This window comes from Chiloscyllium punctatum, chromosome 22, assembly GCF_047496795.1.
Source record: "Chiloscyllium punctatum isolate Juve2018m chromosome 22, sChiPun1.3, whole genome shotgun sequence".
NCBI classification, from domain to species: Eukaryota; Metazoa; Chordata; class Chondrichthyes; order Orectolobiformes; family Hemiscylliidae; genus Chiloscyllium; species Chiloscyllium punctatum.
In genome coordinates, this window is record NC_092760.1 from 13,409,213 (window position 1) to 13,660,137 (window position 250,925).

Here is a 250,925-nt window from a genome sequence, read left to right on the forward strand (position 1 = left end):
CCCCCTTTTTTCTGATGCAGTGTGAATTATTGCTCGCTTTGGTATTTGACCTTGCCTTTGCCCTGACAGCTGGCCTCATTCGGCTAAGTTAGCTACTTGTGATTGTTTTGCAACATTTTGCTTTTATACTCTTGGCTATTCACTTAACATTTATAACTACGCAAGGAAATTGAAGTGGAATGGTATAGTTTTGATAAACCCTACTATAACATCATTCCGGATCTGTTCTTTTGCATGCTCATTATTAAGCACAATGCTTAACTTTTAAAATGAATTTTAAGTAAATCCATTAGAAAAAAAAAGGTGTTTTATATACTTTTTTTAAAAAAATGAATAGAGTAGTTTCACTTGCAAAGTGATTAATGGGAGTTGAGTGCAAAGATAAACCTTCCAGGATCTTCACTGTCATGTCTATCCAGACATGGGTAGTTTTAGGCAAACAAACGAGTCATACGCTGTGAAATTGATCTAAAAATGTAACATTCCATATTCACAAATGCATTTTAATACAAAGTCAGATACACTAACAAAGGCAATGGTATTGGAGTTCAACTGCCAGTTGATATCTCTATAATCTCAGCAACAGTATTAAATCCAATATCCTCCTCAATAACCACAGCATTGTTGGCCAATTTCTCCTGCTCTACAACAACACCTCTACTGGTAACTCGTTCTCCATAATCCTCAGTGTCCGGAATAATTATTTCTATTATATCTTCATTGAAAGGTTGCTGACTTCCTACCAAAGCCTGTGCAACAACATCTTGAGAGGGGTCACCATCCACTCCTTCAGTGCTATTCACTTGCTGGAATGTAACAGTGGATTCACCAGAGTTCTGGTTTTCAGAACTTGGCATTGCATTCTCCTTGTGTTCTGTATTTGGGACTTCTACCATTTCAAAGGTGTGCACATAAAGGTTTAAAACAACACTTTCATTTCCACTCGAATCAACAGTCTCTTGGTTGATGGTGCTTAAGCCGTCCTTCTTAACCTGCTTTGCTGTCAAAGCAATAATTTTGTCTTCGGGGTTTTCTTTTTCCAAAGAGGCAATAGCTTCTGCAACTTCTCCTAAACTCTGTGTATCACTTTTCTTGTGGGTCGCCCTGTGCCTCTTTAAGCTTTGGGTCATGGTGTACCCCTTTCCACATACATCGCATTTGAATGGTTTCTCAGTCAAGTGGATTCTCTGGTGCCTGCGAAGCTTAGTAGCAAGGGTATATGCCTTCCCACATTCGTTACACTTAAATGGTCTCTCACCTGTGTGCAGGCGCTCGTGTGCTCTGAAAGTGTGTGGATCTCTCAATGTTTTTCCACATATTGTACAGAGATAAACCTCCCCAGTGTGAGAAATCCGGTGCCTCCGCAACTCAGGCAACTGAGAGAAGAACTCTCCGCAGTCTTCACATTTATATGGCTTCTCCCCAGTGTGGATTCGTTGGTGGCCCCGAAGATTGCCAATCTGCCTGAAGGCTTTGCCACAGTATGTGCAAGTGAATGGTTTTTCACCTGTGTGTAGCCTCATGTGGTTCTTCAGTGAGCCTGGGTTGGCCAGTTCCTTGTCGCACACACTGCAGCGGCAGGCTTTTGGGTTACCGAGGTTCATGGCCTTCAGGCGGTGGAGCTTCTTGTGAATCCGGAGGGATGGAGGCCTGGCAAATGCCTTTCCACATTCATTGCATACGAACGGGCGTTCCCCTGAATGCACCCGCTCATGTTCTCGGAGATCCCGCTTCAATGCGTAGGCCTTGTCGCACTGTTGACATTTGAATGGCCGCTCGCCTCTGTGTAGCATCTGGTGGGCTTTTCAAACAAAAGGGAGGTTAACAAAAAATAACAAGCAGACAGTGCAGAATAATCTAGCAAAACATGCATGCAGTCATTTCTTGGTCACAACTGTTGTGATTAAGTATCTTACCTAAGGAAATAGGAGCATGACTTTGGTTTACTTTAGCCCTCAATTTTCCTTTAACTGATTCATTACCTTCTGCGGGGAAATATAGTGCTGCAGCACATTGGGAGGTGCAGTAGGTGCTGCTTAAGCTCTACAATGGTGGAAAAAATCTTCTTTGGGGCATGGTGTGTGTTCATGTCATGGCTACATCAACTATGCCAAAGTGTTGATACATTTTACAGTGAGCTGTGCCGCTCACCATGTAACCTGTGAGAAACGCATGCTACCTGCTGTTCACAAAGGATGTAAGAGTACCAGCCGATTATCCATCAGCTATCTTCACAAACAGCCGGATTCAGATGGAAAGTGTCAGTCATGCAAAAAGATTGCTGGATTCGACTCAAGCAAATCCAAATGGCTGCTTATGAAATAATATCCTTGGTGAATTCTGTACATCATCTCATTTGACATAGAATTAATTACAATACAACACTGAAATGCACAAAGAAGTACTTTTAAAATAGTTTCAGTCAGCATCAATAGATAATACTTTCCTATGTAAAACTAGAAGCATTCCTTGCTTTTCCTTCATAAAGTTCACTGGTCTACCAGTGTTATCTAACAGATAACACAAAGAATACAATGCATTAAAAAAAAAGTCCAGAGTTTAACTCCCTATTTGGTTGAAAATTACAACAGTAATTTCGGGTAGCCCCTTCCATTTACCTCTGAAACTCTCCTCCGAGCTGTAGCTCTTCCCGCATTCAGTGCACAGGTAAGGTTTGTGTCCAGTATGAGTGAACCGATGCTTCTTCAGATGGCACAACTGGATGAAACCCTTTCCACAGTCATCACACCTGTACCTCCTCTCACTGGGGTCGATCTGGGAACTGTCACGCCTGCAGAACTTTCGCCTGCTCCCAGATTTAGTCTTTGGTTTACGTTTGCCAACAGCTCGATGCGGTTCTCCATTTTCAGCAGGAAGCTTGAGCTCCTCTACCTCTTGGTGTGGTGTGACCAAACCACCATCAGATTTCTCTTTTGCTCCATGACTCCCTGGAGATTTAGCTTCGGTGTTTTGAGTGCAACATTTCTCTTTTGCTTCAAGATTTTCCTGTTTGTCTCTCAACATCGTTTTCTTTCCCTTGCCTTGTTTTGGTAGCTGCTGGTTCAGCAATTGTGAATGGAGTCCAGTTTGTACTGTTTGAACTTTCCCAGCTGCATAGAGTCCAAGGGCCTTGCTACACATTGATGACCTCAAGGTCCTCTCGCCAAGTCCACGCTGATTAATTTTCTTCTGTCTTTTGGACTTAATTTCTTCAATATCTTGTATCATTTTGTCATTTCCAGGGTCATGCTGTTTCTTAGTATTATTACCCTGTTTGGACAGAGGGGCTGGGGGCTGCACGTTTTCACCATTAGTGGCCCCATTTAATTTTGATTGTCGTCTCAAAGCAACCCAGCTCACTCTGTTCTCTGATGATGTGTTCTGTGCTTTATGTTTGATCTGAAGCCGCTGTGATCTCTTTACTGGCTGATCTGTTTTCACTATGTTCTTGGTCCCTGGCTGTTTTTCAGTTATTGGTGACTTGGTGCATAATGGCATAGACAGAGGAGACTCAGTTGGCACGTCAGATGTACTATCCTTGGACTCTTCATTCAGGACAGCTGTTAACGAAGAGTCACAGCATTCAACATACAAACATGTCAGAATGTAATGATCGGAGATCACCTAGCTAACTCAAGCAAAAAGTTATAAAGTAAAAAAAATCTCCACAGTAACTCTAGACTGAAGCTATTGTCTAAGCATAATTAATAGTTAAAGTGGAAGTATTGATACACAACACAACACAATGTGTGAAGCTGAAATCAGCTGTTTTATGTTAACTTGTTCTTAGTGACAGTCATTTCTTAAAATAGTGCCTCGAGACACGGTCAGAACACATTTGTATAAACTGAATATCTTGAAGATTAATTGACCATATCTGAACATCTCCATTCATGGGTTCACATAGCAAAGATGTGAGTTTTAAAAGTAGACATTGAACATTCACTTGCTGGGTTTGATTATACCAAAAGGTGTTATTCTACTTGGCTGAGGAAGAGACTGTTTCCTTTCTAGCAGGAATGGAATACAAATATAAGTATAGGCATTCACCCCTCCACCCCTATCCAGTCAATTAAATCAAATCATGACTATTCTGTACATCAGCTCCATTATTGATTTTTGATCCATATCCCTTGATAACTTTTATCCATCAAGAACGTATTGACACCAGTCTTGAAAGTTACAAATGACCCAGTAACCAGGTTTTTTTTTCAGGACAGATTTCCAGATTTTGACCAGCTCCTGACTTCCATGCTGATTCGTCTGGCTCTAGTTTTAATATTATGCTCTGGAATCCTCCACTAGAAGAAATGGTTCTTATTTGATTGAATCTGCCATCAGTTTAAACACCTCAGATGAATAATTCCTCTAACTTTTGAACTCAATCAAATAAGCCCAAATTTAAGCAACCAGTCCCCATTATTTAATCCTTGAAAAAAAATGGCAAAACCAGAGACTGTGATTTACTTACTAAGAGTGGTTGAACCAGAGACTGTGTCCTATCTAGAGGGGGACCAAAAACAAAACTTCTTCTTATTTACTGGGAGTGGCAGAAACAGAGAATGTATTCTATCTATAGGGAATGGAAGAACACTGCAACTCAATGACCAGAAGAGTGGTGGAAACAGACAGCATCTTCAATTGACAAGGAGTGAATGAACCAAACACTATGGTTCAGTGTAGCATGTATACAGTCACATGGACCAGTCCCTGCAGAAGTACTCCAAAGTAAACAATACCAGTACCCACCTCACAGTAAGCTTTAATTCAAAATAGCAGCATCCACATGGAAATATGGATGATAATTCCACATTGTATCCAAGTGGAACTTCAGAAACAAAATGAACTCCCTCCTTGTTGAATTACGGAAACCATCATGCATGGTTTTTACAATAAAGTTTGAAAACAGATTGCATACCACATTTACCAGTGTGAACTTTGACTGTCTCCTTATCCGTATGTGAATCTTTTACTTCACACGTGACTTGAACTTGATTCTCCTCTGGCCATAATAGAAGTTCTTGACCCAGTTCAATAGTTTTAGAAACCCTGTAGTAGATTTTTCCATAAAACTGGAAAATGACTGCATTGCTTTCTTCTTTTGTTTTCGCCTTGTTTGCATATCTGAGAAAAAAAGTCAAGTTTATCAGCAAACTTTAATTAACGCCAGGTTTCTGTAGACACTAACAGTTGCCCATTTGAACAACTCACACCTTCAAGTACTGAACTATTTAGTAATGTGTAATATTTGATTTTAAATACCCACACTACTCTCATTCTTATGCAAAGCAGAAGCATAGAGACATCTTTGAAGTGCAGGAAGGGTGAGGCAGGAGTGAGAAGGGACAGAGGAATGTGGTCCGAAGAGAAATAAGGCATTATATAATAAAATATCAAAGTAATTTCACAGTTTATAACACCTTCTGAACCTTCCGAGTAGATTCAGACTATGCTAATTCTCCAGTATCCTCTAATACATCTGAACCTTTGACATCATCTAGAATTAGTTCATATGTAATCCATTTGAGATTTGTTTACGGTGAAACATGTAGATTTGAGAGAGTAAATCAGCAGAAAAGAATAAATCATCAGTTTACAAAAAAGTCATGCAGTGAATGGTACTGAAGTCCCTTTTTATATTTGAATTATTAAAAGTATATTAAAATACTAGAATGATGTTATTCAAAAGATGACCAGGTAGTCACAAACAAGCATCGGGAATGACAAACAGTCAATTTGACCATTTCAGGACTTTCACAGATTGATTTTATCTTACAAGTTCCATGCATCTTAAGCTGTTTATCCTTGCACTCTCTCTCAAAAGGAATTATTTCCAATGCACAATACATAGGTGGGCTAGTTACATTAAAAATGTTTGAAATAAAAGTTTGCTCTATCACTTCACTGAGCAGCCAGACTAAACAATGTGACTGTACTGGCTTCTCATTTTTGTGAGCGAAAAATAATTAAGGAAGAAGAATCAAGTAGCTTGTTGCTGCTTCATTGCGCCTTGGAACTATCAACAATAATCATGGGAGGTCCCAGTCTTTAGGTTCTGTGTGATCACGCTAAAAGACTGATGTCGTTGTTACGAAGTCGCAAGAGTGTATAGTTATTTCAAGACAAAGTGCATTTCTGAGTTGAGAAATTGTGACAGCACGTGTTTGTGAAAGGCTGTTCCAAAATAGATACATGTAACAATTGACTGTTAAAAGCATACCGGAGTTTTGGTTGCTGTTGACACAATTGAAACGTAATTAGGTGACCAAAAAACAATTGAATTTGATTTTATTGTATTGACCAATGAGAGGGTATGATGTTAGCGATGTAATAAGGAAGGGCATTTTGAAAATTAGAGCTGGAAGAGTTCAGCAGGTTAGGCAGCATCCGAGGAGCAAGGGAATTGACGCTTTGTGCGTAAGCCCTTCATAGGGAATGTCGATTCTCCTGCTCCTTGGATGCTGCCCAACCTGCCGTGCTCTTCCAGCTCCACATTTTTCAACTCTGATCTCCAGCATCTACAGTCCTCACTTTCTCTCATTTTGAAAATTCGGGAGACCAACGGCCATTGAGCATGAGAGCACATGTCATCTGAAAATGGCTCCCAAAAGTAAATCTCTCAGAAAGCATGATCAATCAAAAGTACCTTTTCAAGTGAAAGTAGTAAAGAGTAAGAAACGGCCCAGCATTCTGGGTAATCCAAGATGGAAGTCGGGAAAAAACTGTGGCTGTAAGAGTTGCTCCTTTTTTGAGGTATTTTAGGTGTTGGAGGTAATATCCTCAAATTCCAGGAGCAGTAATTACAGTTTTATAAGCTGTTGCAGTATGTTGGCACTTTGGGGAGTAAAATATCAAAACCATGGCACTTTAATAAAAGGAGGAAGAGAACAAAGACAACGGCCACATGGTCAGTGAGTGAGTGAGAAAGAGAGCGAGAGAGCCCTACACTGCTGTCTGACACAGCAGTGAAACTGCACAGCTCCTGCCTTTGCTGTTTGAGTTCAAGTATTTCTGGGCATTAGACTGCATCGAAGAAAGATTAAAAAACAGCAAAATTCACACCTGACCTTGGAGGAACACATGTAGGAGAGCTCAAAGCCCAGGAGCAGATAAGTGCATGGATTTTAAGTGTAACCTTGCTGTCTTTTCTTAATAGTGAGTAGAGTGGGTTATTTTTGGCTATATGTTTTATTGAAATCTGTCTCTTGATTAAAATTTAAAACTATAAAACATATGTAGTAAATTAGCCTGGAGCAGTTTTTTTTAAGAGTAGTAAGACTGTGATATTTTCTGTAGATTAAGGTGCAAAGATGGCCTTTAGTAGATGATGTGCTCTTCATGTCAGCTCTTCCTGATGTGGGAGATTATGATTATGTCAGCAGTTAGTGTGTTTGGTTGCAAATCCTATCAGATCGCATGAATTGGTTGGAGCGCAGTTACAGGCAATGAGAAATTTACAGGAGCTAGGGGATGTGATGGACGGCAGTTATAGGAAGGGAAAGAAACCACAGATACAGTCAGGTAGATGGGTTACCACGAGGAAAGTTAGGAGAGGGAGGCAGATAGTGCAGGAGTCTCCTGTAGCTATCCCCATTTCAAACGAGTATGCTGTTTTGGAAAATGTAGGGGGTGATGGACTCTCAGGGGAATGTAGCACAAACAGCCAAGATCCTGGACCGAGACTGTGTCTAATGTAATGAGCGGTACGTCAGGTTCCAGGCAATCGATGGTGATAAGAGACTCTCTAGTCAGAGGCACTGCAGATATTTCTGCAGCCAACAGTGAGATATCAGAATGGTGTGTTGCCTTCCTGATGCCAGGATCAAGGATATCTCAGAGAGAATGCAAAATATTCTCAAAGGGGAGTGGGATTGACAGGAGGCAGTTGTACACCTTGGCAGAAAGAGGAGGATAGAGCAGATGAATGTGTGGTTGAGGAGTTGGTTGAGGGGAGAAGGGTTAACATTTTTAGATCATTAGAATCTCTTCTGGGGTAGAAGTAACCTGTATAAAAAGGATGGATTGCACCTGAACTGGAAGGTGCTAATATACTGGCAGGGAGATTTGCAAGAGCTGCTCAGGAGGATTTAAACTAGTAAGGTGGAGGAGTGGGACCCAGAGGATAGTGAGGAAAAAGATCAGCCGGAGACTGGTACAATTGGGAAAAGAAGCAAGTCAAACAGTCAGGGCAGCCAGGAACAAAGCAGGGAACAACATAAATTAAACTGCATTTATTTCAATGCAAGAGGCCTAACAGAAAAGGCAGATGAACTCAGGGCATGGTTAGGAACATGGGACTGGGATATCAGAACAATTAGAGATGTGGCTCAGGAATGGAAGAACTGGCAATGTAATGTTCCAGGATATAAATATTATAAGGAGGATAGAAATGGGGGCAAGAGAGGAGGGGGGGTGGCATTTTTGATAAGGGATAACATTATGGCTGTACTTAGGGAGAATATTCCTAGGAATACAACCAGGGAGTTATTTGGGTGAAACTGAGAAATAGGAAAAGGGATGATTATCTTATTTGGATTGTATTACAGATCCCCCAATAATCAGCAGGAAATTGAGAAACAAATTTGTAAGATCTCCATTATCTGTAAGAATAATACGTTGGTAATGGTAGGGGATTTTAACTTTCCAAACATAGACTGGGACTGCCATAGTATTAAGGGTTTAGATGGAGAGGAATTTGTTGAGTGTTTACAAGAAAATTTTCTCATTCAGTCTGTAGACGTATCTACTAGAGAAGGTGCAAAACTTGACCTACTCTTGGGAAATAAGGCTGGACAAGTGACTGAGGTGTCAGTAGGAGAGTGCTTTGGGACCAGAGACCATAATTCTATTAATTTTAAAATAGTGATGGAAAAGGATAGACAGGACCTCAAAGTTAAAGTTCTAAATTGGAGGAAGGCCAATTTTGACGGTATTAGGCAAGAACTTCCAAAAGTTGACTGGGGGCAAATTTTTACAGGTAAAGGGATGGCTGTAAAATGAAAAGCCTTCAAAAATGAGATAATGAAAGTCCAGAGACATTATGTTCCTGTTAAGGTGAAAGGCAAGGCTGGTAAGTGTAGGGAATGCTGGGTGATTAGAGAAATTGAGGGTTTAATCAAAAAAAAGACATAAAAACTGCAGTAGAGGGCTGAACAGTTCATGGCACTGTGACAGTGAGAAAGGGACTCACTGAGTGCATGGCTGAGGAAGGCAATGAAAATGGAGTAAGCATATGTCAGGTATAGATAGCAGAGATTGAGTGAATCCTTGGAAGAGTATAAAGGCAGTAGGAATACACTTAAGAGGGAAATCAGAGTGGGGGGCAAAAAGGGGACATGAGATAGATTTGGCAAATAGGGTTAAGGAGAATCCAAAGGGATTTTACATATACATTAAGGACAAAAGGGTAACTTGGGAGAGAATAGGGGCCCTCTAAGATCAGCAAAGCAGCCTATGTGTGGAACTGCAGGAGATTGGGGGAAGATACCAAGCAAGTATTTTACATCAGTGTTTACTGTGGAGAAGGACATGGAGGATATAGAATGTGGGGAAATAGATGGTGACATCTTGAAGAATGTCCATATTACAGAGGAGGTGGTGCTGGAGGTGTGAAAAGTTGATAAAGCCTCCAAGACCTGATCAGGTGTACCCTGGAACTCTGTGGGAAGCTAGGAAAGTGATCGCCAGGGCCCTTGCTGAGATATTTAGATCAGCAATAGGTGAGGTGCTAGAAGACTGGAGGCTGGCTAACATGGTGCCACTATTTAAGTAAGGTGGTAAGGACAAGCTGTTAGGGGGAATCCTGAGGGACAGCATTTACATGTATTTGCATAGGCAAGGACTGATTATGGGTAGTCAACATGGCCTTTGTGTGTGAGAAATTATGTACAGGGTATCACTAACTTGATTGAGTTTTTTGAAGAAGTAACAAAGAGGATTGATGAGGGCAGAGCAAATGACATCACAAACCCAAAGAAACCCAAACATATAAATAGAAAGCAGAAAACATCAGCAGTGATTCGTCCAAAGGCTCACTGAAGATGTTACCTAGTATGGTGACGAAATGTCTGAAAAATGAACCTTCCAGTTCAGCGAGCAAAATCTACATCCAGAACTATAGTCAAACAGGTTTATTTGGAAGCACTAGCTTTCGGAGTGCTGCTCCTTTATCTGATGAAGGAGTAATGCTCCGAAAGCTAATGCTTCCAAATAAACCTGTTGAACTATAACCTGATGTGGTGTGATTTTTAACTTAATAGTCCAGTGATTATTAAAATCATGAATATCAAATTACGTTGATGATAGAACAAATGATTTCAACAGATAAAAACATTGGAAGCTCCCATTGTTAGAAGAGTGCTCAAACTAGAAACAATTACTCTGTTGAATGCTTTCAAGTTTGAGGTAGTGGATAAGGTGCCAACATACATATTACACCAAGATCAGGTGTGACCCTCTTAAACCTTTACAGTACTTTCATATTTCAATCCTCAACAATTAGCAATACAAGTAGCATTCAGGATAATGCAAAATGTAATAACAACGATTCTCTAACAATGTGCCTGAGTGTATTACATGCATACATAAAGACTATATTACCTCATCCAATTTGAGAATGATTGGTTGACCCTCTGTAATTCTGGTAATTCTACTTTGTCACCATTTTCTCTAAACTGTGGTAATGAAGATAAGTCAGTCAGTCAGTCATAGTGGATGCAAGAATGAAAACACCCAGATTAATTGTATATTCACAGTCAATAGACAATAGATGCAGGAGTAGGTCATCCTGCCCTTCGAGCCAGCACCACCATTCATTATGATCATGGCTGATCATCCTCAATCAGTATCTTGTTCCTGTCTTATTCCCATAACCCTTGATTCCACTATCCTTAAGAGCTCTATCCAACTCTTTCTTGAAAGTATCCAGAGACTTGGTCTCCACAGCCTTCTGGGGCACGGGTTATCACACAAAGTCTAGTTGCCTGGCACTTACACTGTACTGCATCTTTGTGCATCTTATTTCAATAAGGATGTTCACATTATTTATATAATTCAGGTTTGTTGAGTCAGAAACATGTGATTATTTAATAAAGGCCATAATTAAAACTAATACTTCTCCCAAATACATGCTACAAATCCAACCCATTTCAACTATATTCATTTGTTAACAAAACATCATGTACAAGAACACCTTTACAATGTAGAAGCTACTGCTGGATATCCATCCTAATTTTGCTCACTTGAATGGAACTAATCTTGCAAAATACTAACAAACTAATGTTCGGATGCAGTAGACCAGGAGTGACAAAAAAAAATCACTCCTGCCAAACAGTTTTTGTAGTTTTCTCTACATCTCGATTTACTCGTCACTGTCAGACAGGACCTAGTATCTGATGTGAGATGGGTGGTTATGAACTTGACAAGTAATTTCTTCATTTGAATTTACTGCAACAACTTGGCAAGTCTTAAAACTGTGGTATCCATGTTAAACACCAAGGACTCCAAGTGAATCCTTAGAAGAATATAAAGGCAGTAGGAGTACACTTAAGAGGGAAATCAGAAGGGCAAAAATGGAACATGGGATAGCTTTGGTAAATAGGGTTAAGGAGAATCCAAAAGGGATTTTACAAATACAAATACATTAAGGACAAAAGGATAAATAGGAACCCCTCAAAGATCAGCAAGGCAGCCTATGTATGGAACCGCAGGAGATGAGGGAGATACTAAATGAATATTTTGCATCGATATTTACTGTGGTGAAGGATATGAAAAGTAGAGAATGTGGGAAAATAGACGTTGACATCTTGAAAAATGTCCATATCACAGGAGGTGGTGCTGGATGCCTTGAAATGCATAATGGTGGATAAATCCCCAGGACCTGATCAGGTGTACCCTAGAACTCTGTCAGAAGCTAGCGAAGTGATTACTGGGCCCCTTGATGAGCAGAAGACTAGAGGTTGTCTAACATGGTGCCACTATTTAAGAAAAATGATAAGGACAAGCCAGGGAACTATAGACTGGTGAGCCTGATGTCAGTGGTGGGTAAGTTGTTAGAGGGAATCCTGAGGGACAGGATTTACATGTATTTGCATAGGCAAGGACTGATTAGAGATAGTCAACATGGCTTTGTGCCTGGGAAATCATGTCTCACAAACTTGATTGAGTTTTTTTTTGAAGTAGTAACGAAGTGCATTGATGAGGGCAGAGCGGTGGACTTCAGTGTGGTGTTCGACAAGGTTCCTCACGGTAGACTGGTTAGCAAGGTTAGGTCACATGGAATACAGGGAGAACTAGCCATTTCTATACAGAACTGGCTCGAAGTTAGAAGACAAAGGGTGGTGGTGGAGGGTTGCTTTTCACATTGGAGGCCTGTAACCAGTAGTGTGCCACAAGGATCGGTGCTAGGTCCACTGCTTTTCATCATTATATAAATGATTTGGATGTGAACATAGGAGGTATAGTCAGTAGGTTTGCAGATGACACCAAAATTGGAGGTAGAGTGGTCAGCCAGTTACATCAGATGGGCCAATGGGCTGAGGAGTGGCAGATGGAGTTTAATTTAAATAAATATGAGGTGCTGCATTTTGGAAAGGCAAATCAGGGCAGGACTTATACACTTAGCACTAAGGTCCTGGGGAGTCTTGCTGAACAAAGAGACCTTGGCATGCAGATTCATAGTTCTAGGTGGGAAATTTTTCGGGTGGGTTTAAACTAACTCAGCAAGAGGCTGGGAACCTGAGGAGTAGTTGCAGTGCACAGGAGGATGTGAGTAGGGAGGACATGGACAGGATTTCACTGTCACAGGAATGTGCTGGCGACAGCAAGCTGGTTTGAAGTGTGTCTACTTCAATGTCAGAAGTATCTGAGATAAGGTAGATGAGCTTGCAGCATGGATAGGTACCTGGAACTTCGATATTGTGGCCATTTCGGAGACATGGATAGAGCAGGGTGAGGAATGGATGTTGTAGGTTTCAGGGTTTGGATCTTTCATTAAGAACAGGCAAGGTGGTAAAATAGGGGGAGGTGTGGCCTTGTTAGTCAAGGACAGTATAACAGTGGCTGAAAGAACACTTGACAAGGACTCGTCTACTGAGGTAGTATAGGCTGAGGTTAGAAATAGGAGAGGAGCAGTCACACTGCTTGGAATTTTTAAAATAGGCCTCCAGAGAGTTCCAGGGAGGTGGAGAAAAGGATTGGCAAAATAATTCTGGGTAGGAGTGAACAGGGTGGTCATTATGGGGGACTTTAACTTCCCCAACATTGATTGGAAATGCTAAACGTATAGTATGTCAGATGGATCAATTTGTGTCCAATGCATGCAGGAGGGTTTCCTGACATAGTATGTTGAAGGGCTGAAAAGAGGGGAAGTCACACTGGATCTGGTGCTTGGTAATTATCCAGGCCAGGTGTTTGATTTAGTTGTAGGTGAGCACTTTGGACTGAGTGACCCTAATTCAGTTAGGTTTAGTTTAGCGATGGAAAAAGATAGATACATGCCACAGGGCAAGAGTTATCGATGGGGCAAGGGCAATTAAAATGCGATTAGGCAAGAATTAGGATGCACAGAATAGGGTAGCAAAATGCAGAAGATGGGAACAATGGAAATGTGGAGCTGGTTTAAGGAACAGATATTGCGTGTCCTTGATAGGTATGTCCCTGTCAGGCAGGGAGGAAGTCATAAGGTAAGGGAACCGTGGTTTACTACTGAAATTGAATCTCTTGTTAAGCAGAAGAAGGAGGCTCATGTGTTAATGAGACAAGATGGTTCAGATGAGGCAATGGAGAGTTACAGATTAGCTAGGAAAGATTTAAAGAGAGAGTTAAGAAGAGCAAAGAGAGGACATGAGCACTCTTTAGCAGGTAGAATAAAGGAGAACCCTAAAGCTTTCTATAGGTATGTGAGGAATAAAAGGATGACTAGGGTAGGAATAGGGCCAGAAGTGGGAAGACAGAAGTGGAAAGTTGAGTGTGGACCCTGTCGAGATCAGAGAGGTGCTAAACGAACATTTCTCATCGGTTTTCACTTAGGAAAAGGAAAACCTTGTAGAGGAGATTTGAGATATTAGACTAGAAAGGATCGAAGTTAGTTACGAAGAGGTGTTATCAATTCTAGAAGGAGCAAAAGTAGACAAGTTCCCTGGGCCAGATGGGATTTATCTGAGGATTCTCTGGGAAGCTAGGGAGGAGATGGCGGAGCCTTTGGCTTTGATCTTTGAGTCGTCATTGTCTACAGATTTTGTACCAGAGGACTGGAGGGTTGCAAATGTTGTGCCCTTGTTTAAGAAGGGCAGTAGAGATGACCCAGGTAATTATAGACCAGTGAGCCCTACTTCTATTGTGGGAAAGGTTTTGGAAAGGATAATAAGCGATAGGATTTATAAACATCTAGCAAGCAACAATTTGATTTCAGATAGTCAACGTGGTTTTGTCAAGGGCAGGTCATTTCTCACAAACCTCTTTGCATATTTTGAGAAGGTGACCAAGCATGTAGATGAGGGTAGGGCAGTTGACGAGGTGTACATGGACTTCAGTAAAGCCTTTGATAAGGTTCGTCATATTAGGCTGTTGGAGAAAAAGCGGAGGCAGGGGATTGAGGGTGATTTAGCAGTTTGTATCAGAAACTGGCTTTCTGAAAGAAGGCAGCAAGTGGTGGTTGATAGAAAATATTCAGCCTGGAGTCCGGTTACTAGTGGTGTGCCACACGATCTGTTTTGGGACCACTGCTGTTTGTCAGTTTTACAAATAACTTAGACACAGGCAGAGATGGATGGGTTAGTAAGATTGCAGATGACACTAAAGTCGGTGGAGTAGTTGACAATGTGGAAGACGGTTGCAGGGGGACTTGAATAAACTGCAGAATTGGGCAAATAGAGTTCAATGCAGCTAAATGTGAGGTGATTCACTTTGGGAAGAATAACAGGAAGGCAGAGTACTGGGTCAATGGAAAGATTCTAGGTAGTGTGGATGTGCAGAGAGATCTTGGAGTCCACAGACATAGATCCTTGAAAGTTGCCACCCAGGTTGATAGTGCTGTTAAGAAGGCATACTGTGTGTCAGCTGTCATTTGTAGAGGGATTGATTCTGGAGCTGCAATGTCATGTTACAACTATACAAAACGCTAGGGTGGCCGCACTTGGAATACTGTGTACAGTTCTGGTCGCCCTATTACAGGAAGGAAGTGGAAAAGGTGCAGTGGAGATTTACCAGGATGTTGCCTGGTCTGGAGGAAAGGTCTTATGAGGAAAGGCTGAGAGACATGGGTCTGTTCTCATTGGAAAGAAGAAGGCTAAGAGGGGATTCAATAGAGACATACAAGATGATCAGAGGATTAGATAGGGTAGACAGTGAAACTCTCTTTCTTAGGATGATGATGTCAGCTTGTATGAGGGGATACATTAAAAATGTCAGAGGCAGGTTCTTTACTCAGAGTGGTAAGAGTGTGGAATGCCCTGCCTGCCAATGTAGTTAGGTAAAAACAATGACTGCAGATGCTGAAAACCAAATACTGGATTAGTGGTGCTGGAAGAGCACAGCAGTTCAGGCAGCATCCAACGAGCAGCGAAATCGACGTTTCGGGCAAAAGCCCTTCATCAAGGGCTTTTGCCCGAAACGTCGATTTCGCTGCTCGTTGGATGCTGCCTGAACTGTTGTGCTCTTCCAGCACCACTAATCCTGCCAATGTAGTTAACTCAGCCACATTAGGGAGGTTTAAACAATCCTTGCATAAGCACATGGATAATTATACGATCATGTAGGGGGATGGGCTTAGAATAGTTCACAGGTCGGTGCAAAATTGAGGGCCGAAGGGCCTGTTCTGCGCTGTATTGTACTATGTTCTATGTTCCGTGAAAGTGGAGTCTCATGTAGATAGGATAGTGAAGGTGGCATTTAGTGTCCTTTCCTTTATTGGTCAGAGCACTGGGAGGTCATGTAGCAGTTGTACAGGACATTGGTTAGGCCACTTTTGGAGTATTGTGTGCCTTTCTGGTCTCCCTCCTGTAGGAAGGATGTTGTGAAACTTGAAAGGGTTCAGAAAAGATTTACAAGGATGTTGCCAAAGTTGGAGGATTTGAGCTATAGGGAGAGGTTGAATAGGATGGGACCATTTTTCCTGGAGTGTTGGAGACGGAGGGGTGACCTTATATAGGTTTATAAAATCGTGGGTAGGGTAAATAGACAAGGACCTTTCCCTGGGGTGGGGAGTCCATAACTAGAGGGCATAGGTTTAAGGTGAGGGAAAAAGATTTAAAAAGGAACCTCAGGGGCAACTTTTGCAAGCAAAGGATGGTGTGTGTATGGAATGAGCTGTCAGAAGAAGTGGTGGAGACTGGTACAATTACAACATTTAAAAGGTATCTGAATGGTTACATGAATAGGAAGGGTTTAGAGGGATATGAGCCAAGTGCTGGCAAATGGGACTAGATTAATTTAGGATATCTGGTCGGTATGGGTGATTTGTGCTGAAGGATCTGTTTCTATGCTGTACATCTCTATAACTCTAACATACTGACAATTACAATGGGATTTGATTCTGGATCATTATTTAAAAATAACTGCAAAGCACCTGCAAAAACAAGAAAGCAGCAAGGCAAAGACAATGATGTCAGTGAACAAATGGCAATGAACAATATGCTGGAGAATGAAAGATCTCTACCCTAACTTATAGATTCTTCATTCTGAACTTTAAGTACCAATTTGGACTGATGAATGTTATGATTTATTATCCCCCATCTATAATGCAGTCTCTGGGAAGTAGAATTTACGAACATACTCTGTACCTCCTTTGAAATGAATGATGCTATCCCATTTACATCATCACATTCCAGTTTTCCTTCGAGAGGTCCAAAGAAAACACCTCTGGGAAGTGCCTTAGAAACACACCAGATACCCAGCTTTTGCTTCTGAATCTGGGAAGGCCCTGCTGCCAGACCAGGGGGGAGTGTGTAGAAGGCTCGGCAAGGTGACGCAAGGTCGACTGGTGTATCTTTTATAAAAGGTGGCAGGCCATGCACTGGACATGTATTTTCAAAGAGTTCCTGACATTCTTCACAGACTAAAGAAAAGGAAAAAAGAAACATTAAATTTTAAGTGTTGTGTAAAGTTTAAGACAAAAACCAAGATTAGTGCATAAAGCTCATCAAACTCAGTCTTGGTGCTAAAATGTCAAACGTAGCTAGCTGCTAAGACACTCTATACCGATACTTGACGATGCTGCTTTGAAAGACAAAGAATAATGAAAGCTGTGTAGTTTCCTGCCCACTAACTGATTACAGCACAACTTTGCGTATATAACACAAAGCTCCAAAATGGAACAAACATGGAGAACACTATTTTAAATCTACTGTGATCATTATCTTTTGCATAGCTCCAACTATTCAATGGCAGCATTGGTGAGGCTGTATACTGCTGCTGGATGATATCCTGGTTTCTTCTGCTCCATTTCCTCAACACAGTGAATGCTGAAAATAGCTAAGAAACTGCATTGTCAACACTCATTTCCATTTGTTTTGAGCGCTTTATGTAGTGCCTTGGGATGTTTCATTTGTGTTAAATGCATTAGAAGAATGCACAATATTGTTGTAGTAGAGCTCAAATCTTGTGACATAATGTTCATGTATGAGACATTCCATCACAGTTGCTTGATCACAGGCAAGAATGGGAACATTGGTTTATATTTCCTCTTTCCTCTTAACCTAGGGATACTGAGACATGCAATAGCAGTTTCAACTGTTGCCTTACCAGAGATCTACTAACTTCATACAAATTGTGAATTAGACACCATAATCCAAGTCAGTTATGACACAAGTGATAGCTTTTTAAAAAAAAAACACATACAAGCAGTTACTTACATAACTGCTGCTTGCGACCTGGTGGAATAAGGCCCTCTTCAGTTAGCCCTAGCTCCACACTTTCTTCATTTACTTGTGGCATTTTTTTGGGAACATACCTATAAAGGGGACTCCTGTTAGTTCAAAGCAAGTAAAATCAAACAGAACAAATCCTGCCTATATCATTCCCCCCCAGCCCCCCTCCCTGAATCCTGCCCTAATCATAATGACTCATATTTAGTGGATTCTAACTTCTGTCAAAGTTCAGCTCAAACCAAGCCCCCCTCATTAAATCACTGCAACGGATAAGAGTTAAACTGAGATTTTTTTTTAAGAGTGGAGGACATGTCTGCTTCCTGGGTGGAAAATATCATAGTCCAACACACCAAGCATCATCCCTTACCCCTCACTTCTCACACAGCACAAGTTACTAGAAACCTATTATTGAAAGCAAAGAGGCTGCATGATGGAATTACCCAGAGTATATATGTTGTTATATATGGTCAACTGGATCTCTTCATACAGGTACCAAAAACAAATGAGTGAAAAAGAGGACAGTCTAATTTTATTTATTATTTCACAGGAATGGATATCACTGACAATGTCAGCAAAATTGCACTCAGACTGAATGAACTTACTTTACAATTTAGTTTCTTGACTCAAAAGAAATCTGAGAAACTTAGTTCTAATCATGGATTTCAGTAATGTTCTACATGTAACATGTTAATACTGTGCTTACTTCAAATGCTATAAAATCCAACAGCAGTCTACACACACAGACCCTTATAAACACAAAGTCATATGTATGACACATAATGTGAATATTTCAATCTGATTCCCTTCAAATGCAGTCAGGCATTTAAACGTATAGGTGCAGTTTGCTATGGCCATCATTTGCAAGATGCAGTTAAAGCATACCAATACCCAAGAAGAAAGCTATGAATGTATCAGCTTAAAGACAATACGAGCTCCATATGGAATGCAGGGATGGACCCTCGAGTCAGTCACCAAGTCTCTTTACAAAGGAAAGAGGAAAATTGGTGAGTTGCAGCCACCAGGTACAGCATGCACAAAAAGATAGAGAATGCAAGACACCCGAAGTGGGAGACGTACATAAAGAGATAAAGAGTACAGAAGAAAATGTTCGGCATTAAAAGGGGGGGGGGGGGGGGATAAAACAAAACAAGGATAGAAGACAAATAATTTCGGAGAGTTACCCAAGGAAAAAATAGTTTTTAATTGTCTTCCAAGAGTAACACAGGAAGTCATTATTAAACATCGAATAGCTATTCAAATTCGACGGATATCCTATTAATCAAGATTAACATGGAGTCAATACACCAGTCTCGGTGAGAATGCAGTCCTGTTCCCCTCGGAACAACAGGTTCTTTATGTATCTGTTACTTGTTTTGCGGCCTGTGCCCCGCTGCTCGACCCGGACGATAGTTTGACGATCGCAGCTGGTCTTCCCCAACCTGACACTTCCCTCTTCCTCCCCCTCAGAGCGCGATCTGACCTGATTCGTTGTCAAAGGCGATAAAACTCCATCCCTAAACTGAATTTACCAACATCAGCAGCCAAACCGCCGCGGGACTTCATATTTGAACGGACGAGGTTGAACCGACCGTGCTGTGGTTCCCTGCAACAACACTGACACATAAAAAAACGTTCCGGCCCCAGACCACTTCTATCCCAAGAACTGACAAATGTGAAGTGCAGTGATCACCTGGAATTAGCATTGATACACACTTTCTGCTTTATATCCTTGCTCAGGTTTAAACCAAAATAAATAACGGCACCAGTTATAATGAGGACTGTTTGTCAGACAAATTATATCTTCATCATTTTCCACCCTAGAGGGTTTTGTTGCTAGTGACAGTTTTGCTTTTTTTAAAACGTCAGGGAAACTAATAAGCCACAAGGCCGGAATTTTGAATTTGTATTTATATTCCTGGATGTAAAGAAGAGTGCTTATATTAATAATCCGAGATGAAAACTTGGAATTGTGTTCTGAGTTGAAAAAACAGGTATGTTCAACATTCGTCTAGAAAGAAACACAATTTCCTTGAAATCTACCTGTTATAATCTCAGTACTGATCATTGAAGAAAACAGCTCCCTAACTATCAATCTTTCTCTATGTCAAAGTCTTTTAGAATTCTTAGCAGAAGAAGAATTGCTCCTTCTTTGATCCTGTATCTATTTTCAGTCTTTCTGAAGCCTTATCGCATCTTGCATTCTCATTTAGCACGTCAGCAAATGTAGACATGATTTGTACACTGCCACAACGCTAAAATGGCCTTAATATCAAAGTCACAAATGATGTCCTGTGTAACTGTGATCATGGACAACCATCCCTCCTTATTCATATTGACTTACCTCCAGCATTTATGTGATTGAACACATCATCACTCTCCAAGAGATAAAGACAGATTAAGTGGATGGATAACAAGATGGTAGATGGAGTGAAACTTTTGACTTTGGTAACAAGAATACAAAAGCAAATTACTTTTATAAGGTGTGAAACTTGTAAATGTTAATGGTAAATAGAACTTGGGTGTCTTTGTTCAAAGAACTCAAAAAGTGTGTATGCACATATAGAAAGTGAATGGCAAAGTGACCTCGATTGCATAAGGACTGGAGTACAAACGCAAAGAAATTTTGCTACAATTATCTCATGCTTTGGTGAAACCACAACTGGAGTACCATGTTCAGTTTTCATCTCAATATCTGAGGAAGATTATACTTGCACTGGAGATGGTACAACAAAGGTTCCCTGGATTGCTTTATGGGATGAGAGATTTGGCATATGGAGCGGCTGAGTAAATTGGACCTATACTGTCTAGAGTTTTGATGAATGAAAGTGGATCTCACTGAGACATTCAAATTTCATAATGTGCAATGAGAGGTTGTTTCCAATGGTTGGGGTATCCAGAACATGGGGACACAGTTTTATGATAAGGAGCTAATTTATTTAGGTTGAGATGAGGAGAAAATTATTCATTCAAAAACCTTTGAAACTCTCTACCCTAGAGGGTTATAGATACTCTATCATTGAACATATTTAAGGCAGAGATGAACAGTTTTTTTTCAGAGAATCAGGGGAAATGGGAGAGTGGCAGGAAAATAATGTTAAGGCATGATCGTACAGAATAACAGGCAGGTTCAAGAGGCTGTGTGGTCTACAATTGCTCCCATTTAAAATATGCTATTTGGAGGAGTTCAAAATGTAATTTCAGAAAGGTTAGGAAGGTTCAGATTCAGAAGGAAACAACACAGTAAGTACTGTGGAGAGGAATGGAAGTGGAAAATAGGGCAACATTTTGTCAGAACAGGGGGTCAATAGTAGGTGCACTAGGGTTAAGTTGTATCATGATCTCCCATGAATTGTTCCTGAAGAAGGTTCCTGAAGAAGGGCTCATGCCCGAAATGTCGATTCTCTTGCTCCTTGGATGCTGCCTGACCTGCTGTGCTTTTCCAGCAACACATTTTCAGCTCCCATGAATTGTCCCCAGTAACTGTAATAAATTATCTCTGGTGCCTCTCCTGCTTTTCCCAATGTTCCCTGACTTACCTTTTGTTTCCCTCTCACTGGTCTCCAGCTCTCTTCCAACCTCCTCTGGTGGTTCTCCTGAGACACATAACATCTTGTCACATAACATCTCCAGCAACGGAATTCTGAGGTTTGACTTTTTATCTGCTGTTGTTTTCATTGTTTGTTGAACACTTCTGAAATGTTTTTTGGCTATTTCACATAATTCGGTTAGTTTTTCTCAAAAACTTAGGTTGGAACTGTAGAGCTAGGCTTTAGTTTATACGTTTTTTTCTTTAACTAATTTAGGGAATCCTCCCAAGTCATACCTGTATATCAATCAAAAATGACTGAGTCCTGTGGACGGAAAACAGTAACAAAGTTGTTCCTTTATCCGAATCATTCAGCCATTCTTGACAATGAGCTCTAATCTTTACCTTTAAAGCTTGAAGCCACCTAAGAAGTCACAGAATCCTAATGGCACAAAAGGAGGCCAATTGGTCCATCGTGCCTGCACTCGCTCTTCAAATGAGCTTCACGATCTAGAGTCAACCTCCTGCTTTTTTCCCATATCCTTGCACACAACTTATATTCAAATAATCATCCAATGCCCTTTGAATGTCTCAATTGACCCTGCCTCCGACACACTTCCAGGCAATGTGTTCCATACCCTCACTACTCGCTGAATGAACAAGATTTGTCTCATATCACCTTTGCTTCACTTTCAAATCCTACTTTAAATCTATACTTTCTCATTCTTGATCGTTTACAAGCAGAAACAGTTCTTCCCTATCCACCTTATCCAGCACACTAAAGATTCTTAGACAGCACCTTCCAAAGCTGCAACCATTTCCATCTAGATGGACAAGAGCAGCAGATATATGGGAGAGACACCACCAGCAGATAGATCACCACCACCACCTCTCCAAGCCACTCACTATCATGACGTGGGAATATATTGCTGTTTCTTCACTGTTGCAGAAGCAAAATCCTGAAATTCCCTCTCTGTTGGCATTGTGGGTCAACCTACAGCAAGTAGACTGAAACAGTTCAAGAAGGCAGCTCACCACCACCTTTTCAAGGGCAAATAGAGACAGACAATAAATGCTGGCCCTGCCAGCAAGAGTCAAGTCCCACAAGTGAAGAAAAAGAATCATGATTTTGAAACCTCTCTATCAGATCTTCTCTTAGCCTTCTTCACTCCAAAGAGAATAGTCCCAACTTCTTCAATCTATCCTTATAACTGAAGTTTCTCATCCCTGGAACCATTCTTGTAAATCTCTTCTGAGCTCTTTCCATGTGTTTACATTCTTCCTAAATCATGACACCTTGAACTGAACACAACATTTCATCTGAAGTCTAACAAGGGTCTTAAACAAGTTCAACATCATCATTTTTCCAATTCTCTTTGAAAATATGGATAGTTTTTTTATATTTAGAATTTGTTGTCATGTGTACTTAAGTACAGGAGTACCGTGAAAAGTGCATAATGTCACCAAACATGGTGCCATCTTAGGTACCAAGGTACCTAGGTACAAAAAAAACGAGGTAAAATGTAGTAAGGGAAATGAGAGTTTTCTCATTAAAAAGTTAAGCATTATTTCATAGAACAGGTCCAAAACTAAAGAAATTAAGAAAGGATAAGCTGAAGACCTGAAATATTTTATTCCCAAGCTTGAATTATTTATTTGAATATTTGTGATATAATATTTGACCTTAATCTGATTGTATTTCTTTGACAATAATCCATACCCAATAAAAAAAGAACTCATTTTTCTGCTACAATTTTCAAGAACAAACAAAAAACCTCAATTAAGAGTCTAATAATGACCGTGAAACCATTGTCAATTGTTGGGGAAAAACCCATTCATCAATATCCTTGAAGGTAGGAAACTTCCATCCTTACCTGGTCTGACGTGCATGTGACTTCAGACCCATGGCAATATGGTTGGTTCCTAACTGCCCTCTGGGTAATTAGGGATGGGCAAAAAATGCTGGCCAAGTCAGTGACACCGTCACACTGTCAATGAATAAATAGCAAATGTATGGCATGCTAAACAAAATTTTATCATGCTTTCATGAAACCTTGATCAATAAAATTGTCCTAGTATTTTAGCCTGTGTTTTCCTAATACCCAGGTGACTTGAGATTGTGATTTCCTGACTCACTGGTAAAATACTGGCTAATCACTCTAACCATTTAATTCTTCCAAGATCCTGCTTTTATTTCTACTTTCAATCTATCTGCTAACTTTAACCAATGATTTAAAATAAGGCTGCATTTGGTGGTGCTGAGGAGTAAGTGTAGATGAACACTACTTTAAAATAATTCAGTTACATTTTCTAGTCCCAGAAAAGTCAAAAAAAAGTCAAAGATATTTTTAAATCCCAGTCTAGTTTCTGTTCCAGTCATACTTCTCAACAACTCATCCTGTTTTGTGCTTAGTTCTTCAAAATGCATGTTTCTTTAAAAGATTGGTGAATGTCTCTTAACTTCAACATGTCCCTATCCAGCCAAAAGCCCATATTTTGCTATGATTCTAGCTGATAGTAAAACTGGACAAATCCAACCACAGAGTGTTTGACTATAAGCTTAATTCTTTCCATTTCATTAGATTACTTAGTGTGGAAACAGGCCATTTGGCCCAACAAGTCCACACCGACCCTCCGAAGAGCAACCCACCCAGACCCATTCCCTGACATTTATCCCTTCATCTAACACTACGGGCAATTTTAGCATGGCCAATTCACCTAACCTGCACATTTTTGGACTGTGGGAGGAAACCGGAACACCTGGAGGAAACCCACACAGACACGGGGAGAATGTGCAAACTCCACACAGACAGTTGCCTGAGACAGGAAATGAACCCGGGTCTCTGGCACTGTGAGGCAGCAGTGCTAACCACTGTGCTACCGTGCCGCCCACTGTGGTGGCTAGTTATTGAACATAATCAAAACTGAGTACTTTTAACAAAAGAATGTAAGTTTATTACACAAAAACAGGGGGCTAAAGGTATGTACGTATATAAGACAACTTTTAAAGACCTATCAGAAAGAGCAGAATTAAAGAATTCAGTCTTTCCCCTAGCAATATCCCTTACAGACACTGAATCCCAGTGAGGTATCACTTCTATTCTTCACTTGAAGAATAACATTTTTTACTTGACTGAGAGATGTCACTTTTGAGTGAAGTGCAGGTAAAGCACTGCTTTCACCTGGAAGGTATGTTTGGGCCCGTGGGTACTGGGGAGGGAGGAAGTAAACAGGTAGGTTGCAGTAGAAGGGCTATGGGGCAGGGACAGGTGTTGGGAATGAAGGAGGAGTGGCCCAGGGTATCCCGGAAGGAATGGTCCTTGTGGAAGGCTGACAAGAGAGGGGTGTGGAATATGTGTTTAGTAGTGGCATCCTGCTGGAGGTATCAGAAATGGCGGCTAATGATCCTTTGGATGTGAACGCTAGTGGGATGGTAGGTGAGGACAATGGGGACTGTAACATTGTATCTCAATGTATCACTCTTCCTTCCTTGGTTCATTAAATAATAAAGGTAACATTCTCTTTCTTTAAAAAACATACATAACCTCATAATAGCCTAGTTGCAGGTGCAATTTAATATGGATTATTGCAAAGTGATGTAGATTGGGAAAAACAACATACAAAGGCAGTATAGCTAACTGTTACTATTTTGGGGGGAATTACTGTGGTGATTCAACAGAGGGACATGGAAGTGCGTAGAAAGAAATCATAGAAAGGAATGCCAGGGATCTCAACGCCAAGGTCCAATTCCACCTTCAGGAAACAAGGGCCCATAGAATCCACTACCAGTGACATGGAATTTCCAAGTTGGACAATCACACTTATTAGCAAGTGATTGCGGATGGTGTCGAAGGGAAGTGCATAGAGTATCGACTTCTACAAAACCAGAACTAAGTTACTAAATAGTTACAAGAAAATAAAACAGTTTGCCTGATTCAATAATACAGCTTTTTGCACATGTTTAGCACACATGACTTAGTGTAAAAGATGAAATGGCAGTCACAAGTGTAGAGAAAGAAACCCTGGAAAAGAATTTATAAAGCAGCAATAAAAAAAACCAAGAAAGACAAAAAGACAACATTTTAAAAAATAACAATCATCTGTAATTGAGATATAGGAATCAGCCAGAGGAAAATAGGTTCTGATCTTATTTTCTTGAGTGGATAGTTGTTGATTCTCAGATGAGCTGCTGGTCAGTGTTTCATAAATAGGAAGAAGAATGGGCCATTTAGTACCTCATTAGATCACAGCTCGTCTGTAATCCCTTCATACTTTTGCATTATAAAAATCGATCGTTCTCAGGTTTTGAAATTCCACTAACCTCAACAGCATTTTGGGATGAAGAGCTGAAGATTTTCACTAACACTCTGTGTGAAGAAGTGTTTTCTGACATCACCCTCAATGGCCTAGTTCTAAGTTTAAGTTTATGCCTCATTGATGTTGACTTCACCACTGGAGGAATTTTTATTTCTATCCGTCCTGTTAAGTTGTTGAATCATCTTCAACACATGAACCAAATAACTCTTGATCTTCTGTGCAAGTGGACAACACAGTAAACGCTTCATACATGAATGATTTGTGTGGACTGTTTTTTAAACAAGTGTGGCCTACCTAGTAGGAGCTTCACAAATAGATTGGCCATTTACAAGTCCTTCAAATATGATGGGCCACATGGGTAAATGCTTCGTGCATGAATGGGTCACATAATGTTTCATGGGTAGATGACAAATATAAAGTATTTTGAGATGTCTTGAGATAGTAGCAGGTACAATATAAACATAGGTTTTTTTTCATCATCCCATATAGGTCAAGCTGTGCTTTTGATGCTTCCTTTGTCCCCCCCAACCAGAACAATATCTTTTCTCCCCCTAGAGATTTCCTACTATTAAATTAATTGGTTTTGTATAATGTTTCTGCCTGTCATCAAATACAACTGTTTTTTTAAATACTCTTAGATTTTTCCTTCCCAGCATCTCCTATCTACTTGTACGCATCAACATCAATTTCTTACTTTTGCAAAGATCATTTAATGTAGAAAACATTCTAAGATGTTTAACAAGAACATTATCAATGAAAGTATTGCTAAATTTGAGCAGCAGAAGGAGTGATCGAGTTAAATAACCGAAAGGCCAGTTAATGTGTTTGGTTTTAAAGTGCATTTTAGAGCAAAAATAGTCAGAGAAGAAGAGGATTTTAAGAAAGAAATTCAGAACTTAGAGCCTGGGCAGTTGAACGCCTAGCCACCGATGGTAAAAAGCAATTTAAAAAGCCCAATAAGTTAACCAATGTAGACCATGTGGTCTGGGGACCCACACAGTATTGTTAGGACGTGACTTCTAGAGATTTGACCCAGCAGCAGTACAGGACTTGCAGCATAGTTCTAAGTCACAATGGTGCATGGCTTGGATGGAAACTTGCAGGTGTTGGTGTTCCCATACATATTGCTGCCTAGTCCTTCTATGTGGTCGTGGTTGTGCATTTAGAATATGCTATGAAAAGAGGTGGTGAGCAGCTGCAGTGCATAGAACTGCACATCATTAGACTGTGGGAGGAAACAGGAGCACCCAGAGGAAACCCATGCAGACAATTGCAAACTCCACATAGGTTGTCGCCCAAGGCTGGAATCTAACCCATGTCCCTGGCACTGTGAGGCAGCAGTGCTAATTAATGTGCTACATCTTGTACATGATTCAGACTGCTGTGATTGTGTGCTGTTGGTGGAGGGAGTGAATGTTTAAGATAGTAGATGGGATGCCAGTCAAGAACATTGCTTTCTCTGGATTGTGTTAAGCTCCTTGAGAATCATTGGAGTTGGAACCCAAACTAGACATCAGTGAGCAAGTTATCGCTGCCTCAGTGCCACTTCATTGCATTTTCAATGACACCTTCTATATCTTTGTTGATGATCAAGAGCAGATTAAGGAATGTAATTGGGGTTTGGTGTTGTCCTTTTTTAGTGGGCAGCAAATACCTGTATAACTTTCCATTCTCCTGGGTAGATTCCAGTGTTGTAAATGTATTTGAGCAGCTTAACCGGGGCCTAATGTTGGATCACAAATCTTCAGTACGGTCGGGATGTTGTGAAAGTCTTTTGCTATATTCAATGCCTTCAGCCATTTCTTGATATAGTTGAAGCAAACCGGCTGAAGGCTGGCATCTGTGATACTGGGGACTTCATGAGAGCGTTGAGATGGATCATGCACTCAACAATTGTGGCTGATGATGGTTGCAAGTGCACTGCTATGCTAGACTCCTCTGTCATTGAGGATAGGAATATTTGTGGAGTCTCCTCCTCTGGGTAGTTGTTTAACTGTCCACCAGCATTCATAACTGGATATAGCAGGTCTACAGATCTTTTATCTAATCTGTTGCTTGTGGGATTGCTTAGCTCTGTTCACTACTAGCATCTTATACTCTTTGATATGTATGTTTAGCTTCACAATTTACCACCTCAATTTTAGATATGCCTATTGCTGCTCTTGACATGTTCTGCTGCAGTCCACGTTGAACCAGGCTTGATTATAATGGTAGAGTGAGTTGAGTCATGAGGTAACAGGTTGCGGTTGAATACAATTTTATTACTGCTGATGGACCACAGTGTTATAGGTGTCCACTTTCAAGCTGTTAGATCTGTTCTGAATTTACTCTATTCGGTACAGTGGTGGTGCCACACAATACATATCCAGTGTAAAGATGAGACTTTGTCTCTGCAAGGATTATGCAATAGTTACTCCTACCAATACAGTCACAGACAGATCAAGCTGCCAAAGAATGCAAGATAAAGTAGCCTTCAATGGTTCCTTTTACCTTGTGGTGAGGGGTGTGAAATATCATTGAGAGTGGATAGCTTTGAAGCAATTTTAGTGTTAGCTGGGTTTATCACTGTGGCACTGAAGCCACAGTCTCATTTTTTATGATCTTATTTACGGGTAAAATACAGGGATGTAGATGTGAGGATTGCTGAATCAGCTATGAGCTTAATGAATGGTGCAACAGGCTTGTGAGGCTGAACAGCCCACTCCTGTTCCTATTTCTTCTGGTCTTACCTGCTATTGCACCTTCAAGACCCGGTTAGATAATGGTAGACAATTAAACTAATGGGAGCAAGAGGGATTACGAATATCTATTTCCTAAAGATCTGACAGTCTGCAGTGCAGTTATTCTTTCTAATGCAGGTTTCTTGCTTACATTAATAAAGAGTCCCAGTTCTTTATTCACTATTATTATCATCCCAAAGTTCCAGGGACATTAATGTCTCTCTCTCTCTCTACTGTGAAGACCACCATAAAGTAAATACAAGTCTGCATTTTATTTATTTTTATTTGCTTTAGTCACATTGGATTTTAAAGAGCCTGCATTACTCTTCACTGCACTTTTCTCTTTTAGATAGTTTTAAAGACATTTTCTACTAGATATTCTCTGCAAGTGCTTTATCATATTCTGTTTTTGCAATTCTTAGAATTATTTGATTTCCTTTTCTGTTGTTTCTATTTCTTCCAATTTCTTTGATCATGTTCTCTTTACTTGTCCTGCCACCTTCCATGATCTCTGCATATATACATCCAGGTCCCACTGCTCTTGCATCCCCTTTAGAATTGTACTCTCTAATTTTATATTATCTTTCAGTGTTCTTCCTACCAAAATGCATTACCTTACACTTCTCTGAATTGAACCTTACCTGTGACATCTATCCACTCCACCAAGTTGTCAATGCCTTTTGGAGTTCCACACTGTCTACTCACAGTTTACAATTTTTCCACGTTTTACTGTCCTATGTAAGCATGGAAATTGACCCCTAACACCACTTCCTCCACACCAAAAAATATCCATGGACCATTACTCTCTGTTTTTTGTCACTTAGCCAATCTGTCCCTCTTATACCATGACCTACAATGTTTCTCACAAGTCTGTTGTGAGGCACTGTATCAAATGCTTTTTAGAAATCCATGTACTGTATATCATGTCAAAAGCATTACCCTACTGCACCCTTTCATTGCTTCTTCAAAAAACTCCAGCAAGTAAGTTAAACACTGTTTCCACTTTAGCCCCTTTTTCTCATTTCAATTTTTTTTTCTGAATTCATTATGTAGTTTCAAACTAAAAGTGCACATACCTTATCCAAGAATCAGAGTGTTCACAGCACAGAACAAACCTATTTTCTGTTGTTTCTGTGCTGGCTCCCTGAAGGAGCAATTTAAAGTACCACTCTCCTATCTTTTCCTAATTTCACTAACATTCTCCCTTTTCAGTTAATAATCCAATTACCTTGTGAATACCTCAATTGAATGCCTCTACTACAACCTCAGACATGGCAATCAGATCCTAACAATTCACTGTGTGAAAACCTTTTCCCTCATGCCCCCATTGCTTCTTTTGCCAATTACCTCAAATCCGTGTTCTCTTTTTCATGATCCTTCTGCCGATAGGAACAGTTTCTCCCAGTGTCCAGATCCCTCATGATTTTGAATACCTGACAAATCTCTCAATATTCTATTCTTAAGGAAAACAGTCTCAACTTTTCCAAACTATCTATAAAACTGAAGTTCCTCATCCTTAGAATTATTCTCATGAATCTTTTCTACGCTCTTGCTGGTAATCTCATACTCTTAATAAAGTTTGATGCCCAGATGTGGATGTAATACTCTTGTTGAGGCTGACCAGTGTTTTGGACAAGTTCAACATCAGTTTCTAGCTTTTCTATGTTATACCCCATGAGTGAAGTAGGTAAAAACAATGGCTGCAGATGCTGGAAACCAGATTCTGGATTAGTGGTGCTGGAAAAGCACAGCAGTTCAGGCAGCATCCGAGGAGCAGTAAAATCGACGTTTCGAGCAAAAGCCCTTCATCAGGATTCCTGATGAAGGGCTTTTGCCCAAAACGTTGATTTTACTGCTCCTCGGATGCTGCCTGAACTGTTGTGCTTTTCCAGCACCACTAATCCAGAATCCCATGAGTGAAGTCTAGGATGCTGTGTGCTTTATTAATTATGTTCTTCATGTAGTCCTACATTCAATGAAATCGCAATGCAATTTTCCAGTCGTCTAGCAACTTCCTGTATGTCTTAAGAAGACTATAAGACTGGGGCTGGTGTGTCTGCAATTACCTTAACCTTTTTCTGTCCTAATGCTTTATCAACTTTAAGTATTTAACCAATATTCCCTTAACATTTTTAAACTTTTCAATGTTTCAACTACTTTCTTTTAACTGTGATCCAGCCACATCTTATTTGGTAAAGATAAATAGAGTCATACAGTATGCAAACTGACTCTTTGGCCCACTCCTCCATGTTGACCAGGTTTCCTAAACTGAAGTCGTCCCATTTGTCCACTTTTGGCCCATAACCCTCTAAACCTTTCCTATCCATGTACCCATTCAATGTATTTTAAATGTTGTAACTCTACCTGCATCTACTAGTTCCTCTGGCAGCTCATTCCATGTATGCACCCACCCTCTGTATGAAAGATTTGCCTCATGGGTCCCATTTAAATCTTTCCCCTCTCACCTTAAACCCATGCCCTCTAGTTTTAGACTCCCCTACCCTGTGGAAAAAACCTTGGATATTCACCTTATCTATCTCCCTCATGATTGTATAAACCTCTACAAGGTCACCCCTCAGCTTCCTATGGTCCAGGAAAGAAAAGTCCCAGCCTATCCATATAATGCAAACCCTAAGTCATGGTAACATCACTGTAAATCCTTTTTGCATCCTTTCCAGTTGAATGATGTCAGAAGTAACACAACACCAAGTTATAGTCCAACAGGTTTATTTGAAATCATATGCTTTCAGGGAGCTGATAAAGGAGCAGTGTTCCAAAAATGTGTGATTTTAAATAAACCTGTTGGATTATAACCTGGTGTCATGTGACTTCAGACTTGGTCCATCCCAGTCCGACACCTGCACCTCCACATCAGTTTAATAACATCCTTCCTATAGCAAGGTGACCAGAGTTGTATGCAGTATACCAATTGTGGCTTTACCAATGTCTTGTACAGCCATAACATAACATGACTCTGACCTCCAACATCTGCAGTCCTCACTTCCCCCCTCTTCAAAAAACTCAAACAAGCTGTTGAGACATACCCCCTCTTCTGTTGCCTCCCCTCTATCCTTTCTGTAGCATCTTTATCCCAGAACATTGAGCTGCTAGTCTTGTCCCTCCTGCAACAATGTTTCTTTAACAGCTTTAATATCTCAATCTCATGTTCCCATTCATGCCCAGAGTTCATCAGCCTTATTTTACCTCTTGCATTGAAATAAATGCATTAAATTAATCAGTCATCCCTTGTTCTCTGCCAGGCACTTGCCTGACTTGTCAATTTAACTTGCTCTCTTTAACTTCTATACCAGCCTCATTGCTCTCTCTTATCTCACTACTGCTTCGGGTGCCAGTTCCCCCCAGACTAATTTAAACCCCCCCAATAGTTCCAGCAAATCTCCCTGCCAGGATATTAGTCTCCCTAGAGTTCAGATGCAACCTGTCCCACTTGCACAGCAGAGATCCAAATTATCCAAAAATGTTGAATCCCCCCACCAGCTCCTCAGCCACACATTCATCTGCCCTACCCTCCTATTCCTACTCTTGCTAACAAGTGGCACTGGGAGAAATACAGAGATTACTATCCTTGAGGTCCTGTTTTTCAACCTCCTACCTAATTCCCGACATTCATTCTGCAGGGCCTCATCCCTTTTTCTATCTATGTCATTGGTACTGTGTACAATGACCTCCAGCTGTTCATGCTCCCTTTGAGAATTTGCTGCAACTGCTCTGAGATGCCATTGACCCTGGCACCAGGAGGCAACACACCATCCTGAAGTCTCGCTTGCAGCCACAGAAACGCCTGTCTGTGTCCCTGAATAGAGAGTCTCCAATCACAATTGCATGCTTTGACTTTACCATTCCCTGCTTTATAGCAGAGCCAGTCATGGTGCTGAAGACCTGACTGCTGCTGCTATTTTTCCCTGAGAAGGCATCCTGCCCCCAACAGTATCCAAAATGGTAGTCTTGATGGAGAGGGCAAAGATTCAAGTACGTACAGGCATAAATCTCCTTTTCTAAAAATTAGGTCTAAATCATCTCTTACCACCCTTTTACTATTTACATCATGATAGAAGGTTTTTGGATTCCATTTTATGTTAGCCACCAGTCTCTTTTCATAATTGCTCTTTGCTTCTCATTTTTACTTTTTCAAGTCTCCTCCAAATTTTTATGTATTGTATTATTTACTTGTCATCTCTCCTAAGCACACATTCTTTTCTACAACTTAATCTCTATATTTTTAACCATCAACCTTTAATTTCAACTTAGGTCAAATCCATTCTGACCTCATTGAAGTTTCAATCAGTTAATTATTTTTAGTCTGGAATTGTTCCTTGTCCTTTTCCACAGAACCCCTAAAACCTTATGATAATCACTATCCTCTACTTGATTGACTTAGCCCACCTCATCTGCAAGAACCAAATCTAGCAATACCTCTTTTCTAATTTGACTGAAAATATTCCTGAACCTACTCCAGGAACACTTGCCCTTTTCTGTCCTTTACTAATATCCCAGGCTATATTTGGATAACTAAAGTTTCCCATTATTATCACTCCATAGTTCTTGTACCTCTAAATTCCTTGGAAACTTATTCCTCTACAATCTTTCCCCTAGTTGATGTCTTATAAACTACACTGAGCAATGCAAATGAACTCTTTTTGTTCCTCAATTCTGTAGTCATATATATTTTGTCCTTGGCCCCTCTGGTTCACCTTAGTAAATACTGCCAGCTCCCTCTTCATTTTTCATAACTCTCCTGGATAGCATGTATCCTAACATCCTATGCTTCTTTGAGCTATGTCTCTGTTATAGACACACAACCGACTTTCCAATAGGCAATCTGTTCATGTAACCCACCAATCATACTTACCAAACTCTCCGCATTCACATTGTAGCCCTGATTTAGATTTTATTACTTTCTCTCTTAGTCCAAACCCACATAATAACTTACCATTTCCAGCTCTAGTAGTGTCTCTTCCAGTATTCTGCACACCCTGTTATTCCACTCTGCTATTTTCTCCTGGTTCTCATACCTTGACAAGTTAATGCTATTAGGGAGAGTTTGCACTATCACATTGCCTGGAGAAGGAAAAGAAAAAGTAACATTTGGAAATAACAGAACTTATCTGATGGTAATTTGTATATCTTAATGTGGAACTCCAGTTTGGACCAGTACTATAATTTCCAAGTTTTACTGGTTTATCGTCTCACCCCGGAATGAAGTCAGTGGTCATTGCAGTGGCTCAGGAAGCTAGAGCAGAAAAGGACATCAGATTCCTTTCCCTTCAGGATATTAGTGAATCAGCTGGATTCTTACGACAATTGACAGTGGTCACAAGGTCACCAATAGGCAAATTTTCTATTCCAGACTTTTTTTTAGTTCAAATTCCACTATCTGCCATGGTAGGACTTGAATGTATGTCCTCAGAACAATGGCATAGGGCTCTGGATTGCTCGTCCATTGATGTACCATTAAATCACCAACTCCCCACTAATAGGGATACTAATAATTCTAACAACTATTAAATAAGATGAATAATCACTTTTCTGATGGTACTAATGAAGAAAATTATTGTGTTCAGGTACAGAATTTGCAGTCTTTGCATAATTTCCCCAAAGAGGTGGACAAATAGAGGCTCACTGAATGTTTTGTCCAAAATCTAATGCTTTCAACAATACTCTTTTTACAGTGAAATGTCAAGTGAAATTTTGTGTACAAACCACAGAATGGCACTTCAACCCAAGATTTTCTGATAGGTAAAAGACCTTGCATGTCCTTTTCCCAGATTCAAATGGTTACCCATGAGTGACAAGGGCCACAATGTAGCTACCGAGATGAAAAGTAAGTAACCACAAGATCATAAGTTGAGATTGAGCAACAGTGGCTGAGAACTCGTCACAGTTGAGTATGCAAAAGGAGGAAACCACTTTCAGTGTGTTCAAGAAACATGAAAAATTAGCAAAGATTGAACTTTCAGATTGAGTGCAGCAGCAGAGTGATTGTCGAGATTCAGAGGTCTCTGGAGCATTGTGAATGAAATCTCAAGAACATCAGTAAATGGGACTTTACAACCACTTAGTGAGTAAACAGATATTGGAAGCCTGCTGTGTGTAGAGTTGACTGTTAGGAGTACAAGAACTATTGATTGGGTGCTTCCAAATGTTTGAAAGCGGGTGACCGAGGATACATGATGAATGGATAACAATAGGAAGAGTAACCAAGTACTCAGACTTGGCATGTGAATTGGAAATGTTCAGCTTTAACTGCAGCAATGTGGTAGGCCTGAACTGGTACTCCTGGAATGGACTGTGATGCCGGGGTGTTATTGGCCTCTGAACCCATTGTGGAAATCCCCCACCAATCCCGACTTTGAGCAGAGCACAAGATGATAAACTCTGTTTTTACTTATATATTAATTTCAGTCTTACATCTTAATATCTTCTGTCGATCAAAATGGCACAGGAGCATGGCAACATATTATACTTTTCACTGTGTTTATTTGTTAAATACAAGTGACAATAAATCATTCAATTCAAATCAGTTGAATTCCATGTGTTATACACTGTGGCAGGTAGAAGTGGGAAAGACAATGACTGGGAAGCCAAGGTTTTTGAGGAATGGCAGTGAGTGTGAGGCTATGATTATGAGAAGTTGAGGAACAGAATAGTGAGCGCAATTTCATTATCATTAGGACTATGGGAGCAAATACTGGAAGCCTATGATATTAAAGGTAGGCAGAGCAGACGGCTAAAGGACAATTTAACTGATAAACATGGTTACAACATAATCTACTTATTGTATTCAATAAAATTTTGACTCGCAATCTCTTTAAACAGCAGTTCTTTGTGGAAACTCAACTCCAAAAATAACTAACTTATATAGCACCTTTAATATAATAAGGGTAATTCAGACTGATTATCAACTAAAATCAAACCAAGTAAGGAGATAACAGGAGAGATGACCCAAAGCATGACCTAAGCAGTGTCTTAAAAGACACAATGCCAGATTTTAGTCCAACAGCTTTATTTGGAAGCACAAGCTTTTGAAGCACTGCGTCTTCATCAGGTGATTGTGAAACAGGACCATTAGACATAATTTATAGCAAAAGATTACAGTCTCATGCAGAACCTGCAAGCAGTCAATCCATGTAACATTCTGTAAATTCCACTTTGGAAAGAGAACTAGTCTGACTCAAGATTGATATACAGACAGACTCTAACCTCACAATTTTAAGGCATTGTCTGAGCTGAGATGTACTTATCTTGAGAATGTGACTTAAAAGAAGTCCTGGAATTTACATATTAAAGAACTGAAACCAGCAAACCCATTCTAAAAGATGAAAGACTTAACAATCCAGGTTTGTTCAATATACCATTTCAGCTGCATGAGACTGTAATCTTTTGTTATAAATTCTGTGTCTTACGGTCCTGCTTCACAACCACCTGATGAAGAAGCAGCGCTTAGAAAGCTAGTGCTTCGAAATAAACCTGTTGGACTATAACCTGGTGTTGTGATTTTTAACTTTGTCCACTCTAATTCCAAATCATGTCTTTAAGGAGGAAGAAGAAATAGAGGATAATGGAGTGATTTCCAATCCCTGGGGCCTAGGTAGTTAAAGGCACAGCTGCTATTGGTTGAGTAACAAACAATTAGGGATACCGAAGATGATTACACAGGGAGACTCTTGATACATTTGAAAGCTAGGATGAGACTTTGTTTTTAAAATTACACTGTTGGAGCAGGAAACAATATAATACGAGGGTGAGAAGTAAATGGGACTTGGCACAGTTAAGAAACAGAAACTAAGTTTTGGATAAGATCAAGATTACAAAGATTAAATGGTGTCAAGGTTTACCAGGAATGCATTGAAATAGTCAACTCTGAAAGTAACAATGGCATGTGTGAAAGTTTCAGTAGCTGATGAGCTGAGACAGGGTAAAGTTGGGCAGAAGTAAGTGGCCTTGGTCATGGAACATATTGTGATCAAAAGCTTAACTCAGCATCTAATATGACCACAGGTGCTGAGCAATATCATTCAGCATCAACCAGTTGTTAAAAAGAAGGCATAGTTATTGGAATGGAATGAGTTTCTTGTAGTTATTGTATGTTTTTGTCGTACTTGTGTGTTTTATCTGTCATAAACTGTCATTAAATTCAACATACTTATGTTTACACAATATTCCAGGTATGCTCTCACCAAGGCCCTGCACAATTGCAGCAAGATATCCTAGATCCTGCACTCAAATCCTCTCATTATGAAGGCTAACCTACCACTGCCATCTTCACCATCTGCTGACTTGCATGCTTACTTTCAGCAACTGGTTGCACTTACGCCTTTATCAATCTATCACCATTCAGATAATAAACTGCCTTCCTGTTTTTGTGACCAAAGCTTTCATTTGTCCACATTATATGTCATCTGTCACGCATTTGCCCAGTTATTCAACTTGTGCTTTTCTTAGTACATAGATCTAACCTTCAACAATATGTTGTGGTTCTGTTCGCCGAGCTGGGAATTTGTGTTGCAGACGTTTCGTCCCCTGTCTAGGTGACATCCTCAGTGCTTGGGAGCCTCCTGTGAAGCGCTTCTGTGTTGTTTCCTCCGGCATTTATGGTGGTTTGTCTCTGCCGCTTCTGGTTGCCAGTTCCAGCTGTCCGCTGCAGTGGCCGGTATATTGGGTCCAGGTCGATGTGTTTGTTGATAGAATCTGTGGATCCTCTAGGAATTCCCTGGCTGTTCTCTGTTTGGCTTGTCCTATAATAGTAGTGTTGTCCCAGTCGAACTCATGTTGCTTGTCATCTGCGTGTGTGGCTACTAAGGATAGCTGGTCGTGTCGTTTCGTGGCTTGTTGATGTTCATGATACGGATCGTTAGCTGTCTTCCTGTTTGTCCTATGTTGTGTTTTGTGCAGTTCTTGCATGGAATTTTGTACATTACGTTGGTTTTGCTCATGCTGAGTATCGGGTCCTTTGTCCTGGTGAGTTGTTGTCTGAGAGTGACTGTTGGTTTGTGTGCTGTTATGAGTCCGAGTGGTCGTAGTAGTCTGGCTGTCAGTTCAGAAGTATTCTTGATGTATGGTAACGTGGCTAGTCCTTTGGGTTGTGGCATGTTCTCATTCCGTTGTCTTTCCCTTAGGCATCTGTTGATGAAATTGCGGGGTTATCTGTTTTTGGCGAATACATTGTAGAGGTGTTCTTCTTCCTCTTTTTGCAGTTCAGGTGTGCTGCAGTGTGTTGTGGCCCTTTTGGCACTCATCTACAGATTCTATCAACAAACACATCGACCTGGACCCAATATACCGGCCACTGCAGCGGACAGCTGGAACTGACAACCGGAAGTGGCAGAGACAAACCACTATAAATGCTGGAGGAAACAACACAGAAGCGCTTCACAGGAGGCTCCCAAGCACTGAGGATGTCATCTAGACAGGGGACGAAACGTCTGCAACACAAATTCCCAGCTCGGCGAACAGAACCACAACGACGAGCACCCAAGCTACAAATCTTCCCACAAAATTTGAACTTCAACAATATTTTAAATCCGGACTCTCTTTGCTCATTAAGGAAAGCTCAAGACATTTATTGAATTTTCAGCATCCACACAGTCCTTGCTGATTCATTGTGGCATAAGTTCATGAACAAGTCTCCCAGGTATGAGATGTTTTGTTCAAAAATACCAGATGCCAATTTGCTTACTTTCCTGGTTTAGCTTCTCATTTCGCATTACAAGACCAATCTGGCTATCTTAAGGAAGTCAAAAGGCACCAATCACACGTCCGATAACCCACATCCTCCAATTGAACAGAAACAAAAAGAATCAGCAAAATTGTGCCCAGACAGACAGGATGTTTTAGGATTTAAGAACATAGAACATAGAACATAGAACATAACAGCGCAGTACAGGCCCTTCGGCCCTCGATGTTGCGCCGATCAAAGCCCACCTAACCTACACTAACCCACTATCCTCCATATACCTATCCAATGCCCGCTTAAATACCCATAAAGAGGGAGAGTCCACCACTGCTACTGGCAGGGCATTCCATGAACTTACGACTCGCTGAGTGAAGAACCTACCCCTAACATCAGTCCTATATCTACCCCCCCTTAATTTAAAGCTATGCCCCCTTGTAATAGCTGACTCCATACGTGGAAAAAGGTTCTCACTGTCAACCCTATCTAACCCCCTAATCATCTTGTACACCTCTATCAAGTCACCCCTAAACCTTCTTTTCTCCAATGAAAACAACCCCAAGTGCCTCAGCCTTTCCTCATAGGATCTTCCTACCATACCAGGCAACATCCTGGTAAACTTCCTCTGCACCCGTTCCAGTGCCTCCACATCCTTCCTATAGTATGGCGACCAAAACTGCACACAATATTCCAGATGCGGCCGCACCAGAGTCTTATACAACTGCAGTATGACCTCAGGACTCCGGAACTCAATTCCTCTACCAATAAAAGCCAGTACGCCATATGCCTTCTTCACTGCACTATTTACCTGGGTGGCAACTTTCAGAGATCTGTGTACATGGACACCAAGATCCCTCTGCTCTTCCACACTACCAAGTATCCGACCATTAGCCCAGTACCCCATCTTTTTATTACTCTTACCAAAGTGAATCACCTCACACTTAGCTACATTGAACTCCATTTGCCACCTTTCTGCCCAGCTCTGCAGCTTCTCTATATCCCGCTGTAACCTGCCACATCCTTCCTCACTGTCTACAACTCCTCCGACTTTCGTATCATCCGCAAACTTGCTCACCCAACCTTCTAACCCTTCCTCCAAGTCATTTATAAAAATGACAAACAGCAATGGTCCCAAAACAGATCCTTGCGGAACACCGCTAGTGACGGCACTCCAAGATGAACCTTTGCCATCAACTACTACCCTCTGTCTTCTTCCAGCCAGCCAATTCCTAATCCAAACCTCCAACTCACCCTCAATGCCATATCTCTGTATTTTCTGCAGTAGCCTACCATGGGGGACCTTATCAAACGCCTTACTAAAATCCATATATACCACATCTACCGCTTTCCCCTCATCTACCTCCTTAGCCACCTTCTCAAAGAATTCAATAAGGTTTGTGAGACACGACCTGCCCTTCACAAAACCATACTGACTATCCTTGATCACATTATTCTTATCCAGATGTGCATAAATCCTATCCCTTACAATTCTCTCTAAGACTTTGCCCACAACAGAAGTGAGACTCACTGGCCTATAGTTACTAGGATTGTCCCCTTCTTGAACAAGGGAACCACGTTTGCTAGCCTCCAGTCCTCTGGCACTACTCCTGTAGACAAAGAGGACACAAAAATCAAGGCCAATGGCTCTGCAATCTCCTCCCTTGCGTCCCAGAGAATCCTAGGATAAATGCCATCAGGCCCAGGGGACTTATCTATTTTCACCCTTGCCAGAATTTCCAACACCTCTTCTCTACATATCTCAAAGCCATCCATTCTACTTATTCGTGCCTCAGTATTCATATCGACAACAATGTCCTGTTCCTGAGTGAATACTGACGAAAAGTATTCATTCAGTGCCTCCCCAATCTCTTCAGCCTCCACACGCAACTTCCCATTACTATCCTTGATTGGACCTATTCCTACCCTAGTCATTCTTTTATTCCTAACATACCTATAGAAAGCCTTAGGGTTTTCCCTAATCCTACCAACTAAGGACCTTTCATGTCCCCTCCTTGCTGCTCTTAGCTCTCTCTTCAGGTCCTTCCGGGCTACCTTATAACTCTCAATCGCCCCTATTGAACCTTCACGCCTCATCTTTACAAAGGCCGCCCTCTTCCATTTAACAAGGGATTCCAATTCCTTATTAAACCACGGCTCCCTCACACGACCCTTTCCTCCCTGCCTGATAGGTACGCACTTATCAAGGACACTCAATAGTTGCTCCTTGAACAAGTTCCTCATATCAATTACGCTCTTGCCTTGGAATCTACTTTTCCAATCCACACATCCTAAGTCATGCCTCAACGCATCATAATTTCCCTGCCCCCAGCTATAACTCTTGCCCTGTAGTACACAGTTATCCCTCTCCATCACTAGAGTAAAAATCACCGAATTGTGGTCACTGTCCCCAAAGTGCTCACCTACCTCTAGTTCTAATACCTGGCCTGGTTCGTTACCCAGAACCAAATCCAGTATGGCCTCACCTCTTGTTGGCTTATCTACATATTGTGTCAGGAAACTCTCCTGCACACATTGCACAAACACTGACCCATCTAACGAACTTGAGCTATAGCTTTCCCAATCAATATCAGGAAAGTTAAAGTCTCCCATAACAATCACCCTATTACTGTCACTCTTCTCCTGAATCATCTTCGCAATCCTTTCTTCAACGATTCTAGGACTATTAGGAGGCCTGTAAAAGACTCCTAACAGGGTGACCTCACCTCTCCTATTCCTAACCTCAACCCAAACTACCTCAGATGGCAAATCTTCGTCCATCTTCCTTTCCACCGCTGTAATACTATCTTTGACAAGCAAAGCCACACCCCCCCCTCTTTTACCCCCACCTCTGACCCTACTAAAACATTTAAACCCTGGAACCTGCAACAGCCAATCCTGTCCCTGATCTAGCCATGTCTCCGTAATAGCCACAACATCAAAGTCCCAGGTACCAACCCACGCTGCAAGTTCACCTACCTTATTTCGTATACTTCTGGCATTAAAGTATACACACTTCAAGCCACTCTTCTGTTTACAGGCACCCTCCTTTAAGATTGATGCCATATTCCTGACCTCCCTACACTCCAGGTCCTGCACCCTAAAGCTACAGTCTGGGTTCCCATGCCCCTGCAGAGTTAGTTTAAACCCCCCCCAAGAGCACTAGCAAACCTCCCCCCAAGGATACTGGCCCCTCAGGTTCAGGTCCAGACCATCCTGTTTATAGAGGTCCCACCTTCCCCAGAAAGAACCCCAGTTATCCAAGTAACTAAATCCCTCCCTCCTGCACCATCCCTGTAGCCACGTATTTAACTGTTCTCTCTCCCTATTCCTCGACTCTCTATCACGTGGCACGGGTAACAAACCAGAGACAACAACTCTGTTCGTTCTAACTCTGAGCTTCCAACCTAGCTCCCTAAAAGCCTGTCTAACATCCTCAGCACTCCTCCTACCTATGTCATTGGTGCCAATATGGACCACGACTTCAGGCTGCTCCCCCTCCCCCTTAAGGACCCAGAAAACACGATCAGAGACATCACGTACCCTTGCACCTGGGAGGCAACATACCAAACGTGAGTCTCTCTCGTTCCCAAAAAACCGCCTATCTGTGCCCCGAACTATCGAGTCCCCAATTATTATTGCTCTGCTCTTCTCCACCCTTCCCTTCTGAGTAACGGGGACAGGCTCCGTGCCAGAGGCCTGAGCCCCGTCACTTACCCCTGGTAAGTCGTCCCCCCCACAAGTATCCAAAACGGTATACTTGTTCTTGAGGGGAACGACCGCAGGGGGTCCCTGCACTGGCTGCTTCCTCCCAGTCCCCCTCACTGTCACCCATCTATCTGCCATCTTTGGAGTTACTACTTCCCTATAGCTCCGATCTATGACCCCCTCTGCCTCCCGAATGTTCCGAAGTTCATCCAACTCCAGCTCCAGTTCCCTAACACGGTCTTGGAGGAGCTGGAGATGGGTGCACTTCCTGCAAGTGTAATCAGCAGCGACGTCCATGGCATCCCTCACCTCAAACATGTTGCAGGAGGATTAAGCTTTAATCATTCATAACTACGGGGTCAAAGTCACAATCGATCCAAAAGTAATTAGCAAAAGCTTAATCATAAAACAAAACAAGTCATTAACCTGAGTATATGCATACACAGGTAAGATTTATTTACAAGCCTACGAAGATGATAAGTGGAATGGACAGTAAATGGGAGACTGTGACCTTGAGCAGCAACCCGTTAACAGCCCAAAGCAAGAACATGCCCAGTTATCTGGGTGTGCGATGTTAGTTGTGACGGTTAGCAGTACAAAACGGGGCCAGATGGACTCAGCGTGGTGGAGACAGCCTGAGACCGTTAGCAGCACAAGGCCACCGGCTGACAGTGACTATTAGCAGCACGGGGCAAAGGGATTAACCACAACCGTGAGCAGCTCCAAGGTGGGCCATGATAACGACACCCATTAGCAATAGTGACCACAGCGGTACTGTCAGCAGTACATGGTGAAAACAGCAGGATGGATGGGGGAACCAGCCCGCCAACATCACCAGCGAGGCCAGGTGATGTGTGTGCTTGAATACTGTTGGCAGGCAGGTGGGGGTTGGGGTATCCTTTAATAGTTGTGGTTGGATTAGTCAGTAAGCGGGTGGGGGTCACTCATCATGGGGAAAGATGGTCCTGAGTCCAGGGTGAAGTTATAACCGTTAGTATAGGGGACACTTTTGTTGGCGGGGGGTTGATAGCCCGTGACCGTTGGGGGCGGGAAAGGTGACAGCCCGTGACCGTTGGGGGGGAGGGGAGGGAGGTTGACAGCCAGTGACCGTTGGGGGGCGGGAAAGGTGACAGCCCGTGACCGTGGGGGGGGTAACACCCTGAGAACGTTGAGGGTTGGAAAAATTACAGCTTGTGACCGTTGCGGTAGGAGAAGGCGAAGATCCCCCTGACCTTTGGTGACCCTGGAGTTGGGAGAAGATCCCCTGTTTTTATTTAATTGGGTGGGCGTGGTGAGGCCGTGACCGTTTGGTGGTTCGGTACGGTACGGTTCGGTTCGGTAGAGTTGTGGTGGTGCGGATCTCACTGTGTGTGTCTGTGGTGGGGAGGTTGCCGCAGCCCCGGGACCTGCAGGCTCCGTGTGTCATGCAGCAGTCCCAAGACAAACCGTGGTGACACATTAAACCAGATCGCCGAACAACAAAACCAAATTACATCGGGATCATTTCAAAGTAAGGCGGATTACCTTATGAAATACATTTTAAAATGAAAACTTAATTTTACCACGTTTCACACATATATTCTAAATCAATTTTGGGAGGGGGGGAAATAATTTCGAATACATTCTCTAATTTACTTCTACGTGTTCTGTCAGGTAATTAAACTCCTCGCTTTCTGCCCTGCGGCTCGCCCGTTCCCTTTCAATTGCCTGCCGCCAAACTTTTTGTGTGGTTTGCGCCGATCAGAGGTTGTCTGAGGGTCTCGTCTCCTTTCTTCCGCTTCAACTTTTACATGTCATTTCCTGCAACATGGTGGTCAAGGCAAAGAGACGAGCGAGACTCCCCAAAAAATATATTCCCAACATCAGCAAACAACTTCTTCCTCGCCTCTGACTCGTGAAACCTGCAGCTGCAAGCAGCCAAAAGCAACGACGTGGACTGACGCCTGCGGAAACCCCCACGTTACTCGGCACGGACGACTTGTTTTCTAAGAAAATATTTTTTTTTTAAAAAAAAGACAGTCGAGAGGATTTACACAGCGATCATCAATTTGTTTTCGCAGAGGTAAGTGAGCCGCACTAGCCAAACGAAAAAAAAAATGGCTCGCTGAGAGAACAAGCTTGCAAGTGCCTTCCATTTAAGCAACTGCAATTTAATGGGGTTGTTTTAATTTTGTATTTGAAAACTGTCTTTCTAAGAAACAAAAGGAAGCGGTTGCGGTCTCGACCTTTTTTCTCACCACCCCCCCCTCCCCTTGTTGGAAGCCTGTGTTGAGTACATGAAAGGGTTCGCGGATATTTTTTTTGATACAGAATGTGGTTTAATCAATGGCTGTGGATGGTTGCCCACTTTCCAGGAGGGGAGTTGTTGGGGGGGAGGGGGGAGGGAGGAGGAAAACCTGGCAAGGGCGGCGTGATTGACAACGGAACGAACCAATGGGGAGACGAGCTGGAGGGCTCGGAAAGGAACGCGCTTGGCGTCACTGAGAGGCGGGCGCCGCGCACTGTTGAGGTCAATCCCTATGACATCATGAGTTTGGATTTTGTACCTTTTTTTGTTATTAAAATGAACCTCCTAATTTGTGGAGTTTGGGATCTGGGGTTTTCTTTCTCGGTCATGGTTTCATAATTCAACCTGTTTCGGTGGGTGCAGATGGCATTTTTAAGCCGAACTCTTTGAAAGTGATTGAATATTGTTGAGCATCATGCAGGTTAACGGTTCAGTTGAATGGAAATGACTTTTAATTCGTCGTGCACCAAGGCAGTGGGAGTGAAAATATTCAATGATTTCCTTTGAAGGCGATAAGCCTGTAGGTTTTGCAAGAATGTAGCTACGGGCATGAGATTCATTGGATTGCTCCATGGAGAACTGGCACCATGCATAGACTTGAGAAGCTGCGTGGCATATGTCATAAATTACTGCATGATTCTATAACCACTGAATATGTAGAATCCTAAACAATCGCTGAATTAAATAAATTCAAGTTTTCTTTTTTCACTAATTCAAGGCATCAAGTGAATGGGATGGGAGATGTTGGGAGGTACAAGTTCAAGGCAGCTCTGTCACAACCATATATTGTCAGAATGGACATAAGGAAGAGTAAGAATTCCACCTTTTAAGCCAACTCTGCTATTCAATTGAATTATGACTCATTTTATACCTTTCCTTCTTTTATGACCATTGTATCCCATAAAAAACATAGAAAAATCTGGCAATATCTACCTTGAATATATTTAATGACTGTAGATGCTCAGCTCTATGGGGGTAAAATAAAGAAAGAAATACTTTTATTTGTGCTTTTTATACCCATTGGACACCTGTACTTTATGGTGAATCAGGTCTTTTAGTCACTGGTGTAATGGAACAAACACCGTGTGAATTTGCTGTACCCAATTACATAATGTGTTCATGATCATATAACCCATTATTTTTGTGCTATTGTTTGAGGAATAAATAAACATTCTCCAGGACACCTGAAATAATTCAAAGCTCCTCTTCAAAATAATGTTACAGAACCTTTTGCCCACTGGAAGGGTAGATAAGGTCTTGGTTTAATATCTCAATTGAAAGGCAGTGCATAAGAGGGCAGTACTCCTTCAGTACTGCATCAGAGAATTAACCTTGAGTCATATCCAAGTGGGACTTGAACCCAGAACTTGGTGACTTAGTGGTGAGATTGCTGCACCTGAGCCAAAGTTCGAACACTGGAGAGAAATTCCAAAGAGCCACAGCTCTTTGCCTGGAGAAGTTTCTCCTCATCACAGCTGTAAATTGTCAACTCCTTATTCTGAGATTGTAACCTAGAGTTCCTGACTCTCCAGTCAGGGAAAACATCCTCCTTTATAAAAGCCTTATTAATCCCCTTAAAAATGTTATACATTTTAAATGAGAGAGAAAATTCGAAACCAGGACTTTTGAGTCTGCTCTGCCATTAAGTATGCTCATGGCTATTTCTGTATCTCAATGCCATATTCCTGTTTTCTGTGCATACTCATGATGTCACTAAACAAAATCAATCTATCTTGAATATATTCAGTGACATTCTTTCACGGCTTTCTGGAATAGGGAATTCTGCAAGTTCACTACCCTTTAACTGAAAAAATGTTTTGAATTTTCACTCCAAAATGTCTTACCCTGTATCCTTAGACTGTGACCCCCAATTCCAGACTCCTCAAATTGGGAAACCTCCTCACTGAATCAAGTCAGACTAGCTCTGTTGGAATTTTATATGTTTCAGTCATATCCTCTTACACCTAATAAATACACTAGAAATCACCTCTTAAACAGAGAATGTTGGAGAAACTCTGAATCTGGCAGCATCTGTGGAGAGAGAAATAGTGAAGGTTTCAAGACTGATATGACTTCAGAATTGAAAGGTGTAGGAAATAGTTGTCTCTGTCACCTCTTTCTTCACAAATTTGCTAAAATTTAGAACAGTATTCTGTTACTTCTCACAGGACAGTCCCTTAGCTAGCAAATCCACCTGGTGAACTATTGCTCAGTCCCTCTAATCATATGTTTTGTCAAGGAGAATCGAACTCCAGACATTACCCAGAAGTGGCCTCATTGATACCCTTTGTAGTTGATGTAAGTCTGCTACACTTTTCCAGTTGTAATAACAGCTAAAATGCCATTTGCTTCCCTCATTGCCTGCTGTACCTACGTGTTAACCTTCAGTGATTTATGTTCAAGGACATTCTGTTCCCTCTGAGTACTGACATTTACCATTTAAAAATATTCTGGTTTTCTATTCTTTCTGAAATGAATATCTTCACGGTTCCTACACTGGTTCTTCTTGCATGTTTTTGCCAACTAATTTACCTTGGAGAAAGCCCACATTCTTGATGAGTAGCTTATGTCCTGCTCTTTGGATGCTGCCTAACCTGCTATGCTTTTCTAGCGCCACACATTTGAACTTAATTAACCTGTTTAGATTCTTGGGTACTTTACACTCAGTCCTCTCATCTAATTCATTGATCTTGTTACCTCAAAGGGATAGCAAATAAAATCAGCCTCACTATCACTGGATTTGCAACACAATGGACTTAAGACATTTACTGACTCAAAATTGCCCAACTGTTCCTAACCAGACTTCAAGAAATGATATCTATCAGTCACCAAGGTTGTAACTTAATCGGAAATTAACAAATTTGTTTTATTACTGTAACTAACCAAGCAAAGCTAAACAATGAGGTAATTAAGATCTGCGATTTAAACCCAATCTTCTTTCATTGTAACCCCTGCACAGACAAACACATTTCAGGGATACTTTAAAAAAACTAACAGTTGTATTGGCTAATTTGAAAACCATTTCAACAATGAGTACCAAGTCCTTCTGAAAACCCTTGATTGATGCCTTTTATTACAGACACATGGGATTGTATCTTGCATGAATTCCGAAGTTACCAGTCAATGCAAACAACTTTCAGCAGGTTCCAAGGAATATTCACTTATTTCTTATAAACTGGGATTATTTTTTCAAAACATTCACAATTGTTTATAAAACTAGAGAGAGTAAACTCCAACACAGCTTCACAGTCCAACAGCTTTGGGCAGATAGCCATCTGGCAAAAAAAATCACAACTTGTTCAATCTAAGGTTTCCCTTTTCTTTTCAACATTCTGCGATTAACTGGCCAGCACCAGCCTCCCCTGAATTGATCAAAGTAACATCCAACCAACTACCAGTCCTTGTACATAACTCATCCTGGTGCTGAAACATCTGCAGTGTTCTTGGAACAATAATTAACCTGCAATTATTTTTTCAGGCAAGTTCTATATGCAAACATGTTTGCTTGTTGTCTTTTCATTCAAAACAAGTGGCTTTTCAAAGTTTGATTCTCAACTTCAGTTCACAATTCCATACCAAAAATGAGAAAAATTAAGTAAAAAAACATTGGTCTCAACAATTACAGAACATGGAGGAACAGCAGGGTATCCTAATTAATATGTGATCAAATTCCAATCTTCGTTGGTCACAAATCTCAACTCAAACGCTGATAGTAAAGGGATTTTTAAAAAGTTACCAGTTGATCATTGTTGAAACAGTTAATGGCATGCCTCATGAAATTGTTGGTTGATGGGTTGTATTACAGGCACACGGAATGTATATCTTGAATTCCTAAGCCACCAGTCAATACAAACAGCTTCTGCAGAGCTCTAGAGATTTTAACTTACTTCTTAGATTTGGGTTCTTTTCTGGAACTTTCAATATATTGATAACTGGAAAATAATTACAGACTGCAAATCCATAAAGAAAATTGCCTCCACCAGCTTCCAAAGTAAAAGCTTGCTCCTGCCCAAAACCCAGACAGTGCCAGTTACTCTGTTTTCGTTTTCTCTTTCTTTTTCAACTTTGTGTGATTGGCTGGCCAGAACTGGTCCTCCCTTGATTGACCGATGCAACATCCAACTAGCTGTTAGTCCTTGAGCATAAAACATCCTGGTGCCGAAACATTTGTAGAACAATAATTAAGTAAGAGTCCTGGAGTCATTTACGATGGAAATGGACCCTTTGGTTCAACTTTCCTGCGCTGACCAGACATCCAAATCTGACCATTTGCCAGCATTTGGCCCTTATCCCTCGAGCCTATGCACATACGCATCCCGATGCCTTTTAAATGTTGTAATTGTGCTCATCTCCACCACTTCCTGTGGCAGCTTGTTCCATATATGCACAACCCTCTGTGCGAAAAAGTTGCCCCTCAGGTCTTTTTTTAAATCAAACTCTCCAGTCCCAGCAATATCCTTGTAAATCTTTTCTGCATCTTCACTTTAGAAGAGCAACTGGAATTTTATGCAGTTTTCTAAAAGTGACCTTACCAATGTCTAGTACAGCTGCAACTGTACTAGACTCAATGACCTAATCAATGAAGGCAAGCCTGCCAAACACCACCTTCACCACTCATTTGACCTGTGACTCCACTCTTAAGGAACTATGATCTGCACCGTTTGATCTCTTTGTTTGGCAACATTTCCCGAGGCCCTGCCATTAATTGTACAAGTTCTGCCCTAGTTTACTTTATCTGAATTAAACTCTAGCTGCTCATTGGCTCATCTGATCAAGGTTTGGTTGTACTCTGAGATAATCGTCTTCGCTGTTTGGTGTCATTTGTAAACTTACCAACCATGCCTCCGATTTTCAAAACCAAATCATTTATGTAGGTGTTGAAAAACAGTAGGCTGAGCACTGATCCTTGTGACACACCACTGATCACAGGCCTCCAGTCCGAAAAGCAACCTTATACCACTACCTCCTTTTTACCCTCAAGCCAATTTTGTATCCAGTTGGCCAGGTCCCCCTGAATCCATTGTGATCTAATCTTACTAATCAGTCTACCATGCAGAATTTTGTCTCTATAGACTTCAGCAAAGCGTGAAACAATGTCTATAGCTCTGCCTTCTTCAATCTTCTTTGTCACTTATTCAAAAAACTCAATCAAGTTAGTGAGACACAATTTCCCTCTCACACACATCCCTAATCAGTCCTTGCCTTTCCAAATGCATGTAAATCCTGTCCCTTAGAATTCCTTCCAATAACTTACCCACCACTGATGTAAGGCTTACCAGTCTATAGTTACCTGGCTTTTCCTTACAGCCTTTCTTAAGTAATGACACCACATTAGCCAACCTCCAGTCTTCTGGCACCTCACCCATGGCTGTCAATGATACAAATATCTCAGCAAGGGGTCCAGCAATCTCTTCCCTAGCTTCCTCCTGTACTCCCTCTACACCCACAATTGTGTAGCCAAACTCTGTACAAATGCCACCTACAAGTTTGCTGATGACACCACTGTTGTAGACTGGATATCAAACAATGATGAGTCAGAATATAGGAAGGAGATAGTGCTTGGTGTTGTGGTGCTATGATAACAATCTCTCTGTCAATGTCAGCAAAACAAAAAGAAACAAATCATTGACTACAGGAAGGTATTTTGAGGACACACCCCATTCTACATTCTTGGAGCCAAATTGGAGAGGTTTGAGAGCGTTAAATTCCTAGGAGTGACGATAACCAGCAAACTGTCCTGGATGCCCCACATAGATGCAACGGTCAAGAAGGAACAACAGTGCCTCTTCTTCCTCAGGTGGCTTTGGAAATTCTGAATGTCAATAAGGACTCTCACCAACTTTTACAGATGCACCATAGAAAGCATTCTGTCCAGGTGCATAACTGCTTGGTGTGGCAGCTATCCTGTCCAGGACCATAAGAAACTACAGAAAGTTGTGTGTACAGCCAAGACCATCATGGAAGCCAGCCTCTCATCCATGGATTCCATTTACATGTTGCTGCAGGAAGGCTGTCAACATCATCAAAGACCCCTCCCACCCCAGTAACCATCTCTCCCAACCTCTTCCATCAGGTGAAAGATACAGAAGCTTGAACATGCACCAAAAGATTCAAGAACAGCTTCTTCCCTGCTGATATCAGACTGCTGAATGGACCTCTCTAATTTCAAGCTTGCTTTGTGCGCCGCCTGTGCAGCTGTAAGCTTGTATGCCTCACTCTGCCTAAGCACCCTATGATTTGTACGTACTTGTTTGCTATGAACTGCTTGTACTGCTCGGCAAACAAAACTTTTCACTGTACTTAAGAGCATGTGTACTTGGGAACAATAAGTTAAATCATATCAGCTTCCCACAAAGTTCTGTGAAATACCTGATCAGGTTCCAAGGGTCTATCTACCTTTATGCGTTTTAAGATCTCTAGCACCTCTTTTATAATATGAACTCTTTTCAAGACATTGTTATTTGTTTCTCTAAGTTCCCTAGTAAATACTGATATTCATTTAATATCTCTGCCATCTCCTATTATTCCATGTTGATCTTTAAGGGCCCCTATTCTCTCCTATTTACTCTTTTTACTCATAGAATCTCTTTGGATTCTCCTTAACTGTATTTGCCAAATCTATCTCATTTCCCCTTTTTGACCTCCTGATTTCCCTCTTAAGTATGCTCCAACTGTTCTGATATTCCTTAATGGATTCACTCAATCTCAACTGTCTAAACTTGACATATATGTCAATTTAGTCCAATTTAACTTTTGATTAGTTCTATCCTTTTCCATAACTACTTTAAAGCTAATAGAATTATGATCACTTGTCCTGAAGTGTTCCCCACCGATACCACAGTTACTTGCCCAGCCTTATTTCCCAACAGAAGGTCAAATATTGCTCCTTTATCTAGTAGGAGATCTACCTATTGAACAAAAAGGTTTTCTTGTACACACTTCACAAATTCTTCTCTATCTAAGCCCTTAACACAATGGCAGTAGCAGTCCATGTTTGGAAAGTTAAAATCCCCTACCATTACCACCCTATTATTCTTACGGATAACTGAGGTATCTTACATATTTGTGTCTCAATTTCTCACTGACAATTCGGGGTCCTATATTATGATCCCAACAAGATGATCTGCCTTGCTTTGACTTGCTCCCCTTTTGTGTGTACCAGCCTCAGTCTTTTTTTCTCACTATTGCTTTGGTTCCCACCCGACACCCCAGTTTAAAACCTCCCAAGTAACATTAGCAAAACTCCCTGCAAGGATATTGTCCCCTTCCAATTCAGGTGGAACCCGTCCCTCTGATACAGGATGTTTGTACCCCAGAGTGAATTCTGGGTAATCCAAGATGAAGGACGGGAAAAATTTCTGGCTGTAAGAGCTGCTCCTTTTTTTTTGAGGTATTTTAGATGTTTGAGGTGATTTCCTCGAATTCCAGGAGCAGCAATTACTATTTTATATGCTGTTGCATTGTTTTGGAACTTTGGAAAAAAAAGTCGAAACAGCAGTTTAAAAGGGAGAAGAGCAGACAAAGGAAGCACATGGTGAGGACAGTGCAAGAGAGAGAGAGAGAGAGAGAGAGAGAGAGAGAAAAGAAACCTGCACAGTTACTGCCTTTGCTGTTGAATTCGTGTATCGCTGGACATCGGAATGCATCTGGGAAAATTAACAAACAGTGAAATTCACAACTAATTCAAAGTATGTGAGAAGATTTGTAGCTCGGGTGCTCGTTTTGTGGTTGTGTTCGCCGAGCTGGGAACTTGTGTTGCAGACGTTTCGTCCCCTGTCTAGGTGACATCCTCAGTGCTTGGGAGCCTCCTGTGAAGCGTTTCTGTGATGTTTCCTCCGGCATTTATCGTGGTTTGTCTCTGCCGCTTCCGGTTGTCAGTTCCAGCTGTCCGCTGCAGTGGCCAGTATATTGGGTCCAGGTCAGGGTGTGTGTGTGTGTATGTGTGTGTGTGTGTGTGTGTGTGTGTGTGTTGATGGAATCTGTGGATGAGTGCCATGTCTCTAGGAATTCCCTGGCTGTTCTGTGTTTGGCTTGTCCTATAATAGTAGTGTTGTCCCAGTCAAACTCATGTTGCTTGTCATCTGCGTGTGTGGCTACTAAGGATAGCTGGTCGTGTCGTTTCGTGGCTTGTTGATGTTCATGGATACGGATCGTTAGCTATGTTTGTCCTATGTTGTGCTTTGTGCAGTTCTTGCATGGAATTTTGTACATTACGTTGGCTTTGCTCATGCTGAGTATCGGGTCCTTTGTCCTGGTGAGTTGTTGTCTGAGAGTGACTGTTGGTTTGTGTGCTGTTATGAGTCCGAGTGGTCGTAGTAGTCTGGCTGTCAGTTCAGAAGTATTCTTGATGTATGGTAACGTGGCTAGTCCTTTGGGTTGTGGCATGTCCTCATTCCATTGTCTTTCTCTTAGGCATCTGTTGATGAAATTGCGGGGTTATCCGTTTTTGGCGAATACATTGTAGAGGTGGTGTTCTTCCTCTTTTTACAGTTCAGGTGTGCTGTAGTGTGTTGTGGCCCTTTTGAACAGTGTCTTTTGTGTGTGTTGGGGTGGTTGCTTTTGTAGTTCAGGACTTGGTCTGTGTGTGTGGCTTTCCTGTATACCTTTGTGGTGAAATCTCTGTTCAGTGTTCTCTGTATCATCACGTCTAGGAATGGGAGTTGGTTGTCCTTTACTTCCTCTCTAATGAATCTGATTCCTGTGAGTGTGGTGTTGATGATCCGGTGTGTGTTCTCCATTTTTGTGGTTTTAATGATTACAAAAGTGTCATCTACATATCTGACCCAGAGTTTGGATTGAATTTGCGGTAAGACTGTTTGTTCTAATCTTTGCATTACAGTTCTGCTATGAGTGCAGAGATGGGTGAGCCCATGGGTGTGCCATTGATTTGTTCATATATTTGGTTGTTGAATGTGAAGTGTGTTTTGAGGCACAGCTCCAGTAGTTTGAGTATGCCGTCTTTGTTGTTAGGTTCAATGACCTGTTGTCGGTTATGTCTGTCCAGCAGGTTGGCTATTGTTTCTCTGGCTAGGGTTTTGTCGATAAAGGTGAACAGTGCTGTTACATCGAATGAGACCATAGTTTCTTCCTTGTTTATATGTACATTTCTGATGATGTCCAAGAATTCCTGTGTTGACTGTAATCTAGGAGGAACTGTTGGGCGAAGTTCACAGCACAGAATCAGATAAGTTAGTTGTTTTAAGTCTGTCCAAGAGAGAGGCTGCAGTAGTGAGTATAATGGATTCTTTCTTGATTATATGTTTTTGGAGATAGGTCTCTTGATTAAACTTAAAATATAAGCTATCGCTATTAATTTAACCTGAGGCAGTGTTTGTAGAGGAATAAGACAGTGTTATTTTCTGGGTCTGTAGGTTGTGAAGGAGCAAAAATGGCCTTTGCAGTGATATGTACTACTTGTCAGATGTGGGAGTTTAAAGAGAGTTTAAGGGTTACTGCGGATTATATCTGCCATAAATGCTGTTGGATGCGAATCTTGTCAGATCGAGTGGATCGGTTGGAGAGACGGATAGAAGCGATGAGGAATTTGCAACAGCAAAAGTATGTGATGGATGGCAGTTATAGGAAGAGGGGGGGACGGTCTCAGATACAGTCATATAGATGGGTTAACTCGAGGAAGGGTGAGAGAAGTCGGCACCTAGGGCAGGAGTCTTTTGTGGATATACCCATTTCAAAGGCGTATGCTGTTTTGGAAAATGTAGGGGATGATGGATTCTCAGGGGAACGTAGCACGAACAGCCAAGTTCCTGGTATTGAGACTGGCTGTAATGCAACGAGGGGTACGTCGGCTTCCAAGAGGGGATTCTGTAGTCAGAGGTACAGACAGACTTTCCTGTGGCCAGCAGAGAAAAAGCAGAATGGTGTGTTGTTTCCTGGTGCCAGAATGAAGAATGTCTGAGAGGGTGCAGAATGTTCTCACGGGGGAGATAGTGAGGAAGAGATCGATCTGAGACAGGTACAGCTGAGAATAGAAGTGAGTCAAACAGTCAGGGTAGGCAGGGACAAGGTACGACTAATAAATTAAACTGCACTTATTTCAATGCAAGGGGCCTAACGGAGAAGGCAGATGAACTCAGGGCATGGTTAGGAACATGGGACTGGGATATCATAGCAATTACGGAAACATGGCTCAGGGATGGGCAGGACTGGCAGCTTAATGTTCCAGGATTCAAATGCTACAGGAAGGATAGAAAGGGAGGAGGGGGAGTTGCATTTTTGATAAGGGATAGCATTTACAGCTGTGCTGAGGGAAGATATTCCCAGAAATACATCCAGGGAAGTTGTTTGGGTGGAACTGAGAAATAAGAAAGGGGTGATCATCTTATTGGGATTGTATTATAGACCCCCCAATAGTCAGAGGGAAATTGAGAAACAAACTTGTAAGGAGATCTCAGCTATCTGTAAGAATAGTAGGGTAGTTATGATTGGGGATTTTAACTTTCCAAGCATCGATTGGGACTGCTGTAGTGTTAAAGGTTTAGATGGAGAGAAATTTCTTGTGTGTACAGGACAACTTTCTGATTCAGTATGTGGATGTACCTACTAGAGAAGGTGCAAAACCTGACCTACTCTTGGGAAATAAGGCAGGGCAGGTGACTGAGGTGTCAGTGGGGGAGCACTTTGGGGCCAGCGACTATAATCCTATTTGTTTTAAAATGGTGATGGAAAAGGATAGACCAGATCTAAAAGTTGAAGTTCTAAATTGGAGGAAAGCCAATATGGACGGTATTAAGCAAGAACTTTTGAAAGCTGATTGGAGGCAGATGTTCACAGGTAAAGGGACGGTTGGAAAATGAAAAGCCTTCAGAAATGAGATTACAAGAATCCAGAGAAAGTATATTCCTGTCAGGGTGAAAGGGAAGGCTGGTAGGTATAGGAAATACTGGACGACTAAAGAAATTGAGGGTTTAGTTAAGAAAAAGAAGGAAGCATATATCAGATACAGACAGGATAGATCGAGTGAATCCTTAGAAGGGTATAAAGAAAGTAGGAGTATACTTAAGAGGGAAATCAGGAGGGCAAAAAGGGGACATGAGGTAGCTTTGGCAAACAGAATTAAGGAGAATCCAAAGGGTTTTTACAAATATATTAGGGACAAAAGGGTAACTAGGGAGAGAATAGGGCCCATCAAAGATCAGCAAGGTAGCCTTTGTGTGGAGCCACAGAAAATGGGGGAAGATACTAAATGAATATTTTGCATCAGTATTTACTGTAGAAAAGGATATGGAAGATATAGACTGTAGGGAAATAGATGGTGACATCTTGCAAAATGTCCAGATTACAGAGGCAGAAGTGCTGGATGTCTTGAAACGGTTAAAAGTGGATAAATCCCCAGGACCTGATCAGGTGTACTCGAGGACTCTGTGGGAAGCTAGAGAAGTGATTGCTGGGCCTCTTGCTGAGATATTTGTATCATCGATAGTCAAAGGTGAGGTGCCGGAAGACTGGAGGTTGGCAAACGTGGTACCACTGTTTAAGAAGGGTGGTAAGGACAAGCCAGGGAACTACAGGCCAGTGAGCCTGACCTCGGTGGTGGGCAAGTTGTTGGAGGTAATCCTGAGGGACAGGACGTACATGTATTTGGAAAGGCAAGGACTGATTCGGGAGAGTCAACATGGCTTTGTGTGTGGGAAATCATGTCTCACAAACTTGATTGAGTTTTTTGAAGAAGTAACAAAGAAGATTGAGGGCAGAACGGTAGATGTGATCTATATGGACTTCAATAAGGTGTTAGGCAAGGTTCCCCATGGGAGACTGGTGGGTAAGGTTAGATCTCATGGAATACAGGGAAAACTAGCATTTGGATACAGAACTGGCTCAAAGGTAAAAGATAGAGGGTGGTGGTGGAGGGTTGTTTTTCAGACCAGTGGAATGCCACAAGGACTGGTGCTAGGTCCACTACGTTTTGTCATTTATATAAATGATTTGGATAGGTATGGTTAGCGAGTTTCCAGATGACATCAAAATTGGAGATGTAGTGGACAGCGAAGAAGGTTACCTTGGATTACAACAAAATCTTGATCAGATGAGCCAATGGGCTGAGAAGTGGCAGATGGAGTTTAATTTGGATAAATGTGAGGTGCTGCATTTCGGGAAAGCAAATCTTCGCAGGACCCATACAGTTAATGGAAAGGTCCTTGGGAGTGTTGCTGAACAGAGTGCACACTCATAGCTCCTTGAAAGTAGAGTCGCAGGTAGAAGGATAGTGAAGGTGCATTTGGTATGCTTTCCTTTATTGATCAGAGTATTAAGTTACAGGAGTTGGGCAGTCATGTTGTGGCTCTATAGGACATTGATTAGGCCACTGTTGTTTCCGTGCTGTACATCTCAATGAGTCTATGACACTGAGTGGAATAAATTTCCTGAGGAAGTGATGGATGCAGGCACAATTACAAGGTTTAAAATACATTTGGATAAGTTCATGAATAGGAAAGGCTTGGAGGGATATGGGCCAGGGGCAGGCATGAGGGACTAGTTTAGATTGGGATTACATCCGGCATGGACTAGTTAGACTGAAGGGTTTATTTTCGTGCTGTATGACTCTATGACTTTGACGGTGTCTGAAATGTGCAACATCTTATTCCATAATTATGCTCTCAGGTCCCAGACTTTCCCACAAAGGGAAGCAATCTTGCTGCATTTGCCCCGTCAGGTTCTCAAAGAACCTCCTGTGGTTCATTAACGTTACCTCTCATTCTTTTATAATTCAATAAATACAGGTGCGATCTACTCGTCATCTAGGACGTTCCCTCAATTTCTGGTATCAGCCTGGTGAACCTTCTCTGGACAGCTTTCAATATCAGGATATCTTATCTTAGATAAGGGGCTAAAAACTGGTCACAGTATTCTAGCTGTGGTCTGACGAGTTGTTTAAATAGTTTTAGCAAAACCTCCCTACTTTTGAAATAAGGACCAACATTCCATTTCCCCTCCCTATTACTAAATGAACTTGGATGCTCGCTTTTTGTGATTCCTGGAGAAGGACTCCAAAATCCTGTTTTGCAGCTTTCTGCAGCATTGTTCCTTTTAAATAATGTTCAGCTCATCCATTTTGCCTCTTAAAGGTCATGACCTCATTTTTTCCCATACACATACAACACAATCTTGGCAGATTGAATATATACAGTTTTGGTTGCTAAATTATAAACATGATACTGAGACATTGGAGAGAGTCTAAATACAGATTTATAAGGATTGTTATAACTATCAATAAAGGATGACCAGCATCTCCTTTCTCTTGAAGGTTGAGGGGTGACCTTAAAGCATCCTTTAAAGTTTTGAATAATTTTGATGGAGCAGGCACAGGGTGTGTGTTTCGGCTTGTTTAGGGAAGCAAAATTAAAGACTATCAATACAAGATAGTTGCTGTAAAATGAAATGCAGTATTCAGAATAAACTTCCTCACCAAGGGAGTGATAAGCATGTGAAACTATTGTCACAGGGAGAATAGTTAAGGTGAATAATATAAATACATTTAAGTAAAAACTGGATAACCATATGAGTAAGAAGAGAATGGAAAGTTATGCAGTATTAATCAAATTAGGTTGCGATGGCTGGCAATCTTAAAGTAGAGACTAAATAATGGCATAGACTGGTTAGGCAAAATGGCTGCATATTCTAGTTAATTCAGTGTAACAATCCCTATTTGGCTTGTTTTCAAAATTGGTTTGTTAATAGTCTCATGAAATGCCTTGAAATATTTTATGTTAAAAGCATGACGTAAGTGCAAGTCATTGGCAGCCGAATCTATCCATAGGTAATTTACAAAATGTGCCCTAAAAGTTTTAATTGACACCGTTCCCTCAGCCTGTAGGTGCAAATTTTATTTTTCTATCACTCTATTAGGAGTAGCTGCTTCCTAATTTTACTCCTGAATGATCTTGCCCAAATTTTAAGGTTAAGCTGCCTTGTTCTGTACTGTGTACAGTTTTGGCTATTTTGGATTCAGAGAATGTTCACTTGAGGAAAGGTTAGGCCTTTATTCAGTAGGAGATTGAAAGGTGACTTTGATGAAACATAGGATTCTGAGTGGACTTGACAGGATAGGTGCTGAGAGCATGGTTCTCCTCACGGGGAAATCTAGAACGAGATTAGATTAGATTCCCTACCATATGGAAACAAGCCCTTCGGCCCAACAAGTGCACACCGACCGTCCGAAGGGCAATCCATCCAGACCCACTATCCCACGTTTACCCCTGACAAACATGGTGAGCAGTTTAGCATGGCCAATTCACCTGGCCAGCACATCTTTGGAAGGAAACCGGAGCAGCCGGAGGAAACCCATGCAGATGCAGGGAGAACGTGCAAACTCCACACAGACAGTCACCCTGTGCCTGATGCTGTGAGGCAGCAGTGCTAACCACTGAGCCAGCATGCCACCCCATCTAGTGGTATAGTTTAAAAATAACAGTTTTCCCATGTAAGGTCGGAATGAGGAATTTCTTCTTTGAGAGTCATTGGTTTTGCAGTTCTCTCCCCAGGAAGTTTTGATCTATAAGTAAATCATGTTTTATGAAGGCAGGCAAGAAAGTGGAGTTAGGGCAAGTATGAAATCGACTGTAAACTAGTGGAATGATGGAGCAGACTCGAAGGACCTATGGCATAACCTTGTTATTATTTCTTTTGATCTGATACTTAGTAGCAATGGAATAATATCCTCCAATCTCTTAAAATTATACATTTTATGTTCATATTATTGTTGATCTTATTAGTTTTCTCTTTGGTATTTTAAAGATTTTGTTAATAGTTTAAAATGTCGTACTTGGTTTATTTAATGGAAAATGTGGGTGTAGTACCTGGAACATCAGTATTTTGTGCTCAAAATTAAATAGAACTCATTTGAAATAGAGGCAGAAAAGTACAATCATTTCAGGTTATTTCTGCAGGATTGGCAGTCATTTGCTTGAGCTGCAGACTCTCAGCCAATTTAAATATTGCATTTGCAATGGCCTGGTCAACAGGTTATACATCTGCCCTGCTAATTGGAAATATTTTAGTAGATAGGGAAACAGAGCAGGGAAAACAAATAGGTGCAGTTGTAAGTGTGATTAACTTTTATAAAAACATTATTTTGAAATCATAATACTTTGTGATATTTTCGACATATTAAAACATTGGCACAACAATGCTGAAAACATGCTGGGGTGTTGTCTTCCAGGGATGGGGGAGCAACGAAGCTCCCCACTGCTAAGAAGCCTGTCTACGCCGACATGTTCATGGTGCAGTGTAAGGATAAGAGTTCTCATGTGATTTCTTTTAGTCCAGATGGTACAGCAAAGTCTGCAGGGTGATGCATATTAATTGTCCATGATTGTAATCTTCACATTAATTATACAATATTGCATAAGACGAGTTGGCCTGCATGAGCAGCTTCCAGCCCAGAGTACAAACAGTCTTTCAGAAGTCAGTTCATTGAGCACGTTTGTGTGCAATGCATCTCCTCCACTATTTCAGCAAAGGGACACAGCTCGTGATTGGGTCTACTTTCTCACATTACAATATCAGTATTGTGAAATATCAGTATTTATTATGAAATAACAACCTATTCTGTTGGGAGAATAGAAAGGATGCAACATTGGTTGCTTAATTTGAAAAGCATCTTTATGGCATCACATTGAAACATTCAGAATTTCTTGTTTGTCTGGTCAGATATTTCCTATATTTGGCCTTGTTCATGGCATGGCCAATCTGGTGTTCAGTGCCTTTGCAGTCTTTGACCTGGCTCAATTTCCATAAATGCTAGGCAGTTGGCTTTCACTTGTAGCATCTGATTCTTCAGGAAACTTGGTTTTTAAAAATGTTCCCATTAACATATCAAATGTTTGGCAGACACTTTCAAACAAAAATCCAAACATTTCAAAATTACTGTGCAAGTATTGCAAGCATAATGCAACTACTGATTTTAATGCTTTCAGCTCAGATTATAAACTACAAAGGGATCTCCCTTTCTGAGATTTTTAGTATTACTCCTTGCTAAAATGGTGCTATAGTTTTACAGAGAACTGCAATTTATGTCAATGATATGATGAAAGACAAAATCACATCAAGAGTGAATAGGTGACTACCACATTTACCTACTCGAACACATGCCACTTGATATTGAGAGAACTTCTGTTTCTGACCAAACATAGTAACAAAAATGTTTTTGTATAGGGAGTTAATTAGATTTGTTTGTAGGTTAGCATTTCAGGCCACTTGTTGTAGTATTGGTAGATGGAATTGCTTTATTAAAAAAAAAAGCAACTTGTCTTTTGATTACATGACGACAGCCTTTTTATGATTAGAAAAGGTTTTTCCACAAACTAATAAAAGTATCAGATTTACTGACCTAAGCTTTACAAGAAGTTGTGTCATTGTTTAATAAAGGTTGTTGAAATTATATTAGAACATTGCAAACTTATGATTGGAATTCCAATGCAATCTTTCTCAGTCAGGAAGATAATCCTGTTATCACAGCATCCAAAATTAAAAAGAAACTTTATCATGCAGTCAGCTTCATTGTAAGTGGTTGAATGGAGGATATTACACCATTGGTGCCTGCTATTAACCTGTTACATTTTGGATAATTTTAGTTTACAAGTAATCCAGAATTTCTGCTCGTCACAATCTGGATTGGTACAAATCAGTGCCTGTGTTGAGAAATTATCCTGTGTCTTGGTTATTATCTGTATTTCTGTTTGTCATTTTTTGCTCTTCATTTCACAGTGCTGTGTTTATGTTATGACGTGGAGGTGTTGGTGTTGGACTGTGGTGGACAAAGTTAAAAACCTCACAATACCAGTCTATAATTCAACAGGTTTATTTGGAAGCACTAGCTTTTGGAGCACTGCTGCTTCATCAGGTAGCTGTGGAGCAGAATCATAAGACACAGAATTTATAGCAAAAAAGTTAGTGTCATCCAACTGAAATGATATATTGAACAAACCTAGATAGCTGTTAAGTCTTTCATCTTTCAGAATGAGTTGCAACTAGTTTTAGTATCCCCATCTGTGGAAATAGTATTTTAAATCCATGCCATTAAATCCCTTTATAGTTTTAAGCATCTCAATAAATTTACTCCTGCACTGCTTAAATTCACTGGAGTGTGGTGGAATAGCAGTCATGTCATTAGTCTAGAATAAGCATTTGCAGATTAAGCAGTTACGAATTTCTGGAGTCCAGTCACCACATATTGCGACATATCAAAAAGGGAGAAAGTTAATTGAACACATCTGTGAGGATGGAGTCTTCTAATTAGGTCAATGATCAGGGAAAGGAGTGTGTGAAAGGAGATTGGGGGGGGGGTGGTGGGGGAGGGGAGCGGTGGGGTGCAAGATTGCAGGAGGCTCAGTATTTGCAATTGTTCAACAGATTTGGGGTTCAGCTTGTTTGGATGAGAGTGAGGCCTACTGGATGGTTGAGTTAACTCCTTGGCTCTGTAGGACAGAAGCCTTTCAAACTGGGAAACCGAAAGAAATATAGTGGTAAAGGGGGACAATATAGTGCTGAGGATTAAATATGTTCCCTGCAGCAAGGACATCTGTGTTGCCTGTTCATTGCCAGGGTTTGAGACATTTGTGGTCCATATTGATGCAAAAGGCAGGACAAGAGATGAGGAGCTAGACTTCAAACTAAGAACTTCAAAAGTGGTAATGTCTGGATTGTTACCTAAATCAAGTTGACGTTGGGTAAATAAACTTAAATAAATGACCATGATGCCTTGGTTCAAGTTCCACATGCTCCAGATGTCTGTAAAATAACATCACTGAACAGGTTGTTTAGAAAATATCAAATTATAGAAATGAATTTGCAGTTTAAAAACTTATTATGGTAGACATGGGTTCTGGTTCATGGAGGTTAAATATCCAATACTGGAAAAGTGAGGGCTGTACAATTGGGATGGTTTGTACCTGAACTGTACTGGGACCAGTATTCTAGCTAACTGCATAGCTAGGGAAATAGAGATGGTTTTAAACTAAATAGTATTTACATGAGAATTGATAAACTGACAGGAAGAAGCAAAAAGTACAAATCTCAGAGTAACTTGACAGATAAAGCTAGAGTTTTTAAAATAGAAGGACAAACTCTATATCTGAATGCATGCAGCATTTGCAACAAAACAGATGAATTGATAGTGCCAGCACAAATAAATATGATCTGAGACATGATTGTAGGATGGCATAGTTTGATACTTGACCATTAAAGGATACGTAACATTTCAGAGGAATAGGAAGCTCGGAAAAGGTAGAAGGCTGCCTCCCTTATTTTAATGATATGATGTGGAGGTGCTGGTGGTGGACAGAGTTTAAAAACCAGACAATACTTGGTTATAGTCCAACAGGTTTTTTGCATTTGCAGGTAGATTCTACTTTGTTCAAAAAGCACACAATCTGTAGGCAGTCAGTCCATGTGACGTTTTATCAATTCTTTCTTTGCAAATAGAACCCATCTGACTCAAGGTTGGAACACGGATAGACTCCAAACTCTCACCTTTAATGCATTATCTGAGCTGCGATGTCAACTTTTTTTTAATAAAACCTTAAGTTGTTTCGGGAATGTGACTTGGAAGAAGTTCTGGGATTTACATTTTAACAAATCAAAACTTGCAACCCATTCTAAGTGATGAAAGACTTAATGGCAATCTAGGTTTGGTCAACACATTGCATCAGTTGTATGACACTTCGATCTTTTGCTATAAATTCTGTGTCCTATGATCCTGCTCCACTTGCTATCTGACGAAGGAGCAGCAATCTGAAAGCTTGTACTTCCAAATAAACCTGTTGGACTATAACCTGGTGTTGTGATTTTTAACTTTATTTAATGGTAGTAATATCAGAGTAGGGAGGGATGACCTAAATTCAGGAAATCAAGATCTAGGAGCAGCTTGGGTAGAGACAAGAAGTCACTTGTGGAAGTGGTGTATAGATCTAGTAATAGTAACCAAAGGAAGAAATGATGGGAGCTTGTTAAAAATATATGGCAATTATAATGGGGAATTTTAATCTACATTTAGACTGGAAAAATCAAATAACCAGATAGCATAGATCATTTGATAGAATGTTTTTGGAACACTTTATTGGAGCTTTGGAGCCAACTACTGAGCAGGCTATACTCAACCTGTATTTTGCCTGCTCAGACATATTAAGGCACATTTCCATTGCAGGCATTACTCGCATAATATCACTCTATCACAACAGCCCTTATATTACAGTTTGCATTATACAACAAGATAGTGTTGTCCTGTTTCCTTCTCCCGTATCAGTCGAAGCAAGCACTCGGAGGCACAAAATGGCTTTACCTCCTTCATCTTTATTCCGGGCCATGGAGAGAGAGAGAGAGAGAGAGAGAGAGAGACAGAGAGAGAGAATGATTGCCCATGTGCACCGAGACATGAGTTCTCGGTCTTCCCTTGAAGAGCAGACTCTTAAGGAATTACATAATCACTTACAGGGAGCAACTTCCAAATAAGGCAACATCTATATTGATTAGGAGAGGAATGCAGTGGTGCTTGTCGAGGTTCGTCCCGAGCAGCGCCGTGACGCGGGACTCCGTGCTCTACGGCCTATTCCCCGGGACTCACACCGAGACGAACATTAACTGCGCCTGGAGGATCATCAACTCGGTGAAGGACGCTCTCTGGGCGGTCCGAAACCTGTTGATCTTCCAGCTGAAGGAGTTGACCCCGACCGAGTGTTGCAGACTGGCACATTCCAAGGTCCAAGACTACGTGTTGAGGGACACGCTGAAGCTTGGGGCAGCTGCCGCCAAGGCGCGGTGGGGAAAGACCACCGTGTAAGATCGGCCTGCCTAAAGAAGAACAGGGGGCCCGTGCGGACGTTTTTTTGGGCTCTGCTGATGCCTCAGCCAAATATATGTATAAGATTGAAAAATGCACAGGATTGTAAATGACAAGGATAAAGTCGAATCTGTGTTTGTAAATGTGGACATATGTATGGCATGATCCAATGTACAGACCATCAAATCATTTTATGAATAAAGTATATTTTTGAAATAAAAAAAACATCTATATTGATTAGGTGACTGTTACAATCAGCGAGCATTAGCAGTAAAGATTAAGCCATCTGGCATTATACAATGGATGTTCTTAACCTTGTTAACTGGGTTCACATAATGAATGCTTTTTCACCTCGTTAACCCACTACTCTTGCCTCCAACACCTTTATCGTTTACTGCAAATTCTTATATGTTTCAAGTCACCGTAGCTGAGCCTTTGTCTCACTCAACCCAAGACTAGCATTTTAAACTTTAAATAAGGGGATTTGTGAGGGTGTGAAAATAGAGCTAGCTAAAATAATCTAGCAAATTAAGTTAAGGAATAGATTGGTGGAGATGGAGTGACACTCATTTAGGGGATATTTCAGAATATACAGAATAGATACATTCCAACAATTTAAAAAAAATCCAAAGAGAGGCCTGTAATTAATTAAATTGTTAAAGATTATATCATAATTAAAGAACAGGCTTATAAACTTGCTAAGATAGCAGGAAGGTCAGAAGCTATTAAATGATTTTAAAAATAGGGGGAAAATTAGAGTACAAGTAAAAGCTGGCTCAAAACATGTAAGCAGATAGTTAAAATTTCCTATCTACATCATTTAAAAGGCATTTGGATGGGTATAAGAATAGGAAGGGTTTGGAGGGATATGGGCCAGGTGCTGGCAGGTGGGACTAGATTGGGTTGGGATATCTGGTCGGCATGGATGGGTTGGACCATAGGGTCTGTTTCCATGCTGTACATCTCTATGACTCTGACTCTTACATTTTAGAATTTCAGTCTGGGAATCAATAATGAAAAATAAGAAGATAGCAGATGAATTGAATGGGTACTCTACATTGGTTTTCACTGTAAAGGATACAGTTAACATCTCAGAAATAAGCGTGAATGAGGAAAGAGATAGGAGAGGAGTTCAGTGAAATTACAACGACCAGGAAAGTGATAGTGAGAAATTTGTGGATAATGTCATGTCTGAAATTATGACATTTCAGTCATAAAAGGGGTGCCTTGTGAGATAGTTGACATGTTAGTTTCAATGTTAGGGCCACCTACGTTTGTGGAGGTTCCATTACATTAGAAAATACTGAATGTAACTTTATTACTCAAACAGGGCAGAAACCAGGAGATTTTGGTCAGTTGTCTAATATGTCACGGTGGCTCAGTGGTTAGTACTGCTGCCTCACAGCGCCAGGCACCCAGGTTCAATTCCAGCCTCAGGCGACTGTGTGGAGTTTGAACACTATACCTGTGTCTGCATGGATTTCCTCTAGGTGCTCTGGTTTCCTCCCACAGTCCAAAGATGTGCAGGTTAGGTGAATTGGCCATGCTAAATTTTATGTGGTAACCCCCAGGATGCTGACAGTGGAGGATTCAGTAGTGGTAATGCTGTTGAATGTCAAGGGACAACTCCCGATAGACAAGCAGGAGGCTGGAAGAACACAGGGAGAAAGTGAGGACTGCAGATGCTGGAGTACCAGAGTTGAAAAATGTGGTGCTGGAAAAACACAGCAGGCCAGGCTGCATCCGAGGAGCAGGAGAATCGACGTTTCGGGCAGAAGACCTTCAGGAATGAAGAAGGGTTTATGCCCGAAACGTCGATTCTCCTGCTCCTTGGATGCTGCCTGACCTGCTGTGTTTTTCCAGCACCACATTTTTCAATGCTGGAAGAACACAGCAAGCTGGGTAACATCAGACTGTGGAGAAGTTGACGTTTCAGGTGTAATCCTTCTTTAGAGCTCATCTTGTTAGAGATGGTCATTGCCTCTCATTTGTGTGGTGTGATTTTACTTACCACTTGTCAGCTCAAATCTAGATAATATTCAGATCTTGCTGTATTTTGACATGTACTGCTGAGGATTCATGAACGGTGCTGAGCATTGTGCAATCATCCACGCACGTCCCAACTTCTGACCTTATGGTGGTTGGAAGGTCAATGATGAAGCATCAGACAATCTTCGGGCCTAGGACACAACCCTGTGAAACTCCAGTGATTATTATAGGGCTGAGATGACTGATCTTCAATATCCAATCATTTTCCTTTGTGCCATGAGTGACTCCAACCACTGGAGAATACTCTTCAGCACCACCACCATCCTGATTGGCTCCAATTTATTAGGGCTCCTCGAAGTCACATACAATCAAATGTGACCTTGATGTCAAAGACAGTCATTCTCACTTCTCTGGAATTCAACTGTTTTGACCATGTTTGTACTAAAACTGCGACGTGGTCCTGAGCTAAGTGGCCCTGGAAGAACCCAAACTGAAAGTTAGTGAGCAGGTTATTGCTTAGCAAGTGCTGCTTGATAGTATTGTTGGTGACCCTTTCTATCACTTTATTGATGATCAAGATTAGGCTGATGGGGCATTGCTGTTAACTGAAAAGACAGTGAAAACAGAATTGAGGTGGGCATGGGGCAAGGTTGATGGTCTGAAATTATTGAACTCTTTGGTGAGTTCAGAGGCTGTAAATTGAAAGACGCAGTGCTGTTCTTGAAGCTTATGTTGAGCCCTAATGGAATAGCTGAGTTTGCTGATGCCAACATATGCACGCTGTGCTGTATTGAATCATGCATGTATAGGGGGAAGAGGAAATTGGCATCTGGAGGGCCTCTGGGCGCTCCTTGTTCTCCTTCAGCCCACACTTCTGCCTCTCCTCCCTACGTTGTCGTCCTATCACCCAAGCCTGGCCCTTGCCCCCTGCTCCAGGTTCTCTTCATTCTGTGTCTCCCTCCACCCCTGATCTCCACCTCCCATCTCACTCCAGGAATTCCCATTACCTTCTGCTCCATGTGCGGCATCCCTCTCCCCGGCGCTGAAGCCTATTTCAAAAGTATGTGTGTGCTTCCTCACAAATACGCTGCTGTGCACAATGCCACACATGAAGTAACGTGATGACATCAGTGCACAGAAACATGCGTTCCCCAATGCATGCATGAGTAGATGTTCACAGTTGTTGGAGTCAGCAATCACTCCATAACAGAATAGTGTAGTGGGCTGATTATGGAAGTGTCAGCATGACAGCAAGTTGGAGAATTAAAATGATAGCCTATTGGAAGATGGTGGTCATGCTTGCAGACAGAATGGAGCTGCTTCTCAAAGCTCTCACCCAACTGCTGTCTCACACTTTTATTAATTCTCTCCTCATTGACCAAGATCCCAAACATGATTTGCATGTACTACTTTCAATCTAACCTGTTGTATTCACTATTTACAATATGGTTTCCTTTCTGCCTTGCACTCGTGCTAACATTTCCATACTTACTACACACGTTTTATTTCTCTGCATTACTGTGAATGTGCAGGGAAGCATGTGCATAGTTTTCAAATGAGCTTCAGTGATGGGGAGAGGGATGCCAAATGTGGGACAGAGGTGGTGGGAATTCCTAGAGTGTAATGAGAACAGGAGAGCTCCAGAGCTGGAGATCAGTTTGGAGGCGGGGGTGGGGGGGGGAGGGGAAAGAGGAGGAGGAGGAGAAGGAAGGGAACAAAGCGACTCTATGGCAATGGACGAGGAAGGCTTTAAGCCTGGGTGAGGAGATAATGATGCAAGGAGAGCCAGAGGTATGGGCTGGGGAGAACAAAATCTCCACTTCCCAAACTCCGGTGGCAGTGATTCCACACATGGAACAGAAGGTGGTGGGGAATTTCTGAAGTGAGATAGGAAGAGAAGGAGAGTCCAGTGTTAAGTTATTTTTCCTGAGGTCCTTACACACTTGATGCAACTGCAAATACCAACTTCTGTGAACAAGCAACCAAATCTATTAAACACAGTACAGTACAGGCTTTGGAGAAACCTTTAACACATTTCATAGGGCTTACAGGGTCGTGGCAAAAGTTCTCCCTGAACATAGGCAACAGTCCTTCCTTTATATAAAATAGTAATGCTCACAAGACAACCGCCAGTCACTCCCTCACAATCAAATGCCACTCAAGATACAATACAGTGACCACCCCACCTCCCAGAAACAACATAATACAAATCATCCCTTAATGGTCAAATCTGTTGCAAATCGTTTTTTGTAACTATAGGGGAGCAGTCAAATTCCAACTGTAATGTTCATACTAATTTCTGGATGAGAATGTAAATCATCCTTGAAGGGCAAGGAGATGGCTATGTAAACCTCCCACATGCCACCTATAAGACAAAGACACAGTACCTTACCCCCAGGGCATTCAATTTATTGCAGGTCAGAAGAGCAAATTAACTCTTTAATATCTCACCAGTAGGTGGAGATCACGAGTCGGGGAGAACCAGTTGGTTAACTATTGAGTTTTATTTCCCCCACCTTTTTATCTTGGTCCAAAGAATCAGCTTGATGTTACTCAAATGTACATTTTGTGATTTGGACAAAAGTGGTAGCCTGTATTCTTCTTAATTTTTATTTTGTTGTGCAGTCCTTCCGGATGTGTGTGGCTGTGACTTCTATACACTGTTTGCAGCATTGGCTTTCAGTTCTGACTTTCAGGTCTGTCAGGAAAAAAAAATTAGCAGGAACACTTTATAGTCGGTGTATTGGCACCATGACCATTGTGCATGGGACCACCTAGCAGGCACTGAGCTTAGAGGGAATTTTGGTGGTAGCTTAGTCCTTATATCTTCTGTTCTGTATGAAGAGACAGATTGCCTATGACCGTGGGTACATGTTGGAAAAATTTGCTAAATGCTTTCAGTGGTGTATAATTTTCATGATTTAAGGATGGAGGTATGACAGCCTCTTGTAACTATGGTATTCTCAAATCCTAGGAGTAAGGAGAACAAATTATATGCATATAAGAGACAATCCATGGGTCTGTCTGGCTGAATTTCTCCCTGAGTGACTAGTGCAGATTGTCAGTGTACAGGAGTTTCTGCATAAGTCTGTCCTGTACTTTTTCAACGTTTTCAGACTGGACAGATTGTAGAGTTTATTTGACACTTTTTTTTAAAAAAAAGCAGACTGGGGGCTAGGTTACAGTTCTGTTTCAGGTAAAAACAAGGACTGCAGATACTGGAAACCAGAGTCTAGATTAGAGTGGTGCTGGAAAAGCACAGCAGGTCAGGCAGCATCCGAGGAGCAGGAAAATCAACGTTTTGGGCAAAAGCCCTTCATCAGGAATAGAGGCAGGGTGCTTGCAGAGTGGAGAGATCAATGCTCTCGGATGCTGCCTGACCTGCTGTGCTTTTCCAGCACCACTCTAATCTACAGTTCTGTTTCACTCATTCCTCGCCCTGAAGCTGTCAAAAATGGCACTGTCAAACTATACGAGATGGTGAGTACTGTTATGATTGGGACGGTGAACTTTTCCCAGAATCTTGTAAGCTAACCTTGTGTTGAATGCTTTAGTGAGACATAGAACAAGTTAACGAGGTATATCCTGAATAGACACTTAGATAATGTCAAATTGAGCATAGTCAGCTTGAATTTGTGAATGGGAAATTGTATTTGATGAAACTTGGAGTTTTTTTTGAGGAAGTTAGTATTAAAATTGATAAGAGTTGATGAACATTGCATTCTTTGAATTTCAGAAGAATTTTGGAAAAGGTCGTTCCCCCATAAGAGGTTGATTAATAAAATTAAAGCACATAGGACAGGAGACCATTTACTGGCATGGATTAAGGATTGGCAGAAAACAGTAGGAGTAAACAGGTCAGTCCCTTTATGGCAGGCTGTGAAGGATTAATACTTGTGACTGGACTGTTCACACATATAATCAGTAACTTGGAAGTGAGGACTAAATCTAATAATTCCAAATTTGTGTATGATACAAAGCTACGTGGAAATATGTATTGTGTGGAAAATGTAAAATGGAATAAGGAGGATTTGGACAATGGGCGAGATCATTGTAGATGGAATAAAATGTGGTAAAATGTGAGGTCCTCCACTTTGGGAGGAGGAATAGACATGCAGAGTATTTCTTTTTTTTAATATAGATATTTTTATTGGAAATTTAACAACATTTTTACAAGTTTACAAAAATAATCAAAAATCTCAAGTACAAACATTGATATACAATTAAATCTTAAATAAATAATAACCAAAATTTAACAAAAGAAAAATACAGAGAAAAAAAACAAAACTCAACTAACTACTAATCTAACCTACAACTAACCAGTCGCTCCGAAAGCTAGTGTGCTTCCAATTAAACCTGTTGGACTATAACCTGGTGTTGTGATTTTTAACTTCGTACACCCCAGTCCAACACCGGCATCTCCAAATCATAAATGATAAATAGTACTGATGGAAGATACCCCCATTGGTCGTAGCACTCTACATTCTCTATCTGATTTATAAAGACTATCTAATAACGTAGTCGCCTTCTGTATATAATCTCGAATTTGGAAGTATCGATAGAGTCTCCATTAGGTAATCAAATTTCTGACGCAGCTGTTCAAAAGACATCAGGACCCCTTCTTTAAATAGGTCCCCTAAACATGGGATGTCCCTGGATCTCCAGAGTTTAAAAGTGGCATCTGAAAACCCCAGTTGAAATCCCCATGCTCCCACTATCGGAGCATAGGGGGATGTTTTATGTGAGTTGCCCTCATTTTGCCGCATTATATTCCAAGCTTTAATTGTATTTAGTATTATAGGGTTTTTACAGTGATCCGTAATGATTTTCCTCTTGTCTGAAAATAAAAGGCTAATAAGTGGGCATTTTACTTGAAGCCTCGATGTCCAGCCAGATTGATTGCGGGTCAGACAAGACCCAATCAGTATGTAACTTAATAGGGAATTTAACTGATATTTCCTAAAATCTGGGATGTCCAATCCTCCCCTTGCCTGTGGGAGCTCCTCTTCAGCTTAATGAGGGGCCGTCTATGATTCCAGCAGAGTATTTCTTAAATAGTAAAAAGTTGGCAAGTGTAGATGTACAAAAAGACTTAAGTGTCCTTGTCAATAATGATTGAAGGTTAACATGTGCAGCAAGCTATTCGGAAAACCAATGGAATGTTGGCCCTTTCTGCAAGAGTAAGAATGTCTTGTTTTTAATTGTACAGAACTTTGGTCAGACCAAGCTTGGAGTACCATATGCAGGTTTGATATCTTTATCTCAGGAAGCATGTTATTTCAATTGAAAGTTCAACAAAAGTTCACTGGATTGTCTTAAGAAAAGATTGGATGTCATTGCCTGTGTTCTTTGGTGTTTCGAATAATGAGAATGGATTTAATTGAAACCTACAACTACTTAAAATGGGATAGACAGGTTAAGTGCACATGCTCGAGCTGAATGTTTGGACCTAGGCATGCGTAAGCAGGCTGCATAACTGAGTGGATTTCCCTTTGCTTGCACTTGCACAGTAACATATGTGCACACAGGTGCATTATTGGAAGCCTGTGCATGTGTGGTTCTGGAGGCTGGCACATGCACAGAAAATAAGAGCATTTGGTATCAGCAGAATTTGTCTTCAATAATACACACTAAGGCTCCAGAAGAGATCAGAAGCATGAATGCAGCCTTGGCATCTCAGTAAAGCAGTGCTGCTACCTGAAAATTTCACAGCACAATTCTCAAATTGTCTTGGTGCACAAGCATGTTTTGGTGATACAGTGGTTGAAAATCACTACTTTGGATTGAAAACCACTACTGTGGAAGTTACAGGCCCAGATCTATTCAAAGTCTTCTCCTAGGACAGTCCTGTTATTCCAAGGAATTAATCTAGTGAGCATCTGCTGTACTCTATGAAAAGTATGTCCTTCTTTATATAAGGGGACTAAAAATGCACAAAATATGCCAGTTGTGATCTTGGCAAGGTTCTGTACAATTGAAGAAAGACATCTTTACTCTTATACTTGAACACTTCTGTGATTTTTTTTTAAATAACACACCCAATGTAGTGATTGGAAAGCGGTCAGCCTGGAGGACCTCATTGAATGATTTTCTGATTGGGGCTGTTAACCTGGTCCATTCAGGGAACCCTGACTGACCAATATAAACAGGAGTCGGTAGAGTTGTTGACAGTGAGGAAGGATGTGTCAGGTTACAGCGGGATATAGATAAGCTGCAGAGCTGGGCAGAAAGGTGGCAAATGGAGTTCAGTGTGGGTAAGTGTGAGGTGATTCACTTTGGTATGAGTAACAAAAAGATGGGGTACTGGGCTAATGGTCGGATACTTGGTAGTGTGGATGAGCAGAGGGATCTTAGTGTCCATGTACACAGATCTCTGAAAGTTGCCACCCAGGTAAATAGTGTTGTGAAGAAGGCATATGGCGTACTGGCTTTTATTGGTAGAGGAATTGAGTTCCGGAGTCCTGAGGTCATGTTGCAGTTGTATAAGACTCTGGTGCGGCCGCATCTGGAGTATTGTGTGCAGTTTTGGTCGCCACACTATAGGAAGGATATGGAGGCACAGGAACGGGTGCAGAAGAGGTTTACCAGGATGTTGCCTGGTATGGGAGGAAGATGGTATGAGGAAAGGTTGAGGCACTTGGGGCTGTTTTCATTGGAGAAAGGAAGGTTTAGGGGTGACTTGATAGAGGTGTACAAGATGATTAGGGGTTTAGATAGGGTTGACCATGAGAACCTTTTTCCACGTATGGAGTCAGCTATTACGAGGGGGCATAGCTTTAAATTAAGGGGTGGTAGGTATAGGACAGATGTCAGGGGTAGATTCTTTACTCAGCGAGTCGTGAGCTCATGGAATGCCCTACCATTAGCATTGGTGGACTCTTCCTCTTTATGGGCATTTAAACTGGCATTGGATAGGCATATGGAGGATAGTGGGCTAGTGTAGGTTAGGTGGGCTTGAATCGGCGCAACATCGAGGGCCAAAGGGCCTGTGCTGCACTGTATTTTTCTATGTTCTATGAGCGTTAGGGCTTCTGTTCACTCTAGGAGCTGGCTCTGTGCTAGCTGGGTCAGTGTAACGTACTATGCACGTGTAAGTAAGAGGTGCCTTGATGACGGGGATACCGACCTTCATGGAGTTATTTCAGTGGGGATGAGAGTTGTGATCATACAAAAACGCCTATTCGCTGTAGCCCAGTTGGACTTCAAATAGGCACAACAGCTTGCTTTATCATTAGAAAATGCGGCAAGTGAAACTTATGAGTCATAGGGTATACCAATGGAAATGAACTCCCTTGCCAGGCCAACTGAGCTTGGAAAACACCATTTGAGTGAGGCCAATTTCATAGCATCACTCAGGACATTTCCTGAACTGAGGGATATTAGGTCAGCCCACAGTAAAACCCCAAAATAAAGCCAAGCCTCTGCCAAACAGTTAGAATTTTCTCGAGGATCTGGGCCAGCAGGCCATTGTAGTTGCTGCTGGTCTGTGGACTCGAGACAGCAAAAGAGTCTCACTAAGCCTGAATTGAGTAAGAGAACTCATAAGCTGGTGACTAGGAGAGTGAAGACCCTGGAAGGTCAATCGACTGCTGGTTGGAACAGTTAAATTCCTTAGCAACATCCAAATCAGAACTAATCAAAATAAATGTCTAGTTAATTGGTCACATAGCTTTAATGAAGGTCAGTACTGGTGTGGTTGTTTCAGTGATTGCGGAACTAGTCATTACCAAAATTGATCTGAATTCCAGCCCTTAAGTTTGTGCAAAGCCTCGGCCTGACTGAGAACTTATAATGGGGAGCCATTACAAGTTAAGAATGCAACTTCATTTCTCGTCTCTTATGAGAAGCAGCTGGTTTAGTTATTACTGATTGTAGTAAAAGGCTCATCCCAAGATTGTTGTGATGAAATTTATTGAGCAGTGTTGAATTTTATTTTGGCTATCTCATATGTTTAGCTGTCTTTTGAAAAGAAAAGAAAAATGCCTCTGGATTCCTTGTGTGAAATTTTGGGAGAGGTAACAAATTTGAACAGCTCCACGCTGAGTCTTGAATTGGGCTCCAACTTATCCTTGTTAGAATGTTCCATAGAGTCAAAGGCCTCCATTTTCAGTTCCAGCAATGTAAGCTGCCATCTGTCGTTTTTTTCTCTCTTTTTGAATTGATGCATGCCATGTAGGGTTTGCAAGTAAAGATAGGGATGCAGTGTTTTGAGTGACCTCTATATTACTTAGCATAGACTGTAGGAGATCAACTCTGAGTGCATTGAAATAATCGGGTTTAGGTTTAGGAACGGCTCTAAATTATGTTTCAGCAATATATGAGCTGAAGCAGGGATGGAAGTGGGATATGTTACGGAGGTGAAAATAATTGTTTTTAAGTGATGGTGCAGACGTATTATCGAACGATCGTCTTGAGTTAAGTATAACAATAATGTGAGCAATCTTGTTTAGTCCCAGACAGTTGCCAAGGAGTGGGATGGAGTTTATGGTGGTGACCAAAAACAATGCCTCAGTCTTCTATTTAATAGGAAAAAAGTTCTTTTCATCCCCTGTATGGGATGTTAGATAAACAATTAGACAATTTAGTGACAGTAAGAGGGGTCGACAAATGGTGCTGAGGTAGAGCTAGATGTTGTCAGCATGCAAATGGAAACTGATTTCACTGATAACGCTTGTTGTAGTTGCCTGTGGCTGAACATAACAAAATGGCTATTCGGGGTTTTCTTTTTAACTGACCCAGACAATCAAAGGAAATTTTGGCTGATGCAGCATTTCATATAGCTCAAATCATGGCCTTTGTGGACAGATTACAAAATGCCTCTGAGTCTTCGTAAAATGGGACTAGAATGCAAACAGTAAGATTCTGATAAGGCAGCTCAGGTGAAAACCATCCAATTTGAGATTTCCAGTTTTAAATGAAATCGAAAGGGGAAGTTTGTCCTACCTAAGATATTACTTTTAAATAATTATAATTACATATTAGAGTAGACACAAATTTGTGCAATAATAAATTTAAATTTATTAGATATTGGGGAATTAAATTTCTGAAGGCAGTTAGCTTTTGATGCAGAGACACCCTTGAAGAAACTTTTCTTCTTCAGCAGGAAGATGAGAACAACGAAAAGGTCTAAACAAGATAACCTCTGAAGAGACGACCGTTCGGTAATATACCAAGGCGAGGCAGAAACAGTTTTGAAATAGGCTCAGTATGACCTCGAGAATAAATTAAGTGCTGCTTTGCAAGTTGGATAAAAGAGAAGCTGCTCCTGAAATTGTTAGCTTTGTCATGGAATCATTAGTATGAGGTTTAACTACGTGTAATTTTATAAGTGACTTTATATTAGAGCTGACATTACAAATATTATAACAGTTGATAGAAATGAATATCCTTTTTAATCTTCAGTATTAGGATTGGCAAGAGATATAAATTGTGTGATTGAATTTGAATTTGAGAAGTCATTGGTAATAAGCAAGTATATAATGTCCAGGAAGGGGCACACCAATCGGTGTTGGAATGTGGTCAATTATCTTAAGAACCCAAGGACAGGAGATAGGGGGTCTGGCAAACATCATGAACTGCTGGGAGGACCTAAGGTGGACCATCAAGTTGTCCATCATTGATCTTTATTCACATGATTGGATGTGGCAAGCATTGATGTCAATGTTGCATGTAGCCATCATAATGTGTTGTATATCAATATCCTGTACTTTATTGGGAAAGGTAGAGTGAGGCTGACCTCCAATCTGAGCTGTAATTGAGGGGGCACTGTGCCCTTGTGAAAACCAGATGCTGAAAGTCTCTGACTTCTCCCACATGTGGTAAATTAACTCCAAATATAGATAGATTTGTGCTACTTAATACGGGATTCAGATTCCTTTTTAAAGTCTCTCAACAACAAAAGCATTTGTCCTTTTGTTGATTTCTCAAAATAACACTAAAAATACACTATCAGTGCTTACATTATCACATTTGAATATTATTTGATCTTCATTTTTCTTCGGTATTTTCAGAATCTCTGCAGTTCATCTTTTCTTTGGATTAGGACTAGGAAAAAGACAGTGGCTGAATCTTAACCAGATACTTTGAATATTTTTAACTGTTGTGAAAAGCACTTGATGCTATTAGTGAGTGCACTCCCAAGATGAATAACCTTACAATTCATAACATAAATACCTTTTAGTTTGATGTTAGCTTGCTTTTTAAAGCCAATTTAATCCAGATTTAATTTTTTGCAGATAAAATGAATGAAAACTGGCCTTCAAAACAAATTAAAGACCAATTAGATCACAGGCAAGCAGGTGTGAAAGTGAAGATTGAGAAAATTTTGCCTGAAGAGGAAGCCAAGTATGGACAATGGTAAGTAACAAAATAAGCCTCCACTCTAATTTTCATTTTTTTCACTTCACAAAATTTGAATCTAAACAGCTGTGTACAAATTGATTTGAAATTTAAGCAGGTGTGCATGGTATAGGCTTTAGTGATTCATACATTATTGTAGTTTGTAAGAGTTTGACGATGAAGTACAGCAAACTGAATAGTATTGTTGATAATGTGTCACTTGATAAGACCACAAGATGTGCAACAACATAAGATTTATTTAATCTTATTCACCTCTATATTTTTTTAAATGGGAGTTAAATTTCTTGTTTTTGTTTTAATTCATTCGTGGGATGTGGGCATCACTAACTGGCCAGCATTTATTACCCATCCCTAGTGGCCCTTGAGAAGGTGATGGTGAGCTGCCTTCTCGAACTGCTGAAGTCCACATGCTTGATTGGGCTAGTTGATCTACGATGCCCTAAGAGAGGGAGTTCCAGGATTTTCATGCAGCGACAGTGAAGGAACAGTGATCTGTTTCCAAGTCTGGGTGGTGAGTGAGTTGGAAGGGAATTTGGAAGTGGTAGTGTTGCCATATATCTGCTGCCCTTGTCCTTTTCAATGGAAGTAGTTGTGGGTTTGGAAGGTACTGTCTGAGGATCTTTGAATTTCTGCAGGGCATCTTGTAGGTACTACACACTACTGCTACTGAGTGTCAGTGGTGGAGAGTGTGGATGTTGCACCAATAAAGCATGCTACTTTGTCCTGGATGATGACAACCTTATTGAATGTTGGTGGTGTGCACCCATCCAGGTAAGTTGGGTCTGTTTCACCACACCCCTGACTTGTGCCTTGTAAATGGTGGACAGGCTCTGGGGAGTCAGGAAGTGAGTTATTTGCTGCAGTATTCCAAGCTTCTGACCTGCTTTTGTGACCACTGTGTTTATGTGGTGAGCCCAGTTGAGTTTCTGGTCAATGGTAACCCAGAATGTTTCTTTTGGGAGATTCAGTGATGGGAACACCATGGAATGTCACGGGGTAATGGTTAGATTGTCTCTTATTGGAGATGGTCATTGCCTAGCATTTGTGTGGTGCAAATGTTATAACACTATTGTGAACAGGCTATTTGTTTGTGCTTTTGCTACTGTTGTGTACTCACTGTATCACTGTAGATAAGCTAGTCACAATGATTAACAAACACAAATATTAATACATAATGAACTATCAGTGATTTTAGAGACTTTGATTTTTTTTTCAAAGGAACGCAAAGGTGATTAAAAGGTATTGTTACGAAGTCGAAAGCATATATGGTCACTTTTTAAGATAGTGCATTTCTGAATTTAAACTATAGCCACAGCTATCAGCTAAAGGTCAGCTGTTCCAATGTAACAATTGGCTGTTAAATGGATACCTGAGTTTTGGTTGTTGTTTTGACAACAATTCGAATTTAACCAATTAGTTTAAATAATGCCCAGGTTACCAGAAGCCAATGGAATTTGAATTTTATTGTATTGACACCTGGAAACTAATCACATTATGAGAATTTAATGTGTCATGGGGGTACATAAACCTGATATTTTGAAAAATAGAGGGAGAGCAACTTCCATAGAACCAGAGAGCTAACTGTCCTTTGAGAGCAAGATGTTAGATGTAATTAGAAAACCTTCTCTATCAAATGGAACCTTTCCATGTAAAACATATTTACAGTAAAAAAGAAAGAAGACGACAACCCAGGGAGATCAGCAGCTAAAAGATTTGAAGACACCAAAGACGACAGAGACTGTATGGTCTTGAGATTAAGTTAATGTAATGTTCAATATGTGTGTTATTGGAACAGCATATTTTTATAGAGTTGGAGCCAGATAATAAGCAGTTAAAAAAAAGGGACTTGGATTTGTGAATAGTTTTTGTTTAGTGTTAACTATTAGAATTAAGAAAATAATTTTATTTTGAATAGTGGAAATTAGGAGTTCTGTGTCACTCACTCACACTCACATTTGAACAGATTAAGAGGCAAGGCAAGCTTTTTTGGGCGTTTGGTTTTAGTTAACAGAGATTCGACTTCAGCATTGTAACTGTATAATTCATAGATGCTCATCAGGTTAACATAGATGGAGCAAGGATGGATCAAGTTAGACTTGATAAGGCCAAAGGGTGTGCAACTGACAAGTAAAATAAAGCATTCACTAGACGTAATGGCAACAAAAATCAATAGGTTTGCTGTATTTGCTGCATTTGCGATGAACTCATCATGGACGTATAGCTGCTGTGGTTGGACAATAATTTTGACTTTCTGACACAGCAGAACCTAACTTTGATCTGTGCATTGGTACTATAGTTACAATATTTAACAGAAACTTACTTTTAGGGAAAATAAAGAATGTTTTAAAAAAAATGAATACAGTTAAAATATCAAAGTTCATATATTGATATACCTGATCAATACCTGATCTTGCTTACAGATCAAGAACTGGCGAGAAGCTAGACTTTAGTGTGAAGCATGCTTAGGTAACATATTTATGGAAAATATATTTTAATATATCACACCAGAGGCTATTAACAGTTTGGATCAGGTTAGTATTTGCACTAGCCATCTTCCCTTAAGATGTTTGCAAACTGCTGATGAGTGAATTGGCAGGGACAGACATGATAGACCAAATAGCTACCACCTGAACTGGAACAGTTCTGAGAGTCTTTTCATGCCATGTCCTTTTCTTGCTGAAAAGACATATGCATTAAATTCATGAACTCACAATTGTTTAGACAACTTTAGGATCATAATTAGAATCATATACACATAGATAATAAGAAAATTTAGTATAGAGAGTGAACTGATAAAATTAATAGTGATTATAACAGCCAAACAATTGAAACACTGTAATTCAAGGTTAACTGACTTATTGATAGTTTATAGCACAGATCAGATTGCTGAAGCTCCATTTTGACTACATGTTTACATACATTTTTTTGGGGTATTTTTCATAGCTGACTTGTATTGATGTTTTATTTTGTATTTGTGATCATCTAGGAATGTACTCTGAAATAGCAGATAAATGAGAGACACGCTATTTTGCCAGGGATGGACTTATTAAACAATCTAACACAATATTGATGATGTGCCATCTGTCCTTATGATAGAAAGATAGACATAAGAAAGCAGCGACATACTCCGAAATGGACTGCGCACTCATGGAAAACAGCCAGGCTCTGTCAAGCAAAATTATCGGCAAGACGTTTAACATTTACCTTATTGAAAGAACATGCCAATCAAAAAGTATAACTTTAGAAAACTTGAATCCGTTTAAGATATGGTCACTGAGCTAATCACAGCGCATGTGAGAAAGGGATAAATTTAGTGGACAGACTATGTCAGGCCATTGTCAAGTAGTGTTGACATGGCAACTTGCTCTGTTTCTTGCTTCAGGAATGATACTTCTTGGTGCTTGCTTTTATGAGAAAGATAGTGCATTAAGGTGATCTTTGTACTATATGCATTATATGCTGAAGGATACCATGGATGTACTGAAGTTTGTTTATGAAATTGTTCACAGTGTGGTGTGATGTAGAAGTTGTTTAGAACACAGAACAGTACAGATCAGTACAGGCCCTTCGGCCCTTGATGTTGTGCTGGCATTTTATGCTACTCTAAGATTAGACTAACCTACATACCCATCACTGTACTATCTTACATGTGCCAATCAATGTCTCTAAAGTAGCTGACTCTACTACCATTGCCACAGTGCATTCCACACACCTGCTACTCTAAAGAACCTACCTGTGACATCTCCCCTGAACGTTCCTCCAGTTACCTTTAAAATTATTCTCCCTTATGATAGACATTTCAGCTATGGGGAAAAAGTCTCTGGCTATCCTCTGTATCTATGCCTCTCAACATCTTGTACACCTCCATCATGTCAGCTCTCCGCTTTCTTCGGTCCAGTGAGAAAAGCCCGAGCGCGCTCAACCTTTCTTCAGAAGAAGTGCTCTCCAGTCCAGGCAGCATCGTGGGAAATCTCCTCAACATCCTTTCTAAAGCTTCCACAGCTCTCCTATAATAAGGCGACCAGAACTGAACACTGTTCAAAGTGTGGTCTAACCAGGGTTCTATAGAGCTGTAGTATAACCTTGTGGTTCTTAATTTCAATCTCCCTTCTAATAAAAGTGAACACCCCATATGCCTTTTTAACAATCCTATCAACCTGGGTGGCAACTTTGAGGGATGTATGGACATGGACATGGACCCCAAGATCCCTCTGTTCCTCCACACTGCCAGGAACCCCATATTCTGTGTTCAAATTTGACCTCTCAGTGAATGACTTCACACTTTTCCAGGTTGAACTCCATCTTCCACTAATCAGCTCAGTTCTGCATTCTGTCAATGTTCTGTTGCAACCTACAACAACTCCACCAAACTTTGTCATTGGCAAACTTACTAACCCACCCTTCCAGTTCCCCATCACTGTCATTTATAAAAATCACAAAGAGCAGAGGGCCCAGAACCAATCCCTGTGGAATACCACTAGTCACTGAGCTCCAGGCTGAATACTTTCCACCTACAACCACGCTTTGCCTTCTATGGGCCAACCAATTCTGTATCCAGACAGACAGGTTTCTCTGTATTCCATACCTCCTTACTTTTTGAGCCTACCATGGGGAACCTTATCAAATGCCTGGCTAAAATCCATGTATACCACATCCTCTGCTCCACCTTCTTCAGTGTGTTTTGTCACATCCTCAAAGAGTTCAGTAAGGTTTGTGAGGCATGACCTGCTGGCTATCTCCAATCAAACTGTGGTTTTCCAAGTAACTATAAATCCTGTTTGTCAGAATCCACTCCAATACTTTGCCCACAACTGACGAAAGACTGACTGATCTGTAGTTCCCAGGATTATCCCTATTCCCTTTTTTTTGAAGAAGAGGCTAACATTCTGGCACTACTCCAGTAGACAGTGAGGACGCAAAGATCATTGCCAAAGGCACAGCAATCCTTTCCCTTGCTTCATGTAGTAACCTAGGGTATATTCCATCTGGCCCAGAGGATTTATCTATCATTATGGTTTTCAAAATTTTCAGCGCATCCTCCTTCCTAACATCAACCTGCTCTAGCATATCAGTCTTTTCCACACTGTCCTCAGAAACATCAAGGTCCCTCTCAGTAGTGAATACTGAAGCAAAGTATTCATTAAGGATCTCCCCTACTTCCTCCGACTCCAGGCACGCGTTCCTTTCACTATCGCTGATCAACCCCACCCTCACTCTGGCCATCCTCTTGTTCCTCACATAAGTGTAGAATGCCTTAGGGTTTTCCTTAATCCTATCTGCTGAAACCCCCTTCTAGCTCTCCTAAGTCCATTCTTCAGTTCCTTATTGGCTACCTTGTAACCCTCTAAAGCCCTGTCTGATTCTTGCTTTCCCAACCTTAAGTTTCAGCATCATTAACCATGATGGGACAATTATTTAATGACTGCCCCAAAAAAGACTTGGGGAAATGGCTTTCATTGATCCAGGTTAGTTGTTATGATCTCTGGGTCCAAATTTAGCCTTGAATGTGTGCTTGTTTATACAAAAGTGGCTGACAGTTCATTGTGGCTGACTCAGTTCATTGCACTATAATTTGGCAATGCAAGCTTAATGGCATAGTAGCTAAGAGGGAGCCACCTCTTAGAAAACCTTGGGATATGTTATCAGCCTTTGACATGATATGATTAACAAGGAATGAATGGGAAACCAAAGAAAGAACTGTCAACAAAAATGAACTCAAAGAAATGCAAATGTGATAACAGGAATCTGATTTCACCCACTTTTTACTTTTCTCCTGGGACCCTTCGTGATCCTGGGTCTATGAGAGTGCAGTGCCAGCAACGGCCATTATATCTGCTAACTCTAAAGTACAACATGTGACTTCCTATTTCATGGCTGGTGAATTGTATGTGTGAATGTATGAATATCTTTGCCCTATACTCTCTTTTATCCTTCCCGGAGGATAGCACTATGACCATCTTGACAGCAGGTGGTGGTCAGTTGTACATACTACCTGCAGGACTGGATGATATATTAAGAATCTGGCAAGGTAAAACTAACCATGCATCAGGTGAATTCGTTATTGTATCCAAACTGACAAGCCATTCTGAATCAACCTATGTATGAGAAATGACAATCCAGCTCTATTGATCTTTCAGAATCTTCCTTACTAATAAATGGGATCCAAAATTGAGAGAAGTGTCATACAGACTAGTCAAGCAACAGCCTGACATCGTCTGTATGGTACAATCTGTGTATCACTGTGTCCCAGTCACCAGCACCATTCTTTCTAGTTGTGTTGTACCCCATTCTGGATTAGTGGTGCTGGAAAGGCACAGCAGTTCAGGCAGCATCTGAGGCACAGTAAAATCAACGTTTCGGGCAAAAGCCCTTCATCAGGAATACAGGCAGAGAGCCTGAAGGGTGGAGAGATAAGTGAGAGGAGGGTGGGGGTGGGGAGCATAGAGTATAATAGGTGAGTGGGGGTGGTGATGAAGGTGATAGGTCGGGGGGGGGAGGGGAGGTGGGAGGGTGGAGTGGATAGGTGGAAAAGAAGATAGGCCACTAGGACAAGTCATGGGGACAGTGCTGAGCTGGAAGTTTGGAACTGGGGTGAAGTTGGGGAAGGAGAAATGAGGAAACTGTTGAAGTCCACATTGATGCCCTGGGGTTGAAGTGTTCCGAGGCGGAAGATGAGGCGTTCTTCCTCCAGGCGTCTGGTGGTGAAGGAGGCCCAGGACCTCCATGTCCTTGGCAGAGTGGGAGGGAGAGTTGAAATGTTGGGCCACAGGGTGGTGTGGTTGGTTGGTGTGGGTGTCCCGGAGCTGTTCCCTAAAGCGCTCTGCTAGGAGGCGTCCAGTCTCCCCACTGTAGAGGAGACCGCATCGGGAGCGAAGGATATAATAAATGATATTGGTGGATGTGCAGATAAAACTTTGGATGTGGAAGGCTCCTTTAGTACCTTGGATGGAGGTGAGGGAGGAGGTGTGGGCACAGGTTTTGCAATTCCTGCGGTGGCAGGGGAAGGTGCCAGGATGGGAGGGTGGGTTGAAGGGGGGCGTGGACCTGACCAGGTAGTCAGAGGGAACGGTCTTTGCGGAAGGCGGAAAGGTGTGGGGAGGGAAATATATCCCTGGTGGTGGGGTCTGTTTGGAGGTGGCGGAAATGTCGGCGGATGATTTGGTTTAATGCGAAGGTTGGTAGAATGAAAAGTGAGCACCAGGGGCGTTCTGTCCTTGTTACAGTTGGAAGGGTGGGGTCTGAGGGCAGAGGTGCGGGATGTGGACGAGAGGAGTTGGAGGGCATCTTTAACCACGTGGGAAGGGAAATTGTGGTTCCTAAAGAAGGAGGCCATCTGGTGTGTTCTGTGGTGGAACTGGTCCTCCTGGGAGCAGATACGGCAGAGGAATTGGGAATATGGGATGGCATTTTTGCAGGAGGTAGGGTGGGAAGAGGTATAATCCAGGTAGCTGTGGGAGTTGGTGGGTTTGTAAAAAAAAATGTCGTTATCAAGTCGGTCATCATTAATGGAGATGGCGAATTTCAGGAAGGGGAGGGAGGTGTCAGAGATGGTCCAGGTAAATTTAAGGTCAGAGTGGAATGTGTTGATGAAGTTGATGAATTGCTCAACCTCCTCGCGAGAGCACAAGATGGCACCAATGCAGTCATCAATGTAGCGGAGGAAGAGGTGGGGAATGGTGCTGGTGTAATTACGGATGATCGACTGTTCTACATAGCCAACAAAGAGAGGCATAGCTGGGGCCCATACGGGTGCCATGGCTACCCCTTTGGTCTGGAGGAAGTGGGAGGATTCGAAGGAGAAATTAAGGGTGAGGACCAGTTCGGCCAAATGAATGAGAGTGTTGGTGGAAGGGTACTGTTGGGGATGTCGGGAGAGGAAAAAATGGAGGGCTTGGAGGCCCTGGTCATGGCGGATGGAGGTGTAGAGGGATTGGATATCCATGGTGAAGATGAGGCGTTGGGAAACGGAAGTCTTGAAGGAGGTGGAGGGCGTGGGTGGTGTCTCGAACGTATGTGGGGGGTTCCTGGACTAGGGGGAATAGGACAGTGTCGAGGTAGGTAGAAATTCTTGGAAGAGGTGGAGGGCGTGGGTGGTGCCCAGAAAGCCAAAGGTGGTGGTACAGTGGTACAATGTTTGATGGGAGTTACCCTGAGAGTTCTTATTGTTGACTCCAGATCTCATAATATATCTTCGCATCAGGTCAGCATTGGTAAGAAAACCTCCTGCTGATAATTTAAAATAGAGGGGTCAACCTTATGAAGGCAGAATTGCTTGTGTGCCAAACACAGATGTAGCATAAACAGGGCTAAACAATCCCACAATTAGCAGATAAGATCTAGGCTGTGCAGACTTGCCATGTGCAGTTCTGAATAGTGGCGCACAATTAAAATACTAACAGGAGGAAGAGACTCTGCAAATTTCCCCAGCTTTAGCAATGTGGAAACCCAGTACAAAACAAGGCTTGTGTCATTTGTATTGATCTTCAGCCAGAAGGGCCAAATAGATAATCTCCCTTGACCACCTCTTCAGGTCCCTGGCATCAGAAGTCAGTCTTCAGCGAATACAGTTTGCTCCTCATGATATCAAAAAATGGTTGAAGGCATTGGATACTGCAAAGGCTATTGGCCCAACAATATTCTTACAATAATACCATAGACTTCTGTGCTAGAACTAGCCAAGCCCCGAGCTAAGCTGTTGCAGTACAGATACATCATTGGCATCGACCCAGCAGTATTGAAAATTATCCAGGTATGTCCTGTGTGCATAAAAACAGGACAATTCCAATGTGACTAATTACTGCCCTATCTGTTTAGTCTTGATCATCAACAAGGTGATGGAAGAGATCTTCAACAGTGGCATTTGCAAAGGAATAACGTGCGAACTGATGCACACTTTGGGTTCCACCATTGCCACTCAGCTCATGAAGTTATTACAAGTCTAAAAATGGGTAAATGAGTTGAATTTCAGAACTGAGGTAAGACTAATTGCCCTAAACATCAAGACAGCATTTGACCGAGTCTGGCATCAAAGATTCTGAGCAAAACTAGAGCAAGGAGGAAGTATAGGTGTTGGGATTCGTACTTGATACTAAAGGAAGCTTGTTATAGTTGTTGAAGGACAATCGTCTCATCCCCAGGACATCACTGCAGGGTTTCTCAATGTAGTTTCCTAATTTCATCCATCATTAGCTACTTTGTTTTCCTTCATCCCTCTATCATTGGATCAGAAGTAGGGATGTTTTCTGATAATTGCACAATATTCAGCATCATTTGCAACACCTTAGATACTGAGCTAGCATGTGTCCATACGCGGCAAAGCCTAGACAAAATATCCAAGCAAGTTGCAAGAAATGTTTGCACCATGTAAGTGCCAGGCAATGATCATCTGCAACGAGAGAGAATCTAACCATCTTTGCTTGACATTCTTTGGCATCATTGCTGAATCCCCCAGTATCAACATCCTGGGAGGTTATCACTGAACAGAAAATGAAGTTGCACAACCAAATAAATACTGTGATGAAAATAACAGATCAGAGGCGAGTAATTTTTTGGTGACTCCTTGGTACCTGTCCACAAATCAGGAGTGTGATTGAATACTTGCCACTTACCTGGATGTGGGTAGCTCCAAAAACACTGAGTTTGACACCATCCAGGACCACCCCCAGCCTTCAACCTCTTAGCTCTGCAACCCTGCACTACCCAGTTCTGTCTCTTGCCAAAAATCCAGAAACCCGACTGCCTGGTCAACCAATTGTCTCCACTTGCTCCTGTCCTTCTGAACTCATCTCTGCTTATCTTGGACTCCATCCTGTCCCACTTGATCCAGGAACTCCCTGTTTGAGACACCACGCGTGCCCTCCACCCCCTGCATAACTTCTGATTTCCCAGTCCCCAAAACCTCATCTTCACTGTGGGCATCCAGTCCCTCTACACCTGCACTCCCCATGAGCAAGGCCTAAAAGTCCTCTGTTTCTTCCTCTTCCATTAACCCACCCAGTCACCCTCCACTGACACTCATTCGATTGGCAGAACTGGTTCTTACCCTTAACTTCTCCTTTCAATCCTCCCACTTCCTACAAACCAGAAGGGTGGTTATGGGTACCCACATCGGTCCCAGCTATGCCTGTCTCTTCGTAGGATACGTGGAACAGTCCCTTTTCCACAGCTACACTGGCACCATCCACCACTTCTTTCTCTACTACATTGATGACTGTATCGGTGCTGTCTTAAGCTCCCACGAGGAGTTTGATGCAGTTCATTCACCACATAAGCACAATTCACCTGGTCCATCTCTGCCATCTCCCTCACCTTCACTCTCTGTCTCCATCTCTAGCGACCGACTCAACACTGGCATTTACTTCAGCGAAGAGGTAAAACCTATTCCGACAAGTCCTGATGAACCTATGCCAACAGTCACTGCATCAGAGGTCAGATCAGTTTTCCTTCGTGTGAATCCAAGGAAAGCAATGGGACCAGACGGAGTACCAGGCCGTGCTCTTGGAGCATATGGATATCAATTGGCAGAGGTCTTCTCAAAGGTCTTCAACCTCTCCCAGCAGCAGGCCACTGTCCCTGCCTGTTTCAAGAGGGCCAACATCATCTCTGTGCCTAAGAAGGCTCATGCAACGTGTCTCAATGACAACTGCCCAGTGGCCCTAACTTTGGTGGTCATGAAGTGCTTTGAAAGGCTGGTCATGGCATTAATCAACTCCAGCCTCCTCACTACTGTTGACCCACTCCAGTTTGCCTATCGGACCAACAGATCCATATCACTTGCCGTTCACCTCTCCCGAGAACATCTTGACAACAAGAACAGCTATGTAAGAATCCTACTTATTGACTACAGTTCAGCCTTCAACAACTATTATCTCCTCAAGACTGATTACTAAACTTTGTGATCTTGGACTAAGCCCCACTCTCTGCAACTGGATCCTCAGTTTCCTGACTCACAGGCTACAATCCGTGAAGAATGAGGACAATATTTCATCGTCACTAACACTCAACACTGGAGCCTCCCAGGGGTGTGTACTCAGCCTGCTACTTTACTTACTGTATACCCATGACTGCATCGCCAAATACCAGACTAATGCCATTTACAAGTCCACTGATAGTCGGTCGAATCTCAGATGGCGATGAAACAGACTATAGATGGGAGGTGGAAGATCTGGAAGAATGGTACACTGAGAACAACCTAGCTCTCAATGCCGGCAAAACCAAGGAACTCATTATTAACTTTCGCCAGGATGTTACTCATGCCCCCCTACACATTAACAGCACAGAGGGGGAACGAGTGGAGAGTGTCAAGCTCCTGGGAGTGGTCATCCACAACACACTTTTTCTTGGATTCTTCATGTGGACGCACTAGTTACAAAGGCTCAACAATATCTCCTCTTCAGGCAGCTGAGGAAATTTGGTGCCAACTTTTATGGGTGCGCCATCGAGAGCATTCTGTCTGGATGTATCACTAACTGGTATGGTAACAGTACCATTCAAGATCTGAGACGGTTACAGAGAGTGGTGAACTCTGCCCGGACAATCACTAAGGCCAACCTCCCATCTATAGAATCCATCTACCAGGCCCGCTGTCAAGGAAAGACCGCCAGCATTCTCAAAGATCCCTCCCACCCTGGCAATGTTTTTCTACAACCTCTACCATCGGGGAGAAGATACAGAAGCCTGAGTGTGCACACCAGGCGGTTTTGCAACAGTTTCTACCCTACTGTTGTTAGACTATTGAATGGACTCACAAACTCTTCGCATTTGCCAGTACCTGTCTTTTTGTTTTTGCCACTGTTTACCCATTATTTACTTATCTATGCAACTTAACTCTGTGATCTGCCTGTATTGCTCGCAAGACAAAGCTTTTCACTGTGCCCTGGTACACGTGACAATAAATTCAATTCAATTATTTCAAGTCAATTCAATTCAATTCACACCGACTCCCATGGCTAACTAGAATACACTTCCTCCCTCCCCTACTCTCAATTCCTCTGCCTCCACTGTATCTGCTCTTAAGATGAGCAATTCCACTTCAAGGAATGTCCGCCTACTTCAAGGAACATAATTTTCCCTCCCTTGTAATCAATGGTGCCCTCAATTGCATCTCATCCATTTCCTGCACCTCTTTCCCCCTAACCCAACCCCAACAAGGATAGAATTCCCCTGGTCCACACATACCACCACCACCCCACCAATCTCCAAATCCAGCACATCACTCTCCACCATTTTCACCACCTACAATAGATCCCACTACCAAAAATATATTTCCCTCCCCACTCCTATCTGCATTCAGTATGGACTATTACCTCCGTGACTCCCTTGTTAAGTCCATACTCACCACCAACCCCCTCTCCATACCTGGCACCTTGCCCTGCCACCATAAGAGGTGCAAAACCTGCACCCACACCTCCCCTGTCACCTCAGTCCAAGGCCCCAAAGGATTATTCCAACTCCAACAGAGATTTACTTGTATATCCTCCAACCTCACTTATTGCATTGAGACCTTGATGTGGTTGCTTCTACATCGGACAGAACCAGAATGGGAACAGCTCTGGTCTGTACGCACCAACCAACCCTACCCTCCTATGGCCATCCACTTCAACTCCCCCTCCCACTTCCCTGAGGACATATCCATTCTGGGCCTTCTCCACTGCCTACACAAGGCCACCTGCAAACGAGAGGAGGAACATCTCATCTTCCACCTTGGGTGCCTACAATCACACAGCATTGAATTCACCAGTTTCCAAATCGCTCTTGCTCTCTCTCGTGCTCTCTCTTCCCCCATCTCAGCCACTCCAACTCAGATCCACCCTCTTGACTTGACCGGACCTACCTGTCCATCCTCTTTCCCACCTATCCAATTCACACTTCCCACAATTTATCAGCATCACCTCCTACCTTTGCCCACCTATTACCATCCCACCAAACTTTCCTCTTGCTCTTCTCTCCTCCCCCCCCCCCCCCCACCCCCCCCAATTAATCTCTCAGCTGCCTTCCCCTCCCCAGCCCTGAAGAAGGGTTATGCCCAAAGCATTGACTGTCTTGCTCCAGAATTCTGCCTGCTGTGCTTTTTCCAGTGTGTCAAATGCGTCCTTCATCACCCTGCCTACTTGCGACTCCATTTTCAAGGAGCTATGCACTTGCACCCCAGGTCTGTTTGTTCGGCAACACTCCCAAGTCCTTTCCTGATTTGCCTTACTAGAATGCAACACCTCACACTTATCTAAATTAAACTCCATCTGCCAGTTCAAGATGACAATTCACCACCACTTTCCTTCTCAAGGTCAGCTAGGTACAGGCAGTAAATGTTGATCCAGCAGTAAAGCCTATGTTTCACGATCGAAAGAAAAAAGTAATCCTCTTTTGGCTTTGGCATTCCTAGTGCATCTATGCAGTGTTACTCTAGTGGGTGTAGCATAGCTATTAGAAAGCTGCTGACTTTCAGTGGAGGAGAATGCAGCTTTCCATGGTGAAATGACCTTGAGCAGCTATGAGCCAGAGGACCCACTGCAGACTGCACTGCCACTAGCAGCTGTATTCTAGATTGGATGGCAGGTAAATATCAGCAAGGGCAGGGCTATTTTATGTGAATTCTGTCTTCATGAGAGATGGCAGCAGGTCCACACAGTTACTGCCACTCTTGCTGAATCAGCTGCTCAGTAATTATTTTGTTGTACGTTGAATTAGTGAATTGCTATAACACTGTGCAATCCCTGTGACAGGTTGGTGTTCAACTCTTTCAACAATGTCTTTCTGTGCGTGTGTCTTGACCCTACTTTACATTTCTACATCCCTTCACTAAAGTCTCCAATGCAGGAGTTTAAAAACTTTGAAATCCACTTTGTTCTTTGGGCCATTCTTCAATGTTTCCCAAGTCAGGTTCATTTCATGCACAAACTATGCAGCCATAATCTACATTTGTTTGGATTTATCTAGTGTTTTGGATCTACTGATATGTGATTGTGATTACTGCTAGCTGAATATTTAAAATTATTCAAATCGAGCAGCGTGAGGTTGCAGTGAATGGTCACAAGACAATTAAGCAATGAACATGTGTGCATTTTTCTTTGGTCCGCAGGAGATAAATGTTTTTAAGTCTTTTGCTGAGTGACTGTTACCATGCATGAATGTTTCTTGCATGAGAGGACAGGCTCATGGCTTACTTCAGTTGTGTATCATTGGAGTGATAGTATCTGCAAATTACTATAGAAGAACCGAATGGGCCCTTTCTCCTTCCCATCATTGGGAAGTACCTGATTCCTGCTGAGAATTCTCAAGAACAGCTTGGTGAGATATGGAAAGTCCAAGAGGGTGCCAATCATCTAGAAATTAAATGAATATTATAGTAATTGCTGTGAATTACCCAGGAGGCAAACCATAGAAGGGTTAAAACATTGTTTATGTTTTTGTTTTGTTTTTAACTATACTTCTTTGATAATTCCGGAAACATCAGAATTTTTCATAATTCCAGAATATCCTCAACATGGCGCGGCAGCAGCTCGCAGCCACCTCTCCCGACCTAGGGCTTTTTAATTTCAGTTTTCTAAGGCACAGGAGGAACAGGAACAGGAAACCCAGTGTTTGCAGATACTGTTACAGCCTGCAAACACTGCTACAGTCCAGGAACCAGCTGAAAATGAATTTGAATGGAGAGCTGTTGAAGGAGTTATGCGATCTTGACTTGCTGTGGAGACCAGGCCTCCAGTCCTTGGCCTCGCCTAATGTCAGTGGCTGGATGTTGATACATCGGAAGCGGTGTGTGTGGAGGCGGATGTGTGGTAAGTGGGCAGTAGTTTGTGCTAGGCTAAAAACAAACCCTAGTTGGCCAGCTCTCCCGTCCATTCTGCTCCCTGGACAATAAGTTGGACTGCATCCGACTCTGGCAGGTTTCTTAGCATGAGTTTAGGGATTGCTGTGTCTTTGTTTTTATTGAAATGTGACTTGGTGACAGAGTTCCAAACACAGCTATCCAGTTAGATGGGCTTGCCTTGTTTGTGCTGACAAAAATGCAGCTCTGTGTGGTAAGATTCGTGGTGTGGGTCCGTGTGTCTGCATCAACACAAAATGTTGCAAGGACTCTGTGCTAGTCTTCAGTTACTGCTCATCACTGGTGGAGTTTGTGATTGTTAGACGCAGACCATTTTATTTGCCATGGGAATTCACTGCTGTCCTTATAGTCTGGGTGTACATTCCTCCCAGTGCTAATGCTATGGAGGCACTTTGTGAACTGTATGGGCTATTAGTGGACTGCAGAACACACTCCCCGATGGACTGTTTATTGTTGCTAGAGATTTTAACCATGTGAATCTCCAGTCTGTGCTCCCTAAATTCCATCAGCATGTGGACTTTGTTACAAGAGGGGGGAACACGCTGGATCTGGTTGAGACAAACATCCTCAATGCATACGCAACAGAGCCCTGGCCCCACCTCGGCTTCTCAGACCACATCTGTGTTATCCTAATTCTGGCATACAGACTGCTCATTAGATATATCAAACCAGTTCTGAAGCAGGTGAAAACCTGGCTGACAGGAGCCATTTCTGCTCTTCAAGAATGCTTTGAACACACTGGTGTGTGTTTAAGGAGGTGGCAACCAATGGTGACTCCATCAACTTAGAGGAGTGCACAGAGTCGGTGATTTACTACATTATCAAATGCATTGATGACGTCTCTGTGTCTAAGACCATCACTTCTCACCCCGACCAGAAACACTGGATGACTGCAAAGGTATGTGCACTGCTGGGAACCTGTGATTCCTGCCCTAACAACATCAAGGGCCAGTCTGTCCCAGGCCATCAAAGAGGCAAAGCGTGCACACGCACAGAATACACAGCTATTAGGACAGCGGTGATATGTGGAGCATCAAGCCATCACCCACCACAGAAAAGCATCTCCTGCTTATGTTGGTGATGCCTCCTTCGTGGATGAGTTGAACAACTACTATGCACGGTTTGAGACACGAAATGATGTGGCAGTGAGGACTCCACCCCCCCTCCACCACAACCTCCCAATGACCAGGTATTGTGTCTTACCATGACTGACATGAGGAAATCTCTATGCAAAGTCAACCCACATGAGGCTGCTGGACCAGATAACATGCCTGGCAGGATGCTCTTGACATGTTGGTGGATGTTCTCACAGACATTTTTAACATCTTCCTGAGTTGTGCTGTAGTTCCAATGTGCTTCAAGGCTACTACCATCGTCCCCATGCCGAAGAAGTCTTCAGTGTTCTGCCTCAACGACTACCGTCCCATCATGTTAACACCCATCATCATGAAGTGTTTTGAGAGACTTGTGATGAGGCATATGAAGACCCTGCTGTCACCCTCACTGGACATCCTGCAGTTCACGTATCATCTCAACTGTTCAACATATGATACCATTTCCACCTGGCCCTCACCCACTTGGACAAGAAGGGCACCTATGTTAGATTACTGTTCATTAGACTTAAGTTCTGTATTTAACATTATTCCTCAGCACCTGAATGGAAAGCTGAGTTGGCTGGGCTTGAATACTTACCTCCGTAACTGGATCCTGGACTTCTTGACTAGGAGACCTCGGTCTGGATTGGGAACAGCATCTCTTAACGCCATCACACTGAGCATGCCCCCCCCCCCCCCCCCCCAGGGCTGTGTGCTTAGTCCACTGCTGTTCACCCTGCTGATACACGACTGTGCAGTGATGCACAACTCAAATCATATTATTAAGTTCGCAGATGACACTATGTTAGTGGGTCTCATTAGCAGGAAGAATGAGTCAGCATACAGAGTGGAGGTGCAGCAGCTAAAGAAAGGACTGGTGAAGAACCAACCACCTGTCTCTGAACGTGGACAAAATTAAAGAGATGGTTGTTGACTTTAGGGAGGCATGGAACAATCACTCTCTGCTGGACATTGATGGCTCACCCTTGGAGATCATGAAGAGTACAAAATTTCTTGGCGTCCACCTGGCGGAGACCCTTACTTGGTCCCTCAACATTAGTTCCATAGCCAAGAAGGCATCACTACTTTCTGAGTAGGTTGAGGAAAGTCCATCTTCCAGCCCCATTCTCCATTCCCCCATCCTCACCACATTCTACACAGAGTTCATTGAGAGTAGCCTGAGCAGCTGCATCACTGTCTGATTTGGGAATTGCAACGTCTCTGATTGTAAGACCCTACAACGGATAGTGAGGACAGCTGAGAAGATCATCCGGATCTCTCTTCCCTCCATTAGACATTTACTCCACAGGCTGCATCCACAAGGCTAACAACATTGTGGACGACCCTACATGTCCTCCATTCAAATTCTTCTTCTCCCTCCTGCCATCTGGCAGGAGATACTGAAGCATTTGGTCTCTTGTGGCCTGACTATGCAATACTTTCTTCCCCCAAGCCATCAGGCTCCTGAACACTGGATGACCACACTCAATTGCATTTACAATTTTGAGGTGGCGTTTTGAATTGCTGCTAAAACAATGGTTTATTAATGATCATTCTTTTTACATTGTAATTTGACCACCACTGTGCCTATTGTCTTGTCTTGTCTTGTCTTGTCAGGAATTATTGTGCTTTCTTGCATGTTTTGCACTTCTCTACGCACTTTATGCAGTCCTGTGTATGATTGTACTCTTGTATAGTCTGTGTGTTCATATAGCCTTTGGTCCTGGAGGAACACTGTCTCATTTTTATTGTACCAGCTGTATATGGTAGAAATGACAAATAATGTTACTCTACTCTAACATTGGGAAGGCAGGAGCAGGGTGTTTTAACTAGGTAGGGTTATGAAATGTAAAGGGGTAAATGTGAGATTATCCACTTTAGTTGCAAAAACAAGAAGGCAGACCATTTTCTGAATGGTGATAAGATTGGGAAAGGGGAAGATACAAAGAGGCCTGGGTGTCCTTGTATACCGGATGCTAAAAGAGTGCATGCAGGTGCAGCAGACAGTGAAGGAGGCAAATAGCATGTTGGCCTTCATTTGAATATGGCAGTGTTGGTCTCTTTATCTAGGAAAGGACATTCTGGCTATGGAAGGAGTGTACTAAAGGTTTACCAGACTGATTCCTGAGATGTTAGGATTGAAGTATGAAGAAAGACTAGATTGGCTCGATCTGTATTCATGAGCTTAGAAGAATGAGGGGGGGATCTCACAGAAACTTACAAAATTCTAACAGGGCTAGACAGGGTAAACACAGGAAGGATTTTCTGATGACCACAAACCCATAGTCCGGGGTTACAGTCTAAGGATACGAGGAGAAATTTCTTCAGAGACAGTGATGAACTGTGGAATTCTCTACCACAGAGAGTGGTTGAGGCCAAAGCGTTAAATGTTTTCAAAAAGGAGTTAGATATAGTTCTTCAGGCTAAAGGGATCAAAGTATATGGGGAGAAAACAGGAACAGGGTACTGAATTGGATGATCAACCTTGATTGTACAGAAGGATGGAGCAGACTCGAAAGCTGTTCTGGTTTATTCCTCCTATTTTCTATTCTATCTGCAGGCATATGCATAAGGTTCAAAACCTGAAAAAACTCATTTTGTAGCAATAGATTGCTTATCTAGATCATTGTTATTTGACATATCGGTTGAAATCTTGGTATCTGGTTAATTATAATGCACAAACCGAAATCTGCATCCACATACCTTTTGGTCTTGATGTCGGATTGAATTCACTGTGTTTAAATTTCGTTCAAACTCTTGTTTCCTTTCTTTACCATTCTATAGCATTGTGCCAGACTATACCCAGGTATATCCCAAGGAAGCGGAACTGGAATTGGGGAAGGTGAAAGGTGAAGAGATGACTATGAATGAATCCCATGAACAAAATGACTACTGGTGTGAGTGGCTTTCTTATGATATTTTGATTTATAGAGAAAGCTCAGTTCAATGATATCCCATTAAAAGAAAAATAAGATTGGAAAAGGGGAAGGTATAAATTGATTAGAGTACTGTATATACTTGTGTAAAATTCAAATTTTTTTAGTCTATTTTTAAAGGTTCAATTAAGAGGGTCTACTAATACACGGTTACTAGTTTTGAGGAGCTGAAATTCATGCTGTAGTTCAAAATACTGTATTATTGGCAGAAGTCAATTTGATTGCACAACTAATCCCAGGTAAAGAAGAAAAACACAATGGTAAAGGTAATTACCAGATAAAAACAAGAGAAACAGGAATGAATTACTGGTAGGAAATGTTATTTATATGTACTGGTACGAAAATTTAACATGTCAGAGATTCATTGAAATCCTGCAAAACCGCACTGTTCAATATTGCCATGGCCTGGTATAATGGCACACTTAAAATGAAACACTTATTAAGTTCTGAATGTGTAAGCGTCTTGAACTTTCCCACCAAATTCTTCCATTTCCCTCCAATTTACTCTCTTATATTGTGAACCTCAGCAACGTTAACACATTTGTTAAAGAATTAAAGATATGCTACTATGTAGCTAATATATCTCACTTTTATTCAGATATAATGGCACAATTAAAATTATTAACTTTTTAACGATATTAACTTTTGGATGTATGGTGAACAAAGTGCTACAAGTACTGATAGACTTAGTACAAGACTAAATAAATGAGAGAATCAAAATCTGCTAAAGTGAACCAAGTGGGCTAAGTAGAGTTATGTATGAATAAATCAGTGAATGAATAGAAATGCAATATAGTAAACAAAGAACGATGAGTAGAGTTACCAGTATGAATGAATGAATGTGATTTCATTTAAGTGGGAATCATGGAAACATGCAGTTCTCTTTGTATGAGGTTTATAATGCAATATAGCAGGGTTGACGTTTATGTGAGATATATGGAAAATACAAGATTTTTTGGTCTAAAATAAGGGTTGACTTTTACGCAAGATCGACTTTTACATGTGTATATGGTAAATACTTTCACAAAGACCTCAGCCTGAACCTGAGGTGTGAGACCCTTGAATATAACGTCAATTTAGACCAGGGAGAATGTTTGTTTCAAAAAGATTTGCATATGTTGAAATAAGTGTTGGTTGGCATGGTGGACTTGTGGGAATAAATTAGGAACATTTGAGTATGGGAACCGTTTGCAAATGAGATTCAGAGATAATCGTTTCATTTCAAATTTTTTTCTTCTATAAATGTGCATCTAACCAAACCATTATTGTTTGTATCCTAGTTTGTGAGAATTGCCAGGAGTACTTCATGGACGAGTGTGCCCTTCATGGATGCCCAATATTTATTACTGATACACCTATACCTGTAGGTACACCCGATAGAGCAGCCCTCACGGTTCCTGCTGGAGTAGTAGTTGTGAAAGAGCCTGGAGGAGAGATTGATGTTCGTTGTTTAGATACCATCATTCCAAAGGGGAGGATATTTGGACCATATGAAGGAGAAGTGTGCCAAACTGATAAGTCATCTGGATTTTTCTCATGGCTGGTATGTGCTTTTTTAAAAGTGCATGTTTGAACTTTGCAATACTATAATAAGGTACTATAATAAGGACACGCAGCTTTGGTAGTTGAATATTTCCATTTAGCCCAGGAAACAGAGTTTTCTTGATACATGTTATTGCGAGGTGAGACACCTAATTGTGAATTGACACTCGACCATCATTTCAGATCTATGTTCTTATTGAATGAGAGTCCACACCAGGAATCATGTGAAATTTAGCCTGTGATTTTAAAGTGCAGAGAGGTTGGAATAAGTTCTATTTCTCAATGACACACCCTATATGTCTTTTGCTGAGGCTGAGTGAAAACAAAGGATAAAAATAGCATTGCATATGCAGTGCAGAAACAGGTCATACCTTGCAACTAGTCTGTTTGAGCTCTATTTGAACTTCCTCCCATTTTTCCTAATCTCAATCTATCTATCTGTTGCCTTCTCCCTCATATGTTTATTGTGTTTCCCTGTAAATTAATCAAAACTACACTTGTGGTAGAGAATTCCATATTCACACTGCTTTTTTAGATAAAGAAGTTTCTTCTGAATTCCTTATTGAGGGAAACATGTTTATTAGACAAGGTAGAAAAATTTAGATGCATAAGTGCATGCTTGTGAGTGGTGGAAGAGACTGAAGTGTACATTGACAAGAAAGAGTTGGTATATAGGTAAAAAAGAGATGCAGATGCACTTGGAATTAGTAGGAGAATTTGGGTGCACGTGGACCAAGAAATGGTTACAATGGCTAGGAAGAATATGGTTTTGAAATTGAAACTTTTGTCAAATAGCTTTGGGAATAGAGTCCCATCATGACAAAGATAAGGCAAAAATGTCCAGAGTAAAAGTGGTAGTGTTTGGAGCTACCAAATAAATCAGCAAGTATAAAGTCCCATACAGAAAGACAATCAAACAAAAGCAGCCAAAATCTTTCTGGATTTGTATCAAAAGGAGGTAGTATATATGAGAAAGGATGACTTCTCCATAAAACAAGAACATGCTGAAATACTCAAGTAGAATATGAACTCCTAAAAAGGCCAGTTAAATCTAATGACACCTGTGAATTTTTTAAACCACGGTAAAAAGGGAATATTTGCTTTTGTAATATGTGTGGAGTTGCAGATTGCATTCGGTAAAGCTTGACATGAAAGAATTCTTCAAAAAAAAAGATACATGGAAAAGGAGGAAATCTGTTGGCTTGTTTTGGAAATTGGATCGGAGACATAGGGTAGAAAGTGCAAATAATAGTTTTCTGCTGTAATTTGCAAAATGTGATTATTAGTGTCTCCCAGAGATCAGTATTTGGGCCTTAGCCTTTTGGTACATATATGAAAACAACTTAGCTGATGGGATAGAGGGCCATTTGTCTAAGTTTATTGCATCATAGGAGCACAACTAATTAAAGAATCCAGTTGTTAGCAATAGGTTGCAAAGGAATATTGATGAACTATGGGGGTGTGAAACTGCAGATGACGTTAGGTATGAGGTCATTTATCTTGGACCCAAGAAAGAGAAAAGCAGTACCTTTTACCTGTGTTCACCCATTCCTACCTCACCACCTCTGCCCCTTTCCCACCAAACCACCCCCCCAATCTGCAGCTCCCTTTACACCCACCACCAGCCCTGGAGAAGGGTTACACCCCCACCCTGTTAACTTATCCACCTCCTGATACCTGGCTTGCTGTGTTCTCCCATCCTCCTGATGTCTACCTTGTATTATGAACTAGGCCAGACCCACTCACAACATTTCAAGACCCTTTACTCTGTGGCAAGTAATTCATTCTGTTGCCATACACATTTTTATTTCCAGTCAGGCATCGAGTATCTTAGAAGTGCATTGACACAGTCTGTCAGTTTTTGCCTCCTTAGCTACTTCTGTAATTATGTTGGTAGAATATTGCTGTGATGTATATAATGTAGATTCTGTTGGTGATGGTGTTTTGGAAGACCTGACTCTCTTTTCCAATTTCTTTTTAAACACTTTGTCTTAATGATGTGATGGATCATACGTAGCAAATTGGCACCAAAATATCTCTCATGCCCTCTCTCACCATCTCATATTGTCATTTCCAAACTCATTTGTTCTTTTAATGCCTTTGCATTGTCTTAGTGAATTACTTAAGTTCATCCCCAAGGTCTAGAGAGAATGTTTTCACTTGCTATTTTTAAGATGAGAGGAGAAAATTTTAAAAAGGACATGCGTGGCAAATTTTTTAGAGTGGTTCATGTGGAATAAAGTGGTGGATGCAGGTACAATTACAACATTTAAAAGACATTTGGATTAGCTAATGAATAGGAAAGGTTTGGAGAGATATGGGCCAAACTTAGGCAAGTGAGACTAGTTTAGTTTGGGAAACCTGGTTTGCGTGGACGAGTTGGACCAAAGGGTCTGTTTCCGTGCTGTATGACTGTGATTCTATGACCCTAACCTTTACACTTGTTTTGAGCATGTGTAAAGTGGTTATTCCAGTAGTGTTGCAGCTCATCAAAACCTCTGTTTTAAAAAAAACAATTTATTTACAGAGTACTGAATGAAAGAAAAAAGAACAGAATACAGAATAACTTAACCTACTGAAACCCAACAGACTATCCCAACTTAATGATGCTGTTCCAAATACTGCAACAATCCCCATAAATGCCCCTTGGCAAAAAAAGATAAAATCAAACACAGTGTCTTACAGGAGACAGAATGGGCAGAGAGATTCAACATGGAACCCTTTCTTCCATGTAGTTGTTTCTTTTGGATTTCCAGCTAACAACTGAAACAGTAGCTCTGAATAGTCAGGCTGCTAAAACCAAATCAAACCAGAGAAAGGCTGAGCTGGGAGATCTGACCACTCCCCTTTCATTGTACAGACTTTTAAAAAAAACTTAATATTAACAGGTAGATAAACCCAGACATCTCGTCAACACTGCCTTGTACAACCCTTCCGAAAAACAACCAAGGACGACACAACCTTGTTAAAGTAGCAGCATTGTCACACATCTTCTCCCCCCCTAAAAAAAACTATCAATATCCAAAGATGGCTTCATTTTAAAACCCCTTAACCTTACACTGTTAGTACACTACAGCACGCATATACATTACATTGACTATAAATATGCAAACATGCACTGCTACATTCTATTACACTCTGTTTTACTTCTACCACCAAAAGCCTCCATTTCTCATCCAAGTCTTGACAATGTGTCAGCAGGCATGTTTTCTCATCCTGCCACATGCGCAATTTTCAAATTGAATGGCTGTAACAACAAGCTCCATCTAAACAGTCTGGAATCTTTGTTCTTAAATTTCTTCACAAACCAGTGGATTCTGATCAATGTATGATTGTTTCGGGAACATTACTGGTAATCTAAACATTGAAATGTTGTAACACCAACACCAAGCTCAGATGTCTCATCAACGGTCAAATATTTCTGCTGATGAATGTTCAATTTCCTGGATTTCATTGTCTTCCTGTAAGATCACAGCACTTAAACCCACATCACTCTCATCGATAACCACCTTGAATGTCTTTGCGTAATTTGGTGTGGCTAATACTGGGACAGTGGTTAATACAGCTTTTAGGCTATAATATGCCTTCTGACAGTACACTGCATTGAAACTTCTTGCCTTTCTTTGGTAATTAAGTGAGTGGAGCAGCCACACTGCTAAAATTTGGTACATATTTCCAATAAAATCCATTCGATCACAGGAATCGTAATACTGCTCTATTTGTCGATGTATGGGAAACTCGCCAGTTACCTTTGTTTTTGCATTCCGTTGGGCCATTTGTCCATGTCCAGTAATGTGGACCAGGAAGGTGACTTAGGTTTTGGCAAATTCACTTTTAGCCAGGTTTATCACCAAGCCAGCCTCCTGAAGTCATAGAGATGTATAGCAAAGAAACAAACCCTTCGGCCCAATTTGTCCATGCTGATCAAATGTCCTAACCTAATCTAGTCCCATATCCTTCTAAATCCTTCCTATTCATTTACCCATCCAGATGGCTTTTAAATGCTGTAATTGTAACAGCCTCAACCACTTCCTCTGGAAGCTCATTCCATACACGCACCACCCTCTGCATGAAAAAGTTGCCCCTTAGGTCCCTTTTATATCTTCTTCCCTCTAGCCGATCAAACAATTCAGATAAATGTTGCAAATGTTCCTTCCGTATGCAACAAAAAAAACTCACCAAGTCATCTATGTATATGACATAATTGGGTAATCCAGAAATTACCTTATTGGTTAGTCTCTGATATGTGGCTGTTGAAATTTTCATACCAAACTGTATTACTTTAAACTGAGATAGTTCATTCAGCGTTATGAAAGCCAAGATTGTCTTTGCTCTTACGGATAAAGGTACCTGCCAGTACCCTTTTGAGCAAGTCCAACTTAGAAATATAAGTTGCTTGTCCCACCTTTTCAATACAGTCTTCCAAATGTGAATCAGATCTGCATCAGTCTTTATAACTGCATTGACTCAGTGATAGTCCACACGTAACCGTTGGGTACCATCTGGTTTTGACACCATTACAATGGGTGAGCTCCGGTCACTAACTCACTTCAGCTATGTTGTCTTGGAGCATGCATTCAATCTCCTTTTGAACCTGTGCCAACTTTGGAGGGTTACGCCTATAAGGATGTTGCTTAATCGAAACAGTATCTCCTGTGTCTCTGTCATGCATAATTAGGTTTGTATTTCCCAGCTTATTTCCACATATCTTCTATGCAATAGTAATAACGCTTTCAGGTCATTTTGATTTTCTCCTGAATGGTAACTCAATAATTTTTCCCAATTTTTGACAACTTCCTCATTTTCCAATTTAATTTGAGGAATGCCCAATTCAGAATTTTCTCTTTGCTCTGTGTTGTAATCACTAACACAGTCTTCTTTTGCTTTCCTTCCCTATCAAAATACCTTTTGAACATATTCACATGACACACTGAGATTTCTTCCTGTCTGAGATCCTTATTAAGTAACTCGCTTCACTCAATTTCCTTTCAACTTGATAAGGTCCACGAAGCCTTGCTTTTAAAAATTCACCTGTCACTGGAAGTAATGCTAACACTTTACCTCCAATAGCAAAATTGCAAGGTTTTGATTTCTTGTCTGCTTCCTGTTTCATTGTATGTTGTGATACTTTTAATTGCTGTCTAGCCGACTCCCCTGCACTGTTTAATCAATTCCCAAAATCTGACACACAGTCCAAACATGTGATCTCTGAATTCTGACTAACCAATTTCTCCTTCGTCAATTTTAGCGGTACTCTCACTTCATGCCCAAAATCTAATTCAAATGTACAACCAGAATTCCTTTATCCCAATCATCTGAATTATCTTGACTATAAGCCCTCAACATGGTCTTTAATGTCTGACGCCACTTTTCTAACGCTCCCTGCAATTCTGGATGGTATGCAGTAGATTTGAATTGTTTTACTCCTAAGCTGTTCATAACTTGAATAATTTACATGTGAAGTTTGACCCTTGATCTGATTGTATCTCTGAGGGTAGTACATATCTCGTGAAAAATTTGAGTAACGTATCTACAATCATTTTTGGCTGTGATATTGCATAATGGACCGATCTCTGGAAATCTAGTCGACTCATCTATATTGTTCTAGGGGAAAGTGAGGACTGCACATGCTGGAGATCAGTGTCAAAAAGTGCAGCACTGGAAAAGCACAGCCGGTCAGGCAACATCTGAGGAGCAGGAGAGTCGATGTTTCAAGCATAAGCTGTTCAAAGAGCTTATCCTCGAAACATCGACTCTCCTGCTTCTCGAATGCTGCCTGACTGGCTGTGCTTTGACACTTCCATTATTGTTAACAAATACTGATTCCCACTTTTTGTTTTAGGTAGGGGTCCTATGCAGTCAATTGTTCCTCAAATTCAGGAGTTGATATTAAAGGTGCGGGTTTTATTACTACCTGTGGTTTTCCAATTACCTGACATGTATAACATGTCTGGCAAAATTCAACTACCTCGGCCAGTAAAAATGGTTTTGTATGTTAGCTTGGGTTTTTCTTAACCCTAAAAAAAACTGGTAGTTTGTGTGCTACCCGCTACACGTCCTTTCTATAAACCACTGGCAGTACGACTTGATGTACTTCTGCCCATTTTTCACCTGCCTGAATATGTGATGGTCTCCACTTTCTCATTAAGACGTTTTTAAGATAGTAGCACACGGGGATACAGCTAGATTCTTCTTCTGAGTATGCTTTTTGATATGATTGGTTTAGTTTCTCATCTTTCTGCTACAATTCAGTTAATTTCTCTGAACTAAAGATGTCTGCTTTGTCATCTACCTGCTCCTGGTTTGTCTCAACCATTTGATCAAACAAGGTGTCTGCTAATTCTGCTTCAACTTTCTGACCTATACTCTTTTTCATCTTTCCTGTTTCAACTGGTGACTCTGTGGCCTCATTGCCACACAGTCCAGGAAAATCCCAGGATATGTGTTCTGCAATAGTTCAATTGCCTGAGTTTCCACTGGCTTTTCAGCCACAGTAGGCAACACTCCTGCCTGTGAACCAGCTATATCGTTAGTGAGGACAAAACATATTCCTGGAGCCGAGAATGTGTCCAGTACTCCTGCCACGACTTCTCTACACTTCACTGGACACTCTAACCTCACTCTACATAAATGATCGCTGCATGTCCTACCGTGAATTCCTGTTATATGCACTTGTTCCGGCAATAATCTTTCAGAGGTACATAACTCCTCATCTTTCAACATCAAATATTGAGGGGATCCTGTAACTTTTAATATTGCTACCTCTTTACCTGCTGCTGCTGGCCTGTGCAAGTAAACTTTACCTTCGCAGGTATCTGGTTTAAAAAGACCTGACATTTTCTCCTTAACCAACCTCTGACCAGGTTGTACATCCTGGTGCAGTTTTTTAACCTTCCTTGTGCTTTCTGTTAACACTCCAACAAAATTCATTGGCTTATCCTGTTTTCTTACATCTGGTTTCTGTGTTTTTCCTAACCTACCCACACTGATTTCAGGTGGCCTACTTTATTGCAGTGAAAACACCTGAGCTTTTTTAACTTCTCTTTCCCCTTCAAGGGTTTCCTTTTTATCCTTTGGTAAGTTTTCCTTATGATCTTCGCCGAGATCTACCTTTGCCTTTCTACATGAGGATTTCTCTTTTCCCCAATTTCTATCCCTCATGGATTGAAGTTGATGTTGAAAGCCAAACTTTGTTTTATGGATCAACTCATAATCATCAGCCATTTCAGCTGCTAATCTTGCCGTTTTAACTTTATGCCCTTTCACGTGAGTTCTCACTACCTCAGGAAGTGAATTTTTGAACTCCTCCAAAGTAATCATCTCTCTAAGAGCATCATAGGTTTGCTCTATTTTTAATGCCCTTATCCACCTCTCAAAGTTACTTTCTTTGATCCTTTCAGACTCTATGTAGGTTTGACCAGGGCCCACCCTTAGATTCCTGAAACATTGTCTGTCGGCTTCTGGCACAAGCTCATATGCACTTAAGGTGGCTTTCTTCACCACCTCATAATGCTCCAGATATCTCCTCTGATAGTGATGCAAATACATCATCTAGCTCTACCTACAAGTTTTGACTGGATTAACAAAACCCACATGGTCACTGGCCACTGCATTTGTTTAGCCACCTTCTCAAATGAGATGAAGGCTTCTACATCTTTCTCATCAAATTTCCGCAATACGTGAATATATTTAAACAGATTCTCACCAGGCCTTTAGCTACCATGGGTTTGCTCATCCTAACTGTCTTCCTCACTAAGTCTACCTTCAGCCTTCATCTCATCCTTTGAAGCTGACTTTCTTGTGTGAGTGTCAATTTCTGATCAAACTTGTTCTGTTTCTTCCTCTCTCCTCTTTTTCTCTTGCTTTTCTCTTTTTTTCTTTTTGTTCTGCTAAAGTGATTCATTCTTTCCCTTCTGCTTTTAATCGTAATTCAGATAGTTTCATTTCTTTTGTCCTTTCCTTGTCTTTTGCCTCTAACTCAAGCAGCTAAAATTCAATAGAAAATGAAGCAATCTCTAAAGATTCTGATGGCATTTCCAGCAAAGTTAAATGCTGAGCTATTATCTCTACTTTCCTCAAGAAGGAGGCAGCTTCAACTCAAGATTGTCTGCTAATTCTAGCAGGTGGTTTTATTCAAAGCACTCAAAGTCACTTCCACCCTGAGAAAACTCTTAGTGATTGAAAGAGCCATTACAATCCACCACCGTTCAAACCTACCTAATTCAACACCCTGAGCAAAAGACACTAATACCTATCACTCCCTGCCTTTGAGTCCAACAAGCATAATCCCAAATCACAACTATATAACAAATCCTGCAAAATGCTCCCAATCTGCCAGACTCCCTCAAAACATTTCAAGAAGATAGCCCAGACCCTAATTTTTACTCTTGTTTTGAGCAGGTGTAAAGTGGATATTCCAGAAGTGATTCAGCTGATCAAAACTGTTCAGTTTTAAACAAAACAATTTATTTACAGAGTACCAAATGAAACGCAAACAAAAGAGAACAGGATATGGAATAACTTAATCTGTCTGAAAACCCAACAGACTATCCCAACTTAATGATGCTGTTCCAAATACTTGCAGCAATCCCCATAAACACCCCTTGGCAAAAACAATAAAATTAAACACATGGTTTTACAGGAGAGACAGATAGCAGAGAGATTCAGCATGGAACACCTTTTTCCATGTAGCTGTTTCTTTTGGATTCCCAGGTAACAGCTGAACTAGCAGTTCTGAACAGCCAGACTGCTAAAACCAAAACAAATGAGAAAAGCGGAGCTGGGAGAACTAGCCACTCCCCTTTCATTGTACAAGCATTTTATAAAACTTGACAGCATCTTCAAATAGATAAACCCAGACATCTTGACAACTCTACCTCGTACAACACTTCTTGGAAAAAAAACCCAAGGACAATACAACCTTGTCCATGGAGCAGCAGCATCACACTTGGATTCCAGCATCTGCAGTGTTTTTGTCTCATTTTAAAATATGAAAACATAGAAATCAAGAGAAGCAAATGGATTTTCATGTAATAATTAAAATGAATGATGGAATGTTTTTTTTTAATTCCAAGAGTGTTTGAAGTCACAGCTGTACAGAGCTCTGGTTGGACCCCAACAAGTTACTATTATTTTCTGGGCATCGCATGTAATGGTATGGATGGGGAGAGAGATGTTTACTTGAAGCAAGTTCAGCATAGATTCACCAGAGTGAATCTGGGTCGAGTAAAGTTATATATTGAGGATTGTTTGAATAGACTAGGCTTGTATCCTTTGCATTAGAACATGGAGTGAGGCAGCCAAATCAAATCATCCTCCCTTTCCTTGTATTTGCAAAACAGTAAAATTAAAATACTCCATACCCTCAAAATTGACTCCAGTAGTTCCCCCACATGGATTTTGAATACCTCGTACCAGACAGAAAGTTTACAGCTTTGAAAAAAGATTTCACAGTTTATTGAAAATACAGTAGTTTTAGCAGATCAAGGTAATCTAATTAGTATCTATGATTTAAACCCAAATCATCTTTGACTCTAGTCCACACTCTCTCAAAGACAGACAGACAAGCAGACACAATCAAAGGACAAATCAAAAGAAACATAAATACGTTTAACTGGCCAATTCATTTAAGTTGTTTCCACGATCCTTAATTTCACAGGCACACTGGATTGTATCTTGCTTAGTTTCTGACAGCACTGATGAAATGAAGTAGCTTTCAGTAGGTTCTGAGGAATATTTATTTAATTCTTTTCTTTTCTCCAAACTTTCATTAAGTTGATAATGGGGGGATAACAGGGGAACAATGAAATCTCCATCTGCAATCCTCTAACAAAAGCACACGGTACAAACTTTGTTTTTCTTTCTGTTTTCCCCCAGTATTTTCATTGTTAGACTGATTGGCAGCACAACTCCCTGTGAGCCCCCAGTTAATATTCGAATATCTACCATCAGTTTGAGCATAGTGCAGCACTGGAACCAAAACGCTTGTAGAGTACTTTGAACAAAAATCAAGCTGCAATTAACTTCCAGGCCTGGCCTTGTGTACAAATATTGTTAGTTTGTTCTTCATTTTTTAAAAATAAGCTGCTGCTCACAGTCCAAAGGTCACCTTCAGACCTCCTCTCCAAACCAAATATGATAAAGAAAATAAAAATGAATACTAGAGATACTGTTTAAAAATAAGGAGTCACCCATCAAAGACAAGTAAGGAGGATTTTGTTTTTCTGAGATTTGAGAATCTTTGGAATACTGTTCCTCAAAAGATGTGGAAACTGAATATTTTTATGGCAGACCTGGATAGATTATTGGTAAGCATGGGGGTGAAAGGTTACTGGAGAGGGGTAGGAATGCAGAGTAATGGTGAACAAGCTTGAAGGGCTGAGTGGCTTACTCCTGCCTCATTTTTTTGAACACGGCTATGACTTCAGGGTGATAAGAACAAAAGAGCAGGAACAAATCATTTGGTCCCTTGCACCTGCTCTGCCATTCAGTATGATCAAGGCTAGTCTTCTGCTTCAACTGCACTTGCTCCCCACACCTTTTGATTACTTGAAAGATCTCTCAGCATTGAACTTATTCAGTAATGAAGCATCCACAGCTATCTGGAGTAAAGAATTCCAAAGTTTCACAACTCTCTGAGCCAAGGCATTTCTCTTCATTTCCATCTTGAATGATCAATCTTTTGTCCTGAAATTGTCGCCATATTCTACATTCCCAGAAAGGGGAAACAATCCCTCAGTACCTACCTTGTCAAACCCCTTCACAATATTGTATGTTTCATTGAGATCATTTCTTATTCTTGTGAACTCCTGAGAGTATAATCTCAATTTACTCAACCTCTAATCATAGAGTAATCATCCCATCTCAACTTTCACTGTGTGCTGCCAAGACAAATGTATTATTTTTTAGAGATCAATAAGAAAGTCACACTAAGGTTTATTTCAGAGGTGAACTTCATAAACTTTACGGTGTGACTTTCTTATTATTTTACTCGTTGTGATAAAGGTCAGCATTCTATTGGCTGCCATAATTTCATGCTGTACCTGTATGCTTTTCTTCTTCCTTGTACAAATACATCCAAGTCTCTCAGAGCGTAAATATTTGTTTCATACGTCTTAAACTAGTCTGCTTTTCTGTTTTTACCACCAAAATGAATTATTGTACACTTGCACATATCAAGCACCAAAAGCTACCTTGTTACCTACTCATTAAATGTGTCCATATTTCTAACTTGTTTCTCACAGTTTGAAGTCCCTTCTATTGTTGCCATAATATTCAAATACATTATTGTCTACCTGTTAGTCTAAGCCATTAATTTAGATTGCAAATAGTTGCTAACCCATCACCAAACTTGGTGGTACTCTCTAGTTACATCTTTAAAACTTGAAAATGCTCTGTTTATTCCTGTCTATTAACCTTCTGATTGAAGATTTTATCCCCTATTCCATGGGCCCTTCTCTTGTCTATTAACGTTTTAAATGGCACCTTATTGAATGCCTTTAGAAATTCACTGGTGCCCTTTTATTTACCTTTCTGGTTGCATCCTCAAAAAACTGTAATAATATCCATTAAAGCTTGCATTTAAATGGTGTTTTTAATAAATATCCCAAGGTGCTTTACAGGAGCTCTACCTCTCAAGATCTGACAACAAGCCACACTGGGAGTTAAGTCATGTAACCAAAATCTTGGTTTTAAACAACATCCCAAATGAGTAAAGACAGGACGGGAGGCAAAGAGGAGGAGTTTCAGAGATTAGAGACTTGGCAGCTGAAAGCATGCCCATTTTGGAGCAACTAAAATTGGAAATATTCAGGGCTGAATTTATAGAGCACACAGATCTTGAGGATTGGAGGATGGGGGAAATTGTAGACGGATAAAACCATGGAGGGATTTGAAAACAAGGAAAGAAACTTACCCTTGAGTCATCGCTTAACTGGTAGGCAATCTAGGTCATTGACCTCAGTAAAATAGGTGAACAGACATGATGTAATTGAGCACATATGCAGCAGAGTTTTGAGTGTCTTCTAATATATGCACAGTAGAATATGGGAGATCAGTTTGTAGTGCATTGAATAGTCAGTTTTAGATATAATAGAGTCTATGGATAAAGATTTCTTCAGCTTTGAACCACAAGAGTGGAGTTGGGCGATGCTACAAAGGTAGATAAAGACAGACCCAGTTATGGCACAGATTTATTTTTGTTTATCCAGAGTTCATCTTTATGACGATCTTAGCTCCAATTGACTGAGTCAAAATTGGTGGAGATGAGGTAGATCTGGATATTTTCAGCATATATGTGGAAACCAGTGTCATGTTTTTGGATGTCACCTGGGAGTAGCATATAGATGATAAATAGGAATTGGGATTGCTAAGGTTGTACTTGGTGGACATCAGAGGTAATGGTGTGGGAAGGGAAGCTGCTGAATGTGATACTAGCAATGTGTGGATGGCCAAGAGTGGTATCAGACCAGTACAAGACACCTTCTGTGGTGACAGCAAAGAATGGAGAGTTCAAGAGGCACGGTGGCACAGTGGTTAGCATTGCTGCCTCACAGCGCCAGAGACCCGGGTTTAATTCCCGCCTCCGGTGACTCTGTGTGGAGTTTGCACATTCTCCCCGTGTCTGCGTGGGTTTCCTCCGGGTGCTCCGGTTTCCTCCCACAGTCCAAAAATGTGCAGGTTAGGTGAATTGGCTATGCTAAATTGCCCGTAGAGTTAGATGAAGGGGTAAATGTAGGGGAATGCGTCTGGGTGGGTTACACTTGGGTGGGTTACTGGAGAGTTATAAGGTAGCCAGGAAGGATCTGAAGAGAGAGCTAAGAGCAGCAAGGAGGGGACATGAAAAGTCCTTAGTTGGTAGGATTAGGCTTTCTATAGGTATGTCAGGAATAAAAGAATGACTAGGGTAGGAATAGGTCCAGTCAAAGATAGTAGTGGGAAGTTGCGTGTGGAGGCTGAAGAGATTGGGGAGACACTGAATGAATACTTTTCGTCAGTATTCACTCAGGAACAGGCCATTGTTGCCGATGTGAATACTGAGTCACAATTAATTAGAATGGACGGCTTTGAGGTTTTTTTTAGATTAGATTAGATTACTTACAGTGTGGAAACAGGCCCTTCGGCCCAACAAGTCCACACCGCCCCGCCGAAGCGTAACCCACCCATACCCCGACATCTATATCTACCCCTTACCTAACACTATGGGCAATTTAACATGGCCAATTCACCTGACCTGCACATCTTTGGAGTGTGGGAGGAAACCCACGCAGACACGGGGAGAACGTGCAAACTCCACACAGTCAGTCGCCTGTGGCGGGAATTGAACCCGGGTCTCTGGCGCTGTGAGGCAACAGTGCTAACCACTGTGCCACCGTGCCGTATGTAGGGAAGAGGTGTTGGAAATTCTGGAAAGGGTGAAAATAGATAAGTCCCCTGGGCCTGATGGCATTTATCCTAGGATTCTCTGGGAAGCAAGGGAGGAGATTGCAGAGCCATTGGCCTTGATTTTTATGTCCTCGTTGTCTACAGGAATAGTGCCAGAAGACTGGAGGATAGCAAATGTGGTTCCCTTGTTCAAGAAGGGGAGTAGGGCTAACCCTAGTAACTATAGGCTGGTGAGTCTCTCTTCTGTTGTGGGCAAAGTCTTAGAGAATTGTAAGGGATAGGATTTATGAACATCTGGATAGGAATAATGTGATCAAGGATAGTCAGCATGGTTTTGTGAAGGGCAGATCGTGCCTCACAAACCGTATTGAATTCTTTGAGAAGGTGACTAAGGAGGTGGACGAGGGTAAAGCGGTAGATGTGGTGTATATGGATTTTACTAAGGCGTTTGATAAGGTTCCCATGGTAGGCAACTGCAAAAAATACAGAGGTATGGCATTGAGGGTGAGTTGGAGGTTTGGATTAGGAATTGGCTGGCTGGAAGAAGACAGAGGGTAGTAGTTGATGGTAAAGGTTCATCTTGGAGTGCAGTTACTAGCGGTGTTCCGCAAGGATCTGTTTTGGGACCATTGTTGTTTGTCATTTTTATAAATGACCTGGAGGAAGGGGTAGAAGGTTGGGTGAGCAAGTTTGCGGATGATACGAAAGTCAGTGGAGGTGTTGACAGTGAAGAAGGATGTGTCAGGTTACAGTGGGATATAGATAAGCTGCAGAGCTGGGCAAAAAGGTGGCAAGTGGAGTTCAATGTGGATAAGTGTGAGGTGATTCACTTTGGTATGAGTAACAAAAAGATGGGGTACTGGGCTAATGGTCGGATACTTGGTAGTGTGGATGACCAGAGGGATCTTGGTGTCCATGTACACAGATCTCTGAAAGTTGCCACCCAGGTAAATAGTGTTGTGAAGAAGGCATATGGCGTACTGGCTTTTATTGGTAGAGGAATTGTGTTCTGGAGTCCTGAGGTCATGTTGCAGTTGTATAAGACTCTGGTGCGGCCGCATCTGGAGTATTGTGTGCAGTTTTGGTCGCCATACTATAGGAAAGATGTGAAGGCACTGGAACGGGTGCAGAGGAGGTTTACCAGGATGTTGCCTGGTATGGGAGGAAGATGGTATGGGGAAAGGCTGAGGCACTTGGGGCTGTTTTCATTGGAGAAAGGAAGGTTTAGGGGTGACTTGATAGAGGTGTACAAGATGATTAGGGGTTTAGATAGGGTTGACCATGAGAACCTTTTTCCACGTATGGAGTCAGCTATTACGAGGGGGCATAGCTTTAAATTAAGGGGTGGCAGGTATAGGACAGATGTTAGGGGTAGATTCTTTACTCAGCGGGTTATGAGTTCATGGAATGCCCTGCCAGTAGCAGTGGTGGACTCTCCCTCTTTATGGGCATTTAAACGGGCATTGGATAGGCATATGGAGGATAGTGGGCTAGTGTAGGTTAGGTGGGCTTGGATCGGCGTAACATCGAGGGCCAAAGGGCCTGTACTGCGCTGTATTTTTCTATGTTCTATGTTTAGTGAAGCAAGTGGAGCAGAGGTGAACACTGCTAACAATATGTATCGTTAATGTAGGAACCAGGAAGAAAGGTTAGATAGAGTCATAGCGATGTACAGCATGGAAACAGCCCCTTTGGTCCAACTTGTCCATGCCAACCAGGTATCCCAACCCAATCCAGTCCCAACTGCCAGCACCCAGCCCATATCCCTCCAAACCCTTCCTATTCATATACCCATCCAAATGTCTCTTAAATGTTGTAATTGTACCAGCCTCCACAACTTCCTCTGGCAGCTCATTCCATACACTACCACCCTCTGCCTGAAAAAGTTGCCCCTTAGGTCCCTTTTATATCTTTTGCCTCTCACCCTAAACCTATGCCCTCTAGTTCTGGACTCTCCGATCCCAGGGAAAAGACTTTTGTCTATTTATCCTATCCATGCCCCTCATGATTTTGTAAACCTCTATAAGGTCACCCCTCAGCCTTCGATGCTGCAGGGAAAACAGCCCCAGCCTGTTCAGCCTCTCCCTGTAGCTCAAATCCTCCAACCCTGGCAACATTCTTGTAGATCTTTTCTGAACCCTTTCAAGTTTCATAACATTTTTCCGATAGGAAGGAGACCAGAATTGCGTGCAATATTCCAACAGTGGCCTAACCAATGTCCTGTACAGCCGCAACATGACCTCCCAACTCCTGTACTCAATACTCTGACCAGTAAAGGAAAGCATACCAAACGCTGCCTTCCCTATCCTATCTACCTGTGACTCACTCCTAAACCTTCCTTTCTCCAATGAAAGGAGTTATGAGCCTGCACTCCAAGGTCTCTTTGTTCAGCAACACTCCCTAGGACCTTACCATTAAGTGTATAAGCCCTGCTAAGATTTGCTTTCCCAAAATGCAGCACCTCCTGTTTATCTGAATTAAACTCCATCTGCCACTTCTCAGCCCATTGGCCCATCTGGTCAAGATTTTGTAGTAATCTGAGGTAACCCTCTTTGCTGTCCACTACACCTCCAAATTTGGTGTCATCTGCAAACTTATTAACTGTATCTCTTATGTTCGCATCCAAATCATTTATGTAAATGACAAAAAGTGGAGGGCCCAGCACTGATCCTTGTGGCACTCCTCTGGTCACAGGCCTCCAGTCTGAAAATCAACCCTCCACCACCACCACCACCACTATCCAAATGGCTAGTTCTCCCTGTATTCCGTGCGATCTTGCTAACCAGTCCCCCATGGAGAACCTTGTCGAACACCTTACTGAAGTCCATATAGATCACCTCTACCGCTCTGCCCTCATCAATCCTCTTTGTTACTTCCTCAAAAAACTCAATCAAGTTTGTGAGACATGATTTCCCATGCACAAAGCCATGTTGATTATCCCTAGTCAGTCCTTGCCTTTCCAAATACATGTATATCCTGTCCTTCGAGATTTCCTCCAACAACCAGTCACCAGTTTAGTGTTAATGGGTTGTAGTGAGCAAGTGGTAGTCTTATCAACAAGATGAACTATGCAAAGGCATTAAGGGATATCGGAAAGGACAAATATATGAATTTAGGGTTATGGTGAGGGAAACATAAGAATTTGAGTTTGATAGGCCAAAGCAAGGGAGAGAAACAATTCAAGAATTGGTGTTGACCTTTGTAACAAAAGAGCTCATGATGCCAGAAAGTACTTCTCCACACATAGGATTAGGGAAACTGATTGATTGAGTTTTTGTCACGTGTAATGCGATACAGGCTGATTGCACTAACCGAAGTGCATCAGGTTAGGAGAATAGAGTGTAGAATACAATTTTACAGCTGCTGAGAACGTGCAGAGAGAGAGATCAGAATCAACATTTGAGAGGCCTGTTCAAAAGTCTGATAACCGTGAAGAAGCTGTTCTTGAATCTGTTCATACGTGTATTTAAACTTCTCAATGGAAGAGATTGGAAGAGAGTATAACTGGGGTGGGAGGGGAGCTTTGATTGTGTGGATTGATTTCCCAAGGCAGCGGGAAATATAGATGGAGTCAATAATTTGAAGGTTGGTTTGAGCGATGGATTGGGCTGTGTTCACAACTCTTTGTAGTTTCTTGTGGTCTTGAGAAGAGCATTTGTCATACCATGCTGTGATGCATCCAGGTAGGATCTTTTCTCTTGTGTGTCTATAAAAATTGGTAAGAGTTCCTGTGGATGTACCAAATTCCCTTAGCGTCCTGAGGAAGTAGAGACATTTCTGTGCTTTCTTGAGTGTTGCATCGACATAGGTGAACCAGGACAGATTATTGGTGATCATCACTCCCAGGAACTTGATGCCCTTGGCCATCTCCACCTCGGCATCATTGATGCAGACAGGGGTATGCTCTCCACTATACTTCCTGAAGTTAATGACCAGCTCCTTCATTTTGCTGACGTCGATGGAGAGATTGTTGTCTTTAGGCTATGTCGCTAAGCATTGAGTCTCTTTCCTGTACTCTGTCTTGTTGTTAAGATCCGACCTAAAACAGTTATGTTGTCAGCAAACTTGTAAGTGAGTTAGGCAGAATTTGACCACACAGTCGTGTGTGTATATAAGGCATATAGTAGGTTTTCAGAGTATGCAGCCATGCAGGGCACCGGTGTTGAGGATTATGTTGGAGAACATGTTGTCGCCTATTTTTACTGATTACAGTCGATAGGTCAGGATGTCGATAATCCAGTTACAGAGGAGGGGAGTTGAGACCCAGGTGTCTCAGTTTAGAGATGAGTTCCAAATCTAGAACACACCTCTACCTAAAATAGTGAAACTCAGGAGATCAGCTGAAAATAAAAACTAAGATGATAGATATTTTTGCAATGCGATATTGTTAAGGATTATGGTAGCAAGATGACTAGATGAAGTTAAGTTACAGGTGATCTAAATAAAACATGGAATAAGGCTGGTGGGACAAGTCATCGACATATCATTTCTCATTCTTTCAGTTCATCTAAACGCGGACTTGATAATTGATGAAAATGTTTGTATCTTAACTGTTCGATGTCATTCATATTTTTTCCTGGTATCTTTTATTTGTTTAACTGGAAAGAATTGACATCTTGATGTCTGTACTTTTTGCAGTTTTATTGCCATAGAATATTTTTAAATAGTCTAAAACAACAAGGGAATATTTTTTAAAGCTCTTGAAAATTAGTTCTATGCAGGCTTTTCGTTTTAGAGCTAAAGCCACATCTGTGTATTGATCAAATCATCTTTTTCTTTTCTCAATGTCATTTCTTTGTTAATTCAGATCCTTGGCAAGAATAACACATACAAGTCTATTGATGGCACAGATGAGACCAAAGCCAATTGGATGAGGTAAGTCACAAACTCCGATCAAAACTTTGAGATTAAGTATATTGTTACAATCCCCTTTGAGACTGATTTAACTTTTAAAAAGATATTTAAATTTCCAGTGAATGATTGGAAGGGTTACACTTAGTAGTGCTAGTTTTAAGGCATTATTTTAATAACCAAATCAAAAACAACATTATCTAAATGCTATTCAGGAACTAAATTACACTATAACATACAGAAAGGTTGACTTTCAAAATTAACAAAAATTACACTCTACAGTTATAGGTTAATTCATCTGTCAAGGTCATTTTGCTCTCCATGACACAGTGCAAACCTGTTCTCCACTCCCACTCCTTTCTTCATTTCCAGCCAGATAACTTCTTATTTCTGAACTGACATTTCTGGTAATGGTTATCCTGGGGATTCCTCCCTTTAATTAAAGCTAAGTGAATCTTTCAAACTGGTTAAAATTCTCACAAGCTTGGACTCCTGATTCAGAGCATCAGTTGCCTACCTGCATTTTGTGTGGTGAATAAGAGTGATTGGTTGTCTGCACTTTTTCTTTCTCAGACTCTTTCAGATTGGATAGATGTCTGTGAGTATCAAGTATATCTTATGAAACTTGCAAGCTAATTTTATTATAATTTCCCAATTTCTCCCATTCAAAGCAGATCCCTGTGACAAATTGAATCTTGCAGGCCTTATATCCAGGTAGAAATGTGAATTCTGTAAACTCCCAACTCCATCTTGTCTTAAAATTAAAAAGGACAATTTAAGTTATATATAACTGATTACATTCCTGATAATTCTCTTTGAGACCTGGAAACTACCAGCCTCCCAAAGTCCGGATTGTCTGCTGTTGTGAATATCTCGCATATTCTTCTCAGTAAGACAAATTGGGCACCCCTTTAAGAAATGTCAGCTTCAAGGTTAGTTGTAATGCTCAAGTCGCATGACCCTTTCATTCCCCCACTTTACCCTCGATTAAAGATAGTCTTTAAATCTAACAATCTCATAGACTTTGTATTTAAAACTGGTGGGGAAGAGGTGCGAACTTTGACCTATAACCTAACTATGCAAATTTCTTTTCTAAATCATTTGCAGAAAAGAAATACTCAATATGTTTTTATCTTCCTTTCGGAAATTTGGGCAGATACGATTTATAGTGAGGTGATATGTTCAGCACTATAGGGCTAGAATTGATCATAACCGAGCTGCTGCTATCTTAAATCATCGCAAAACAAATGCTCAGATAGTTGTATAATGTGAAATAAGATTGAGAATGGAAGGGACTTAATCCCCTTTTAAAATAATAAAGTTTTAGATTGTTTTAAAAAAATATTAATTGTTGTTCAAGTTAGCAATTTGTTATTAATGAGTTTTTTGGTATAAGTCCACGTAATTCCATAATTATATCTAATGCTACTGTTCAATTCATTCACGAGTAAATGTGTATTTTGTTTCCCTACGAAGTACCCTCCTCATTCAGGTTGAATTGAGGAAATCTCACTGTCAAAAAGAAAGTCCACCCACTTTGTCAAGAGTTCAAAACTCTGACATAATCATATTTATAATGTGAGTATATACACTATATGTACTGACTGCCCATTTTTAATTTATTGATTTGTTGAAGGTATGTAGTTATATCAAGAGAAGAAAATGAACAGAACCTTATGGCGTTCCAGCATAATGAGAAGATTTATTTTAGAGTATGTAGGGATATTCATCCTGGAGAGAGGCTACGAATTTGGTACAGTGATGATTATATGAAACGCCTCCATGCAACTACACAAGACACTGTAGACAGGAATCTCCTTACTGGTAAGTGCTTTGTGCAATTTAAAATAAGCATGATTGTTTGTAATTGATAGTATGGATCACCGATTTGGTGGATTAGTACTGCTGAAATATGCTATTTGTTTTACAAATAATTCTAGCTTTGGGATAGGATTAATAGGAATCATAAATCAAAATTGGTTTTAAAATGTTTTGCTGTGAACCTTGGTTTATACGTTTGAAGTGACCTAACCCAGAACCATTGTGATATTAGTAAAGTTCAATGTGATTTAATAAACATAGACTTCACTGTTTGATTCTATGGGTATTCAGTAAAATATCTGAGACTTTTATTTGTGGGATATCAGTTGCGTGATTATTAAATTATAAGACTGGAACTCATCCTTAGGAAGTGGTGATTCTTTCAAAGTCCTATGGGTGCTTTTTTGTAAAACCTTAATACAGGCTATGGGTTCAGTCCTAAATGAGATTATTTTCTCTTGTGTTATGATGCTTGATTCATGTATGATGGTATGCAGTAGGGTTGCCCAGGAATAGATAGATCGTGTGTATTAATTGTTCAGAAACAACTAAATTTTTAAGCAGATGTGTGCTATTAAAAAAAATTAGGGATACTGGGCTTAGTTACTGCTAATGTTTGTTTTTGTTTTTTTAATAAGCATTGCCATGTTATTTTACAACATGTGTGGTGTTGAGGCAAGAAAGGCACATTTTTTAATTGAAGGCATCTGCTATGACTGAAGGCGAAAATATCACAGTGCTACTCAATTATTGAAGGCAGTTAAAACTGCTGTAACAAGTGCACTTATGACACCAAATAAAATAGATTCTGGTTTATTGAACATTGATGAATGTTGCAAGACTTGTAATTCAAGTCTACACAACAAACAAGTCTTATAGCATTACCAAGTAGAGGGCATTTACCTTAGAACATGACATACCCTCCTATATCTTGCTTTGTACCATACAGTTACTGAACTTTACAAATTTTTATTGTATCTCTGACACAGCCTCGTGGTTTTACACTGTTAGTTTTGGCTTAGCAGAAAGCTGCTTCATAGTCTTTGCAGAGGTGGCAGGCAAATTAAAGTGTGGAAGAAGTATGCCAAAGTAAAAAGTTGCATTAAAACTTTTGAAGTTACTTTTTACACCTGATATTGGTGCAAATATTAATCAGTTGCACATGATTTGAGCGTTTGATGTATGGCACGATCATTTAAAGGGTTGTTGACCTTGAGATTGTGCATGTAACAAGATTTCCAGTTTCAGAAATTGCAAATGAAGAGGTTAAATCTTCATTTGTGAGCGGCACGGTGGCACAGTGGTTAGCACTGCTACCTCACAGTGCCAGAGACCTGGGTTCAATTCCCGCCTCAGATGACTGTCTGTGTGGAGTTTGCACATTCTCCCTGTGTCTGCGTGGGTTTCCTCCGAGTGCTCCAGTTTCCTCCCACAGTCCAAAAATGTGCAGGTTGCGTGAATTGGCCAGGCTAAATTGCCCATAGTGTTAGGTGAAGGGGTAAATGTAGGGGAATGGGTTTGGATGGGTTGCGCTTCGGTGGGTCAGTGTGGACCTGTTGAGCCGAAGGTCCTGTTTCCACACTGTAAGTAATCTAAAAAAATCTAATCTGTTCCGCAATGAGGACAAAATACAAATCATGTATAATTCATTTATTTGGATGATTATTATCAATTTCAAGGATTATTTTAATCTCAGAACTTCAAAATTAATATAAAATAACAAGGATTAGTATTCTATGTAACAATGAAGTTTACTAAATATATCTTTATTACTTATTACATATAGAATTGGAATAAGTCTCTGAAACCTTATTATTCAGAAATATTATGATAAAGTACAATTGCTGACTAGTTTATTTTAGTTCATTAGTTTCTTTTATTAAAGATTATAGAATGCAGTGATAGGATTGTTTTTCCTCATTTTTCACTTTATCTTTTACAATATATGTTGGATGGCTGATTTGTGGTGCAGAGTGATGCCAACAACCTGGGGTCAATTCCCACACCAGCTGAGGTTACAATGAAGACTCCCCATCTATCTATCTCCCTTCCCTGAGGTGTGCTGACCCTCAGATTAAACTACCACCAGCTGTCTCTAATGAGAGAGCAGCCCCATAGTCTGGTATGATGATGGTGACCTTTTATAAATGATTTGGATGTGGAAAGTGAATGTATAATAGCCAACTTTGCAGAGGCCAAAAAATAGGTGAGAAAGCAAGTGGTTGGTGGTGACTGTCTGCAGAGATAAACAGATTAAGCAAGTTGGAAAAAACTTGGCAGATGGAATATGATGTAGAAAATTGAGGTTATGCATTTTAACAGAAACAATAGAAAAGCTGAATATTATTTAAACAAAGAAAGACTGTAGAAAGTTATATCATTAAATAAGGAATGATATATTGGCATTGGAGGCAGTCCAGACAATGTGCAGTAGGGTGATATCCGGTATGGAGGGACTGTCTTCTGAGGAAAGGCTAAGTGGGTTTGGCCTGTACTCATTGAAGTCTAGAAGAATGAGAGGCAACCTTATTGAAACATACAAAACTCTTCGGGGATTGACGGGATAGATGTGGAAAGATTATTTCCCATTGAGAGAGAGAGAGAGACACTCAGATTTGAGGGCATAATCTCAGAATAAAAGTTTACCCATTTAAGACCGAGATGAGCGGGAATTTATTTTCTTAAAGGGTAAAGAGTCTGTGGAATTCTTTTAGCACAGGTGTGTCAAGGATGGGTTGTTAGTTATATTCAAGGCTTTTTAATCAGTACGAGAATCAAGGCATATGGGAAAAAGGTAGGAATTTAGATGAGGATTAGCCATGATCTCATTAAATGATGGAACAAACTCAGTGGGCGGAATACCCTGCTTTTGTGCCTAAGTTTTATGCTCTAATATCAGCCACTTGTCAGTGGTAAGGTATACATCACATGCAAAGTGGAGTTCTCCTTCAAGTCCATTTGAGAAATATTCCATTAAATTTACACACTCTACCAGTGACATTTACATACTAGTCTTTATGAATGAAATTAATAATATATAACATTTTGGGCATCCTAATGTTGGATCTTTGATAACCAGAATCTCGGTTTCTGGTGATTGCAGGTCTAAATAGAAATCAGAATCTTGGCATTGGTAGCAGTATAGAATAGGACTCCTGTCTGGCTCCTGAATCACACATCATTCGTAATTAAAGAGGGACTTCCAAGTAGAAAAGCTGAAGGGAAATTGATGCCTCAGATCTTTAAACGGACTTTATTTCTACTCCTGATAAGGGCCTAGTGAAGAAGAATCTTTAAATAATTTGGATTCCCTCAGTAGTTGCTAATTGTACAATTATTACAGTTTTGGAATGTCTGTAGAAGTGGGTCAGTGAATAATTCAGGAATTAAATAAGTCTTCTAAATTTCTCAGTGAAATATTCACTATCAATAAAGATGAACTGTGACTGAACCTCGCAATTTAGTATTTTGAACATGAACTCTTATGTGTATATGGTTTACGTGGCACTAGTCACATCCATCAAAGTAACTACAGATGAAAAGTTAAACACACATTCATGTTCATAGTAGGGCAATAATGCAGCATATAACATTAATCATGGTGTCAGGGTAATCACTTCACTTCTGCCCAGATTTTGTCGTCTTGATGATCTTGGCAGCCCCCTCTGACTGTGAAGGAAGCTGTACACAAGATCTTGCAAATTCTGTGGAGCTGATTTCATTTTTCCCAATGTTAATTTGCGTCTGATGCCATCAATAGCAGATCTGTGCTGTCCAGAAATAATTATTTAATCAGGCTTGCTAAGCAGCCACATGTGGAAGAATTATACCTAGGCAAAAAATACCAGAAAGTACCAAGTATCCTTCCCTTTTTAATAATTTATAGACAGTAAAATAAGGATTAAAACATAAACGTGGGATTATGGTAAAAGCTGAAATATAAACAGGGAATAAAATATTTGTTCAAAAAAAGGTGCCTGCAGTTTCGATAGCTGTTTGTTGACGTAAACCTAAGGATTAGTAATATTAATGCTTACCAGCTCCCACAACCTATCATAATCATGGTGGGTTAGAGTCGGAAAAATTAACAGTTCAAATAACATCTCCAAGATGTCCTATATGGATTAGTTGTCTTTGATGAGAGTCTATGAATAAAATGTTTGTTTTTATATGAAAACATTAGGATTAAGGGATTTGAGATGTTTTAAATATATTGAATGTGTTTATGTATTTACTTTAAAAACATCAAAAACATTGGCTTGGTCATAATATATATGAATTTATCTTCAGCCTTGCTGTAAAGTTGCAAGTATTTGTGATTTAATGGTCTGAACTGTCCAAAGCTATCATTCCTAAAATTACACTTAAGGAGTGACATCATATTTGTAAAAATAATTAATTTTCAATGATTGAGAAATTGATGGCAACTAACACTTACCAAGTCTTTAAGAGGTTACATAGATATGAAATGACAATACTTTATTTGCTGTGGCAAGTTTAATTTGTGCCTACCACTCCAATGCAGCATCTCTGTCGTATTCAATTAATTTCAGTTGAGAGAAACAATGAATACCTTTCTCAACAATACTATGCACTAAAAAAATTCTCAAACTTCTGTATCTATTTAATCTCACTTGAATGCTGGAAATGATTAACAATAGAAGAACATGTATATTTGAAAACTGCAAATTAAATCAAATACTATACTATAAAAATGGATTCAGCCTGTATGTGAGTGTGCATTGCAGTTGTTTTGTGTGTTGCAGCTTTTTACTTAAGTTGATTCATTTGTGTATGTAACAAAATATTACATCAATTGTATCTGTAATTTAGGCAATGCAAAAGAAATAAGATGTTGATTTGAAGTACAGAGACAATATTGTGTTTAATTTTTTTAATTTTTTACTTATTTATTAGATTCCTACAGTGTGGATTCTGTAAATTGAATTTTCAATCTATTTTCAGGAGTTGTAGATTGAAGGAAATTCTGTTGTGGTGAAATTAGATCCTCTTTACAGGATCTCTTGCAAAATAATCAGTACTTTTATTAGTATGAAAATAAATATAAACATAGCTTTTCTGAAAAGCGTTCAGTGACTTGCAACATTTGTGAATCATTTTCATTATCATGGCTTTATCATTTATTTTAATTTAGATGCCTATGGTTGCAGTAAGTTTTTGTGACCTTATAGAGGTTTACAAAATTATGAAGGGCATGGATAGGATAAATAGACAAAAGTCTTTTCCCTGAAATCGGGGAGTCCAGAACTATTGGGCATAGGTTTAGGGTGAGAGGGGAAAGATATAAAAGAGACCTAAGGGGCAGCTGCTTCATGCAAAGGGTGGTGCGTGTATGGAATGAGCTGCCAGAGGATGTGGTGGAGGTTGGTACAATTGCAACATTTTAAAGACATTTGGATGGGTATATGAGTAGGAAGGGTTTGGAGGGATATGGGTCGGGTGCTAGCAGGTGGGACTAGATTGGGTTGGGATATCTGGTTGGCGTGGACAGGTTGAACCGAAGGGTCTGTTTCCATGCTGTACATCTCTATGACTCTAATAGTGCAGCGTGCTATTGTATGGACTGAATTTGTTAATCATTTCCAGTTATCATGCTTGCCTCATGTATATCATCAAAATGGTTCACCCTTTTCAGTTTTCTATTATAAATATATTCTCTTTTGTAGTTTGCACGTACTGTAAATTTTATGATTTTAAAATAATACCACAATACACAATGGATATGTATAAAAACGTGATGATAGACTTTCGTGACTTTATAAAACACACTGAACTCAAGTACCAACATTTATGAAGTGTTAAAGCACCTTCAAGAAAGCCTTAGAAAGTTAACTAACGAAAGTTTGAACAAGTGATGTTGTGGAGCGCGTTTGAGACGATGATGTAGTTTTTTTGAGATGAGAAGATATTGTAGGCCTATCAAATTTTGCTATCACTAAAATAAACTTTGTTGTTCCTTGAAGCTGCAGTGAAATATTCCACCAGCATTGTTTGAAGTTTGAATAACAGAGTGCAGTGACAATTACCTAAAAACCACAGTTTTCTTGTGAGGGAATTCACAAACCTAACCATTTGTCATGATAAGTTCTGATAATAACAGAAATAAAACATAATTGGTTCATGACTTTTGAAACTGTGTAATTAAAAAAAAACAGGTGTGCATGGCAGCCACAAGCTCCAAGGCAGCAATGATGGCTGTGAAATGTAGACTTCGATTTGACAATTCCCAGGGACAACTGCATGCCCCCTTTCTAAAGGTATGCAATTTTTTGCCAGTGGATTTGACCCAATCCAATGAGCTGTGAAGCACAATTGATTCCAGCAGAGCTTGCAAAATGGTAGTTCATTTTTGTTTTGTGTGCTTGTATCCATTCCCTTTCAATCCTAATCTGCACTCCCTCCCCAATTTGCACTCTGGGGCCATTCTTTAACATAGAATCACAGCAGAAAAAAAGTTGGTGAAACATTAGTCAACCTTGTCAAGACCTTTCAGAATCAATTCTAAGTTCTGGAGAATGTCGATCCAGTTTATTTAGCCTATGATTGTAGCCTAACCCCCTCATCCCAGGAATCAATTTAGTGATCTTTTGCTGTACAGCCTCTAATGCAGGTTATGGAGGTCAAATTGTACATAATGCTCCAAATTTGGCCTCCCCAAAATCTACCATTGTAGCAAGGCTTTTTTGGAGGTTGCATTTAAACCTCTTTGCAATAAACTGCAATGTGTCATTGCCTTTCTAATTGCTTTTCTGTACCTGTGTGCTGAATTTCTGTGTTCCCAGTATGGGTAAGCCCATTTCTTGCTCCGAACTTCAAAATGTAGGCATTTAGTATCTTAAAATATCAAAGTAGATGAATTTTAATCAGAATGAATAACCTCCTACTTCCCTGAAATATGCTAATGGTTCCATTACTATGGGATGTTTTTGTGTCTGCATCACAACTTGCATTCCCATCCAACTTTTTATAAGATAGATATCTCTTTGTCCAAGTCAGTAATATAGATTGTACATTCATTGTTGAGTCAGATCCAAGCTAAATGGTGAGACAAAAACCAAGACACCTTTTTTATTGTGGCTACAGTTCATTAACTACTCCGTCTCACCCCCTCCTTTCACACTCCAGTCCTACTTATTCCTCCAATCAACGTGTTCTGATATGTTATTACACACTGCTGGGGCAGGTGGGACTTGAACACTAGTTTTCTGATTTAAAGGTATGGACACTACCACTGTACCACAAGAACCCTCAAATTTTTATTTTATATCTACGCTGTCAATTAATTAAACAATTAACCCCATTTAAAGAGATACAAATAACCCTTGAACGAAAACAAATTTAAAAAATGAACAAATGTTTTTTTCACACGTTATAACACAACAGATCAGTAACAAAATTAGTTTTATCATGTTCAAGATAATGCAATCAACCTTGCATATTCTCTCTTCTTTCTTTTCTCAAATAATATATTTAAACACAAAGAAAGCAATTTGTCTTTTTTATGTTCTCAACAGAGCTCTTTTTGAGGAGCTCTGATAATTTATTGGTGAAAGTACTTTTCTGAAAAAAAACAAATTGTAACTTGTGCAAACTCATTTTATTTTGGAAATCTCTTTCTTTTGAATGTTTCCTTTATGCTAGCAAGATCAGTCCTCAGCCTTTTCTCAGTATCATGCTTTGTTGGATGTGCATTGTCCCACAGAATGCTTATCCACATAACATTCTATGTGCAAACGTTTTTCTTAGATTGTCTCTTTGATTGGATTTTCTTTTGATTGTTGGATGAATACATCCTGTATCCATATATTTGTAGGTTCTACTAGTACCATCATTTCAACAACTTTTAATGGCCTTCTTTTATCATCTTTGCGTCCTAGGCTAACAAATAATATTTATTCGTCTTCTGAAGAAGAGACAGTATTGGATATGAAATGTTACGATTTCTCGTTCCAGTGATGCTGCTATACCTGCGGAGTTTCTCCAGTTTTTACTTCAGATTTTTAGCTTCCATAGCATCTTGCTTTTGTGACAGAGTTTATTATTCTTTCCAGCAAAAACATGAAGATGGGCACAAGATGTTGTCAAAAAGAAGTAGCTTCTATCACTCAAGGTTTAAAACTTGGTGTGCATTTTTGTGAATGTAATTTCTTTAATGTTTAGTTTTCTCTCCAGTTCCAAGGCAGTAGCATGTTTTTTTAAGCTAATACTCAGTTCAGCCATGATATCTCGTCTAGCCTTAGTGCAGAACTGGTTTAATTGTCCACTCAAATATCTTAGCTGATCTGTTTCTTCACTGGATGCATGATCATGTTTTTGTGAGGATCTGGCCCAATTTATTCAGATGCAGTTGACACTTTCCAAGTAAGACTGTTGACCCAAAGTTATTACTGACTTATTCTGCATAATGTCTAACCTACATATTTAAAGTAACTGAAACCTGACTTTCAGTCTTCAATTACCTTTCATTTACCTATCACACATCACTCGAATTCAATCGAACCTCCCAATGGAAAATCATCATCATGCATCACAATGGTGCCTGTCACTTTGTCTTTGTGGAGTGTCTGTTTTAAGCTGAATAGAACCTATTTCCAGCAAGATGGACATTACTGGGAAATGCCATGTTCTTGCAATGTAATTCAACTTGTGATATTTGTTTAATTTCCATTACTTCCCTGCTATTACACTTGCTTTCATTTGCATTTTTGCAAGATGAAAAGTTTCAACTTCAATTTGGATTAACTAACGTGTCTTTTATTCACTCATGAGACATGGGCATCACTGCATGGCTGACGTTTAATGTCAATCCTAGTTGCCCTTGAGAAGGTGGTGGTGAACTGCGTTTTTGAACTGCTGAAGTCCATGTGCTGTAGGTCGACCCACAATGCCCTTAGAGAGGGAATTCCAGGATTTTGACCCAGCAACAATGAAGGAAAGCAAGTCAGGATAGTGAGTGGCTTGGGAACCAAGTATCTGCTGCCCTTGTTCTTCTGGTTGGAAGTGGTCATGGATTTCTGCGATGCATCTTATAGATAGTACACACTGCAGGTACTAAGTATTGGTGGTAGAAGGAGTGCATGCTTGTGGATGTGGTACCAATCAAACGGGCTCCTCTGTTCTGGATGGTGTCAAACTTCTTGAGTATTGTTGGAGTTGCATCCAGGCAAGTGGCGAGTATTGCATCACACTCCTGACTTTTGCCTTCTAGATAGTGGACAGATTTTGAAGAGTCAGTAGGTAAGTTACTTGCTGTAGTATTCCTTGTCTTGGACCAGCTGTTGTAGCCCTGCATTGATATAGTGAGTTCACTTGAGTTTCTGGTCAATGGTAACCCCAAGGATGTTGGTAGCTGGAAATTCAGTGATGGTAACATCATTGAATGCCATGGGATGGTAGTTAGATCGCCTGTTATTGGAGAGGGTCATTTTCAGAATGCTGCTTGCTAGTTCTCAGCCCAAGCCTGGATATTGTCCAGATCTTGTTAGAGTTGAACATGGACTGCTTCAATATTTGAGTAGTCATGAATGGTACTGAACCTTATGCAATCGTCAGTAAAACTCCCCATGCCTGACATTATGATGGAGGGTAGGTCATTGATGAAGCAGCTGAAGATGATTGGGCCTAGGTCACTACCCTGAAGTATTCCTGCAGAGATGTCCTGGAGCTGAGATGATTGACCTCCGACACCCATAACCATCTTCTAATTGCCAGATAAGACTCCAACAAGTGGAAAGTTTGCACTCTGATTCCGATTGATTCCAATTTTTCTAAGGTCCTTGAAGCTGCACTCAGTCAAGGACAGTCATTCTCCCCTCATCTCTGGAATTCAACAGTTTTGTCTGTGTTTGAACCAAGACTATAATGAGGTCAGGACCTGAGTGGCCCTGGTGGAACCCAAACTGGAAGTTACTGAGCAGGTTACCGCTGAGCAAATTCTGTCACTATGATTGAGAGTAGACTGATGGAGCGGTAGTTGGTCAAGTTAGATTCATCCGGCTTTTTGCAGACAGGGCATACCTGGGCAATTTTCCACATTGTCGAGTAAATGGTCAATATTGTAACTGTATTGAAGAGCTTGGTGAGGAGCATGGCACGTTCTGGAGCACAATTCTTCAGTATTATTGCCAGAATGTTGTCAGGGCCTCAAGCCTTCAACTGTTGATAATACATGGAGTGAATTGAATTGGCTGAAAACTGGCATCTGTGATGCTGGGGACCTCCTGGAAGAAGCTGAGATGGTTCATCGACTTGGCACTTCTGGCATTACTGTCTTTTGACATTAGAATATTACTTAAGGAGCTAAGATGATCCTCAAGGTCACTCTTTTTCTGCACTATGGTAACCTGCTTTGTGTTCTTGATGATCCAAGTTTGTCTTTGAAATCCAGAACCATTATTCTGGTTTTAGCCTTCTATATCCCTTTAGGAAGCACTTTTTTGACAAATCCATCTATATGATAAGATTAGCTGTACCCTATTGACACCTTAATGTATGCACCCAATTCTTTCCAAATCACCATCTTGTTTTGTTTGGCATCTTTTTATCAACTTATCTTCTAGTTTGTTTGGGGCTACTAAAATGTTTCAATCATAAGGGCTTCAAATTCTCTTGTATTCCCAACGTATTCCAGTGTCCTTATTCTTGTTAAATTACAAACTGTACTCACTTTTCTGTCCTGTTCTGGACTAATGTTATAAGACTTCCCTCTCTCATGATCAGAATTCCTTGCCCAAGTTCACAATCTTTCCTTAGGGCCACCTACACTTTTGGGTCTACTTTCAGGATCCATCTTGTATTTTCTCTAGCTTTCCACATTTTTACCCCATTTTGCCAATCCAAGAAACCAACTCTGTCCCTCATCATTCACATTCAGCCAATGTTTTTATTTGCCAGTAACTTTTAATGTTGTCCTTATGGTGGTGGAAATCCTCCATCTACTGGCTTTAATACTTTGGTGCCAATTTCTATTGTAGTCCTCCAGTGCAAGTAGTTTTGTTCTGTGTCTGACTTTGTCCGTATTCAGTCAGCACTTCCAACAGCCATAATCTGGTTTTCATAATTATCCAGCATAAGAATGCAAAGTGAATGGTGTCCCATCCCTTTTTAATGATGTGTTCATATTTTGTAACTGTGTAAACAGTGCCAGTTAACCTCCCAGGACTGTGCCCTAACAGTTTAGTTCTTGTTTTGTATAATCATTATTTTTTCAACACTACCTATGACCTTACCTGGAGTCTCCACTCTTTGTTCCCTTCTCTTTTGTCATATACTGTATTTACTGTATTAATATGTAAGTTTGATTGACTTGTATGATGCCTTAAGGCTTACTGAATTTTCTCTGAAACCTCAGCCTTAACTAATGATCTTCTTCCTGCATTCAAGGGATTCAAACTCAGAAAAAGTGGAGCTAATACAGGTACACAATTCTTAATCTGAAAATTCGAAATCCGAAATGTTTTTCATGGAGTGTGGACCTTCATTTTGACTTGCAAACAGGTGACCCAACTCCGCATCCACTCAAACCACGTCACTCAGCTGTGACGTGACAGCGTGGCCCAGCACTGGCAGGCATCAATTGTGTTTCAGCACTCATACTATTCTCACATGTATCTGCTGTTAGGTAATTTTTAAAAATTTCATTGTGAAAATGTCATTTATTTGGAAATCTGAAAAATTCTGAATGCCAAAAAGCAACTGGCCCCAAGGACTTTGGATAAAGGATTGTGTACTGGTAATAGTCCCTTTCCAAATTACTGAATGAATTTTGAGAGGTTTTGTAGCTCAGGTTGAGGTTCTGGATGTAGGTTTGCTCGCTGAGCTGGAAGGTTCGTTTCTAGACGTTTTGTCACCATACTAGGTAACATCATCAGTGGGCCTCCAGGTGAAGCACTGCTGCTGATATCTGCTTTCTATTTATATATTTAGGTTTCTTTGTGTTGGTGATGTCATTTCCTGTTATTTTTCTCAGAGGGTGGTAGATGGGGTCTAACTCGATGTGCTTGTTGATAGAGTTCTGATTCGAATGCCATGGGGCCAGGAACACTCATGCATGTCTCTGTTTGGCTTGTCCTAGGATAGATGTGTTGTCCCAGTCGAAGTGGTATTCTTCCTTATCTGTATGTAAGGATATAGTGAGAGAGGGTCATGTCGTTTTGAGGCTAGTTTTCTGCCTGTTTGTCCAATGTAGTGTTTGGTGCAGTCCTTGTATGGTATTTTATAAATGATATTAGTTTTACTTGTTGTCTGTATAGGGTATTTCAAGTTCATTAGCTGCTGCTTTAGTGTGTTGGTGGGTTTGTAGGCCACCATGATGCCAAGAGCTCTGAGTAGTCTGGTAGACATTTCCGAGATGTCTTTGATGTAGGGGAGAGTGGTTCGGGTTTCAGGGTGCATTTTGTCTGCTTGTTTGGGTTTGTCGCTGAGAAATCAGTGGACTGTGTTCATTGGGTACCCATTCTTTTTGAATACACGGTATAGGTGATTTTCCTCTGCTCTGCATAGTTCCTCTGTGCTGCAGTGTGTTGACTCATTGAAATAATGTCCTGATGCAGCTTATTTTGTGGATGTTGGGATGATTGCTTCTGTAACTCAATATTTGGTCCGTATGTGTTTTCCTGTAGATGCTGGTTTGATGTTCCCCATTGGCTGTTTGCTCTACTGTGACATCTAGGAATGACAGTTTGTTCTTTTTCTCCTCTTTGGTGAATTTTATGCTGGTAAGGGTATTATTGATGGTTTCCTCTAATTTGTTTTGTTTAGTGATGACAAAAGTGTCATCCATGTAGCGGACCCAAAGTTTGGGTTGGATGGTTGGCAGAGCTGTTTGTTCGAGTCTCTGCATTACTGCCTCTGCTAAGAACCCTGATATTGGAGATCCTATGGGTGTTGTCTGTAGGTTTTGTTGTTGAAGGTGAAGTGTGTGGTAAGGCATAGGTCCACTAACTTGACGATACTGCCCTTGCTGATGAAGTTAGTGGTGTTTGGTGTATGTGCCTTTGAGTCCCCTAATAGGGTAGTCAGTATTTCCTTGGCCAGGTTAATGTTGATTGATGTAAACAGGGCTGTTACATCAAAGGAGGCCATTATTTCATCCACTTCTATCTTAGCGTCTTTGGTCTTCAGGAACTCTTGGGTGGAGTGGATGGAGGGGCGTGAGTCTTCTACTAAGTGTTTTAGTCTTTGGCATAGCTGCTTGGCCAATCTGTAAGTTGGTGTTCCAGGTAGCGAGACTGTGGGTCTGAGGGGGCTCCTGGTTTGTGAATTTTGGGTAATCTGTAGAAGCATGGTGTGTTGGATCTATCTGGTTTCATTTTTTGGAAGTCAGTCTTATTTATTTCCCCAGATTTCTGAACTGTTTTGAGTAGGGCTGTGATTCGATTCTCTAGTTGTGGGGTCTGGTCTTTCGCCACTTGTTGGTAAGTGTCTGTATCATTTACAAAATACCATGCAAGGACTGCAACAAACACTACATTGGACAAACAGGTAGAAAATTAGCCACCAGGATGCATGAACACCAACTAGCCACAAAACAACATCTCCCTATCTCACTATATCCTTACATACAGATAAGGACACCACTTCGACTGGGACAACACATCCATCCTAGGACAAGCCAAACAGACATGCACGAGAATTCCTAGAAGCATGGCATTCCAACCAGAGCTCTTTCAACAAACAGAGTTTGACCCCACCTACCACCCTCTGAGAAAAAAAACAGGAAATGACATCACCACAGGAGATGACATCACCAACCCAACCATATAAATAGAAAGCTAGAATCAGCAGCAGTGCTTCACCTGGAGGCCCACTGAAGATGTTACCTAGTAGGGTGACGAAACTTCTGGAAACTAACCTTCCAGCTCAGCGAGCAAACCTACATCCAGAGTTTTTTGTTTACAGCGAAAAACCAAAATTCAATATGCAATTTACTATTATGCAGGGTAGATGTTAATTTACAGCTTGGTTGATCTATTAAGATTTTATGAATCATTTAATCTGTTATCACGTGATTTCTTTCAGACCCTTCATTACTAAAGACGCTTTCTGCTGTCCTGTTCATTGCTATAATATTAATATATATACACGAATATCCTTAAGTTTGTTATTAGCAAATGTTCCCCAACTTCAGTTAGGAATTTAGCCAGCGCCTCCTAGTTTAGTCTACTATTACTATTTTCTCTTCACCATTTGTTATTGAAGACTGACTAATCGAGAGGCCATGTCTTTGAAATACAAAAATCTTTTTCTTCACTCCAGGTTCATTAGCAAGAAACTTTATCAAGGATGTGGCAATGGGTGACTCACTATGAGCCCTGATCGAGGCTGTCCTATATTTTTTATATAAATCACATTTATCATTGATCTCATCTAGAAATTTGGTGTACTTGTTGTTCCTTAATCCTGCAGTTTTAGGATGATTAGCTGTTTTTCCCCCCTTTTAATATCCTAGCTCCTAATGCCAATAGTACCACCTTAAACATGTTTAACTGGAGAAATTTTTTGTTCTGAATGAAACATAATAATGATCAGATTGTGTAAACTGTAAATCCACTGACTTCCAAAAAGCAACTGGCTTGCCATATTACATGTCCAGTTTCATTGGAGCTTTTTTCACTAATGGCCTGCTCAACAGTAATAATATTTTACTTGGCACTGATTCTGTGCCAAGTAGTTTACCCCTGCTATTTTACATTCTTGTTAGTGATTTCAGCGTGCTGTCATTCCTAAACCTGAACTATGTAGACTTCTCAGATTCCTTTACTTTAGTTTGGTCCTATTTTTAAGAATCCAGGAAATATTTCAAACCACCCACTTCCCACGTTGTAGATGTGTATCCAGTCTTAATATAGCACAATTGAACTCTGCCTGATCAGTATCAATTTCTGAACATTCCATGAACGCTTATTCCTAGACAGCATAATAGTGAAGACTTTGGTATGGAAAGCACAATTTTCAAAAGTTGCAGGTGACACACAATTTGGAATTATTGCAGACATGAAGAGGATAATGGTAAACTTCAATAGGACACCAGGTGATTTGGTAGATTGGGCAAATGACAGATGAGACTTGATGGAGAGAAGTGATTTATTAACGTAGCATAAATGTAAGGAAACAATATAAAATAAAGGGTACAATTCTAAAATTGGTGCAGGAGTAGAGGGAACTGCAAAATTATATGTGCATAAGTCATTGAAACGCAGGTTGAGAGCATAACTAATAAAGTATACAGGATCCAAGGATGATAAAAGGGCCATACAATATGAAAGCAAAGAGGCTTTGGTAAACTTGTATACACTGGCTCTGCTTCAGCTGAGTATCACATTCATTTCCAGGCACAACGCTTTGGGAAGAATGGGAAGACATTAGAGGGTGAAGAAAATATTTATAGAAGCTGTTTCAGGAATGAGGAAGTTTGGTTAGTTGAGAAATTGGGATTGCTTTTCCTGGAGAACAGAAGATTAAAAGATTTGATAGTATTCAATTTCATAAGTAGATTACACAGAGTAAATAAAAAAGCATTCTGATTGGTGGAGGGATCAAGAAGCAGAGGGCCCAGATCTAAATTAATGGCAAAGAAGCAAAAAATTCTTAAGATAAACTTTTTTTCATGCAGTGAGTGATTATGATCTGGAGTTCACTACCTGAGAGTGTAGTGGAGACAGATTCAACATGGCTTTCAAAGGGAAGTGAATAATTGTAGGAAAAAGAAATCTCTGGTCTGTAGGGAATAACATTGAGCATGTCAGTTCATCACAGGAACTGGCCCTTTGGCCCATCATGTCTGCATTGACCATGATGCCATTCTAAATTGATGCCATTCTAAACTAATCCCGTCTGCCTGTACATGGTCTGTATTGCTCTATTCCCTGCCTCTTCATGTGTCTGTCATATCTGTTCCTATCACCACCCCTTACAACCTGTTTGAAGCACCTACCTCTGTCTGTATAAAATAAAACTAGTCTTGCACATCTCTTTTTAGGCTTTCATCTTCTGGAGTAACATACCATGAGGACCTTGTCAAATACTTGTAAAATCCATATAGACAACATATGCTGTCCTACCCTCATCAATCGTTTTTGTTACTTCCTCATGAAACTCGATCCAGACCTCCCCTGCATAAAGCCATGTTGGCTTTACCTAATAAGTCTATTCTTTCCAAATGTAAATAAATTATGTCCCTAAGAACCTTCTCCAACAATTTCACCGGCCTATAATTTCCTGGATTATCCCTGTTCTCACCCTTAAACAAAGGAACAGCATTGACTATTCTCCAATCTTCTAGATCTTGCTCGTGGTTACAGAGATCTCTGTCATGATTAGATTAGATTAGACTAGATTCTCCACAGTGTGGAAACAGACCCTTTGGCCCAACCAGTTCACATCGACCCTCTGAAGACTAACCCACCCAGACACACTTCCGTCTCACTAATACACGTAGCACTGTGGGCAATTTAGCATGGCCAATTCGCCTAACCTGCACATCTTTGAACTGTGGGAGGAAACCGGAGCACCTGGAGGAAACCCACGCAGACACAGGGAGAATGTGCAGACTCCAAGCAGGCAGTCACCGAAGGCTGGAATTGAATCTGGGACCCTGGTGCTGTGAGGCAGCAGTGCTAACCACTGAGCCACCATGCGCCCAAGGTCACGGTCCCAACAATCTCCTCCTTTGTCTCCCTCAGTATCTTGAGAGAGATCCCATCAGCCCTGGGCACTTATCTACAATACCGTAATATTTTAGAAGGCATCCAACACTACCTCCTCTTTAATATCGACATGTCCTAGAATATCAAGATATCTTCAATAATCAAAACACACTAGACTGCATACTACTGTAAATCGCAGAGAGTTGTAAAGGCATTATTAAGTCTGCTGCATTACAGACTTGTGCATTCATGTTTCTCAGTTCTTAGCAGAAGAAAAGGTATCAGTATTTGTCATGTTCATCTGTATGCCAACTTTGTTTTTAAAAGTGCATATAGAATGAATTGGTCAATTTTACCAAAAGAATGTAAAGGGAAGTTATTTTTAAAATATTATTACACTGGACTACATTTTAGAATCCTTGTCTTGAAACTACAGTTTGCCAGGAGATGACAAGTGCATTAAGTCCTTTATTACAGGTTACTGTTGGAGAGTAGTATTACATGCCCTTGTACTGTAAAAATCAAAGACCTGGTGAGCATAAGTGACATTTATCCACAATCTACAAATTCCAGGAAAATGTCTATTTGCCTAAGAACTAATTGGTATATGATTTATATAAACATTTAAAACTTAATCAGTGTCACATAATGATAAATGAAATATAGCTTGCACCTTTAGGTTTGTACAGCTTAAATAAAATCTGCAAAAAAGGATGATTTATGTATTTCTGGATTTTTATGGTACTGCATACAACATAAACTTTGAACATTCAGAACTGCTTGGCACAATGAGAAAAAACACAAGGAACCCCTGTTGGAGGATTTGTTTCTTAAGGAGTAGCGTTTTAAATAACTCTTTCAATTGTCAACAAGCTGCTACTGAAAATGGGCTCTGCAATTAAATTTCATCTGTTATTGAAATTTTCCATTTACCTGTGTCATTATTACAGTTAGCATCAATTTCCACATCTGGTGGATTATACAGATTGTAACATTTATCTATAAGCAAATCTTCGTCTTGAGGGAGTAATAATTTCTGAACAAGTAAAAATGGAAGAATGCTCGTAAAGTAATTGGCAAAAGAAGTAATAGAGACTTAAGGAAATTTTTTTTCATGCAATAAATGATAATGATCTGGATTGCAGTACCTGAAAGTGTAGTGGAAGTAGATTCAATCATGGATTACAAAAAAGAATAATGAATGATGTACAAGCAAAATTCCAAACTAGTCATACCTTGCATTTTGTTACTGTAAATTGCACAGAAATATCTTAAACAAGAAATTTTGTTTCCAAGAAATCTAAAGCTAGCTCATGCCCTTTTTGTTGAACTTGTCTTATCAATCATTTGATTGATCATTTATGTTAGCCACAGATACCTAAGTAATGCTATTTATTGACAGACTGTAATTCCTATTACCTGCTTCAGATGAGGGTACTAAAATCTTGAAGAATGTTTCATAAAAACAGATTAAGTTAATTCCAAACTGTGTTGACTTAATTCATGGTAAACTCTGTGATAGTACATCACCCAATCGGAGTCCAAAACTACTTTGTCTTGGTGATTATTAAATAAACATTACTATGAACATGATCAATTCTTCTGATAAATCGTTGCTGTGAGCTCAAACAAATGACATTCAAACCCTGTACCTTGCCAGTAATTTACATCATGTACCATTTCAGCGGAAACAAAGTGCAAGAAGACTAACCTAGGAAGACATTCCACTGACAAATTCACTCGAAATCCGGGGACATCCAGAAAACCAGGGATTCTAAATAAAGAAGATATCGAAAGACTTGAATGTACTAATTTGAACAAAAGTGCAAAACGAAGCAACAAAGACGGAGACTGCACCCCCAGCCCTAAAAAAAAGAAGCTGGAGCAGATGTTTAAAAGTAGCCATGACTTGTCTGGTGATCCCTCAAGAGAAAAATTTGCTTATCCTGTTTCTGGTCGTGGCCCAGTCGAGTATGTATATTCTATGACGCAAACTAGCAACCTTCATATAACTACCTCATCTCCTGTACCTCAAAAGCCTCTCTTTGGAGGCCAGAGTGTACAGGAACTTGAAGTCAATAAGTTGACCACAGCTCAAGACAAATATTCATCACCTGTTGACAGCCATTTTCCTGCTCGACAAAGGCACAAGCATCAGGAGAGTGATACATTCAACAGACCAGGAACTTCCTCACATCAAAGTGCTTTATCTCTATCCAACACCAGAAGTGAAGTAGACTCCAATACCCAAGAAAAAGCTAGTGAAAAACATATAAACTCTGGTTTCCTTCAAAATATTGAAGAAGGTAGCTGTGCTTTACCACCAGAGAATTCAGGTGGACGACATGGGGGTGTGACTGAGGAAGATTTTCCAAAAGCCCAGCCATCATCATACTGTCCAAACTGTATAATACTTCAAGAGAAAATTCGAAAGCTTCAGGAGGAGCTAGATCGGTTGAAGTCTAATTTACCAGGTAAGTCACCACATATGAAGTCTCCCAGAAGATTGGAGGTTCATGTGCTTGCTTTTACAGTTTGCTGGTAATAAGTTTAATTTTTAAAGCTGTGGCTGGCACTCCAACCAGCTTGTCAGCCTATATATTGTTTTCACAGTTCTTTCCAGTCGGAAAGTTATGCTCCCTCTGTTTGTGGGCAAGTGCCTAGCTTGTTGATCCAAGTAATAGCCTTTGTGTTAATTATGCAAAGTTTTTGAAAAGAGGGAGGAAGACTGTTTAGATGTGTTGCCATGTGCAAGAGATGGGGAGGAAGAATGAAGAATGAAGAAGGACAGTAAAGAGATTCAAATATAAATGAGAATCAAAGAGACAGTATCCTGTTTGTTGGCCTGCATAGGTTGTATTTTAAATCAGTGCTTCTTTCATAGATCATCTTGTGTAGATAATATTTTTTTAATTTTAGCGTTTGTGAATGGTAGGTGAACTGCCCCAGGTCAGGTCAGAAAACACCTTTTTCTTAAAAAAAAACAATTCTGTGAGCAGAAGCAAGTTGTTTTTATGACTACTGTTATGTATGATATGGTTTGTGTGCTCGCTAGAAACAAAACCTGCAGCTAAATTTGATATGTATGTGTATTATTGAACAGTTGTATATTCTGAACTGTACAACTTCCAAGTTCACTCATTTAATAAAAGCAAACATTTATGCCAGTTTATCAATCAGAATCCAGATCCTTTCTGCAACTAGAGTTAGAAACAATGATACTTTTGTATTTTGCATCTTCATTTTGTATTCTTTCAAGTTGTATTTAGTTACCAATTATTAGTAGCTGGAGAAATAATTCAGACAACCTTTTCAAATTTAAGGATTAGGATTAGGGTTGGGGTTAGGATTGAGTGAGGAAAATGAGTGACAGCAAAAGTTTGGAAAAGAAGTGACAGGAAGTGAGAAAGAAGTTGAGCTGTAGTTGATGGAAGCAGCACAGCTTGATTACACTCATACTGGCAAGTAGTTTCTCTTCTCAAGCAATTAACTAGTTTAACCCATGTTCAGTTAACTTTGTCCCTTTTATACCAATTTTTCGAAGAGATGTAATTACACACCTCTGGAGCATGTGGTCTTACCATCTGCTGCATAAGAGGCCCCTGAGAAAAACACCAGTTGCTCATCAAAGTAACTTGACAAGGATGGGATATCACTTGTATTAAAGACTACAAATAAGGAGGAATGAAACAAAATTTTAAATTCGAAACATGTAATTTTTTCTGCTTTATATTTGAAGGAAGGTCAATTTTTAAATTTTTATTCCTTGTACGGGATCTCTTGACAAACCTGCTGAGCAGCATTTCTCTTTAAGGTTCAGCCATATTTCAGTCTATTCTTGCATTCCCAAACAAGACAATTTGTTCCCTTCTTATCACGGAGACAACTCAATAACTCCCTTGTTGTCTATCTAGATACAGTCACTAGAATGAGTTATGAGTAAATCAACACAAATGTACTCTGCTGTATCTTAAAAGAACAAAAATTCACGTTTGCTGGTTTGTTTGTTTTTGCTTATGAGTTGGTAACCATATTTTGAATGATGCAACCTTCAGAAATCCAAAGCTCGACATGGAGGTGGTCAGATCTAAAACCTACACAGGTGTTACAATATTCATGTTGCAGCTTTCAAAATAAGCATTATGCGTTTCATGTACTGTGACTCCCTTGATTATTTTTGTATATTTCTAATGCAGAATGCTATTTCTTGAAAAGGCTTAGTTATATTTGATGCATGCTGGACTTAAAAACTCTTCTGAAAACTGCAGTTGATCTCAGCTGTGGGTACTATGAAATGTGCTTTCAATTTATTTCGTTTCTCACTTGTTTGGAAGATTTTGAAATCTTAAAGTTCATTGAGGAGCTTAAATTAATATTCTCACCAGACTATCCAAATTTTGAATAACTGATATGTGTTAATATGTCAGTGGTGAGAAGCAAAATATTGCTGTGCAATATGATCATATATTTTACTTTGATCTTGTTTGAAATGAACTGGTTTGGATTGGATTTCAGTTAGTGCAGCATTTATTTTGGTAAATGCGACTGTTATTTGTGAGCAATGTATCAATACTTCTTTAGAGTTATATTCTACCTATAGCACTTGTGTATTTTCAACTGGAAAACAACCGTTGAATTTGCTTGTCATCTCAGAAATGATAAGATTTATATAAGGAGAATATTGGAAGGAATGTTTTATTGGTTCTTTGAGAGTGAAGATGGGTAGGAATGTTGAGTTAGATAATTTGCTGATCCAGCAGACCATTTCTTTAAAAATGGTCCTGGCCTGCCAGATTTTTATTCCAAGGTAGTGGAGGTGGGATGGAGTCAGACCACCACCTCTACAGGCTGTCCTGAGTTAGGTAGATTGGCCATGCTAAATTGCCCATAGTGTCCAAGGATGTGCTAGCTAGGTGGATTAACCGTGGGGAAATGCAGGATTGTAGGGGTTGGATAGTGGGGTGGAACTGGATAAGATGCTCTTTCGAGGGTCAGTGTGGATTTGATAGGCTGAATGGTCTGTTTCCACATTGTAGGGATTCTATGATAACATTTCGAGGCAGGCATGCTGAAATGCCTGCCTCCATTTAACCATCCACTTGTAATAATAAGTTAGGCCATCAAACCTTCGACCCAGAACCACTCATATGCTTCGTCTGTGTCTCCTAATGTCTCATCCTGCCTCTCATGTCCTTTCCATGCCCCTTCATACTCTCATTCCCTCTCCATTACCCTCCCCTGTAACCAGTATCCACTATGAACAAACTTGAAGATTTCTTTTGAAATGGACATTTAGGGAAAAAAGCTTCTAACCACTAACTAGAGCTTTCATTCATACACACTTCACATGGTAAAAAGCCTAATCCGTAATTCAAAAAATTAAGTTGCTCACTTGGTCACTCTGTTGTACAATCAAATTTGTGGTGAAATTGTGAGCCCTCTTGGAAAACCAGAGCACAGGCTGGGAATGGAGCTACCACAGGTACAAGTTTTGATGATAGTACAAATATACAAAGTAGAACTGAGGAGGGTCAGAATGCTGTGTGCATTCTGGCTGTTCATATCTTTGGTGCACTAGTGCAAATCCAAGCCTTAATTCTCATGTTTACTGGCAACAAAGAGACTTCTTTAGTTAAGAAAATTCAATTAGACAAGTGAAGTTTTGTTTCTGACTGGATGATTTATTCGTCCATCACTGAAATGAATAATTTTAAAACTGACCAAATAGTTTGTGGTGCAAGATTGCTTTTTGTCAGTAGGTGAGGCTGTTGCGCTTAATGAATATTTTAGGTCTAATCTGTTCAGAGTCCTGATTAATGGCTCTTTCTTTGTCTGCAGCAGGTGATATTTATTTTACCATGATGGTTAATTGTCTGAGATGCTCATGGCTGACGGAACTTTAGACTTCAGGTTCTTGTATGTGTGTCTCAGCTACTTATATTAAACGTCCCATTTTTAAAAGATTGCTTTTATTGACTGCATTGTTCTCCCCTCTGTCACCTCTGTGTTCATGAATCTCAATGCAGAAAAGCAAAGAAGGAAGCATAATTCTGAAACTCAGTTTGCCTGCAGAAATAATTATTAAAAGACAATATCCTGTTCAGATCATTGAGCTTTTCTCTGTAGGGCTATCTAATTAGTGATTTTTCTGATGTTGGTAATTATTTAATCTGTTACATTTGAACATTCCATTTTTCAGGGATTTATGAGTTGGGTGGTCTCTTTGGCTCTGTTGTTTGGAGGGGTGGTTTGTGATGTAGAGTGATGCCAACAGAGTGGGTTCAATTCACACACTGGCTGAGATTACCTTGAAAGATTTATCATTCAGTGTCTCCCCTCACCTGAGGTGTGGTGACCCTCAGGTTTAACCACCACCAGTCCCTTTCCTAAAGACAGAAGCCCTATGGTCTTTAATTTAATCCTGACCAATAGTTTACCCTAATTTTGTGTGACAACATACACTATTATAGTCAGATATTTAAATTCAATTTGGTATATTGCCAAGTTTAGAGCCGTATGGCTCAGTGGTTAGCACTACTGCCTCACAGCACCAGGGATCCAACCCTCGGTGACTTGAGGAGAATGTGCGAACTCCACGTTGTCTGTATGGGTTTCCTGTTGGTACTCCAGGTTCCTTCCACAGTCCAAAAATGTGTCGGTTAGGTGGATTAGCCATTGTAAATTGCCCTGTAGTGTCCAGGGATGTGCAATCTAGGTGGAAAATGCAAGTTTACAGGGATGGGGTAGGGAGGTAGGATGCTCTTCAAGGGATTTGTGTGGACTCGATGGGTTGAATGGCCTCTTTCCACAGTGTAGGGATTCTGTTAAATCATCAATTAACTTTTCCAGTTGTCTTATTTGAATGCTGTATTATTCTTTAAGGGTCGAGAAGTCTATAGCTGACATTTGCTAACTGATAGATGTTCAGACTTTGCAAGCTTATGACCGGATCAAAAGTAAGGAAAGGAAGCAGAAAAAAGTGCCGAAGAAGGCAAATTCCAAGAGATTATGGCTAATCTGATAATACTCAATTTTACTTTCCTGAATTTTTCCCCATAACCCATGATTCTGTTATGGATCAAAAATCCGTCTATTTCAGTCTTGAATATACTTTTGCAACCCAACAGCTTCACAATCCTCTGAAAGAAGAAATTCCTCCTCATCTCTGTTTTAAATGTGCTAGGCTCTTATGCTGAGATTATGCCCTCAGGTTTTAGACTGACCCACGAGGCGCAAACAACTATTTCACATCTACCGTATCAAGTCCATGAAGAGTTTTGTTTGTTTCAATAAGGTCACCTCATCCTTCTATATTCCAACAAATATAGGTTCCCCCAATCTATTCATAAGCAAGTCCCTCCATTCGCAGTATCAACCCAGTTAACTTTGTCTGGACTGCCTGCAATGCCAGCAAACCTTTACTTAGATAAGTGATCTAACATTGTTCACAGGCATGGTTTGACTAGTGCTTTGTATTGTTTTAGCAAAATCTTCCTACTTAAGCACCATAGTATTGTACTTAACAAGAATGATTATACCTTTAAATAAACATATTCTAGCTACAGGATCACAACAGTGTGGAAGCAGGCTACTTAACCCATCGAGACCACACTGAATCTGAGAACAGAACCCCCCTCCCCCACTAGAATAACTCTGCATTTCCTATGGCTAATCCACCTAGTCTGTCCATCCTCAGACACTATGGGCAATTTAGCCTGGCCAACCCACCTTGGACTTTGGGAGGAAACCCATGCAAACATGGGGACAATTTGCAACTAGTTGAGTTGACACACAACTCTACTAGTTGAAACTCTAAGCTCTTATAAACCCCTGTTGCACATGTACAGACGGACTAAAAAAAAATTGTGGGTAGAGGGGGAAAAACTGGGAAGGTTGTTCAACAAGCCTGATCTGGGGTTTGCTACGATGATCCTTTTACTTGTCAAGACTTGCTGATTTGAAAGTCTGAATGTTTCTGGTGATATTATTCACTCTCACTAGTTGTTTAGCTACCTGAGAGCCAGTTAAATAATTGTTGGCAGGCAGAAGGCTTTTATCAGCAACAACAGATCAGTTAGCTATTTGTTGCTGGCTGAATCTCACTTCTTCTGTCCAATTTGATGTTAGCTTATCTGCAGTAAACCCCCACCTCCATCACCCCCAAATCACAAAGCAAGTATGAACAGCAGTTAAAATGAGTATTGGTAACTTGCTTTTAAAATGAGCAGCAATTTCTTCCACACTCTTTGGTTTTAGTATAGTCCTTTTTCCATTTTAATTTACAATTAAAAATATAGAAAAATACCACACCTACTACTGCAGTTCCTCAGAAGTCTTGAGACTTGTTGTGGTTTTGTAAGGAATTCATTTTTTATATCTGCAGGAAGACATTTTCTGTAGTGTGTATTGGTGCCTTTTGATCCATACTTAATATGAAAAAGTTTATTCTGATGTAACATACTGTGATCGTTCGTTCTTTTTATTTTTTAAAATATGTTCAGGTCTTAACTTTGCCTCTGTCCATAAATTCTGATGAGAGGATGAATGCACAATCAGCTCCAGTTCTTCCTGTGCTCAATACAACAATTAACATCCATGTATTTGCTAGCTATGATTCTCCTTCTGATTCAACTTGCCCCGCCTTATTTTTGGGAAGAGTTCCAAAGAAGAGTCACTGGACTCAAACTGTTACCTCTGTTTCTCTCTCTGCAGATGCTATCAAATCTGTTCAGTTTCTGAAGCATATTCTGGTTTTATTTTCTTTCTAGGAGTTACACTAACCTCCACTCCATGTCACTAACTGTCACTTTTCTAGCTCCTTGATTAAAATTTTGTATATTAATTTTGCATATGTTCTGTAATAGGCTATAGCAGTGTTTTTCTTTTTTAGTGAACTGTTCAAAGTCAGTCCAGCCTATTGTAAAAGAAACATCTTGTCTGCCTTAATTGAGCTCAGCAAATCTTGATGTAAGATCTTGTTAGTTTGTTATAAATGTAAGTCCATTAAATAAAGCAGTGAAATCCTCCATTGTTAAATATAATTTAACATTAACTTGCTTCCACCGTTCACAGGGAACTCATTGCCGCTGTTGGCAATAGAAATATAACACTAGTATGGAAAAAGTGCTGATATGAGATGGAAGTGAAGGAGCGTTATTTGGTAGCGTTCAGAAGGATTTATTCTGCCTCTGACAAATAATGTGCCAAACAGTGAGGCTATTTACAGAAAGCTGAAAAAATATTAAGTAGAAAAACAGGGATATTTTCAAATTAAGCAACACAAAAATACATTTCCAGGTCCTTAAATACAGATGGGAAAACAGAAAACAAAATTAAAGAAGAAAAGTAAGAAAATAAAAAAGTTAGAAGTACGTAGCAAGCCCATCAGCACCAGAAAACAAAACACCTGATGAAGGAGCAGCATTCTGAAAGCAAGTACTTCCAATCAAACCTGTTGGACCATAACCTGGTATTGTGTGATTTTTAACTTTGTACACCCCAATCCAACACCAGCATCTCCAAATCAGGAAAAAAAAGTTAGTTGAGGCTTTGTGTGTAGAACTTAAAACTGAAAGACAGGTGTAAAGCCTTTAGTGTAATTGATTAAAATGAAATGATGCTGCCTGACCTGTTGCGCTTTTCCAGCAACACATTTTTCAGCTCTGATCTCCAGCATCTGCAGTCCTCACTTTCTCCTAAAATGAAATGAACCTTGGCACAAGTTGATGAGATTAGTGCTGTGAAAGAGAAGTAATGGGCTGAGCAAATTTATTTCTGAAAGGCTAGAAAAGAATTTAAATTTTTAATATATGGAAATCATGCAGAAAAAATGAAGAGAAAAGAAACAAACTATAAATGTAGGAAATTTGAAAATAAGGTAAACATTTTGGAAATGTACAACAGATTCCAGCATTCAGAGAACATACTTGCAGTTGGTTACCATCACTAGCTCCACTTGTAATGAATTATATATTGTACTTCACCCTTGAATATTTTGCTTTTCTTCCTCTCACCTTTGGTGCTTCCTGTCACGTTCCTGTTAAAAAGAAACGTGTGTATCTTCCAGTTTCCTTTCTGACTGTGTTTACAGCCAAAATGTTAACCTGGATTTTTCTTCTCTGGTGCTGACCGGAAATGCTATGTATTCCCAATATTTTCTGTTTTGGTTTTTAATTTGTTTTTAAAATTTTAATTGAACTGTGCTATAAAAGAATAATTGTATGATAGTCATCCTGAAATTACAAATATCTCCAAAGATTTTAAGTGATTGTTATGTTTCAACTGATTTAACATTAATGAAAATCCCCTATAATGCATATAAAACATTTATAAGTACTTAGAATTATCTCAGAATGCTTCATATGTATTGAATTATGTTCTGCTCGTGATAGTGAATGTAGCAATTATGTGTACAGAAAGCCACATAGTTGCCTCTTGTCAGTTAAAATTAGCTTTTGACTTTAATGCGTACATCTGAAGAGGTAAACTAATTACTACTTTTACTGGTTTCCAAACCTCCGAAAGGAGAATTGGATGCTGAGTGTTCATAAGTATTATTTTTCAGGAGTTGTTCTTCAAATGATAAGTATATTGTTAATCAGATGCGGGTGAATTATAAATGATTGTATTTTGAATTTTATTTATAAGAAATATCTAAAACTATTAGTCATTTTTTAACCATTCACCAATACATTGACATGTTTGGGTATAGTCTGCCATTTCATGCTGACATATAATTTTATGTGAAGGTGTTGGAGAGGAAGGAAGTTATATTTACTAGAGAGCAGGTAACTTAGAATGCCTGTGATAGTAGAGTATTACCATTCTCCTAACCAAATAAATATATTTATAATTCAATATTTGATAAAAGAAAAAGACAGCCTGGTATTTTCTACAATTCCCTAAACTAGAAATGTCACATTGAATTCGCTTTTTGCAAATTAATACTAAACTGTAAGGAAGAAAAGTTGTTAAATAATTAAGGAACTTCTCCCGGCAGCAAAGAATAATCCAAGTCAAAACTAACATTCTGTACTATAGTAGTGTGAATTCATTAAATAAGCTAATGAGGCAACTGTAATATTTTTCTGTAAAAACTTTTTTCTTGAAAAGAAAGTGGAGCATGTCAAATATGTAGGAACCTGAAATAACTTGCAAGTTAATGTGTGTTGTGGAAGATCCCTGATATGTTGTTGCATTTTAAGTAAATGTCATCGCTTCTCTGTAGTTTTTGAGCAAAGCTTTTTTTCTGGTTTAATCATCAACATTTCTCTTGAAATTGTTGTATCTGCTTGCATCAGATCTTTTTACCTTCTGCACTTTATTTTTTTCCTGTAGCTAGGTAGACTGCTGTAATGCTGCTATGGAACATTGCTAATGAGTTAACAAATTACACTATGTCCTAACGACATGTTTGTAAATCAACTGTTTTGTCTACTGTCATATACTTAGTTATTGGTGCAAATGCTCTACATAAATATTTTAATACTCCTCTTCTTCCTAGCTACAATGAATAAATGTATCAAATCAGTAGTCCATGCCTTTATGACGGTTTTCATTGTAACAAAAATGTGGAATGCAAGGGGGTTGTCCAATCTAAAAATTAAGTTTGTTTATTATTATATCGTGTTAAAAATATATAAACATATGGCCCTTTAGAGTAATAGATGTGACCATCAACAATTATGATTTTAAGTAAATTCTCCAAAATGAATAAAGTGGCAAACAGTAAGGCAAGAAGACTATGCTGCACTCATTCTTTTATGCTCTTTAATGTCTCATTGATTCATCACTGAACTATTACTAGCTACTAAGTATTATGGTAAGTGAGCAGTTGTTTTTTGCTTTCTGCAGGTAGTCAATCAGTAAGATAGTAACTTAAATGATACAAGCACATTTTTGGGGGAGCTATTTTGATGTTAACCACAAGGCAAGAAATGCTGCTGATAATCTGGATTATTCAAGGAGCCATTTCCTAATGTGATCTTTTGCATTTACTAATGTATTTGTGCAATGCTGATATTGAGTTTTGCTCACACCAAAACAAAAGAAAATAAAAAACTGGAAGTAATATCATACACCAGAGGAAGGAAGACTTTGACATCTGTATTTCAGTTTCTGAGATCCTGTCGAAAGAAATGGAATGATGATGCCAAATGACAAAGGTAAGAAATTAAAATTTTTGTTTTCTTATTAAGATATTATGTAAATTTTGAGGAAATGTTATAGAATGCATTTTACATAATTCCAATCAAATATTTCAAAGCGACAAGTTATCTGTGGAAACCACAACACACAGTGGGAGATTGATATGCAGTTTATTATATTTTGGGACAGACTTCTAAATTGTATAAAATAAAGTCATACCCTAGATTGTGAAGGGTATATAGTGAGTGGAATTATAGTCTACACGTTTCAATTCCTCATTGTCTTTTCACATAAAAATTGGCGTAACTGAATTTTGCACCATATGATAGTAAATGCCATGTATACAGATTCTCTATGCCTTTTTTAGATCTTTAACTATCTGTAGTGAAGAAGCAGTTTTCATGATGTAAGTTAGATAAAACTTCACCTTCAGCAAATAGGAATCCGTAAGTTTGGAAAGAGCCATTGCAATCTATCTGACTGATAGCAAGAATCCAAAAAAAAACTCACTGTAAACATCTCTTGCAACCGTTTTACTGTTTGTCATAAAAGTACGTAGCTCCCTTTTGGATTTTCCAGAACTACCTGCTTACATTTGCCCCTGACCAATGTAGTTTACATTTTCATCAGGCTCTCTTTGAAATAATAAAATCTAAACTGATCATCATCTATCTTCTGAACTTGGAATTTTGACTCCTGGTTAGTTTATGATTGTGTAAAACAATTAATTGGAATGTCATTTATTTATGCTGCTCAGATTCTCAACAGCTTTAATAGGATTTTCATTAACACATAGATTTTTGAGTGTTTCCTTGTAGCTCCGGTGCTTAGTTTCCCACTATCCTTCACTTGTTTTCCTCAATAGGCTCTAAAGGTGCAGTAACCAGAAATGTACGCAGAACTGCTTTTGTTTCATTAATTCATGTGACATAGGAATTGTTGGCTGGGCCAGCATTTATTGCCCATTCCTAATTGCATGTGAGAAGGTGATGGTGGTGAGCTACCTTCTTGAACTGCATTGGTGTAGGGTTAACAAACATATATGCTGTTAGCCGGAAGAGTTCCAGGATTTTCAGCCAGTGCAATTGAATGATGATATAACTTCTGCTTAGGATGATTTGTGGCTTGGATAGGAAATATAGATAGTAGTGTTCCCAAGTATTTGATGTCCTTGTCCTCCTAGGTGGTAGAGGCCAAATGTTTGTAAGGTGTTGTTGAAGGAGCCTTGATGAGTTGTTGCAATGCATCTTGCAGTGGTGGTGGAAGGAATGAATATTGAAAGTGTTATATGCTACTTAAACTGGTGCTTTGACCTTGGAGCTTCTTAAATGTTGTTACAGCTGCACTCATCTAAACAGGTTGGCAATATTCCATCACACTCTTAACTCATGCCTTGTAGATTGTGGAAAGATATTGGAAAGTTAGGAGATAAACTACATTACAGAAGTCACAGCCTCTGACCTGACCCAGTAGCCACAGTATTTAGCTGGTCTTGTTCACTTTCTGGTTAGTAGTAGTCCCAGGGTGTTGAAAGTGGGGCATTCAATGATGGTAAAGTTATTGAACATCAAGAGGCGATGACTGAATGCTGTCTTAGTGGAGGTGGTTATTGCTCAGCATTTGTGTATGATGGATGTTACTTTCCACTGAGATGCTCCAGTCTGGATGTTATCCAGGTTTTGCTGCATATGCACACAAACTGCTTCAGTATCTGAGGAGTTGTGAATGGTACTGAACACTGTGGAATCATTAGCCAGTTATAGACATCCCCATCAATGACTTATGATGGAGGGAGCTGAAGGTGGCTGGGTTCAGGGCACTACAGGAGGAGCTGCTGTGGTGATGCCCTGTGATTAAGATGATTGATCTTCAACAACCACAACTATCTCCCTTTGTGCAGATTATGGCTTGAGCCAGCTCAGAGTCTTCCCTGATTCTCAAATTGTTCTTTAAGGGTGCACTGTTGTATCTGTTTAAGGGATTACACTGATATCCTTGCAGTTGGAACTTGTTAATTGAGATTTCTTGCTTAATTAAATCTGGCTGTTGTCTAGAACAAAAATGAGATTTATAACAATTGGTTTTGGACTGTAGGGCATCACTGAGCATTGAGTCCCTAACACGTTTATTAGGAAATGGATTTTAACCTGTGATTTCCCTGTCTATTGAGTTTACACTCATATCGTCCCTTTGGGGAAAGAGAAAAAGCAAAGAGAAATGCTGTAACAAAAGGAGGGAGAGTTAAAGGGTGATGCTCAGATACTTAGAAACCATTTATGAATGGCTGTATCTTACAGTATCAGTTTTCTTTCTAGTGCACTTACTGAATTATGGAATGTTTTTTCACTTTGCATTTTGTGACAGTACTAAGTAGTCTCTGGTCAAGCAGAAAACAAAGCAGTACCAAATTACTGGAGGGAAAAACAAAAAAGCATTTTTTAAAATCATAATTTAATTGTAGATTTAATATCTGCTCTGGCTTTGGGTCCTCTGAGAACTGCTAGTGACCACATCCCTTATATTTTTTGTGGAAATTACAGTGCCTAGAATTTTAGACAAAAACAAAATTAACTGGTAACCAGGTGTTGCAATTTGATATGATTCTGCCTTGTGCCTGTTCTTTCTTTTGTATTGAAATACTGAGGAGTTAAATCGAATCGCAAAGTCATTAACATGGGTGATACCAGAAGGCAATTCATTAATGCTTCTGCTGTATACCTCATAGCACCTTACATGAAATCCTGAGCAAAGATTTTGTTGTTGGGATAGAACAGGATTCGAGGAAAGAACTTATGTATGTTTTGGATTGGTAAATCTCTTCTAAATGAGAAGATGTAATTGTTTTTGATGCTAGCTATTCTTTACTTCTGTATATAAGGACACTCTTATAAAGTGATTTCAGGTGCAATATAAGCTAAGTGCAATTTTGTCTATTTTTTATAAAGCAATATGAGGAAGAATGCATTTTTCATAAATCTAAAACTGAATATGTCATTAATTTTGCCTAGACCCTGCAAATCTCAACCTCTCTTTGGCTGCCACTTCTTGAAGAACTTGAAACTTCTACATGACTGGCAATATAGATCTGAATGTAGATTGGACAAATCAAGTCAGTAAAATACTGTGGAGGAGCAATTCTTGGAGTGTTTGCGGGATAGGTTTTCATTCAGTATGTTGAGGAACTAACTAGAGAAAAGGCCATCCAAAGGAAGGAATAATTGACATCTAGTTCTGTGTGGAACTTTAGGGAAAAGTGAACACAATAAGATAGAATTATTCGTTAAGGTGGAAAGTGACTTACTTGCTTCTCAGACAAGGGTCCTGAATTTAAATGGAGGAAATGATGGTATGAGGTGTGAGATAGCTATGATAAATTGCAGATTGTTCATTTAAAGGGATAAGAGTAAGTAAACAATGACAAACATTTGCAGTGTGTTAATGAACTACAAAAGATATTCATCCCAGTCTGGCATAAAAATAAAATGGGGAAAGTGTCAGACCATGGCTAATGAGAAATTAGGGATAGCATTAAATCCAAGACAGAGGCATGCAAATTGGCCAAAAAAGGGGACTGACCTGAAGTTTGGGTATAGGTTAGATTGCAGTTAAGGAAAATAAAGAGACTAATTAAGATGGGCAAAATAGAGTATGAGAGAAAGCTTGCAGGAAACATACAGACTGATAGAAAAAGCTTCTATAGGTATGCAAGAAGAAAAATATTAGTAAAGATGAAAATAAAGCCCCTATATGTGAGAAACAAGGAAATTTATAATAGAGAATAAAGAGATGACAGACCAATTAAATACATACTTTTAGTTCTGCCTTTAAAAGGGGGACATCGATCACATCCCAAAAGTATGGTGCAGCACAGGGCTTAATAAGAAGGAAAAATCAAAAGAAGTGAATATTAGTAGGGAAATGGTGTAGGGGAAACTTAATGGAACTAAAGGCAAATAAATCCCCATGGCCTGTTAAGGTTTGTCCCAGAGTACTTAAGGAAGTGGCCCTAGAAATAGCAGACATGCTAGTGGTCATCTTTCAAAATTTTGGTGAATTTGGGACCGTTTCTATGAATTAGAGAGAAGCTTGTTAAACACAAGTCTTTAACGAGGGAGACAGAAAGAAACAGTGAATTATAAACCGGTTAGCTGGACATTGGAATAATTGGTAATCTAGTTGTGCATGGCCTTGAGGAAAAATGAGCACAGCAGGATAGAATTCTTCATTAAGATAGATTGTGACTTAGTTGCTTCTGAATTTAATAAAGGAAATTTTGTTTGTATGAGTCATGAGCTAGCTATAGTGAATTGGAGGTCATTATTTAAAGAGATAACAGTAGATAGGCAATAGCCAACATTTAAATAGTGCATGGATGAATTGCAAAAGTTATTCATCCCAATCCTAGTCGTGAAAAAGCTAGACTCCATTATAAAAGATGTAACATCAGAGCATTTGGAAGATGGTGGCAAGATCAGACAGAGTCACCATAAGGACTAGGACCAGGTATAGGCCAACTGGCCCTTCGAGCCTGCTCTGCCATTCAAAATGATTGTGGCTGATCTTTTCGTGGCCTCAGTTCCACTTACCTGCCCCCTCACTATAACCCTTAATTCCTTTACTGTTCAAAAAATCATCTATCTTAGCTTTAGCATGGAAGGAGAAGTCATGTTTGATAAATTTGCTGGAATTTCTTAAGGATGTAACTAGTAGAGAGGAATAGGGGAAGCCAGTGGTTGAGGCTCACTTCGATTTTCAGGTGGCTTTCATTAAGAAGGTTAACATTCAAAATTAATTTGGGTTGGGGTTTCCATACTGAAATGGAGAGAGAACCGGCTGGTGGACAGGAAACAATGAGCAAGAATAAATGGGTCATTTTCTGACTTGTGGGATTCTGCAGGTGTCAGTGCTTGGACTCCAGCTATTCACAACTTGTATTAATAATTTAAATGGGAAAACAATGTGTCATATCTCCAAGTTTATAGATGACACAAACCTGATTGGGAGAATGAACTGTGAAGAGGATGCTGAGAAGCTTCAGTGTGATTTGGACAAGTTAATAAGTGGACATGCATGACAGATATAATGTGCATCGCTTTGGTAGCAAATTCAAACAGATTATTATCTGAATGGCAATTGGTTGTGAAAGGGGGAGGTGCAATAGTCACTGAAAATAAGCATTCAGATGGTGAAGAAGGCAAATAGTATATAGGCCTTCATACAAAGAATTCAAGTACAGGAGCAGGAATGTCTTGCTGCAATTACACAGGGTTTTGCTAAGACCACAACTACAGTTTTGTGTGCAGTTTTGATCTTCTGTCTGAGGAAGGATGTTCTGTATATTAAGGAAATGCAAAGGTTTAACAGACTTATTCCTGGGTTGGCAGGACTAATATACAGGGAGAGGCTGGATCGGTAAGGACTACATTCACTGAAGTTTGGAAGAGTGAGGGGAGGATCGCATAGAAACCCACAAATTTCTAAAAGGACTAAACTGGGTGCATTCAGGATTTTCCTGATGAAAATCCAGAATCTGGGGTCACAAGTCTTCAGGATACAGGATAAACCACTTAGGATTGAGATGAGAAGAAATTTCTTCATCGAGAGTGTGGTGATCCTGTCACAGGAAACTGTTGAAGCCAAAATATTGAAGTCTTTCAAGAATCATGCACATAATGTGCTTAGGACTAAGAAACTGAAGAATTTGGCAGGAAAGCAGGAATGGGTTACTGAATTGGATGATCAGTTGTGATCATATTGAATAGCAGAACAGACTCAAAGGGCCAAATGGCCTGCCCATATGTTATCTGTTTAATAGTGCTGCACCAGAGTGCTCATTTAAGATTAATAACAGATAAAAACTGAGAACTGAGCAAGTAAATGCAGCTAACAAGTGGCACATTGCCTGTAAAGCAGAAAACTTACTTAGAATGCTATTGCAGTGATTAAAACACCATTTCATATTATTTCAGATTTATTTGGCTTAAGGTTCACTATAAAAGTGAAAATAAAACTTGCTATATTAGATACGTTGTGAACCAATGCTTCCTTGATTTTTGGACAGTGTATTCAAGTAAATAGATGTCATTTGTGATAAATGCAATGACCTATCAAAAGGGAAACAAGAATCCTGCTGAAAGCAGTCTAGTGCTTTAAGTACAAAATCACTCCAGCTAATATCTTGTCCCTTTACCGGATCAGGTAATTTATGAGCAGTTACCTAGTGATTTTAGTAGCAGTGAGTTGCTGATCTAGGTTAGGCAGGATTTGCTTTGTAAGCTTGCAAACAAAAAAGCTTCACAGAATCATTCTTTCCTGTCTATACTACAAAAATAAGAAAAAAAGCACATTTGTATCATAGCTTTCCAAACACGATTGGATTTATTTACCATACAACATTTGCACCTTACTTTTAAATTGTACTTTTATGATAAATGTCACTGTAGAACCACTAACAGGAATTGTAGTGTTCAGTGACTGTTAATCAATCAGACAAATCTGTTTTAATATTGCTGGAATTTGATAATAACTCAAATAACAAAGCTTGATGTTCTTCTAACATTAAATTAACTTCTGTAATTAAAATCATAAACCTGCTGGTAATCTTCTAATTTCTTACTGACAGTATACACTTCCAAATGCTTTGTTGCAAGGTGACATTATCATGATATCCCTGTAAAAACTCCTAATGTTAGTAACTTTTAGAGAATGTTAGTAGCTCATGATGACTATTGAACAATGTTATTAAAAACAACATATTCCTTCTGTATTAAAAAAGACCTATAGTGTCAATTCTTTCATATTTGTTTATATTCCACCTTCAATTGATTTGTGATTGTCCTAAAAAACTACAACCATCTAAGATAGTGTGTGCTTCATGATCTTCCCTATTGCATGTTGTAAATAAGATCTCACTCTGGATGTTGTATCTTGATTCTTCTTGTTTTCATCATTACTTGTAATTGTACTTATTTTTCTTGTGTCTTCATTAATAGTTTCACACCAGGATGGAGTTGTTTTCATAGCTAATCTGTTACCTTCTTCTGAGGCATATTTTAGGTTTTGTTTGTAGCATATTGCAGCACCGTAGGTGGCGCAATGGCTTAGTTGTTAGCACTGCTGCATCACAGTGCCAGGGACATGGGTTCAATTCCACCCTCAGGTGCCTGTATGGAATTTGCACATTTTCCCTTGTCTGTGTGGGTTTGCTCTGGGTGCTCCAATTTCCTCCCACAGTCCAAAGATTAGGTGGATTGGCCATGCTAAGTTGCTATAGTGTCCAGGGATGTATAGCTTAGGTAGGTTGGCCATAATAAATACAGCGTTACATGGATAGGGTAAGGCGGTAATTATGGAAAGGACTAAAGATAGTGCAGAACTTAACTGTCTAAAATGGAGAAGGCCAGTTTCAATATCACTAGACAGGATCTGACAAACATAGATAGGGAGCAGTTATTTGGAGGTAAATCTTGATTTGTGAAGTAAGAGTCTTTTAAGAGTAAGATAATGAGAATTCAGGGCCAGTGTGTTCCTCTAAGAGTTAAGGGCAAGTCCAGGGAACCCTTGATGTCAAGGGTTATCAAGAATTTGGTAAAGAGAAAAAAGGAAGCGTATGTCAGGTAGTGCATTAAAAACTGGGGAGACTCTTCAAAATTATAGAGAGTGTAGGGGTTAGGAGGGCAAAGAGGAACCACAAAATACCTTTTGGCAGGTGGCATCAAGGAAACTCCCAAGGTATTTTATAGGTATATTAAGAGTAAGAGGAGTACCTGGATAAGAGAGAAAAGGGGCATCCTGTGCTTGCAGCCAGTGGGCATGGGTGTTGTCTTAAATGAATACTTCTTACCTATATTCACAGAGGAGTAAGACATTGTAGCCAAGGATTTCATTTGGGATGGTGAGGTTCTAGAACATGTTAAAATTAATAAAGAGGAGGTATTAGCTGTTTTAGTGGGCAAAAAAGGTACATAAATTCCCAGGGCCTGATGAGATGTAGCCCAGGTTGCTATGATAGACAATGGAGGAGATTGTTGGGGCTTTGGTGGATATATTTAAAACTTGACTGACCACAGGTGAAGTGCCAGATGACTGGAGTACAGCTAATGCCGCTCCTCTGTTCAAAAACGGCAGCAGGGATAGGCCAGGTAATTACAGACCAGTTAGTCTGACATAGGGAAATTATTGGGAAAAGTTCTGAGGAACAGGATCGATCAGCACTTGGAAAGGCAGGTATTGATCAGGGATACTCAGCACGGATTTGATGGAGATTTTGTTTGACTAATTTAATTCGATCTATTGAAAAGGTGATGAGACATAATGAGAAGGGTAGAGTATTTGATGTGGTTGACATGGAATTCAGTAAGGCTTTTGACGAGGTCCCACAAAGAAGGCTGGCCCAAAAGGTAAGAGCTCATAGGATCTGAGACAAGTTGACAAATGGGATCCAAAACGGGCTTACAAATATGTGTCAGAGGATAATAGTGGAAGGTTGTTTTTGTGATTGGAATTCTCTGATTAGTGGACTATCAGAGGGATCACCCTTGAAGTTCTTGCAGTTGATACAAACATTAGTGGTGTTGATAGCGATGGTCTCCAGTTACAGTCTGATATTGATTAGTAGGTAAATTGGGCAGAGCATTGGCTGATCTTGATAAGTGCAAAGCGATGCAATCTGGGAGGTCTAATAAGGGGTCGATGTTGGTCAGGGTAGACATGGTGGCTGAAGGGCCTGTTTCTGTGTTGTATGATTCTATGATCCTGTCTGTGATTGAAACTGTGAGAGTAGAGAGGCTGCATGAGATGTATGATCAATGAGGGGCCCATTAATAGAGGTAAATTCAGATTACAGGAGAGAAAATGTTGAAAGATGATGTCATAATGTCATGCCAAAGAAGGCAACCTGTTATGAATCCGTAATATAGAATGCAAGATGAGCAAGTGCAGATATGTTAGGAAGAGTAAATAATGTGAATTAAACATGATCAATTGGCTTAATGTCTTTTGCTTAGTCTACACCTCATGTTTTATACTTACATATGTAATTAACATATAAATTACAGCAATTGAATTTTCTTGGATTTTCTCCAATTCTCCAACTGTAACTTTTAGTTAATGTTCATTGGAAATGCTGGTTAAATGTGTACATGATGGAACAGGTGAAGTTCTGCCTCATTGATATAAAGCTCATCACTGCCATTGAAACAATTTGAGGTTGATTGTCTGAAGATACACGATGCCATTAGGAAAGGAGTACCATGATTTTGAGCAGTGACACTGAAGGAGTGGTAATATATTTCCAAGTCAGGATAGTGAGCAGCTAGGAGGGGAACTTGGTGGAACTCCCATGTATCTGTTGCCTTTATCATTCTAAATGGTAGTGGAAATTGGTTTCCAATTTAAGGAGCCTTGATGAATTTCTGCAGCACAACTTGTAGATACTAACTGTAGCTACTGAACATTGGTAATGAGTGAATGTTTGTGGGTGTTATGCCAATCAGATTGGCTGCTTTGCCCTGGATGGTTCAGCTTCGAGTGTAATTGGAGAAAGTATTGCATTACATTCCTGTCTTGTGCCTAGGAGATCGTGAACAGGCTTTGGGGTGTCAGAAGGTGAGATATTCAGATTTCCGAGCCTTTGACCTGTTCTTCTAGCCATAGTGTGGCTAATCTAGTTCAGTTTCTAGTCAATGGTAACCCACAAGATGTTAATATTAGGAATTCCAGCAACGGTAATGCCATTAAATGTCAAAGTGTGATGATTTGATTCTGTGTTAGTGGAGATGGTCATTGTCTTGCATTTGTATGGTGTGAATATTACTCGTTACTTGCCCAAATGCAGCAAGATCTGGACAATACCCAGACTTGGTTTGACATGTCCTGCTTCAGTAACTGAATAGTGATGAATATTCACTGTAATGTGTTGTCAACTTTCCAGGATTGGTCTGAGTCACTAGGAATTGAAGATCCCAGAGACAAAATACAGGCACATTGAAACAGTTTGTGTTTTTATTTTGTTTTCGTAATTTTATTTGAACATTCCTTTGTCAGTGAGATTCAGTCAACAGAAATTGCAAAGAAAAGAATTTTGAAAATGGGAGAGGTCTGTTCTTATTTTTGCTTTCCGACTGGGAAGCCATTGCGTCACCAAGGTTATGAGGATAGGTTGGGTAAAAAGCATTGAAGTGTGTGATCAGCCGTGATGCTGCTGAATGTCAGGGCAGGCCTATGGGGCTCAATGGCCTATTCCTCTTCTGAATTGCAAGGATGGGTGTGTTGGCTGACTAATTACAGAAGGTGTAAAGGGTGCCTGTCATGTGATGCTGCATACATTTTATAACAGATGGAAACCCTAGTTATATTAGAAGTACTCCTTTGGAATGACTGGAAGTTTATCACTAACATTGAGAAATATATTCAATTTGTATTCAAAAGCGGAAATTGCTGGAGAAGCTCACTGGGTCTGGCAGCATCTGCGAGGAGAGATCAGAGTTGGCGTTTCGGGTCCAGTGACTCTTCCTCAGAACTGATGGTAGCTAGCTCGGAAGGGTCACTGGACCCAAAGTGTTGACTTTGATTTCTCTTAAAAGAAGGAAGCATATGTAAGGTATAGACCAGATGGATCAAGTGAATCCTTAGAGTATAAAGGCAGTAGGAGTATTCTTAAGATGGAAATCAGGAGGGAAAAAGGGGACATGAGATAACTTTGGCAAATAGAATTAAGGAGAATCCAAAAGGTTTTTACAAATCCATTAAGGACAAAAGGGTAACTAGGGAGAGAATAGGGCCCCTCAAAGATCAGCAAGATGGCCTTTGTGTGGAGCTGCGAAAAATGGGGGCGATACTAAACGAGTATTTTGCATCAGTATTTACTGTGGAAAAGCATATAGAAGATATAGACTGTAGGGAAATAGATGATGACACCTTGCAAAATGTCCATATTAAAGAGGAGGAAGTGCTGGATGTCTTGAAACGCATAAAGGTGGATAAATTCCCAGGACCTGATTATCATAGAGTCATAGAGATGTACAGCATGGAAACAGACCCTTCGGTCCAACTCATCCATGCCGACCAGATATCCCAACCCAATATAGTCCCACCTGCCAGCACCCGGCGCATATCCCTCCAAACACTTCCTATTCATATACCCATCCAAATGCCTCTTAAATGTTGCAATTGTACCAGCCTCCACCACTTCCTCTGGCAGTTCATTCCATACACGTACCACCCTCTGCGTGAAAACATTGCCCCATAGGTCTCTCTTTTTTTATATATCTTTCCCCTCTCACCCTAAACCTATGCCCTCTACCCGTCCCCAGGGAAAAGACTGTCTATTTATCCTATCCATGCCCCTCATAGTTTTGTAAACCTCTATAAGGTCACCCCTCAGCCTCCGACACTCCAGGGAAAACAGCCCCAGCCTGTTCAGCCTCTCCCTGTAGCTCAGATCCTCCAACCCTGGCAACATCCTTGTAAATCTTTTCTGAACCCTTTCAAGTTTCACAACATCTTCCCAATAGGCAGGAGACCAGAATTGCATGGAATATTCCAACAGTGGCCTAACCAATGTCCTGTATAGCCGCAACGTGACCTCCCAACTCCTGTACTCAATACACTGACCAATAAAGGAAAGCACACCAAACTCCTCCTTCACTATCCTATCTACCTGCGACTCCACTTGTGTGTACCCTAGAATCTGTGGGAAGCTAGAGAAGTGTTTGCTGAGCCTCCTGCTGAGATATTTGTATCATCGCTTGTCACAGGTGAGGTGTCGGAAGACTGGAGGTTGGCTAACGTGGTGCCACTGTTTAAGAAGAGTGGTAAGGACAAACCAGGGAATTATAGACCAGTGAGTCTGACATCGGTGGTGGGCAAGTTGTACATGTATTTGGAAAGGCAAGGACTGATTAGGGATAGTCAACAAGGCTTTGTGCGTGGGAAATCAAGTCTCACAAACTTGATTGAGTTTTTTGAGGAAGTAACAAAGAATTGATGAGGGCAGAGTGATAGATGTGATATATATATGGACTTCAGTAAGGTGTTCGACAGGGTTCCCCATGGGAGAGTGGTTAGCAAGGTTAGATTGCATGGAACTGAAAATGTGTTACTGGAAAAGCGCAGCAGGTCAGGCAGCATCCAAGGAGCAGGAGAATCGATGTTTCGGGCATGAGCCCTTCTTCAGGAATGAGGAAAGTGTGTCCAGCAGGCTAAGATAAAAGGTAGGGAGGAGGGACTTGGAGAGCATTGGAAATACGATAGGTGGAAGGAGGTCAAGGTGAGGGTGATAGGCCAGAGTGGGGGTGGGGACGGAGAGGTCAGGAAGAAGATTGCAGGTTAGGAAGGCGGTGCTGAGTTCGAGGGATTTGACTGAGGCAAGGTCGGGGGAGGGGAAATGAAGAAACTGGAGAAATCTGAGTTCATCCCTTGTGGTTGGAGGGTTCCTAGGCGGAAGATGAGGCGTTCTTCCTCCAACCGTCATGTTGCTATGGTCTGGCGATGGAGGAGTCCAAGGACCTGCATGTCCTTGGTGGAGTGGGAGGGGGAGTTGAAGTGTTGAGCCATGGGGTGGTTGGGTTGGTTGGTCCGGGTGTCCCAGAGGTGTTCTCTGAAACGTTCCGCAAGTAGGCGGCCTGTCTCCCCAATATAGAGGAGGCCACATCGGGTGCAGCGGATGTAATAAATGATGTGTGTGGAGGTGCAGGTGAATTTGTGGCGGATATGGAAGGATCCATTGGGGCCTTGGAGGGAAGTAAAGGGGGGGGCGGGGGGAGGTGTGGGCGCAAGTTTTGCATTTCTTGCGATTGTAGGAGAAGGTGCTGGGAGTGGAGGTTGGGTTGGTGGGGGATGTGGACCTGACGAGGGAGTCACGGAGGGAGTGGTCTTCTCGAAACGCTGATAGGGGAGGGGAGGGAAATGTATCCCTGGTGGTGGGGTCCATTTGGAGGTGGCGGAAATGACGACGGATGATACAATGTATATGGAGGTTGTGGGGTTCTGTCCTGGTGGCGATTGGAGGGGCGGGGCTCAAGGGCAGAGGAGCGGGATGTGGAGGAGATGCGGTGGAGGGCATCGTCGATCACGTCTGGGGGGAAATTGCGGTCTTTGAAGAAGGAGGCCATCTGAGTTGTACGGTATTGGAACTGGTCCTCCGGGAAGCAGATGCGGTGGAGACGAAGGAATTGGGAATATGGGGTGGCATTTTTACAGGGGGCAGGGTGGGAGGAGGTGTAGTCTACGTAGCTGTGGGGAGTCCGCTGGTTTATAGTAAATGTCCGTGTTGATTCGGTCGCCCGAGATAGAAATGGAAAGGTCTAGGAAGGGGAGGGAGGAGTCTGAGATGGTCCAGGTGAATTTGAGGTCGGGGTGGAAGGTGTTGGTAAAGTGGATGAACTGTTCAAACTCCTCGTGGGAGCACGAGGCAGCGCCGATACAGTCATCAATGTTGCGGAGGAAAAGGTGGGGGGGGTGGTGTCAGTGTAGCTGCGGAAGATGGACTGTTCCACATATCCTACAAAGAGGCAGGCATAGCTGGGGCCCATGCAAGATTGTATGGAATACAGGGAGAACTAGTCATTTGGATACAGAACTGGCTCAAAGGTAGAAGACAGAGGGTGGTGGGGGAGGTTTGTTTTTCCAGACTGGAGGCCTGTGACCAGTGGAGTGCCACAAGGATCAGTGCTGGTCCTCTACTTTTTGTTATTTACATAAATGATTTGGATGCGAGCATAAGGGGTACAGTTAGTAAGTTTGCAGAGAAACCAAAATTGGAAGTGTAGTGGACAGCGAAGAAGGTTACCTCAGATTACAACATGATCTTGACCAGATGGGCCAATGGGCTGAGAAGTGGTAGATGAAGTTTAATTCGGGTAAATGCGAGGTGTTGCATTTTGGTAAAGCAAATCTTAGCAGGACTTTTACACTTAATGGTAAGGTCCTAGGGAGTGTTGCTGAACAAAGAGACCTTGGAGTGCAGGTTCATAGCTCTTAAGTGGAGTTGCAGGTAGATAGGATAGAGAAGGCGGCATATGGTATGCTTTCCTTTATCAGTCAGAGTATTGAGTACAGGGGTTGGGAGGTCATGTTGCAGCTGTACAGGACATTGGTTCGGCCACTGTTGGAATATTGCATGCAATTCTGGTCTCCTTCCTAATCGGAAAGATGTTGTGAAATGTGAAAGGGTTCAGAAAAGATTTACAAGGGTGTTGCCAGGGTTGGAGGATCTGATCTATAGGGAGAGGCTGAACAGGCTGGGGCTGTTTTCCCTGGAACGTTGGAGGCTGAGGGGTGACCTTTAGAGATTTATAAAATCATAGGGTAAATAGACAAAGTCTTTTTTCTGGGGCAGGGGAGCTCAGAACTAGAGGGCATAGGTTTAGGGTGAGAGGGAAAAGATATAAAAGAGACCTAAGGGGCAACTTTTTCACACAGATGGTAGTACGTGTATGGAATGGGCTGCCAGAGGAAGTGGTGGAGGCTGGTACAATTGCAACATTTAAGAGGCATTTGGATGGGTATATGAATAGGAGGGGTTTGAAGGGATATGGGCTGGATGCTGGCAGGTGGGACTATATTGGGTTGGGATATCTGGTTGGCATGGAAGGGTTGGACCGAAGGGTTTGTTTCCATGCTGTACCTCTTTGTGACTCTGTGTAGCCCAGCATCAGTCCATAGTATACTTATCTCCTTATTGATCTAAAGCAATCTTTTGGAAAAATATTTTTTCAGAGATTAAATTGAGGACATTCTAGATGTCTTTAATAACAAATGAAATATCCCAAGCACAGGTGCCTTGATCAGTTATATGTTTGATTAGATAAATTGAGGACATTCTAGATATCATTCATAAATAATGGAATATCACAAAAAAGGTGTTATTGAGTGTGATACAAGATAATGTGATCGACTAATTGTGCAAGAACTCTCATTATATCTAACACTACCTGAACAGTGACATGCTTAGTTAAATTGAAGCCACTTCAGGACTGATTTTACTTAGAAGATTAATTGTCAGACTGAGCAGATGGAGTTTCTCAGGAAAACAACTTTTTAATTGGTTGTGAGAAAGCTCCATTGTAGCTGGAGTGGGATTTCTTGTTTTTAGATGCCAGCTCCAAGAGTGGAATTTAATGCCCTACTAAAGTCAGATGATGGTTTTTGGGGCCATTTATTCAAGTGGGAGGATGGTGGGTGGGAACCTGTGGTCTTCCTACCTCTGCCCGATTAAGTGAAGAGTGGTTGTCTTGTGGGCAGCTATTTCATCTCCCTGCCTACCAAAGCCCATAAAGGACAATTAATACTCCCTAAAGGGTGTCATCCTGCCACCGTTTATTCACCCCAACAGCAGCAGGAGACTTGTCATATGGAATGCTTGAAAGAATTAGGCTTCTAGGTACGGACAGATACTCTGTTCATTCAAAGATACAGTGAATGAGTGAGGAATCCGTCCCTGGAAAGGGCAATTCATGTTCTAGCTGTTGTCTCGTGTCCTCTGCAACAAATTCCATCCAATAACTCTGTCCTGTCATTGTTCATCTGTGACTTGAGTGCCTTGCTGATCCTAGGATTCCTCACTGTGCATTTCTGGCAACTACTACAACTCCCCCTGTGGCATTACTTGCAGTGACTGCTCCTGACCTCTGATGAACTTGCAGCTCTCAAGAATGAGATTTCTGCCTCTGAGGTCCTTGATTCTGTGGAAGTTCAGCTCCTGGCTGGAGGCATTTAATACCTTGGGCCTTTGAGTGGAGGACATTAGGCTTTGGATGTCAGTTGAGCTGGTATGACCCTCATTGCCTTCATTAAGTATTTCCCCATTTTTTTTTGCAGTATGTATTACTGTACATCTTGAATGCTTTATCCTCTCACCAGGATTGAAACACAGTCTTATTATATGGATTATAGATCTATTGTGAATGACTGAACCTTAAACTCTTGAAAACAAATAATATCTTCTTATCATAAACCATTTAGTATTGTTAAGTGTAAGAACAGAAGAAATGTCTGATCTTATTTCCAAGTCAATTTTAGTAAACCCTAAATAAATCATCACCAATTAGAATGTACTACTTTCTAATTAGGTGACCTTCTAGTGCCATGCAGTTTAATCTGGAAATTATTACTTTGTTTTGTGAAATTACTTGTCATTGTTCTAGATGGTTCACTTCACCTTCATTAAAATAAAACTTAATAGTGTGCTTTTCATATCTGGAAGAAATGCAGGATACTACTTTTAGAAGGTTAATGTATTTGGTAAGATGGTTAATACATTATGCAATTTTTTTATTTGTACAGGAAAAGACAGGTTGAAGTGCTTAGTACTGTCAATAGATTCAAAGGAGAAACATGATTTTAGACTGAACTAATCCCACATGACTAAAGAAATTGTGCACCAGAAAGATAGGAAGCAAATGAATATAGAATAACGGATATTTTGCAAAGGTTAAGAGTTTGATGGGAGTTTTGGGGAGAGAGGAAACTATATTTTCCCCCTAAAAGTAATGGGAAGTTTCTTACGTGGCATTTTCTTTCTCTCTCTTTCAATATTTTTATTATTGTTTTTAAATACAGCCTATGTGTTCCAACAAAAGAGATACTGTCTACTCTGCACAAATAACTTCATGCAAATAATAAGTAATACTTAGAAAATTTAGCAGTCTATTTTTCAATGACTTGTTTATTATTGTATGACAATTTTTCATCAATTATTCCCTTGTAGTCATTGATTTTGATGCGATTAACTTGTGTTTTATTTTTTAAGTTCCTTCTGTGGCTACATTTGCCTTTCTGGAAAATCTTGTCCAGTACTACAGACTATATCTCTTGCAATCAGATGTTAGAGAAGAAGGAAGCACTCTGGTACCTGTGGTACCAGACCACCAACAACAACCTTTAAACGATAAAGTTCAACACCATTATTCTCAACATCATTCTCATCATGCACCAACTCAGCAACAGTATCAAACTCAGCATCCAGAAGAGCAACAACCAGTGGATCAGCAACATCCAGAATCTCAACAGACACAACAAAAGTGTTCAGAACCTGAGCTTAAGGTTGAACAATGTGATGAAACTCCAGAACAGCTTCATAACCAACAATATTACCCAGACCACCCAAATCATCAATATCAGCAGAAAACCATCTCAGAACAGCTCTGTGATGTACCACACAATAACAACCAACATCAACAGCTGCTTCCAATGAATTCAAACCAGTTGACACAACTCCAGCAACAGTCACCACATCAGTTAACTCTACAGCAACAATCGCCACAACAATTGCCACAACTCCACCAGCAGTCACCGCAACAATTGCCACAACTCCAACAGCTGTCGCCACATCAATTGCCACAACTACAACAGTCTCCAGATCAATTGCCACAACTCCAACAACAATCTCCAAATCAATTGTCACAACTCCAACAACAGTCACCACACCAATTACCTCAGAAGCAGCAGTCATCCCCTCACCAAATATCACAGTCCCAGCAACATCTACCCGACCAGAAGACGTTTTTGTGGCAGCAAGAAGACCTTCAGCCATTGCCATTAGCAGCACCATGTCCTCAACATCCACTTCATCGTCAGCTTCCACAGCACCAATATCCTTCACTACAAGAGCCACCACGCCTGCAACATAGGTTGCAACCTTCAACTTTTGAAGATATATGTCGCAATCTGAAAGCAGTAGCTACTCGTAAACGTATGCGACAGAGCCAGCCATCGGTAAGATTTATCTTTTTATATAAAATTCTTCTTTATTTGATTATCTGCATTCAAGTGAAAATAGCTAAATTGTATAATAATTATTTCTGCCAGTTTACCAAAAACACCAAAGTGAAGCAGATTTAGGAGACACAAGTATAATTTCTATTTGAATTCACAGAATAAAACTACTTTCCAGTCATGGGGGGTTAAACTACAAGAAAAGATGGCATGTTAAGTTATTAACTTGGCATGTTTGTGTACAGTTATGTGGGGTGTATTTATTTTTGAGTGAGTGATTGCAAGGTCTTGTAGAGAGTTCAGAGAACATTATTGGTAGAATGACAGGTGAGCAGCATGAAGGCTTAGTGCTTAGCAATGCTGCCTCATAGTGCCAGGGACCTGGGTTCCATTCCAGCCTCAGGCAACTCTGTATAGTTTGCAAATTCTGCGTGGGTTTCCTCCAGGTGCTCCAGTTTTCTTCTGCAGTCTAAAATAATGAAGGTTTGGTGGATTGACCATGCTAAATTGCCCTTAGTGTCTAGGGATGTGCAGGCTAGATGGATTAGCCATGGAAAATGCAGGTTACTGGAATAGGGTGGAGGGGTGGGTTTGGTCTTATGCTGTTCAGAAGGTTAGTGTGGACTCAATAAGCTGACTGGCCTGCTTCCACACTGTAGAGATTCTGTGATTCTATGCGGAGCACTGTTTGGTTGAAAAGTCAAGAGAAGCTAAGATTGTTCCTGTTAAGGCAGGAAAGGGAAAATTCAGTAAAACTGTTCATGGAGATCAAGAGGCAAAGCTTGCTAGTGAGTTAATAACACAGAACATAGATTTAAGATCATCAGCAAAAGAACCAGATGGATGTGAGAAATGTTATTATGTAGCAAATTATTATCATTCCAGTATTTATTGTTGAAAAGCTGGAGGCAGGTTGATAAAAGTAATCGAAAGTAAATTGCTGATATATCTAAAAAAGAAAGATGTTCAAGACTAGGAGGAAAGAACAGAGGAGTCAGACTAATGTTTTCAAAGGCCTGCTTTTGCAGAGTCCTGGAGACTCCAGGAACCTTCAAATGGCAAACAGGACCTAGATCTGAAGTTCTGCCTCCATTTCCAATGGTTCCTTCTTTCATCAGACCAGAACTTCCATATGTGGGAATACTGCATCTTGAATTATGCTGAGTTGAGTGTAAACAATATAATCTTTCATGGGCTAAAGCCCTTATCCTGCCATGTGGGAGTAATGAATCTTTAGAAAACTCATAATTGCTTCAGGCTCTCTGCCTTTATTCCTGATGAAGGGCTTTTGCCCGGAACGTCAATTTTACCGCTCCTCGGATGCTGCCTGAACTGCTGTGCTCTTCCAGCACCACTAATCTAGAATCTGGTTTCCAGCATCTGCAGTCATTGTTTTTACCTAGATAAGAATAACTGTCAAGTTGTTAATTTATTTAACTGACCAGCTCAGAAAAAGACCTTGTGCCTGTGAGATGTGAAAAAATCCATTTCAGCAGTTTCAGCAGCCATTTACTGGCTTAACCCTGAGACCCCAGGTGCTGTCATTACAGAATTATTGCCTATTTTCTATTTGCTATTTTCATCAGATTGTGGGGGGTGGGGGGAGAGGGAGAAGGATTTCTCTTCAATTGATTGACAGTTTCAAAAGTTTATTAAAGGATTAGCTGTCTTGGTGTGGCGATATGACCAGTCAGTTTTTTTGTAATAAGTAATTAAGCACTTACATAAGTGGGACTGTTTTTATTATCTTGTGAACAAAGACATTTTGAACTTTATTTCGTCTCAGCATGATTCCTGAGGTTTGCTCGTGGAGAAATCTGGATGTGTTGCTTTGAGGGGTAAAAGGCAAAAGTAGTGAGTCATGAATCAACATAGGGCCTAAAAGGGGCAATAGCAGTTCGGTGGAGAGGCATGAGCTTGCATATATGGACATGGAAGGTAGGTGGGGATGTGAGGTGGTTTGAGGGATCGCAGCTAGATGCTCTAATGTTTATGAAACCCTAGAGATGGAACGTGGCCTTTTGAACAGACTCCTTCGTCATCTGGCAGCATCTTTAGCTGCCTCCAATCTGCATCTATGGACTGCAGGCTCAACTCAGTCCTGCAACGTGGAACAAAGATTCTGCCATTTGGGACACTTCTTCCAGTAGTGAATGTAGCAAACATGAAAATTTCATTAACTCCCACTAGCCAACTTAGGAGTCAAAACTTAGGCTAAGTTATGATCGACTGAAAGTTTACTTCTGTGTTGTATGGTATAAATATCGTTTTTTCATTCATGAATATGACATTTGAAGACAAGTCTAGCAGTATGTATTGTCCATCCTTAATTGTCCTTGACAAAGTGTTGGAGGTATGCCCTCATGAACTGCTGGAATGTATATCTATTTTCAGACCAGATCCATGGTTGGGCTGATAATTGGCAAGTAACATTCAAGCCACACAAGTGACAGTCAATGACCATCTTCAACAAGAGAGGAACTAACTGTCACCCCCTGACATTTAATAGCATTATTATTGCTCCCCATCTTCCTCTTCCCCTTCGTGAGCTCCAGGATCCTGCCCCAGCCAAAAATCCCACAAGTCCCTTCAAGGGCAGCCATTGTCCTTCTCAGGTTCTTCTTGAACTCCTGGTGGTGACCCCTACTGAGCTCTGGTGTTTTCTGGAATGATTGAGCTACTTTTCAGTTGGGGCCAGCTACTGACGTCAGGACTTGCTTCTGCCAAGTGCTGGAAGTCCCATTACTATGATGTAATTTTTACTGTCTGCAGCGGCAGGCTTTCATATTACAAGTTGACTTCCGCCTTTCTTTCCCACTTATGAGGAGCAGTCGACAAGCACAAACTCCATGCTCTTGCAGGTACACCACTTCAGGTTAACAAGTTGAGAATTTCCACTTCAACCACCAAACTGGGCAGTGTATTCTAGACACCCACCAGCTTCTGATTAAATAGGTATTTTCTTACAGCCCCTCTAATCCTTCTACCAATCACCTGAAAACTGTGCCCCCTGATAATTGACATCCCCACGAGAAGGAACAAGTGTTCCCTGTCTAATCTGTGGAGGTCCCTCATAATTTTGAGCACCTCAATTAATTCACCTCTTGTCTCCTCTGTTCTAAGGAAAACAACCTTAGTCTGTCCAAACTTTCCTTGTTACTGCAGTTTTTAAGTCTTGGAAACATTCTTGTAAATCTCTTCTCTCTGCTGTCCAGAGCAATCATCACTTCATTAACGTGGTGACCAGAAACATACACATTTCCTGATGTAGTCTAACCAGTGTTTAATATAGTTCCAGCATTACATCCCTGCTTTTGTATTCTGTGCTTTGTCCAGTTAAAAAAAACTAATGAGGGACAATTTACTCTGGTCACAGTCACATACAGAGCAGTTTAAGACTTTGGTGAGGGCTATTCAGTACTGCAACAGAAACCTAATTGTAGCAAATTTCTCAGTTTCACCATCATCGAAGTGAAACCCTTTCCTTTTCTCAATAGGGGTGTAATATTTGCAGTCCTCAGTGTCTTAGGGGGACTAGAAGATTGTGTACAGAGTCAAAGTTTTGTTTGGAGCTCTCAACAATTTGTCTAAAGTTTCCTGCACAACTGCAAGTGTGTATTGATTCAATGGGTCTAGCCTGTGTGCAACCTACATTGGAAATTTTGCAGAGCTGCTGCAATTTCCCCCTTACTTTTGTATTCTATCTTTCTTCTGCCAGCAATGTTGGATCTATCACATCTAAATGGAATGCAGTAAGATGTCCATCCCCAATTGGTACCCAATCACACTAGAATTGTCTGATCGCCATCAGGCCTCATCTCCCACTGACTCCCTTCAAATTTCTGCTCTCACCTGCCAGCCAAACTGTGAATCTGTATGGCCTTGTGTGGGACTTCAGGGATATTTATTTAAATAAATCCATTCCATTAAAATCAACAGGCCTTGTTTTCCCTGAACTCTCTGGCTATGCCACCTCTGTCAGAATTGTGCATATTTTTCCCACCAGTTGTATCAATTTCCATTATGGAATCATATTTACAGAAAAGGTTGTTTGGTGCATCTAGACAACACTAATTCTTTTGTAAAATAATTTGAAACTAATCCAGCTGCCCTGCTGTCTTCTCAATGTCCTGAACATCCTTAAGAAATGGCTGCCTGTGTTGGATAGAGTAAAGACAGTGGGCCCCAATGACCTATTGGGTGTAGTGCTAAAGGTTTGCACTTTAGAATTGGCTGTGTTTCTAGCCAAGTTGTTCTAGTACAACTGCAACTCGAGCATCTACCCAACAAGGTGGATCGACCAGGCATGTCCCTGGCTATAAAGAGCAGTACAACTGCAATCTGGCCATTTATGCTGCATTTTGCTTACTCAAGAGCCATATTAAAATTATCACGAAATTAGTAGCAAGCAGTATTTATTCACCAATTAATTGTAAACGGATGCTTAGTTTGCAAAGGTCACACCATTCCAGAGCCCCTTACAGTTTTGGTTCAAAACTGGACAAAGGTGCTGAATTGCACCGGTGAGGTGAGAGTTGCTGTTCTTTGCATCAAGACAAAACTTGTTTGCATACAGTGTCAAGAAGACAGAGTTAAAATTGATTTAAATAGAAATTAAGTAGAAAACTTTCCACTAGATAATGGTTGTTGGAGGCCAACCAAATTGGCTCTGAACCGTGGCTACAGGAATTCTTCAGATATTGTCCTGAGTGCAAAAGTTTCATCAATGACTATCCTTCCATCATAAGAGCAGCAATGGAAAGTGTTCAGTGATGATTGCTCATGATTTGCAGCTCTTTAGAGCTGGAGCAGGACCTGGAGAAAGTGAGGACAGCAGATGCTGGAGATCAGAGTTGCAAAGTGTGGTGCTGGAGAAGCACAACACCTCAGGCAGCATCTGAGGAGCTGGAGGAATGACATTTTGGGCATAAGCCCTTCATCAGGACTGTTGGGGGGGCGGGGCATGCGGATGGACAGGTAGGACAGTTCAAAAGGGTAGTGCCGAATTGGAGGGTTGGATCTGGGATGAGGTGGGGCGAGAGGAGTTAAGAAAACTGGTGAAATACACGTTGATGTGGTATGGTTGGAGAGTCCCAAAGCAGAAGATGAGGCGTTCTTCCTGCAGGCGTCGGATGGCTAGGATCTGGCAGTGGAGGAGGCCCATGACTTGCATGTCCTTGGTGGAATGGGAGGGGGGGTTGAAGTGGTTGACCACAAAATGGTGGGGTTGTTTGGTGCGTGTGTCTCAGAGCAGGACTGGAAAACATTCAAGCTTGGGCTATGAAGTGGCAAGGAACATAAGAGCCACGCTACTGGCACATATTGACCTTTTTACTAAGACAGTGTCTAACTACTTCCTCTTACTATTCAATAAGATTACAGTCACTGGATTCACTGCTTTAACCGTCCTGCAGGCCAGCATTGATCAAAAACCTGATTGGGCCAGCTGTATAAGTACTATTGCAAAAAGCACAGATCAGAGGATATTCCCTTTATATAAAAGAAAATGGAGTATAAAATAGGGAGGTTTTGCGAAAGCTATACAAGGTACTATTCAGACCACATCTGGAATTCTGTGAATAGTTTTGGATCCCTTATTTTAGGAAAGATATACTGGTATTTGAGGCAGTCCACAGAAGATTCACGAGGCTGATACCAGGTTTGGAGCGCTGTCTTATGAAGAGAAGTTGAGAAGATTGAGCCTGTATTGTTGGAAAATAGAAGAATGAGAAGCAATCTTATTGAAACATACAAGATTGGATGGCATGGTGGCTCAGTGGTTAACACTACTGCTCCAGGGACCCGGATTCGATTCTAGCCTCAGGCGACTGTCTGTGTGGAGTTTGCACATTCTCTTGTGTGGGTTTCTTCCAGGTGATCTGGTTTCTTCCCAGAGTCCAAAGATGTGCAGGTCAGGTGAATTGGCTATGCTAAATTGCCCATAGTGTTCAGGGATGTGCAGGTTAGGAGCATTAGTCAAGGGGAAATGTAGGGTAGGGGTCTGGGTGGGTTACTCTTCGGAGGGTCTGTGGATTTGCTGGGCTGAAGGGCCTGTTTCCACTCTGTAGGGATTCTATTAAAAAAAATTTTTAAAGAATTCTTAGAGGACTTGATAGGGTAGGTGAGGAAAGTTTTTTTTTCTCCTTGTGGGACAGTCTAAGACCAGAGAACATAATCTCAGAATAAGAGGGTTGCACATTTAAGACAGAGATGAGGAATTTCTCCTCTCAAAGGGTTGTGAATCTGTGGAGTTCTTTACCGCAAAGGGCTATAGAAGCTGGGACATGAAGTACATTAAAGGCTGAGATAGACAGATTTTCAGTCAGTAAGGGAATCGAGGAATATGGAAAGTGAAATGAAGGAATATCAAATCAGCCATGATCTCTTTGAATGGCAGAGCAAACTTGATATGCTGAGTGGCCCACTCTGCTTTCATGTCTTATGATATTATGGTTTTCTCTGGTGAGTAACTCCACTTTTGACTACCTAGAACCTTTCTACCATCTACAAAATCAAAGTCAGATACATTGCAGAATAATTTCCCATTGCGTGGCTCACACAGCACTCAGAAAATTTGGTATCTTCCAAAATAAAATAATTATTTATTTAAAGGTAGAAGATGGAGGGTAGAGTGGAGGGTTGCCTTTCAGATTGCAGCAAGGATCAGTGCTGGGTTCACTGCTTTTCATCATTTATATGAATGATTTAGATGTGATCATAGCAGGTATGGTTAGAAAGTTTGCAAATGACACCAAAATTGGAAGTGTAGTGGACAACAAAGACGGTTACCTCTGAGTACAACAGGATCTTGATCAATGGGCCGAGAAGTGGCAGATGGAGTTTAATTTAGATAAATGTGAGGTAGGGTATTTTGGAAAAGCAAATCAGGACAGGACTTGTACACTTAATGGAAAGGTCCTGGGGAGTGTTGCTGAACAAAGAGACCTTGGATTGCAGGTTCATAATTCATTGAAAGTAGAGCTGCAGGTAGATAGGATAGTGAAGATGGTGTTTAGTATGCTTTCCTTTACTGGTTAGAGCACCAATTATACAAGAGGTTATGTTGCGGCTGTACAGAACATTTGTTAGGCCATTTTTGGAATATTGTGTGCAATTCTGGAAAGATGTGAAACTTGAAAGGGTTTAGAAAGGACTTACAAGAATGTTGCCAGGATTGAAGGGTTTGAGCTAAAGGGAGAGGTTGAATAGGCTGGGGCTATTTTCCCTCGAATGTCAGAGGCTGAGGGGTGACCTTATAGAGGTTTATTAAAATCATAAGGGGCATGGATAGTGTAAGTGGAGGAGTCCAGAACTAGAGGGCATAGGTTTAGGGTGAGGGGGAAGAATCGAAAAGGGATGTATGGGCAGATTTTTTCATACAGACAGCGATGCATGTGTAGAATGAGCTACCAGAGGAAGTGGTGAAGGCTGGTATAATTACAGGATTTAAAAGGCATCTGGATGGGTATATGATTAGGAAGGGTTTAGAGGGATATGGGCCAAGTGTTGGTAAATGGGGCTAGATTAATTTTGGATATCTGGTCGGCATGGGCGAGTTGGACCATCTGTGCTCTCCATCTCGATGACCCTACTCCAATTCTTTGTATGCCAATTTAGCTGCTGGTTGTGGTCAACTGTCAAATGGTTCCCTAATCATGAGATAATGTTTGAAGTGAGCAATTCAGAGTGGATCCTTTGGACACTATCCCACACTGGGAAAAGGAGTACATAAAATGGCAGTCACACAAAGAACTTGCAGACAACCTTTTATCATGCACATCATAAGCTCCCATGTTGTCAGTTTGTGCTTGTTGCCAGCAAGGGTATTGTTTTCCAGATGGAGAGTAAACATTTAATTCAGCAGAACTCTTCAGGAAATTCAATTTTTTTAAAAAGTAATTAGTTTGATATTTTTTTTCAAATGCTGCATCCCATCCACATTTACTTTCTCCATCAGTGACTCACTGTGGATGTAGTAAGTGCTTTCTACAAGATGCACTGCAGCAACCTGACAAGATTTCTTTATAAGCGTCAACCCATCCCAGATTTTCCACCTAAAAGAACAAGGGCAGCATGAAGCACTGCCATATACAGAGTCCTTCCAAGTTGCTCACCCACCCTGAAATGAAAATGTATTGCTGTTCTTTCTTCTTTGCTGGGTCAAAATGCTAGAAGTCCCCACCTAATCACGCTGTAGGTACACTTGCACCACATAGACTGTGGTAGTTAAGGTAGATGCTCTGTAGGGCAATTGAGGATGGACAGTAAATGCTGGCCTTGTTAGTGATACCTACCTCTGTGAATAATCAAAGTGAATGAGAGATGAAATATGTTCAGATGTAGAGAGGGAGAAATATATTCAGACGTGCTTGACCTGGTTTTCTTTGCAAGTGGTAATTTCTGGACACGAAACAGATGGAACATTTTGAGCAATCTGTCAAATATAATGCCTGTGTTTAAGTTTTGTTGACTTGAATAGAAAAGACAGTTGGGTAGACTTTTAACAAGTAGTTGATCTGATTGTTGTGGGCCTTATCCTTGAAATTTACTGCCACACAGAGAACCATTCCGACACGGAGAAGAATATTAACAACAACTTCTATTTATTTTATGTCTTCACTATAGTAAAACTTTTCAAGGCACTTCACTGGAGCATCACAAAGAAAAAGTGAAACCAAGCCATGTAAGATGATCTTAAAATAGCCAAAAATTTGGTCAAAGAGAGAGGTTTTAAAGAGCATTCTAAAGGAGGAGTAGTTAAATTCTGGTATTCTGCAAGTGTCAGAGTTGGCATTTGAGGCTTGAGGAGGTCATTGAGAGAGGGCGGGATGAGGTCTTGGAGGGATTTAAAAACAAGGTTAAGAATATTATCATTGAAAAAGTTGTTTAACTGGAAGCCAATCTTAGTCATCAAACACAGGGATGATGGATAAAGTAAGTAGAATACAGGCAGCAGAGTTTTAGTGATCTCAAATTTAGTGAGGATAGAGTGTGGCACGCCAACCAGGAGTGTATTGGAAGAGTTTTGAGCTAACAAAGGCATGGGTGAGGATTAAAGAGAATCTGACACAAGGAGACCGGGAGAGTGGAAAAGGAAAGGGACATTGGGAGACAGAGAGGCACATGTTATGAACGAGAAAGAGAGATCTAGCGTGACTTGCAGAATAATGGATTGTTCTCTTAGGCAGTCCCTGGGATTGAGGATAATTTGCTTCCAGTCAATGGGATCTGAGATGACTGTATCAGTGATTCCACATTTATCATATTGAGAGTATATCTACAAAATTGAAAGAAATACGTGGTTAGAAAGTACAGAAGTACAAATGTATATGGATGTTAGGAGAGAAAGACACATCCAAGCAATCGGACATTAGTTTGATCTATTTACAACTTAGTTGATATGACTTGTGATTTGTGCTGATAATTGGGATATCTTTAATTAACATGTAAACAAAAACATTTTCTTTTACAATTTTAAGGTTTTATTCCAGCAAAAAATAGTAATACCCACCTGAGTGCTAGAATTGTTGTATTGCGTGCAAGGCTGAAAAGACCAGTGACATCCAATGGTTTACTAAGCAAATTCTCTTTTTAATTATGTGAAAGGCATTCTTAATAAAAATCTTTCATACGTCTGGGAGTATAAATTACAGAAGACATCCAAGAGTAGCTCAATTTCAACAGCAGGAGGCGTGACCCCAATGTATCTGAAGAACTACTTTGACACTGTACAAACATAGTACAATCATCTGTAAAGTGGTTTCAAGGATTAGGGACTCCAAAGTGGTTGTGAGATTGGTTTATGGTTTTGCCCCTCTATAAGATGCATTTCACTAAGACTTCCACATGTACCAGTGCACCTAGGGACAGGCAATAAATGCTGGCCAGCCAGCGACGTCCACATCCCACAAAATGAATGAATTTTTTAAAAAGGATATACATCATAGAACAAGGACATGATGTGGAGACTCAAGTGAATGGTTCTTTTAATTGATACAAATAGCCAAATACAACTTCCGTTTATTAATAATGATGGGAAGATGTTAGTGAATTTGTGTTCATTTTTAAATTTTATATATATAGAAGAACTTTTGAATCCATTAAGGCAAGCATATGTCTTTCCATTTTATAAAACTGGAGTCATCATTGCATACTTTGTGGTGAATTTACTTTGTGGAGGCAAAACAATAGTGTTCTAATAAACTGTGTCATCTGGACCCCTGAACCAATGTAGGCCAATAAGGTGCTGTGACACTCTTTGGGTTCTGTTCCTTGGAAAAGTGGTTTACATTGGTCAGCATCAGGTGTTTACACAGTTCAGTGTAGATCAGTTCCATAGCCCTGATGAGGGGTCTGGCCCGAAAGGTTGACTCTCCTGCCCCTCTAATGCTGCTTGACCTGTTATGCTTTCTCCAGCTCCACATTTTAACAACTCTGACTTTCCAGCAACTGTAGACCTCGCTATCTCCATAATTGGAAACCTGTTTAATTACTAAAGAGTGACAGGCTGTGCCACTGCTATGCTGTGTTGTATGCACAAAAGATTGAAGTTACCCAAGCATCTGCCTTTCATCCATTGTTCTCTCAACTTCTACAGACATATCTGCTATGATGTTGACTCATTATGCAGGAGCTGGGGAACCAGTTGTAAATCAAGAGAATCAGCGAAACTAGGCAGAGGAGTTTAATACAGGTGGTTCTTCTATAACGCGATGGTTACATTCTTGTGCAACCCTGCATTATAGAAAAATTGCACTTAAAGTGTTGGCGATGTAATCCAACACACATTTTAAAAGTTCACACTTTAGAAACAGAGTCCCCAGTTCATCAATTGCATTACAGTAAATTGGCATTAATGAAATGTGTATTCTAGGAGAATGACGTAGTCAAGATGGTGCAGATTGAGATGCAGGGAAGAGTCGAGAACTTGACACGTATTGGTATGTCAGAAATCCAACCTGATCATATTCAATATTACCTTTAACTGTCATGCTTTTTGAAGCAGACAGCAAACCCCTGTGGAGCTGTCATTCAGTCATTTAAATATTTAAATGCCCAACTAGTAAAACCTTTAACCTAGAATTCTGGCTTAACAGCCTATGCATAAGTTTACTGAGCTGCAAGTTGTATCACTAAGTGCAAAAAGTTGAGAACACAGCGGGGAGCCCTTGATTGGTGAACTCCATAGCCACTGCCATGCCTGCGTGAAAGATTTATGTTCACCAACTTGCTTCTTAGTGTGCGCTTTCACTCTTTTACAGACTATTATTTGGAAATCATTTCACCTACTTTTCACTTTGATCTGCACTTGCCTGCAGTCAGCCTTCAAAGCAGCATGGGAGCAATTTAAACAGTTATGCAATTGACCTCGAATGAGGAACAGGAAGAGCAGCCAAATCAACATCGCTGGAAAAGCAGCAAGAGAAGCTTGAAGGCAGATGCCTTCTTTGCAGCCATTTGTTGTTTCAGATTTCTTTCTTCATCCCTTCATTATTAGACACAGGTGGCTGTTAAGTAGTTAGCAGATCATACCCGTGTCTGGACACAGCTTTTATTTCATGACATTTTATTTCATTGTCATTCTCTTTGGTTTACGCACAAGGGGTCTTTTTTTTTGTTATTTAATCTCTCCCACCCTCCACTTTAGTACAGACCTTTTTTGTTGTTCTTCCTGCCCTTTCTTCCATTGACTTAAAGCCCTACTACATTTCTAACTTTAGTTCTGATGAAAGATCATCCAAACTTGAAACTCTAATTTTCCTGTTCACAAATGTTGCCTAGTCTACTGAGTATGAAAATGTGTTGCTGGAAAAGCGCAGCGGGTCAGGCAGCATTCAAGGAGCAGAAGAATCAACGTTTCGGGCATGAGCCCTTCTTCAGGAATCATTCTTCAGGGCTCATGCCCGAAACGTTGATTCTCCTGCTCCTTGGATGCTGCCTGACCTGCTGCGCTTTTCCAGCAACACATTTTCAGCTCTGATCTCCAGCATCTGCAGTCCTCACTTTCTCCTTGCCGTAGATTACCCCAACTGTCCTTGTACAATGGACAGATAGATAGCCACTGAGTCTAGGGACTATTTGGAGCTCTGTCTGGAGTTGGGTATGGGGGTGCAAGGGATGAGAGATGGGAACATCTTGAGATGAGTCCTCACTTTCAGCCATTCTATTCTCAAAATCCCTCATAGTCCAAATGCATTTTCCTAGTATCCGAGAAATATGGAGCAGTTTTCCTCGCTTCAGTCAGGCCAGGCAAGGCTTCCCTCCATTCTGTTTAGCATGGGCAGTCATTGGTGAAGACAGCCAAAACATTCAGTTGCCTGCCACGTTCAACTCTCAGTGTAGATAGCCACTCATTTCTCAGAGAAACATCAACAGAAGTGACTAATGCATCATGACATGTATGGTAGAGATGGACTCCTTCCACTTCTCTCCAAGGCTGTACAATGTCTCTGGAAATGCTCACAGAACAACAAATATTTTCTGTTGCTGCTCCAAAATTGATATATTTATGGATGACCCAAGCCTCAAAATTGACTAACATGCTATAGAGTTTGGGGTTCCTGGCTGTCTATTTTGGACTTTCCACTGCAGTCCCAGTCCACCATCTCCAGTCCACTAAGTACTATTACTTATGGAGGCAAAGCAGTTAACATTTCAGGTCCAGTGACCCTCCTTCAGAACTCCAGTTTGGAATTTTGGATTTCATTCTGATTTCCAGTATCTACTGATTTTTTAAATTATCTGATGGGTGGGAAAGCAGTTAAAGTTTCTTATCAAGGCTAACATCCAATGGTTTCAACTGACGCAGTTGTGGTGCCAGAAGGAATGGGTCTTTAGGACAAAGGTTCAACATGTGATCTGACACAATTTCATCTCTTCCTTATGTTCCCTAGTGAAAAAAAAACACATCTTTCCTGCTCTGTCCTGAAGTGGTTGAGCATTTTCTAGATTTTCCAAGGAAAGTTGAAATCAGGGACTCCACCACTATGGTAATTTGCCATGTTGGTGGTGGTGATGTCTGCAATCGACCATGTGACAACTTGGTTTATTACCATTGGTGAGAAATGTGTTTCTGCATGAGTACTGTGACAGTGCCTTCCTTGTGAAGGTGTCTCCTATTCATATTGCAACTTTTCTAACACCCTTGAAGATGAAATGAAAGGTGTGAGCTAGAAGTGATATAGGAGAGGATCAAATCATGTGTAGATCTTGATATTTCAGCTGGAAATGAAAACAGCTCAAATGAGTGGCAGATATGCACCAAGTGGAAGGTTGAAATCTAATTCCTTCACCAGGTACATGAGGCATTATCATGGCTCCCTCCTTTATGGTAGTTAGGTTAAGGGGAGTTGATGGCCTATTGGTATCATCGTTGGACTGTTAATCAAGAGACCCAAGTAATATTCTGAGCACTGGGTTCGAATCCAGCCAAGACAGATGGTGGAATTTTGAATTCAATAAAAATCTGGAATAAAGAGATTGCCAGATGCGAAAACCTCATCTGGTTCACTAATGTCCTTTCTTCCTTGGTCTCACCTCATGTCACTCCAGACCCACAGCAATGTGGTTGACTCCTAACTCCCCTCAGGGCAGCTAGGGATGGGCAATAAATGCGGGCCCAGCCAGCGATACCCTTATCCCAAGAATGAATAAATAAAAGTTGCCTATTATTGCAGGGCTGCTGGTGGTTCTCTGCCCCTTTCTGGATTTGTGCATTCTCATCCTGTAGAGAGTTATGAATGAGCGCTTTAAAATATGGGAGGATGGCTGACTGCATGCAGGAATGTGCTAAAGAGTAACTATGAGCTTGAATTGCATGGCAATGCCTTAATAGAGAAGAATGATTAGATTTGCAAACTCTTCTGAAGTGTGTTCACAGGAAAATATCGAGTAAGTTAATGGGAGTTTGACACTTGTCCTTAGGAGTTCATTGAACCTTTTAGCAGTACTGCATCAATGTTCTTGGGGATGTAAGTTAGAAGTCATACGACACCAGGTTATAGTCCAACAGGTTTCTTTGAAATCACAAGCTTTCGGAGCACAGCCCCTTTGTAAGGTGAAGTGACGAAGGGGCTACATTCCAAAAGCTTGTGAATTCAAACAAACCTGTTGGGCTAGGCGTCGTGTGACGTCTGACGTTGTCTACCCCAGTCCAACACCAGCACCTCCACCTCATTGAAGCTGTACTCCTGCTACTAACTCGTTCAGAATTTTGAAGCCCATTCTGGCCTTTTCATCCTATGTGAAACAACCCATCTCTTAACATTCTCATTGCATTCAGCTTTTCCTCCAAAGAATCGTTAAAACTGGGCAAAGCCTTACCATGTCTCACTTCCATTGCCTTCTGGAATTGTTCATTTTAACACCGAATGCAACCACTTCTGATTCCTGTAAGCAACCCTTTAAATATAGATCCTTTCATTGATAGATGCAGGTTGTCCTGTCTACACTCTGTGGTTGATCAGGAAATCTGGAAATAAGGTTTCAATTAATTAAAACTTTGAAAAATATGAGTTTATCTATGACAGCCACTGTGGATTTGTTGAAAGTAGATTTGTATTTGACTAATTTTGTTGAGTCCTTTGAAATAACAAAGGGTGTTAATGCCTGTAAAAGACATTGAATTAAATATCACATAATAATTATTAGAATGATTTGAAGCCCATGGAATTAAATGACAGTGCATCCAAGAGTGGCTAACAAAAAGCAGAGAACAGTGTGAAGTGATGCTTTTTGGTGGAAGGAATGTAGAGATTCTGAAGCCAAGTGATCTAATTTTAAGAGGTGATAGTGAAAGAACAGAGGCTCAAATTTGTGAAAGGTGGCAGAGCGAGTTAACAAATTTCAGGTTATGGTTTTAGGGCCAGAGAGAGAGAGACACACTCTTGGTGAAAAGTTAATTTGAAACAGATATCAGAAGGAAAAATGTTTGCAATTTTTGTTTCTGGTGGGCAGAAAATGTAAAAGCTTGTTCAAAATAATAGGGTTGACTTAAGTTTTCATCCTGTTAAAATGCTTTTCACATTCTTGCAACTAATCTGTTTTCCAGAGCCTTAAACATTTCATTCATGACATTTCTAGAGTTCTACCTTCAATCTAATAAGTTCACATTTCTAGCTCTGTATTTTCAATGTTGTTATTTCCTTTACTTGGCTGCACTGCCCTTAATCTATCTTATTCCAAGTAGAACTTGGCATTTGCAGCAACATTGAAGCTTTAAGATTTTGAGTATTATTGAAACTATATTTGGAGGTGTATTAGTGATACACTTGCAGAAAGTTTGTTATTATAATTTAGACTTGGAAGATTGCAAATTCTCTCCAACTTGCATACCATCAAAGTAGGAACAATATTGTTGTTCTTTCACTATTGCTGGGTCAAAATCCTCAAACTCTCCCTCTACCAGTACTGTAGGCATCCCGACAGCCTAAGGGTTGCAGTGGTTCAAGAACTCGGCTCATCACCACCTTCCCTAGGACAGTTAGGGTGATCAATAAATGGTGTCCTAGCCAGCAATGCCCACCTCCCATAAATAAAAACCAAAACAACTGCAGATGGTGGAAATCAGAAACAAAAACTGAAATTACTGGAAAAGCTCAGTAGGTCTGGCAGCATCGGTGTTAGGAAATCAAGGTTAACATTTCAGGTCCAGTAACTTCTCGTCAGAACTGATGATAGCTAGGAAAAAGTTTTTTTTTGTGTAGAAGATAGGGTGGGGTGATGGTGTAAAGAGTAAATGATAGACTCATAGAGATATACAAGATGGCAATAGACCCTTCGGTCCAACTTGTCCATGCTGAACAGATATCCTAAATAAATCTAGTCCCATGTGCCAGCATTTAACCCTTATCCCTCTAAACTCTTCCTATTTATATACCCATTCAGATGCCTTTTAAATGTTGTAATTGTATAGGCCTTCACCACTTCCTCTGGCAGCTCATTCCATTCACACATCACCCACTGTGTGAAAGATTTGCCACTTAGATTCCTTCTAAATTTTTCCCCTCTCACCTTAAACCTATACCCTCTAGTTTTGGACTCCCCTAACCCCCGGTGAAAGACTTTGTCTATTTACTCTATCCATGCCCCTCAAGATTTTATAAGATCACCCATCAGCCTCCGAAGCTCCAGAGGAAATAGCTCCAGTCTATTCACCCTCTCCCTATAGCTCAGATCCTCCAACCTTGGCAACATCCTTGTAAATCTTTTCTGAACCTTTTCAAGTTTCACAACATCCTTACTATAGCAGGGAGATCAGAATTGCACACAGTATTCCAACAGTGGCCTAACCAATGTCCAATACAGCTGCAAAATGACTTCCCAACTCCTATACTCAATGCACTGACCAATAAGGCAAGCATACCAAGCATTTTTTCAATATCCTATCTACCTGCAACTCCACTTTCAAGGAACTATGAATTTTCTTTCTAAAGTCAATCTGTTCAGCAACACTCCCTGGGATACTACCAGTAAGTGTGTAAGTCCTGCCCTGATTTACCTTTCCAAAATGCAGCACCTCACATTTATCTAAATTAAACTCCATATGCCACTCCTCGGCCCATATGACCCATCTGATCAAGATCCTGTGTGCTCTGAGGCAACCTTCTTCCCTGTCCGTTACACCTCCAATTTTGGTGTCATCTGCACTAAACACAGCTCCTATGTTCACATCCATAAATGAGGAAGAGCAGTGGACACTGCACCGATCCTTGTGGTACTCCGCTGGTCACAGGCCTCTAGTCTGAAAGGCAACCCTCCACCACCACCCTTTATCATCTACATACGAGCCAGTTTTGTATCCAAATAGTTGGTTCTCCCTCTATTCCGTGTGAGCTAACCTTGCTGTCCAGTCTACCATGACGAACCTTGTTGAACATGTTACTGAAGTCCATGTAGATCACGTCCACCGCTCTGACCTCATGAATCTTGGAGTTTTTTGAAGAAGTAACAATCCAGTTAGTGAGACATGATTTCTCACACACAAGGCCATGGTGATGATTCCTAATCAGTCCTTGCCTTTCCAAATACATGTAAACCTTATCCCTTAGGATTCCTTCCAACAACTGCTCACCATCAATGTCAGGCTCACCGGTCTATCGTTCCCTGGCTTTTAATCCAAGATGGAGGATGGAAACAATTGTGGGCTTTAAGAGCTACTCATACAGCCCAAAGAGAGATGAACAGTTGGACAGACAAAAGAGTGGATAACGATTGGCCTTGGAGAATGAATAGCTACTAATGGGGACAATTAGTGGCTAACAATGGATTTTCTTTAATAACAGACCATGTGATAAAGTCTGGGGTGTGGGGTTTTGAGTAAGGACATTGGACAAGGTGCCTCAAGTCTTAAATTGTTGAACCTGATACTTAGTCCAGAAGGCTGTAGCGTTCCCAAGCTGGGCCTGACCCATTTCCCGAATTTCAGATCTCATCCCCTTTCTTCCCGTTGACAACAGCACTAGGGCCCCTTGTCCTCACCTACCATCCCACCAGGATCTACATCCATAGGATTAGTAGGCACCATTTAATTTAGAGTCATAGTCATAGAGATGTACAGCATGGAAACAGACCCTTTGGTCCAACCCGTCCATGCTGAGCAGATATCCCAATCCAATCTAGTCCCACCTACCAGCACCTGGCTCATATCCCTCCAACCCTTCCTATTCATATACCCATCCAAATGCCTCTTAAATGTTGCAATTGTACCAGCCTCCACCACTTCCTCTGGCAGCTCATTCCATACACATACCACCCTCTGTGTGAAAGAGTTGCCCCTTAGGTCTCTTTTATATCTTTCCCCTCTCACCCTAAACCTATGCCCTCTAGTTCTGGACTCCTCGACCCCAGGGAAAAGACTTTGCCGATTTACCCTATCCATGCCCCTCATAATTTTGTAAACCTCAATAAGGTCACCGCTCAGCCTCTGACGCTCCAGGGAAAACAGCCCCTGTCTGTTCAGCCTCTCCCTATAGCTCAAATCCTTCAACCCTGGCAACATCCTTGTAAATCTTTTCTGAACTCATTCAATTTTCACAACATCTTTCCGATAAGAAGGAGACCAGAATTTCTATCACCAAGTAGGATGCCACCAACAGACATATATTCCCCTCCCCTTTCCTGTCAGCCTTCTGTAAGGACCATTCCCTATATGATACAGTGGTCCACTCCTCCTTAACTCCCAACACTACACACCCTGCCCCCACAGCCCTATAGCACCTTCCCCAATAATCGCAGAAGGTTGAATACTTGCCCATTTACTTTCTTCCTCCTTAGTATCCAAGGGCCCAAACACTCCTTCCAGGGGAAGCAGCACTTTAAGTGCATTTTAGTCAATCTAATTACCGCATTTGGTGCTGACAATATGGTCTCCTTTACATTGGGAACACAAAGCTTCATAGAATACCTACATTCAGTCTGCAAAAAGGAACCTAAGCTTCCAGTTGCCTGCCACTGCAACATACCGCCTTGTTCCCAGGCCAACATCTTACTCAGGCTTGTGGCAGTGCTCCAGTGCAGCTCAGCACAAGCTGCAAAGAGCACCTCATTTTCCCCTTGGGAACTCTGCAGCCTTCTGAACTCCATATTGAGTTAAATAATTTTAGGGCTAAAGGCACCTTTCCCATGTCCGTACCTCAACCTCCACATTACCAGGCTTTATCATCATATGATGTGCTTTTAAAGCCAACCCATTGTCCCCCTTAGTTATTTTCCCTGTCCAACCATTCTTCTCTTTCTTGGAGCACTATCTCTACCTTTTACTTGGTCTTTACCTCCCTCTCTTCCCCACCACCACCGCACCACCATTACTACCCTGTGCATAAAAAACAACTTTTTCCTAACTACCATTCGTTCTGAGGAAGGGTCACTGGACCCAAAACGCTAACTCTGATTTCTCTCCAAACCCACTGAGCTTTTCCAATAAATTAAAAGTGCTTCACGTTTTTAATACGAGCAATGAATTGTATCTCAATGCTTACCTCAAAATACAATTCTCTATTTTGCAAAATACCATTTCTATAATTATTGGAAAGTGGATTATTCCTGAATTTAGGGCCAGGACATCACCCAGCTTCCACAATTAATGCCCCAATTATTTTGAGGTTTTCCATAGAAAGAACCTTATCTTAAACACAGTTTCAGCAATGCTTTTGGAGATCTCAAGAATTTATCTGATCGAAACTTTGTATGTAATAATAGCAATAAATAGAAACAATGATTGCTGATGTTTGTGCCCAAAAGTTTGGCACTTTGAGGAATGCTAGTCATCTGTATTGGGCTTGTCTTGGCAGTTTGTCAATCTTGAAAAAAGCCGACAAAACAATAAGTATGACTGTGCGTAAGAAAGCATCATATAAATGCTTTAATCTTGCATAAGTGTAATTGTCTACCACTGAAGAATCTAACCTGTAGTGGAAATGTATCGAATTTGACACAAAATAATCCAACTATTACGTAGAATATAAATTAGTGTTTAAGAGACAACATCAAAGGTAATATGAGCTCTGGCCTCAGATTTTTCTATGTTCGTTCGTTATTTAGATTTTTTGCAACTGCTGAGTTACCACCTCCAACACCATGCCCCCACCAACTGTTGAGCTCCCTGCTGAAATGAGGGACTTGTTCTTTAGATTTTGTTACAGTGCTAAATGCATAACTTGACACATACTAAAACAACAAAAATGGCAGTGGCTAATTTGTCTCTTCCCCAAAGAAGTATGCTTGCATATTGCTGAAAAAGAGACATTTTATCATCTTTGCTCCCTTTATGACAACTTGAATAAAAAACAAAAGAGAACTACTTGTAAGAGCTGAGAGTTCTGAATAGTTGGCAGGTGAACTTTTGATTACCAGAGGTGTGGCATGGAGAATGCCCCATTAGTTGATGATTGACAGTTGACTACTATTCAGTTGAAACAAGATTCAGATTGGCCAAGGCATTGCTGTGACAGAAAAGGCTGTCATTTATTTTGTTCAGTTGAAACAACTGCAGTATGTGTAGTGTTCTCTGTCTGCAAAGAAAAGCTTTTAGTACACAAATGTGTCACACTTAACCTATTATTGTCTATCATAAGCCTCCCTGCACAGATTAATATGTGTTGGGATTCCTACAGTTTCACACCCTATAAAATTTACCTTACAAACAAGCTTACATATAGAGACAGGCTATTTGTTATTTGATGCTGAAATAGGGCGTGTCCAAAGAGAAAGGATAGCTCCATTAAACAGATTTCATGATGTAAGTCATCCAAATCCATAAACGGGACAAAAGCAGTCATGTTCAGTCCTCAAAGTCCAGTCCACCCCAGATTACACTGGAAAAGTAAAGTATGTCAAAAACTTGAGCAATGGGTGAAGCTAACTGTTTCATGTTCCTACTATGCAGTGGCAAAACAAATGGTGTTTGCCACTTATAGAATGTTGTCATTGAAGCTAGTAAGACAGTATAATACAAAGTTAGGTAGAGGGACAGGTAGCGTTGAGGAGTTGGGGAGGCTGCAGAAGGATTTGTACAGGTTAGGAGGTGGGTAAAGAAATTGCAGATGGAGTACAATGTGGGAAAGTATGAGGTCATTCACTTTGGTAGGAAAAATAGAGGCATGGACTATTTTCTAAATGAGGAGAAAAGTCAGAAGTCTGAAGTGCAAAGAGACTTGGGAGTTTTAATCCAGGATTCTCTCAAGGTAAACTTGAATGTTGAATCAGTAGTTAGGAAGGCAAATGCAGTGTTGGCATTTATTTTGAGAGGACTTGGCCCTGGGGTGTGTTCAGAGAAGGTTCACGAGAATGGTCCCAGGATGAAAAGCTTAACGAATGAGGAATATTTGAGGACTGTGGGTCTATACTCAATGGAGTTTAGAAGGATGAGGGGGGATCTGATTGAAACTTACAGAATGATGAATGGCCTAGATAGAGTGGAGGTTGGGAAGATGTTTCCATTGGTAGGAGAGACCAGGACCTGAGGACACAGTCTTAGAATAAAGGGAAGATGTTTTAGAATGGAGATAAGGAGAAACTTCTTCAGCCAGAGAGTGGTGAATCTATGGAATTCACTGCCATAGAAAACTGTGGAGGCCAAATCGTTGAGTATATTTAAGACTGAGATAGGTTCGTGATTGTCAAGGGGATCAAGGGTTAAGGGACGAAGGCCTGAAAATGGGGATGAAAATCTTATTTGCCATGATCGAATGGCGGAGCAGATTTGATGGGCTGAATGGCCTAATTTCTGCTCCTATGTTTAATGGACCTTCTGCCTATCAGACATGTAAATAATATGATTTGAATTTCAATGCCAGTAATATGCTGGGTATATAAGCTTGCAAGCCAAACAAAAGGCAGAGTGTATCAAGCAGATGTCCCTTACCTGTTTGCAACAAGAATGATACTGGCCATAACCAACTGGCATGTGATTTTAACATTCAATTTAAATTTTGGCCAGGCTTGTCCTGTGATGCACTCGGACACACTGGAAGCTATATACATGTTAATATATGACCCCAGCAGTTTACAATAGAAACAACATATACACACACACTGCATCTGTTTCAACTGAATAGTATAGGTGGCAGCCATTCTCTTGGTCATTGCTCGGTGCAATGCCTTAACCAATCATAATCAACCTGCCTCGTTTAAATTTGCAGTTAACAGTTAGTCATTATTTAATAGATGCATTCTTCATGGCAGCACCTGTACAAATCAGAGTTCACTTGCTAACCAATCAGCCCGTTCTTCTGACAGAACAAACATGTTCCTCTTTACATTGGTACTCTTGTGAATGGCCTGATGAATGCAAGGCAAAATGTTTTGGCAGAATTTCTGTTTTTCAGCCACATTTAATTAAGTGTACTACTGTGAGTGCAGTTGTTTGAGGTTTGGATGTTCAAGGGAGTAAACTGTTTGCAAAATTAAGAATCAGCCTATATAGGATTGTGACGTCTACTTTATGGAAGTGTTTCAAAAGCACTGTTCTATAATGTTTTTGGTTGCTTATATTTGAAAGGAAGGAGTGCAACCTGGTTCTGGGATTTCAGTCTGCTGCCTTAACTTAAATTCCATCAGTCCTGCTGAGAGGAGTGACCCCAGCAAACTAACAAGAGCACTACTAGAGTACTTTTACACTGAGCAGCACCTGGCTTCACACTGTGCAAGAGGCAAAGGCAAAAACAGTGGATTCAACATGTCCAGACCAGCTCTTGATCCAGATGTTGTGGATGCAATCAAAGGTATGTGACACTGATTATTTACAAGCATTAGTATCTAGATGGATAACGTTTAACTTCACATTATTCAGTTAAAGTTTTAGTCATCATCATAACTACAGTTCTCCAAAAAACAGCCTCAAGTGTTTAGTTTGAACACATCCTGAGCTGTACATGATCTTTAAGTTCCCAAACCTGATCTTGGATTCTTAAACATTGAAAATAGCTCCTTCATAGGTCAAAATTCTGTCTAAATCAGCCTTATATATATTCAATAACTCAGCTGTCACCGGTTTCTAGTGTATTGAACGCCAAAGGTGAATGAACATGTGGGGAAAGAACAACCTCCTCTACCTTTGTATATTAAAAGTCTGTAACATAAGACTCCAACGAAATAGTCTCATATTTTCGTCTTTAAATCGTTCCAAGAATGTAAGAGAATTGAGGTCCGTGTACATGACTATCTCCCATTCGTTGTTTGTCAAAACAGCAACCATCTCGGGTATCGATTTCACAGCCAAATGTTACACATTTTCAATTTTCTGATACGCTCGGAGACTGCTAGCTAGTCATATGACAGGTGCTGGTAAGTTCTCAGTTTAGAACAGCATTCGCTCTCTTAAACATACAGTACACGTCTTCAACTTCATAAAACTTTGCATGCTTAATTTTGTGATTCATGTACAAGAACATCCAGATCTTTCTACATTTTGTAGTCTCTTCATCTTAATATTATTGTGCTTTTCTATTCTCGCAAAATGGAAATGCTCACATTTTCTCATATCATGTTCCATTTGCAAAGGTTTTGCCCACTTTGTGTCCTCTTCACAACTTGCTTTCTTACCTATATTTGTGTCATCAGCAAATTTGGCTAGAATGCATGCAGTGCCTTCATCCAAGTAATTAATATAGACTGTAAATAGTTTAAGCTTTGACCCCTGTGGCAATCCACTGTTTACAATGTGCCAAACTGAAAATGACCTTTTTATCCCAACTCTGTTTTCTGGTAAATCATGAATTCCTTATCCATGTTCTTGTACTATAAGTTTTTGGGGTGAGACCTTTTGAAAATCCAAATTTTCTAGCTTTAAGGGTTTCACTTTATCAACCCTTCTTCTTACAATCTCAAACAACTTTGTCAAATACAGTTTCCCTTTTATTAATCCATATTGGCTTTGCCTCATTGAGTTATGATTTTTAAATGGTACCATACAAATTCCTTAATCGATTCAGACTGTTTTTCCATGACGAATGTTAGGCTAATTGGCCAGATGTTCTGCAGTTTCACCTTAAGTAGAGGTGTTTCACTTGCAGTTTTCCAATTTGGTGGGACCTTTCCATAATCTAGGAAAGTTTTGAGGAATACAACCAATGCATCCGTTATATCTGTTGGCTCTGCGGTTGCTGCTTTTAAGATTCTAAGGTGTTAGCAATTACAGGGGAACTTCGATTGTCCAAACGTGATAGGCGGGCACTATTTTGTTCAGATAATCGATTATTGAGTTATTCGATTAATTGCCTTTCCTCTGGGGCTCAGAGTTTTTAAAGTCTGCCCCTAGTTCAGGAGACTGCAGCAGCACACAGTGCATGAGACTCTGTTCCCAACACCATGCAACACCTCCCCCCACCCCCAGCGCCGCCACCACCCCTCCCCCCCCCCCCCCCCCCGTCCCCAACGCCATGCAACACCTCCCCCGCCCCCACCACTGAACTCTGCCCTCAAGGCTTGCAACACCTTCCCCCACCCCCCAATGCTATGCAACACCTCCCACTGCCCCCCTGCCAAACCCCTCTAACATTGCCCCCGGCCACCCCCGCCCCCAATACTGTGCAACACCTCCCCCAGCCTCCAACTCCATACGACACCTCTCCCTGCCCCCAACGCCGTGCAACACCTCCCCCATCCCCAGCATTGCACCCGCCCCCCAACACCATGTAACACCTCCCCCCTGCTCTCAGCACCGCCCTCCTGCCCCCAATGCCGTGCGACACCTCACCTGCCTTCAAACCTGTCTAACACCGCCCCCACCCCCAGCACCGCCCCCCGCCCTCAATGCTGTACAACATGTCCCCCCGCCCCCAACACCGTGCAACACTGCCCCCCCCCCCCCCACTCCCAATACTGCAACATGCCCCCAAGACTGACCCTGCTCGCCCCCCAACCCCATACACACCCGCCCCTCTCCAGGGCAGCTGGACTGGACACTAACAGAAAGACTGCTGCAGCTGCCTTTGTGGGGTAAGTCTCCAAATAGCATGCGCACACACGCAACCACAGCCACAGCCCCACACGCAACGTTTTACTGCAACTTTTTGACAGGTTCCATGTATACCCTGTGCAGGACAATGTTAGAGAGATTATCTGGGGAAGGGGGTTTAGGGTACACCCCTCTGTAGAACTCCAGGGAAAGTATGGGGATAGAACATAGAACAATACAGCGCAGTACAGGCCCTTCGGCCCTCGATGTTGCGCCGACCGAAGCCTACCTCACCTACACTAGCCCAATAACCTCCATATGCTTATCCAATGCCTGCTTGAATGACCATAAAGAGGGAGAGTCCACCACTGATACTGGCAGGGCATTCCATGAACTCACAACCCGCTGAGTAAAGAATCTACCCCTAACATCTGTCCTATACCAACCTCCCCTTAATTTAAAGCTGTCCCCTAATAACAGCTGACTCCATACGCGGAAAAAGGTTCTCACTGTCAACCCTATCTAAACCCCTAATCATCTTGTACACCTCTGTCAAATATCCCCTAAACCTTCTTTTCTCCAATGAGAACAGCCCCAAGTGCCTCAGCCTCTCCTCATACGATCTTCCTACCATGCCCAGGCAACATCCTGGTAAACCTCTTCTGCACCCGTTCCAGTGCCTTCACATCCTTCCTATAGTATGGCGACCAAAACTGTACACAATACTCCAGATAAGGCCACACCAGAGTCTTATACAACTGCAACATGACCTCAGGACTCTGGAACTCAATTCCTCTTCCAATAAAGCCCAGTACGCCTTATGCCTTCTTCACAGCACTATTTACCTGGGTGGCAACTTTCAAAGATCTGTGTACATGGACACCAAGATCCCTCTGCTCATCCACACTACCAAGTAGCCTACCATTAGCCCAGTAATCCATCTTCTTGTTACTCCTACCAAAGTGAATGACTTCACACTTAGCTACATTGAACTCCATTTGCCACCTTTATGCCCAGCTCTGCAACTTATCTATATCCCGCTGTAACCTGCCACATCCTCCTTCGCTGTCCACCACTCCCCCGACTTTCTTATCATCCGCAAACTTGCTCACCCAGCCTTCAAGCCCCTCCTCCAGGTCATTTATAAAAATGACAAACAGCAATGGTCCCAACACAGATCCTTGCGGAACACCGCTAGTAACTGCACTCCAAGATGAACCTTTACCATCAACTACTACCCTCTGTCTCCTTCCAGCCAGCCAATTCCTAATCCAAACCTCTAATGCACCCTCAATGCCATACCTCTGTAATTTTTGCAGTAGCCTACCATGGGGTACCTTATCGAACGCCTTGCTAAAATCCATATACACCACATCTACTGCTTTACCCTCGTCCACTTCCTTAGTCACCTTCTCAAAGAACTCAATAAAGTTTGTGAGGCACGACCTGCCCTTCACAAAACCATGCTGACTATCCTTGATCACATTATTCCTATCCAGATGTTCATAAATCCTATCCCTTACAATTCTCTAAGACTTTGCCCACAACAGAAGTGAGACTCACTGGCCTATAGTTACTAGGGCTGTCCCTATTCCCCTTCTTGAACAAGGGGACCGCATTCGCTATCCTCCAGTCCTCTGGCACTATTCCTGTAGACAACGACGACATAAAAATCAAGGCCAATGGCTCCGCTATCTCCTCCCTAGCTTCCCAGAGGATCCTAGGATAAATGCCATCAGGCCCAGGGGACTTATCTATTTTCACCCTTTCCAGTATTCCCCGGACCTCTTCCCTACATACCTCAAAGCCATCCATTCTAATCACTTGTGACTTAATATTCACATCAGCAACAACGTCCTGTTCCTGAGTGAATACTGACGAAAAGTATTGATTTAGTGTCTCTCTAATCTCCTCTGCCTCCAAGCACAACTTCCCACTGCTATCCTTGACTGGACCGATACCTACCCTAGTCATCCTTTTATTCCTGACATACCTATAGAAAGCCTTAGGGTTTTCCCTCATCCTACCAACAAAGGACTTTTCATGTCCCCTTCTCGCTGCTCTTAGCTCTCTCTTCAGATCCTTCCTGGCTACCTTATAACTCTCAATCGACCCAACTGAACCTTAACGCCTCATCTTTACATAGGCCGCCCTCTTCCCTTTAACAAGGGATTCCAATTCCTTATTAAACCACGGCTCCCTCACACTACCCTTTCCTCTCTGCCTGACTGGTACATACTTATCAAGGACACCCAATAGCTGCTCCTTGAACAAGCTCCACATATCATTTGTGTCCTTCGCTTGAAGCCTATTTTTCCAATCCACACATCCTAAGTCATGCCTCACCGCATCATAATTTCCCTGCCCCCAGCTATAACTCTTGCCCTGTAGTGCACACTTATCCCCCTCCATCACTAGAGTAAAAGTCACCGAGTTTTGGTTACTGCCCCCGAAGTGCTCACCTACCTCCAAGTCTAACATCTGGCCTGGTTCATTTACCTAGAACCAAATCCAGTATGGCCTCACCTCTTGTTGGCCTGTCTACATATTGTGTCAGGAAACCCTCCTGCACACATTGGACAAACACCGACCCATCTAACGAACTTGAGCTGTAGCTTTCCCAGTCAATATCTGGGAAGTTAAAGTCCCCCATAACAACCACCCTATTACTTTCACTCTTCTCCTGAATCATCCTTGCAATACTTTCCTCTACGTCTCTCTGACTATTAGGAGGCCTGTAGAAAACTCCTAACAGGGTGACCTCACCTTTCCTATTTCTAACCTCAGCCCAAACTACCTCAGATGGCAAGTCTTCCTCCATCGTCCTTTCCACTGCTGTAATACTATCCTTGACAAGCAATGCCACACCTCCCCCTCTTTTACCCCCACCTCTGACCCTACTAAAACATTTAAACCCTGGAACCTGCAATAGCCATTCCTGTCCCTGTTCTACCCACGTCTCTGTAATGGCCACAACATCGAAGTCCCAAACTGGATAGAGGGTGGAGGTCAGTCATTTGGAGACGAGGCATGTTTAATCACTGTAAACAAAAGATCACTGTTGGAAACATGTCTTTGATGTAATGTTTCCATCGGGACTTCGAGATCTCCTTCAGATAATCTGATTTTCGAATAATTGGTTTTCGGATAATAGAGGTTCCTCTGTATGTCCAGGGGACTTGTCAGCATTTAGTCCCCTAAGTTTTTCCTGGTACTTTTTCCCAAGTGACAGTGATTGCTTTAAGTTCCTATCTATTTTTTTCCCTAGATGTTTTTGCAATTCTTTGTACACTTTTTGCGACCACTAAGGACCGTTACAAATGTTTATTCATATTCTTTGCCATTTATTTGATCTCCTTTATTAATTTTCTATCTCATCTTCCAGGGAGTCGATGCTTTCTTCAGTTACTTTGTTCTTTCTTTTAACGTATTTTAAAAGCATTCATTCTCTGTTTCAAAATTTCTTGCTGACTTATCCTAAATTATCCTTCATAATTGTTCTTTGCCGACTTCAATATTTTTTTCTCCCCAACCTTCTGCCTATCACTAATATTCACTGCATTCGATACCTTCCTTAAATTCTTAGCTAGCAATGGAATGTAATTCTTTCTATAGAGTACTTTCTTCTCAGGGGAATGTATCTTCTTTGAGATTTTGAAATATTTCCTTAAATGTTGCTGGTTCTCTGTGTCTTCTCTTTTAACTTATTTTCCAAGCATATTGTAGCCAGTTCCACCTTCCTATCTTTGTAATTTCTTCCACTGAAATTTAAGACATTAGTTTCTCACCCTTAAATTGAATGTGAAATTTTAACATGTTATGGTCACTCTTATCTAAAGGATCATTGGTTGTCTCACTGCACATTACCTGGTCTAAAACTTTTTCCTAGTTTGTTACAGAACATATTATTCAAGAAACAGTCTCAAATATACTCCATGAACTCATCCTCAAGGGCACCAGCCAATTTGATTTGTCCAATCTGTATGAGTATTAAAATCCCCCATGATTATTGCAGTACATTTTTTTACAAGCTGCCATTATTTTGTGATAGAACTCTACTCGACACTTCGGGGCCTATAAATTCCTCCAATCAGTGATTTCTTTCTCTTTTCTACCCAAACAGAGAGGATATCTTGTTCTTTCAAGCCAAGATCATATTTCACTACTTCTCATCCTTTATTAACAGATCTAACCCCACCTCCTCATCCTCTCTTCCTATCCTTCTGATATATTAAATACCATTGAATATTCTGTCCCCAACCTTGGTCACTTAGCATCTTTGTCTCTGTGATGACTACCATATCTCTCTCGTTTATTTATTTTCTGCTATCAATTCATTCAGATAAACGACCTTTAATTCTATATTTTTACCATTTTCCTTTCTCTGACCCTGTTTGCCATTATATTTTTTCATTTGTGTGTTTTGTCATGTTCTCATTATCATTACTCATTGTTATTCTGCATCACTGTCGTATACTTTGTTGCTAACTTTCTAAACCTCCCCTGATGTGAATCCCCCTTCCACTATTTAGTTTAAAATCTTTGCTGTAGCCCTACTCTCACAATTTACCACCCTCAGTATTGTTCAAATTAAGGCTGGCTCTAGCAAGTATCTTCCTTTGTCCCCAGTACTGGTTTCAGTAAACTGTGAACCTCGAGCTGTTTCTCATGTATTGGTCTTTCAGCTCGTCTGATCTTATTTATCCAATGTCAGTTTGCTGGTTATTCTGGCTAGATTTTTAACTTTGTTGTTCTCTTCTATAACTTAGCTTCTAGCTGCTTATATTACCTCAGCTTAATGTCCTTTTTAGTTCTACCCTTGTCATTCATATCCTCATGAACCATGACAGTTGGGTCCTTACCCTCCCACTGTAAGTTCCTAATTAGCTCTGAAGAGAGTTCCTTAATCCTGAGGAGAGATCCTTAATCCTGGCATCAGGAGCATTTGGGACTCCTGTTTTTAGCTGCAGTGAACATTACTCTCTCATCTCTGTCCTACCCCTTATTACTAGTACATGCCATCTTATTCCTATATTAGAGCGGGCCCCTGTGCCCTTATGCTGTATTTCAGTTTTCTCATCCTCTTTGCAGTCTCTGCTCTCATTTACACAAACTGCCAGAAATTCAAACCTGTTGGATAAATGTAAGGGCTAAAGCTCCACCAGGGCCACCTTCTGGATTTCCAGGTCAGATTCTCTTTCTGGTATACTCTCCAGATCACATCACATCCCCAGATCAGATTCTCCTTCCGATACACTCTCCTGGCTCTGACCATAATTAAATTGGATTTATCTAGACGAAGAGGTGTGACTGCATTATGCACTCCATATTTGCAGTCCAGCTAACTTCCCTTTCTAATGCATTGCAGTATCCAACCAGCTCATTAATTCTCAGCCAAAGTTCTTTGATCTGCACATAATTGCTGCAGGTGTAGTTGCTAGTGTCAACAGCATCTACAAACTACACTTGCAGTACGTCAGCTGCTGCCAGGTTTAATTTATTTTCTTGAAGTAATTAGTGTTTCAAGTTTAAAAATACCACTGAATGATAATCCATGGCTATATTAAATAGTTGAACTCATTAAGGTATAAATTTAATACTGTATTAATTTTCCCTCTCTTCACAATAATAAATCAATAACTACTACCTCAACCCAGGGAAAAGAGGAACCTTGCAACTCCCTGCCTAATGATGTACCTGTGAACCTAATTGATGGCTCCTGATTTCAGGTCTCCGGTTTCACTGTCTCGCAATCTCTCAAACCACTCCTTGTTCTCAAAAAGACACTTCTCTCACAATGCTGAACTCAGTCATTCACCAGATTCCCAAGTATTTCCTCTTGCAGTATTCCATCAAACTGAATTTGTTCACTTACTGGAACATTCCAGATTGCTGTGCAGCTGCACGCTCATGCAGCTTAGAGCAAACATTTCTCCTCCTGCTGTGTTGTGGGTCCACCTACACTAAATAGATTGTAGCAATTTTTTTACAAAGCAGCTCATCGCCACTAGGGATGGATAATAAATGCTGGCCCAGCCAGAGACACCCAAACCCCCATGAATGCTAAAAACAAAAAAGACTAGCTTACAAGTGATTTGAGACCTACAGAAATGTGGCTGAGTTTTAACAACCCTCTGAAATAACCTACAAGCCACCCATTTGTATTTGAAGGTGACAGATCATAAGTATTTTGAAGGTAATGAATAGTGGCCTTGCCATCAACCCTATATTACTATCACTAGTTTATCTGCTACTAGGACTTAGCAAGAATATGAAGGTAAGAATGAAAGTTAAGTGAATTGTAACAATACTTTTTTTAGTACAAAACTGCAATTTCAATATTTTTAATTAAAATTATTTTCAACACTGGCATCATTTATACAACCGTCTTTCTGTCAATGTGGTCTCATGAAATGTCATCGACCCTGCTTTCTATTTGTACGTTATTCCTCACGCCATACCTGCACTTGAATGTTCCTCTGTGAGTCTTCCCCCAGTAATATTTTCTTACTGTGTTTAAGCAAGTTTCCATGCACAGAAGTAATTAGTATTATGTCAAGACAGTTATGACCTTCGATTATTCCTTACTAAATCACCATGCATAATGCTGCAGAAGGTTGGCTCATATAATTTAAAATTAATAGAATGCTGAATAAGCAGGTTGACAGCAATGTGGTTGACTCTTAACTCCCAATGAACAAGCCACTCAGTTGTATCAACTACTAGAAAGAGATAAAAGGAATGAAAACATACAGACCACCTGACATGGACTAAGGTTTCAGGAAATGATATCTGCAAACGCAGCCTATCGACTCTGCACAGTCCTCTTTATTAACATACGAACGTTAGTGCCAAAATTGGGAGAGCTGTCTCATAGACTAGTCAACCAACATAGTCATATTAATGGAATCATATCTTAAATATATCCTAGACCACACCATTACCGTCCCTGAGGATGTCCTTTCTCACCCACATGATATACATTTGGGATGGAGTTGCCCCAGGCATCCTCAACGTTGACTGTGGACTGTTAAGTCTCATGGCATCAGATCAAACCTGGCAAGAAAACATTCAAGAAAGTACCATGTACTTAGCTGGTGCATCAGCACTCCTCTATGTTGAATAGCACTTGGAGAAAGCACTGGGGATGAAAAGACCACAAAGTATTCTGGACGGGTCCTTCAGTATCTTTCACCAAGAGAGGCTTAGCTGCGGTAGTACTGATCAAGCTGATTGGGTCCCAAAGGACATAGCTGCTGGACTGGGTCTGAGGCAGATGGTGATGGAACCAACAAGAGGGGAAAACGATACTTAAACTCTTTCTCACAAATCTGCCCGCCACTGATGCATCTGACGATAACATTATCGGGTAAGAGTGACGACCAGATAATCCTTCTGGAGACAGAGTCCTGTCTTCACATTGAGAATACCCTCCATTCTGTTGCATGACACTGACTTTGATTTAGCAGCTCAAAACCATGAGGTGTTGTGAGCTATCAGTAGCAGCTGGATTCCAACAGCCTGCAACCTCATAGCCCGGTATATTCCCCACCGTACCATTAGCATCAAGCCAGGAGATCAAACCTAGTTCAGTGGAGAGTGCAGTAGGGTCTGTCAGCAGCAGCACTCATCTAAAAATGAAGTGTCAACCTGGTGAAACTACAAAACCAGGCAACTTCCATATCATACAGTAAAAGCAGCAAGGGATTCCACAACCAAAGAATCTGCTGTCAGAGGAACCTGGTTGAGTTGCATATAGTAGGTGGTAGTGCTGCCAGTGTGCGTTGATGGGAGCAGAGTCAATGTTGAAAATGAAAGATGTGGTGCCAATCAACCAGGCAGCTTTGACCTGGATAGTGTCAAGGTTCTTTTGTGTTTTTGGTCCCTCAGAACTGCCATCTAAGCAAGTGGAGAATATCCATCTTATTCCCAAGGTTCCATCGTAATCCTGAATTGTACCTTGTAGATGGTGGGCATGCATTGGGAGACAGCAGAATTCCTAACATCTGTTCTATTGTTGTAGCCACAGGAAATGGTTAGTCAAGTTCAGTCAGTCAAATATTGCCTTGATGTCAAAGGTAGTCACTATCAGCTCACCTCTGGAGTTCAGCGCTTTATACATGTTTGGAATATGGCTGAAATAAATTCAGGAGCTGAACTAAGTAGCTTTGACAGTATCCAAATTGAGCATTAGTGAGCAGATTATTAGTCAAGACAGCTGTACTGTGCACACAAAGACATACACAGATCAGACTGCGCACTTGAATTGTAAGTCCAATGACCACAGCAGTGATTGGTTTGCTTGGTTTGTACCCTAATGGCTTCATTTCCTTTGCATTAGAAGTGGAGCTACTCCAGATGTCATCTACTACATTCTTATAGGGGTAGCCCTGGTCTCCATCATCATAAACTTTGTGATACAATGATCACTTCCCCCTAAATGTTTCCTCACTGTCACTTGATTTACTTGGCCCACCTCATTCCCAAGAAAAGATCTAGTGGTGTCTCATCTCTTGTTGGACGTATACTATAGGAAATTCTCTTAAATACAATCAAGGAATGCTTGTCCCTCACTGCCCTTACACTACCTGTATTCTAGTGGGTAAATAAGGTTCCCCATTTCAGTACTCAATTGAAGTTTACACCTTTCTGTAAACTCCCTGCAGTTTTGTTCTTCCATATTGTTCCCAATAGGTGGTGATCTATATACTGCACTGAGCAACGTAATTACAAAATTGTTATTCCTTCGCTCTAGCCAAATTGATTCTGTCCTTGAACCCACTGAAACATCCTCTTCAGTATTGCAATACTCTTCCTAACCTTAAACACCGCTCCACCTTCTTTTTTTGCTTGCCTAACTTCTCTGATTACCTTGTAATCAGGAATTTTTAATACCCAGATCTGACTTTCCTTATATCATGTCCTTGTTATTGTCACATCATAATCTCTGGGAGAAATGTTTGTAATTCTCCCAGTCTTATTGCCTGTAGTTAATCCATAGATGCATTGTAACCTGATTCATTACTTTCTCCCTAACTCTGAAGTAACCAATTAACTTACTATTCTCTATTTTAGTGTTCTCTTCCTTGTCCAGCATTTCGTGCACCCCTCTGTATTACTTTACATTAGAAAAATGTCTTGCTAGGAACTTGATTCCAGTTCTGTTCAAAAGCAACTCATTTGGCTAGCGCAGATGCCATCTCCCCAGAGTTGGTCCTGGTATCCCACAAATCTAAAGTACTCCCTCTTGCAGAATGTTTTTAGCCACCCATTCATCTGTCTTTGCCTATTTTTGTGTGCATTTGCATTTGGCATAGGATGCATTCTGGAAATTACCACTTCCTGCTTGCTAATTTTTTATTCAGCTTCCTAAATTTCCCACTGAAGGACCACATCTTCCTCTCTATCTATGTTGTTAGTATAAATGTGGACAACAAGTTCTATTTGTTAACTCTTCCCCCAGAAGAATGTCTTGAAACTGTCTGTGACATCCCTGATTCTCGAATCACATTGGCCACAGAGATGCCCATCTGTTCCACATCAGTACTGCTTTTCCCCCTCAGCTTACTCCTTCCTATGCAACTGGTGTTACAATTGACTCTCACTGCATTCATCAAGGATCCATTGCTCTCACTAATAACCAGAATGGAAAACTAGTTAATGAATGGAACCTCTGTGTACTCCTGTGCTACCTGTCTGTCTCTCTCAAAATGACTTGTGGTCGCCCATTCCCTAACTGCTTGTCCCTAACTTGCATTTTGCCCACCTCTCTGAATTACCTTTCCATGTAGTTGTCTGCCTCACGTATTCGCTCAGTGACTCCAGCTGCTACTTGAGCTCTGAAACTGAGAGTTTAAGCTAGTTCAACAGATGGCATTTCCTGCAAATGAGCTAATTGAGGGGACATTCGTGAGGAGCATCAAAACTCCCACATGCTGTAAAAAAGCCTTCTCCTTTAAACAAGCTACCCTACTGTACCTTGACTCATACCCCTTAGTTAATTTACTTTAACATACTTTAACTCTTGTACTATTAACTTAAAAAATGGAGTTTATTAGAATGTAGAAATTCTTCACCTCAGCTCCCTGTCCTGTCGATAATTTCTTCCCTGTTCTAGTTTATGAAGTTATGTTTTTCAAAATTTCTGGAGTTGAAATGCAACCAAATAACTCAAGAATTTAATGTGATGTCTCTTTCAGACCTTTTCTCCTCACTTTGTTTTAACTGGTGTCTGCTTTCCTCTCTCTCTCTCTCTCCCGCTGTTTTAGATGCTGGTCACTGTCCCCAAGTTGTCCTCTCTCTTATTTTTTAGCTGCTGGTGATTGTCTATAGGTTTTTAGTTGCTTGTGACCATTTCCAGGTTCCCCCTTCTCCTGTGCTTTTAGTTGCTTCCAAATCTTCTGCTCTCCTGTACTCTCTAGATATTACTGAATTTACTGTATTACTTCAGAATTTTCTGTTCTCAATATTATTTATGCAACTGTAAAATATCAGTGAGCCATAGTGGGAACTTTGTAACACTTTCTACTCTTGTGATTAATGCATTACCTTCTGTAGTTTGAAAATGCACTTATTTATTGTTCCATAGTCATAGTGTGTCTGAACCTGCACTAGGATGTTAAGATTTAATAGTCCTAGTAAAGAATATTACCAAAGGTTTTTCTTTCCATTTCGTATTTTACAGCATACGTGCAGCTGAAATTTACATATGTGACAGATAAGGCATTTTATGCCATGGTAAACAGCAAATGCAGTGACAGCAGAAAGAAGATCCGGTACATTTTGGGAGTCCGGGACAGAACTGAAGATGCTGCCAACTAGCAGGAGTTCGGTGTGGGTTTCACAATGGAAATCATGTGGTTAACAGTGAAGAAGGAAACAAAAGTGGAAGTAGGGGCACCACGAAGAAGGAATTTTTTTTTTGTTTAAATTATTACTGTCAGACAACTCCAAAAAAAACTGAGTCTACCAGAAAATAATTTGTTCCTGAAGATTAGATCTATTTGTTATATTTGATCTTGTATTAGAATTAGCTTTAAATTTTTCTGCTTTTTTTTTGTCCTAATTGCCACTGCCATGAGCATTGTGCAGCAATCTATATATATATTTAATTTATTCATTCAGGTCTCATGCTACAAAAAAGAGTTGACAACATTGCTGCCACAAAATAAAGCACATGGAAACATGTTCTTAGTCATTTGTTTGTGGCAATTCCATCTGTTTTGGATGAAAAAAATAGCTACTGGTGAGGAAGAGAACTTCATTTATGAGATCTTGCGCAAAGGGTTTGATTTTAATAGCGAGAAGTGGCAATGATAATATTACCTGGAGCATTGTGATTTCCATCTTGGTGATAGCATTGTTTTGTTTTTACGCCTCCTTTCTGTAACTCTGGCTCAGCTGATTAATCATCTGAGTTAGATATGTGGCTAATTAGAAGCTTATTTTATCTTTTGGTTCAGTTAATTAAGATACTTTGTTCCATCTATCCATCCCAACATAACATTGGTATGCCTGTTAACAGTAATTAAAGCAAAACTGGAATAAAGTTTCTTTCCTATTACTCTAATGCTGGGATAGACTTTTCATCAATTGCACTTCACTGATAGCGGAATTTGCTAGATATATATTACTAACATATTTAAATATGCTGTCTACTGATAAGAGCGCATGTTTTCTGCTGGCAGGAAACACTGCAGTTGCAAACTATGAAGTAATTCTGCCCATTGACATTGAATATACATTATGATGAAGTCAGAATTATATTGATAACACTAATTTTATTTTTTGTTCATACACATGTTGTTCTTGCAGCGTTTTAAGCTGCACATTTGATTGTCCATTTGCTGGAATCGACATGTAAAATTGAGTTCTACAACATCTTTTGATTCTAGTGTTAGTTAGGGTATAGGTGACTAAAATCATGATCAACTATTTACTGAACTGTGTCCCTCATGCTGAAGGAGAAACAGAGTGGTCAAAGGTCATTAGGAACAAAAGTCAAGTTCATTTTCTTTCAGTTCTGGAGAACGATGCATATACTATTTGAGAGAAGATCTAAATAATCTATCTTTATTTGTGATGGTAGTATTGTTGAATTTCAGGAAGCTGTCTAATTTCATTAGTGCTGGCTTGCAAAGGATAGATTTGTTTTACTACAATATGGGGGGGGTACCAAAGTGCAGTGTCTAATTTAGAAATACTTTCTGCAGAGGAACAAAGGCAATAATTAGTAAAATAATTTAATTTCATAAACTACATTAAAAACTGTAGGAAAAAAAAAATTGATTTAACTGTAGTGCTCTGGATATAAAGGTTAGCATTCCATTTTTTCTTTCTAACTATTTTTGGTACCTGTCCATGACATTTTATTGATCTATATACATGGAAACCTAAGTCTCTGGGCCTTTACTATAAAATCTGGCTTTTTTTCTATTTGCGGTTTGAGGTCCACACACCACAATTCTGCTCATTCACTTAACTTATTGATACTTCTTTATAATTTTGTGTTTCAATCTGCCTATCTTTGAGTCTATGACAAACTTAGATATGAGCTTTCTGTTCCAACATTTTAAGTTGTTAAATACGATGAATAGTTGACCCCACAATGCAAATCCTTTAGTCAAATTCTGCCATTTGGAGTATGTACATTATACCTATCCTCTCTGAGCCTTTTCAACCAACTCCTTAACCAGGTTCATACTTTGTGATCAATATTGTGAATTGTTCAGAGAACGTAAAATCTGTTGTTTTAACTGTAAGTCGAGGAATTGATTTAAAATGCCATTGACATCCTCTTATAGCTCATCAGGTTTATCCAGTGTCCTGTTAACCAAGGCTGACCTCCTAACAAACTGATCTCAATTAGCATTATCCTTGACTGCACCTCCCTAGATAAACAAGGAGAAAGTTTCCAATGAGACTTTCATTCTATGCTGTTGAACATTGACCCATGCTTAGATGTGTTTTGTGATGCCTTATCAAGGGAATGTCTCAAACATTAAAATTCATCACTTGGATAAGATATGTGAAGGAACCTTTGCAAGCAGTCAATACGCATAGTCAAAAGGCAAAATATAGTGAGAATACTAAGGATCAGCAGCAAGTAAAATGCACAAAGGAATTAAAAAAGCTAATTATAGGGATTTCAGAAAGCTAGGATAGAAGAAACAAATGAAAAAGTTCTACTGCTGCTTTCAAACTTTCTGTATGGTCAACCAAAGCTGGAATATATGTCATACATTTTGGAACTTGACCAGGATATTAATCTCAGGCAAGATGTGAGAAAATGTGAAATATTCTGGTTACTTGTTTCTCAGTGCCATTTAAATATGTATGTTTAAAATGGAGCATCTAGATTTGGTTCAGCTAAATTAGATGTTTCAATGAGCTCAGTTGTTTAGTTCCATCTGTTAGAATAGTTAAATGAAAGGAAAGCACAATCAGGAGGAAGATGGTATAGTCTTGATATAGCCAGTCAGTGAATACAATTTCAATTTACTTATAGCTAAAGAAATTGGTATTTTTAAAATAATTTGATATAAACTTCATGACTTGGATGCAGCATTAGACAAGCAGTAAATCTCATGAAACTGGATTGCATAGCAATTGACAAGGGAGCATGACTACCCTGAAATAAATCTGATTATGGTTCAAAGCCTGAATGAATATATGTAATATAACATATTATAAAAGTAACCTAGTTCCATTACTTTATAATCTCATGGCAAAGTCAACCAGTGTTCTTGAGTTCTGACCAAAAACTAGTGAGAAGGGACTATATTGCATCTTTGGCATAGCCACTTGTTTTTCTAGATAGAGTTGAATCTTGAAACACTCAGCTGTGGAATTTTACCATTCATAACCTTAACACAATGATTGCAATGTAATCTGATGGAATGGTGAAAACTGTTAAGACCATCTATTTGAGAAATGTATTTTTTGTAAAATGCACATGTTTTATCTTGATTAAAAAACAACATCCTTATTCTTAAGTGAATGTAAATGCAGCCTGATCATGTATCTTATCTTAGTTTTACAGTATTTATGAATCTCATAGACTGGTCAAATGAAGATTTGATTTTGCGGCTAATAACTTGAGGCATCTAACATTATAATCTAACATTACTTTTTGGGTCTACTGAGGATTTACATATTTGACTGGAATTTTCTATGTTTCCTTAGCACCTAAATAATGGAAGTTTTCCGAGGGTATTTTCACTTGCTTAGAGTCTTCCTGAAATTATGTAATTATGCTTCAACAAAACTCAGGATCAAATTTCTATTTACATATTTGTTCAACTGTGTGAACTAATGAAGTGTTTATTTTTGGTGCCTTTGCATCTCATGCTCTAAAGATTGATTCTAATGGTTCCTGAACTGGATGTTGATCGTAGTTGTTGGTTATTTGTACATTGTGGAGGTTCTGATGTTAATAATTCTCACCTCATTTAATTGCAGGAATGGAATAAAACATAACAAATGGAAATATTTTTCAGCATAGTCAGAAGGAAATTAGCTAGGATATGTTTTGTAGGTTGTGATTATTTGTGTATTCCTCAATTAGTAATATACTGATAAACAAATTGTTCTGTACATGACAACTGAAAATATTATAAAGAATCTTTTTAAAATAGACCTGTTTCATTTTTCAGTAAACATTATGTTAATATTTTAGACACAACTCACATTTTTATGGTTTTTATTCTGTGTATTTCATTGAGGACAAAAAGGCCGTGCTGGCAAGTTACAACTTTAGCATCGAATGTCACCGTTGGATATGTGGGGAGGTTTAGTACTAAATGGTATCAAAGATCTGTCCAACTCAGCCTTGAATATGTTCATTTATCTAAACTCCACTGCTCTCTGGGAAAGAAAATTCCAAAGATTATCAACCCTCAAAGAAGAAATATATCCTTGCATCCTTCTTAAATGGGAAGACTCCTTAAACTATGCTGCCTAGTTCTAGATTTGCAGCATTTATCTTGTCAAGCTCTCAGAATTATGTTTCAAAAGATCACTTCTATTTCTTCCTAACTACAGTGAATTGGCCCAGAATGTTCAACCTTGCCTCATCAGAGAACACCCCCTCCCCTCCCCCCCAACCCCTCAACCCAAGTCATAAAAACAACAATTGCTGGAAAAATATAGCAAGTCTGCAGCATCTGTGGACAAATGACCAGAATTATCATTTCAAGTCCAATGTGACTCTTGTTTGGAACTTCAGGAACCTTTCCTGAACTGTTGCCTGTCCAAGTGTATTCCTCCTCAAGTAAAGAAACCAAAACTGTAAGCAGTACTTTAAGTATTTCTTACCAATGTCCTGTAAAATTGCAGAGAGAGGTCCTGTTTTAATTCTCAATCCCTCTTGCACTAAAGGACAATATTCCATTTGCCTTCCTATTTACTTATTGTACGTGCATGCTAACTTTGTGATTCATGTAGGAAAATTCACAGATCCCTGTGAACTTCTGCAGCTTTTCTCCATGTGAACATTCTGTTTTTCTACTTGTCCTGCCAAATTTTCCCATATTATACGGGCATTGCATATGTAATCTTTTTGCCCACTTACTTATCCAATCTATAATATCCCATTGTAGACTTTTATATCCTTATCATTATATTTCCTTATTATCATCAGCAAGTTTGGCTATAATACAGTTACTCCCTTCATCCAAGTCATTAACGTAGATAGTTGAGGCCCAACACTGATCCCTGTGGCCATCAACTCATTTCTTGAAAGTGACCCACTTCTGACTATCTTTCCTTTCATTTAGCCAATCCTGTATCCATGCTAATATTTCATCCCAGCAGCATGAGCCCTTATGTAGAGTGGCTCTGTAATACTTCCATCCACAAATGTAAGTACCTACTTACCTTTGTATTATTCACTAATTTGGGCTTGTGATTTTTCAACCCATTAGTGTCATTAATGGATACAGTAAATTGTTCTTTAAAGTCCATGCTAGCTCTCTCTGGACATCTGACAATTGTCAGCATGCTCAGTCATCCCACCTATAATTATAGAATAGTAACTATCTAACCTCTAATTCCCTCATTTCCTTGTGTCACCTTCTTAAATAGAGTGAGCAAAAATGTTCTAATCTTAAAAAGGCTGCTACTTCAAGACAACCTCGGAAGATTATACTTAAATGTTCACACCACTTCTTGTAAAACACTGTGATTTGCTCTTTCATGGATTAATTTATATATTACTAAGATATTGCATATCTTAATTCTGTTAAGTCTCTGCGCCTGCTTAATTGGAATGTGTGGCATGCTGACCTCCAAATACTCTAATCACTGAAACTAAATTATTCAGTATGCCTGCAATTCATCGTTTTCATTGCCAGTATCACTCTTGTCAGTTTTCAAAGGACCCACTTTGTTTCTGACTGCTCTCTTCTAATATACTTTTAAAGGGTTTTGGTTTGGTTTTGATACTGCTTGCAAATTTTGTTTCATGTTCTCCAACTCCTGGGTGGTATAGCTGTGTTTTCTGGCAAAACCTTGGCCTAAAGAATATAAACTGGTTCTGTATCACTAACCATAAATTCCTCCTTGAATGCCCCACTTCTGTCTCTTTAGTCACTATCAGTGGCTTTACGGTGTGGTGTGTGTGTATACTGGAAGCTATGTAAACCATGTTACACGTAGGTAAAAGGAATTTGCACATTGCACATGTTTCATAGAAGGAAGCAAAAGTCATGGAGACTGCCATTCCTGTAGCAATACCCTAACCAAATCAGAGTCCTGCTGCTGGTCTGAGAGCTAAGATTGACAGTAAAGTCTTGTTGCATCTTGATCACAATTATGGCTCAACAAATCAGAACCTTCTTTTTGTGTCCCCTTCTTTTCCCAAGTCTGTTTCTTGTGTCCTAGTTCTGGTGAGTATCAGATGAAAAACTTTGACTGCTTATCACCTTTTATCATTGTTGAACAGATTTGTTTATTGTGGTCAATCTATATTCCATTGTATTGAAGTCAGTCTTAGCTAAATATAGAATCTTAGTAGCTGTTTCACATTGCTTCCCTTCAAACACTCTGTTGAATGTGATCATATTATGCTTGACGTTGGTTAATGATCATGAACGCCATTAGTCCTAATTTAATTTACCTCATTATAAATTAGAGTATGGCCTTGTTGGATCAAGAGCATATTGGGCTGGATTTTATGAAGGTTCACTGGTATATTTAAAGATGGGGGGTCTTGTAAAATGAAGCAGATAGCCTTTCTGCTCATCCTAACCTGCCTTCCGTATTATACTGGCGGTGAAAAAGTAAGGTGGCCAATTAAGGCCCTCGTCTGACTGCTGCTGTTTTATATATGGAAGCTGCAGCTTGCAGTTCTCACTGTGAACTGTCATTGGGCAGGAAACAAAGATATCTCCCCTCTGTTGCACATTGATGGCACTCTCTTCCCAAGATTATTCTACCCTCTAACCATCCCCCTGGCCCTGTCACCTCTGCTCAGACTGAGATATGGCAGCTAGTCCTGTTCAAAATCCCAGACATACCTTGCAGTCAAGATTGGCCAACAGCTTACTAGGTCGGACTTCTTTCCAGTTTATTCCTCAAATGGTTAAGGTTTCTTCTAGCATAATATTGCTGCAGCACAGTCTTTGTGATAGGTAGACTGATAACAAGGTTTTTGGATAGAGAGGTGGGGAATATCCCTTCACCACCTGTATTAACCCCCACATCCCTGGCCAGACTGAAAGAATTCACTATCTTTGTGCCAGGTGCGTATTTCAGTCCATCTAACGCACAGACTTCCCACACTTTGGGAAAAAAAGTGAAAAAATATTACCATAGGTATTTGACACTTATAGGTATTCGAGATTTGGAGATGCCAGTGTTGGACTGGGGTGTACAAAGTTAAAAATCACACAACACCAGGTTATAGTCCAACAGGTTTAATTGGAAGCACACTAGCTTTTGGAGCGACGCTCCTTCATCAGGTGATAGTCACCTGATAGGTATTCGACACCTCTTGTATAAATGATCATTGAGTCAGTGATGAAATAAATCACAGAAAAAGCTTGCAAACCTATAAATCAGCTGTCTCATCTGTGCACCTGTTTCAACAAAATAATGGAAGACTGGGCTCTCAGCCTAGTATGAATAATGAACAAAGTCTTTAACAAACTGGACTGACTCCATGAAAATTGCAGGGGTCTGGGAGATGCCCATGTCTGCAATTGGAGATCGCCAGCCCAGGAATACGAACATGCACGTTTCTCCCACTCCAACAAAAAAAAATGGTGGTAGGAATCTAGTCCCATCTACTGTTTTTATCTCCGAGTCTCTCTGATTCTGTGACAATTCAGCCAAATGTCTCGTCTGACAGATAGCTCTTTTAGTACTGCGGAACTCCCTCAGTACTACACTAGAGTGTCAGCCTGGATATTTGTATTCAAACCTTGAGACTTGAACCCAGGACTGTTTGGCTCAGAGACAAAATTGTTACAAAGCAACATTTTAACTCCCTTGAATGACTTTCTTTTAAAGCAATGGTTGATATATAACTTTCTCTGTTTTTCTCTCTTTTTTTTCCTGTAGATACAGTTACTTCCCAGTCCCCATAATTTTGTGACCACAGCTCAGTAATGGTTACAATGCCATACCCTCAAAGTTGAATATGTTCTTTATATTCTATATTTGCCTTAAAATGTTTCTTTCTTCTAATTTGATTACTTTAAATCTTATTTTCCCTTTACCTGCAGTCCCTGAAGCACAATTTCTGTTACTCTACTTTTTTTTGTTTCCAAACTATTATCTACACTATCTTTGCCACCTGAGGCCTGCCTCCCAATTCCTTGTGCCACCCTCTTTACCATTTCTGTGATGGTCCCAAGCAGATTCAGCCCATTCCAATTGGACAGCTCCCATCCTAGTACTGGTGCCAGTGTTACATGGAACAGAACACTTCTTTCCCACATTATTTAGTCAGTGATGTGTTCATCTCTGAAATCTGTTTATTCTTATTCATATTTGCATCTGTGCCAGGAAATAATCCAGAGATTAAAATCCTTTAGGTCCTGTCCTTTAATTTAACTAATAACTCTTCATACTGTCCAAATTCTCTTACCTACTCTGCTCTATGATGTTGGACCCAATATGGAATCCAATGACTCCTCTCCTTCCCTCAATGTCCTCTGAGGCATGGTAAATGTGTGCCATGTATTCTCAGTCAATGGATAATAGATTAACAGTATAGAGTCATAGAGATGTATAGCATGGAAGCAGACCCTTCAGTCCAACTCATCCATACTGACCAGATATCCTAACCTAATCTAGTCCCATTTACCAGCATTTCGCCCATATCCCTCTAAACCCTTCCTATTCATACCTGTCCAGATGCCTTTTAAATATTGTAATTCTACCAGCCTCCTCCAGTTCCTCTGGCAGCTCACTCCATACACACTCCACCCTCTCCGTGAAAAAGTTGCCCCATAGGTCCCTTTTAAATCTTTCCCCTCTCACCCTAACCTATGCCTTCTTGTTCTGGACTCCCCCAACCCAGGGAAAAGACCTTGTCTATTTACCCTATCCATGCCCCTCTTCCTTTTTTAAACCTCTATAAGGTCACCCTCTGACGCTCCAGGGAAAACAGCCCCAGCTGATTCAGCTTCTCTCTAACTCAAATCCTCCAACCCTGGCAATGTGTTTATAAATCTTTTCTGATCCCTTTCACGTTTCACAACAAGCTTCCGATAGGAAGGAGACCAGAATGGCACACAGTATTCCAAAAGTGGCCTAACCAATGTCCTGTACAGCCACAATATGACCTCCCAACTGCTATACTCAATGCTCTGAGCAATAAAGAAAAGCATACCAAACACCTAAGTGTATATATAAATCCTGCCCTGATTTGCTTTTCCAAAATGCAGCACCTCACATTTATCTAAATTAAACTCCATCTGTCACTCCTCAGCCCATTGGCCCATCTGATCAAGATTCCCTTGTACTCTTCGCTGTCCACTATACTTCCAATTTTGGTGTCATTTGCAAACTTACTAGATATACCTCCTATGCTCTCATCCAAATTGTTTATATAAATGACGAAAAATAGTGGACTCCGCATTGATCCTTGTGGCACTCCACTGGTCGCAGGCCTTCAGTCTGAAAAGCAACCCTCCACCACTACCCTCCGTCTTCTACCTTTTGAGCCAGTTCTGTATCCGAATGGCTAGTTCTCCAGATAAATTTCATTGTAAGATTTATGTCCAACAGAGACAAGTTTTTAATCTCATCAGTTCAGGCTGGGTTCAAACCCTAATTATGGAATGAAGGTGCTCTAAACACCTGCAACACAAAATTACAAATGTGTAGATACAACTCTTTGCTATTCAGGGCTCTCTGTTTGGATTATATAGCATATTTTGCTGCAATACTCTGACTTTAGTTATCTATGACTGGATAATACATTTTAATGTGGCAATTATTCTAATGTAGATGACTCATAACATGGCAGTTCTGCTTCATGAATTATGCTTTACCTTAAAAGTAATTTCTGATAACAATGATTTGTACCAATGCTGCAAAACTGAAGTATGAACAGTAAGTACAAGAACTAGTAGGTTAGTCGGCATCTAAGAAAGAAAAAAACTTCAGGTGGGGCCTTTCAATTAGAACCCATCTGATGGAATGCTTCACCTGAAATGTGAATCAACCTTTGATTTGGGCATTGGTTGACCTATGTACTTTTACCAGATCTGTGTGCAGACTTAGATTCTTGAGCCTGCTTTCAAGTGAAGAGCTGGGCACAAAAGAAATATAGAAGTAAATCTGTTTCGTTCCTGATACCAGCCTTACCTAGGACAATAACTTCCCTTCAGTCCGTGGAATTCCTGGCAGAGAAATATAAAAACCACAGTGATACCTAAATATCTCTGCAAAACAAAAACAAAAGTATTAGCGATGAGTGTGTTGTAACTGAAAACAGAACTTAAGCCATTCCTGATGAAGAGCTCATGCTTGAAACGTCAACTCTTCTGCTCCTCGGATGTTGCCTGACCGGCTGTGCTTTTCCAGCATCACGCTTTTCGACTCTGATCTCTTGCATCTGCAGTCCTCACTTTCTCCTCAAGGCATTTGTTGTCATATCTGACTCTTAGATCCAGTAAATAACTTATGATTTTTGCTATGTCATTGGTACAGTAAAAGGATTACTGCATCTTTATAATAGCGTTATAATTTCATGATCGGCTCTAAAGCGTGACAGTTGCTTTTAGTCTTGCACAAAGGAGTAATGGTTATGATTTTTTTAGTGTGATTTTTGGAGGTGCAAAAGCACCTTGACAAAGTCTTGTTTTCACAGTTAAGGTTTCTTAAACAATACAATGGTAAACATTTTTGTAGAAAATATTCTGTTGTTACATCATCTGTTCTGATACATTCCGTAGTCTGCTGGTCTTCCACAGTCTTTTCACTACTTGTCCTACAGTGCTTGCCGCAACAGCCATTCCTAACCCTAGCTAATAACTCCATCACTTTCCCTGGTGACTATCTGAGGCTATACGCAGACCATTTGTTACCTTGCCATTCTGTTTTAATCTTAAGCAATTTTCTTTCTCGGTTGTGTCATGATGTAGCCATGCAGTAATCTAGAGATTTCCATGCATACTGAACAAAAATCAGCACCATGTCTAATACATTCAAAAGACGCACTCTTTTCCAATGGACATAATGAAAATATTAAATGGAATGTTTCTGTTGAACATAGCCTCTTACCCTCAAACTCTCCATTCTTATCCACTTCTGTAACATCACCTGTCACTATCCTCACTCAGGTGACCTGCTGCTGAAACCCTCTATCATACTTCTAGCGTTAACTATTCTAGTGGTCTCCTGGCCAACCTCCCACCTCACTTCTTCCATTAACTTGTGCTTGTCCAAAACTCTAAAGCCTAGACCTTAAGTCATCCTAAGTCTGGTTCACCCGTCACACATGTGGCCTACATTGACCCAAAAACCCCTCAATTGAAAAATTCTTATCCTTGCCTTCACATCTTTCCATGGTACCACCCTGCCCAATCTCTGTTAACTGCACAGCCCTAGTTTGCTTCGCACTTGCAGTTCTGGTCTCAAATTCCCCAGTTGCTCCACCATTAATGCATATTTTATCATGTACTTATATCTTATATCTGGGATTCCAGCCTAAATCACCTCCTCTAAAACCTTCTTTAAAATCTATCTCTAACCATGTAATTGATTATCTTTCTCATTAGCTCCTTGTGTGTGTCTCTCTCAAAAATGAAACAGCTCTGAAGCATTTGGGAGCCTTTTTTTTAAAAAAATCAACTATATAACTGCAGATTGTTGCTGAACGATCACTTTTCTTAAAATTTAATTGATTTTGAACTGAAAGAAATTTTGTTTCAGTTGATTTAATTCTTTGTGTATTTTATGGGGACATTAAATGATGTGTTGCGTTGCTAAGAAGCAGTTTTGCTGTGCACTGATACTTAGTTAAGAGTGTAAATGCAGAATTAATAGAGTGTTATGGTTTGACTTGGCATCACAAATTGAGTGAGGCCTGAATTTTAGATTTGCATCACACAAGTGTAGTTTTGATGGAAAGAAGAAACTCCTTGCTCTGACACTGAGGTTGTAATGTAAATGATCCCTTTAAGAAAATGTAAGGAATTGTGTTGTGATATTGTGATCACAGAAATGGGATTTTATTTTCCACTATATTTCTTTATGATATTGGTAGAAATTGTTAACTCAACGGAATATTTGATATGTATGGATCGTATACTTGCTTTGTCCTGGTGAATGTCTATGTCCACTTTTTCCTCCAGTCTTTTTCTAAATTTGTGAGTATGTGGTACAGGAGAACAAGTTGGGGCTACTATTAACTTATGCTTTCTCCTCTACCTTTTATGGGGAAGTGTCCGGCTTCCACCTAGCAGTCAAAGTGAAAAGTGAGTAACATGAAGAGCGAAACTTGTATCTTGTTCTGTGAAAGCCAGTTGGTCTGCCAGCAACATTTCCCCATTTTAATTTAATTAGCTTGATATACAGTGTGAACACTTCATTCCGCTTTTCTATTTCTCAAGAATTGTAACTGAAGCAAGTCGCAAAGTTTTGTTCTGAAAAATAAGTTTCAATTTGAAGTTCCAGAGAAAACTGCACTTTACACCCAGTGAGATAATTTTTTATTTATACACACTGTTATAATGTAGGTAACACAGCAATCTTCCACAAACATCAGAGCAATAATTACTGGACAATCTATGTTGGTGACAGTGATCAAAGAACGAATAAAGCTGAACAAATTAGCTAGACAGGGGACGAAATGTCTGCAACACAAATTCCCAGCTCGGCGAACAGAACCACCACAACGAGCACCCGAGCTACAAATCTTCTCCCAAACTTTGAACAGTGTGAACTACTGAGCACTTCTTAATAATAGTGGCCATGAAATCTAGTCAATGGCAGATAGTTTCGGTTTAACATCACACCCAAAATATAGCACACATGACTATGCAGCAATCCTTCAATACTGCACTGGCGTACTGACCTTGAATTTTGTAAGGATCTTGGATTAAACATGAACCAAAAAGCTTCAGAATCAGAGATGACAGTGTGAAAAACTGAGTCAAATCTTCAGCAGATACCTAGATCACAAGTGTTTTTTTTTTAAAAGTCAATTTATAAAATATTCAGAAAGTCAAATTTGACCTACTTTTTCCCTGAAAGTTAGTTTGATATCATTTAGCCAGTTCCCAGCTATGTGTAGCTAAATCAAGTGCCCTTGTCTCAGAATCTGAATTAAAATAGTATCAGAATTAAAAACAGTTTCAGAATATGTATTAACATGCTATCTGCAAAGCAGATGGAATGGGAAGCATTCAGAAACAAATAAGGATGATTCGAACAGTTTTTTTGGTTTACTAAAACAAAATATCATAGAGGAGCAAAGAAACAGGATTGATTAAAAAATGGACTTTCAGACTCACCTAATGTTGGATTGTCTTTCACTGTGTTTTGCAAATTGATTACTAGTATTTTGGATGTTTCTGAAAGGAATGTATATGATATTAAAGTGCTGAATGGCATTTCCTAAAATTCTAAACTCTCTAATAGCTACCTTATCCCCTTCTAAAGTAGGATTTGTGTCTCACTCCTCGTGGCATAAATTATGTTTGTTTTGAAGTATTATGATTATAATGTGTACTTCATGTTTCCTGTCTTCATTTTAGAAGTTTAAAAAAAGGCATAACAATATTAACTTGTATGAAGAATTTCTCAGCATATCAAACAGGGCCGCAGAATTTACTTCTCCCTGGTGGCAAGTTTGGGGCTGAGGGGCATTTATTTGAGTCAGGAAGTGCTGGACGGGGACCCTATAGCCTTTCTGTCACTGACCATATTTGCTGATGTAAGGGCCTTATTCCTCATGACTAATATTCAACCACAGCCAAACAAGTTCCTCATCATTTGGCAGGTTTCTATGTTCCCAGGCGGGTCACTTTGTCAAAAGGCCAGACAAAGGGACTGGGAATTGGGAAGGGTGTGACTTGTGATTTTGCTTCTGAAAGATCCATCCTCTCACACCTTCATCTTTGAGATTCTTATTGATCCTGGGCTTCTGGTGGATGCATTGCTGTTAGCTGCCAACCCTCATGGTAATAATGCAAGAAGTGGAGAGCTGCTGGTCCTTGAATAGCCAGCAGCTTGCTCAGGGAAAAGATTTCCACCTTGCGGCCCTTCATTCCATTGAAGGCTTGAAGGTGGGTACTTAACAGAGAGTTAATCTGGCAGCCTTTCCCAACCGAGGCAACATGGAATTTTTATTGGCTGGAAGGGGCAAGACCACAGTTGACAAGATCAAATTAATCTATAAACTGTTGTAACTAGCACTTTAAGACTCACTTGACTTTGGTTTGTACCTTAAAGTAAAAGAGTGAATGAATCTGAAAGGATCCTCCTGGAGGAGTCCTCTTCCAGAGCTTAAGAGTTATACATACATACATACATACAGAGTCATACAGATGTACAACATGGAAACAGACCCTTCAGTCCAACTCGTCCATGCTGATCAGATATCCCAACCCAATCTAGTCCCACCTGCTAGCACCTGGCCAATATTCCTCCAAACCCTTCCTATTCATATACTCATCCAAATACCTCTTAAATGTTGTAATTGTACCAGCCTCCACCACTTCCTCTGGCAGCTCATTCCATACATGTACCACCCTCTGCGTGAAACAGTTGCCCCTTAAGTCTCTTTTACTAAGTTTTATTTTTTTCAAGTCTGGCAGTGTCAGATGGAATCAATATTTGTCAGAAAAAATGTCAGTTCTCATGAATGTATCTTGGGCATGTTGTGTAAAAGCGGGGTAGTGCACACATAGTAACCATTATTGTGCATGTAGCAAAAAAAATCTCCATTTAATTTCAATGCTGCTTGTCATCCTTTTGCACCTGTGTTGTAGGTTTGTAATTTATAATTTTTTTTCGTCTTGCTCACCTTGTTATTGGTTTACATTTTACTGTTACATTGGTAAATTAAAATGAATATTTACAGATGAAAATGTACTTGTTTTTATTTAATCCTTTACTAGTTGGTATTTGTTTCCAACTTAGTGATGACTTAGTTAGTCTTGTGTTCATTTTGTGAATTATGTTGACTCCTTTTCTTGTCTATTAATCTCTTAAAAGTCATATGTGACTCGAGATTTTGAACTAAGTTGGGGGGGAAGGAATTCAATAGGTTTTGTTTTACCACTGCTTTTTGGAAGAGGAGAAAACTGAAAGGTACTAATGAATGTGAAAAACTGAGGAATTAAAAGGAAAGGTAAGAACATTTTAAAATCTGCTCCACGAAGTGACTGCAAATCTCTAATTGGAATGTCATTAACTTTTGCTTTTAGATTCTGTCATAAACCCTGAGAGTAATAATAAAATCCCTTAAAGATTCCATCTGAATTCTGAATGAATTGTAGTCTTGTATGCATGTTTCATATTTTTGAAGCATATACCATAGCGTTAACAAAACAAAACGGACACTAGACAATTCAAAGCCATGCAAAGTTCAATTTGGAAGACTGAGAATTTGTGTATAACACGTCATGTGAGGACGGCAATATAGTTAGAACAACAGATAATTATTTTCAGTTCAGAAGCAGAGTTCTGTTAGAATTAAAAGAGTATTTATTACAAATCAGACACTGGATCCTTTTTAATTGCTAGCTTTGCATATGCTTTCAAGCCTGTCTTAAATTTGGATATAGCCGTAGAAATCTTCCATGCATTAGAAATACTAAATGCATTGTGACTGAAATTCACAAACATGTCAATGTAAATTACAGCTCCTTTTGATATTTATTTTACAGACATTTCTGATTTTATGCAGTCCATCGTTTCTGACTTTTATTTTGGCCTTGATTTTACAGTTATCTGCTAGTGTATTTGAAGGTGAATGACTGTTCATAAAGCGCAACTTGTAGCCTACCAGTGACTTTCCGAGCCATCTTGAACTGCCTCCCATTTTGTGAGGTTGGTGAAGGTACAGGAAGCTCACACACCCTTGGACCAGTTGAGCCCCTAAGTGGCCAATTAATTGCTGCTTAAATGCCTCGTCTGTCCCCCTCCATTGTATTACTTATGGCAAAGGGAGGTATGAACCCAGCAGGTGGCCCAAACGATTATAAATTCAAGAGTTTTGCAGCATGGAAAGGGACTCTTTGGTCCGTCATATCTGCGTCAGTCATCAAATATCTATCTGTTCTCATCCCATTTTCCAGCACTTGGCCCATAGTCTTGAATGCTGTGGTATTTCACGTGCTCATCTAAATAATTCTTAAATGTGTAGATTTTGTCGTTTCAGATAGTGAATTCCAAACACCCTCAACCCACTAACTCAAAAAATGTTTCCTTAAATCACCTCTGCTCCTGCTCCTTACTTTAAAACTATGTCCCTCAGTTATTGATCCCTCTGTTAAAGAGAAACATTTCTCCCCATCTGCCCTCACTATGCTGCTCAGAACTTTGTACACCTTAATCAGATCCGTCCCCAGTTTTCTCTGATCATAAGAAAACAATCCCAGCCTATCTAGTCTCATTGCTGGTATTTTTTTGGAATCTCCACTCCAGAGAGCTGTCTTAGAGAATGTTTAAATTAGAGATTGATTGATAGATTTCTGATTACCAATGGCATAAAGGACTATGGGGATAGTGTGGGTAAGGGGAATTGAGGTGTTTGAGCAGTCATGATCATATTAAATGACAGAGCAGGCTTGACAGACTGAATTGTCTGTTCCTGTGTCCCTTGTTGTTAAGCTGGTTGAGCGAGGACGGTCTTCTCACCCAGCATGTCCCAGTGCCAATCAGAGGCTTACAAAGCACACCCTCCTCCTTCTTCTGCTTTGCTGCTAGCAGCTCCACCAGTACTCTGGATCTAGCTTTTAATCTGATCTGGGATTACATGAGGAGATAATGGAGAAGTGGCTACTCAAAATCTAGTTTTGCTGAAACTGCAGTACTGCTGACAGTCAGTTTGGCCAGCAAGTCTCTAAGGTGGAGTTTCTTCCCCAGGTGGACGACAACCTCCTGGCTTGAGTTAACTAATACTTCTCTGAGCACACAATGGCTCCCAGACAGCTGGTTTCATTATAGACAACCTGACAACTGACTTGTTCATTGGAAGGGGTAAAGAATACATGCCCCATAAAACCTAGTTATTTGTGGTATTTTGTGACCATTTGAAGCAGGGAAAAAGGAAATAATTGTCTATAATAGGCAAAATTCTACAATTCTGCAGCAAATTTGCTGTGGGAGTGACTGATATGTTAATACATTGTCTTTTATGATTTTGAAATGTGTTAAATCATAAATGCACCCTTTGAATACTTGGATCTATTCTTGCACAAACCATAATGAGCTAATATCAGAGGTGCCTTAATGCTACTGGCTGCTTGAATGAAGCATTTCTAGATAGCAGTATGCTGGATCATTTGTATTCCTTTCACTGTTAGGTTGCCTGAAGCAGGACTATACCATTTACCGGCATATCTGATCTGACCATTTATTTTGCCTATTTTAAAAATCTATTTGCATTTGTTGTTAAACATTAATGAATGTCTTATTTCAGAAATATTTCTTAAATACTTCAGATATCAAATAGAAATGTGTAACTTCATGCTAAGTGTAAATACAAAATAATCAACATTTATCCATTTGGATGGCAATCAAATTAGATCTATATTTTAATTTTAAAATATATTTTATTGCTCGGTGTTTTATGTTGGTAATCTTCTTGCTTTTTTTCTTTGATCATCAGATAAGTGTGCCTTTAAACCACACATATGATATGGGTCCACAGTAATTTGAATTTAAATAGCGCCTTTAGCATAGTATATTCCAAAACACCTAACAGGCATATATCAGTAAAAAAAATCACATTAAGCCAAAGTCTAATGTGTAGAAATAAAAACAGAAAATGCTGGTGAAACTCAGCAGGTTCGGCAGCATTGTAGAGAGAAAGCAGAGTTAACATTTCAAGTCTGGTGTCTCTTAATCAGAAAAGCCGCTTTGCAGAAGAATCACTGGACTTGAAACATTAACTCTGCTTTCTCCCCACAGATGCTGCCGGACCTGGTGGGTTTCATCGGCAATTTCTGTTATTGTTTCAGATCTCCAGCAACTGCAATTCTTCGTTTTAAGAAAGGAATCCCAAGTGATTTACATAATTTTAGTTTTATTTTTTATCCTGTTTCCCTAAAAAACGCTAAGTTGAGAAATGAGTCCACATCTTTTAAGCTTTACTCAAGTAATGCATCCATGGCTACTCAACTCTGCTCCCCAATGTAAGCTATAAAAAATGCAAGGAGCACATGTGAAATTCTGAATCTATGCATATATGAATCCTGATTTGTCACCACAGCAAATGCAAAGTGTTTTCATGTTTAATCTAAATTCAAAGGATTGTTTTTATTGCTATATCCTTTCCAGTGGATGTTGAGAACAGCATGTTACCTATAAACTACACAACTTTCAGAAACTGTGCTAACACAGTTAAATATGGCAATCTTAAAGTTGCCATTCAGTATGCTTCTCTGAAAATGGTATGCCACCATCTAACTCGTTACTCAAATATATTGAACAACATAAAGTTGCTGTGCTTACCTCAGAGGTACAGGCTAAACTTGCCAGAGTAGGCTTTGCCCTTTCCAGTTTAAATATGATACTCGTACAATAAGTCCAAATGACTTCTAAACAACTTCTCTTGCACCAAAATTCACATTTACAAATGTGGATCCTCATTCCTTTAGCTTCTAATTGTGGGAAGTTTTAAAATGATTTTTCACTTTCTGCTTTCTTTATTTCTCATCCCTCTTAAGCTGGTGTTCCTTTTTTCACTTTCTAAACTTGAGTAGATATTAAATTCAACATTATAATTTTCTGATTAAGATTCTGCACTGTTTATTAATCACACCTCAATCTGTTAAAGTCTCAGCTGGTAAATATCTTTCCTCTTAATAAGGAGGTTGTGTGTTCAATTTTTCACTTCAGAGACTTAAGCACAAAAATCTTGATTTTGTAACTTCAGTGCAATAATGAGGAAACATTGGACTATCGAGTGTATGTAACTTACGGATGAGATGTTAAATTGAGTCTTCAGGTGGTCATAAAAGATCACATGGCTACAATTTTGAAAAAGATGAAGCAAGTTATCAATGCTATCCTGGCCAAAATGTACTAAATTCCAGTAAATAGGATTATACAATCAATATAATTTTGCTGTTTGACTGCCACATTTCATACATTGACTACCAACTTAAAGGTAGTTACTCAATCAGCTGTAAAGTGCTTTCAGACATCCTGGGGATCTAAAAGGCACTATAGAACATAGAACATAGAACATTACAGCGCAGTACAGGCCCTTCGGCCCTCGATGTTGCGCCGATCAAAGCACACCTAACCTACACTAAGCCACTATCCTCCATATACCTATCCAATGCCCGCTTAAATACCCATAAAGAGGGAGAGTCCACTACTGCTACTGGCAGGGCATTCCATGAACTTACGACTCGCTGAGTGAAGAACCTACCCCTAACATCAGTCCTATATCTACCCCCCCTTAATTTAAAGCTATGCCCCCTTGTAATAGCTGACTCCATACGTGGAAAAAGGTTCTCACTGTCAACCCTATCTAACCCCCTAATCATCTTGTACACCTCTATCAAGTCACCCCTAAACCTTCTTTTCTCCAATGAAAACAACCCCAAGTGCCTCAGCCTTTCCTCATAGGATCTTCCTACCATACCAGGCAACATCCTGGTAAACTTCCTCTGCACCCGTTCCAGTGCCTCCACATCCTTCCTATAGTATGGCGACCAAAACTGCACACAATATTCCAGATGCGGCCGCACCAGAGTCTTATACAATGCAAGTCAATTTCTTTCTGTCTGATAGATTAAGAAATACCTAGTTACTTGCCCTGTTCACGCACATTACAGTTGCTGATTGATTTATGGATTGTTGTTTGACAAAAACCTGTTGCTCAAAGCCCTCAATGCTGTGAACTGTAATACTGTTCAGTTCACACATGCAACAACATATGATCCATTATCTACTTGCAGAATTTATTTTATTAAACATCATAATATTACAAATTTATATTGCTCTTTTGTAGATGTTTTTAATTCCAATCTACAACATAAAGGAAATACTTAGGAGGAAATGTTATGATACTTTATTCCTTTGTGTATGAAAATGCATGTAATGTATCCTTGTGTTTCACTATGTATGCAGTTATTTCTTTATCCAACTAACATTGAAACTGTAGAGCGACATCTCTCACAAATAAATTTTTAAAATCTATTTAAATTTTCTTGTAAACTTTGTTTTAGTTGGCTTCTTAACCTTACCTTTTTCCAAACCTCCTCAATATTCTTAATAAATATTTGTTGCTGTTTTCCCCAAACCAGTAAATTGTGTCCCAGTGAATGATGATCAGGAATTTACCTTTGACTGTTGGTATTTTTTTTCTCTATTGACTATTCTTTTTCTCTTCCTGTACAAACCTATGAAACAAATAATCTTCACCTACAATTGATCAATTATGTTTATTATTATACTGTAATTTAGTTTAATACTGTATAAATACCACTTTTTTTGAATAATACACTGGTTTGCAGTGTCATCTGTAAAGTAGAAGAGTAAAACCAGCTATTTGCAGGTGAAGACATACTTGTAAACTGTATATTTGATTATGTACTCAAAAGGGGCATCACAATTGGGGTTAATTTTAATTGACTCAAAACGAATTTAGTTATACAGAGTTAAAAATCAGGCCCGATGATGTATGGCTCCAATTACATTTTCTTTGGCATCTTTATATTCTGATATATATGAATTATTTCTTTCTATATTACCTAACCCTCTGTGCATTTTATTTATGCACGTATGTTGTATATATTGAGACAGAATGAATTAGAATTGAATTTTAATGATCAATGAAAGATATAATTGATTAATATGAATTTATTTGTTCTTGTATACCTTTTTTGTTTTGTCTTTCTTGATCTAATTTACCTTGTGTGTTTAGTGTACTGTGCAGATTAGATTGTAGAAATTGAATACAGTCCACAGAGATGGTGATTCACATTCTTAGAGTTAGACATTCAATTGCAACAAAATAATTTGCAGTAACAGTGTCTGTTCAGTCTGGATAATGGTTATCTAATATTTCCAAGGCAGTGTGGGTGAATCTCAGATGGTTAGTTAAATATGTTCTTAATCTATGCAGTCTATCAAGGAAATATTATAGGCAAAAGTTAGCTGTCATAAGGCACTAAGCTATCATTAGGCAGTTAGGCACTATAATGTAATTGGTTCTGATGAAATATATGTAATCTGTTTTGTAATGTTTAACTGTCTGTGAATTACCATAGTTTAAAAATAAAATTAATATCACAGCAGATATCACTGTGGTGCTCTTCCGCTATAGTACTACTTCAGCAGTATGATATTTAACCTATAAAGACTTAATATCTTGTCTCAGTCTTTTGCAGTTAACTGGTTTTGATTGCATCCACACGTTTTCTTAAAGTTAATCAACAATTGTTGTATTTGATGGGTTGCTTTGTTAGATATTATTTTTAGAAACCTATCTTAAGTTGTAAGTATAATTATGTAAAATTGGTCACTGCCTGTCAGAAAATCTCTAGCCTTCAAAGGTAAACATAGAAATATATCACTTCGAGGTGATTAGGGAAGGAGTCAGCATCAGTTGGTAAACATAAAGGATATGCATAGAGGAATTATCAATTTCCTATGTTGTTTGAGAGATATTGGTCCAAATTCTTCTGTGAAAATAAAAGTAAAGCATAGTGGTGTTTTCCATTATTTATGTACAGCAAATTCAACTGATGGGCAAAAGAATTGTTAAACTCAAATATCCAAAGGTTGCTGCTTAAGTACATTCGCGAAAATTATATTTTGCAATCTGTCTCACCATTGATATACATTAAATTACGTGAAGTTACTCTCTTGGCCCAGTACTTAACAACTAAAATAATCACAGATAGTTAAATCTTGTCACTCCAGTCTAAGAACCCTTATGTTTATGATCAGTATTAATTAGTCAACCAACCTCTCTGGTATTAAAAATTATCTATTACCAGAGTGAAGTCCAATTTTTCAGGTTTGAATCTTAGAGATTTAAAAAATATGTTAACTTTTCTTTTTTCTCCATTACAACAATGACTATCATCTTAAAGGGTACTTAATTGGCTGTAACAAAAAAACATTTGGACTCTCAATCACATTTTAATTTATTTCACTTTATTTCCCTTCCTATATCTGACTTGGCCATTGCACTCACCACCTCTAATTTACACTTGCTTCTTTGAGTTATAAAAATAGGCTAGATAGGCTGGGATCCTTTTCCAATGGAGTGCAGAGGTTGAGGGGTGACCTTTTTAAAGGTTTATAAAATCAAGAGGGGTAGAAATAAGATGAATCCAAAGGGTCTTTTCCCTAGAATGGGTGAATTCAAAACTGGGGGGCATATTTTTAAGATGAGTGAAGAGAGCGCTTTAAAAAAGACATGAGGGGCAACTTTTATACACAGAGTGGTTCGTGTGTGTTATGAATTGCCAAAGGAAGTGTTTGGCACAGATACAGTTACAATATTTAAAAGACATTTGGATAACTGCATGAAGAGGAAATGTTTGGAGAGATATGGGCCAAATACGGGGACTAGTTTAGTTTGGAAGCATGGTTGGTGTGGGCTAGTTGGACTGAAGGGTCTGGTTCCATGCTGTATGACTCTGTGATCCTTCAACCTCATTAGTTAAAGATGTCACATTACTTGTCATGTTCACATCGATTCCTATATTTCTATCACTGTGACACTAATGCCTTATAATTTCATAAACCCTACACTGAAAGACTATTAATGGTAGGCACCACTAAAATGTTTGCTCCTACAGCAAAATTTGGCCCAATATGGTTGTGAATTTAAGACATTAAGCTTTTAGTTATTGAATTTATCTGTATTTTCTTTTGTCTCTTTACCCATCCTAGCTCCAGAAGCACAGACTCCTGTCCCAGTTGTCATGGATGACACTAGTGAGCAGGAGATGGATTCAGCTGATGAGTCAATGTCCAATGAAATGCTAGCCACCACAGATGAAATATCGAAAACCTCTACTGGTACAGGCCGGAGAATCAGACGCTTCAAGCATGAATGGCTGAAGAAGTTCTGGTTTCTACGCTATTCACCAACTCTGAATGAAATGTGGTGCCATGTTTGCAGACAGTACACTGTTCAGTCTTCCAGGACATCAGCCTTCATCTTGGGCTCTAAGCAGTTCAAAATCCACACTATCAAGTTGCATGCCCAGAGTAATCTTCATAAAAAGTGCTTGCAGCTTTATAAGCTTAGGATGCACCCAGAAAAAACTGAAGAGATGTGCCGAAATATGACACTGTTGTTCAATGTTGCCTATCATCTTGCCTTTGAAGGAAGAAATTTTTCAGATTTCAGGCCTTTGGCTGAACTTCTGAAAAAATGTGATTTGAAGATTGTTGACCAATACTTGAATGAGGGAGATTGTCAAACTTTAATTCATCACATTGCAAGGTCTCTTCGTGAAGATCTCTTTGAGAGGCTCAGGGTATCTCCATTTATGAGTGTGATTTTGGATGGGCAGACAGATGACCTGGTTGCTGATAATGTTGCAATCTATATTCAGTATATTACCAATGAGGGGCCAGCTGCTACAGAACTATTGTCTCTGCAGGAATTGAGTTCTGTAACAGTGGATGGTTACATACAGGCGTTGGACAGGGCCTTTGGGGGTATAGGGATCAAATGGAAAGAGGAAAAGTTAATTGTAGGACTTGGGGTAGATGGAGCCACGATGACAACAGGGCTACGGGCAGGTTTGGCCATGAAGATCAAAAAGACTTTGCCTTGGCTACTCTCTGTCCCTTGCGTAGTGCATAGGCCTCATTTGGAAGTATTGGATGCTATAAGCAACAAGGAACTAACCTGTTTGGAAGAACTAGAGAACAACTTAAAGCAGTTGCTGAGTTTTTATCGTTATTCCCCAAAACTCATGTGTGAACTAAGATCTACTGCAGCAACACTTTGTGAAGAGACTGAATTCCTTGGTGACATTCGAGCCGTTAGGTGGATTATTGGAGAGCAGAATGTCCTAAATGCGTTAATTAAGGATTATTTGGAGGTGGTGGCTCATCTTAAAGATGTTAGTGGTCAAGCACATAAAGCTGATGCGGCTGCCATCGCTTTAGCTCTACTGCAGTTCCTCATGGACTATCAGTCAGTTAAGCTAATCTATTTTTTATTAGATGTCATTGCTGTACTTACACGGCTGGCATTTGTTTTCCAAGGTGATCACCTCCTCATTACCCATGTAGATTACAAGATTGAAGAAGCCATTGAGGAAATCAGCAGATTGGTCGAATCACCAGGAGAATATCTGCAAGAATTTGAGGACACCTTTCACGAAAGTTTTCATGGTGTTCCTCTGAAAAATCTAAGAGTAGCAGAAGCTAAGTTCAATTCAATAAGAGAGAAGATATGCCAAAAAACCCAGCTGATTCTAGCCCAAAGGCTAGATTCTAATAGTCGCTCAGTTATTCGAGCATGTCAAGTGTTTGATGTTGCCACATGGCCTCAAAATGAGGAAAACCTGATGAGTCATGGTGAGGAAGAGATCTTGTATATATATAAGCACTTTGAAATTATTCCATCATTTGCAAGGGAAATAGGTCTGGATGGCAGAGATATTCAAGGAAGCTTATTGCAGGAATGGAAGGAGCTCAAATCTGAGTGTTACAATAAGAATGGTTTCAAAGAGTTGAGCCGTCACATTTTTAAGTATAAACAAAGATTCCCAATACTAAATCGGATCACTCAGTTATTGCTTGTCCTACCAACATCAACTGCAGCTTGTGAGAGAAATCGTGGTGCCTTCTACCGGATACGTAACAATAACAAGTCTCGACTTAGCCTTGACCAACTCAATGACCTTCTAACGGTTGCTGTCAATGGACCACCAATTGCCAATTTTGAGGCTAAGAGAGCACTGGATTGTTGGTTTGAGGAGAAGTCAGGGAATAGATATTCCTTATCTCCAGAGATGATCAATAGAGTTACTTCATTGGACCAGAAACCAACATTACATGGTCTGGACATGGGAACTGATTGTATAACAGATATTCATGAAACCATGTAAATGATTGGATTTTTTAAATTGCATATAGTTAGTTCCATGATTTACTGGGAATAACTTAAACCCAGTCTTACTTATGAACTTTATGAAAACACTTATTGGTGACAGACTGGTACAAATACCAGATCAGAAAATTCAACAGGGTGTTGATAAAATTTCCCACAGATAAACAATGCAACACTGACCTGTAGGATCCAATCCCTCGATTGATTTCCCAATTGTATTGTAACCTTTGATAACCAGTACTTGCTTATATTGGGAGATCAAAATAATCAGAATGGACAGGCCTGAAAAAGGTTTGGTATTGTTGGTCATCAAAAATAATAACTGCTCATTTGCTTTTAGTAATGCAAATATTAGATAATAAGAGAAGTGCTTGGTCATTCTAATTTTTTTCATTGAAACAAAGGTTATTTAAGCTGTTTAAGGTTGACATTAAGAGTCACCTTGTCTAATCTTTAACTCGTTTTGTTATTTACAGAAGCTATAACTAAGCATTAACAATTAACGATTAATGGGGAGAAGGAAGGGAGAAAATTTGTTACTTGTGGGGTTGTAAGAGATGTAAAATACATAGTCCAAATGATTTAAAAAGTATATGTATCTACAATATTTTTATAGATTACAATTATTGATAATAGATGGTCAACTTTTCATGTCTAGTGAGCATGTCTTTTTAAAAAAAAACACCTGGAAAGGAATGAATGTATCAAGAGGATATAATTCTTTATCTCATTTTATTGCTGTGAAAGGAAGCAGACACATATCAGCCGGTGCTTCAGCCAAGCATGCACACTTCAGTTCAGTTAGCTAGACTAGACTGCAAAACTATCAATATGTGTGCTTAGGTGGAAGGCTGTTGATAGAAATTATTCTCACATCTGTGAAAGTTAGACAGTCACAAACCACTTACCACTGGTTAACAGTCTGTTATTAAAAATGTCTTCATATTAGATGATACTAAGACTATTTGCTAATTTCAGTAATCAATGGAGGAAGCATAGTTATTTTGGGAATGGCAGAGCCAAGTAGCAATACATTGAGGTGTGAGAGTAATATTTTAAAATCGGTATTTTTCATAGCAAATTTAGAAGATCATACCTTTCCCAGAGTGCCAGATGTGTTCACTGGCTGTAAAGCACTTTCATTATATGCAGCTGCCCCAAAAATGACACTGCATTCAGTTTGACAGTTCCTAGTCATACTTTATGCCTGTAGTATTTCCAGTTTTTACTCTGAAAAGAGTACTGCACAAATAAATCAACGTTAATCTTGTTAGGTCAACAAATTCACATTATAGCATTTAATGTTAACATTTTTTTTTAAAAATGTCTTCTACTCTGAGAATGAGACATCATTTGCAGAGCAGATATGATTTTTTGAGAGTTCTAAATAAAAGTTTTAGTAGATCAAGAAAGATATTTTATTAATGTGATATATTCTCATTAAATTAACTTTGCCAGTAGAAATGAGATTCCTGCCTTTGGGTGTAGCCACTGACCCTTGCCAGTTAATTATGAAAGGCTGCTGTTTCCAGGTGACCGTAACAGTCTGTAGCCATTTTAAACATTGACTAGACATTGGTACTAAACGTGTAGCCACCAACTAGTGCAGGATGGTTATTAGAGCTGAATTTTTAAAATCATGATATCTTAGAATTTCATGTAAACCTGGGTATTATGCTGTGTGATATTATTGTACAATCATATAACATATTCGCATAAAATTATTATGACTGCTATTTAAAAAAAATAAAGATCAGGCAACTTAACCATTTCAGTCTGGGCAACATTCAAATGCATAACTCAAATACAAAGATGGTAGGGAAAAAGTGCAGATGACTATTCTACCTTCAAACTTTTCTGATCTTGGAGCAATTAGCTCAGTACCCATTTAGACATTGAAACTAATCCATAATGAACTTATTGCTCAATGCAAATTTTAGAATGTGGTAAGATGATCTCTCTCTGAAAATGGGTCACCATGCCAGTGCCTTTAAATAGATTACAGAAAGAACCACAACCGATGTACACATTGCATTGCATATGGATAGTGATGAATTTCTGTTACTTAGCCCTGGAAAATATTAATTGTTGGCAGTGTGTAATGCACAAAATCCTAGGCGAGTATTAGAGAGTTTAGTTTTATCTAAATTGATATATTCTAAATTGCAAAGTTTATAAAATGTGGAAATATTAGCACATTAGTGAGTTTTGAGAAAATTTGTAGCTCAGGTTGAGGTTCTGGAAGTAAGTTTGCTCACTGAGCTGGAAGGTTCATTTTCAGACCTTTCGTCACCCTACTAGGTAACATCAGTGAGCCTCTAATGAAGCACTGGTGTTAGTGACCAGCTTTCTAAACAGAAAGTGAGTCACTCATGCCGGTGCTTCACTAGAGACTCGCTGATTATGGTGTAGTATGGTGACAAAACATCTGAAAATGAACCTTCCAGCTCAGCGAGCAAACATACATCCATATAAGTACTACTTAATATCATTGTGATAGGATTGAGCTTCATTTCAATCACTGTAGATTTAATAAATTCAGAGCAGAGAGGGGAAGTGCTATTATTGAAGGTGGCTTTTGTCATAACCCCAATCATATATTGTATATTTTCAAAATGTTTCTTCTGCCTCCTGGCATAGACAGTTATCCTTGCTATGATTCAAGTTGCTGTCACTAAAATAAAGTGTTTAAATTATTGGAAATTTAATAAGGTATCAAGACTAGAAATTTCTAGCAGCCAGAAATCCTTTAGGTTTTAAAATATGTGCTTCATAAATTTCAAGTAATTCAGCAACCTATTGTTTAATCAAGATCAGAATGAAATCTGCACTGTTATCATGAACATCTTGTCTGATGTCTAAAAATAGAGACCAAAACAGATGTCTTTTATCAGCATGATAAAGCCCTACTCTCACCATGGTTTGTATTTTTTTTAAATGCATGTGTATGTTTGTAACCATGTGGTCTTTGTTACTACGTTTAGAGTTACTGAAAAGTTTGCTCAAAATTGCCTGCCATTGACCACTCAACTTATCAATGGGCTACCAAATGTAATGAATTAATTAATTTCCACACTCTTGAGTTACAATGGTTTAACTACTATTTTTGATTTTTATCCAGAAGTGACTGAGATTATTAGCATCACAGTTAAAAATAAATGATTTCTCATGAAACTTATGATATATGTTATAACCTGTGGACAGATATTAATTGGAGGGGTGAAAGTAACAAAAAGATATAACAGATATGATTAAGGCTACTGTACATGCAGTCGTCTGATAGAGGAAAAAGGCTGCTTGGAATTAGCTATCTGTCTTGATTTTGCCTTTTGAAGGTTTTTATGATGTTTATGAACTCCGTCCTGGTATATAAAGAATAAACGATTTTGAAAAAGATAAGTATCAAATGTAAAAGAAGATGGTAGCTTCACATCACTTTTTGATCACCATTTGACATTGTTGGCATCATCAATCTCAGTTATGCAAAAATACTACGTGGAGAAAATGACCACTTCAAACAGGACTTGGATGTTGCTATTTGAAGCCATGTGGATGATGCACATTGTCTTATGTAATCTGATTGGTGATGAAGACAGATTATGGTATCCTTACTACTGGGCTACATTTATCATTTCTATATTTTTGTTTGGTCATTGTCATTTTTTAAGCATGATGCAGCATGTTGTTCATATTGTGTTTCCTTCAACAGAACCCATTTCATTGCCATTGCAGGAAAGATTAACAAGAAATTATGTCACCTTCCAGTTTTGCAAACTTGTTCCTTTCCCTTGCCATTTTCTTTTTTTATCTACATGTAAGCCCTATGCTATTAGTTTCTTTAACTCCTAGCCCTCTTGAATTATCTTGGAAGTTGACAAGGGCAACACTTTGCTAGCTTTCATTAAAATGTTCTGCAAGTGGTCAAGCAATTTTTCCTGAATGTTGACCTCCCCCTTGGTAAAAATATTTATGAAAGAATCATGATTGTAAATCCCTGTGTTCAATTGACTCTGCTGATGTTTGTATTGGTACACTTATAAATTGCATTGTATGGCCTAATGGATTTACCACTGCCAATACTGGGTTGGAAATAAAATCAACTTGTCTGTATTTGATGTTTTAAAGCCAAAAGGGAGAAGCTATTACATGACATGAAATTAGATTGAATCATCTGAAAGTTCCTTTGGTAAAATATATTTAAGATCTGATTCCCCTGGGAAGGCACTTACCATGTAGCGTTGATATCTTAGTAAAGGTATCAACCTTTACTAAGTATCAGTTGATTGAAAAGCAAGAAGCTTCAGAGAAAATTGCTTTCATGGACCAATGTCTAGCTCTGTTAGTTTCAGTTGAAAGATAAATAGTTCTAATAATATTTTAGTTAAAATTGGGTTTATGTTTAAAATGAAATTTTAAGGAAATGTCATTTGTACTTTCCCATCTGGCCCTCATTTACTTATCTCTAAACCCTTGCTCCTTCTTGGCATGTATGCACTCTACATGAAATACTGTAGTCAGGAATTCAGTCATACCCTATGAATGTGGCCTCCTCTTGTTACCCTGGGGGTCAAACTTTGTTTAAGGATACATTTATTATATTCACTCACAAAATAAGTTCCATTTTAGCTTAAGTGTGTATTGAGTAGGGATCTGCACATGTACAATTGTAACTGTTGATAATGAGTATGGTATCCAGAGATTTAGCTTAGTTGGGCAAGTCAGTTCTTGCTGACAAGCCATGTAAACATTGTGTCAACTGAATGGCAGCTCGTGATTTCACACTATTAATTGTAGAGTAAATTCACTGTTAGATGCTGGGCTTCTGCAAATATTATGTTCTTATCAGCTGCGTTGATCATCCCAATTACCACAACCTCATCTTTCCTTGACATTTCATTGAGTTAGCCCAATTGAGATGGTATTTAATTCTTCTGGGAGTTTTGAATTAGGAGGGAACATGGGAGGGAGACTGAATGTTCTTCACCTTGCTGACTCGATCAAATTCAGTTAGGGACAGGAAGGTCAGGTAGTCTTTTCACAGGGAGATCAATTGAGGCTTTATAGTGACTCAACTGATGGCATTTAAGGGTCTTATTCTGCCATTGCTAGTGTTCCGCTTGTAGCGTGAGGCAACTGGGAGCAACACCATTTCAGGAAACTGCTCAATAAAGTTGGCTTCATTGTGGACTTGGGGATGGGAGTGGACCTTCATGAGTGAACATCTTGGAGTCAATAGAGGGTCACCCTGGCTGCAAGAGCTGCTACTAGGAAGGAGCTCCCCTTACCCCAACATGCTTGGTGCTCTTCAGGAATCTCCATCATGGTGGCTGATCCTGGCTGCCTGCAGTACCAATTGTAACCACCGCTTCCAGTGGAACTACTGAGACTGCAGAGTTGGCAACTATCTAACAGGACTTTTGGTTCTTAAAGCTGAGATTTACATTCTTAAAGTAGCAGCAATACTAACGCCAGGGTATTAACTGTATTGGGGCTTCAAGAAATGACTGTTGGGCTCAGCATTTCAACCAGTGGATGGGATCGCTGCCATGGCCATTTAATTCAGCCCTGGGCATTCTTTCACTTTACCAATTAGTACTCAGTGTGCCCTATACTACCAGCTGTGGTTGATTGTAAAACTGAGAATTATTTTTTGGACTATACTGCAGTGCTCTGTTATGGCAGATACTTTAGGATCTTCCTGAGTATATCTACTAAGGTCACATTGGGATTCAAAGGTTTCCAGAGCTGTGACTTCTTGGAATTGTTCTTATATTAGGCTAGGCATTAAAAAAAAGTTGTCTTCCAGTCTATCTGGCAAGTCTATGTTTTGTTGCTGCTGATTGTACAATCATTAGAACTTTGGCACACAGAAAGAAGACATTTGGACTAACACAGCAATGCCATTTATACTAGAATATGCAGAAGTTGCAATTTCCCTGTAGGTCTGGAAGTGTTCTAATACAAGTATATACCCAATTCTCTTTTGAAAGTTACTGTTGAATCTATTTCTTTTGTCTTTCCAGATTGATAGTAGTTGCTGCTTTAAAAAAAAACTTGCCTCACCTGCTCCCTTCCCCATTGCTATCCATTCTCTTCTGCCTCACACCCTGCTCACATGTGGGGAACTGCAGGATCCCTACATCTGTCCTATTTGGCTTTAACAGGTGCATTTTGTCCTTGGTTTTTGTCATAAAAGGTTGAGACAGAGGTGGGAGCAGTCTGTTCTAAGCCAATAAAGTAAACAACTTGTGAGGCCTTGGGTTTTTTTTAAGTTGGAACAATAGAAGCAGCCTGAATGGGTAGAGTCAGATTCCCATAGAACACGAATTTTAGTTTAGATTTCAATAGATGTTGGGGTTTTGAAGCTGCTATGAAATACTTGAGTTCTCTCTCTGTGAGAATTTTCTCTTTATGTTTTCCCTCTTGGACTGGAGAAACATTGCAATCTGTTTTACTGAATTTGCCTTTGCCAAGGTAAATTTATGGGATGTTAGTATACTGGAGCAGTTGCTGTTTACTAGTTAAATAATCTATTTTCTGTTGAGTTTTCCAATTGAGTTAAAGTTTGACCATTTCTTCTTTCTTTTGCTTGTTTTTAACTGTAGAGTAAGAATAAAGTGTATTTTGCTTAAAGCTGAATAGTGTAACCAGTTGAATTACATCTGGAACACAGCACCTTATACTTGCCTTTAAATAAGAAAAATGTTAGCATCTAGCTATCTCCTTGATGTATTTGAAGGGGGTTTGGTCCAGTCCATGACACCTGACTAAAATGAACTGAGTCTGAGAATCAAATGCACCGAATAATACATGTTTTTAATGTCTAGCATGACCAGCTCCTGAGTAGCTTGTTCATTTTTCCCTAAATAAAGAAAAAGGTCCTGCAAAAGATTTAGTTCCAAGTATACACAAAATAATCATCTAATGACTACCATTAGGTATGTCATTGGTGTAGCACTAATTCAAGATCTGAGATATCTGAGTGATGGATTTTGAGAAAAAGTAATAATGAGAGGTTCAAAATTATTCGGAAAAATCCTTGCTACACTTAGACATTTAAACTGAATGATGTAAATAACTAATATAGATCAAAGTTAATTTTAGTGAGGCTATATCATGTAAATATCTTTATTGTGGTAGTTTAAAGCTATGCAATAGTAATAATATTCTGCTGATAAAAGGAATCATTACAATTACTGCTCAAAATTTAGAGGAGTAATTTTTTTATTCTTTATTTCTAATTTCTAATTTATTAAATTTATTACTGGATTCCTATCCAGAAGTGACTGTGATTTGACTAAAACATCCAACAGTGATAGACCCAGTTCTCAAGAATCTTGCTTCTCCTTCAAATTCTATGACACTTTTGGTGATTGAATTATTCCTCCTTTTAGGTTCTGTTCAAGGAAAAGCAGTGTGTTGTCCTTGTTGAATATTTAGACTATATTTCCTGTCTAATTAAACCTACCTGTGTAATCTAAACATTTAATAAAATCAGTAGTAAGTCAAATACTGATGATTTCCAATCAAACTAACATGGGTTTCTTCTAAGACTGACAGAAATAGGGTTAGTTTTCTTGCAAGCTGATAGCAGACTTCAATCCCAGCATATTCAGATTTTAATACAAACTATAAACAAGTAGAAACCATTGGGTGTGTATTGATATTTTGTTAACCATGGTTCTTCTATTTTTTTTCAATGTTAACTCCTTGTGTTTTCTTCATATTCCTTGATTATTTTTTGAAGTCTATCTCCCCAAACATGTTATTTGGCCTTGTACCTATGACTATCTAGATCATATATATAGTGCCTGACATTCAGTTCTTTCACAGTCATTGGAATTAATATCAGGGGCTGGCCAATCCACTACCAGCCATTTTATGTCCAAATAGTCCCTCTTCCTCGCAGTTTCCCCTCTTCTGATACATATAATGCAATTTTTTTGAAAGCTACAATTAAACCGGCTTTTACCATTCTTTCCAGCAGCGAGTCTAGATGATAACTCCACCAATAGAAGATACACTTTTGTTAACTATTTAATCAGCTACACCAGCAGTGAACTAAATTAATATCCCAAATAAATTGTAAGGGTTGTTACTTTATCTGAACCAAATTTATCTTCATAGCAACATCATAATTAAAAATATTCTAGGTCACATAAATTAAAATCTCAATGTGACAAAATTCTTCTAACCAAGAATGTTCCTGTGTATGATACTAATGATTTATTATTGAAAACTGTACATCTATTGTATGTCATCCTTGTCACTCCTTCTGGACCCATGAAATTCAGACTGAGAAAGGTGTTAGCCCTCTGCTTTATGCCTTTGTTACCTAGTGCCAATTGTGTCAAGCAGTAGGCCTTCACGTACTACTTAATTGGCACAAAGTTGCATAACCTGCCCTGTAGGTGAATCATAGTGTAACATTTCTCAAAATGGTAACTAGTTATTGTTATGAGCTTTTCCATGAGTTGTCCCCACTGATTCTCCCAGCTCCTAATGAAAGCAGCTGTGTGAGAAGGCAATTTTCTTTCCCTCGTCGAGAGGTGAGTAGATAAAATATAAAGTCTACCTCTTCCTTTGGGAATGAAGTTGGTGTAGAATTACTGTATTGGATTTCCTCAGAAGCAGAGAATACACTCCATGAACAAAATTCAAACTTTAAAGTATGACCATATGAATGTTTTTCTGTCTTTATCTAAACCGTTGAGTATGGAAGCCTCTGACAAGAGAATGTACCCCTTCCAGTCTTCATATTTCCTCTCTGCATCATTGTCTTCATTATTTGGAGATACTTGCCAAATCATCTGCCTGTAAGCATTATACTCTAGGTATGTATGAACGTATGAACAAGGAGCAGGAGTAGGCCATTTAGCCTATCGAATCTGTTCCGCCATTTAGCAAGGTGGTCTGACTGTAACCTCAAATCCATGTTCCTGCTCACCCTGATAAATTTCACCTTTTTGCTTATCAATAAGTTAAAATCTCTCTACCTTTGCCTTAAAAGCATTTGAAGACTGTCTTCATGGCCTTTTGAGGAAAAGTTCCAAAGACTCTCAGCTCCGAAAGTAAAAGATTCTTGTTATCTCTGCTTTAAATGAGAAACTCCTATATTTACACTCTGACTCCTAGATTCCACTGCAAGAGAAAACATACTCTTCATATCTACCCAGTCAAGACCCCTCAGGATCCTGTATGTTTCGGTCAAGTTGTATCTTACCCTTCTAAACTCTAGTGGATACTAGCCTAGCCTGCCCAACTTTTTCTCATAAGACAACTACCCTTCCCAGGAATACAAACAACATTGCTGGAAAAAACTCAGCAGGTCTGGCAGCATCCTTAGAATGAAAGCAGCACTGCCATTTCAGGTATAGCCTATTTTTTCCAGGTATTTATTGATTAAATCTTCTCTGAACTGGTCCAATTCCATTTACATTCTTCCTTTAAAGTGAACAATACTCCAAATGTGGGCTTACCAGGTCCTTGTATAACTAAAGCATAATTTTGTATTTAATTCCCCTCACAAATTATAACACTCTATCAGCTTTCCTAATTACTTGCTGTGCCTGAATGCTAACTTTTTCCAATTCGTGATATTGGATCTCTCTGCATCTCATAATTCTGCAATATCTCATCATTTAGAAAATATATTTTTTTTATTCTTCCTGTCAAAATGGACAATGCACATTTTCCCATCTTAGTCCATTTGCCAGACCTTTAACCATTCACTCAGCTTATCATTATATCCTTTGATTCTATTTAGATGAGAGAAATATTTAACCTTATGCTACTTTTGATTGTGAAATACACAATCAAAAACACTTAAGTACCAAAGACTGTTGTTTATAATGCAATGCATAACTCCTGCATAAAACTATTTAACTTTGAAAATCCATAATTGGATTGACCCCCCCCCCACCTCCCCCACCATATTAAGGCTCAGAATGTCTATTGCTGACTGACCCTGGTGAGCTGAGAGATTGGGGGAAATTCCCTGTGTACCACTGATAGCCATTCTGTTGAGATGTATTTACAATCTTCTTGATGGTAAAAGCAAAGTATTTAGGTTTTCAAGTACTCCAGTGATTAGCATGAGTGTGCAGGTGTGATGGTGCTTAAAGGGTTAAGTCGTGGTTCCATAAATGTGGATTATATTTCATTTCACTTTTATTTGTTGTGGTATGAAATTGGTGAAAATATTTAATGGGGTAGACACATTTTTCTCCACCGCAAAACTTTTCTCACCTAAAAGATACACATATGACATACTCTCCCTCAAACATTTGTGAATAGTGAACTAATTTTAATGTTTAACATCTGAATTGACATTTGTAAGTGGTAAATGGATGAGATATAAATCAACCCTGAGTTCATTGAATGGTGGTATGGGTTCAAGCAATGGCTGTCCGCTGACATAAGCTGAAGGAGGTTTGAGATGTATTTGAATTTTCTCAATAGTACATCTTCTTGGAAAATAGTTAATGGAATATTTGGGTTCAGTTTAAGATTTCTAAAACTTGTTGCCATTTATTGGTTGTTTACTGGAGACTTTGGTAAACCTACCACTTGAAATAAAATTTGTTTCTTTGCTAAATAGTGAAAATGAGCCCTAGGAACACAATTAGGCCTTATGATATCTTGAACCTGCTTCACCATTCAATAAAATCATGGCCATACTTACATATCAACTCCATTTCCCTGACCAATCCCCATATCGTTTGTTTCCTCCGTGTCCATTGCATTGATCTTAGTCTTGAACATACTCAAAAGCCTTCAGTAATCACTGGATGGGGTATTACAAAGGTTTACAACTTCCTGGGTGAGAAAGGTCTCCACAACTCAGCCCAAAACACCATCCCTTTATCTTGAGACTATTGGCTGTAAGCTTTGGACTCATAAATCATGGAAACAGGTCTTAACCTTATGAAATGTTTGAAAAATGTTATATGTTTCAATGAAATCATCATCATAAACTCCAGGGAATATCAACCCACTGTACCCAATCTTTTGTCATGGTCTTGTCATTCCAGCAATAACGATAATGAGTCTTACATGCATCCCCAACGAGACAAGTATGTCCTTCCATAAGTAAGGAAATCAAAGCTACTACATGATGTGGTCTCATCACCCCTCCCTACAATTGCAGCAAGCAAGTTGCATATATATAGCAATATTAATGTAATATATCCCATGGTGCTTCACAGAGGTATTATAAAACCAAACATGCCTCTCTGCTGCATAAGACATATGGCAAAGATCCAAATGCTTGGTCACAGAGAGAGGTTTTAAGTGGTGTCAAGTGAGGTAGAGAAGTTTCGGGGGGACGGGGTTATTTTATTCACTTGTGGAATGTGGGCATTGCTGGCTGGTCAGCATTTATTGCCTGTCCTAGTTGCTTTTGAGAAGATGGTGAACTGTCTCCTTGAACCAGTGCAGTCCCTGTGCTGTAGGTATACCCACAGTACTATTAAAGAAGGAGTTCCAGGATTTTGACCTTGCAACAGTGAAGTAACTGTGATATACTTCCATGTCAAGATGGTGAGTAGCTTGGAGGGGAACCTGCAATTTGGTGGGGTTCCCCTGTATCTGCTGCCCTGGTCCTTCTACATGGAAACAATTAAGGTTTGGAAGGTGCTGTCTATTGATCTTTGTTAAATTCCAAAACATAGAAACTAGGCTATTGAAGGCACAGCCACCAATAGTGGAGTGATTAAAATTAGGAATTATCAAAAACCAGAATTAGAAGAGCACGGACATTTTGAAATATTGGACTCCTAGCTATGATAAATTCCACAAAGGGATGACAGCAGATAGGCAATGGCAAACATTTAAGAGTGCATAGAGGAACTGCAACAATTCTTCATTCTTGTCTGACACAAAAATAAAATGAGAAAAGTGGCCATGCTATGACTGACTAGGGAAATTAGAGATAGTATCAGATTCAAGGAAGAGGCATATTAATTGGCCAAAAAAATAAAGACAGCAAACCTGAGGATTGGGAGTAGTTTAGTTTCAGCAAAAGAATTGATTAAGAGGTTTAATAGTTAGCTTGCAGGGAATGTACAAAATGATTTGTAAAAGCATTCATATGCACATGAAGAGAAAAGACTAGTGAAGACAAACAACTCTTCACTACGGTCAGAAACAAGGGAAGTTATAAAAAAGATTGTGGACTGATTAAGTGCATATTTTGGTTCTGACTTCACAAAGGGACACAAACAACATCTTAAAAAAATTGCTGGGACATACAGGATCTGGTGTGTGTTTGTGTGGGGGTGGGAGGGAGGGAAGCTGAAGGCAATCAGTATTAGTAGGGAGGTCGTGTTGGGGAAATTGATAGGATTGAAGGCTGATAAATCTGCAGAATCCAATAATCTACATCCTAGAAAGTGCCCCTAGAAATAGCGGATGCATTGGTGGTCGTCTTTCAAGATTCTCTTAACACTGGAATAGTTTGTAAGGATTGAGGGTTATGAATGTAACCCCACTATTTGAAAAGGGAAGTAGAGAGAAAACGGGATTATAAATCAGTTTGCCTGCCATTGGTAGTGCATTGAATGTTAGAAACAATTATAAAAGCATGCCAGTTGGAAAACAGTGACAGGATTGTACAGAGTCAGCATAGATTTATGAAAGGGGAACCATGTTTGGTAAAGCTACTGAAATTTTTCAAGGATGTAACTACTGGATTTGTTAAAGGAGAGCCTGTGGATATGGTTTACTTGAACTTCCAGAAGGCCTTCAATGAGGTCCCAAGTAAGAGATTAGCATGTAAAGCTAAAGCGAATGGGTTTGGTGTTAGTGTTCTGACATGACTAGAGAACAGGCTGGCAGACATGAAACAAAGAGGAGGAATAAATGCATCTTTTTCCAAGTGGCAAGCAGTTACTAGTGGGGTACCACAGGCATCATCCACAAGACCTGGATGTCCTTGTACACCAGTCACTGAAAGTAAGCATACAGGTGCAGCAGGTGGTGAAAGCGGCAAATGCTATGTTGGTCTTCATAGTGAAAGGATTGCAGTACAGGGACAGGGAGATCTTGCAATTATGCAGGGCTTCTGTGGGACCACACCTGGAAAATTGTGCGCAAATTTGGTCTCCTTATCTGGCTATGGAGAGAGTGCAGCAAAGGTTTACCAGATTCCTGGGATGGCAGGATTGACTTAGGAAGAGAGACTGGATCAGTTAGGATTCTATTCACTGGACATTATAAGAATGGAGGGATGGGGACTTTTACAGGAACCTATAAAATTCTACAAAGACGATACAGGGTAAACATGGGAGGGATGTCATCAGAGAGTCCAGAACTAGGGGTCACAGTCTAGGGATATGGCATAGGCCACTTCAGACTGAGATGAGAAATTTCTTCATCCAGACAATGGTGAGTTTGTGGAATTCTCTGCCTCAGAAAGTGGTTGAAGACTAAATATTGCATGTTTTCAAGAAGGAGTTAGATGCTGTTACCTGGGGCTAAAGGGATAGAAGGGTATAGGGGAAAAAGCAGGAACAGAGTACTGAGTTGGCTGATCAGCCATGATCATATTGAATGGTAAAACGGGCTGGAAGCGCTGCTCCTAATTTCTACATTTCTATGAAGGAGATTATATGGAGATGTGACATCAGGGATGAGAATTTTAAAATCAGAATGATGGGCTGGTTTTTACGACTCCCCTGATACCAGTTGGTAACTAGAGTGTGGGGTTGTAAAATTGGTCACCATGTCATTGAATTTTTATCAAGTGCATAAAGGACCATACCATGTGTGCAGACTAGAAAGTTTCATTGGTCGATCTAATGACCGGTCAAAGAGGGGAGGTCTTTTTTGTCATATATTTCCCATTCATGCATTTCCTCTCCTCCCAATCTATCCTTGCCCCCTTGATGGTCCTGCTACTCTACCTTGGTGCAAAGCTGGACTTACCTTCAAGTTCTGGGTCTATCACATTTTACCAACTTTAGAATTGTGCAGTCCCAGCTTTGGCCATCACTCCTGGTAGCACAGCTGAGACCAAGGATCAGTCTGTTCACTTGAAGGCTGTGAAGTAGACGTTGGGCAACCTGACAAAGCAAAGATCTACGTGGTTCCTCCCCATGATTTTGTAAGATCCAGCTTGTTGCATGATCAGGAGGCAATAATGATGAGTGAACAGGATTTGATATGAATTAGTACGTGGGCAACGGAGAAGCTGACTTGATATGCATTAGTATAATCAAGTTCAGTGGTAACAAAGGTATCGATATGAGGCATTCAGCAGGAGATGAGCTAAAGCAGGCAGACCTCAGATTATGTTATGGAAGACTGAATAGGTCGTCATGATAATGCATCGTTATGGTGTAAAGTGCACCTTGGTGTCAGATCTGACACAGAAGTTCTAAATGGTCTCCTTAGCTTAGGATGGTTGCCAGGAAAGTTGATGGAATTAATAACTGGGGAGCAGAGTCTGTGGCAGAGGCCAAAACTAATGACTTCAGTTTTGTCAAAATTAAATGGTACAAGATTACTACCAGGTCTGATGTCATACAAGTAGTCTGACAGTTTAAAGAGAATGGAGGGGTCAAAGGTGTGATGGTGATAGAAACCTCAATGTCATCAGAATTCCTCCTTTTCACATTCCTAACAGCATTGTGTTAAGAAGTAAGGTACCATTTGCTTTCCTAATTGCTCGTTCCACCTGCATGCTAACAATCTAATTCAGGTCATTCAGATTGGTGTGAAAGCTAACATTTATTTATCTTTCACTTATTAAAAATATTCTGTTTTTTCCATTCTTTTGAACAAAGTTCATAATTTCATACCCACATTATACACCATCTGATATAATTTGCCAAATTGTTTATAAACAGTTTATATCCTTTTTTCAGCCCCTTATGTCTTTCTCATGGCTTATTATCCCACTTAGTTTTGTACTGTTAGCCAAATCAGCCCTCTCACTTAAATCATTCAGATAGATTGAAAATAATTGAGGAATATTCATTGCCACACTCCACTAGTCAGAAACTGTCATCCCAAAAATTTAAAGTGTACCACGTAGTCCATTCATCAAACCTATATCCATAGTCATGTATTAGCCTATATCCTGAACCTTAATCTCCTTTGGAAAGGGATTGGTTAGCTCAGTTGGCTGGACAGCTAATTTGAAAGACAGTGATGCCAATGGTATAGATTCAATTCCCACACTGGCTGAGTTTACCAGTTAGTACTCTCCTCCTCAATCTCTCCCCTCACCTGAGGTATGGTGACTCTTAAGTTAAACCACCACCAGTCATCTGTGACTGAGAGAACAGCTCTATGGTCCTTTGGGACTGTGGCAATTTTACTTAATCTTGTTTAATCTCATCTTCATTCTTCAGATTGAAGTTATTTTCTACAGGGCATCTGAATACTGGTAGTTCAGACAAATCATACAGTGTCGGCTGATTTGTATGTCAGTCTTGGGCTAATGTAGCAGAGGCATATTATTCAGCAGTGGAGTTCCAAGACTATGGGCCATGACCCCCAGTGGGTACAGGGGACAAGAGTTTAAGGTTGTGAGCTGCACAGCTGCTGTCATGGTGGTTGTGAACCACACATCTGCCAGTAAAGTACTAGGACCTGCTCCAATCCATATTTCTGGTTCGTAGTTCATTCAGAAAGGAGGGCAGTGAGCACACCCAACATTTTTCTGTTTTGTGAGGTGGGGAGAATGGGGAAGTGAAACTTGAAGTGACTCCACACATGACAAGGTCACATCAGTTTCCAGGAATCTGGACTGGAAAATTAGTAAGTGGGAGATTTAAATCATGCTGAAATTGGAATGTTGGGTTGAGGAGCTGAGGCCAAAACGTAGCCTGGTGTGCAGAAAGTGTCTGCACTCCTCATTGGCATGGTTACTCACTAATATAGATCTAAATGGGCTGTGTGTCATTTTATATTCATAGAAAGCAACCTGAAGAAGTTTATCGGTTGAGGTTCTAGCTCCAGCAAATCAAGAAGGTAAGAACCGTGATTCTAAATACAATGAGACTTTCCGAAATTATGTTCACCACTACTTTAGCCAAATTCAAAGAATGGTTAAAATATCTTATTTGACTCCAAATGCTGCCTAATGAAATTATGAAGCTAAATAAACTTAATATAGACATGGGCGGAGACTTTCTATTTGAAGTTAGGGTACGTTGGAAGACGTCATTTCCACTAGTGCCCAGGGTAAGTTACCTCACACAGTCACAATCTTTTCAGTTCATTACCTATGCAAAAAAAATGTTGTATGACTTGCTTGGCACCTGGCGAGAAAGCCAGACGTTCCTGCCACTGGTGGGACCTTATGTGGTCAAAGGTTCAGTGACATATATAAGGACCAGGTGGACACCACTTCAGACACTGCAGGCCAGAAGCTTCCACTCAGCCTGTGTTTGTTGCCCCTCTCCTTCTGACAAAAGCCCAGAAATACATCCCAAGAAATGGAAGCTGACTTTCAGATTCACCGATGCTGCTGAATGGGGTCACCAAGAGAAGCTCCATCCTCTTCTAGGGAGACGACACCAGAAGTCCATCCTGTTAGGCCCAGCTTGGAAGAGATTGATGTATGGATCAGTGCCACTGGTCAAAGGAACTATCAATCCATGATTTCCTGTATCCTGCCGGAGGGTAGGAATAAGTGATGCTATTTTCTTTGTCATATCACTCAGTCTCATCCTGCCAGTGCACTAGTATCTCACAAAGGGTTGCAGCCTCAGTATTACATGCAAAATATGGTTCACACTCACTTCATGTTCTCAAACATTAATCTTTCCTGCATTTCCCACTCCCTCAGGACACCTCCCCATCTTGCATGGTTAGGCGACTTCACAAATTACTCCTGCCCCTATCCCCATCATAGTCAATCCTTTTCAGTGCAGGAGAAACTGGCCACAAGAAGGCTAAGAACCAGTGAGGATTGAAGAAAGGATTGTTTAGCTGGCTGGAGAAGACCAGGGCCATGCCTGTGGCGACAGAGTGACTCCAAAGTGGTTGCAAAACAATTGTCCCCCCATACCTGTGGGGGATACATTCCAGGACCTACCGTGAAAGCCCAAAACACGGAAAGGAGTGAACCCACTCATTTCAATGGGAAACGTGCCTTCCCAGAAGCCTCCTGGTCCCTGGTTTCCTATACAGTAGTATGTTCAGAGCGCAGTAATCAGTGGGTAACTGAAACCGCGGAAAATGATTCTGCAGATACAGGGGTCACCGTATACTGTGCTCTGCCTAAGAGGGCAAACGCATTGCTTTTATTCAGCTATTCTGCATCTTCACAAAATAATGTTTTCTCTTCCCCACAGGCACTGGCAAATTCACAGGCAAAGCAGGTCCCAGCCTGAGCCACTCTGTGCCAATCCCACCTCTGTTTGTGACCCTCAGAAGATGGCGAAAGTGAGGACTGCAGATGCTGGAGATTAGAGCCAAGAGTGTGGTGCTGGAAAAGTACAGACGGTCAGGCAGCATCCGAGGAGCAGGAAAATCGATGTTTTGGGCAAAAGCCCAATTTATGATAAAGGACTTTTGCCCAAAAGTTAATTTTCCTGCTCCTCGGATGCTGCTTGACCACATGTGCTTGTCCAGCATCACACTCAGAAGATGCACTGTTGAGAAACTCACTTATTCCTTCCACTGGAGACATTCCCCTCAGTGGGTTCTCTAGCTCAATTAGACTTGGGGACATAACCTGCTGAATATATACCTGACACAGTTCCACAGCCGATGGAGGAAGAAACACCAAGGTCTCTGACACTCGGGACTGCCAAATGCCAGGCACCTGCTCAGCTCCAGGCCGAAGATGTATCTGTAAATTCGGCTATAACTAACATGCTCAACCTATAGAGAACACACTGAGGAACATTAAACATACTTGCCAGAGTCCCCTGGCTGGTGAAATGAAAGATGGAGGAGTCTGTCCACCTTCACACGACTGTGCTAGCATGCAAGTGTTTAACTGCTTCCTGGAAACACTGGAGTCTGCCGTAGAGACCCAAGTCCAGGAGAATGCTCACTGGTTAACAGATATGTGCTCAGATCTGCACTCCAAGTGACATGGTAGAAGGGGGCTGAGAGTCCTTAGCATTCCAGGGACCACTTTCTCTTAGGGATACATGCTGGTGCCAGCAGGCACCCTCAGGGAGGAGGAACAATGGACAGACATCTGGCAACTTTATCTCAGAGCACTTCTTATGTACCCTGGTGAAGTCGGAGAGGGTAAAGAGGCCAGAGCCCTCAAACACTCCAGGGGATCCTCGCCAAAGTCTTCCCAGAATGTACCAGTCAGCAGGCTCCCTCCAGCCCAGCTACACAAACTGTGTCTGTGCTTGGATATAGGGGGAAGAAGAAGAGAAGCAGACCTGAGGTTACATCAGCGGCCCAGCTATTCAATCATTGTACAGCTTTAGCACCTTTGTCACTGGATCTTCGTTGGACTGTTCCTTCATCTGCTCAGTCAATTGTTCCAATAACACCAGCTAATGTTCATATCAGATAACAATGTGCAGTGCCTTGAAGCTGCAGGGAAGGATGAGAATGGTGTTGAAGCCCACAAAAGTCATCTTGGAAAGATGCCAAGTGTAGCAGAGGAGGCAGATGGTTATTGTGTATCTGCTGGTAATTAGCAGAGAATTAGGAAATCTGGCTTGGTCGAGACACTGGCATGTAACTGAGAGAAACTCAATGATTGAGAATAAAAGCTAGGTATCTGGAGCTGGATTTGTACTTGTTTGGGGGGGCAGCCTTTACATTGTGTGTATTGTATAGTTTAAGCAGCACCTCAATAAGCTGCTGGCAGCGTATCTGTTAAAATAAATCTGCAAAGGATTCTGTAAGCTTTGGTAGTTTCAAAGTGTGTTCGTGGCTATGCGGGTTTGTTCCCATTGCAGTGGGATTTGGTTTAAGACTTGCTGAGAAAATAATTCCATATGAATTTGAAACAGCATTCCAAGGGGTTACCATGGAGACAGTGACCTTCGGGATTGTAGCACTGCATTGTATACATTGCCTGCAAACTGTAATAATGTAATATTTGGATTTTCAACACCTTGGAGGCTATTCAGGATGAAAGTGGCATCCTATCTTTAATGTTGGTAACAGGGGTCTTATCCACTGTTGCCCAGCTGAGAGCTGTACCTGCCTTTGGGAGGAAGGCCCACCTGGATTAGGGATCCTGCTCCCTGCAGTCCATTGCCTATCAGTGCCACCGAGAGAGTAGAGCAGCTGGTGGTTACACATTGTTAGTCAGGACAGAGGAGGGACCCCATCTCATCCCCTCCCGGCCATACGATGGGGTTAGTGGGACGGCACCATTTTTTGCAGGGTTGAAGGGATCAGAGCCAAGAGCAGAGAGGTGGCTCTCAATGACCCCTACCCCTTTCGCAATGCTGGGTCCCTCAATTGGGCAAAGAGGACCCTACTCCTCCCAAACCACCCTGCCAAACCCAGCAGCCACTTCAGTCTCTGTAACTCAAATAACTCACCCACAGCTGTGTTGTTTCCCACTTGCAGCAGGATTAACTAGGGTATTACATTCTCCCTGGCAAGCTCATCTGTTTGGAAATGCCATCCACACATCTGCCCACTCTAGATATAATCATGTGAACTTAATAGTTCTATGAAAACTATCATTAATTGTTGTAAAAATTCATCTGGTTCATAAATGTTCTTTATCAAAGGAAACGTGTTGGTGTGTCGCCAGGTACATGGGCCACAGGTTTGTATCAAACAGAGTGGCTCTTTGATTGTTCTCAACATACAGAATACTGACCGTAATGGACCATCCTGTGATTGCAAAACTCAGAACACAATGTCAAATATTAGTTGTAATTCTGTAATCAATCAGCACTTGCTGAATGATCTTGAGTGTGCTAGTAATTATACTAAGGTTAATAGTAAAGTTTACTCTTGTTCACGTATGCTTGCTGGGAGCTGCTTATATTCATATGCAGGGACCAATTCTCCGTGGGGACATGAACCAGGCATTACACCTTCTTGGATTTAAAGGGAGGTGGAGGACAGTTGTTTCAAGTGTATTCTTCACAGTGACACTTCAAAAATTACAATCCCCTTGTTAACCAATTAGCACTCTATTCTTTGTGTGTTTTTAAAATTTGTTTGTAGGATTTGGGCATCACTGGTTAAGCCAGCATTTATTGCCCAGGTGGCAGTTGTGGGAGATTTATTAGATCCAAAGCAGCCATTTTGTCACATATTAAAAGCCTGGAGACAATTTTGATTCTCATATTAGTGTCTGCTTGCTAAGTTTGTACTTTCCCAGGCTCAGTGAGGTGGTTGGCCTTGCAGCTGTACCAATGCCTGATAAATGAATCCTTTCTCAGCATGGGAATGCTCTTCTTTTACAGGAACCTATTGTATAATAACACTTGCTTATCAGCTACTAACCAACACTGTCCAGACACTACATGACTGAGGCCAGTGACTGGGCAAAGTGCCTATTTGCTCATTATACTGCAATTAACAGCTTGCTAATTGTTAAATGATTATAACCTATATAATCACACAACTCTCTGTATCTTGTCGGAGTGACTTGTGACCATTAGGTCGACTTGTCTCTCCCTGTGAGCTCATGAATAAACAGTCAATAACTCAAGGTTTATGTGGTACAATTTATTGTTCCCCTAACTTGAACCGCTATGAGTGAGTCACCCATTGCATAATTCATTTCATCCCCAAAAGTAGTTAAGAATCAACCACATTGCTGTTAGTCTAAAGTCACACACAGGCCAGATGGTGATGGAAAATTTCCTTCTCTAAAGGATATTAGTGAATTATACTAACTTGATGACAATCAACAGTGGTTTACATGGTCATGATGATACTAGCTTTTAATTCCAAATTTTTATTTGATTCTGACCTTACCAAGTACCATAGTGGGATTTGAATCCATTTCCCAGAATAATAGCCTGGGATTCTAGATTATTAGTCAAGTGATCTTATCATCACATCACCATTGCTTCCTTTGAAATGGGGTACTCTTACATTTGTCCTGATAGTTTCAAGTTGAAAATCTTAGACAGCATGCCATTTCTTTTAGGCATGCTTTCCCTTTAGCGATTGATTACTTTCTCCTGACTGTTGCTGGGTTTATGGTAGTGTTTAGGAGATATTGTATTACTATCAGAGGTGGTATAACACATGGTAAAGGCCTTGGTTTTGATTGCTGGGCCTCTGCTGGGACAACTTGTTCCCAGTCACGGGTGCAGTGGTTTCTATTGCCCTCGGTCTGCAGCAAGACATGGGGAATGATCAGAAGTGACAGGTGGGAGGGCAAGGGGAAAAGGAAAGAACAGCAGAAATACTTGCTGCTTGAGATCATATCCACTTCAACCTGTGTGAAAGATTTCCATATCACCAATGAATTGTTAACTGAAACCTGTTTCTGTGAGTCCTGCAACATGATAATGGCCACAAACATCTTCACATTGAACTCTTTCCAACCTGGAGCAGGTGACATCTCTACAATTTACCCATTCGTCATCCGCTGTTGTAGAGGGAGGTCACTGACACTCTAGCAACGAGAAGGAAATGAATTGCACTGTCTCCTTCTTCTGAAACAAGCACACGTCTTCACCTTCTGCATTCTCCAAGGTGTCAATGTCTGAATACGTTAACTCCGGGATGGACCTCAGTGTCCAGCTGGTGCATACAAGTCAGTGCCATGTGTTCTGTTGGCAGTTGTAATACCTTCACTTCATTGTCGCTTACTTTAACACCAGTATTTGAGCCACCTGAGAGAGTAGAGGGTGTCTACAAGCCACCCTGGCATGTGAATGCAGTCCGTAATCCATGCACACATGGGCAAGACAACAGGCTGCTACACAATAGGTCAGTGAGCAGAGCATTAAGGTGCTTAAATGACACTTCATGTTGCAGGAAACCACATCTCTGTATTTTTATATTTTGGACTATGGATTGAAAAAGAGAAAAATGGATGCTGCTTTAAAAAGTGGAGATTGGAACAAAACAAAATGAAGCTAATGCATACAAACATTACAAAACAATGTTGCTTCTGGGGTCATTATAGGCCATTCAGCATCGCTGGTGGGGGTAGTTCTCCTCTCTTTTCCCCATGTGAAAGCAATTAGATGGCTAGTTTGCAATGTGGAGTGACACCAACAGCATGGATTCAATTCCCACACCAGCTGAGGTTACCATGAAGAAGTCTTCACAACCTGTCCCCTCGCCTGAGACATGGTGATCCTCAGGTAAATCATCGCCAGTCGTCTCACTCTGTAAGAGAGTGGGACTATGGCAATTTTACCCTAGATTCTCTTTAATGTTGAAGAGACAGGGGCAACCAATATATACACTTGCCACCAAGTGGTTGACTTGTCTGACTGCGACACCAGTGACTCAAGGCCTTGTTCCCCATTCACCATCATTCTCACAGCTTGCCACTTGGACATACTGCTGAAAAACAGCCAGCCTAATGCACCTACTAGGAGAAAGTGAGGAACTGCAGATGCTGGAGATCAGAGTCAAAAAGTGTGGCACTGGAAAAGCATAGCTGGTCAGACAGCATCGAAGGAGCAGGAGAGTTGAAACATTGACTCTCCTGCTGCCTGACTGGCTGTGCTTTTCCAGTGCAATATCTTTTGACTCTAATGCTCCTATTAGTAGAAGGCCATTGACTTTCAGTGGGGGAGGCTGCAGATGGCCCTGAAGGTCTCCTCACATCAAACCACCTCAGCAGCAAACTGGGTGAGCTATCTGGCAGGGAATGTCAACTGATCACCTGTTACATTGATGACAAACAATGCTGTCACCCTGAGAAAAGAACAACAACTTCATGCACCATGGTCCTGTCGTCTGGGGCAGAGCCTTCTCAATCCTGGCAATGGTCTGAATTTCGTGGGGGCGAAATTGTGAGTGTCCACCCTCGTTACTCCTCAGAAACTGACCACAGCTTCCAGGGTTTGCAGTTAAACGTAAAAGTTTGGAAGTTGCAGTCAAGCAATGTGGTGCAACGTGGTTGGGAAAATCTGGTTGAAAATTAACAATGGATCACCCCATTGCCAATGGGAGGACCTGCTGTGTCGTGCTTCCAGGTAGGATCTTCTCCAATGGACAGAACGCAAGTAGTGGTGCCCTCTGAAGAAGTAAGAAATATTTTAAATTGTTTGACACCACGGCTGCCAGGCCACCACCAGATAGTGACTCGCTTCCCCCCCATCCACTGGATCATCTGTGGCCCTTTGGAAGAAGTCAAGGTTTAAACACGAGTCTTTGCTGGTTCCCCATGCTGCTGGGTGCCTGCCTTCAGGGCCTTTCCCCCTGCTTCACCCCTGGTGTAGAGGCCAGCTGCGAGAGCTAGGCTCTTGCTGACATCCCAGACCGTGCCCAGATGGTCTCTAATTGGCTGCCAGTCCAGCACTCTCAGGTAGGTGCCATTTCCATTGCTCACAAGCCACTGGTATGATAGGTGGATCAGAGGAAGACCTGACGCATCTTTTACAAATCTCCCTTCCATCTCCCACCTCACCAGCCTGCTACTAATGCTGCCTCTTGTGGCTGATAAGATCTCACCCACATGTATACAAACTGTAACATAATGAGTACGAGGCTTGATGAATGTTAAATATGAGAGGGCCAAGTTACGCTCTGAATGTAACTTGGTAGAGAGGTTGCAGAATGCCTGTGCATTCTGGAGTAGTGCTTTCTCTTCATCAGTTTCCTAGGATTTTGCAAAGATGATGGAAAAACTGTACATCAGCCAAATACATTGGGAAAATTACATTAACAATATTAAAACATAAAGTGAAGGAGAGATGATAAAACAGGGAGGTCTCACGAGGTTTAGGCATGATATTCAGTTCTGCTGTGAGAATCAATAATGCTCTGAACTTGCATCTTATATGAATAGGATAAATCACCAACGTTCTACTACGTTACCATGGAGATGCCCATTTATTCCAATTGTAACCAAGTTATTCTGCCTGATTATATCAAACAGCCCAATCTACAGAATAGAACCTTTGAATCAAATTTTATGAAGCCACTTTTGATGCATGGCAATTATTTTTCAAGTGTAGTCATTATTATAAAGGCAAAAAATGGGTCAGGAAATGATAGTTAATCTGCTTTTTAGTAACGTTGACTGTGCAGTAATTGGACTGAAGCCTTGAGATTTTCCCATTCTTCTCCAAGTAATGCCTCAGGATCATTTACACACACATGAGTAGACTAATGGAGCCTTGGGTTAATGTTGTTTCTGTCAAATGGAAACTCTGTCCAAGCACTACTCTCTTAATATTGTACTGTTGTGCCAGTCTACATTGTGTACTTGATCTCAGGTTTCTCTACAATCTATAAATCTCTTGAGGTGAATGTAACACTTTTTTTAAAAAGAGAACACGTACTAGCCAGTATTGATTTGTAAATTGCTGGGTTAATTTCTAACCAAGTGGAAACCACATTAGTTTTCATGAGGAAGGATCACTCGAATTGAAACATTTAACTCTGATTTCTCTCCATACATGCTGCCAGACCTTCTGAGCTTTTCTAGCAATTTCTAATCTTGTCTTAGTTTTCATGCACCTTTACTTACCAGTACTTATCCTGATACTGATTCAAGTACTAGGACATAAGTGGAAGACAGTCCAGGTTGGATTGTCTCTGACGTTTTCTTCCTTTTGTTGTCAGGGTGAGAAAATGTTATTTTCTCTCAGATGCCCTGGTTTGACATTTAAAAGCCATTGTTTGAGGAACTAACTGGAACAAATCACACTAGTAAATGGAAATTCTAGTTCAAGGCTAACGTGTTTTAGTTGCACCATGAGCTGGAAAATTTCATTCAGAATGGAAGGAAAGCAAATCTTACTGAATCTATTATGAGATGTGGTTTGGAATGTTCTAATGCTGACACTATGCAGCTCTATCTCTGATAGTTGGGGTGCATCCTTTTGTAGATGTGAACCAAACCATCTACCATTGGCAATATCCAGACTTTTCCCTCTCCCTCGTTGTAGTGGTTGTAATGAGGTCAGCCAGGTGGATCTCATAGAATATGAGTTCCCTGATTGGGGCTATTAATCTGGTCCAATCAGGGAGCCCTGGCTGACAGATAAGCACAGGAGTGTCAGACATCCTGTACAATCTGAGAGCTGATTCTGAGGGAGCTGGATCAGCGTCATGGACTCTCCATGTATAAATAAAGGGTGACTTGGTGATGGGATACTGACCTCTGTGGAGTTATTTCATACATATTATGTGCAAGGAGGAATGACAGACCATGAGTGGATGTGCCTCAAGTGATAAGAGTGTAACTATCAGGCAGATGAATCATGATTGCCTCGAGCATGCACTTGAAGATGTGTTTTACAATTGAGTGAACTGTTTGAGTTGGAATTGCATTGCATAAGCTCTGGTACAAATAACAGGGATTATTAGATAAGTAGTAACAAGCGGGAAATAGGAAGATAGCACAGAGGAGTAGTCTAGTGTGCCTGTCAAGTAGCTCCATCATTATAGATCATGGCTGATTACCTACCTCAATGCCATATTTGAGTGCTATCCCCATATCTCTTGACAAACTGAGTTTATCCAGCCTCTCTTCATATCTAAACTGCTCCATCCCAGGCAATATCCTGGTGAATCTCATCTCCACCCCCTCCAGTGTAATCATATCCTTCCTATAGTGTGGTGACCAGAACTACATACAATACTCCAGCTGTGGCCAAAAACAAATATCTGTACAGCTCCAGTGTGACCTCCCTGCTCTTGTGCCATGACTGATAAAGGCAAGTGTCTTGTATGTCTTGCAGTGATGTAAGCCAGCTTCAGAGTGTTTCTTTGTTCTCTAGCATCCATCCCTTAATGGTTTTTCCAGGCAACAACAGATCAGGGAAAATGGGCTAGTACAGCAGCATGGCAGCTCCCATTGCACCTTGTGCATACCTGCAGGACTCCTTACTTGTGGTTGTACTCTAATTGAATATTGATGAAATAAAATTGTTAATGATTGATGATTAGTCCTGATTAGCCTCTGTGCCATTCTGTTGAATCTTGTTCCTGGTATAATTTCAGTTTGCAGTGAATTAAAAGAAAATACTGTGGATGCTGAAAATTCAAAATACAGACATAACGTGCTGGAGGAACTCAGCAAATCTGGCAGCATCTGTGCAGAGAGAAACAGAGTCAACCCTTCAAGTCCAGTCAGACTCAAAAGTTAACTCTGTTTTGCTCTTTGCAGATGCTGCCAGACCTGCTGAGTTTCTCCAGCACACTTTTATTTGAGTTTGCAGTGAACATGTAAAAGGGCAATGTGATCCAGGTTTATGAACTCGTTGTGTTGAATATATATTTTTTGTGCTCATTAAGTTGAGCTGAGGATTGTAATATTTTCCCTATTTTATCGCTCTCAAGCTTTCCATTTAATCCATGCCTCAGCTGAAAACTTTTTGGATAGGTATCGTGGTTGATTGTTCCAAAATGGAAGCAATTGGCACATGTAACTGCTGTTCCACCTATTATGAGACAGTCTGAGATAAGAGTGAGTTGATGGGTTAAAATTAAAAGAACTCTTGCTGCCAACACAGGAGGCAATCTCGTCCACCTCCTGGTGGACTCTCCAAACTAGTCTTGGTGCCACATCCTGGGCTGTGTCTGGCCACAAGTATTTTCACAGGAGGCTCCTGGAAATCATGGGAATGTATGAAACAAAACCTTGGCAAAGAGGTATGATAATAGCTTTTGTCCCGTTCAAAGAGGGAATTCAAACCTTACTGTTAGTCCCTTAAAGGGGCACTGATGGTTCATAAATTATTACAATTCAACAACGTTTTTCTTTTTTCCCTCACACCCAGTGCAAACTTTTTATTATTAGATAGCAAGCGAAACACCACTACATGTTACAGCATTTCAGAAGATTTCAACCATGCCCAAACATTTTTAGCCTACCAAGTATTGCAGAACTTTATTCATAAATATAGTTAGTGACAACAATTAGCAGTAAAATCAGCACTCTGGAACAATATTCATGATGCATACAAACAGACAAATTATTTAAATAACATCTCTTGAAAATTTACTTATTTAATGTCATAGACTGGTTACAGCACAGAAGTAGGTCAGTCTGCCTCTAGACTCTCTGCGGGACCAACTCAGCTAATTCTGATCTCTCAACCTAGCCATGTAAACCTGCCCTTTCAGGTGCTTTTCCAATTCCCTTTTGAAGCCCATGATTGGATCTGCCGGCACCGCACACTCCCTGTATTTCAGGTTCTAACTATTCTATGCATTAAGAAAAATCTTCCCTTTTGTTTTCATTCCTTCTTTTGTATATCACCTTAAATCTGTGCATTCTGGTTCTTGATCCTTCCACCAATGGAGACAGTTTCTCTATTTCTTCTGTCAAGACCCTCATAAACATGAATGCCTCTGCCAATCTCCTCAACCTTCTCCCAGTTTTTCCAACCTAAATATCTATTTGAAGCTCATCACCCTGGAATCATTCTGATCTATCATTTTTTTGGACTATTGCCAAAGCCATTACATCCTTAAGTCAAAGAATAGTTTATGATGCGTTAGGACCCTACATGTCAATGCCAG

The 250,925-nt window shown here is 40.3% G+C and overlaps 2 protein-coding genes across 14 annotated transcripts; one reads left to right on the plus strand and one right to left on the minus strand.

Annotated features, from left to right (window-relative positions):
• Window positions 1-463: 463 nt before the first annotated feature.
• On the minus strand, window positions 464-19,477 carry znf408 (zinc finger protein 408). 6 transcript variants are annotated; one of them, XM_072591821.1, is made up of 7 exons: window positions 19,394-19,477; window positions 17,850-17,947; window positions 16,779-17,053; window positions 10,600-10,673; window positions 4,919-5,124; window positions 2,619-3,560; window positions 464-1,801 (listed from the first exon to the last, which is right to left on the minus strand). In XM_072591821.1, the coding sequence occupies exons 2-7, from the start codon at window positions 17,929-17,931 to the stop codon at window positions 549-551; spliced, it is 2,832 nt and encodes a 943-aa protein (XP_072447922.1). In that variant the 5' UTR covers window positions 17,932-17,947; window positions 19,394-19,477; the 3' UTR covers window positions 464-548. The 6 variants fall into 6 exon arrangements, with proteins under 6 accessions (XP_072447922.1, XP_072447923.1, XP_072447921.1 ...); XM_072591822.1 differs by having other exon boundaries at window positions 19,345-19,459; XM_072591820.1 differs by having other exon boundaries at window positions 19,233-19,454.
• Window positions 19,478-43,140: 23,663 nt separating this feature from the next.
• On the plus strand, window positions 43,141-228,471 carry prdm11 (PR domain containing 11). 8 transcript variants are annotated; one of them, XM_072591828.1, is made up of 11 exons: window positions 43,166-43,333; window positions 43,477-43,885; window positions 76,127-76,247; window positions 94,956-95,068; window positions 96,388-96,650; window positions 114,840-114,907; window positions 116,520-116,707; window positions 135,057-135,845; window positions 162,269-163,233; window positions 185,231-185,453; window positions 198,312-199,196. In XM_072591828.1, exons 3-11 carry the CDS (start codon window positions 76,132-76,134, stop codon window positions 198,446-198,448), a joined length of 2,862 nt encoding a protein of 953 aa, XP_072447929.1. In that variant the 5' UTR covers window positions 43,166-43,333; window positions 43,477-43,885; window positions 76,127-76,131; the 3' UTR covers window positions 198,449-199,196. The 8 variants fall into 8 exon arrangements, with proteins under 8 accessions (XP_072447926.1, XP_072447928.1, XP_072447924.1 ...); XM_072591829.1 differs by lacking the exons at window positions 185,231-185,453; window positions 198,312-199,196 and adding an exon at window positions 221,174-221,437 and having other exon boundaries at window positions 43,164-43,333; XM_072591830.1 differs by lacking the exon at window positions 198,312-199,196 and having other exon boundaries at window positions 43,164-43,333; window positions 185,235-185,434.
• Window positions 228,472-250,925: the final 22,454 nt, after the last annotated feature.

Excerpts from the sequence above, each read along its gene's own strand:
- znf408 (XM_072591816.1), bottom strand. The coding sequence starts at position 19,107 with ATGTTTAATAATGACTTCCTGTGTTACTCTTGGAAGACAATTAAAAAC. Across the intron at positions 17,054-17,849 it reads AGGTCGCAAGCAGCAGTTAT|TCTGTGAAGAATGTCAGGAA; the intron begins GTAAGTAACTGC and ends CCTTTTCTTTAG. Across the intron at positions 1,802-2,618 it reads CTCGGAGGAGAGTTTCAGAG|CCCACCAGATGCTACACAGA; the intron begins GTAAATGGAAGG and ends TTGTTTGAAAAG.
- prdm11 (XM_072591825.1), top strand. The coding sequence starts at position 76,132 with ATGAATGAAAACTGGCCTTCAAAACAAATTAAAGACCAATTAGATCAC. Across the intron at positions 76,248-94,955 it reads GAAGCCAAGTATGGACAATG|CATTGTGCCAGACTATACCC; the intron begins GTAAGTAACAAA and ends ACCATTCTATAG. Across the intron at positions 96,651-114,839 it reads CTGGATTTTTCTCATGGCTG|ATCCTTGGCAAGAATAACAC; the intron begins GTATGTGCTTTT and ends TTGTTAATTCAG.